Source organism: Panthera leo, chromosome E3 (assembly GCF_018350215.1).
Source record: "Panthera leo isolate Ple1 chromosome E3, P.leo_Ple1_pat1.1, whole genome shotgun sequence".
NCBI lineage: Eukaryota > Metazoa > Chordata > Mammalia > Carnivora > Felidae > Panthera > Panthera leo.
The window spans coordinates 5230994-5474270 of record NC_056694.1 but is presented as its reverse complement, the minus strand read 5'-3'; the positions used below and the strand labels follow the sequence as shown (position 1 = coordinate 5474270).

Below are 243277 nucleotides of genomic sequence, written 5' to 3'. Positions count from 1 at the left end.
CAGGGACACACAGAAGGAGCAGTCTGGTAGGGAGCCAGCCAGTAAACTCACAATGGCAGTGCAATGAGAGGGTTAGAGGGGCCCATTAGAGGGGCCCAAGAGCCCTGGGTGCCCCAAGAGTACGAGGGCAGAAGTCCCGTCTAGAATGCCAGCGCTGACTTGGCCCTAGGGACCAGGAAAGGTGTGAGAGAGGTCAAGAGCCCACTGAGCTTTGGTCACCTCCTGGATGGTTGTGGAACACTCGTGATGCTCAGGTTTCTGGCTCAGGCGACAGTATCGCCCGAACACGGATGTGAATCAGACAAAGCCGTCTGCAGGCTCGCACAGGCTGACTTGTGCACGCAAATCCCGAAGAAACACCAAACCAAAGAAAGGCGAGGCAGGAAAGTAACTATAAAGCATTAGCCTTGTGATAAAGATCTGAGCCGATCACCCACTCCTCAAGTATTCATGGAGCACACACCCTGCCCAGGATGCCACAAAACTGGCAGCATCCTGCCTTGTGGGGCTACACTCCAATGGGGTGGGGGCAGTGTTAGAAAATGGGGAGTGCCGCAGGGGGGAAATGAGCAGGGTCAAGGCCACGGGGGTGAGATGGGCAAGGTGGCGCAGCGGTGTTTGGAGTGGGCACGTCCGGGAGGTGAGCAGAGCCTGGACGGGGGTCAGAGTTAGCTGTGGGACCAGAAGGACCAGCTTGGTGTGTTTGCTTGTGTTCTGGGCGGAAGGAAAGTAACAGCATGTGTATAAAGTAGGAAGAGGGAGGATGTGGGAGAAAGAGGGGGGGCGGCGGAAGGAGCTGGGGTCCAGTGCCCGGTAGATGGCGGCACAGCCCCTGCTGGGATCCCAGAGTCACCCACAGGAACAGGAGAAGGTAGAGCGCGTGGGTGCCCGTGCAGGTGGACGAAGGCGGGTGCTGTCTTCTGCCTGCTTCTGTTTTCCGTATGACACAGGAAGCAAGGGCAGCAGTGAGACCGAGGATAGGGGAGGGGTGTTGGGGTTCCAGGAGAGAAGAGAAAGTAGGGAAGTCACCGAGGAGAATGGGTGTGCGGCCAGGCTACGGAATCAGGGTCTGACCGCAAGGCAGCGGAAGAGCTGACCGAGGTCAGAGATGCTGACTTCAAAGGGAGACCAGGAATAAACTAAAACCAGATAAAAAGGCCCCAAACGGAGTCACTTGTGCTCAGCCCCATGTCAGCAAACCAAGACTTAACTACCTAGGCAAACTGCAGTTTCAACCATTGGCAGGAGTGCAGTTTTAAACCAGTCAATCTGGAACATACTGGTCGGCAGTAGTGAGGTGATCCACTTGGCAGAATCCTTCTATCCCCCAGAGGGGAGGTAACCCACTCCCTCCCTGCCTTTCCCCCTCTGCCTGTAAAAGTCTCCCATTTTGTGCAGGTTCTCCCGAGCTCCTTTTTTATTTTTTAATGTTTTTAAAAAAAAAAATTGTAATGTTTAGCACGAGCAAGGGACGGGCAGAGAGAGAGAGGGAGACACAGAACCCGAAGCAGGCTCTGGGCTCCGAGCTGTCAGCACAGAGCCTGACGTGGGGCTCGAACCCACGAGCCATGAGATCATGACCTGAGCTGAAGTCGGACACTCAATCGACTGAGCCACCCGGGGGCCCTATTTCTTTAATGCTTTACTTTATTTTTGAGAGGGGCAAAGAGGGGCAGAGAGAAAGGGGGACAGAGGATCTGAAGTGAGCTCTGTGCCAACAGCAGTGAGCTGGATGCGGGGCTCAAACTCACGAACTGTGAGATCATGACCTGAGCCGAGGTTGGTTGCTTAACCGACTGAGCCACCTGGGTGCCCCTCCCGAGCTCCCTTCTATGTGCCGGATGGGATGCTGCCCGACTCACAAGTCACAAAATAAAGTCAAATTGATCTTTACATTTACTCAGGTTTTTGTTTTGTTTTTTTTCTGAGAGAGAGAGAGAGAGTAAGCACATGGGGGAGGGGCAGAGAAAGAGAGAGAGGGAGGGAGGGAGAATCCCTAGCAGGCTCCACGTCCACGGCACAGCCCAGTGTGGGGCTTGATCCCTCCACCGTGAGATCATGACCTGAGCCGAAATCAAGAGTCGGACGCTTAACCGACTGAGCCACCCAGGAGCCCCACTTGGTTGAATTTTTAAACACCTACAACACAGTTGATATCTCAGTTCATCCTCGGGGCCATCCCATGAAGTAGACTCAGACAGCCCCCAACTGCCTGATGAGAAAACCAAGGCACAGAGAGATCCCGTAACTTTTCCAAGGTCGCCAAGCCCACATCAGCACTCAGGCCACTAACGATCACTGTGCACTGCTCTCGTGCAAAGTGCACAAGAAAAGGCAGCGGCCGCTGATGTTAACACGAATACGTTCCTGTGCAAGAAGACTTGGAACATCACTTCCTCTGTGCACATCTTACAGATGGCTGAAATCCGGCATGTCCATGTGTGTACGTCGAAAAAAATTCTTTAGTATTGCCATTTCCATGAAAGTAACTGCTCACTTAACTGCTATGTGTACACGTCTTCACCAGGAGCGCTCTGTAGGGGACCCGGTCGGGCCGGGGAGGTGCTGCCGTCCTCCAGACCTTGACAGTCACCGAGGACTCTCCCCAGCTGTACCCAGAGGAAACCAAAACAAGGATCATGCCCTTTTTCGCAGACTTTGAAAAGTGCTGATAACCCATCATGTGAGTGTCTTGCACATTCAGGAAACTAGCATCTCACGTGGCTGGGATTGTGGTATAAAAAAAAAAAAAAAAGCAGCAGCAGCAAATATCATTTCAAAACCCAAGGCTGTAACCAATTACAAGTGCCTGGCTCAGGGAAGGCTCTCACCAAATATTTGCTAAATGTTTATCTTAGATAAACACTGAGTTTTAAGTTTTATGGCAAGCCTGTGATAAGCCTTACAATTCTGGTAGGCAAATATTTCTAAATATTTTATAAATTAAGCACATGTGTTTCTATGCAACACAGATGACAATTTCTTGCTGGGTCACACAGTAAATCTCATCACAAGTGACATGCATCCATAGATTTAAATCCATACTACACCCTTCCTTCTCTAAGAGGTGGCCCTCGCTCCATAGGCGGACCTGAGAGAACACATTCATACACTGAAACAGGAAATGTCCTTGGGTCAACATTTTCTAGCAATTCTCATAAGAACAAAGAGCAAATTCTGGAGAGCAGGTCTCTAGCTAAATAAATTTCCAAGTAGCTGTTCTCAATACCCCTGAAAAGCAGTTCAGTATTAATGGCTATAACTGATGGGCTAGACCAGTAACAGGAGAAAACTCGGAAGTCAGACCCATCTGAGGTGACCACGTGCAAAACTGATTTAACGCCTTTTATCTCCACCACGTTCAGAGTGCTTTTACAAACTTTTTTTTAATGTTTATTTATTTTTGAGAGAGAGACAGAGACAGAGCGTAAGTGGGGGAGAGGCAGAGACAGAGGGAGACACAGAACCAGAAGCAGGCTCCAGGCTCCAAGCTGTCAGCACAGAGCCTGATGCGGGGCTCGAACCCACAAACCACGAGATCATGACCTCAGGTGAAGTCGGATGGTTAACTGACTAAGCCCCGCCCAGGTCTTCTTGGTTGGGGGTAGGGGAAAGTCCAAGAAAACGGCAGCCAAGTTTGGATGTGGAGGGCGGCACTCGAGGAAGTGAGGAAGTGGGCTGAGGCTGCAACAGCTGGTGCCCACCCAGATTTCCACACAGAGAACAGCTCTCAAGCCTAAACTGGCCACTTAGCCTTCATAAGCCAGGCTTTCTTAGACTAAGACTTCAAGCATTCCTCCAGAACTATTACAATGGCTCCTCTGTGGGGGCCACGTTTACCTCATCGCCTTCCACAATGATAGAATCCCCATTTCTCAACAGGACTCACAGGGAGAAACCCAACCTTCGTCAGGTTGTTCTGTGCCGGGTGCTAGGTTGTGATTCACGTTACCCACGTCAGGGCCACGATCCTCAGATTTTATTACTCCCAGTTTACATATGAGGAAAGAGCCAATCTCTCCACTAAGTCGGGCCCACAGAACCCCCCTGTGGGCCGGGATAGTGTCTTATCCCTGTATCTCCAGGGCCTGGAACAGTAGGTGCTCCATTAACTGTTGACCTCAAGGTCACTTGTCAAGATCATATGCCCAGTAAGGATTCAAACCAGATCCCCTCGCCTCCGGATCTGCACTCTGGCCCATAGGCCATGAAGTGTGTGCCCCTTCAGGCTAGGAATGGGTCTGGATCATTCCAGAAAGACATTCCTGGTTTTCAAAAGTCAAGAGTGCCCAGAACACAGGGAAGACGTCCATGAAGAAGATTCATGCCTTTTGGGATCTCACGCAGTGTGATTACAGGGCATCATTCAGGGAAAACAGTGTACCTCCCAGACTCTTCTACCCTCTCCCAGAGGTCAATCACAATTATTCAGATTTACAGAAGGGATTTCCCTTTGACATCTGTCACTGTTTAATTTGCGACAGTAAAGAGAAACCAAGGTAAGCTTGTTAACCATTTACCAGAGCACTGAATTTATGACAACTGGGTATCTTCTTTGGCTGGGGGGAAGCAAATGGCCATTTCCAAGTGGAGATGAGAGGCCACCTCGTTAGGTCGGGGGGACCTCCATAAGCTGCCCCGGCCGGTGAGTTTTACAGCCCCTTGCAGGGCCTCCGAGGGTTCTGGCCTCCCTTCTCTGTCCTTATTCTGTTTTGCCAGTGACACCCAGAGCTTGCTTCTCCTGTAGGTCACAGAGTAAAGCGGAAGGGACCAAGGCTTTGACATGGTGTCGGTAAGGAGCTCCGTGAAACCAGGAGGCCTGGGAGGGCTGAGCAGGCGGAGGTCCCCAAGGAGAGGGGCCACCTCTGCTGCAAAGACCCGCCCATCCTCGTCCCCTCTCCTCCTTCTCCAGCCACTCCACCCTCTCCTCTGGCCAGCCCGCCCTGTCCAGTGGCCCCTACCTGCCGCTTGCACCGTGGTCATGGCTAGCTTTGGCGAGCTGCCCCTGGGCGTGAGGAGGGAGCCTGAGGACGGGGCCGGGGACAGCCCCCTTATGCTCCAGCAGAAGAGAGGCAGTGGCTGACATGAAGCAGTCATGGAGAAGGCCACGGGGGAGGAGCCATCGTGGGGCAGGGAAGCCCGGGAGGAACCGCGTGGGGGACAGAATGCAGTCTCACAATCCTGCCCTATTCCAAGATTCTCAGGTTCTGAGAATGGAGTCCCGCCATTAGGGAGAGGCTGGAGGTGCCACCCACCAGATTTTGCCTCTGGGAGGTAGGACGAAGCCCATCTAATACCACTGCCAAGGGCATCTTTGATCAAATCCGTGACTTAGGAGAGGTAGGAACCGTAGGGCTGGCCAGGTAAGGACCAAATGTGACAGACGCCAAAGACAAACGGCCAGGGTCCGGCGTTGTCCCGTGTCCCGCAAAGTGTCAGTAGGGACAGGTGGAGCAAGGATTGTAGCCATATCCATCTGGCAAGAGTGGCCCCCTTTAAATTCCAGGAACTGAGCGCCCTTCACATGAGACCGTCATTGCTTCTTTCCTGTGGGTTATTTTCCTGACTTTCCTTGGTCAAGTTCCTTCTGGGGATCCAGTGTAGACCTAAGAGAAAGGGGGTGCCCGGGGGCTGTGCAAAAGCCGGTGTCGGGATCCAGAAAAGCAAGGGCTGGCGGGAGGAGCAGACAGGGTCCACTCCGCCCAGGGCACGTCCCATGCTATCAGCACTTCAGCTGGCCACTGCGGGTCAGAGGTCATAATGGGCGTGTGACATGCGGACCAGCTCCTCGCTGCTTACCACATACCACATCGCCTAAAGAATCCTTTTTCCAATCTGAGCTCTAATCTGAAGTTCACATCACTAGAGCGAGCAAAACTGGATATTGTAGAATAATTTTTGGCCTTTGGCACTTTCTATAATGCAACCTTTGGTCTTCTCTGGTGTCAGAGAAGCCGCCTGCGGAACAGACACGTCCCCTTCCTGTACGCCTATGTATAGGAACAAGGACCTACAGCCTGTCCTTTTTATAAAAACAATAACCCCCAGCCTGAGATGTAATTGTGAGGTCTTTCTTTTAAAGGCTACATAACCTGGGGCATCTGGGTGGCTTGGTCGGTTAAGCATCCGATTCTTCATTTTGGCTCAGGTCATGACATCACGGTTGGTGAGCTCGAGCCCCACATCAGGCTCTGCACGGACAGAGTGCAGTGTGGAGCCTGCATGGATTCTCTCTCTCCGTCTCTCTTTCCTTCTCTCTCTGCCCCTCCCCTGCTCACTCTCTCTCTCCACACAAAGGCTACACAACCTTCTTGTCCAGCTCATGGTTACTGGTCCTGGCCTGTCATCTGGAAGCCTCCCTAGGGTGTCCCGGCCTCTACTCCCTCTGCACCCCTCATACCAAGCACAGACATATCACCCTTGGGAGCCACTGTGCTCAGCAGCGTGTAATAGCTCTCCTTCCTTAAAACCTTCAATGGCTCCCCACCACCTGCAGCATAAAACCCCAGCTCTCCGGTGTATCGTCCAAGACCTCATGGCCCTGTGGGAAGCACTCCCCACATGGGGTCTTTCCTCCCTCCTCCGAGCCCCCACTTCACCCATTTGGCATGTTTTCCTGGGAACCTGAGCTGACTGGTATCGTTTCCTATGGGTCGTCCTCCCCAGCTAGAGAATCAGGGAGGCAGGGCGCTCTCCTGCGGTTTTCTGATTGAGCACACAGGCGCCGGGAGGTCAAGCGGTCCGGATTGTAGGCCTCCCTTTCCTTGACCTACTAACTAGGAGCCCACCTATGACTCAGCTTCCTCACCTGTAAAATGGGGTAATAACAACTTCATCAGGTTTTTGTGAGAGGTGGCTGAGGCAGCGTGCGGCACCGGGGGAGCATCCAGCAGCAGAATGTGGCCCCTGGCCCTGAGCACCAGGTGCTGCCCAGGACCCTGCACGGGCATCTGCACATCAAGCACTGACATCAGGTGAAGAAAAGGACAGTCCCTCTGCCCCCACAGGCGTCACATGGAGGACTTAGGGCGAATCTCATCATCCCTTCCCTTCCCACTAGTTACACGCATATGTGATTCACTAGGGTTGACTTTTCCCTCTCGTGGACACTCAATGTTTTGTTGTGCAATTTGCTTTTTTCACTTGGAGATCTTTGCATCTCCACGGAGATGCCCGTGATTGATTTCCATCCTCTTACTACAAGAGAATAAACGTCCCTGTGTGTTGGAAGGCCAGGCCCTACACTCAGATTCCGGAACCCAGATCCCTTCCCTTGTTGACGAGGTTCCTGTCCCAGAGCGCCTGGCACGAGACGACACCCACACCCCCTGTACTTTTAATGCTCAATTTTAAGCTCTTATGAATGAAATTTTACAAATCTTTCTCTTTTTTTCTATATCTAAAAAGCAATTACAAGGGTGCCTGGATGGCTCAGTTGGTTAAGCGTCTCTTATCTCCACTCAGGTCATGATCTCATGGTTCGGGAGTTTGAGCCCCACATCGGGCTCTAGGCTGGCAGCGTAGAGCCTGCTTGGGATTCTCTCTCTCTGCCCCTCCCCTACTTGCACACGCGTGCTCTCTTTCAAAATAAATAAAAAATAAACCTTTAAAAAATCAATAAATAATAAATTTCAAATTTATATTTGAATTTCAATTTCAAAAGAAATAAAAAATCATCAATATCATCTTCATGATTTCCTTTATTTTTAAAAAAAATATCATTCTAGGCTTACAGCTATATTTATTTTGATATCTTACCAGGGTTAAAGGCCCCAGAGAAAAACAATTCCATCTCAAACCAGCTGAGTTAAGGCATTTTGGTTACAGATGGATTCTTGTCGAGGGCTGGAACTAGGCCATCAGACTAAAGTTGCTTTATAGAAATGTCATTTGTTGTGTTGGCCAGATTCGGATAACCCACACCCTTCACATGGGTTTTAGTCCTTTGTAACCTTATGTCTCCCCTAAAACAATGCATTTTTATTTTATTTTTAATTTTATTTTTTTAGAGAGAATCTTATGCTCAGAGCAAAGCCCAATGCGAGGCTTGATCCCATGACCCTGGGATCATGACCTGAGCCAAAATCAAAAATTAAGAGTCAGACGCTCAACTGACTAAGCCACCCAGGTGCCCCCTCCCCACTTTTTTTTAAATTTATTTTTAGAGAGAGTGTCAGGAGGGAGGGGGGAGGGGGGAGGGGGGAGGGGAGAGGGGGGAGGGGGAGGGGGAGGGAGAGGGAGAGGGAGAGGGAGAAAGAGAGAGAGAATCCCAAGCAGGTTATCAGCAGCCAGCACAGAGCCCGATGTGGGGCTCGAACCAATGAACTGCGAGATCACGACCTGAGCCAAAATTAAGAGTGAGACACTCAACTGACTGAGCCGACCACGCGCCCCAAAACAATGCATTCTTAAAGTCTTGCTGGGTGGTATTCCAAAACCCACCTTTGGCTTTTTATGATTCATTAACCTAATCCTGTCACTACAAAATAGTGACTTCATCTGTTAGCATTATTAACAATTTATGTTTGCCTTATTTGCATTGTATTAAAATTAGCAAGGCCCCTAGAAATTTTATTGTCCAGAAATGAAGGATCAAATCCTCACCGTGATGTCTTCAGGGCACTCGGGTGATGGATTACCTCCCCGGGAACACTCTGCGAAGGCTGCTCACTGCCGGCTTGTGTGTGAGCTCTGGGGCGCGCACCTGCTCTTTCTCGTGAATAGTCACCAGCACCAATGGTTCCTGCTTTTTCTGGGGCTTTGTTCCTTGGTCCCCAGCATTTACCTGTTTCTACTTACACTGACAGAAACGAGTACCAAGGGTTGCTTTATAGTCAGGGGGAAAACAACACACATATATATGTAATGTTAAGAATCTCCTACTGTACTCATGTGCTATGCTACACGACAAAGCACCACAGATTTAGCGGCTTAAAACAACACACATTTATCATCTCACGGTGTCCTGGTCAGGAGCTCGGGACAGGCTCAGCCGGGTCTTCTGCTCGGGGTCTCACAAGCCCACAACCAAGGTGTCACCAGGCTGTATCCTCCCCTCAAAATTGAGGGGAAGAATTCATTGCCCGGCCCACTCAAACTGTTAGCTAGATTCATTTCCTTGCAGCTGGTGACTGAGGACCCCAACTTCTTCTTTATTTTTTAATGTTCATTTACTTTTGAGCGAGAGAGAGACAAGACACGAGAAGGGGAGGGGCAGAGACACACAGAATCCAAAGCAGGCTCCAGGCTCTGAACTGTCAGCACAGAGCCCAACCCGGGACTTGAACTCACGAACCCTGAGATCATACCTGAGCTGAAGTTGGATGCTTAACCTACTGAGCCACCCAGGCGCCCCTGAGAGACCCGGCTTCTTGCTGGCTGTTGGCCGTCCTCAGACCCCAAAGGCTGCCTGAGGTCCGCTGGCACGTGGCCCTCCCCAGAGGTCATTCACAACATGGCCGTTTGCATCTGCAAGGGCAGCAGGAGAGAGTTTCTAGCCTCAGAAAAGACCAAGTCCCTCTTAAAAAGGCTTTTATCTAATTAACCCAAGCTCACTCAGGATAATCTCCTTTCCAATTCACTCAAAATCAACTGACTTGGGACTTTAATCCCATCTGCCAATCCCCACATCTACGCGGTATTCTACTAGCCAGAAGAGTCACAGGCCAGCCCACATTCAAGGTGGTGGGGGGAGGGGGAGGGGGGGACGGGGGACTCTAGAAGGGGCAGAGGTCAGACGGCCACTCTGGGGTCTGTCTGCCACACCTACTTAATGAAAGCAGTGGACGTGAGACAGAATCTATCACCGCTCTGCCGCACTTACAACCCTCGCCTCATGGTAACCTTCCAGAGGTGTTGCATCGCAAGCGCCTGGCCGCGCCGTAACCCCAAAGGCCCTCTCCTCCTAGGCTCCCCCAGCTCACTGTTACTCAGCCTCACGTCTCCCTGGGCTCCGGCCACCCTGCCTCCTTGCTGGTCCTGAGTTGCTGCACTTGACGTTCCCACCGTGCGATGGACTCACGTCCTCACTCCCTTCCTCAGGCCTCTAAGATGCCTCCCCAGGAGAGAAGTCCGAAAACTGCTGAGAGGCAGTAGAGAGCAGGGATGAAGAACACAGGCCCTGGGGCCAAGTGCCTGAGGGGTGAATCCCCGCTGGCTCTGGGCAGCGTGACCTCCCCAGGCCCCAGGGTCGTCCTTGGTCACGGAAAGACAGAGCTCTGGGCCCTTACAGCGGCCCGTCTCAGGCACAAAACTGTCCACCTCACTCCTTTCCCCCCGGGCTGAGACGTCACGCGTGGTTTCAGGGCCAGCTTGCCTTCCTTTCTGGCTGTCCAGAGGCCCTGGTCCGGGATCCTGCCCTGCTCCGGTCTCTTCCCTGGTCCTTTGTGGTTTCTGGAGAAATCTCCCTTTATAAAATTGTTCTTGATTTCATTTCAGGTGACATACTAGGTGCCTTATGGAGGCCCCTCCATACCTAAATCAAATTCATTCTCGTTCTCTCTCTTTTCTCCAAATCACTTCCACTACCTGCCCCACCCCCAACCACTCTCCAGCATGTACTGAGCACTTACAACGCCTGAAGAACTATGCCAGGCAGCGAAGGAGCTTGTCAAACAACCCAAAGTTCACACTCTAAAGCTTCGTTTAACTGACGATCTTCATCTTTTAGGAATAAAGAGTGACAATAACTGCAAAATATAAACTGGGAAGAGATCACAGATCACTTCACCCTTAAAACATATACTTGAAAATACAATAGGGGACCAGAGAGAGGAATTCAGGAATTCTGTATTAAGGATCTTACATTAAAGGCAGCAGTAATATACAGCTGATGTTTTACAAGATTAGACTACAGGTTCTTTAGAGCAGGAGCCTAGAGTATTTCTTTTTTAAAAAAATTTTTAAATGTTTATTTATTTCTTAGAGAGAGAGCACGAGCAGGGGAGGGGCAGAGAGAGACGGAGACACAGAATCTGAAGCAGGCTCCAGGCTCCAGGCTCCGAGCTGTCAGCACAGAGCCCGATGTGGGGCTCGAACCCACGAAGTGTGAGATCATGACCTGAGCCAAAGTCAGATGCTTAACTGACTGAGACACCCAGGGGGCCCTGGAGTATTTCTTTTTGTACCTGTACCCACATCGTCCAAGCCGGTAAACAGGCTTGAAAGTCACTGAAGATGCTGTTGGAACTGACTCGTGTGGGTGACCTCGGCAGGTTCCCACCTGCAGCCCCCACTCCAGCACAGCCGGGAGAGCCTTCTGTTCACCTGGGATCTGATGCCAGCAGCTGCACAAGGGGGTGAGGACACTGCTGCTGGTGAGTGGTGTTTTCTACCTGTCTCAACCCCTGGGTCCAAAGCAACACAGAAGGGACAGTGGAAATTCATGTAGTCCTGGGCACCAGGCTGAGCCCTGCTACTGATTGCCTCTAAAAGTGACAATTTTTGACTGCTGAGTGTGTGAACTCCCTTCTGTTGCCTGGAAGATCTGGAAATCAATAGGGACACTAAAAGGTGTGATCCTTGCTCCCTCAAAAGCCAACTCCCTAAGACACAGACAAAGGACTTTTTGGTGCTGGCTAACTGAATGCTTGAGCCTGGGACTTTGGGTCTGTGTGAGTGACAAAAAGGACAGACGGACTGGAATGCATTCCACCTGTGGCGGCAGCGGCACCAGCATCCGGGATCCAGAGCTCAGTGGAGGCGGGTGGCGCTGGGGCAACGGCCAACAGTATCGACGCCCCCGCCCTTGTCAGGCTGTCGCTGCGGCAAGACGTGCACGGTGATCTGGGCTCTCAGGGGCCTTGTTCCTGCTGTTCGCTGAACCTGTCTTCCCAGCCTGCTGTTGCACAGGATACCCACTGCAGCAGACTCCCTTCCACTTTTTCTCTGCAGCCCAAGAATGCTGAGAATTAGCTGCGTGAACGTTGGCAAGTTACTTGATCTCCATGCCTTCACGCTCTGTCCAATGGGGCCGGTAACAGCTACTGGGACTGTCCCAACACAGACTGTGCTCTCCTTTCCCCCAGGGAAGCTCCCACAAAAGGTGCGGCTGGGGGCGCCTGGATGGCTCAGTCGGTTAAGTGTCTGACTCTTGATCTTGACTCAGGGCATGGTCTCACGGTTCGTGGAATCAAGCCCTGGGTTGGGCTGTGCGCTGACAGTGCAGAGCCTACTTGGGATTCTCTCTCTCCCTGTCTCTCTCTGTTCCTTCCCCCTTCTAAATAAATAAATAAATAAGTAAATAAATAAATAAATAAACAAACTATTAAAAAAAAGATGTGGCTGACTTGGGCTCAACTTTTTGAGAATAAAAATGAAATGGATGTCAACTTACAACATTTATTAAGCTGTTTTTCTTTTTTTTTTTTTAAGTCTATATTTACTTTGAGACCAAGAGCACAAGCCAGGGAGGGGCAGAGAGAGAGGACAAGAGAGAATCCCAGCATGGAGCCTGACTTGGGGCTTGATCCCACAGTGAGATCATGACCTGAGCTGAAATCAACAGTTGGACGCTTAACAGACTGAGCCACCCAGGCACCCCTTAACTTGATTTTATGTACACGTTTCAAATCCCAGATGCACGTAAGAAATATTTTTTAAAATGTTTTTTACTCTTTCTTTTCTGGAGGTGACTCAAACTTCTTTTCATGCTGCTATCACCACGGTGTCACCATCATGCCAGGGCTCACTCTGAGCTCTCAGACAGATTTCCAGGGCACGTCATCTTGTCTTTTTTTCTGGACCATTCAAACTATGACATTTAAAAACATCCCGCGTGATGCTGTCACTGGTAAGTTATCTCATTCATATAAAGCTAGCACAGTTGCTTTTACCATGCGTCCTTTTAAAAAAACTTCTTTATATTGTAAAACATAACAGAGAAGACTGAGGCATACGTGTTGTGCATTATCATAAAGCAAAACTTGTGTAACCACGGCCCAGGTCAAGAACTGAAACACTGGCAGGATTCCCAAAGCCTCAGCAGGTCCCTGTGGTGCTCCAAAGGCATCCACATCCTGGTTTTTATGGTAACGTTATGGTAACCACTTATCTTTGTATTTTTACCATAAACATATATCCTCAAACGTTATAATTAAATTCTTGCCTATTTCTGAACTTCACATATAAAAGAGATCGTATGTACTCCTCTGGGTCTGAGTCTGGCTCTTTTTTATTCACCATATGTTCAAGACTCATCCACGTTGTTGCATCTGGCTGTACTTCATTCATTCTTTGTCACCAGTGATATTCCACTGTAGGACTATGTCACTTTCATTTATCTGTCCTACTGCTGATGGATACCGCGGGCCGTGAGAAACGGTGCTGCTGAGAACGTTCTCGTATGTGCTGCTGGTGTGGGTATTAGCAAAGGCACTACTGACCACAGGGCATGCCTATCTTCAGGTTTGCTAGACAATGTCAGACCGACCTCCCCAGTGACAGCACCAACCTATACTTCCACCTGGCCTATGTGGTAGGCGTCTCCTTGTGGGTTCAATTTGTATTCCCCTGCTCAGTACTTTTTCATAAGCTTATTAGCCGTTTGTATTTCCTCTTTTAAGTGCCTTTTCAGGTCCCTTACCTTTTCCCAATTTAGACGTTTGTCTTTTTCTTGCTGGTTGGCAGGAGCTCTTTCTATATTCTGGATCCTAGCCCTGTTGGTTACACATTTGCAAATACCTTCTGCTCTGGGACATGTTTTTTGACCCCTTTAACGGTGTCTTGATAAAGGGAAGTTCTTGACTTGAGAGTAGTTGAATGTATCAATATTTTCCTTTACAGTTGGTGCTTTTTATATCCTTTTTTGTAGAAATCTTTCCTTAGATCAAGATCATTAATATTTTCTTGTATTATCTTCAATAAGTTGTTTTTCACATTAGATCTGTAATTAGAGTGGCCATATGTCTAGGTTTATGACTCCTGTCCTAGCATCTCCTCCAGTGAGCATCCCCCTTACTCTCAAAAAATGTCTGGGGGCACCTGGGTAGCACAGTCAATTAAGCATCTGAGTTCGGCTCAGGTCATGATCTCACCATTCATGGGTTTGAGCCCCATGTTGGGCTCTGTGCTGACAGCTCGGAGCATGGAACCTGCTTTGGATTCTGTGTCTCCTTCTCTCTCAGAAAATAAATAAACATTAAAAAAAATTTTTTTTTAAGTATCTGAAAAGTTTCTTAAGCTTTTCTTCTCGGAGTCAGTCAGCAGCAGATAATTCTACTTCTAGCCAGTAGGGACTACTGGCCCTTGGAGAGGTACAGAGAAGCACACGAGAATGCCTCAGAAGAGCAGGTCTGGGTCTGGCTTTCACACCTGGTGGCTGGGTGGCCCCCAACCTTGGGCACTGCCCGCCTGGGAAAGCTGGGCGGAGCTGAGGCCGGGAGGTGCGTCGTCAGTCCCCACCCAGAGCAGATCCCACTTGTGGCAGCAGTCAGCAGAGCTCCACTTCTGTGCTGGAAAGAGAGCTGATGGGTTTGAGACAGGAAACATCACTCCAGGGAAGGTTAATAATAAACCCCATTTGTGTAAATGATTGTAAAACACAATGAAAGGCATTTTAGGCCTTTCATTTAGGCATTTAGGCATTTAGGCACAAGTGGCTTATTTGACACATATTTCTGGACTCAAAAATACAGTAGGTTTCTTTTATGTACAAGTGTAACACAGATTATGGTTTGGTTTTGAACATTCTGTGTGAGTTTACTGCCATCAGAAGTTCCTGGGGCACCCAGCTGGCTCAGATGGTGCAGCACGCAGCTCGAGATCTTGGGGTTGTGAGTTTGAGCCCCAAGTTGGGTGTAGAGATTACTTAAAACTAAAAATTAAAAAAAAAAAAAAAAGTTCTTCAAACAACTGTCAACCAGTAGCCATCACATGGTCCAGCGCAGAATGATGCATAAAGGAAGTACAAAGTAAGTCCCACGTGAGAAGCTTCTGGCCCACGAGATAAAACAGAGACCCGTATGCCTATTGGTCTTAAAGGTATGAGCCCAAGCCTTATTTTGCTTCCTGGAGCATAATCTTAAGCAAATGAACCCGGGTTTTCTTTGTCTACTCCTGACCCTTGTACTTTACCACTGACCTTATCTTTAATTAACTGCCTTTATATACACAATTCAAATACACCCCTATGGCTTATAGTCCTTCCTGCCTTCTAATGCAGTTCCCTCTCCCCCACTGGACCTTTTCAGCTCTGGGGGAAAAGGTTTCTTGGAGAATTTGGATCCCCAAGAGTGCTGGCACTAACCTAACACATAGTAAGCACTCCGAAGACGGCTGTCAAATGAACGCTTGACTCGGCCATGTCTGCCTGAGTCTATATAACCAGGCGGAGATCAGACAGCTGAGACAGTGACTAACACTGGCTTCCAGGGTGAGCTCACTATTTGTTTGCTTGTGTTTTAGATTTTAGAGGTGCTGTGGGTTTCCTCTTAGAAACAAAAACATGACTTCCTCACTTTAAGGCACTGTTGCCTATATTTGAACATGTGAATCAGGACATGCCCTTTTCTACAGATGGTTTCTGCAAGTTTTCCTCTGTCAGAGCTGGAGGAAACACCACATGTTTAACTGCTTCCTCTAGCATCGTAAGAATCACAAGGAAAAGCGAAAGTGTTGAAATTAACTTAATTAGCAGACACAAAGAAAGAGCTGTGTACAGTGTGGGTCCTGCTGCCTGAGCAGGGAGAAGGCTGCCCAGGGTCCCGCCTTATGAATACCGGGCTCAGTGCCGGACATTTGACTCCTTGGCTTTACAAAGGGAGGGATGGCAATAAGCAGAATTAAAGTTAAAGTACCATGAACCCCTTGTGATTAAGAGCTTACTCCAAGCAAATGAGTTTCCACAGAGCAAGGAAAAATCAAACAGTAGTTCGCAAAAGGATATGGCATCAGAAGGATCCTAGGAACAACCTAACCACCCCCATTCAACACACAGGGAGCTTCCTGGAAGCCGTGTTAAGAAAGGGCCAAGGCAGCCACATTCGTTGTTGGTGCAGGTGGGGGGTGAAATGGATTGAGGAACGGCATGTGCGGGCCCGTTCTAGCTAATCTGTGCCCTTTTTGCTCAGGCTCTTCCAACATTTTTCAGTGCATGACTTACATGTTATCTGGGGAACTGGGGGAGGGATACTCATTCCTTTAATAAAAACTGAATACCTACTATGTGTTAGGCAATCACTAAGCCCTGGAAATTCCAATATGAGTAAGAAAGTCCCTCCCCCAAACATATCACGGTGTCCCAAATATCAGAGATAGACACAGTCATGTCCTCATCCTGAAAGGAGCCCTCCATCAATCATCTGGGATGCTGCCAAGCCCAGTGTTGTTTGTAAAGTGTTTCTGGAACTCTAAGACGTGAGACGTGATGCAAATGGCCAAGGCCTCAGACCCAAACACGCAGAGACTTCGACAATAATACCAATAACATGTGAGTGCTCGCTGGGTGCCGGACCCCACCGTAAGCACTTTACGTGCACCTTCTCACTTCATCCTCCCTCCAACCCAAACAGACAGGTGCTGTTATTCCCATTTTACAGATAAGGACACAGGCTCAGAGGTCCAGTGACTCCTACGGTAAAGTGATGGAGCCAGGATACGGGAGAGAAGGGGCAAGGTCAGGATAGAGAAGTCACAGGAAACGAAGGTTAAAACGAGAAGACGCGGGAACGAGGATTAGCCGTCGGTCTCCTGCCGTAAGGGAAGACAGCTCTGCAAAGGACTGAAAGGGCTGGAGGGGGAAGGGGCCAATATGGGTCCCCAGAAGGTCCACTGTGTCAGATCCTGAACGCAGGAAAACTGGTACTGGACCCTGTCATGGCACAGGAGCTCTGGAAGGCCCATAGAGTGCGCAATGCCTCTCAATGTGGAAACTGAGGCCAGATAGGAGAAATGGCTCCAAAATGTCAGACAGAAGAGAGCACAAGTCTCCCTACATCCAGACTACTGCTTCAGCTGCCTAGCAGCCACGCATCCTCCTGCTAACAGGACCCTAAGTTTCCTCTCTGAAACCCCCAGCCGGACCCCGTGTCTCACCGAGGCTCCTGCTGCGGCTGCCATCGCACAGATCCCACAGACTGTGCAGGGGGGAGGGGGGGGGCTTAAACAACAAACGTTTCTTTCTTATAGTTCTGGGAGCTGCAAGTCCACGACCAAGGCAGCAGCAGATCTCGCGTCTGGTGACAACCTGCTTCCCGGCCTGCAGTGCCACCCTCTCGTGGTGTCCTCACAAGGGGAAGGGGCCTGAACTCTTCTGTGTCTCTTCTTCTAAGGGTGCTATCTTCTTCAGGAGGGCTCCCTGCTCCTGACCCAATGACACCCCCGAAGGGCTCATCCCCAAATACCATCCCACCGGGGATGAGGGCTTTAAGGTCTGAATTTTACGGGGACCAAAGCACACGGTTCATAATAACCCCCATCTCCAGACTAAGCAAGGGTGAAGGTTACACGCCAGACCACACAACCATCCAGCATGAATCAGAGGCTTTTCGGCCTTTAGAGCCGGCGGCCGTGGGGCTTCCCCAGCCATCACCAGCAGGAAGAAAGCTGGTCTGCATCCTCCGAAAGGAGCAGGAATCAGAGGGGAGGGAAACTAGGTCCAAGGGATGTGGTTTCAGCCTGTATGTCCCGCTGTGCTTGGCCTTTCATCAGTCACGGCTCCTTTTTTGTTTTTGTTTTGTTTTGTTTTTCACCTCTGCCCTAACGGCAGGGATACCTCCCGGCTGCTGAGCGGCCCAGAGGAGGGCCCCGCGCACCGCCTCCACCGGCGCCCGGCGCCCGGCCGGCGCTCACATCGGAGCCGCTACTAGGTTGGCTACACCTGCAGCCGGCTTTTCGGTCACTGGCCACAGCAGAGTCTGAACAAAGCAGTGGCCTGTTACCGCTACCAAACCACGGACTCACAAAATCGCATGTTTGGCGGACTTCTCTCCTGAGAAGGTCTGCGTGCTCAAGGGGACGTTTCACCGTTTCACCTAGACACCGGTCTCCACGCCCCAGGCCCAGGCGGGCACGCGGCTCTCCGGCCGCCTCGGGTCACCACAGTGCCGCCCCCCGCCCCAGGGCCCCTCCTGACCGCCCCCTCCTCGCCTGACGTCCTGAGAACGCGCGGCTGGCGGGCAGGTCCTGGGGAAGGCGGGCCGGAGTCTGAGGTACCACCGGCCGGGTCCTAAAGAGCGACGGGCCGGGTCCTGGGGGGCTGCAGGCAGGTCCTCAGGGGCGGCGGGCCGGAGCCTGAGGTACGACGGGCTGGGTCCTAAAGAGCGAGGGACCGGGTCCTGGGGAGCGCCGGGGGTCTCGGGGAGCGGCGGTGTGGGGGGGGTGGGTCCTGGGGGCGACTGAGGTCTGCGGGTCTGCGCGGTTCGCTCCCAGGAGCGCGCAGAAACCTCGTCGCACCCGACAGCCGCCTCACCTACTCCACCGCGACCCCGGAAGTGGGTGGGCGCGCGACCCCCAGGCGGGCCTGTGATGCGGTGCGCCGCAGCCAATCGCGTGCGCCCGGCCTTGCGTCACGGCGAGGCCGGCCAATGGGCGCGGGTCTGACTGCCGCTTCCTGCCCGCCCGCTCTCCCGGCAGCCGGGGGAGGGCCGGCCCGCTAGCCCGGCAGCGGAGGAGTGATCGCCGCCACCCCGCCCGCCGGGCGCCAGCCCAGGTGAGTGCGGCGGCGGGTCGGGCCGGTGGGATGGGCACCCCGGCCTCTCCGGACAGGTTGAGGCGGCGGAGGGCAGCGGCGCCTCCTCCCCCGCGGCTGCGTTTGCCCCTGACACCCGAAGGGTGGGAGAGGTTGTGCAGGTGCGCCTTCCTGCACTCCGTGTCGGGCGCCGTCGCCGTCCCCCGGAACACCCGCTGACGCTTCCACCCCAGTCTCTGCGCTGGAGTGATTCCTGGAGCCTGCGGGTTTAGGGGGTCGAGCTGCAAAGAGACCGTCTGTCCCTCCTGTAGGCAGCGGTAGGAGCAAATCAGCTTGTCGTGGGATTAGCAAGGGCAGATGGTGAGGGCCGGGCGCTCCGACTGTGCTACTGGTGGCTGGACAGGGGGCCCACCTGTCGCCTAAGTGCATACAGCCGAATGAAACCAAGGCTGACCTGCCCGCGATCATCGCGGGGGGCGGGGGGTGGTGGTGGTAGTGGTGGTGGAATGGGGTGGGGTTCATCCCGAAACTGCAGGCTCAGGGCATCTCCTGGCCAGTGCGACCGGTGGACCCTGCTTCAGGAAGGACTCAACTACCGTGCGTGTCCTGCTATTTTCTCCCGCGTCTTTGGACCCTGTTGTCGCTTTCCAACAGCCCCTGCAAGTGGCTGGCAGTAAGCAACCTCAGTAGCCAGACTCCCTGTGTTTGTACAGAGGGTGGGAGTGACAGGATGTAATAGAATACCCAACAGGAAACCTTTCAGGAAGGAGTCCTAAGGCAGAGTCAGGGACATAGATGCTTCAAGAGCTCTCTTGGTCCCTAGTGTCCCTCCTTCTACCATACCCTCGCCCTACCCCCCCCCCCACCTTCTCTTGGGGACCTTTTGGCCTCCGAAGGGATCTATTAATAAACCTGTTCAGAAAGGCAGGTGGCTCTGAGGGCGGTGAGCAGGTCTTCTTAGTGGAATGACTGAAGGTCCAATTGGAATTCATTGTGCAAAAGTTCTTGGTGAATCTGAAGTTGCTTTCTTGGATAGTGTTCTCTCTACCCCTACAAAACAAAGGAGTCTCAGGATCCCAGAATCAAGAGACTTAATGCTCAAACCTACTTTTCCTTTCAAGAGTCCTCTGACCCAGTGACCCAGTGTCCCTGGATTGGTTACATGGTTACCTCACAGCCAGGAAGTGGTATATGAGGAGTTGGGGTAGCATCCTGGCAAGAGCAGAAAGGGGGTGAGGCTGGCCAAGGATATTCACCGCTGTCATCTTTGGCCGGGAAATGATGGTGCCTGGGTGTCCACTCTGAAGGGAGTCTACAAACATAACTCCCATTCCTGTCCTTTCTCTGCAGCAGAGTCTTTTGTTAGCTGCCCGGAAGGTTCAATTATGTCTGTGTGGAAATTACTGCTTAGTCATTTCTCTGAAGGGAAGTGTATCAAATACAAGTCAAAGTCACTATTCATTGAGCTCAACCCACAGGTAGCCTGACTTCACTGGTTTCTTATAATGTGGACTGTCAGCTGAGAGATAGCTTTGAAGAGTGGCTATATATTAAACTGACATCATAAGAACCAAATTCCCTTCACCTCCAAAATTCTTACTTTTCCCCCCAACAATTTATGAGGATATTCAGACACACAGCCAAGTTTAACGCATTATACAGTAAGCACCCCTCCACCCACCATATTTTCTACTCCTGGTCTTTTACTAGTTTTATCACCAACCTTGCCACCTATTATGACCTTACTTTAAACCTTAAGTACTCGTGCTTGCTTTGGCAGCACATATACTAAAATTGGAACGATACAGAGAAGATTAGCATGGCCCCTGCGCAAGGATGACACGCAAATTCGTGAAGCGTTCCATATTTTTTAAAAAATAAAAAAAAAAATAAAAATAAACCTTAAGTACTCGATGGCATTCGGCTTACCTGAAGCAGTATTTCCATCCTAGCCTAGGAAGATGGCAATCTAGTGGGTGTAGGTGGCCATGATAATCCGTAAACTTTGGTTGAACAGCCACTATGTGCGGATCGCTGTTAAGTGCTAAGGAAATGAAGAGACTAAAGGCTCAGGTTGAAGAGAAAGGGCTTTGATTTTGTCTGTTTTCTACGAGATAGGAGATAAGTCGTAGTTTGTGATCGTAAATGCCAAGTAGTAAAACAATGCCAATAATGCCCATTGAGTTCTGGCTGAGTACTGAGCATGATCTATTACAGGCTCTACACCTGTATGATTTCACGTAAATCTCACAACAACTTTGTAAGTAGGTCGGTGTTCCCTTCCGCCTTTTACAAGATTAAGAAACTGAGGCATGGAGAGGTTAGTCGACTCTGCGTGGTGCCAGAAAGTGATGGAACCAGGACCCAGATTCCAACAGTCGGGGTCCAGGGTGTGGCTCTGGGCACTTTTAGTCACAGTGTAGATGCCAGAGGCAGGTAGTGGACCCTCAGGCTGGGCCAGGCAGGGGTCAAGAGGGGGTGCCTTGCAGCTCTTCCACCTGGACACAGATACCAGTTTTCAAATGGCTCCAGAAGGCTGGTGTCATGACTGCCCATACGTTTGGCTGAGCCTTGGTGCCAGGGCAGAAAGGTCGGGATTCTGGGATGTTTCATAAAGCTTGGCTCCTGTTCCCTCTTTTTTATTTTTTTATTTTTTTAATATTTATTTATTTTTGAGAGAGAGCTGGGGAGGGGCAGAGAGAGAAAGAGGGAGGCCCAGAATCCGAAGCAGGCTCCAGGCTCCAAGCTGTCAGCACACAACCCGACGCGGGGCTTGAACTCTCAAACCGCAGGATCATGATCTGAGCCGAAGTAGGATGCTTAACCGACTGAGCCACCCGGGCGCCCCTCTTGTTCCTTCTGCTTCCCTTCTTCCTCATCCCTTGGTTTCTTCCTTCTCAGCCTGCACTTTCTTCTTGGTGTTCGTAAGACACACTTTGTTCCAAAAGAGCCTATTTGCCTGTAGCAGATGGCTCTTGTTCTCAGACGCTTTGCATCTGTGTCATTGAGTTGTGCTGTCTGAAGCGCCCACAGCCTCTGGTGTGCTGGCAGGAGCGGAACAGCCCGGCCTAGCAGCCTCCCGTGAGGGTGGGATGCTGTCTCCTAGCAGCTCTTGCCTCCTTCCTGGCCTTGGGGTGATGTCAGGCCGAGCTTCCCGCTGCCACTCCCCAGGCCTGCTGTCATCCCAGACCTCGTGGCCCTGCCCTGGTCGGAGGCTTTCCCTACCGGAAGCCAGGCTCCGGGAGTCAGGCCCCAGGGAGCACCAGCACGGTCCGCCCTGGAGGTGTGGGGGTGGCCACAGAGCTTACCAGTCACCTTGCCCACCGCCTACTGAGCAGAAAGAGGACAGAAAAAGGCGGCAGGAGTGGAGGATGGCAGATGGAGAGGGCTCGGCCAGGAGAGGGTGGTCACACAGGGGGTCGTAGACAGGACCCTCACATCCCCACCACACAGCCGTAGGCCTCCCGCAGGACTGTGGCTGTGGGGATGCTTTCACCACCCCCATATAAGATTGTCACTGTGGGACCCACATAAACGAGGGGACCTGCCCACCGTGGGGCAGAGGCTTCCTGGGAAGGCAGCCATGGGCGTAAGACTGAACTAAATCTGTAACTTTTCACTTATTCTTTTTTATTATTATTATTAAATGTTTATTTATTTTTGAGAGAAAGAGAGCACAAGCCGGGAGGGGCAGAGAGAGAGGGAGACACAGAATCCGAAGCAGGCTCCAGGCTCTGAGCTGTCAGCACAGAGCCCGATGCGGTGCTTGAACCCATGAGCCGTGAGATTATGACCTGAGCCAAAGTCCGACGCTTAACCGACTGGGCAACCCAGGCGCCCCTTCACTTATTCTTTTAGAGACAAGAAAGGTGTGGAGGAAATATGATCAAATGATAATACTCGTTAAATTTGGGGAGATAGATAACTTGAATGTTACGTTTTTTTTCCTCTGTATATTTTTTGTATGTTTGAAAATAATCCCCATAATTAGAGGGAAAAGAAAGAACAAAGAACAAATATGGGCCCTGGGGGCACCTGGGTGGCTCAATCGGTTAAAGCTTCAGGCTCTTGATTTCAGCTCAGGTCATGCTCTCACAGTTCGTGAGTTCGAGCCCTGTGTTGGGCTCTGTGCTGACAGCACGGAGCCTGCTCAAGATTCTCTCTCTCCCTCTTTCTCTCTCTAAATAAATAAACATTAAAAAAAAAAAAGAAGAAGGGCCCTAGACTGGAAGCCGGGACTGGCCGCCCACACTGACCTTGGCCTCCTGCCACCAGTTCTCCCTCGGTTACCGCTGCCATGCCCAACTCGGCGCTGTGGGCGGTGGATCTCTTCGGGAAGGTGCACACACTCTCCACGGCTGGGCAGTACTGGGAGCCCTGCAAGGACAGCCAGCTGGAGTTCAAGCGCGTCAGCGCGGCCACGCAGTGCTGCTGGGGCATCGCCTGTGACAACCAGGTCTACGTGTACGTGTGCGCCAGCGACGTCCCCATCCGCCGCCGGGAGGAGGCCTATGAGAACCAGGTGGAGTCGCGTGGGTTTGGGCGGCTCAGTTGGTTGGTCTGCCGGGAGGGAGATCGCCCTGCCCCACGCTCGTGGCCAAGCCCCACATTCGTTTCCTTCATTCTGCTTAACATCTGAGTTGTCCAGCGTCCAGGGCCTTTGGGGCCAGACCCCCTGTTGTGTCCTTATCAAGGCAGGCTGGCCAGGTCTGCACAAGGTGGGCTCCGGGTAGTTTCCTGGAGCCTGGGGCAGGGCCATGACCCCTACCGGCTGCCCCTCGGGGCCCTGTGTCCCACGGCAGGTTGTTTGCCCTTTGGGGAGCTGCTGACGTGCTGGCGCTTGGTGATGAGCCGTGGGAGGCTCTGATCCCTGAGTTCCGGGCAGACCCCCTGCTCACTTCCCATCCTGGAGATCTCTGCAGGGGGGCCCTACTGGCAGGGTCCCGCTCGTCACGGAGAGGTCCCCGCCACCCCAGGCCGGCAGCAGGCCTAAGGCCTTGTGTCTGCTTCCCGGCCCTCAGCGCTGGAACCCCGTGGGCGGCTTCTGTGAGAAGCTCCTGCCCAGCGACCGCTGGCAGTGGAGTGACGTGAGTGGGCTCCAGCACCGGCCGCTGGACGGGGTGGCGCTGCCCTCGCCGCACTGGGTGTGGGAGTCGGACTGGTACGTGGACGAGAATTTTGGAGGGGAACCCACCGAGAAAGGGGTAGGTGCATTCCATTCCTGCCGCGGCTCCCCTGTGGGGAAGGACCCCGTGCCCCCCGGTGCTGTCCCCGGTGCCCCAGCGTCCACCCTCAGCTGGTGCCCTGCATGTTCCTGCTCGGGATACGAGGGGCTGGGCACTCGGGGCCCTACCACTGTCCCCTTCCCTCTCTTCTACCCCGCTCCCCCCAGCCCCATCCCCAGCTGTTTCCTTCCTTCCCCAGGAGCCTGACAGAGCCACCCCCTGCTTGGTATTTCAGGGGTGGACGTACGCCATCGACTTCCCCGCCACCTACACGAGAGACAAGAAGTGGAATTCTTGTGTGCGGCGGCGCAGGTGGATCCGGTACAGGAGATACGAGTCCCGGGACGCCTGGGCCAAGGTCGATGCCTGAGTGTGGCCGGGGCAGGGGGCAGGGTTGTACAGCAGTCCCACGGTTGGGAGGGTCCCATGGGACCCTCATCCCCGCCCTCCCCTCCTCTGGGCAGGGCGTACCATGCCACCCTGGGACCTGGCCTTTGACTCACCTCCTGTCCCAAGAACACTGTGGTGCTGAGTGCGCTCTTGGCTGGGAGTTGGCCACAGAGGAAGCCGGACTAGACTGTGGCCCGGGACAGCACAGAACTCGACCTGACCCTGGTCTCCAGGCTCTCCTGCCCCAGACTGAGGCACAGTCTGTGCCCTTCTTCCTCCCCCAACCCCCACAGGAGCCACTCTGGCTCTTGGGTTGTTCCCGTGACCCCAGAAATCTCCCAGTTCAGGGATGTGAGGCCTGGATTGGGGTCCTATGTGGCCTTGAATGAGAGGAGGGCCTTGGGCCCTTGCCAGACCTTTCTGGAGGGATCCTGCTTTGAGGTGGGGCCGCTAGCCCAGCCTGCCAGCCCCTTGTGCTGGGAGCAGCCGCCCAGAGAACAGGGTAACGGCTCACACCCAGGGCCAGGTTCTGCGATCAGCCCCCTTCTAGGTGGGGGTACAGGGTCACGGCAGTCAGGTCACTGCAAAGCCCAGAGCCGAGACCTTGCTTGTACGTCTGCCTTCCACACTGGAGCAGCAGTGGGCCCTCGGGGGTAGCAGCCCCAGGCCTAGTGGCTGACAGAGGGAGGCCTGGGCAGAGGGGACCCAGGGCCGGGAGCTCGCTGTCCTGATGCTGGCTTGCTGGCTTCTCTGTGGAGTCAGGCAGTTGTGGGCGGGCTGAGCTGGAGAACAGAGGGCAGCGTGCTGGGGGAAGGTAGCGGGGAGTGTTGGAGGGGGGCCGAGCACTCGGGTGTCCACCAGGAGGGGAACACTGCCATCTCCTGGCCCGGGTGCCCGCGGGTCGTGACCGCCTCTGCCACATGCCTGCTCGTTTCAGATCCCTTCGAAGGATGACCCCGAGCAACTGCCCGACCCCTTCAATGACCTCTCTGTGGGGGGGTGGGAAATCACAGACGAGCCTGTGGGCCGCCTGTCCGTATGGGCCGTGTCTCTGCAGGGAAAGGTAAGGCCCGTGTCCCCCTGTGTCCTAGGATGGGAGGTGGCTGGGGGAGGCCAGCCACCGGAAGGAGCAGGCAGGAGACAAACTGGCCTTCCGGGCCAAAGGTGGAAGCTAGGGGCGGGGGCTGCCCCTGAGCCCTTCTCCGCTCCTCGCCGCCTGTCCCTACAGCTGGGACCGCCCTGAGCAGGCAAGGAGCCATGTTAGTAGGGTCCCCACAGTAACCCCTCCTGTGAATCCTGCGGTTCTGTGGACCCACTTGGTCCTCCTCCTCCTCCTCCAAGCTTCTGACCTCCCACCCCGTGCCTGGCCCTGGCCTATCCCTTCTCTGTGCCCCCAGAGCATTGATCAGTGCCCACCCTGAGCTCAGATGTCCTCAATGTTGTCTCCTCAGATTCTGAGTTCCCTGCCAACTCCCTTCGGGTGGTTCCCGCACAGCAGTCTCCAATAGTATCGTGAATGGGGGTCAGGTGGTTATGTGGAGAGGTGAATGGACAGGTGGATAAATGGGTGTGTAGAGAGTAGATGGCTGTATGGATGGCTGAGTGGGTAGGTGGATGGATGATGGGTAGGTGCGTGCGTGGGTGGGTGGATAGATGGGTGAGTAGGTAGACGGGTAGGTGGGGAGGTCAGAGGCTGGGTGGCTGGATGTTTAGAGAGAAGAGGAGATTCTTCGCTCAGGAAGTTTATGAACCAAGGAGTAAGGCCAGCTCCCGCTGGCAGTAGTGACATAGGTGGTCCTTCATGCAGGTGACTCAGCACTTTAGCTGTGGTTTTAGAGCAGACTTTATCCAGTCCGTACCCTTTACCACAAGTTCACCACGATTTTCTGGTTGGCCTTGGAATAATCACAGTAGGTTTTTATCAGGCTTACTTACCTCTGGACTCTTGTTTGGCCTGGGCATAGCTCAACCCACAGTTGTTTGTTTTCTGAGCCGTGCTGAAAGGTGGTAGGGAGCTGGCTGGGACAGAGCCCCCGTTGAGGGTCCATGAGCACCTGGATGCAGAGAGAGGGGAGAACAGGGGCGTGAGAGCAGCGCTTGTGGTCGCTCTGTGCTGGCGGTCAGCCACAGCCCTGCTGCACTCCTGAGGGCCATAAAGGTCTGACTAGGACCCTGGGCTCCAGGAGGAGCTAGAGAGACTGAGGGGCCCCCAAACCAGCAGGTAGCAGAATGGAGGCTGCCGAGGGGTGGGCTGTGAGGGAGAGGTGTAAGGGTTGGGAGGCCGTGGTCCCCAGTATGGAGACAGCCTGGGAGGGGTCCCCACCCCCCTGGACCACTTGGCAACGTGAAGCCCCTTCAGATGAAGTGAGCCAAACAGTTTGGACAATATGAACAGGTGGCTCAGTCTTAAATATTTTGTTACACTCGTTGTCTCCAGGTTAAAGGAAAAAAGAAGTGGATATTTTACACATTCCTATGAAAGGGATTTAGGGGTTTTCCCAGTTCACCACCAGGGACCCACCCCCCCTTCCCCTAGATTCAGTGTACTGAGAGTGCATCGCCACTAGGGGGCACAAGACCCCTGGGGCTGGATGGGGCCAGAGGTCTCCCTGGGACCCTAGGTGAATGGGGAAGGGGTTCTTGAAAGCAGATGTTCCAAAGCCAGGATGGCTGAAACCCCGGGTGGCATTTTTTTTAGCAGCGGTTGGGGACCATCTAATCTGGCATGAGGATTCCGATGGCAGTGGGGCCAGGGAGAGCGAGTCTGGACAGTCAGGGCCCCCTGGCTCCCAGAGACTCCACGCCTGGCCTGCGCACCTACTCGTGCAAGCATAGTCAGGCTTGGGCTGTTAGCCTGACCCGGAGCCCTGGCCGGGCCCCGCCTGACCCTGCCGTGGGTTTCTCCGCCACCCAGGTGTGGTACAGAGAGGATGTCAGCCACCCCAACCCTGAAGGCTCATCGTGGTCCCTCATGGACACCCCAGGGGAGGCGGTACAGATCAGCTGTGGGCCCCACGACCTCCTGTGGGTCACGCTCTGGGAGGGGCAGGCCTTGGTCCGGGAAGGAATCAACAGGAACAATCCCAAAGGTGGGCAGCCCTACGCCCCATACAGGGAGAGGCAGGGGGACGCCCACTCTTCTCCCCAGCGCTCTTGCTGATGAGGGCCGCCTGCTCTTTCTTCTGGGGCCGGGTAGGAAGTTCCTGGTCCATAGTGGAGCCTCCCACATCTGAAAATGGGATCATGCACGTCTCCGTGGGAGTCAGCGTGGTCTGGGCCATCACCAAGGACCGGAAAGTAAGACAGGGTTGCTGGGGCCGAGGGCTCTGTCTAATTTCTTTATTTTCTTTCTTCCTTTATTTTTAAAGGCATCACTGGCCCATATGGGAATCGAATCGAGGGCTCACCTAATGTTGAGGGCTGTGTGGTGACTCTCGCTAGTGTGGTCTAAACCCTTTAGAACAAATCCAGCCAAGCAGCATGCATTTTCTGGGGTTGAAGGCCGTGGTGAGCTCCACGATACACCCATGCCCCCGTACCGGCTGCAGAACAACTGTATTTATCCTTCAGTACGCTGTAACGTTTCACACAGTCCAGTGCCAATTTTCTGGAACCCTCTGCCATTTGAATCCGTTTGATCCCATCCAGTGCTCGTTTTTACATCATCAGAGACAAGTCCAGGGAAATGAGATTTCAGGTTGCTTCCGTGGTGTTTCCGACCCCACCTCCCAGGCATCGGTAGCATTGTCCAAGGGGGCAGAACCCCCACATGTCTGAGTCTGTGTCCATGCAGAAGGTCCCTGAGCCTTGGGCCATCCCCCAGCCTGAGAAAGTACAGATCGCCCAAAGCATCCACTTCCCAGAGACCGCAACTTACTAAGCCCCTCTGAGAACGATGAATTCAATGAGCAGGAAATTTTATTTATATCCGCGATTTGCTCAGTCTTCAGACAAATATTTGTGCAGACTTTCTTTGGGTCAAGGAGATGTTTTAGACATCCTAGAATTTTTTATAAAAGCGATTTTAGGGTTTCTCATTTAACCGGTCACCTCCCCCCATCCCACCTCAGGAATTTTGTGGTTCATTACATAGGGGCAAACTCGACCAGACAAAATGGTATTTTCCAAGAGTCGGGCATGAGGATTACACCACGGTCCGTGGGGGTGAGATGTCTCTAGTCAGGCTCACGGGTCGGTGTCTGCATTCGAGATGTGGTGCGTGCCACCCCCCACCAGACACCGCCCAGGAGAAGTCCCACCCCCCAGCTCTGTGCACAGTGAAACAGCGGCCACCTGCTGCTCCTGCCTGGTGCCAAGGGGTGCTGAGCTGGTAGAGGGAAGGTTCTTGAAAGATTCAGGCAGCCTTGTCTCCCGGAGGGGCAATGCCCTCTGCCAGAGAATAGAAAGGAAGCCGCTAGGACAGGTGTGGCTGGGGGCAGGTAACCCTCAGCCCTGTGGGACAGTGCCACGCTCAGAAGGAGGTGCAGCGGGAGGTATGGGGAAGAGGGACACAGATGACATCTCTCTCAGTGATGTGCTGTGCTCATTTGTGGCCATGAGCCAGAGACCAGAGGACCAAATTACTCATTGGTCCTTCCAGAACCTTTAAAAATTAATCTCGTTCAGCGGCCCTCCAAGGGGGTGTGTTTGGTTCTGACCTTCCCAGGTGTGGTTCCGAAGAGGCATCAACTCGCACAACCCCTGTGGCACCAGCTGGATCGAGATGGTCGGAGAAATGACGATGGTGAACGTGGGGCTGAATGACCAGGTGTGCGTGTGACGCTGAGCTGTGGGTCCCAACGGCCAGGGTCAGCAGTTCATACACAGCAGGGGTCTGTCTCAGAGCAGAGGCTCCTGATGCTTCCTGCCGCCCCTTCCAGCCAGGCCTGCTCGTGATGCCTGCACGGGTGGGGGGAGGGGTGCCAGCACCTCCTTAGGCTTCCCGCCTGCAGGGGCACCTGGGGCGGGGGCGGGGGGGGGGGGGGGGCGGGGCTAGCTCTGCCCAGGGTCCCAGAGCCCCTGCTCATCCCAGGTCCCTCCGCAGAGCAGTCGTGGGGAGCACATCCTGGAGACTTGAGGGGTTTTGCCGAGAAGTATTGGGGCAAAATCCACTCAGTAAGTGAAGAGTAAAAGTGATCTTCCCAAGTTGATGGGTGCAGCATCTCCTAAACGTCCCCGCAGAGTGTGTTTCCTGGTAGAGAAGGAGGCTTGGCTGCTTTTCAGACTCCCTGTGTCCCAACGCACCGCCCTAGAAGCTCTGCCCAGGGCAGGGGTGCTGGCCTCCCCTGGGCCCCCTCGCCGTCCTCCCCCCGACCCCAGTCAGCTGGGCACACAGCGGCCAGGGGCCAGATGGGCTCCAGCTAGTGCACGCGGGGGCTGAGGACGGAGGCCAGCCTGGAGACACCGCAGCCCTCCCAGCAAGGCCACTGGGACCACCCTGGGCGGGTGCAGCCCCGTAGACACTCCCGTAGGCACCCCTGCAGGCCAGGGCCCAAAACGGGCTGCTCCCCGGGCCCCCCAGCCGCTCGGCACGCCCTCCTTCGCGCCCGCAGGTGGAGAGCAGGAGGATGCCTGCCCAGCTTCCTTTCTCATTGAAAAGGAGGTCAGAGTCAAGGAGGTTGTTTTGCATCTTTAATTTTTTTTCAGTTTCTTTATTTATTTTGAGAGAGACAGCCCGAGCGGGGGAGGGGCAGAGAGAGAATTGCAAGCAGGTTCCACACTGTCCACACGGAGCCCGACGCGGGGCTCGAATTCACGAAACCATGAGATCGTGACGTGAGCGGAAGTCAGGAGTCAGACACTTGACCCGCTGAGTCAGCCGGGCGCCCCTATTTTGCATCTTTAAAAAGACCCAGACCCTTCTCTAGGTGCACTTGGGGAACAGCTGTCCTCCCACCAGGGGCTACTCAGAAGCCGGGGGCCCGGGTGGACGCTGTGTGCCGACACAGCACCCAGTGGCATCAGCACCTCACCTGGACTCTGTCGCCCCAAAGCCCAGGGTCTGCCTGAGGTTGGGGAGCCAGGACAGGGTCCCTGCTTCTCCTGAGCTTGGTGCCGTGCCCTCCCCGGTCCTCTCTGGCCTCTGCTCCCTGTGTCTGACTTGTGCACACACCCCACATCCACCCCATCGTCCTCCGGGCCCTAACACTCATGTGCACATGCGCACCCGACCGCGCATGAGGCCGGGGGGCTCCTGCCTGCATTTGCAGACGTGTCCTCCAGACTTAGGGTGCTGTCCCCTACTCCTTGCCCTCCCCTCACACCCCAGAAAGGGTCTGTGCTGGCCTCCCACCCAGCAGTGCCTCTCTCTGCCAGGTGTGGGGCATTGGCTGTGAGGACCGGGCCATATACTTCCGTCAGGGTGTCACCCAGAGCGAGCTCAGTGGGAAAACATGGAAGGCCATCGTCGCCAGCCGAGAGTGTGACCGGTCACACTCTGGTAGCTCATCAAGTCTCCTCAGGTGATCCCAAGGGCAGCAGGGCATGGAGAGGTCGGGTCGGGAAGGGCCGTCGGTGGGCTCTCAAACTTGGGCGGGCACCAGAAATGCCTGGAGGGCTTGTTCCCACCCAGATGGCCAGGCCCCAGCCCCCGGGCTTCTGTTTCAGTAGACTTTGCGTTAGACACGAGGTCCCAGGCTTGCCGCTGCTACAATTTGGAGGGCCACGGGGGTAGAGAGGGGATGAGTCCCAGCTCTGGCCTCTGGCGTTCAGTGCCGGCAGATGACTTAGCAGCTCAGCTGGGGACGCCTTGGCTCCGTAACACGATTGCCCGCAGTGCTTACCTGCCTGGTCCTATGGCACGGGAACCCTTGGTACAGTGCTCCACAGCTGGCCACATTCCTGTCTGCAGCGTGGGTCCTGCCCAGACCCTGCTCCACACCCCTTTGCTCCCCCAGCATGGCCGTCCTCACTCCGCTGAGAGGGCTGAGAGACCGGCCGGGCTGCGCCTTCCTCATTTACCTGAGGGTTTAGGCTCTCAGCTGGCAGCTCTTAAATATTGGAATCAGCTGAGAAGCTTTCAAAACTACAGACGCCCAACCTAGGGTCTGGCAATGGCTTCTTTAATGTGACCAGAAACCACAGAACCCAAAGGAAAAAAAAAAAAAATAGATCAACCAGAATTTCATCAAAATGAAAACCCTTTGTGCATCAAAGGATACTACCAGGAAAGGGAAGAGACCATCCACAGAGTGGGAGGAAATATTTGCAAATCATACATTTGACAAGAACCTAGCATCTAGAATATATAAAGAACTCTTAGAACTAACAACAAGACAACTCAGTTTAAAAAGGGCAAGGGACTCGAATAGATGTTTCTCCAAAGCACACAGAAAAAGATCCCGACGTCATTTGTCACCAGGGAAATGCAAATCAGAACCCAAAGTGAGATGCCCCTTCCCACCCACCAGGAGGGCTACAGTCAAAAAAGAAAGGGGTAACAGGTGTTGACAAGATGTGGAGAGAATGGTGTGGCTGCTTTGGCAAATAGTCTGGCAGTTGCTCAAGAAGTTAAAGCTAGAATTCCCGTGTGGCCCAGCACTCGCCCTCCTCGACATACACCCAGAAGAACTGGAAACGGTTCAAACAAAAATTCGGATGTGAATGTTTATAGAAGCATTATTCGCAACAGCAGAAAGGTGAAAACAACTCCAAAGTCCATCCACGAATAAAGGAATAAGATGTGGCCTATCCCTACAGCAGGATATTTTTCAGCAGTAAAAGGGATGCGGTACTGATTTGTGCCGCGACGCGGGTGAGCGGTGACATCATCGTACTAAGCGAGAGAGGCCAGTCGCAAAAGATCGCGTGTTGTATGATACCGTTTCTACCTAAACCTGGAGGTTTGGGCAGGGAAAGAGGAGTATGGAGTGCGGCTCCTTAATGGGTACAGGCTTTCCGTGTGGGGGTGACGACAGAGTTCTGGCACTAGGTAGTCGTGGTCGCACGACATTGCGCGTGTATTGCATGCCGCATCGTTTGAGACGGTCAGTATTCCGTCACAGGCCCTTTGCCACAGTGAGAAAATAATAGGACTGCCAATGATATGATCGACCTGGGATGTGACCTGGCTGCTCCAGTTCCGTGGGAGGTAGCTGTTCGTGTGTGGCGCGTGGCGGCGTGGCTGTGGCTCGCCCGGGGTCACGGCGGACGAGCCAGGCCTGCCCACGGCAGCGCGTGTTCCTCCCTCGAAGGGGTCACGGGTCTGCCCGTTTTGTTCCCAGTGCCGGCTGCTTCTTCGGCGACGAGGTGAGGGGCAGTGGTGAGTCCTGTGCACCGAGCGACACGGACGCCTCCTCAGAAGCCGAGAGACCAGGTCCAGACCGGCCTGGCCCTGCAGAGTCTGGAGACAGTCCCGGGAAGCCCGGGGACAGCTTGGCCCCGGGCTCAGGCACCGGCAGGACCACAGAGCCCGGCGAGGAGGAGGTCGCTGGCCCTGCCATTCAGACCCCGCGGCTTGAGCCTTGCCCTGGCCCGGCCTCCACCCTGGCCGAACTGCCCTGGACCAACATTGACCTGAAGGAGCCCAGGAGAGCACCCAGCCGCTCGGCTGCTGGCTTTCCAGAGACCACTGGCCTCTCCTCGCTGGGGCTCCTCCCGCTGGGCTTGGAGGAGCCCTACGGGGCCGATGACCACCCCCTCTGGGCCTGGGTGTCAGGAGGAGACTGCGCCGTGGAGGCCCACACCGTGCTCAAGTGGTTCACCGTCCAGTCGGGTGAGCACAGGTGTCCGGGGGCCGAGCGCCCCAGAGGGTGCTCCGTGCTGGGGGAGCCGACCCGATGTCCCGCCTGGACGCCCCCTCTGGTCCAGCCGGCCTGTCAGCAGCTTTCGGAGACCAGCGGGGCAGGGCGCCCCTTCCCCTCTCCCTGCCCTGGCAGTGATGGCCTTTTACAGGCGGGGCTCGGTCCCACAACCCTGGGATCATGACCTGAGCCGAAACCAAGGGTGGGACGCCCAAGCGACCGAGCCCCCCCACACGCCCTTGTGGGGCATTTTACAGAGCTCATAGCTCTCCAGCCAGAAAAGGCTGGTTAAAAACAAAAACAGAAGCCCTGGCTCTGAGGCTCCGCTGGCCTGCAGGCCTGTCCCCCTCGATGCAGACGCTGTCCCTGTCCATCACGCCGGCCCAGACCGCCGCCTGGCGGAAGCAGATCTTCCAGCAGCTCACGGAAAGGACCAAGCGGGAGCTGGAGAACTTCCGGCACTACGAGCAGGCAGTGGAGCAGGTGAGCAGGTGGGCAGTCGACAAGCTTTGTCTGTGACACTGGGTCAGGCGCAGCACCTTCCCGAGCCTCGGCTTCCCCGTCTAGAGCGTGGGGTAACAGTGCCCGCTGCCACCGCCCCCCCCCCCCGCCCCGCCTCCGCCACGGGCTGTTTGAGAACGAGGAGGTTGTGCATAGACGACCCTGGCTTGTGGGCTCGGCACCTGTCGGGTGTACGAGAGCACCATCTCCATCACTGCGGGAGGTCGGGGAGCTGGGTGCACGCGGGGCCCGCTTGTGACTCTGTCCCGTGCGCTGGGGGCCCGTGCCACAGTCGGTGTGGGTGAAGACGGGGGCCCTGCAGTGGTGGTGTGACTGGAAGCCTCACAAGTGGGTGGACGTCCGCGTGGCCCTGGAGCAGTTCACGGGGCTCGACGGGGCTCGGGACAGCATCCTTTTCATCTACTATGTGGTCCACGAGGAGAAGAAGGTGCGTGGGGGGTCCCGTGAGAAGGGCACACCGGGGACCGGGACCCAGGCCCCCCAGGTGCTCGGCGGCGGGGGGGGGGGGGGGGGGCGTGTCCAGCCCGTGGTGACAGCAGCCCCTGCGGTGGGGGGCAGGTGTGGAGTGTGGAGGCCCCCCCCTGCTGCAGCCTCACTGAGCCGCCGGCAGCCCCTGGCATTTCAGAGGAGAAATCAGCCTCAGAGGTGGAGCCGCTCAGCCCTCCGAGGACTGGGGTTTGAACCCAGTCAGCCAGGGTCGAGGGTGGTCCTGTGGACATGGAGAATGTAACTAATGTGGTTGCTCGTGAACTAGGCCTCTGTGCAGAACTTGCTTGGTCCCAGAGCCCACCGCTAAAACCCCACAGGCTCCGGGGGCCTCTGGGACCGGCTCTGTGGAATCAGGGGTGACCCGTGACCCAGACCACCCCGGTCCGTCCGCCGCGGCAGGGGCTCCGCCCGAAGGTCCGCTGTGCCCCCAGCCCCACGGGGCCACCGTGCCCTGGTGACAGCCCCGCCCTCCACCCTCTGTGAACAGTACATCCACGTGTTCCTCAATGAGGTGACCGTGCTGGTCCCCGTGCTCAACGAGACCAAGCACTCCTTCGCCCTTTACACCCCCGAGAGGACCCGGCAGAGGTGGCCTGTGCGTCTGGCCGCCGCCACCGAGCAGGACATGAACGACTGGGTGAGTGGTCACACGGACCAGGCTCAGCGGGCAGCGGTCTCCAGGAAGCCTGGCCTCGGCCTGCCGGCCGCCCCCCTCCCGACAGTGACCCACCGTCTCCCCACACCAGCTTGCCCTGCTTAACCTGTCCTGCTGTGAGAGCCGGAGGGTCCACGGCCGCCCCTCCCCACAGGCCATCTGGTCCATCACCTGCAAGGGGGACATCTTCGTGAGCGAGCCCAGCCCGAACCTGGAGGCCCCCGAGCACGTGCTGCCCTGCGACCAGATGTGAGTCAGTCAGTCGCGCCCTGGCCTCGCCTCCAGCCTCCCACCGCCCACCGGGGCGGGAACCGCAGTCTGGCTCCCAGGTCTCGAGTCTTCCTGGGGCTGTTCGAGGACTCCGAGGGGGACTGGAAACTTGGCAGGGCTCAGGCAGGTGTTGGAGGCCGGGAACGAGGTGGCTCTGTAGGTGGCATTCAAAACCAGGAGACGGAACCAGGTCGTCCACGGGGGGGCGTTGGTGGCACCGTTCTGGGGCACCCGGAATTTGAGGTGGGGAAGCAGGGGGTACCTAGCTCCCCGCACTGACCTAGGGCCCCCTCTAGGTGGCCCCGAGCCCAAGGTAGGTGAGGCCAGGAGGCCCCGCTCGGGAGGGGAGAGTGGACGAGTCTGTCCACCCTTGGTCCTCCGTTCTTGGAGGCCCTGTGTGTTACACCCAGAGGAACAAGTCACACTGCCTCCAGTGACAGTAGCAGGACCTGGGCCCACAGGAGGGTGACCCAGGTAGCAGCCTGTACTTTGCCCACCCGGGAGGCTGCCCTGTCACCTCAGTGTGCTGGCCCGTGTCGTGGCTCATCCTGATGAGATGACCCTGCTTTCTGCCATGAGATGTCCGTCCCAGGCCCCCAGGGGGCATGTCCTGTGAGGGCTGCTGGCTTGGTCCCCGCCCTGCTGACTCTGGGGCTGAGTTAGCTCTGATCACTACCGAATGGAAACCAGGCAGGTGCCATCATCCCTCAGGAAGTCCACCACTTGGGGATTGAAGATGAATAAAAAACGGGGTATTCGAGGCAGGCGACCGAGCAAACAGGGCTGCAGGGGGAGGAGGCTGCCAAGGCCACCGGGACACGCTTCTCCCTGCCCTCTCCCCTCGCTCCCAGGTTCTGGCGTCAGATGGGAGGTCACCTGCGGGTGGTGGAAGCCAACGGCCAGGGTGTGGTGTGGGGCATCGGCTACGACCACACGGCCTGGGTCTACACGGGCGGCGGCGGCTGCTTCCAAGGTGAGGGCGGCCAGCTCCCCGGGCCTTCCCGGCCCGTCCCCTCCCCGCCCATCTGGCTTCCCCACCCCACACCGGAGCCACTGTCCCGGTGTTGACTCTCCGCTGGCAGCTGGCTGACGGGTGACCTTCACCACGGCCACCAGCTTCCACAAAGGATGGTCCCGTGGCCAACCCATGAGGTGTGAGAGCTGAAGACCAGACCTTGCCTCGGTCCTGCACCCACAGCTGAGCCGGGGTCCTTGAAGGTTCTAGAAAGGCAGCTACCTTCACCCCTCATTTCACAGACGAGGCCTCAGGGTACATTGGGGGCAGCCCTGGGGCCTGGGTCTCAGAATTCTAGCCCCTGAATGGGTGGGTCGTGCCTTAGGGCATGAGAGCTTGCTGAACCCCTATTGCCCGCCCCCACCCCAGTTCTGGGAAGCAAGGGCCTTGTGTCTGGTTCTGGGAGATGAGGCGGGAAGCAAACCCTCAGGTGGAAAATTCCATGCCACAGCCCACATGCCCTGCAGTGAGGGGTGGCCAGTCCCGTAGAAGCAGCTGTGGTCCACTGAGACCACAGGAGTTTCACATTCCCAGGCTTAACAGCACCCTGATTTGTGAGGCAGAAATTAACGTTTGTCCCCATTTTTACAAATGAGGAAATTGGGGTTCACAGACGTTATGTGAGTCTTAGTATTAGTAAAGAAGGAGCTGGTGGGGCCCCCCACCTGCCTGGTGCCTGGTTAAGTGGGAAGACAGGGAGAGAAGGGGGGGACCAAGACCAGAGCTAGAAGGTGGCATGGGCGGGAGGTTGAGTGCGCCTCACGTTGTTCTCCTGGAGGGTGTACAGCCCAGAATAATCATGGGGAGAGAAACCCAGGCCAGCCCCTGGGACATCCGCTCCGCAGCCCGGTGAGCCCCTCTCTGCTGGCCCTCCCCGCCCTTCCTCTGCCCCTTTCAGTGCTTCTGACAGAAGCCTGAGTCCCCATCCGTCAGCCTCCTCTCCCCCCAGGCCTGGCCAGCAGCACCAGCAACATCTACACACAGTCAGACGTGAAATGCGTCTACATCTACGAGAACCAGCGCTGGAACCCCGTCACCGGCTACTCCAGCAGGTAAGCCTCAGCCACAGTCTCGGCGGGAACGTAAAGACGGTGATGGCCCCACCGATCGATACCCAAGGGTGACCCAGCTCAACATCTACCCTCTGCTCAGCCTCGGACAGGTAGATCGTGCGTGACCTCACGGTGTTGTACAAGCGGCTCGAGGGATTTCCTTGTGTGTAAATACTTGGGAGTTTCTCTGTCCACCCCAGCAAACCGGGGCGTGAGCTCTTTCAAAGGCAGTTGATACCCGTGGCCCAAATACGTCCTGGAAACCTCCGCATGGGCTGTGGGTAGCGTCCCCCCTTCCTCCTCGGTCCTTAGGAAGCGGGACGGGGCGGCACCATGCGCACTGAGGGCCACGGCTCCTGCCCCCTGAGCCTCACGGCCAGCTGCCTGACACCACCGTGTGCCCTTGTCACTCTGTCCGGGTCAGCTCAGCTGCCGTCACCAAGCACGACACGCTGGGCAGTTTAAACAGTGGACGTTGACTCCCCCCCAGTTCTGGAGGCTGGCGGGGGCGGTCTGGAATCAAGGTGCGGGCAGGGCCACTTAATCCCGGGGGCCTCAAGGGAAGATCTGCTCCCAGCCTCCCAGCCTGGAGCCACGGGCATCCCTTGGTTTGTGGTAATGTCCCTGCTGTGTTCACATCGCCTTCCCAATTCGGGAAGTTTGAACTCAGTAAGGACACTGTCATGTTGGTTTAGGGCCCATCCTAGTGACCTCATGCCAACTTGATCACCTCTCGCTCACAGGTACTGGGGCTGTGACATCTCTTGGGGGAAGACGTGGGCTCCCAGACCACAGTGCACCGCAGCCCTCGGGCAGATCCTGCCCTGGGGCAGCCCTGTTTTTGCCCCTCACCCCTTCCGACGCAGATGTCCCAGGAGCTCCTGTCTTGTCTGCCACCAGCTGGTGCTGGCCGTTCTCTCCTCTTCATGTGACCCCACCACGCCTGTTGTCCACACAGGGGTCTGCCCACCGACCGGTACATGTGGAGCGACGCCTCGGGGCTGCAGGAACGCACCAAGGCCAGCACGAAGCCCCCGTCCCTGCAGTGGAGCTGGGTGAGCTCCGGGCCGGGGCCGGGGCCGGGGCCGGGGCCAGGGCCGGGGGCCGCCTGTGCTGACCCGCCTCTCCCCGCAGGTTTCTGACTGGGCTGTGGACTTCAGCGTTCCTGGAGGCACCGACCAGGAGGGCTGGCAGTATGCCAGTGACTTCCCTGCGTAAGCGTCTCTCTGCCACGCAGCACCCCTGCCCTGCTGTCCTGGGTCACTCCGGCCCCCCACAAGCCCCAGGGCGTGGCCGAGGAGCAGACCCCTGGATGCCCCCCTCAGCTGCCAGCAGGGTTTGGGGCCGGTCACTTGGTTCAGCAGATAGACTCAGGGAGGGCCGTCCTGGCTCCCTAAGCCCCCAGCTCGTCTGTTCCGGGAGGGCCAGCCAGGGACCCGGTGATGGGTGGGGGCGGCAGGAGGAAGGTATCGGGTGAAGGGGCAGCTTGAACAAAGGGTGGAGTGAGGCCAGTGCGGTCCTGAGAGGCAAAGGGAGATGTGGATGACAAGTCTGCAAAGTGGGGGCGTGGGGGGGGGGCCTGGTGGCCGGTGGGTACGTGGCACTGGTGGGCGGCAGGCCCTTTGCGGTGCACAAGTCACATCCAAGTGGAAGGCGGAGCGGTGGGAGCCCAAGCCAGGGCTTCTGAGCGGGACCAGGCTCGGGGCCGACCAGGCAGGCATCAGGGGCAGGCGAACGCGCAGGCATCCCCTCCAGCCACATCTGAGCCTCCCGGACTGACCCTCCTCTTGGCCTCAGCTCGTCTGTTCCCCAGAAGGGCTCTGGTGGGCCCAGTGGTGAGGAGGACTCAGAGCCCCCTGGTCCGGCAGCTGCCACATCCTGGCCCGTGGACCTTGACCCCAGGGAGACCTGAACCCCGGAGACCCCAGCCGAGCTGGAGGCGTCTGACGGATCAGCCTCGTGTCCTGTGATACCTGCTGCCTGTTGAGCTCACGCCGTGGCTCACAGGCTCTGCCCTTTAATAGGCGGAAAAAGAACGTGTGTGTGCGCGGTATTGTCACTTTCTGGAAACTTGCACAACGTGGTCTTGATTTGGGCTTCTTCCTCTTCCAGCTCGTACCACGGGTACAAAACCATGAAGGATTTTGTGAGGAGAAGGTGCTGGGCTAGGTAAAGTGGTAACTGGGAGGCGTGGCCTCGTCCCTGCCTACAGGTCCTCCCCTCACCAGTCCCCTTGGAAGAAAAGCCGCCGCCAGGGAGAGAGAGGGTGGGAGGGAAACAGAATCAAAGTAAATGTCAGCCCAGGAAATGCCCTTGGGCTCCCAACTGCTCTCTGGTTTCTGAAGAGTTTGTTTTCAAGAACAAACAAGAGAAATGTCACTGGCAGATTCTGCTCCCAGCAGGACAGGCAGGTCTGGGATGGGAGGCCTGGCTGGGGGCAGGGCAGGGTGGGGCGGGGCCTCTCCAGGCCCCTCATTCCTGCCCAGCGGAAAGGGGTGCCCATGTGGGGGGCCCTGGGGGTGGTCGCGGCCCTCCCCTCAGGGGCCCGAGAGGCCGGGTGGGCAGAAGGGGAGCTTCCTGCAGCATCAGACCCGGGGCTCTGACGTCTCCCACTGCAGAAAGTGCAAGCTGGTGACCAGTGGGCCTTGGCTGGAGGTGGCCCCTCTTGCCCTTGCGGATGTGTCCATCATCCCGGAGAGCCCAGGCGCCAACAGAAGTGGGCACAGCATCGCCCTCTGGGCCATCAGTGACAAGGGGGATGTGCTGTGTCGTCTGGGTGTGTCTGAGCTCAACCCCGCGGTGAGCACCCTGCCTCACCTGCCAGCCCTTGGGCCCTTCTGGGGGTTCTGGCAGATTCTTCGCAAAATAGAACTCTGGACCAAAGTCCGGCTGGGCTCAGGCCTCCAGGGGCCGGCCCAGGACAGTCCTGGGGACCGGCGGCCCCAGGATGTGGCCCTAGGGGTCACTAGGTTCCCTGGGCAGTGGGAGCTGAGGCTGAGGTTGGCCTGAGGAGCTGCCAGTTCACCTGGGACCTTGGGCAGGGGGAGGGGCAGAGGTTAGGCCCGGGCAGCCCTCAGTGTCCCCTCTGGCTCCCATCTCCAGGGCTCCTCCTGGCTGCACGTGGGCACTGACCAGCCTTTCACTTCTGTCTCCATCGGGGCCTGCCACCAGGTGTGGGCCGTGGCCAGGGATGGCTCCGCCTTCTACCGGGGCTCCGTGTCCCCTGCCCAGCCGGCCGGTGAGTGCTGTCCCCCTAGAATGATCCCCACCGGTTGTGCGTGGGGACGAGAGGCGGCCAGGGTTTGGTCGGGGTGAAGCCGCATGTGCTTGCGATTCTGGGGGAAGGAAGATGGGTCCCCTAACGTTCAGTTCAACTGACTGCTGCCTGGGGACCAGGCACGGGGGCCAAGCCAGGACTGTGACCAGAGGCCATGCCCCCTCCTCCCAGGACAGATGGGGACTCTCGCCCAGGGGGTGGGACAGTCCCTCACAGCTGCCCTTCACCAGCCTCAGCCCCCTTCCCCGGCCATTGCTGGTTGTGGGCCCTTTACGCATCCTGCCCTTCAGGATAGCCCTGCATCCCCCTGCACAGGGAACTACTCAGGGGACCCTCTGGGAGCGCAGGCCAGGCTGGCTTGCTCTTGGCTGGCTGTCTAGACAGTGTCTGGCATGGAGGAGGCTGGCCCTGAGGCGGTCCTACAGAGGGGTGGCGGCCTGCACGTTGCTGCCGTCCACACGAGGACAGGGGGCATGTGTGGTGGTTGTGCGTGGTGGCCCCGGGATGGGCTGGCCACCACATGCCAGGCTGGGCTCCTTGGTGTCCCTACTCTGAGATGGGCCCCTTGGACCCCACGGTCTGGAAGCCGCCACAGGCTCCGAGGGCCCTGGGTGGAGTGGGATGCTGGGGGCTCGCTCTATTGGCCCTCAGCTCACGCCAGGCCCATCACACGTGTGTGACCTGGCTGGCCTGGGGATGGAGGCCAGCCACACCTGCCTTGACCCTGTGAGCCGCAGGGGGTGGGGTCACACGGTCTACGAGCTCGTGGGCAGGATCGGAGTCTCCCAGCTACATCCTGAGTCCGACCTCGCACTCGCTGCAGGTGACTGCTGGTACCACATCCCGTCCCCCCCCAAGCAGAGACTGAAGCAGGTGTCAGTGGGGCAGACGTCAGTGTATGCCTTGGATGAAAACGGCAAGTTGTTTCTGATCCTCAGTGACCACCCGGGGAGATTAGGGGTTCCCTGAGCTACCGCAGTGGGATGAGACCCTCACCAGCCCCGGGTCCCTGACATAAGACCTCGCTAAGCCACCACGAGGGGCCATCAGCCTGAGATCAGCCTCCGAATGAGTCCGGCTCGCGAGCCATGCAGGCTGGTCAGGGCTGCCTGGGCCTTAGCAGAGGGCGCGGGGCCGAGGCCAGGCAATGCCGCGTGGCTGCTGGGAGCGTCTCCTAGAGGGTACCACTCGGGCCTGCCACGCGGGAGTCCCACGGGCAGCTCGGGGCCGGCGGAGGTCACCTACCTGTGCCACCTCGGGCAGGGATCTCGCCAGTTCCTTTTTCTGCTCTGCGGCTGTTGTCGCAAAGCAAGGTGAAGAGAGGGCAGAGTCAGGACTGGAACCAGGGCTTTGTGCCCAGGCCCTGTTCTCTGTATTTGTTTAAAGAATTCCTTGTCCTCAGTTTCTCATGCGTAGAGACAGCGCGATGGTGCCAGCCCGGCACAGCAGGACGATCGTGCGGCTCAGGTGGAGGGCAGCGTGGAGAGGGCAGAGCCGGCTCCGGCCTGAGCTGCTTTCTCTCTGGGGACGCAGAAGCACCCGGAAGTGTGGTCCGGCCCCCTCCGTCTCCGGCCCCGTTCCGACGTTCTGGGCCCTTCTCTCCCCAGGAAACCTGTGGTATCGCCAGGGGGTGACGCCCAGCTACCCGCAGGGCTCCAGCTGGGAGCATGTGTCCAACAACGTGCGCCAAGTGTCCGTGGGGCCCCTGGACCAGGTCTGGGTGCCTGGGGTGGGGGTGGCGAGGCCCAGGGCGGATTTGGGGTGCTCCGGGTCCTTGCTCTGCTCTCCCTGTTGCCATCCCCACAGTCCCACTGGAGCTGGGGGCCGGGCTTCAACGGGTCTGCGTTCCAGGTCTGGGTTATCGCCAACAAGGTCCAGGGGAGCCATAGCCTGAGCCGGGGGACCGTATGTCATCGCACAGGGGTGCAGCCTCGAGAGCCCAAGGGGCAAGGCTGGGACTACGGCATTGGGGTGAGCAAGGCTGGCCTGGGGCTGCGTGGTCACACTGTGTGCGCTGGAACCTGGCGCCGGGGCTGGTGGGAGGCCCCAGACACAGCCCCTCCGGGGTCCTTGATCTCCTGGGCTCTCCCCTGGGCCCCCGGCAGCATGGGTGACGAGGCTCTCTCCTTCCAGGGGGGCTGGGATCACATCTCCGTCCGGGCCAATGCCACCAGAGCCCTCAGGGGCAGGTCCCAGGAGAGAGCTGCCGAATGCAGTGGGGAGCGGGGCCTCCCCGGCGCACCCTCGGGGGTGGCCGGCGTCCCGCAGGAGGCCCCCGGCCTGGTCCGCTGCTGAGGTTGTCTCCTCTCACCTGGAAGGAGGCTTCATGCAGGTGTGAAGGATCAAGGATGATAAGTGAGCCTTCCCGTCTGAGCCGCTCTTGGATGTGGATCCTTGAGGGAAGCTGGCCCGAGGTCACAGCCACCTCGGAGGCGCTGGCTGAACCAGCCCAGAAATGTGAAGCTTTATGGACGCTCCCTCGGTGTCCCTGTCTGCGAGGAGGGCCATGGAGTGGAGTGGGGGCCCCTTCATCCCTGCCTCTCAGGCCTGTCCCTCTCCCCTCTGCCTCCTGTCTTTCCAGAAAGGGAACCTAGAGCCTGGAGCCTTCCAGGGAAGCTGAACCCATGAGGCCCTGGGTGTCCCCAGACAGCACAGGGGCACTGCCCCTCGCCCCAAGAAAATGGCTTATGGGTCTTGCGGCTACTTTGCCCCATTCTGTCATCTTTTCTCAGAGCCGGACTCATGGTTTAAGTTCAAAAGTTCAGCAAGAGTTGACAGCTTGCGAGTGAAGGCTGGGGAGGGGCATCTTTTTCCTGGGTGGGCACAGGCGCCTTGGCATGCACGGGGGAAGCTGTCCACGTGCAGAGAACTGTGGGCATCTGCCCTCAGCCAGCCTTTCCCCCGCTGGCTTTGGGGGCGGCCCCCTTTGTGTCTGATCACAGGGGCCGCAGGGACATGGGGTGTGCAGGCCGCAGCCCTGAACCCGCACCCCAGGGCAAGAGTCTTCCCGGCCAGGCCAGTAGGAAAGCTCCTTGAATAAAAACCAGCTTTGCTGCTGCTTGCCTGGAGGCCGTTAGAAGCCCAAGCCCACCTCTGCTGGTTTGGGAACAGAACCGACGCCAGCCTTCCCTGGGATTCCATCAGGAGGGGCCAGCTGTGCGTCGGATCCCATTTGGCCACGCAGGGCGTTGTCACCCAAAGGCTGACTTGGAGGAGGTCTCGGCTGAGGTCCCCTCCCCCAGGGGCCCTGGAGGGAGCTGATGGTCTCTGCGTTGCGGTGAATTCTGCATGTGGGACCAGGAGGTGTGAGCGTGGGCTGGGGGACGTGGTCCTGTCTGTTTACACGTCACCATCTGGTTGCGGATGGGCCTGGTGGATTTCTTCTACAGCAGCAAGCAGCGATCTGCTGACCTGCCCTCCGCTGTCTGCAGCTGCTTTCACCTTGCCCTTGCCCCAGGGCGACTGCGTCCTGCTGAGTGCCCACTGGCTACCTGCTCGTCCCACCGAACCATCCTGATTCCTTGGATGCTCTTTATTCAATAAAAACTCACACCAGAGTGTAAACGCATGCTATTTTTTTATTGCTACGTTGTGATCAAAATGCAGTCCCCTCTCCCCCATCCGGCCTGGGGCAAAAGTTAGCAGTCAAGGGGGTGAAATCTTTCTTTTGTTTTTTGTTTTAGGACACAACATTGGTTTCATTAGTACTTTGAAGGGGACCATTAGGAGAAATCAAAGCAAATTTGGGTCATTTAAGGAACATTTTCACCACAATCACAGCGGGGGCACTGGCCACTCAGTTCCAGGCAGGGTTTCCCACACAGAGAAGTCACAGTTCTGGTTTCTCAGCTCCAGTCTGCGGAGATCTCAGCCTCCAGAGCTCATGCAGGTCTGTTCTGCAGGCGGATGCGAGGCCTGGGTGCAGGCCAGCTGGCAGGGCTCGGGGCCAGTGGGTTGCTGGCTTTGGGCGCCCTCCCCGGGCAGAAGGGTCTCACTGGGCTTGGGGTCCCAGACAAGGTCAAGGGAGCAGACTCAGCAGCAGGCCTCACTAGCCTATCACCAGAACCTTCCTCCACCTGCCCGCCATATTTAACACCCCAAAATGCAACTGGAACCTTTAAGGGTCCTTTGTGACGTGGCCACAGGGGAAGAAGGACTAGACATCTGGGCCCAGGTCACCCCCTGGGAAGCAGAGGGGATGCAGGTGCCAGTTTGGGACAGATGGAGCCCTGAAGGCTCTCATCTGCTAGGGGGTGACCCACACAGAGCCCCTCCACCACCCTTGGTCATCGGGCATAGTCCCCCGGAGTGTCCACGGGGCACCCCTCCCTGTGCTTTCGGCTCAGTCTGTTGGTTCATTCAGCAAGTTCAGGGGTGCATGGAGCCCCTGCTCTGGCCTCGGCTCTGCCGGAATAAGAACCACAAGGTTTGCAGACCACCCACAGGGAGTGTGGGACCCGTCCGTTCCGATCTCGAAGTGGTCCTCAACCTCGGCTCCAGTCGGTGGGGTGTCCTGACCACTGACCTTCCAGAGCAGCCACCTCTCAGGGGCAGGCCAGGAGTACCGGGGGTCCTCACCTGACGGTGCTGCGGGATGGCTGGGGCGGTGGGGCTGGCATTGGACCAGGCCTCCCAGGGGGCCTGGCACGGGGCCTGATCTGGAAAGTCAGGACCAAAGCCCCAAATGGCTGTTCTGAGGGCTGCTGCCTGCTGTCCTTGATGCTGACACCAAGCCAGGGAGGGGATTAAGCGGCTGGGGCCAGGACCCCCAGGGCTGGGGTGGGGTGGGGAGGGGTGAGGTGGCCCTGCCCCCATGCAGCTCGGCCCCCTGAGGGCCTCCGGGACAGCTCTGGCTGCGAGGTCTGGCCTCCTATGTCAGACCAGCTCTACCCTCACCACAGCCTTTGTCACTGGGGTTCCTGCCCGTGGCAGCCAAGGTTGCTCGTCCCCTCCCCATATTGGCCGTGGGCACAGGGATGAGGGAGGAGAGACGCCAAAGCCTGTCGGGCCAGAAGTGCCACAGAAGGAAGCTTGGCCCGGGACTGTGGGGAGTGGGGGGGGGGGACCTGCCAAACTGCCCAGGCCCGCCTTTAAGGAGCAGCACTAGGCGGGGGAGGGGAGCTCCTGCCACCCCAGGATCCCTCCCCCAGAGAGCCCTGCAGGCTCCCAACTCCAGCCAGGACCTGAGAACACCCTGCAGTTTTTGTCAACCGCCCTCTGCCAGTGACACGACCACAGCAGTGACAAATGCGACCACGAGCAGCAAACGCCGAGGGAGGGAGAGCCCGGCCGTTCTCCCAGACCTGTCTGTAAGCCCCTGAGAGCTGGGCTGCAGTCCCTGGGGCCTGACCCTCCACAGTCAGGAGCCCCACCCAGGAGGAGGAAGGAAAAGATCCCAGTCCTTCTTCCTGCCAAGGTCCCTTTAGAATTAATTTGAGGTAATCGGATTAGGATTTGTGGGGTTTTGAGAGTTTCTACCTGACACACGCTGAACTACATGCTTCAATCATCTCGGCTTAGCCACACTCCGTGGCCGTGGCCTTTGCTTGCTCTGTGCCTCAGTTTACCCTGAACGAAGAGGCCACACTGCAGGTCGGAGGAGGACTGTTCCTGGGCCTGGGGCCTCAGCAGGAACTGTGGAAACTTACCCACATGGACCTTTTCCTGGAATCTCCCTCCCTCCCCCCCACCTTTGCCTCAGGAAGGAGTTGGGACCGGAGAGAATTTAGTTACAAAGGGCTGTCAACTGCAGCCTGGTCAATTAAAAAGCAGGTCCTGGGACTCAGGTCAAGGTTCGGGCCTCCTGCTGCCCAGAGCCAGGGCCTCAAGCAGGCCACTCAACTGGTCTTGTCCCCTGGGGACCAGGCCATGCCCCAGGGAGGCAGCTGAGCGTTCAGGGAAAATGGAGCCGCTGGGGCCACGTCCACGTGGGGTGTCCCCGCCAATCTGGGGCTCTCGGCGCAGAGGCAGCAGGGCCGGGCCAGGCCGCGGACCCCAGGCCAGGCGCTAGGAGCCCTCCCGGAAGCTGTGGATCTGCGTGGAGTACCTCTGCAGGTGGCCTTCGGGCTGGGGCTCGGTGGCGCCCAGTGCACCCCCAGCCGCCGCCTGCTGCTGCTGCTGCTGATAATGCTGGTAGAGCTTGGGGCCCGGGCCGTCCAGGCCCGGGAGGCGGCCGCTGGACATGGTCAGGATGGTGGAGGTCAGCGACTTGATGTAGTTCTTGGCCAGAGTGAGCGTCTCGATCTTGGAGAGCTTCTTGTCGGCTCGAACGTGCGGGATGACCTCTCGCAGCGCCTGGAAGGCGTTGTTCAGCTTGTGCATACGCTGCCGCTCTCGCTCATTGCTCTCCAGCCGCCGCTGGACGCTGTTCTCCCGCCGGCCACCAGGCCCCGAGGCCCCCGGCCGCCTGCGCCCACCCTCGGCCCGCGCCCCCTGTGCCCGCACCGTCCTGCTCCGCAGACCCTTGGCCAGCTCCAGCCCCGAACCCTGCTGGGGCCCGTCAGGGGTCCGTTCCCCTGCGGCGGCCTCTGGGTCCTGCGCTGGCACCCGGCGCCTGGGGGGCCGGTTCTTGGTCTTCATGGCTCCACGCTGCTTGTCCCGGGGGGGGGGGGGGCGGTTCTAAGGCAGGCCCTTGGAGCTGAAATCCAGAACACAGGCCACCCTGTGGTCACACGGCAGGCTGGTGGGCGCTTAGGACGCCCAGTGCACACTCAGGGCAGCCGTCCCGGGCAGCCCCCTCACTGCCCAATGGCAGCTGACCACTTGGGGCACCGTGACCCCAGGGTTCTTCCCATTCACCCATGGAGCCCTGAGCCGACCCCTCCCCCATTCCCGTTTGACCTCATGGCGACCCCTCAGACTTTATCTGGTGTCCCGCCCCCGCCCCCCCAACTCCACATGCACTGATCCCTGGACCTTTCTCTGGCCCCCGGAGCCTCACTGCCCCCTGAATGCCTCCAGAGTTTGGGTGGCCTTTAACACTTTTCTCAGAGCAGGTGGATCAGGAGATGTGGCAGGACTCTAGCTGGTCGTCTGCCTGTGGCTGCTGCATCTGCCCTCATGGACAGGCACCCACTCCAGCCACCACACTGACCGCCGGATGTCACACATGCAGGGAAGACACTGGGGCCAGAACCGCTGTGGACATGAGGCAGCTGTCTGCGGTCAGAGGTCGACAGTGGTCAGAGCCTGCCACAGCCCCCAGTCCCACCGCGTGGATGCCCCCCCCCCAACCCAGGATTCCCGCCCCCACCCCCAACCGGTCCCGCCCCTGGGTCCTCTCCCCTCAGTCCCGCCGGGATCCCCCACCCCTAGTTACCTGGAGATCCGCGGCTGCACGCGCTAGGGCTGCCCACGGGGGACAAGGACACGTCGCTTTAGCCGCCCCGGGCGGGGCCGCGGCCGCATGTAAATGAGCCCGCGGGGCGGGGCCGGGGCGGGGCCGGGGTGCGCGGGTCTCTGCCGGCGGCAGGGGGCGTCGGCGCACCTGCGGGCTGGGGGGCGGGGGGCGGGGGCCGGACGCCGCCCCCACTCCCCCCGCCGCTGCGGCCTCCCGGCAGCAGCTGGGAGCCCGGGCCCAGAGCCCATTCGGCGGAGGGGGAGACTGAGGCCTCTGCGAGCACGCCGGCGCTGAGGGGAATTCTCGGGACGGCTCCTGGCCGCCGCACCTGGCCTTGGGGCGAAGGCTCAGAACAGAAGCCAAAGCCAGAAGAACTGGCGGAAAAGCCGTTATGCAATAATACTGATTTCTCAGGTAGTGGCCCGTGTTTCAGCGGCCCCTGCAGCACCCGGGGCTTCGTGAGCTCCCCCACCACTCCGCAGGGCTCAGGCCCCCACGTCGCAGGTTCCGGGGCCGGGGGGGGGGGGTGGGGGGGGTGGGCGGAGCCCTGCCCCGCGGAGGACCTGCTCCGGCCCCACAGCTGCTTGCAGGTCACGGGGAAATACCCTGGTCGGTCATCGGTTTTACGAGGTCTCCAGGGGGCGAGAGGTGGTCAGCTTGGGCTTAAACCCTGGTTCCACCCACCTGCTCTACTAAAACGCCTGCCTGCCTCAGTTTCCTCCCCTTTTACAGGAGCACTAAAAGGTGTTAAAATCAGCCTCTGGCTTCAGGGGTTCTTCTGGGCTGATGAGGCGCACCTGGAGTGCAGGGAGGCGGCGCCTGGGCCTGGGTTCCCACCCCTCGTGACCAGCAGGTTCGGGGGTTAGGGGTCGGAGGTGCCCAGAGGGGTGCTCGTAGGTGTCCATCTACTCCCTGGGGGTCTCAAGGGAGTTGGTGTGACTGGGGTTGGGGCCAGGCCTGCTTGGTAGGAGGCTGTCCCTCCGCTCTGGGCAGCTGGCGAGGGGGGCGGAGCGAGGACGGGGTGTTGGAGGAGGCCGAGGTCCACCACGGGGCATAGAAAGGCTGGCGTTGAACTGATTAGCCTCTTGGCTTTTACAGCTCATTAGAGGCTGTATCTCAGAAATTAAAAGGCTCCTGAAATTCATCAAGAAGGACAAAGGCTTGGAATTACAGATACACCTTGGGGCAGCACAGTCACTACATCAAAGTTCAGTTTTCCAGTGAGCACTTCATGTTCTCACGCAAAAGGGCACACTATCTCTAGAGACCGGGGCACTGCGTGTCCCAGGGCCTGCGGCAGGGCGGGCGGTGCCTGGTCACACACCCTGGGCCTTGCAGAGCGGATAAAAACACGAAACAAACGCAGCAACAGAGTTTATAAATATATAACTATATTTATTTTGAATATTAAATAGTTTTTAAATTACAAGCAATTTATTGAATCACACTATGCATCAATATACAGTAAAAATCTTACAATTTAAAAATGTACACAATTTAAACTGAAAGTTCATTAGCGGTTATATTGCCGTGAACCTCTTACAACTGTGTTAAAGCCCGACAGGGAAGCCGCGTGGGTGGACTGCCCCAGGGGGGTCCTCATCTGCGGCCGGAATTCAACAGTGGGTACACACACCGGCCCCTCAGGAAGGTCTGCGTGCGCCTGCGTGAGCCTGAGCAACTCAAACATGTTTTCAAGCCGTTCCGGTAACAGGTTGTTGGTAATTCAGTACTGTCCACACGTCTCAGAACTTAGGTACCGGAGAGAAGTTTCTTTAACAGCCAACACTTGAGCCAACCCCGTTACTATTAGGAATGTTGTGCAGGAGACTGAAATGTGAAGTAACTGCGTTGCCCAATCTTATTTTAAGGCTCCTTCTCATAAGGCTACTATTCTGAAGCCCCCGTCACTGGAGCCCAACATTTGGAGCCCGACACTTGGGTTCGCTCCCGGAGTTTTCAGATGATGGAGGGCTGGGTAGGGCAAAGCCGGGGGCTGCCTCCCTCGGGCCTCGGGCCCTCTGGACGGACATGCAGTTAAGTCACTAGCCCTCCAAGCACCCTACAGAAAAACTAATATAAGGGAGAGGTTCTGAAAGGTGTTTTTACGGCAGCAAGACAAAGACTTTTCTAAGATAAAACCCATTTCTATAGAAACAATCACCTGTACATTTAAAAATAGAACGGATGCTGTTTTCAATTCAGCTTCGTGGAGCTCCTTCACGGTGAAGAGAAATGGCTTCTCACCCACACACACAGTCCAAGTTCCGGAAGGATTTGGGGAGCACTTTTTTTTTTTACATTTCTTTTTCTGGCTTATGATGGGATCATTGGATTAACACAAATGAACATTTAGCTAGGAAGGAAATGAAGGTGAGATTCTTTTTATTCTGGGATTTAAAATATGTAAACTCCACCAGAGTAACACTAACCAAAACCTGACAGACTCCAAAAGAGGCCAGGAAATGCCATTGTGGACCAGGCATTATAAACCTCAAACATATTATCTAGAGGATTCCACTGATTTATTTCATTGCATAACTTCTCAGGACCAGTTTGGTCTGAGAACCCACTCACTACTGGTAACCAACATAGTTAAAAACACAAAAAAACAAAAACAGAAACAAAAACGGGAATTGAACAACAAAGCACATGCTGATGCTTCAAAGATGGGCTGAAAATTTTAATCTACATCATTAGTTTCCTGTGTATTGCTTGAGATTTCAAAAGAACATGTTAACTCACATGTGTATTATAAATATAAAATCTTCCCCGCCATGCACCAACCACCACAGTAAGATTTACTACTCAGACCCACCCCCCCAAACTCAGTGTATAAAATGCTTTCTTTTGGCAATTAATCATGACAGCAATATAGACCTAAATTAAATTAAAACGGGAATTAGGTTGTTAAAATCTCCTTAATCATAGTGAAAAAGATACAGCCCCCAAATATCTATAAATTTATCCTGGGCTGATTGTATAAGAAGACTATCTATTCTATGGATCTGCTTGATTTCGGTCATTAAATCTGAACTCCTTAGAGTTTGAAAAAACTTGTATAATCATCACCTCTCATTTCTCTCTCCACAAAGACTGGTAGTTAGATGTAAAAACTCAAGAATCTCAGGAAGTCTCCATAGCAAGAAATTCAGAGTTATGACAATTTGGCAAAATCACCTTCTAATGCCCTGTGATGGTTTCCCGTCTGCGTATCACAGGCCCAGCTCTCCTGGCCGCACTCCCTGCTCACACCGCCCGGAGGGTAAAGGGGGCTCTCTCTCCATTCTGAGTTCTTGCTCGGGAAAGTTATTGCTAGGAATGCAAAGTTAGTGGAGTGAGCCAGAATTGATAATCAAGGTCATAATTTACTTCGTAAATTCCAGCCAGTACCCACAACTGCATCTCACGGCGGGACCAGAGCTGCTGGGACTTCTGTCACACAGCCCAGTGGACCTGTGTCACGCTGGAGTCAGGCAAGCGAATCAGCACCGGAAAACGTTCGGGGTGACGGGCCAGCGTGTGGGGACCACAGCCCCGAAGTCACACCCCCGATACACACGGTTTCGTGGCGAGCACGCCAAGCCTCCCTCAGCACGCGGCCCTCTAGCCCCTGGAAACTTCCTGGTGTCAAAGCGGGACTCACGGACCGCAGAGTGAGGCCGGCTTTTTATCCCGAACACCCGATTCCTGCCAACGCTGGGGGGCTGCGCTGGATACACTCGGTCCCTTCCCAGGCGAGGGCGAGAACGAGGTGCTTAACGCGGAAGGGAAGGGTCAGTGCAGAGGAGTCCCAGGGCCACGCCTGGGTGTGACGACCATCCGGGGCCGCCCAGGGTCCCAACCGGGAGGACGGGCTGGCTGCGCGGGCTCCACCGCCGTCCCTCGTCCCTCCTCCCTGCTGCAGGATGTAGCGTTACCTCCTTGGTGACGGAGACCGGCCGAGCCTGGCCCTAAGCGGGGTGGTTCTTGAGGGGAAACCCAACTCTATGGGTTACTTAGAAGCTCACCACCTGACGCGTACAAATGCAATGAACTCAAACTGTCCTCGGCAGCGAGAGCCCTGCGGGGACAGCTCTTGCTCAGAGCTCTGGACCGTCTACGAGGACACGGAAGCCACAGCAGCAGCCCGCGGTTCCACACAATAAGGAGAAGAACCGGCTTTGAGGGGAGGCGCAGGGGCCACAGCAGAGCGCACACGGGGGGCGGGCACTCGGCTCCCCAGGGACGGGGGCAGGAGACCCAGCCCTTAACCCGCAGCTGAGCCCTGGGGTGAACCGCCTGTCGAGTGTTACCGAAAGGGTTTACAAAATTGGGGAGCCGGGGGTGGGGGGGCGGTGGGAGAACCACGAGGAGGGCTGCAAACCCCTCACCTCCTCAGGGAAGCCTCACTTGCTACAAGGAACCTGTGTTATAGAAAGAGACAAACGTGTGTTTCATTCGGTCAACAAAACAAAGCAGTCTTTTTGGACTCATCAAAAATATTTCCTATAAGAACAAAAAAACACTAACATTCGGAGTCATTTATCATTTACAAAAAAGTACCATATGTACAATTCCAACAATTCTAGACAGCAGAACACTCAAAATATTTAAGCTTTACAAGTACCATGCAGAGCAAACAAACTATAAAACAGAGAAAAAAATCAAACTAGTGGATAGCACCAGCTTGACCTGCCTTATTTTCCTTGAATAATTTAAGATTCTGTACAATATCAGGTACTCTTAGAACATTTATCCACAGTGCAATTACAGAAAGCAATTAGTGATTTCTTTAAAAATAATAAATATGGCTCACTGGTGCCCGTTCCCATCGTGCTCCTCCGGGCCCTCGTGCACAGAAGGGGTGTGCAGGTGTGGACGTGGAGAACACCCCCCCCGCCCCCCCCCCCCCCCCCGCAGGGAAACCAGAAACGGCCCAGAACCTACAGTTCCCACACACCGGAGCAGGGTCGGCGCTCCCCGAGGATGACCGGGGCGCGAGCGCTTCTGGTGGGTGAGAGCGGCCGCAGGGCCCCCCCTCCCAGGCCAGGCTTCCCGCCGTGGGCACGGGGCCAGCGCGGCTCCCTCTGGGCCTCCCCAGTCTCTCTCCTGGGCCGGACGCCGTCGAGGGGAGGTCACTGCTGGGCTGCGGTGCAGGAATGCTGCCCGGCGGGGGGAGCAGCCTGGGACCCGAGAGCGCGTCGGGATCCACCTAATCCTTTTCTCCATCTTCGCTGCTTCCTGTTTAGGAGAGAACGAGCAAAGGTGGGTTTATGCCGTGATCGTCCTGGATGCAAACAGTCCGGACGGCATCCGACCTGTGCTACAGAAACAGGAACTGAAGCCGGGAGCGCGGCCACCCACCACCTGTCCAGCCGCGTGTTTTCTTCTTGTGACAGTGGCACCTGCCAGACCCTCGCACACTCTCACACACACACCTGCTCCGCTCACACGCAGCTTGGTGTCAACGCTCAGGGCGGGAGAAAATCGCTCTGATCTCTGACAGATCGCTAGGGAATGGGCGTGATCTAACCGGCACAATTAAACAGAGCCCAAACGCAAACACAAGCTCTTCATGGTTCGTGGCTGTTACCCGAACTTCGAACTTCAAATCGAAAAAAATGCACCTGTTGACATTCATCTCCCAATCTAGTTATGGGGAAAAAAGGATCCGTATGTCCAGATAACACAAATGGGCCCTGCCCGTGACCCCCCACCCAGGCCCCTGCTATCGCACAAGACGGAGGCTTAATGGTAAAGTCAATACTCCCGGGGGAGAACCAGAGCACATCTGGGCTCAATCCCAAAATCTTGGGCCAAGTGTTCTGAACACGGTAAGCTTTCTGAAGAATGGCTTCCCTCTGGGGGAGGAGGGGGGAAGGCGGGGTTGTGGCCAAAAGGGAAAAAGAGAAGAAAAGAAGGTGGCAGACACCCTGGGCAAGTTTGGGGACCTGCAGCCAGGCCGTCACCCTGGGCCACCCGGCCCAACCGGGGCAGCGAGGGGACACCTCCAGTGGCACTCAGCTTGCGGAGTGACAGAGGCCTGCGGGTGGGGGCTGTGGCCCCGAGAGCGCGCTCTCGAACTGTGAGAGCTTTCGGAGGGATTTTTTTTTTTTTTAATCTACTCTGCAAACACCAGGAAAGCCCTAAATTAGCAAGCATGCAAGTCCCACGGGGAAGGTCTCGCAGGCCGACGCCCGCCCAGCCCTGCTGGACACACAGCCCTCCTCTCACCTCCTTGCTCCATGTCCGAGTCAGTAAGGTGAGTGAGAGAAAAGCTGGCGATGTTGGCAGGCGAGATGGAGAACCGGGAATACGGCGGCGTGTGAGGCCAGCTCTGCTCTGCGCTCCGGGGCGGCGGAGGCGGCGAGAAGTACTTGGACGTCTGAAGGGAAGGCTTGGAACTGAGAAGGTTACTTGTTGTCTTCGCCATAAAAGGGTCCGGGGAGAAGTCATCATCCCATTCAAAGCCTCCACCTAAAAGGGAAAAAAATACACCCCAGTTTTCCTTCTCTGATTCTGTTAGAAAGAGCAGAGGGCCGAGGGCAGGCACCCAAGTGTGCCGCAGACCAAGCAACACCGACGCGGCCCGACAGGGGGCAGAGCTGCTCCCCGGGGTCCTGACAATGTCCTTTACAGCAGTGCGTGACGTCACCCTCCACAAAAGCGTCCCTCACTCACAGCCCACTACCTTTTAGTTTCTTTTTAAACCCGCGAACGAAGGGAAATACCTTCTTCATCGGTCGAGCTTTCGGAATTTATGCACCTGCTCAGGTAGGGAGAACCCGAAGGCGGTGCCGGGCCGCGGCCGCTCAACTCGGGGCCGTGGGCATCTCCTCCGCAGTGCCCCAGCTCTTTGGTCGGGGTCTCCTGAAAGCCAAAGAGAAATTCCCGTCAGCAGAAGCCGGCTCGCGGGAGCCTCACTGATCGGCCGCGAAACGCTCCTCCTCAAACAGGGTGGGCTCGGGCCCGGGGAAGGTGCGACGGAACACAGCCCCGGTTCACCCACCGAAGCAGCTCCGGGACCCGGGCGGCAAGCGTGAAGCGGCTGCCGGAGGCCTCCGGAAAGCAAGCAGTGGCAGGCAGGCCGGGGAAGAACTCCTCAACGGCACGTACCGGAGTGGACACAGAGAGCTCCAGAAGCCCCTTGGCTCTGGCTCTGAAGCAGGAGGGAGGTCTTCTGACGCTGGGCAGGGGGCTTCCAGACGGCCCCCCTCCATCTCTTGCTCCCCAGCCCCAAGCAATCCTGGGGTGGCAGGCACCTAGAATTCTGAGGGGGCGGGGGGACTCACTCTCCCCCTGGGGGAGCTGGGATCCTGAGACAGAAGCCCTGCTGCTCGTCTTCCCCTCTGTCCACAGGGCCGCATCTAGTGTGCAGCGTCGTGCGCTAACGAAAGCCCCAGATGTTCAGCTGTAGCAACCGAAAAGGGGGGTTCAAGACATCGGAAAGTACCAGGGACACCACGGACAGGGAGGAGCTCAGAAAAGCAACCCTATCAAGTCCGTGAGAACCTGCCTTACCTCCGAGCCGCGCGTGGCAGCCCTGAATGTCAATAGCATCGAAGCTTTGAGAACTGAACCGCAGGCCAGACCACTGGCCAAGACCCACCCTGGCCAGTGGGGGGAACGTACACAGGACAGGTTTGAACAGTATAGCAAAAGCTTTGAACGGGGACCCCCAGCCCACAGAAGGGTGGCTGGAACTTGAGACCTGAACCCCAGTGGGTCGATGCCTTCTAGGACAAAAATACCAGCATTTTCCTTAGAATCTAAACCAGGACAGAATCATAAACACACTAAAGAATCAGTCAAAAAATCACTCTGCATACAAAGAATCAGGAAAACCTCAGTTCAAGGCTGCCAATGCCACGATGACACAGATGCTGGGATTACCTTAAAGACTATTGTGAAAACGTTCCTACGAGCAACAGCAAACGTTCTTGAAATGAATGTCAACCCAGAATAGTCTTGGCAAAAGAACAGATGATAAAAATAATAACGAAGTGCAAATTTCAAAACAGAAAAATACAGTAGCTAGAACTTAAAAAAATCCACTGGACAGACTCAGTAACAAGATGACAAAGAATGACTGAATTTGAAGGAGATCAACAGAAATGATTCAGTCTGAACAAGGATGAAAACAGACACGTGAGAAAAAGCCAACGGGCCACAGACACACAACAGTCTGATCCCGGAGCACCAGAGGAGGGGACCCGGAGTGCGGCGAAAGAAAGCATTTGGGGACATAATGGCTGAAAACTTCTTGAATTTGGTGAAAGACCTAAAACTACAGATTCAAGATGCTCAGCAAATTTGAAACGGGGTAAACGCAAAGAAATCCACGCTCACGATCGAACTGCTAAGAGGAAAAATAAATTTTGCAAAGAAAAAAGTCCTGACAGCAAACAGACATAATAATACTGAGAGAAGAGAGCTGTCAACTCTGAACTGCGGATTCAGAGAAAATATCTTTAAGGAGTGAGGGAAACTCAGGTAATTTGTTGTCAGTAGATTTGATTAAAAAAAAAAAAAAAAAAAAAAAAAAAAAAAAAAGCCAAACTTCTTCAAACGGAAGGGAACTGATACCAGAAGGATCCTGGAACATCAAAAATGAAAAGAGAGAAACAGTAGAGCCCGCGTGGATAAACAGAACCCAATTTGTCACCTCCTGAGTTTCTTTTTTTTTTTTTTTTTAACATTTATTTATTTTTGAGACAGAGACAGACAGAGCATGAACAGGGGAGGGGCAGAGAGAGAGAGGGAGACACAGAATCGGAAACAGGCTCCAGGCTCTGAGCTGTCAGCACAGAGCCCGACCCGGGGCTTGAACTCACGGACCGTGAGATCATGACCTGAGCCGAGGTCGGACGCTTAACCGACCGAGCCACCCAGGCGCCCCTCCTGAGTTTCTTAAAACATGTTTGATTGCTGGAAACACTGATCACGCAGAGCACCGTCTGACGGGGCTTTCAGAGTAAGTGCGTGGAATAATATACCAGACAGCAGTAATAAGGTTTCTGCTTTTCCACTGGAAATGGTACAGTACTGATTCTAAGTAGATCGTGACAAGTATGTATATTTTAGTCCCCCAAACCATGACAAAACCTAAGATATGTAGTAAAAAAATGCAATGATAAATTAAAAGGTAATATTAAAAAAGGCCTAAATTACCACAAAGATGGGAAGAACGACCAAGTAAAAACAAACAGAAACCAAGAAAATGGTATGCCAAAATCCAAACAAGACTAATTTTATTAAATGTAAGTGGCCTAAAACCACCATCAATTAGAAGACAGGATTTTTCAGAAGAGATTTAAAAACTGATTTGCTACTCACGAGAAACTAACGTCAAACATAATGATACACGTAGACTGAGAGTAGAAGGTTGAAGAAAGAGATCTCATGCAAATGCCGATCAAAAGAAAGCTGGAGCGGTTACATGAATATCAGACGAGGGAATAACGAAGGACATTCTGTCGCGGTAAAAGGTCATCTCAACAACAAGATCTAATGGTCTTAAACGTGCATGCGGCTAACAACAGAGCCGCAAAACAGAGGAAGCACAGACTAACAAACCGAGAGAGACAAATCCAGAATTGCAGTCGGAGACTTCAACACCTCTCTCTCTCCCATCCGGCCGCGGACGGAACCACCAGCAGGCAGAAAAATCAGCACCTCAGCACCAGTGCAGAAGAACTGAACACCGCCCACCGTCCAGATCCAATGGACATTCAGGCACGTTCTTTCAAGTACACGTGGAACGTTCACCAAGACAGACCGTAGCCTGGCTCCGAAACAAACCTTTTTAAGTTTAAAGGAACTGAAACCATATCAGACACGCTCTCTGACCGTAACAGAATCAGACTAGAAATCAGTGACAGACACAAGACAATCTTCAGCCCTTCATTTTTAAAGAGGCTGAAGTGGGAGCTCGTGGAGCAGGGCCCAGCAGGCACGGGAGGCCTGGAGGGCCACGGTTCTGCCTCTGCCGCTGCCGCCCCCTGGTCCCGATCCACAGGGACCGCCGGTGGCCGGCAACTCCGGGGCTACCTGTGAGCCACACGCTGTTCCGGCTTGCACCTGCGTGCTGACCACCACTGCCAGCTGCTGGGTTATGGAAACGCGGTGTGTAAAGCGCAGCCGACTTCAGCAGGCCTCTGCCGGCAGACCCGGAAAGGGCATCCGGGTCTCCTTCCCTTAACTCGACAGGACTTCCCTGTCCCAACTACATCTCTGCATATTCTTGGGAACCGTAACCAACCCCAAATTCCCATCTCTGGGGAATCCTAACACACTCTGCGGCCTCAAAGCGGCCATCAGGAAGACAAAGCGCACTCGATTTCCTAACACGTTCTGGAATTCCCCGAGACGACAACGTGTGGAGGTTAACAGATACCTGGTCAAACAGATAGACCGTGACATCATCAAAAAACGTCACCGCCTTCTTTTCTTTCTTCCAGTCGTCCGGCAGCTGGTCGATGGCGACAGCGGCCGCAGGTTTCAACAGGCTGCGCAGATGCCTCCCGTCCTCGTTGCTGAGGATCACGGGCACCGGGTGCTCGGTCTCGTCCTCCGACTCGGAGCTCAGGCTGTGCAGGTGAAACGCCCGCAGGTCTTCGTCCGAGTCGTCGCTGTTTTCGTCCTCCTCGTCGGCATCCATGCCGTCCTCGGAGAGGTCCAGCATGCCCGACACTCCAAGTTTCCCCAGGTACTTCCCTTCGACGTCCGGCTCCTTCAGCTTGGGGCCCTCGGCGTGGCCGCACGACGACTTCTCCGCCGTCACGTCCGCCGTGCTGCCGGGGCACAGGGCGGAACTCGCAAAGGCAAGGAGCTCGTTGGTGTTGGTTCCGGTGGAAGCGAGCGTGCAGGGGCGCTCCTCTGGTGCCTCGAAGTCATCGCTGCTGCTCAGCTCGGAGTTCCCCAAACTCAAGGGACTGCCGGCCTCGTCTTCGGGCGGCGGCGTCTGTTTGGAAACGTCAGGTGGTGCCGGTTCCGAAGTGTCTCTGGACGCCGGGGGACCGGAACTGTGCGAAGCAGGGAGACAGCTTCGGTCTGGCTCGCCGTGGCTGGTTTCCAGGCAACTGTCCTTGGCGCCAGGACTCTGCTCCGGCACGACCGGCTCAGGCAGCGGCTGGTCCGTTACCACCACCAAGGCCGAGGCCGAGGGTCCCGGGACGCCCTCGCACTTCTTGTCCGGCTCAGAGTCATTATCTGAGAAGTAGGCGGAGTCTCGGTACGAGCTCTGAGAGCCAGGCGCGGAAGTCTGCGAGGCCACTTCCGTACCCCTGTGGCCGTCGGCTGCGTCTGAGATGACGATGACCGGGTTGGGGGGCAGGGTGCCACGGCTGCCGTCGCCCGCCGCGGCCGCCTCCGCGGCCGAGGCGCTGTCGGGGGCGGGGTGCAGGGTCCATTCAGGGGACTCCAAGTTCTCCGTCTCGTAGCCACTGTCTGCAGGCTTATCGGGGGGCACGAGTTTCTGAGGAGTGTGAGAGCCTAAGGATCCCAATAAAACGTCACGGACATCCACCGAATCCAGAGAGTCCGGGGTCTCCACAGACTGTTCCGAAGTCGGAATGGGTGTTGACAAGCTGTCTTCTAAGAGGCTGTCTTGACTGGTCGAGTCTGAGGACAGGGCGGACACCAGGCCCCCCTCCTTGGCAGCCGCTTTACAATGCAGCTCACTCGGAGCGTCCGCACCTTCCGAGCTCTTCTCCAGCACACGGTCAGCGTGTCGGTCTTCTGAGAGCGGCTGATTCGGGAAGTTCCGTCTCAGTTCTGGAACACTGCTTCCTATACTCACCTCATTGGCAAAAATGTCATCAGTAAGAACCGGGTCGCTTCTGGTCAGTGTCAAGGCCTCTTCGCTTTGGCGGGTCAGGTCCCGGGACGGGTCACCAACACCGTGTGCTCTGGCAGCCGCTGCGGGAGTTTCTACCGTGATGGTCACAGGGTCCGGGTTCGTTGCTTGGCAGAGACGGTCTTCGTGGCTACGGACATCCGAGCATGTGGGTTCTCCCTGCTTCGGGGACGTATCTGGAGGTAAGCGGGGAGATGTTCCTTCTGTCTCCAGCGAGGTAGGAGGTACCCGCGCTTCTGGGGAAGACTGTGACGAGGTGTTCAAAGTGCTGTCCTTGAACACGACACCTGCATCCTGACCCTTGGCGCTGAGGCTTTCCTGCAGCGAAGGAAAGCCTGGTTTGTTCTCGGCAAACTTCACTTCGGTACCTAAAGAGTTCCTATGTGGAGTTTCTAATATCGTTTCGGTGAAGCCAGCGTTTTTAAGTTCTGTTTGAAGATCATTTAGATGTTCTTTGTCAGACAGTGAGTCTTTTAGTAGGTTTTTCTCTTGAAGAAACAAAAAGTTTGCTGACAGCTCTTGAACGTTCAGTGGATCAAAATTATCTTGGTGCATGAGGGTTTCTGATAAGCAAGGAGGCTCGCCGTCAAAAAGCTTACGGGGCTTATCTTTCTCAAAGTGGCACGTTACAACAGACTCTCTGGAGTCGTCCGGGCTTGAACCGAAAGCGGTCGGCTTCAAGTCGGTTTGAACTCCATTTAGTTCCATCAAGTCAAATATCTTTTGGTGACTGGGCAGATCCTCTGATTTGTCAAGATCACTAAATATACTGTTGAAAGGGCTCTCAGGGCCCCTGGGGACCTGTACGTCCTCGGGTACGCTGGAATCTTTGGGGTCTGCACCGCTTTGGAAGAAATCCTCATCTGTACTGGACTCCTCTAATTCAAGGTTCCGGAGTGTCAGGAATTGGGGCGCCTCCTCGTGTATCCTTTCCAGGTTATCCATTTCAGTTGTGAGCAGCGCGGGTGGGTAATCAAGCTCCAAGTTGCTGCCGCCTTTTTCTTCCAACTGGATGTAATAGTCGCTTCCGACAGAAAGGTTGTGGGCATCAAACACAGGGACCACTCCGGGGGCCCCACGGGGCACATCCTGGCCACTGTCATCTTGTTTCCCCGGCCCGGGGTCTGAAAGTGAACTCTCAAAAACTTCAACCGGAAAGAAGATGCTCGTGTAGGACAAGGCTTCGTCCGGGGGGCCCCGACTGCGCTCGTCAAAGTGGTCGTGCTTGGCTGCCTCCCAGACATACTCAAAGCTCAGGCCCTGGCTGGTCTCGGTCACGGTGAGGACTTCCTCCACCTCACGACCCAGCCGGTCCCTGGCGAAGTGGTCGAGGATTGGGAATGCGGCATTACTTGAAGTGTCTCTGCTGTTTGTATTCGGTTTAAGAGCATTCCACTGCTGCTCAAAGTCGACTTCTGAGTCCCTTTGGCTTTGCATCCGCAGGTAGGTGAGCAACCTGTGCACGTCCTCGGCCGCTGGTCTCTTGTCCGGGGACAGCCAGCAGAACTGCAAAACTTCATACCTGGGCAACGATTCAGAGGTGATTAATGGAATGATGGTAAAACTGCTTTAAAACAAGAAAGGACTTCACGAGGACTCCCAAGCCAACTCGCACCTCAAAAGTTTCTATGCTATAATCACTGTCAGCCACATGAAGGATCTCGGTTCACGGTGGAATACATTGTGGCGCAAGAGGAAATGAAGAAACATAAACGTTGGGCCTACTAATTTTGTGTGTTCCCGGGACATGTCCCAGTATCAGTGTTTGTCATTTTCCTTCTGGTGTCTACCCAGTGACTTATCCCCTGAATTTAGAAACAGTTTTAACATGATCTCCTCTTTAAAAAATCGCCACAGGTGGTCTATGTAGTAAAGAATGCACTTGTCTTACGTTTTTTAGATTTACTCGTTTTATTTTGCAAGAATTCTCAGAGACAAATGCAGTAGTGACTAATCTCTAACTCCTCCCCGCAATGAAAAGTAACACTACACTCTTACGTAGCACATGGTCTCCTTAGATCATAAAAGGGGCTGAAAGCAGAGGGAAACAGTAGAAAATGAAGTCCAAAGAAGAGAGCAAGCGGGAGCTGGGTCTTCGAAGGGATGGCTGAATAGAGCCAACCTCCCACGACATAGCCACGAACAAAAGGGAAGACAAAGGCAACTTCAAAGTGTTAACTGTAGGCAGTATGTGTCAAGTTATTCCGGGTGAGACAGTTCGAGCGGTGTGGGAGCTGAGCACTGCCTCAGTGCATGGGGTTGCCTCGCTTCACGGGCAGTGCCTGCTGGGCAGGCAGTGGTGTAGACAGAGGCTTAGAAAGAGGTGAACGTGATCCTGAATGGAAGCGGAGTAAGAACTGGTCTGAAGACTCGTAAGAAGTAAATTTGTTTTGCAAATGTCAATATGCACTATGCAAATTAGCTTCTGCCGCCAATTTAAATATTATCCTTCCTGTGCTCTTTTCTCACATATTAGGTATCACTTACAAAAATAGCCTCATTTTTTTTTTTTTAAGTTTATTTATTTTTGAGAGAGACAGAGCATGAACGGGGGAGAGGCAGAGAGAGAGGGAGACACAGAATCCAAACCAGGCTCCAGGCTCTAAGCTGGCAGCACAGAACCTGACGTGGGGCTCAAACTCACGTGTGAGATCATGACCTGAGCTGAAGTTGGACGCTCAACCAACTGACTGAGCCACCCAGGCGCCTGCAAAATAGCTTCATTTTAAAACAATTCCACAATAGGAAACTCCCTAATGTTGACTTTTCTAATTGGTTCAGACTTCACATTTTTTCTTATTGCACAGAATACATAAACTCCCACCTGTTGTACACTTTTTCCAAAACTAACATTACATTTTTAAAATATATGTTAATTCTAAAATCAGTTGTGGGGCGCCTGGGTGGCTCAGTCGGTTGAGCGTCCGACTTTGGCTCAGGTCACGATCTCACAGCTCGTGAGTTCAAGCCCCACGTCGGGCTCTGTGCTGACAGCTCGGAGCCTGGAGCCTGCTTCGGATTCCGTGCCTCCCTCTCTCTCTGCCCCAACCCACTCACATTCTATCTCTGTCTCTCTCAAAAATAAATAAACATTAAAAAAAAAAAATTAAAGTCAGTTGTGAATGATACACAAATCTTGGCTTTTCACAACATTTATCGTTTAAAAACAGGGAATAAATATACTGGGGCGCCTGGGTGGGTCGGTAGGTTGAAGAGTCCGACTCTTCTTTTGGCTCAGGTCACAATCCCAAGGTCGTGGGATCCGGCCCTGTGTCAGGCTCCTTGATGAGAGCCTGCTTAAGATTCATATTCTCTGTCCCTCCCCTCCCCTGGGCCCCTTCCTCCACTGGTGCTCCCCACCCCCTCTAAGATAATCAATCAATCAATCAATCAATCAATCAAAATGGGGAGTATACAACTAACACCCACAGACAGAGGATTTCCTTAGCTTCTGAAGACAACAAAAAAGTAGAGTTACCCACCATCTGTCAGAATAAGGCTGCTCCAGCTGGGGCTTAGGGAGTTTTGTGTCTCTCTCTCGAATGACCTGATTGAGAACATCTAAGTTGGAGAGGTTGGAATAAGGCTGAGCAGCATTATCAAAGAGCTCCCAAAGTGTCACACCTAGGGACCTGTGGAAAAAAGGAAACAGTCATTTCCTCCTCCCTTTAGATGTCAAATTTTTAACACCCACATTTTTATTAGTGACTTTAAGAATAAGGTGTGTACTGAAAAGGTTATTAAAGATAGCCCTTTAACGTGATTTTTTAAAAAAGGCACCTTCAATACAATGAGGTCAAGTATGCCTCCTCACATTTGCTACAGAGTACTCTAGAAGCTTTGGCCAACGCAGAAAGAAAAACTTAAACAAGGAACGGGCGTAATTATAGATAAGAGCTAGTGTGACTGTCCACTTTGAAACTCAAGAAATTTTTTGGCACATCTTTAGAACGATGTAAGAGTTCAGTAAAACGGTGAGATACGAGAGGAACATCCTGAGGCAGACAAAGAAATCCCGCTCGCGACAGTCGTAAACAGGTGGGTTTGGTTGCTGTTTCGGAGGGGCTTCTTCCCGTCATCCCTCCAGCTACCTGTGGGCCACCTGCCAGAGCCTCTCCGTGCCTCCAGGCCCACGGCTGTTACCACAGGCAGAAGGGAATGCCCCCTCCTGGGACCCATCCCCCTCCCTCACACCAAGTCCTCTGTCACCACGGTCACAGCCTCTGCGGCTCAGCCAGAGGGACTCTTACTCTCCACCTCCTCTAAGCAGTCTCTGCGTCTCCACCTGGGTCGTACGGCATCTCCTGGCCACTGCAATGGCTCCCAAGCCTGGCTGACTATCTGTGTCATCTGGGAACCCCCCACCCCAAGGACTCTCACGTGATAATGTAGGTGTGGCCTAGGAAACTGCATTTAAAGGGGCGCCTGGGTGGCTCGGTCGGTTAAGCAGTTAAGCGTCTGACTTCGGCTCAGGTCACGATCTCGTGGTTCGTCAGTTCGAGCCCCACATCGGGCTCGGCGCTGACAGTGCAGAGCCTGCTTGGGATCCTCTCTCTTTCTCTCTCTCTCCCTCTCTCTCTGTCCTTTCCCCCACTCACGATTTCTCTTTCTCTCAAAATAAAAAAATAAGCTTAAAAAAAAAAAAAAAGTTCCCTAGTGATTCTGACATCCAGCCAGGTCTGGGTGTGGATGGTTTACATGACCTGGGATCGAGGCCTCCAGGTGTTTGTTTGAATAATAAACCGCATTAAATAAATACGTATATTATCTGATACTGTACAGTACAACGTAACTTATGAGTTAATTTACGTTAACTTCACAAATCAGTGAAAGAAAGCACATTCAGAATCTAAGCTGAGAGATCACTTCTGTCAGAGGAAACAAAATAGACCCAAATCTCCCAACTCAATTCAAGAAGGAGAACACACCTTCTCGCCGGCACAGACCTGCCAGAGGCAGAGGGTCGTTCTGGATACAAAACAAGTTTAAGACGCTATCGATGACTTTAGGGAGTCTACAATTTAAGTGAGGAAAATAAGAAATTCGCTGCCACACCTGGTGTGAGCTTGGGCACATGACCCTACCCGTCGCAACTCTCCAAATGCCTGCTCTAAAACTCCCTCTCTCGAGAAGGCCCGTTCCCAAACCAAAGCCCTCGCCGGCCCCCGGCTCACCCTGTTCAGGAAGCATGACGCGTGGGCTTTCTCGACTCCCCACCCCCCACCTCTAACGTCTCCGGTCTCCCTTTCTCATCTCCTCACACAGGCCACAGAGAAGAGCCGTGTCCCCTCATCAAGGTCCGTCCCTGCCCCGGGGCTCTCTGTGCTACGCTGTGCAGTCTCCTGCAGGACAGCCGCCGTCAGTCACGGCCCCTCACCCCCAGCTGCGGAATTCTTTACCTTGAACTGGCCCTTGCCTCCTCGAGTACCACTGGCCTCCTCCTTCTGGGGAGAAAGGAGGGGTCTTACCCGCTCTTCCAGCAAAACTCTCTGAGAGAGGTCCCTCCCGTCCCCCGCGGCACAGGGCAGCGCGGCCCCTGCCGCAGGCTGATGTCGGCAATGCTGCCCGCCCTACCGCTAGACTTGTCACGGTGTCAGAAACCAGGGGTGGGCTCTGTGTCCAGGAGCACAGGCTAAGCTCTCAGGTTAAACACCCTGCTAGGAATAGTAAAAATTTGGACAAAACATTAAAATTATCTTTTTAAAGGCATCACAGATGAGATAAGATAGCATGGAATTACCAGGAAAAACCCTAGAACTTGAAGAGCTAAGGAGAATACTAAAACCACCTCTGAGGGGCCGCTGGGTGGATCAGTCAGTTGAGCGCCTGACCCTTGATTTTGGCTCAGGTCATGATCTCATGGTTTGTGGGATTGAGCCCCACACGCCAGGCTCCAAGCTGTCAGCAGTTGGTATTCTCTCCCCCTCTCGCTGTCCCTCCCCCCACCAAAATAAATAAATAAACTTGAAAAAAAAAAATAGAGGGGCACTTGGGTGGCTCAGTCTGTTAAGTGTCTGACTTCGGCTCAGGTCATGATCTCACGGTTCATGAGTTTGAGCCCTGCATTGGACTCAGTGCTGACAGCTCGGAGCCTGGAGCCTGCTTCGGATTCTGTGTCTCCCTCTCTCTCTGTTCCTCCCTTGCTCTGTCTCTGTCTCTGTCTCTCTCAAAAATAAACAAACATTTCAAAAACAATAGAACCACCTTTGAGCTGGTGCATTTGCTGAATCACAGAACTTGGGCTTTTGTGGTCTTGGTTTACAAGGCTCAAAGGGGATGGTGGGGGTGGTGAACAGGCCAAAGCCCTGGGTCTGTCCTAAGTAAGGGGAATCACAGACAGACCTCCTCACCATAAAAATAAGCCTGCCCGCACCCCCTCCAGGAGCCTGAAAGGCAAGCTGACTTGGCACTGAGGGGCTCTGAGTAAGTGTTTGCGTGTGTGTGTGTGTGAGAGAGAGAGAGAGAGAGAGAGAGAGAGAGAGAGAGAAAGGGACTGTGTGTGTGTGTGTGTGTGTGTGTAAGGGGGGGTTGGCCCCTAACAAGCTGTAACCACAGAGCTGCCCCTTGATTGGATCTGCAGCCCAAATTCACATCACCTGAGTGGTCAAAAAAACCTCAAGCTGAATATGTAAAGCACAGTCCCCTTACACGGCAGGACAACCCTGGTATCCGACACACATAAGTAAGCGTAGATCCTCTCGGGAGGAATGCTGCTCAATTCTCGGTTTCTGAGATCCTCACCCCAAGGCAATGAGGCAGCATCAAGAACCAGCAAGATCAAATCCACAAAGACTTCAGATACTGGAATCACCTGACACAGATCACAACCCAATTGTTAAGAACACTGGGACAGGTTTTAAAAAATCCAGTCGACTTCCTCCAACTGAAAAGTCAATAGCTGAACCATAGAACTTAGTAGACAGATTTAACAGAAGAACAGACACACTTGAAGAGAGAGTTTTAGAGAGAGAGAGAATTAGTGGCTGGAGCACAGGTCTCGAAAATTATCTAGAGCGTGGCACAGAGAGTCAGAGAGACAGAGTGTAAAAAGGAAGAGATTAAGAGACAGAAGGCCGAGCAGGAAGGCAAAAAACACACGTCTAATTAGACTTCCCAAAGGACAGAAATGGAGCAGAGGCAGTACTTGAAGGGTAAGGGCTGAGAACACCATCAAACTACAGATTTGAAAAAGCCAAATAAATCCCAAGCAGAAAAACATAAGAAATCCACACCCATACACATCAGAGTGAAACTACAAAAACAGAAGACAGAGAGAAGAGTTTAACAGCAGCCAGAGAGCAAAAGTCACATTACCTTCAAAGGGCTTAGGGAGACTTACAGCTGACTTCTCAATAGCAACAATGGAAGCCAGAAGACAGTAGAATGATCTCTTCAATATGCTGAGAGAAAGTAACTGTCATCAAGTAAAAATATATTTCAAAAACGAGGACAAAATAAAGGTATGTTCAGACGCACAAAAACCCGAGGGTCTGTTACCAGCAAGCAGGCCCTCACTACGGGAAATTCTGAAGGACGTACTTCAGACAAAGGGCGAATGATCCCAGATGGAATGTCTGAGATTTAAAAGAAAAAAAGAAAAGAAAAGAGAACTTAGAGCAAAGGGGTTTGATTACATGGATCAACCTAAACAAAAAACTGCTAAAAAACAAAACAAAACAAAAAAACCCCAAAACCAAAAACCAAAAAACCAAAAAAATAATAAGAACAACGTGTTGTGAGGGTAAAAGAAAAAAAAAAAACCCAGCAATTACGTATTGTGTGCGTGCGTGTGCATACACGCGTGTGGGGGGGAGGTGTATAATTAAACCAAGTTAAAGTATGTTAAAGTATCCTGAGGGCCTTGCAACGTTCAGAGAGAGAGGGCCAAGACATGAACTGATACATTAGACTACAGTAAGTGGAATACACGTTATAACTTCTAGGGTAACTTTTAATAAAAGTACAGGACTAGAGTATACAGCTCCCAAACTAACAGGAAAAAGGAGTTAAAAAAGATCAATCCAGATGAAGGCAGGAAGAGGAAAAGAAAATAGAAAAGGCAGGATAACAGTACAAAAAAAATGTATACACAAATTAAGAAAGCTGTAACAGAAATTGTTAGTCAAGGACGTAAACGCATTTCTTTATCAACTTCCATTAAACTGATCTCCTACAAATCACAGTATTACATAATGGTCCAAACTTCTGTTTTTTCGTTCACTGCAGTCAATATTTAAAACCTCTATTATACTGTAGGCCCTACAGTCGACACAGAAAACAGACCTGGTTCCTACATTTATGGACCTTATTACTGTTGAACGGGTAAGAGAAAAGTTAATGATATCACAGTTGTGATAATTGCTAGGACGTCGATAAACTGTCTTTTTCACACCATCAGGCACTCCTGTGTTCCTACATCTTATTCAACTATTTCTCCTTAAGCACTCAAGGAGAAAGAAGTTAAGTCTTGGCTACACAAAAGTCGAACAGAATGGCAAATCAGTACATACCAGATATTACTATACTTCGTTTGATCTGCAGTTAGTAGTCTGTCTTGAAAGCTGGTTACTAGCTCTGGAGCAGTCCATCGCAGAGGGAAAATTTTTTTATCATCTGTTTCAATATAATCCTCCTGTTTTATTAGAAAACATACAGGATTTTTAATTCTATTATGTTTTTTAGCGAAGTCAATGATTTAATACCAGGTCATTCTCAGAAAACAAATACTCAACCCAAAAGACACATGAGACAAAGAAGTGGGCGTCAAGAGAGATTTTCTGGGCAGGAGGTGGGTGAGGTTTTTCTCTGAAGCCTCCTGGGCTCCATGAGCTGCTTTCTGAGCCATGAACGCTCGCCCAGCCATGAACCTTCCTTCCTGGAAAAGGAAGGTATGCCACGTCGGATGCACAGAACACAGACTCTGAGCAAAACATCTTTTAAAACATGCTGGGCCTTATGCCCCAAGTAGGGCAGCAGTGCCTACGTTACCGAATAAAAGCACAGACTCGAGAATGACACAGACTGGGTTGTAAGTCCAGGCTCAACCGTTCACCTGCTGGCTATCTATCTGACCCTGGGCAGCCAACAAATACGCTAATAAGCCTTTTTCTTTATCTGTTAAGTGGGGATCATACAATTCCCACCTCCCTCTACGGTGAGGATTAAATGAGATAATGCCCGCAATTACTTCATGGTGCCTGGTAGACAGCAAGGGCTCAAGACACTAGAGGTACCGTGTAGACAAATAACCAACTTATATTTGCATAATGTACTTCAGTTACAAAATACTATGAAAATATGACCCCGGGGCCCTCACAAGAACCCCGTAAGAAAGAACAGACACGACCCTCGTGTCACTGCTGCTGGCGTGGAGCCAGGACAGTCACATTCTTTGCCGCACGTCACACTACCTCATGCAGTTGGGCTACACAAAAACAAGTGAAAACCTCAACTACCTCTTATCTTCTTTGGGGATACAGTTATGGCAGAGTTTAAAAATCGAAACTTCTAAGCTTACTCAATTTGGGCCAAAACTCTACTGGAGAAATACTGATATGACATGCACGGTATTATTTTTTGATACAGGTGGTCATGAATTATTGCCCATTGGTTCATGCTAAAATTTATTATGCACCATCAAATTACATCAATTACACAGTGTAAAAGTCTTTTTACACAAAGCCTTTGGAAAGCGGTCACAAAACCTCAGCACAGAGCCACTCATCTCGACAAACTGCTCGTCAGAAGCCAACACTACCGTTAAAATGAACAAACCGCTCTCCAGAAAGGCAACGTAGCCAAGATCTTACCCTCCTTTGATGAACAGGGTGGCATTTGTGATATGACCACCTCGGGACTATGAAATCAAATCAGCTTCAGGAGAGAATCTTTAAACCTTGGCTTACCTTGTACCTGCTGAGTCCTATCCCATAATCTCCCACTTTCACATTTAGATCCGAGGTAAGGAAACAATTCCGCAGGGCTAAATCACTGAAAACAGAAAGAGGGATGTGAGCATGAGGACAACGGGAACCCGCAAACAGCACAATGTGACCTCAGATTTGCTACAAAGCAGAGTGGTGTGCTGGGCTCCCTGGCTCCATAACGTTTTAGATTCTTTTTTAACGGGAAAGGGATTATATGTCACGTTCTTTGTTACTTAAGTCCCTGGTGACGATCAGATTGTTTTACAAATAACTGCTAAGGTTAAACGCTGACCACATCTTTACCTTGTGCCGTGTCAATACCAGATCAATGGCTCATTTCCCAGTGTTTTAAGAGTGACCAAGAATTCTAAAATACTAAATTGTCTGAAGAGTTTTTTACAGTAACTTGTATTACTTGAGTAACAGTCTAGTGGTAGTCTGTTTATTAGGAGTATAGATGAATAAAGTTACAGCCTCAAGCACCTAAAATTAATCTACATTATTAAAAATGTTTGTTTTTTAACTTTTCCTTCTCAAAGACATGTGAGCATTCTAAGGAGGCCCTTTCCAAATTACTTCTCGCAAACCTCACGTCTCCACAGGTAGGTAAAGAACACATTTTCAGGACTTGCTTAAAACAGTTCATTTGTATCGTTTATTTAAGAACATGTTAATTCTCAAAAACATACCCACTGAAAAGTAAAAACTGCTTTTTCGGAAGGAACTCTCCATACAGACAACAGAGTCAACACTTCGGATTTTGGTATAAGCCCTTTATCATCTTTTAATCTTTTTATCTTTTTAATCATCATTCGGCATAGGAATTAAAAAGTCCACTAAGTCAAGACAGAAAAGCATACTGAATTTAGTGTCAAATCACAAAGTTATCAAAAACTGGCTTTCTGCGGTCCAAAACTCCACATGTCTGTCTTCCTCTGATCGTAGAAGACAATCCTATAGTGATTACATTCTTATCTTCAAAGATTTCACTCTTCAAAGCTTCCACGTGGGGAACAGGACGCTAATGAGGCTGGTGACGGCAGCACGGATTCAGGCACACCTCAGTGGCTGTTATTTGCAAAGCACTCACTCCACACGGGCACTTCTCTGAGCTCCAGCCACGTATTAACACATATACTCTTCACGACGAACCTCTGAGGCGGATGCTATCATGCTCCTTATTTACAGATGAGGAAGCGGGCCTAGGAGCAAAGGAACTCCACTAGGGTGGCAGAGCCAGCGAGAGGCCGTCCCCACCAGTAACTGCCAGCGACAACACGTCAGGCCAGCAAGCAGAGGGCTGTTTCATGCGTACGGCTGGTCCTCGATGAACAGGTGCGGACTGAGACTTCCAACGGGTTATGTTCAACTCTTCTCTACGCTGTGTTTGCTAGTGGTAATTTTCAGTGTCCATTCAGAAGCTTTCAGGCCTGTGGTGTCTGGGAACAACAGAAAAACTCCCAATCTTTTTTTTTTTTTTTTTTTTTTTTTAGTATTTATTTATTTTGAAGGTGAGAGAGCGCGCGCACATGCGTGGGTGAGGGGCAGAGAGAGAGAGGAGATAGAGAATCCCAAGTGGGCTCCGTGTTGTCAGCACAGAGTCTGACGCAGGGCTCGATCCCATGAACTGTGAGATCATGACCTGAGCCAAAATCAAAAGGTGGACATTTAATCGACTGGGCTACCCAGGTGCTCCAAGAAACTTCCCATCTTGTTTTTCAATGTTCATTTGTTTTTGAGAGAGAGAGAGAGAGAGAGAGAGAGAGAGAGAGAGAGAGAGAGACAGGCACAGAGAGAGGGAGACCGAGGGTCTGAAGTGGGCTATGAGCTGACAGCAGAGAACCTGACACAGGGCTTGAACTCACAAAGGTCGAGGTCGAGAGATCACGACCTGAGCTGAAGTTGGGCATCCAACCGACTGAGCCACCCAGGTGCCCCAAAACTTCCAATCTTAAGAAGAAAACTAGTCTCCTTGTTTGGAACGAAGGAGGCAGGAGGGAGGAAGAATCAATACACCATTCGAGAGCAGGGAAGCGGACACACTTCCAGGCAGGTGGCACCGTGCGCGGGACTGGCAGCCGCAACAGGACAGGGCCGCGGGTTCCGCCAGCAGAGGTTCGGTGTCGAGCACCCCTGACGGGCATTTCCGCAGTCTCCGTTGACAGATCCTTCTTAACCTTCCCCACGTCCCCCTCCTCGGGCCGGAGTTAAAAGCTGGGTGCCTCATTCCACCGGGGCCCCGCGCGTGCCGCCTGACGCTGGCGGGGGCACCTGCAGAGGCCTCGGCGCCTTCCCCGAGGGCCGTCCATCCGGGCCGTCCGCCCGAGCGGCTCCTGGGCCGCTCCGCTTCCCCGCTCCTCACGCCCGCTCAGTGCAGGTCCTGACACACATCGGACGCGAGGGCTACGGGAAAGACGAAAAGTTACAAGCGAAAGGCCACGGCTCTCACTGTCAAAGGCATCCTAACACTCGAATACGACCCGGCCGGTGTTCTCAGGGAAACGCTCCTCGTCGCCTGGAAACCCAAGCGATGAGGCCAAAAACGGGGGTGTGGCTGGGGGGGCTTGCACACCTGCCCCCTGCCTCCACCCCACACAGACCCAGAGCCACACACGGCCCAGGGGGAAAAGCGGCAGACAAAGGCGACCCGGGGCAGGTCACTTAACACATCAGAGCCTCGGTTTCCGCAGGAACAAACAGGGACGCACACTCACAAGCTTTCGCAGGGGTAAAATAAAGCTATATACGAAAGGTCTCTAATTTGACGCAAAATTGGTACAAACCTTCTCTGAAGCCCGACAGTACGCAAAGCAAAAGACCAGAAAAACACAAAGGTGTAACTTAACGGCACAGGTAATTCTTGACGTCAATGGCTGCTTTGGGTCGGGGAATACAAACATACGCAGCATATTCTCCTTCAAGTTGAAAAACAGGTCTAGTGGTGAGGGTGCCAGACGATCCGGCCCCGACAGGCTCTGTCTGGCTAGGTCCCCACGGCCGTCGCCTCCGCTGTGTGAGTGGAGCAGGCCGACACGGGAGGCGGGAACCCACAGATCTGAGGAGTTCCCCGCCCGGGTTCACCAGGAAGCATCGATGCTTGCTCTCAGCTCACACCAGAGCTAGTGTTAACCCACCTCCAGAAGGACTGCTCGACTGGAAACAGCTCGGCGGGGCCGGAGCCATTTTCAAAATGGCTCTATTTATGTTACCTACACTTTCCTGAGACGGCCCAACTCCTGACAAAAAGAGTAACAGACGGGAAGCAAAATTACTGAAACTTCGCACTGAATATTCTTCTAGGGCGTGACGTACATTATCTTAAGTCATCTTGACAAAGCACTTCAGGAAAAAGATTATCCCTTCACAGAAGAGACAGGGTCGGAAGGATTAAAGGTCGGGGCGTATCTTCTGACGAGCGCTGAATTAACAACTTGAGCCCCAAACCCCTGCTTTGCTCGCAGCGCTCTGCCTCTGGCAGCCGTGAGTGTTAAAATAATCATTCCATGGTTCTGAAGAAACTGCAGGATGTGGCTCAGAAAGGTGCGAGCACAAGACGAAAGCAAACGGGTTCTGAAACGGCACCCAGGACACGGTCTTGACCGCTTTTGCTCCTATTTACTAGGTAAGTCCTTGCTAGCTGAACCACGCTGCATTTAGTGAGCGCCCGCTGCATGCCAGGCACCCGCCAGGCTCTGCGTGTACACAGAACACCTGCACCGTGAAACGCTGGGTGGGCCCTGAGGAAAAGGTTTGGCCAGGACGCTGTCCACCACCGAGGGCCTGGGCTTTGAGGCCCGGGGATCATACCAAGCCTTCAGTTCTCCGTTCTCCCCAGGGCTGGGCCACAGCTAACACTGAGGTGGATGGTCAGGCTGCTAGGGGTCTCCACCCCTGGTTATGGCTCATCTCCTCACCGGAAACAATGACCAGACTGGACAAAATACATAAGGAAGTGGTTTTCAGGTCCCGCACAGCGGACAGCCCAGGGCCGACCCTGAAGAGAAACCAAATACCAGAGGTGACCTACACATGCGCTCCAGCTTTCCGTTGAGGGTCCTTTCCAAACCATGGCACAGATGCAGAGCCCAGAGAGCAACAGCCTCCTTGGACGGTGGAAGCAGAGGCTGCCAGGGAGGCTGAACTGTAGGGCAAGGTGTAAGGAGAGGAGGGTTAAGTGGAGAGAGCACGCGAGGGCCCCTCTGAGTCTTGTCTGCGGCCACCTCCTGAGCTGCGGTGCCCTGGAAGAGAACGAGGGGCTGACAGAGGACACTCCCCAGAGCCAGCTAGATGGTCAGCGTGACGCCCCTCAAAGTCCTTAAGAAGGAGGTGACTCTGACATAAGGCAGGGGATCCTCTGGGCCCGTCCTGAAGACGTCCAAACAAGGACGGGGCCAAGCTGCCAACGAACTGCCTTCCGGACACAACCGCATCACACTCGGCGTGTGTCGGGATCACGAAGAAGGTGAGTGAAAACGCAGTAGGCCTGTGGTGGGGCCGGTACTCCCCAACACACAACTCCCAGAATCCAAGCCGGGGCTAAAAGGCCACATCAGATCAGGGTCAGAGAAGGCCGGCGTGTTTCAGGTGTGCACGTTTCAGCAAGTGACAAACCAGCGGGCTTAAGAACACAGCGCTACACCATGGGTCCCAGAACACTGACTTTCCCAAAAGCCCCAGGACCATCTAGAAAAATGCAACATCCAATACATTACTTAGCACCGATGATTTTAAACTGACACCTAGGGTCCCAAGGCAAAGCGGCCCTCCCCTCGAAGACACCCACTTTCACCTTCCCTCTGCTTCTCGCACACGCTCCTCCTGCGGTGCGCATCCCTTCCCTGGCGTGGCCGGCCCCCACCTTCAGCTCTGTCCTCCCTAATCCTCTCTGCACAGCATACCTGCATTTTGCATTAACTGGGTTATTGGAATACTAGGCTTTTTCTAAGGCTTCCTGAAGCACAGTTTTTTAATTTTCTTTTTTTAATTAAAAAAAATTTTTTGGGGGGGCACTTGGGTGTCGGTTAAACGTCCAACTTCGCCTCAGGTCTGATCTCACCGTTTGTGAGTTCAAGCCCTGCATCAGGCTCTGTGCTGACAGCTCAGAGCCTGGAGCCTGTTTCAGATTCTCTGTCTCCCTCTCTCTTTCTCTCTCTGCCCCTCTCCCGCGCTCTTAAAAATAAATAAACGTTAAAATATGTTCCTCCCCCAGCTCCACCCTCCAGGTAACACGTTTCAACAGACTGGTAGCTATAATCTCTTTGTACTTTTCCCATACACATAGTATACACACAAGAAGGCATTTGCTCTATGCGACGTTACGCCCGCCTCTCTACATCCTCGCTTTTTTTCATTTTTTACTCAACAACATCACACAATGCGGAAAGCCCTCGGAGTCACCATCACAGCAGCTGTCCCTCCGGTAGCCGCGTGGTACTTCCACAGTGCCGGACGGACTGAGATGGGTTCTCGCTCCCCACAACGAAGCTTGCTTTGTTGTGGTTTTTTTTTGTTTTGTTTTGCCGCCCCTTCAGACGACACGGTGCAGTAACAGATCGTTCTCATCCATGTCCTTAAGTTCCAGGGCTTCCATGTCCTAGGGAAGTGAGTCTAGCAGGGGGTAAAGGGAACGTGGATTTCTAATTATACAGCTCCCGCCCTGAAAGCTCTTCAAAATTTGTAATGATTTACACGAAATTCAGGAAACTCCCCCACATCCCTACCAGCAACAGACGCAGGGGCTCCTTTAGTCCTGAGATTCTGTGACTTTGACCTGCGTGTCCCTAGCTACTGAATGTGATCATCCTCCTGTCCGCTGGCCCGGCCCTGTCTCTGCCCGTCTTTCTAGGGGTCGATGTTCTCTCGCCAATTCTGAGGCCCGCTGTGTATCGTGAACGTTCGCCCCCCCGGGGCCGCTCCTTGCGTTGGCAGCTACATCTTCGCAGGGGTGTCGTCCACGGACTTTGTCACGGTGTCTGTTGCCACACAAAGTATTTCATTTGCAGAGAACAGTCAGCCTCTGATGTAGTATCTACCCTTTATTTTACAACTCCCAGGCTTCCTACCTCAGGAAAGGAAGACCTTCCCAGACAGGAGGTCTTGCTCATCCCTCGGTAACACATACACACAGCCTTCTGCAATTTTGCCGGAATCACCTTTATTTCTTACGTCTTTATTTTTATATACAGGGTGGTGCAGAGGTCCAGTATTTTCACCGATGGGTAACGAGCTATGCCCACATTGGATAGGGAAGCCACCTTTTCCGCAGTGACAGGAACATCACTTTGCCATACACTAACTTGCTCCTCATACTGGCTACTGTCCACTTACCTGTTTCTCCATCAAAACCGTCCTGATCTCTATCTCAGTGGCTGACTCTGAGTTCTGATACCTCGTAAAGCAAGCCTCCCTTGCTGCCCCAATTCGCCTCTTTTTCATACTTCACTGGCTCTTCGAGACATTTATTTTTCCATATAAAGCTGAAGATAATTTCACTCCCCCTCTGAAATCGTGTGAGGATTCTTACTGGAATTGTTTGTGAAGCTTGCTTCTCAATTTTGAGTTAACGGACATCTTTGCGCTGCCTGCCTTCCCACCATAAAACGGGGCACATCTCTCCATCTGCTCGCGTATTTTACGTCCTTCAGTAAGACTGCACAGCTGTCTCCACGCAGTCCTGTGCCTTTCTCACATAAATTATTCCCAAGTAACTTATAATGAATTATAACAAATAATTTTGTGGCACTGGTAAAAATGGGATGGGTTTTCTGGCCTCACTTCCAGGTATACTTTAGTATATCTATAAGCAAGCTACAATAAATTCTCATTGATTTGGTTTTTTAAAGAAACTACTATCTTGCTGTTTCTCGAGATACAGTATCATGCCACCAGTAAAAAAGGGTGCCTAGTGAGTGCTTAGGGTAGTTTACTGGCTCGGAGTGTGGGCCTCGGAGCCCCCAGCTCTGGTTTGGAACCCCAGCTCTGCTCTATGACCAGGATCTTATGAGTGAAGAACACGAGGCTAGAAGAGGTGAGGCCCTGTGCCTGGGGCCCTCATTCTCTCATGTCGCATATACTGGTCAAGTGCCTGCAGAGTTGTAGCTCAAGCCAGATTACACAGCCTGCATAAGGAAAATCCTTAGATTTGCATCATAAGAGCAAAGTGACAGTACAATTGTGTCTTCTTTTCATTTAACACCACTAAGGGCCAGATGCTACAGGGGGCTTTGATATAAGATTATCAATTAGGGAGAGCCCCCCCCCCCTGACTTGCTGGATGGGGGCTGCCCAATTCATGAATAATTTAATAAAGCCAATTAGATCTTCAAAAGTAAAATAAAATAATCGGAAGAATTAACGGCAATCATATTTATTGCCATACAAAATTTTTTTTCCTTAAAGACTAATCTTTAGAATACGAAACATTAGAAGGAATTTGAAAAGATAAAATTTGAAGATTTACATGCACACAAATTAATGAAATCTCCTAATAACACACCAGCTGAAAGATCTACTCATGCCAGCCCTGCGGCACAAGCCAATTAGTAACCAAACTTTCTAATCTTTACCAGTGCGAACACCCACAGTACAATTTAAGAAAAACTAATGTAAAACAGAACCTAACCCTAGTGTTTATCTATCGTGCTCCTGCAACCCTGGATACCCACACTCTGAGAGCCGGAGAACCTCAGTGTTTCTCAGCAGAAGGTAACCTTAACTTTAAAACAGGGAAAATCCTGGGGTGTCTGGGGGGCTCAGTCAGTTAAGCGTCCGACTCTTGGTTTCGACTCAGGTCGTGATCTCACAGTTCAGGAGTTTGAACCCCATTGCACTATCAGCACTATCCCTGTTTGAGATTCTCGCTCTCTCGCTCTCTCTCTCTCAAAATAAATAAATAAATAAACTCCAAAAAATATAAATAAACCAGGAAAATCCTAAGGAGGCTCACGAACGATCCGGGTACTCCATCCCTCAGCTACCTGAGGCACCATGAGGCCCGGGCTACTCGCTAGAACCTCTGTGCGCTTAGCTCATGGTGGTGACCTGTGGCATCTCACTGGAGCGGCTCAGGAAGCCTGACGGGCAGGGGACGGGAAGTCCCAGGCTCTCGGCCAGAGTGGCGGAATGGTGTGGAACGTAACCCGCTGGCAGCTTCTGCTGTTGACATGGCCTTCACGGATGTCACATGTAAGCTTCGGAGATGGAGGCTACCTAAGACCCAGGCATAAGTCTCCTCTTAAACAATAAGCAAAAATAAAATTTAATTGCGGGCGCTTTACTAGATCACTTTCCAAACATAGCTGACAGCTTTTATTTTTTTTTTTTTTAATTTTTTTTTTTTTAACGTTTATTTATTTTTGAGACAGAGAGAGACAGAGCGTGAACGGGGGAGGGTCACAGAGAGAGGGAGACACAGAATCTGAAACAGGCTCCAGGCTCTGAGCTGTCAGCACAGAGCCCGACGCGGGGCTCGAACCCACAGACCGTGAGATCATGACCTGAGCCGAAGTCGGACGCTTAACCGACCGAGCCACCCAGGCGCCCCAGCTGACAGCTTTTAGTTGGACATGTGGGCTATTCTATTTTCAACCAACACAGAAACCTGACTTTAAGTCAGCCAATGAATATTCTGAATTCCAATTTAAAAATATGCTATACAGTTTGCTACCACCAAAAACATGATAATAATAAATTAATTAATTAAAATATGGCTACTTAAAAAGAGAGAGAGAGAGAGAGAGAGAGAGAGAGGGGTGCTAACAATTTAAATATTCTTCACCTTGAGTTTTTGTGCCTGGATGACATCCAAACATAAATGTGATTTAATTTGTCACCTGTATTTGTTCTGAAGTTCACAAAAGCCTAAATCAAGTAGGACTTCAACCTATAGGGACTCACAGGAAGGGGCACCTGGGTGGCCCAGTGGGTTAAGCATCCAACTCTGGATTTCGGCTCAGGTCACGAGCTCACAGTTGTGAGATGAGGCCCAAGTTGAACTCCATGCAGAGTGTGGAGCCTGCTTGGGATTCTCTCTCCTTCTCTTTGCCTTCCCCTTCTCATACGTGTGCATGTTCTGTCTCTCAAAATAAATAAACATTAAAAAAAAAAAAACACCTCAACTCATGGGTTGCCAATTTTTTGAGGTCTTTGCCAATTTTTAATATACAGCAGTAGGAACGTACTTGGACTTTAATGCCATTTCTAGCTGCCTCTGAGACCTTTGTGCTGCTGACTCTGACATGATACTCTCTCCAAACGCTCCATCTTCCAAGATCTAAAAATTCCTAAACCAGCTTTTAGGGATTAATCTGCTGTGACTTACAAAAGATTAACAATACAAATATGCTGGGTATTAACCTGCTATAAGATATTAAAGATATGAAATATAAGATTTCTCTGTCATGAAGCAAACAGACCATTTACATTTCGAAGTTTTGTATAAGGGATTCTGCCTTGGGCTTGAAGAAACCCATAATCTCTGGGGTCTTTTATAAAGCCCTTTATCAGAATGATTCACTCACTATGCATGCCAAATAAGATATAGATGTAGGAGAAAAATGTTAATAATTTTCTTTCTTTCCTACCCTGAATAATGTTGAGAATGTGACAGGGTACTTTTCCATGTCTGTTCTCATGCACGCACGCATACACAGCTCTAAACATACAAGCAGGTGTTTTCTTTTAAAAAAAATGGCATCATACTATGAATATATTCCTATGAAACCTACCTCTTAAAAAATAGAATGCTTCATAGCCCTTAAAGTCAAAACACACAGGTGTGCCTTTTCAGGGCTTTGGATTGTTAAGTGTTAAATTATCTAATTAAAGTCAACTGAAGAGTGGCGCCCGGGTGGCTCAGTTGGTTAAGCGTCCGACGTCGGCTCAGGTCATGATCTCACGGTTTGTGAGCTCGAGTCCCACATCAGGCTCTGTGCTGAGAGCTCAGAGACTGGAGCCTGCTTCGGATTCTATGTCTCCCTCTCTCTCTCTGCCTCTCCCCCATTTGTGCTCTGTCTCTGTCTCTCTCAAAAATAAATAAAATGTAAAAAAAAAAAAAAAAACTAAAGAGAAGCTGGTTTCCCTGGAGACTTGAGAAATAATTTCAAACATATTTTTATTTTTTATTTATATATTCGAAGTTTATTTATTTTGAGAGAGAGCCAGGGAAAGGCAGAGAGAGAAAGAGAGAGGGACAGAGAATCCCAAGCAGGCTCCACACTATCAGCGTGGAGCCCAATGTGGGGCTTGAACTCACGAACCTCGAGATCATGACCTGAGCCGCAATCAAGAGTCGGACACCAGGGGTGCCTGGGTGGCTCAGTCGGTTACGCGACCAACTTCGGCTCAGGTCATGATCTCACCGTTCATGAGCTTGAGCCCCACATGGGGCTCTGTGCTGACAGCTCAGAGCCTGGAGCCTGCTTCGGATTCTGTGTCTTTCTTTTTGCCCCTCCCCTGTTGTGCTCTGTCTCTCTTTCAAAAATAAGTAAACATTTTTTTAAAAAGTTAAAAAAAACAAAAAAAGAGCTGGACACTCAACCAACTGGGCCACTCAGGTGCCCCTCAAACATATTTTAAACATAAATCAGAGCTCAGAAGGCTAGAGAAGAATAAGCAGCAATCTCCTTTTGGGTTCACAGAACCATCATCTCCGATAGGACTCAAAGCCCTTTTTTACAAAAAATTAATTACAAAAATTACATCAATGGTCTGAGCCAAACACAACGTGCTCCAAAGAGCTGCGGCTATTCAAGTGGGACCAGGAAGGTTTCGGCACAGATACGTTATACTGACTGCTGCTCACGCACACCCCCCGACCACCTATAACCCAGCCCGGGGGCGGGGCGCTGAGGTGGGAGGGCAGGCCTCTCAGAGCACTGGCACCCGTGTTGTGACCCTCCACAAACAGATGATGCTGGCCTAGCAGACCCTCCCCTCCCCTCCCAGGGATGGGCAGCGGGACCCACCCTGAAATCGCACAATCAGGACCACAGCCCGAAGCTGACGTGACAGGGGAGCACAGAGAGACGTCGGCGGGGAGACGGATGCCGTCTGCCCCCGGCTGAGCGATGTGCAATTTTTTACATTCTCTGAAATTCTGGAAATGGTCTCCGGACCTCAGGCTGTATGCAGACATCCTGTTGCCCGGTTCCGGTCTGACCGAAGCCCAGCTCTACCCTCGCTCTGACCCGGGGCGTCCCGGACAGCTTCTGCTTACACACCCTCCAAGTACTCTCCGGACCCGTCACGCGGACGGCGCAGCCCGGGCGGTGAGCGGGGCGCCGACGGACGGACCCACCTGTGCAGGAAGTGCAGCTTGTGCATGGCGGCCAGGCCCGCCGCGATCTCGCAGGCCATCCGCTGCAGCAGCATGGTCTGCGAGTCCCCCCTCACGTGCTCTTGCTCGTTGCGCAGGTAAGCTTTTAGGTCACCCTGCAAAAGGCAGCGCAGGTCAGTTTCCAGAGGGGACGAGGCGAACACGCTGGCGACCACACACGTGCCTCTGCCCGTGTCAACTATTATTTATTAGAACTAAGATTTGACCTTAATAAAGAGCAAGTTCCAAGTTACAAAGAGTAATTCCACCCAAATGCTTTAAAAGTATAGAAAACACTATCATCTTTTAGGGTCGTTCTAACCAAACGTTAGTTTATCTTTAAATAAACTATCAGTTTAGACGAACACACGTAAAACCAAACAGTGAAACTTAGATAATTTCTCAGTGATGCACCATCTAAACTAAGTGCAGAGGTACAGAAATTTCCAGGTAACTGAGAGGATACGGAGAGTTGAATAAATGGTGCCGTGTGCACTGCCTGTAAGGATTCTAGGACGCACACGGCCAGACATTAGGTCACGAAGGCTACTGCCAGAGCACTCGTGAGCGGCGGAGAGGGAGAGAACGAAAGAAGACCGGCCGGGGGAGGGGGGGGAAGCATTCTGAGTGCTGGCCGAGTCTCTGCCAGCTCCCCCAGGGCCCGGTGTGGCCCCAAGACCGCTCGGAGAAAGAACATTCCGGGCCCTCCAGAAAAATGCATAAAGTTACTAAGCCTATTCAGAGTCTGGCAGCGCGGACAGGAAAATGAACAAACTCACACCGGACGCCTCCTGAGGCACATCCACCGCAACGCCGGGCCCTCCAGGTATCCCTGCCGGACTGCCCCGTGTTACTCTGCCTCTTTTTCAGGACTTTGTTATTAAAAAAATTTTTTAATGTTTATTTTTCAGAGAGACAGACAGAGAGAGACAAGAGTATGGCCAAGGGAGGGGCAGAAAGAGAGATGCACAGAGAATCTGAAACAGGCTCCAGGCTCTGAGGTGTCAGCACAGAGCCCGACGTGGGGCTCAAACTCACTAACTGCCAGATCGTGACCTGAGCCAAAGTCAGACACTTAACAGACTGAGCCCCCCAGGCAGGCATCCCTCTTTGAGGACTTAAATTTAGGACTGTATGTTTTGGGGAATACACGTTTAAGGAAATAAAATCTTCCACATTCTCCTTATCACCACGAGTAAATATTTATTGATCGGACTTAATTCCAAACTAAAGCTTTATATAAACAGTTAACAAAATTTAGAAAGCAAGCCAATAGCTTTCGATTGTCATTATACCTGGGTCAAGTGACGACTCCTGAGGAAGGTAACCAACTAAAGAATAGAATGCATTTCTTGCAACTGTCAGGAAAGAGCAAATTTATCCAATTCTACCCAGAATAAAACCTTAGAACACAATATTCCATGACAAACGTTTGCCTACCTTTAACTGCACACTGCAATGTAAATTCTAGGCCTGCTGCAACATCTAAAGGCTTTCATTCCCAGTCTCAGTGGTTTTTATGTGAATGATAATGTTGAAATTAATAATTACTGCCACGGGAACTTCTGAGCAGTGTGCCAAGCACCGTGCGAGGAGTGTCTACACCTGCTGCCTCGAATAATTCCTGCAATTTGAAGCATTTCCTGGCTGTGGAACTGAGGCTCAAGGAGGTTAAGAAATCTCGACGAGGCCACAGCCAATAAACAGTGGGGCCGTATCTCTACTGTTTAGTTTTACCAACCTGTCAAGAAAATCCACTTAGGGTTGCAGATCAAATCAATTTACTTTATAAGAATGAATGTAAAATAACTTCATGTCAGCCACATGCATTCGTCGGATCCCCCCAAACTTAATGGGACTGCTCTGCCAGGGAAGCAGTTTCGTGCCCTCGGGACCCGTATGTCCTACCTCTTATTTCCTCCCAGACGTGATGCTGGAATCACAAGCCGCTCCAGGAGAGAAAGAGACCCTTCTTGCCTTTGAATAATACATGTCCCAGAGAGCCTGGGAGACTACATCGGTTAAGGATTCGACTTCGGCTGAGGTCATGATCTCGTGATTTGTGGGTTCGAGGCCTGCGTCGGGCTTTGCACTGACAGCATGGAGCCTGCTTCGGATTCTGTCTCCCTCTCTCTCTGTCCCTCCTCCATCTGTGCATGCTCTCTCTCAAAAATAAAAATACATGCCCCTTCCCACCCCCACCCCACCTTCCCCCAGGCTAGGCTCTACCCAGTGTTGGAGTGGGTGGGAATAAAGACGGAGTCTCATGACAAATACATTAATCCAGACTAAGACCAGCAAAAAGCTCCAGGCCTACAGGCTAATGAGATTTTCATAAGGTGGCCCACATGGAAACTAAATATGAAAATGAACAGCTTTTTATTTACATTACCAGTGAAATGGCAACTTAAATCCATTTGTCCAACCCCTTTCCTGCAATATCCATCTAAGAAAAAATCACCCTCACACAAAAGTAGCATTATGCTGTGCTGTATCTGGCCAATTCTCAAAACAAACAGAAGCTGCTGGCAAACAGTGAACACTTTGCAAGTGACTTTGGCCATGAAGGGAGAATGGCAGAGTGGGTGGAGTTATTTTTCAAGGTTATCTAAAGTGCAGTTCAGCCCTGAACAATGACGGGGTTGGGGCACCGACCCCCGAGCGGTGGAAAATCCACACAGAACTTCAGACTCTCCAAAAACTCAACCACTAGCAACCTGTGGTTGACCAGAAGCCTTACTGATAACAAAGAGTTGCTTAACACATATTTTTATGTGGCATATATTATAGACTATATTCTTATAATAAAGTAGGCCAGAAAAAAGAAAGTGTGGAGAAAATGATAAGGAAGAGAAAATATATTTACAGCACTGGCCTGTATTTGTCGGGAAAACTCTACGTGTGGGACCTGCCCGGCTCAAACCCATGTTGTTCAAGCGGCAGCTGGATATTCATCACCATCCACCGTGCTCAAGGTGTCTTCTCTCTCCACAGTAATTCACTCCCCAAATCTCACCAGAAGATGCATAACAAGCACAAGGGGATTTTGCTTAAGAATGTTACCGCCCCTAATGTTTCCAGCTTGGCCTCTCCCGACCCCAACCCCCAGCGCGGGGGACAAAGTCAGCAGTTAGCAAAACGCTGGCAAACACACCTCTAAGCTGGGTGAGGAGCTGACACCAATGATTACGGAGGAGCCCGATGGGACTCGTGGTGGTTTGTGCAGGACCCAGGGTTGGTTCTATGTTCTAGAAAGACCGTCGGCTCTCCTGGTGCCACCATTTAGAAGAAAAATCAGCGTAAAATCTTTAATTACAGTAAAAATGTTTCTATTAAATAAATACCAAAACCGGATTCATTCTATCCAAAACAGACAAAACCGTATTGAGACGCCAGGTTTACTTTATTTATGTTTGCGTGGTACTTGGTGAGCAGACAGGGATTATTACTTTGGTCCCTTATTTAAAGAAAAACCCACCAAGAACAGCAATATATTCTGAATTAAAATCGTTCCCTTTATCCAAGTCTTAAAAATTTCTCAGATCCTCCCCCAAACCCTCCCAGAAAGCCTGGAAAAGAAGGACGTATGACACTAGGTGGCAGCAAAGCGCCGCACTCAGGACTGCGCGGAGCCGGGGCCGGGAAGGACTTCACGCACCGCCCCGAGCGGCCCGCAGACCTTCAGACAGAGGCGCACTAGTGTCCTCTTAAATTCCAGCCCGGGCCACCAGGAGGGCCACGCAGCTTTCTTCGGGGCACCGCGAACGATGAATTCATTTCATCACAATGCGAAAACGCAACCAGCGAGGAGTTCTAGGAGTGCAAAATTACAGTCTCTTATACTTTTAACAGGAGGACTTTGGGGGAGAATTTATGATTTTTAAACGAAACTGGAATGAACGGGTGCAAGACCGGCATAAACAGCCACATACTGGGCCCCCGCTGACGGAAGGAAATGTCCACACGAAGCCAACGCCCCAGTACCCGTCTGGCCGTGTCCCCGCCCGCCGGAGGCTGCTTCCTCGGCCCCGAGCCCTCACCTGCCAGCGTCCATCCCCCGACACACCAAGCGTCGTTGTTACGGATTACTCACCCCTGTGCTCACGCGCTCAGACACCCCTCAGGTCAGTCCAACCAGGAACCAAACAAGCCTCCCTCTGCCTCCACACTCCTCCTGCCCCGGCCGTCCCATTCCCCCTTCTCCCCTTCCCCCTTCGCACGTGCACTCTGAAGCCTGGTCTGCACTGGCTGGCCCACCTCCCGGGATCCCACTCCCTCATGACCCTGTCCCCACGCCTCCCCCACGCTCCGCCGCTGCTGCCCCCCCCTCCACCAGCACTGCCAGGGTAGAGTCATCCCTCCCCCCTCCCCCTCCCCCCGCCTCCCGGTCTCCTCCTAGCTCACTGGCATGCCTTTTCCAGGCCCCTGTGCTGGCCCCTCCCCCTCTCGCTCATCAGCAAGTGTTGGCACCGCCCAGGGCTCCATCCATCCTGCCACTGCGGACACTCATTCTCGGGTGACTCTACCCACCCCAAGGCTTTAAAAATCATCTCTAATGCACTTCTCAGGCTCAAAGCCCTCCTGAGGCTTTCCTCCCGAGCCCCAGACTCATCTTCCCAACTGCTGACTTGACACCCTCTCCTGGATGCCTTCCGTCGAGCTGGTCTGATGCAGACCTCGGACAACCTGCTCCGTCTCGGGAAATGGCATCACCATCCTCCCGGTGGGTGAGACCAAAACCGAAGGCCTCGTCCTCGAGTCCGCTCTGTCTCTAGACGTCCAACCCATCGCCAAGTCCTGGGCAAGGCCTACTTTCACCAAAGCCCAGGGCGGCAGCCAGGCGTGAGGAAGGGAGAGGCCACCAGCAGGGCCCAGGGACACCCTCACTGTCAAGCCTGATCATGCTGCATCGTCATCCTCTCTGCTGCCTCTGGCCAGGGACCCTGTCACACGCACCTCTGTTCCACTGTTACCCCACACCCTCTCTTCTTCGTGAGCTCTGTGGGGGCAGGGACATGCCATTCATCTTTGCCCAGAACCTAGAAGGCTCCCCGTGCATGGGCTTACTTGATGAACACATTTGTAACTAAGACATGCCCATTAACTAGGCATCTTCTGTACGAAAGGACAGTTCTAAAGTGCAGGTTTCCCTCTGGTGGAAAAAACATGTACAACCGTTAAACCACGTGGTATAGAAACACACAGAATAACGTTAAGCCATAAATTAAAATCCCTACTTTGCCACTGGTGATCATGTGACCTGAGGCAAGCCAATTAACCAGACAAAGAAAGAAGAACAGAAAGCCTGGTGCTGAAGCCTGGGTTTGGCGCTTCAATGAGCACCTTCATCTCCCTCAGCCTCAGTTTCCCTATCTGTAAAATGGAGCTCCTGCCACTCCACCTCACAAGGGCTCTCAACACCCACAAAGTGAGTAACGGATACCCCGTGCCCAGCACAAGGTCCGGCACAGACCGGCTAGAGCTATCCCTTCCTTAGGCCTCTTGGTGGGCATGGCCAAGGTTCCTTCGGCTCTAAGAGCCCATGATTCTAAGCGGCCCTGACTCCTGACAAGAGGCGGACTAAAGCAAGCCCCACAGAGGAACATGCAGCACATCGAGAACCCCAAACGGACTTCTTTCCCATTCTCATGTGGCTACTGCTAATTCCTTTCAGAAACTCGTCCTCTGCTTTATCGGCGATCAGAAAGCCAAAAAGAACGCTCCCTCGCAAAGAAAATACTGTCTCTTGCTTCGGAGTCAGGTGACAAGAGTCAAAGAAACGGATGAATCTTCAGAAAGATTAAGACAGAGCAATGTGTAACCTGCACTCCTCTCTCTGCCACCTCGGCCCTCGGTCTGGGCTCCAGAGTGGCCTGTCTCTGCTTTTCACCCTTTCAGCTCATCTTTTCCAGCAGACGTCAGCCTGCCTCTCTCACCAGGACGTGCATTCCCGCCCCCACCCCCCCACCCCCCCGGCTCCCCAGGGGGACACTGGCTGAGGGGCTGTTCCCGCTAGGAGGTCTATCCAACTGCTCTTGCGTGCTGAGCAAACACCTTCTCCAAAGTTAGCCTTCTCCAATGATCCCAGTTAGAACTGCTATACTTCTCCCTTTTTTTTTTTTTTTTTTTTGTAAAAGTAATCTCTACACCCAATGTGGGGTTTGAACTCATGGCCCTGAGATCAGGAGTTGCATGCTCTCCCGACTGAGCCAGCCAGGTGCCCAGAACTGCCATACTTCAATACACACTACTCAGACCTTTACTCAATCACTAACTGCGATCAATTTAAGTAACTAAATATGAATAGAAATAGCTCCTATGTCTTGAGTACTTACCATGTGCTCCAAAACTTACTTTACCAGCTTATTAATGGTCAGGGTAGTCTACAGGGTAGGTGGCATTATCCCCATTTTACAGAGGCCTAAACTGGGACTTAAAGAGGTCAGGTAACTTTCCAGAGTGACACACGAGTGGCAGGATGAGCATCTGAAGGCGGGCCAGCCTGGCTCTCCAGGTGGGAAACACAGGGACCCGGGTGACCCGCCTGTGTTCCCCAGGGCGCCGGGCACAGCTCCTCGTACCCAGCTGGTGCCTGGTACGCTTCTGTTGAATGAGTGGTCCCTACCCAAAAGCAATCTCCTTGCCTGGACAGTCACGAGCGAGCGGTGTGCACCTTCCATGGCAGAAAGCCGGAGGCAGCACCCCGCAATCATCGCTCCTTCCCTGAGCACGGCACCATGAGCGTTCCAAACTGGTGGCTACAGTCCAGCTACCAGACTCGCTCTCTCTTCGTTTTCTTTCATAAAAAGCCTAAGATAAAGTGCTTTTTCAACAACAGACCGGTAATTCCACATCACCAGAATGACTTAAGTGCAAAAATAGTCTCTCCTTTCTATTTAAAAGACGTTATCGTTGCGTATGATCACCGCCCGATGACGACTGAAAGGCCAATGTTCATTCAATAGCTCTTGACCTACTAAGAACATGTGAAGATAGTGGCTCCTTTCACTGTGGCCGCAGCTGCTTATGACCAAGCCCAAGCTATTACCCTCTGTCCTCTGGATCCTTGCCAGTGGGCGGTTTTGCTTCAGGTGACGCCCCTCTGCTCTGGATGGCCTATTTCTGGGAGGGCTGTGGGGCATCCAGGCCGGGAGCAGGGCTCGGTACTGAAGCGAGGCTTTGGTGCGTCGGGGGGACATCCCCGCAGGTGGGTGCCCTCTCTGGTTCACCGGGATGATGCTACCTGACCATTCCTGCCACGGAGCCACTGCACACACCGAGCCTGGGCAAGCGGACTTCAGAGCTGGTGACCCCGCTCCCTCTGAAGCTTAGCAGGGCCCAGAGGTGATGAGCCCGAAACTGTCCAATGACACAAACGTGACCCTCGCTGCTAGGCAAGGTGGAGGGTTCCCTGGGTCAACAGCCTCTACCTGGACAGGAGACTGGGCACTCGGAGCACTTCCTAGCATCCTGCTAGCACAGGGACCAGCTGGGATGGCACCTTAAATAACAGTAAGTAATCATCGATTTGCACGTGTGTGGTAAAAACCGGTAACGTAACACTACCATCTTAACCACTGGTAAGTGCTCAGTTCGGGGCATTAAGAGCATTCACGCTGCGGTGCCACCGTCACCACCGTCCTTCTCCACAACTCTTCATCTTCCCAAACTGAGACTGTGTCCCCATTAGGCACACTCCCCATCTCTCCCAACTCGGTCCCCGGCAACCACCATCCCACTCTCGGTCCCTGTGAGTCTGACTGCTGTAGATGCTTCATAGGTGGAGCCACGCGGGATCCTCTTCCAGCGGTTTGGCTTATCTCACTGATCATGCCCTCAAGGTTCATCCACGTTGGAGGTGTTAGCATTTCCTTCCTTTTTAAGACTCTGTAATACTCCACGGTATAGACTCGATTTTGTTTACTTATTCATCCACCAATGGACTCTTGAACTGCTTCTACCTTTTGGCTACTGCGAATCATGCTGCTATAAACAGGGGCGTGTGAACATCTCTTTGAGATGCTGCTTTCCATGATTTTGGATATATGTCCCTACAAGTGAAATTCCTGGGTCGTGTGGTAACTTGTAATTTTTTGAGAAACGATTGCTTTTAAGGTTTTGTTGTTGATCAACGTACCGCTGGGCAGTGCACTTAAATTAAAAATAGCTATTAGCTCTGCACCGCCAATGAAAGCTGTTGGTGGGGGTGAGGAGCTCTTTCCAAACTTCTAGCTACAGGAGTGAACGTTCTCCCATGACGACTTAGGAGGTTCACATAAAATGTTTCAAGGAGTCGTATTTGTTGAATGGGTGTACAAAATTAAAAAAAAAAAAAAGTTTTATTTGTTAATTCTGGAGGGCTATATGCATAATCCTCACCCCAAAATACGGAAACCAGTACAACTTTGGGTAAGTTAATATTCTCCGCATACTCAGTCTAATAAGTACTTGGAGAATATGCATTTAAATGTGAGACCCAAATGTCCTGGGTAAAAACCATATAAAAAGAATGTTAACAAAAAGCATGTATTTATTATATTTACATAAGGGGCACCTGGGTGGCTCAGTCGATTAAGCGTCCGACTTCGGCTCAGGCCATGATCTCACAGTTCATGGGTTTGGGCCCCGCGTCAGGCTCTGTGCTGACAGCCTGGAGCCTGGAGCCTGCTTCAGATTCTGGGTCTCCTCTCTCTCTCTTTCCCTCCCCTGCTCATGCTCGCTCGCGCTCTCTCTCTCTCAAAAATAAACATTTTAAAAAATGTATAATGACAAAGATACAAAGAATACTCTTGAATCTTGTCAATTCTGACTTTTTTATAGTAATTGTAAAGGAGCTGTTTGTGTGCTTTGTAATGTTTCAGTTTCTTTATAAAGTAGGTTAAACTACTACTCCCAAAAAGAACAAGCAGCTTTGTGAAAAAATGAATTAGAATAGCACTAAAACTAAACCCATCGCCTGAACCATTTAGAAGACAACATAAGGTGAGCATCCAGAAGCTTTTACCATTCCAGGAAAAACAATAATGTCTAATAAAACTTCCAGGAATAGACGGGGCAGAGAGGGAGAGAGAGAAAACCCCAAGCAGGCTCCACACTGTCAGCACAGAGCCTGATGGGGGCTCGAACCCACAATCTGCGAGATCATGACCTGAGCCAAAAACCAAGGGACAGACGCTTAATCGACTGAGCCACCCAGGCGCCCTGAGATAGTTTTGTAATTACGAGAACTGTGGTATTTCAAGTAGATATGCTCCCTGCCACATTTTTGTTGTGTTTGATCAGGAAGAGTGTTTTGATTGTTATTCAGAAAAAATATCAAGAGCTTAGGGACCCAAAAGAACCACCATAGAGTGTCTCAGAAAACTACAACTCTGACTGCAGACTTGTCTCCTCACACAGAGACACTAGACCATAGGGCTTCTCAAACGCTGTCCGCACAAGAATCACCTGTCACATCAGTTAGCCTGAGCCAGACTAAAAGGAGCAGTTCTCATATTGTAATAACCGAGGGTCATAAACATTATGACTGATAACATTGAGATAAAACAAAACGTAGATGCAATAAAATAATCAGGAATGTCATCGAGTAGGTCGTCTTCTTAGTTCTCATGCCTCCATTCAAAGGTTTATCGGGCTAAATAACCACGATCACATGTCTGCTCTCACTACCAAGGAGGCCTAGAGGACAGTGACCGAACTCTCCCTCCGGATCCATGGATCCATGTGGGAATTCGTCTTCCAATAGCAGGTGTTCAACAAAGAAGCACCCTTGATGTTCGGAGAAAATGTGGGCTTGGGACAAAAAAGCAAATGGGATTTCAGTTTTCCTCACATGGAGGGAAAGCTCTATGAGGTCCCAGCTTCTTTGGGGGAGGGTTAAAATATTAATTTTAGACTAAGTCAAATTACATACGCATATTGTAACTTCCAGTGTCATCGTACCAAAAACTAAGAACAGTATCTAAAATCCAAACTAGTAGGTGCGAAAAACTGAACCAACCACCACCCCCACCCCCCCCAAAAAAACCCACCAAGAATCCAAAAGAAGGCTAGCAGAAAAGCGAAACAGAAAAATTGAAACAAGTAGGTAGGAAAAATAATACAAAATAGGTACATAAAAATTCCAACCATGTCATAAATGCAATAAACATAAACGGACCACACGTTCCATGGTAAGTGATCAAGACTGACAGATTAACAAAATTTTAACGATAAGCTATTTTCAGGTGATGTAAACCAAAGGACTTAGACACACCAGGCAAATTCTAACCAAAAAAGGCTGGGATAACTATATTAATATCAGTAAAGCACAGACTTAATCCTCAGTAATGCTTTTAATCTTATGAAGAGTCCCTTCATAATAATGAAAGCTTAAAATTACAAGACATTGCATCAATTCTAAATTTGTATCCTTGACACAACATTCAAAGCAAATACAACTAGAATTATAAGGAAAATCTGTAATCAGAGCAGATTCTACTGTGCCTCTTAATAACTGATAGAAAACAGACTCAGACTCCTCTATCAATGCCCTCCCAAATCAGAAGGATGCAGGAGATTTGAACCACCTCATATGCTTGACCCAGAAGACCTATACAGATACACTTGCACAGAATGTACCAGAATATACATCCTCCCCCTCCCAGCGCCTACAGAGAATATAAAATACACTGATCCTAGAGTGAAGCTGAACACAGCCTGGAACAGAGCTGACGTACAAGATCAGTGAGAACCATTCTGCTCTCAGCAGTCGCTGAGATTGGGGGCTACTCTGATATAATCCAATGAAAGCTAATATATCAAGTTTATTAATTTTTCTTTGTAATTAACTACCACTGCCAACAAGAGGAATATTCACATCACACTTTGGAATTAGAACAAAAATCCACAATGGTTACTGCCCGTTTTAATTTTGCCGGCTGACAATACTGTCTGAACGAACTGGGGGTTTATCTCGATGTACTCCCACCTTTCCGTGCACGATCTTAATGTTTTCACGTTCTGAAAACTGAGACGATGCGAAGAAATCAATCAAAACCCAGTTTTTTAAAAAAACATGTTTACAGGAACTTTTCACATAAAAATTAGTATTCATAAAAACCGTGTTTGTGCAGCTTTTATGCACAAACTGCACAAACACAGTTTTTCCAACTTATAAATCTCAGTAATACTGTCATGCGAAGAAGTGAGGCTATTAATTTTGGGTTAAAAAAAATCATCTAATTATTTAAAAATCTAAACGGCACGTACATTCACTATTTTAAAAGCCTGACAGGTCACGGGTACTCGACAGGTACGATGATTACCTCATTGGGGAAAAGTGTTTCAAACTGCCTAGCTGAGGTCAAGAAAGACCTCGAGCTCTAGGGAAGGGGATGCTGGAGATCCAAACTCTGGCTCTGGCATATCCTTGATGAATAACATTTTCTCAATCTCCGTGAGCCTTACTTTAATCATATAGAAAGTGTGGACAAATATGATTAGATGAAATGCACGTGAACAGCTCAGCATAGGGATGGAGTGTAAAAACAACACTGACGTAAGTGTCCGTCAGGACTGTTTTCAAAAGGTAATGACTTAGCACATTGTAAAGTTTTTAAAACGGGGGACAGAAGTGAAAGCAGTCCCTCATCCGGCATTTCTATCTGTCAAAAACACTTGGGTGTCACGTTTTGAACGCTTGACCTTGAATTTCCACTAAAAACTTACCAGGTCACAGAACTCAAACACCAGGAGATAGGGAATTGCTTCTACACATTGTCCAACACACTGAAGAATATTTGGATGCTGAAGAACACTGGGGAAAAGAAAAGTCACGTGTCATTCATCAGGGAGCACACGAGTACACCCGTTCAGACAGTAATCTAAATTTTAACATTCATCACAATTTAAATACGATACATTGCAAAGTCATTTTAAACACCTGGTCCTCAACAGACCCCGGACTATGTTTACAAAACACATCTTAAGGTACTTACTAGTAAGGTTCGCCATTTTTCAAAAAAGTATCTTGTTCCTTTGGGCTCGCGCTCGCTTTTAACTCCTTCACTATTACTCTCGCTACACTAGTGCCTGTGTAAATCTCTCCAAGGAGGACCTAAAACAAAGAACAGGTTTTCATCTCACTTCCATCGAAATGGTAAAGAAGCAGGTCTCACTCATCAGGAAATGGAATCCAGGAAAATAAATGAAGGAACAATCAGAAGGTCCTCTATTATGAAAATACTACCTCAGAAAAAGCTTGTGAAATGAAAATGTTTTCCTTGTTTTAAACTGTTTACTGGATATGGACAGCATTCATCTATGTATCCGTGTTTCTTTTCTATTTATTTTAAAAATGTACTATACTTTCACAAATATTACCGGTGACATCACAGAAGAGTTATTCACAAGTTCAGTTCAAACAGAACTCAAATGTTTCTCAAAACACTTCAGCTGGGTTTTGTTATTTTGTCTCCTTCACGTAAGAGAAAGTAAAGGGACAAACAGCAGCGTACATATTATCACAGCATTGTGACTTTAAAAATCTATGGCATCGCAATTATTCCAGACCTTTATCTTATACCGAAACCTCAGTTAAAACACAAGGAAAAAATATGCCACCGAAATCAACAGAAAACAAAATGAATGAAAACGAGCAAACGAGCACACGACGAGCAAAATACCAAATACAACATTGGGCAATACAGAGGTGTTCCGAAAATACAATATTTAAGATGAAAATGATAATGAAGTGAAAGTTTTCATTTAATTCAAGAATGGCCAAAACTAAAAGCCTTCTTTTTGAAATAGTTTTCAATATTTTATCGAGTAGATTAACTTTAATGCCCTGGAAATTGAGAATAAGACCGTGAACAGCATGTATTGTGTTTATTAAAGAATGTAAGGGCAGAAAAAGAAACAGATAAGAAATTCTGATAATTAACCAAGTCATATTCCTGGTTTCAAATAACTAGCCTGTACATCTACCATAAGCCTAACACTGATCAGATATCAATTCCAGAAAAGATCAGGATAATCTCACTCTCTCTACCACCGCTGCCATCATCCTTGGTCTTCAATGTCAGCAGGGACAATTCAGTCAACATCTTGACCTCTTAGGTTTTCTACCTCACTTCCAATACTCTTTTCTATGACCCAATCTTGGCAAAAAACTCCCACAGGTCTAGACCTAGCTAATAACTGGATCATGTCCCAAACCCTGAATTTTAAATGTTTTTATTTTTGAGAGAGAGAGAGACAGAGAAAGAGAAAGAGAGAGGGACAGCGAGAGAACGAACACAAGTGGGGGAGGGGCAGAGAGGGAGAGGGACATAGGATCCAAAGCAGGCTCCATGCTGTAAGCACAGAGCCCAACATGGGGCTTGAACTCATGACCCGTGAGATCATGACCTGAGCTGAAGGCAGACACAATTGACTAAGCCACCCAGATGCCTCCCTAACCTTGAATTTTAACTTCTCCTTCTCTACCAGTCCTCTGATTTCCAGCTCACTTCAACCGTCTAACCCAAGAAGGGCACAACCTGGCCTCCAGATCCATTCACGATAGCAGCCCTCTACCACTGCCCTACCACAGGGCCCCCTCCCCTCCCTGGCAGCTTAGGGCCCATGATCCTCCACTACCGCCACCCCCTTCACCACTCTTGCTGAGGCCTAGGAGCTCAGCCAAACCCCAGTGCTGCTAACACTCAACTACCTGCCTACAGTAACATCGAATGTAGACAAAACACACGCACACGACCACGGCGACTGGCCTCGTTTCAAATCTGTGAGGGTCCTCAGCATTCCCATCCTCCCGCTGCGTTCCCTACCGGATGGATTTCCCGGGAGGACTCTTTCACACCCTCTCCTCCTGTTCAAACCCCCAACGTGTCTTTTGACTCCTCCCTTTCAAACTGGCCTCTGTTCATTGAATAAAGTAACCAGAAGTGGACTTCCCCATTTTATACCAGCACCTGTACCCACACGCTGCTTTTATTCCCGTTTCAAGAGAACTCTGACAGCATCCCCCCTCGCTGTCTCCTGCATTATCACTTCCTCCCCTATTGCATAAAGTGGCTAAAATAGCTACACAGCCTATAAAAAGCAAAGCAAACCAAAACAACCTTCCCTTGGCCCTGGGACGGCCCCAAACGGCTCGTACTCCACGTCTCTGCTCCCTTTACGGTAAAACTCCTCAATGGGGTCGTCTACACGAGCCGTCTCCACCTTCTCCCTTGCACCTACATGTGAGGACGTGACCCCCGAACAGCCTCTTTTGACAATACCACGGACCTCACGTGGCCGAGTCCCACTTTTCCCAGTCTTGTCTTAGTCTGCCAGCAGCAGTCACTACCATTTATCTTCTTGGGTCTCCTTCTTCGCCGACCCTTAGAACACCCTGCTATCCTGCGCCCCCTCCTTCTCAGTGGCCAATTACCTCAGTCTCCGTCACCAGCTCTCCCTGACTGCGCTGACCCCTCCCAACCAGACCCTCGGGGCTCAGTCCCCCTGCCTCCCCTTCCCCTCCACGTTCAGGGTCTCGGTGATTCCACCTGGCCTCTTACCTTTGAATTCCAGCTATACACTGAGTTCTCCCAAATGTCTATCTTTGGCCTAGACCCTCGCCCTTGAACTCTAGGTGTGTATTTCCAACTGCCTACTCCTCTCTCCATCTGGATGCCCACGAGCCATTGCACACCTAACCTACCCAAAAGCGAACTCCCGACCTCCTCCTCCTCCACGCCTGCTTCTCCTTAATCTTTCCGTTTCGCTTGACAGCAATTCTCTGCTTCCCACCAACCGGGCCACAGCAGCCATCCTTGACCCCCCTCTTCCGGACTCCACATCTGATCCGTCCCCAGTCCCGCACGCTCTTATCGCAAACGCCATCTCGACTCGCACCACTTGTCACCACTCCGTGCTATCATGCAAGCCTGCCTGCACCTCGCCCGTATGACTGCAGTAGCCTTCTAAGCAATCTTCCTGCTTTCCCCTTGGCCTTCCACAACATAATTGCCCGCCTGGTCCTTGTGAAGGGAAGCCAGACTGCATCCCTCGGGTCTCAGACGCCCGAGTCCTCTCCCACCTCACTCTGAGTAAAAGTCTCTGGATGCGTATGCTGTCTCCCATCACCTGGCTCCCCCACACCCCTCTGGGCCCGTCTCCTCCTCCTGAATGTTTACTGTCTGATCTTCCCACACACACACTCTCTCTGTAGCTAGAGATTTAGCCTTTGTCGGGCAGGGTTCTCTCGTTTGCTGCTACATTCATAGACTCCATGCAGGTCAGGACTTCACCCATCGTTCCCCATGCTGTACCCTCCACATTGAGAACAATGTGATAGGTAATAGGTTTTGCTATATGGCTTAGAAGATTCAGTGACTAATAAAGGCTGCATGACATCAGAGATACAGGGCTGACAAACAACTCTGAATGGAAAGCAAGGTGCGTAACACGGCTGACCACTGAGCACATACATCTTGTCTTGACCACCCTGCTTATGATGCAATCGCTGCTCAGTTAGGAACCTTTTACCCAGAATGACTGCTAGCTACATCACGGAACTAGCTGTTGTAATAAAATTATTCCTTCTGAATACCCCGTGGTAAAAGGATCAACAAAGCACTGTTACCATTCGTCCCTTGACAGGCCAGGAGAAAGAGAGAACAGTTCTTTGTCGTGGTTTTCATTACAATACTACGATGCATCAAGAATTCTAAAGTGGTTTCAGTATCACAAGGGAGGGAGGGAGGGAGGGAGAAGGGGAGAAGAATGAAAAAAATAATAAAAATATAAAAATAAATAATAAATAAATAAAATAATAATTTAACTTGAGGAGGATAAAAAGCTTCCAAAATTCCAGTTTCTTTTCCCTGTTTACTGTTCTTGCACCAACAATGAGAAAAGCATCTGCTATATAAATAAAAGGCCTTCTTGGAAAAACGTATCCACCTGGAAACGCTGAAACCCCTCTTTCTGGGGCGGGGGGGGGGGGGGGGTTCAGGCATAATGAGGAGAATCAATCCGTACCACAGCATCCAAAGAGAATGTGGAATGTCACACAGAACAATTCTTAATTACCTTCAAATTCTAAACACTAGCACTAGGAAGGAAAAAAAGTAAATGTGAACATCTTACCTTTCCAAACCAGCCATTTCCAATTTCCTGTATATAGTTCAGACTGTGGCGGGCAACTTGGGACTTCAAACCTTCTGCAGGAAAAAGAACATAAAAACTAAATAGGGACATTTAACTGACATACAATAAATATTAAATACAAAATCTAAAGTATAAACATGAACATAAAGTTACAGCTTGTCAGCACAAAGGTAGAAAATAAAGGTAAATATAAATTCATACATACATATATACATATACATGTACATATATATATATATATATATAATCACTTTCAAACCAATACTGCCAAAATGGTTTCAAGTTTTAAGACTGACAATATTTTTTTGAATGAGTTTCCTACTGATTCTTAAATGCTTTGCACTGTTTTTTTGTTTGTTTGAAAGAAAGAGAGAGAGAGAGAACATCCACGTGAGCAGAGGAGGGGCAGAGAGAGGGAGAATCCCAAGCAGGCTCCACACTGTCAGTGCAGAGCCCAACGTGGGGCTTGAACTCACCAACCACAAGATTGTGACCTCAGCTGAAATCAAGAGTGGATGCTTAACCGGTGGAGCCACCCACACACCCAGACACTGTGTTTTCTGATCTAACCTACTCTCCTCTAACTACTGATCACCATTCCACTGGCTTTTACTTAGTCCTTAGTTCCAGGGTAGAAGTGAGTATCTTGTCAAAAACCGTCAGTGTCCGTGCATGGAACTGGAGGGTATTATGCTAAGTGAAATCAGTCAGAGAAAGACAAAAATCACATGACTTCACTCATATGAGGACTTTAAGAGACAAAACGGATGAACATAAGGGAAGGGAAACAAAAATAATATAAAAACAGGGAGAGGGACAAAACAGAAGAGACTCATAAATATGGAGAATAAACTGAGAGTTACTGGAGGGGTTGCGGGAGGAGGGATGGGCTAAATGGGTAAGGGGCACTAAGGAATCTACTCCTGAACTCACTGTTGCACTATATGCTAACTAACTTGGATGTAAATTAAAAAATTAAATAGAAGAAAAAAAAACATAAATGTCAACTTTATCAGGATTCTGGAAGACAAAGATTTATAGCAGCCAAATCAAACCAGGAGAAAGGCCACTGAAACAGGGTAGAATTTCTTTGTGTCTTTTTTTTTTTTTTAGATTTTTTTTTTTAATTTTTTTTAACGTTTATTTATTTTTGAGACAGAGAGAGACAGAGCATGAACGGGGGAGGGTCAGAGAGAGGGAGACACAGAATCTGAAACAGGCTCCAGGCTCTGAGCTGTCAGCACAGAGCCCGACGCGGGGCTCGAACTCACGGACCGCGAGATCATGACCTGAGCCGAAGTCGGACGCTTAACCGACTGAGCCACCCAGGTGCCCCTCTTTGTGTCTTTTAATTTATCAGAACCCCACCCAACAGCGGTCTTAATGACAACACATGTTCCAGTGAGAGCACAGTGGACCTTATCATTCCCCAGGCACTGTGTTTCTTTTCACCAGAGGTTTCCCTCAAGGACTGCCTCAAGCGGCTTCCCTTGGTTTCACAAACTCAGAACTCTATCAGGATGGAGTGTTCCTCAAAAACAGTGAAAGCCAAATGGACAAGACACTTTCACCTGGGGCAAAAAATAATAATAATAATAACAACTGAGGCAAACAACAGACACACTGAAAGCTTTAGCAGAAAAGCTGGGGAGTGAGATTTGCGGGGGGTGAGAGGGGGAGGTCTTTGAAAAGCTATTGCAACATATGAAGAAAGCTTGAGAGCCACCTTCACGTTCAGGGAAGGGCACGCCCACAAAAGACTGGACAAGAATATAACTTTCACCTCTGGCTAGGCTCTCTGCCCCGCAAAGGCAGGAGGTGAGGACTCCAGCAGAGCTATAAGTGGCCTGGGTAAGGAGTGTACCTGGCTCTGAGTGTACACAGAGCTAATTGGCAAAGACCCACAGAATACTTTTTTCCTTTCTTTTCTTTCTTCTTCTGTGCACATTCATATCATTCAACATGTCCAATTTTCAACAAGAAAAGTACAAAACATGCAAAGAAACAAAGTATAGCCCACCCACATGTACAGAGGAAATGTAAAAGAAAGTGCCCCTGAGAAAACAGATGGTGGCCTTACTAGACAAGACTTTAAATCAGTTGTCTTAAACATGCTCAAAGAGGGGCGCCTGGGTGGCGCAGTCGGTTAAGCGTCCGACTTCAGCCAGGTCACGATCTCGCAGTCCGTGAGTTCGAGCCCCGCGTCAGGCTCTGGGCTGATGGCTTGGAGCATGGAGCCTGCTTCCGATTCTGTGTCTCCCTCTCTCTCTGCCCCTCCCCCGTTCATGCTCTGTCTCTTTCTGTCCCAAAAATAAATAAAAAAATGTTGAAAAAAAAAAAAAAATTTAAAAACATGCTCAAAGAGCTAAAGGAAATCATGGACAAAGAACTAAAGGAAACCAGGAGAACGATGTTCTGGTAAGTGAAGATCAACAGAGATACAAATTAGTAAAAGGAGCCAAATATAAATCTGGAGCTGAAAAGTGTAATAACTGAAACAAAAAAATTCACTAGAGGGGTTCCACGACAGATGTTAGCAGACAGAAGAATCAGTGAACTTAGAGAGAGTTCAAATAAAACTATCCAGGCTGAGAGGTGGAAAGAAAAAAGAATGAAAAAAAATATCGATGGACAAAGGCTAAGGGACTTATGCAACACCAAGTGGACCAATCCACACACATAATGAGAGTCCCAGGAAAAGAGGGGAAAGGGGTCAGAAAGGATATTTGAAGATGCGGTGGTTAAAAATGTCCCAATCTGATAAAAGGCATGAATCTACACATCCAACAAGTTCAACAAAGTCCAACTAAGACAAACTCAAGGAAACCCACACTGAGATGCATCATAATCAAACTGTGGAATGCAAAGATGGAGAACCTTGAAAGCAGCAAAAGGGACCAACTCATCACATACAAATGATCTTCAATAAGATTAACAACTGATTTCTCAGAATCATGGAGAATCTGGAGAATCATGGTTTCTCCATCAGAAACCATGGAGGCCAGAAGGCAGCGGGATGACGCATATAAAGAGCCAAAGGAGAAAAACCATTAACCAAGAGTTCTACACCTGGAAAAGTGGTCTTTCAAAATGAAGGAGAAATTGAGACATCTCCAGATAAACACAAGTTTAGGGAGACTGCTGCCACTATACCTAACAAGAAGGTTAAAGGGAGTCCTTCAGGCGAAAACAGAAAGACGCTAAAGTGTAACTGGAAGACATAAGAACAAATAAACATCACTGGTAAATATAAAAGCCAGCATTGTTGTATTTTTCGTGTACATAGCCTCTTTGTATTTCCTACATGATTTAAAAGATGAACACATAAAAAATTATAAATCTATGTTAGTGGACACACAATGTATGCAGATGTAATTTGTGATAACATAAAATGACGGGACTGCGTTGCAGAGTTTTTAAATGGTATCAAAGTTAAGTTGGTATCAGATGAAATACAATTATTATACATTTAAGATAACTGTAATCCCCAATATCTACAAAATATAAACAAAAGGGAATGAGAAGGGAATCGAAATGGTACGCACATGCACATACAAATTCCAATGGTCTGTTTTGCAGAAATGGAAAAACTGATCCTAAAATTCATATGGAATTGCAAGGGACTCTGAATAGCCAAAACAATCCCGAAAAACAAAAATAAAGTTGGAAGACTCACAAACTTCTCAATTCCAAAACTTACCGCAAAGCTACAATAATCAAAACAGTATGGTACCGGCTTAAGGCTAGACTAGACCACAGACCGATGGGATTAATCAAGAGTCCCCAGATAAACCCACACAAATGTGATAAACTGACTTTCAACAAGGTCCCAAGACAATTCAATGGGGGAAGAAAAGTCTCTTCCAAACTTACTGCTGGGGCAGCTAGCTGTCCGCCTGCAAAAGAATGAACCTGGACCCTCACTCACCTCACACCATATGCAAATATTAATGCAAATTTCAAAGCTAAAACTATAGAAGTCATAGACAATAACACTGGTGTAAATCTTCATGATCGTGAGTTTGACAAAGATTTCTTAAGGATGACACTAAAAGCACAAGCAACAAAAGAAAAAAAAAAGATCAACTGGACTTCATCAAAATTGAAACCTTCTGTCTATCAAAGGACACTATTGAAAGGGTGAAAAACCTACAGGGAGAGAAATGTGCAAATCACATCATTTATTACGAAGCTATTATAATTACAACAGTGTGGTACTAGAACAAGGAGTTGACAGATTAGTGAAATAGAACAGAAAGTCCACAATAGACCCATATACATATGGAACTAAAAAGCAGGGAGGAACGGGAGAGCCACTCAGTGAATGAAGCTGAGAAAAACACAGTAATCTGTAAAAACAAACAAACAAACAAACAAACCACCTCATGGATTCCCTAACACCATACCCAAAAATCAATTCAGGATGGGCTATGGATTTAAATTAACTGTCAAAGCAAAACCTTAAAACATTGTAGAAAAAAAAGTAGTTAAGTGTCGTTTTGACCACAGCATGGAAAAAGATTTCTTAAGACATAAAAAGCTCTAACTCAAAAAAAAAAAAAAAAAAAAAAAAAAAAAAAAAATTTAGAAGTTAAAAAAAGAAAGAGACTGCAAAATTTCCAGCTTAAAAGGCTGTTAAATTTGGCTATATTAAAATCAGGAAACATCAAAAAATTCTTTTCTGTGTATATTTAATTTTTGGTATACATTTTGATTTTTTCATTTTCTGTTTCCATATTTACTAGCTATTTTCTTAGTGGTTACCATGGAGATTACAGTTCTCACCCTAAATTTACAACAATCTAACTTGAACTGATACCACCTGAGCTTCAGCAACAGCATAGACCAAGTGAAACCCACAAGCAGGAACATAAATGAGCACAACTCCTTGTGGAGGGGGAGCTGGCAACAGCCCTCAAAATTACAAACACATGCACTCTTCGGCCACTTTTGAAAATTTATTCTACAAATACACTAGCCCAACATCAGTGTGCAGACCAACATAGGTGAAACCTTTGTTTTTAATGGCATAAGATTAGAAACAACCGAAATATCCATCACTAGGAGACTGGTTAAATAAACTGTGTTTGGTCCATACAATTTCAATAGTACAGACTTTTTTTTAAGTTTATTTATTTTGAGAGACAGAGAACGAGCAGGGGAAGGGCAGAGAGAGAGGAGGAGAGAGAATCCGAAGGGGGCTCTGTGCTGACAGCAAAGAACCTGTTGTGGGGCTCAAACTCACAAACCGTGAGATCAATGACCTGAACTGAAGTCAGGCACTTAACGGACTGAGCCTCCCAGGCACCCCTCAATAGTATAAACCTGTAAGCAGGAATAAATAAGCTCTTTTTATGCAAATGGAAATATCTCTAAGGTTTATCTAAGTGGGAAAAAAAGCAAGAAGCATATTTTATGATGTCACCTATGAGTAAAAAAAAAGGGGGGGGGGGAGGGGCAGCAGGTAAATGGGAACATTTACATCAAGGAAGTCCGGAAAGAGGTATAAGAAACCAAGAAGAATGGTTATGTACAGAAGCTGGGGGTAGAAGCTGAGGTCAGGTTCAAAGATTAGAGGCTTTTCACTATATATACCTTTTTACATTTTGGTTTTTGAACAAAATGTATCACTGTATTATCTATTCAAAAAATAAAATAAATTTTAAAAGGAAAAAGGGTAGAGTTTCTAATAGACTTGCTTTTGAATATGCGGTGTACTTTTTTCACTTGATGCATCACCAGTACCTTTCATCCTTTTATAGGACTACACAATACTCCATCGTATGGACTTACCATCACTTAATGAGTTCCATACCAACATTTAACGTTTCCACTCTTACACTGCCAAACAATGCTGCGATAAACTCCTTTGCAGATACTTACTTGCCTACTGACCTCAAAAAGCTACTAAGAGCGGAACTGCGGGATCAAGTGTAAACACATTCTACACTTGGATACGTACTGTCAGACTACCCTAAGGAAAGAATGTCTCTATCAATTTACAGTCCAGCTAACAGTGAGTGTCCAAGTGCCTGTTTCCCACACATATCCCTCCCCTGTCACCACCCAGTGTCCTTTCTTCTCTTCGTTGAACTGTTATCTTTTTTTTTTTTAATGTTTATTTATTTTGAGAGAGAGCAAGAGAGAGAGAGAGAGAGAGAGCAAGAACACACGAACAGGAGCAGGGGAGGGGCAGAAAGACAGGGAGACACAGAATCCGAAGCAGGCTCCCGGCTCCAAGCTGTCGGCACAGAGCCTGACGCAGGGCTGGAACCCACGAAATGAGAGATCATGACCTGAGCCAGAGTCGGACGCTTAACCAACTGAGCCACCGCCACCCAGGCGCCCCCATCTGTTATCATCCTACTTTAAGTTTGTATTTCTTTAATTAATAGTGAAGTTCCTTTTTTATTGGCCACTTAAATTTCTTTTCATGAACTTCTTTTACATCCTTGACTTATTTTTGCCTATTGAACTGTTAGTCATTGTCTTATACATTTGTTTGTAATCTTAATATATATTAATATATAACAGGGTTTTTTTAGACATTTTTTGTAGCTTACAAATATTCTGGCTACTTTGTCAAATTTGTTTATGGTGTCTTCTACCATACAGAATATTCCATTTTATGAATCAAATTTGTCAATATTTTCCTTTATGGTTTCTGCATTTGGTGCCAAGCTTGGCTAGGCCTCTTATATCCCAAGATCATAAAAATATTCTGTGACTATTCTATGCAGAACAGTCTCTATGCAGAGAAATCAAAAGTAATTTCTTCCTATTAAGAAGGAATTTAGGGGCGCCTGGGCGACTCAGTCAATTAAAACATTCAACTCTTAATTTCGGGTCAGGTCATGATCTCGCGGTTCATGAGTTCGAGCCCCACATCAGGCTCCTGCTGACAGTGTGGAGCCTGCTTGGGACTCTAGGTCTCCGTCTCTCTCTGCCCCTCCCCCGTTTGCACAGTCTCTCCCACTCTCTCAAAATAAATAAACTTGAAAAAAAAAAAAAAGAAGGAATTTAGAATAGAGGGCTTCAGAAACATAGAAAGGTGTATGAACATAATGAGGATGGCTGTACAGGTCACTACCACTTCCGCTGTGTTCACTACAGGGCTCTGGTCCATCCCCACTATGCCTCGGACAGAAGGCATGAGGCTCTTCTCTGCCGCGCCTTCTTGCCCACAGTGAGGGGTCAACATCATCAGACTTGGGGGAAGCCAACCGGGATGCCTCTCCGGAGGGTTTTCCGAGGAGAGGGAAGCTCCTTTCTTCTGGTAGTAAAGCTACAAGGACACGAACCCGGCAGTGGCAGCAGCCACGCTCCGAGCTGGCGAAAGAAGCTGGTGTGCGGGATCTAAGCCGACACACACAGAGGAGAGAAGTGAAAGATGGACGAGAGGCGCGATGGCGTCCAAGTTCCCAGTGCCAATTGTCTCCACGGTCAGCCTCTCCCCTACCCTTCCCCATCGCCTGGTTCCAAGTGTCCGAAGAATTCCCCTTTCTATATACACTGATCTGATCTAAGATTCTATTACTTGAAATCGATTCATGGGTGTTAAGACTCCAGGATGGTAAAGGCCCTAGGGAATTCTCTCAGGGCTTCCCTTACGTGTAAAGGAAAGCCTATTATCGAGTAAGCAAAGATAGGAGAAAATCTTTCCATTTACGGATACGTGCACTTAGGTTACTTAGGTTATCCCCAGGATATCCCAATCCTTTTAAATTTTACTATTTTACTTTTAAATTTCACTATTTTGGTCAAAGCAAGGGTATTATTATTTACAAAAATTAAAGGTAGATACTACGTGTTACCTTTTCAGTGTTGCAAAAACCACCAATACTAAAATTTACCAACTTTACAAATGTTTCATATGAAATGCACCGGCTGTGTCATGTTTCACCTGACTTTCCCCTTCAGTCACGCATGCCTCCAGCAGCACAATCCACTGCGGGGTGCGCACGGCCCCACGCCCACACCACTGGGCGCAGCACCACGAGGGGCAGGAATGGCCCCTCACAGAGAGAAGAGCCTCTCCCAAGTGGTCTCAGAAATCCCCGACTCTTGGGGCGCCTGGGTGGCTCAGTCGGTTAAGCGGCCGACTTCGGCTCAGGTCATGATCTCACGGTCCGTGGGTTCGAGCCCCGCGTCGGGCTCTGTGCTGACAGCTCAGAGCCTGGAGCCTGTTTCGGATTCTGTGTCTCCCTCTCTCTGACCCTCCCCCGTTCATGCTCTGTCTCTGTCTCAAAAATAAATATTATGTTTAAAAAAAAAAAAAAAAAAAGAAATCCCCGACTCTTGAATTGCTAGTATTTCTGTTCTACAACAAGAAGTCAATCGATCGCTAACCAAACCTCTATCTTAGGATGAAAAATCAATCCAATTAACATATCCAAATAAACCCCTCCTCCCCAAACACAGGACATCCCCGGAAAGACGGCAGCATTCTACTCAGCAAGGCAAGCTGCGTCAAGAACTAGCAGACAAGCCTCTCTACCCAAGGGAAGGCCAGGAGCTCCGCGTGAGAGTTCCACTTCAATGATCGGAGGCGACCAGTTTATTCTTACACCAGATCTAGGGTCCAAAAGGAAAGGACTCAGCTTGCGCAGGCATGCAGTGGGCCCGACCACTACATACAATTCAGCTGCCCCAGAGAGCAGAAAAAGAAATAAGCAAGCAGACGAGACAGGCGACCCAAGTATTTTGAAAACATGACGCCGGATGCAAGGCCTTACCTACGGAAGGCTGGAGCCGCGACGGAGCTGGTAGTGAGATATTTGGTACTGAAAGTGTGAAAACTTCTGCTGGGGACTGGACAGACGGAGTGTCTTCTGCTGGTGGTGTGAAATCTATCTCATCATCAAAGTTATCTTCAAACTCCTAAAATAAGAGACGATCAACGTTATATCTTATATAAACCAACGTGAGAACAAATATTAAGAATACATATGCTGGGGCGCCTGGGTGGCGCAGTCGGTTGGGCGTCCGACTTCAGCCAGGTCACGATCTCGCGGTCTGTGAGTTCGAGCCCCGCGTCGGGCTCTGGGCTGATGGCTCGGAGCCTGGAGCCTGTTTCCGATTCTGTGTCTCCCTCTCTCTCTGCCCCTCCCCCGTTCATGCTCTGTCTCTCTCTGTCCCAAAAATAAATAAATGTTGAAAAAAAAAAAAAATTTAAAAAAAAAAAAAAAGAATACATATGCTGACATCGGACATGAGAACACTGACTCACTCACTCGTTTGAAACATGCCGCCTTGGGTTTTTTCCCCCAATTTGCACCTACTTGAGTAAAAAGCGTATGTAATTGTGCTCTCCAACACCAAACGGCAGAATAAATAAGGTTTAATAAGTTATACATACTTTGTATTAAACTTTTCCAACTGAAAGCTTGAAGTTAAATGCAAAATTGTCTAAAATGACCACGGAACTTCAAGTGGAAACACTCTTCTGGTTTGAAATTTTGCTTTTAAGTTACCAGAGCTTAGGCTATTCTTTTTTCTTTATTATTCATTTTCACAGATCCCTTTGCACACGGAATCAAAACAGATTCATTTTATTATAAAACTACATGCTCATTTCTAATTGCATTAGAATTGTATTCTGCTATGATTCCGATCAAAATAGGGACAGTTAAAGACCCAAAAACGGTATTTTTGAGGAAGTCCTGTTTCTCTGCAAAGAGTAACGATGGGAAAATTACTAAGCTGTGTAGAAAAACCATCAGGACGTGAACGACGGTCAGTATGACACTGTGTAGCACATAAGTACCTTCAACACACTAAGAACATCTGGTTTTCTGAAGATGGCAACTTTAAAACCGAGGCTGCGCCCATACAGGTGTGAAAATCTTTTCAGTGACTCAGTCAGCAGAGAGCTGTCCTGACTCTTGCTCTCATCATTCCAGTGAGCTCAGTCCACCCTGGTGTCCATGTTAATTCCACGTTCATACAGATGACAATCAAGGTCATTCACTCACTCAGATAATTAATGAATTATCACCCCACCAAGCACCGTAACAGAAGCTGAGAATAATCTGTGAACAAGACCGTTGTCCTTTCCTCTAGAGAATATCCTTCTTTTCCTTTTCCTTTTCTGCCACCTCCCCTTGCTACCCCCACTAAGCCCCGGGAAGTTACAAGGGTCGATCTGTCTGATGGGACATGTATGATCTCACACGCGTGTGGGAGGACACTATTCTCACATATGTCACCTGTGCTGTCAAATGCATTAGGACATTACCGCTGTTTTTAACGGGAGGGCGTAGGACCAGCGAGGTGCTGAAACTTCAATCTCTGAGGCACCTCTCAATGGAAGAGCTTTGCTCAATTTCCCCTCTGGACATTCCTAAAGCTTCTCTCGTTAAAAAAGACTTTTTATCCATCGCATCTACTTAAAAACAATGCCACTCAAAAGTCTGGCAGCAGCATGATGGACCATTAGGTAGCCGATGATTCTAGAGACGCAGAGAGGTAAAACAGCATAATAATAAAAATGGGGCTGGTGAGAAGACTGGGTCGCTTTTCTAGTTATGCCAGCAGCTGCCCAGATGCACTCAGGAAGTCGCTTCCTTTATCAGGCAGTAGCCTCCTGGCCTGTAGCGTGACTTCCAAGGGTCGAAGGTCTCTAACGCTGCAGTTCTAAATCTAAAGGCGTGGACACTTGTCTTCAGTCGGCTTACACAGCTGGAGAGGATCCTGTACACACTGTGGTCCCAGGGCCGCCTGTACCAGAACCACCTGGGGAAGCGGATAAAAACACTGCTTTGCAGAATCTACATCATAATGAACTCCCTGGGTCAACAGTGAGACCCAGTTGGGTCAGAAAAATCTAAGGCAAGAATGAGGCATTGTGACACTTGAGAGTAACTGGATTTTAGTTTCAGCAACACTGATCAGACTTTATCTTTGTCCCCAAAAGACAAGGCGTCTGTACACAGTCCCTCGGCAAGAATGATGGTCAAGGGACAGGTTCTCTGCCCACCACTGTGCACCCCCGCCCCCAACCATGTGGTAGTCGGCAAGTTCCCACGGAGGTGTCTATAGTGATTCCAGGACCTGGGGGCTAAAGCTGTGGATTACTTAAGCCCACACGTTTGGGGTAGAATCTTCTAAGAAAAATGGCCTGTGCTAGTCTTTTCCTGCAGCCTTCCTGGTGTGTAATGTTAGCATCAAGCCAAAAGGATAACACGTCTCCTCCTCTCTTGGGGCTGCCACCAGACTCAAGGTAAAGAAAACACAGAAACAGGGGTGAGGCTCTAGAAATAAGGCTGATGTGTCCACTAGCAGGAAGGTTTTAGCTAGAAGACAGCCCTGCCCCCCCCATTTGAACCAGTGGCCCTCAGGGCCCCTGGGGACAGCTCCAGGACAACCAGCAGGGCTCCACAGAAAGATCATTTTCTCTCATGCATTCCTTTTGTTTCTCAAGTCTTCCTCTTTATCAAGTATTCCCCAGGCCCTAATGTACACCAGCAGGCACGTGGTAAGTTCCAGAGCAGGATATCCCAGCTGGTTTCTGGCAGATTCTACCCATCTGCAGCTACAACACCAGCCCTTCTATAGTGTCTCCCCACCCCCCGCCACACACACACACCCCCCACCAGAATTTCTAATAGGTAGGATTCTTCTTTCTTCCCCTCAAAGAACTCGAGGGTTCAGGTAAAATGAAAGATGCGGTTTCTCATACACAAAACACACTGGGGCGTCCTTTGGCCTCAATAATTTTAACCACCACAAACTCACCAGCATGCTAAAGTTCAGGGGGAAAAAAAAATCAGCCTGCTCTTCCTTATAGGCTTTATAGCTAGTGAATTCAATCATACTTTATTCCTCACCTAGCGAAAATTAAACAGGCAAGTGGTTATTGTCAATGATGCTCTAAAGCAGGGTCAGCAAACTACAGCTGCTGGACCAAATCCAAACCACTTACTTTTGTAAATAAAGTTTTACTGGCACACAGCCACAACCATTTGGTTTCACCTTTCATATCTGTATCAATGTAGCGCTACAATGGCAGAGCTGAGAGCTGAGGAGCCTTGACAGAGGCTGTATGGTCCACAGTATTTACTATTTACAATGGCAGGATATATTTACTACACAGCCCTTACAGAAAAAATTGGCCAGCCCCTGCGCCCAAGGGACTCCAATGATCAACGCATCAGAGGATGATTTTTAAATGTCCCCACCATCTGTGCTCACCTTGAAGTCTATTTCCGGGTCCTTACAGCAGGATACACAGTTTGCAACTAACACTATTAATATCATTAAACTGCACACAGACAGGATCACAAAAGAGGAGGAAACTTCTGCAGCAGGTGCCTCCCCTGGAAAGAGAAATAACTAATATTAACAAGACGGACATTCCAAGATCAACTGTACTTTGCAAACTTTACTTTGCAACTTTACTTTGCAAATCAACTTTACGTATCTTCCACCCAGTATAAATGGGACCAAGAGTTAATAAAATAATGCCTAGATGCTCAAGATAAGGCAGATGATCAATCCAGGATAAGGAGTCAGGGTTTTAAAAAACAAAAAAAAACAACTGAATATGGAAATAACCTTAGATTTACAGAAGAGCTGCAGAGACCCTCTGAGCCCCACCACACACCCTTCACCCAGCTTCCACGGACATCAACACCTTGTGCCCCACGGCAGTCACCAAAGCGAAGCCGGTAACCTGGGGCCATACTACTAACTGAACTTTCAGCTTCATCCGGGTTTCACGGAGCGTTTCACAGCTTCTGCCGTTTCCTCTTTTTTTCCAGGCTCCAGCCCAGGCTCCCAGGGTTGTGCTTACTCATCTCACCCCCTCCGTGGTTCCTCAGTCTTCCCCCGGGGGTCACAGCCTGGACACCAGGGAAGAGCGTCGGTCAGCATTTTGTACAATGTTCCTCAGTCTGGGTGGCCTGATCCCTTCCGCCGGACTGACTAGACTGAGGTCACGGATACGTGGGAAGAATCTAGAATATCACAGGGCAAACCGCCCTTCTTGTCACATCACGTCACGAGCACACAGCACTGGCACAACTTCCTCCCAGTGACATGAACCCTCATCAAGCCACTTGGCCCAGGTGGCTTCTGCCAGGTGTCACCACTGAGAAGTTACCACTTTCCCCCTTTACATATTCCTTAAAAGTGGGCCACAAAGTCCACGGCACACTCACAGAGAAGAGGATTTAAGCTGTGCTCCTTGAAGGGAGGAACACTATAGAATCTACAGACATATGTCACCACTACCAAGGTAATTAATATTTGGGAGACACTTTGAGGCCGTGCAAATATCCTGTGTCTCCCTGAAGTTTTACACACTCATTTTCACATTTGCCATTGCGTCTTAACCTGCAGCAATCACCACTACAATGTTCTAATGGGTGATCGTCTATGGCCCTCATTCCTTCTACATTTACTACGTGGGATTCTTCCATAAGGAAGATCTGTCTCTTCTCCCTTAATTATTTGTCTGGTCCTTTATTTAGTTACGGACTCACAGATATTTATTTTCTATTCTTTGGGTTATAATCCATCATTAACATTATTTTATAGCTTGAAACACTGCAGCTTTGGCCCCTGGCAGCTTTTTCAAGTTGACTACTGGCTCTTTTGGACATGCCCCATCTTTTCTCCAACACCTCCTCATGGAAAGCTCCAGGCTTTTCTTCTATTTTCCCTACTCTCCAGCTTTAGAATCAGCCACTTCTCCAAGGAGCCTTGGTCATAATAAGAGCTTTCTACTAGAGCAGAGGTCTGCAAACTACAGCCTGGGGCCTGTTTTTTGCATGGGGGGGGGGGGGAATTCCAGCGTAGAATGACTTTTACATGTTTAAAGGAGTGTTTTTCAAAACAAAACAAAATGCAACTTTACTTTCAGCCAAGAATTATCTGGAAAACATCCTATTCAACCAGAGCTATTCTGAAGCTCTTCTTTTGCCCAGTGGTGTTTGAATAAGAAATAAACTACCCCCGCTCCGCCTACTTTTTGGAGATATAACTGACATACGACACATAAGTTCAATGTCCCAGTGCACCGAGGGGAAAGCAGGGACACAAGTTAAGGAACAATGTCACCATTTTCCTGAAGTGAACCTAGAGCACCTGAAGAAAACAAAAACTAACCCAAACTCCTATGTGAGCAAAACACGTTCTTGAATATAAAAATGACCTCGGCGAAGAGCAGAGGAGTCTGAAATCAACTGCACACAGAACCCAATGCCTTGCCAATAACAAGAGGTCCCTCTGTGAAGGGACAAGGCTGAAACCCACATTGTTCCACGTGGGGCTCAGGCTGGCTGAAGCCTTGCTCAAGTCTGCACTTAAAAATAACAGTTAACCAAAGGTTGCTAAGGATCTGCAAGTTCTAAACCAATAAAAATCTAAAAGAGGAAAATCCACACTTCAGACACAGAAAGTAACTCGGAGATTCCTCTCGAAGTCCAGTGTCACAGAGGGCAAGAACTCCCTAACCAGACACCTGTGCGCGTGTGGACAGCCAAGTGCAGGGTGGACCCCGAGAGCCAGCTCTCTGTGAACGGCGACCTGGAAGGAGGGGACTTCCTCTCTCTCTCTCTCCTGGCAGCTACCTGCTCTCTCATCCCGCCGGGCCTCGGCTTCCCACTGGTATTCATTCTTACAACCTTGTTGCATTCCCCTGACTCATATAATAACGATTAAATATGACTCCTGAGGCTTATACAGCAAAGCACTTTCATATACACTGCATCTTATTGATTTTTTTTAACATGCAGTTTTTGTCCAACCACATCTTAACATGGGGCATCTTGCACAGGAAAGCAAGCTGGTTTACACTGGCATTTGTTTCTTAATGGCATAAAAATAAGGGTGTGTCATAATCCAACGTTATCTGAGATTTGATGAAATATAACACAATTCCACTCAATCGTCACAACATCTCTGAGGGAATTCGATCTGTTCCACATCGTACATGAGGACAATGACAAGGCCAAAACACTAAGTGGGAAAGCGGCAGGGCCAGACTCTGGGTTCAGGGGTGGTGAGAATAAGTCCCCCTTGCTTCCCTGGCTACCACATTGTTTTGCCTCAAGGAGGCTGACTTTTAATTCTTGAAAACAGCCTAACCTAAGTACTGTGAACCAAAGTCCATCGTTGCTGATTAAAAGTTCATACTTCTGGGACTCTCCTCCAAACTCCCCAAGTGGATATTAGTTTTTTCCTCTTTTTTCACCCACAATTTTTTATGATCACATACTATCTATTTGTTGTACAATTTGATCAGAACTGCCTGAAGGCCAGCTCAATTATCTGATTCACAAAACTGTCTTCTGTGAGTCACCAGGTAGGCATGAAAAGCCAGACTCCTGCTAAAAATAAATAGGTATGAGTTTTGCCCTACCTCGATAACGATAACGTACTTATTTCTGCTAAGACACTGCAGGGGTGTCTGCTCCCCAGTACTCAGATTTCTTCCATTTACATGAGGTTTATTCAACCACAGTGTCCACCAGAGCCACGGAAAGGCCTCTACAAACTAATGCTCAAGAGGAAATGTTTGCAGCTGTACCACTTTTAAAAAGTACTTTATTTACTGAATTTTTAATTAGTCCAAAGAATTGTGATAAAAAAAAAAAAGAAAAGAAAAACAAAAAACAAAACAAAACAAAACACCTCTACATACCAACGAAGGAAACACTTCCATAAAATGAAGAAATCAAACCAACCTGTGACAGGCTGGAAGGTGAGGTGGGTTTGCACAAACCACGGAGAGGAAGTAAATTCTGCTTGTGGGGACCTACAACTAAAATCCCCGAGCCCCAGCGGTTCAAACTACAAACTGAGCCCCGGAAGGTTCCTGATTGCAACTGCTGTAGTAGGAAACTACGAAGAAAGATGGCTTTCCTTCAACAGTCTGGGCCTGCAGCGTTCAGAAATGCATAAAGCAAACCGATATCCTACTACAGCAAATCGATAACCACAGGAGCGTCTCCCCACTTTTAGGCTGCTTTCCCAATCACGAACCGAGAACAAGGATAATTAGAGGTTTGGAGTAGTATGCTTCCCCAAGACACTGATTAAAAAAATAATTGGCATCTCTAAAGCACGTTCTGTGAGTTATCCTTGTACAGTTTTTAGACCATTTTAATAGATATCTGGTACTTGATTTAATAAAGCAGAAAACCTGAGAAACTCTAAGAAGTGGGTACACATTATCTGTTTTATAGACAGGTAATTTGGAGAATGCAATTTCTCGGCAATGACTCCGAGGTAAGTCAGGAGGACTACCTGATTATTAATTCAACTATTATAAATCCCTGCCCAGAACCTCGATCAGAACTTGAACACACATGTAATTAACGGAAGAGTTACTTGTGAATCCATTTTTGGATTAAATAAAAAAATGTTTAAGGTCCACAGATAAAAACAAGTGATGATATGTGCAAATCCATTAGGGACTGAAAATGCTGATATTTTAATTTTGTTATTCCTTCTTCAGGCACTAGCTGACACACTTTTACAGAGAAATTTCCTCGTTATTTACTAGTTTGCTTATCCAGAGGTAAATTCAAACCCTCTAATCCCAGGACTGGTTCCTTTGGCCACCACCACTCCCCATTCTGAGGCTATGTAAGAATGGTGTTTACATTTTTAAATAGTTGTTAAAGAAAAGAAAAAAAAAGAATATTTCATGAATGTGACATTTTAGACCAATAGCTAAATGCAAAGAGAGACAACAACCAGATATTATGTGCCTTCTGATGGGAAAATACCAGCCTATATCCGACCAACCCTCTAGACCTAAATACCAATTTACAGGAAATAAAGAGAATCATGGAACATACACACAATACCACCACCAGAATTTAATCAGCGAAGCAAGGGTACAAGAAACGCTAAAGAGGAAGAACTGTGTTGAGGGAGACGGCGAAGAGACCGAAAGAGATTTGAAAAGACGTAGCAACCAACTGCACTGTATGGGTGTCATCTGAATCATGATTCCCACTCAAAAAAATCATGACACTTGAGACAACTGGAAATGTGAACACTGGTAATTGACCATATTAAGGAAGTATGACTCATTTCTCCTAGGAGTGATAATAATAATGTGATTATGTTTTTAAAAGGAGTCCTTACCTTTTACAGATAGTGACCTAGTTAAAGATGTCCGGAGCTTGCTTCCAAACAGGAACAGTACGAGGGGACTGAAAGCAATGGGGCTAGCATGGAAAAGACAGCCAGGAGCCTGAGTGAAAGCCCTGGGGAAGTCAGTATGGCAATGTCTGTCTAGTCTTGCACAGATCTGTATGTCTGAAGTCTTCCATTTGTTAAGCAATTTCTTCACATCCACTAAAATACGAAGTTTAAGCAGAGGGGCGAACTAGATACAACAGCTTGCAATCTGTACTCCCGTGTATCAGCTTGCTAGAGCTGCTGTAACAAAGTATCAAAACTAGGGGGCTTAACCAATCCTGGAGGCTACAAGTGCAACATCAAGGTGCCAGCAGGTCTGGTCCCTCCTGTGGGCTGTGTGGAAGGATGCGCTCCGGCCACTCTCCTGCCTTCTGGGAGACGGCCGTCTTCCCCCTGCATCTCCTCCCATGGTCTTCCCTCTGGATCCGTCCCCGTGTCCAAATTTCCCTTCTTTATAAAGACGCGGTCGTGTGGGATTAGGGCCTAATAACCTAATTTTAACTCGATTACCTCTGTAAAAGCCCGATCCCCAAACAGGGTCACGCTGAGGTAACGGGGGTTAGGATGTCAACATATGAATTTGAGTCGGGGTGGGGAGGGGGGAATACAATTCAAAACCAATTCTATGATGCACGTTTGAATGAAAACAAGAAAAAAACAAAAACCAACAGCTCAGAACAGCGTGTACACAACGCTACCCCTGGGGAACAGTGGTCACCAACAGGGAAGGAAACCGGGTGTCTGGGGGATGAGGAGGCGCCCTTACATCCCTTTACATTCTTGAATTTTGTACTGGGTTTTCCCAGTTTTCTTTAGCCTGCCGTCCAAACTCCTTAAGAGGCCCCAATATCACTCATGGTCGGCGACCACCTGCCCTCCACACCGGGCTCTCATCACCTCGAACTCCCTCCCCGCATCTCGTTTCATCTGCCATGAGCCTCTCACAGTCCTTCCAGGCAGGCCCTCTGCCCCTTTGGAGTCTGCAAATTCACATCCTCCCGGACCGGGAAGCTCCCGCACGGACAGCACGGACGGCCTCCCTCCACTGGTTCATCGTCACCACTCAGCTCTCAACTTGGAAACCGCCCCCAGGCCCCACAGGTTAGAGTGCCCGCCTCTGGAGCCCCCAGCACGCTGTTCGGTCCACCGCAGGGTTTATCACACCGTGTATTTTAAATGCCCAAACGTCCTCCCCGCGAGACTGCAAGCTCAGCGGGGTCAGTGACCAGGACTGGACACTCCGGCAATGACTCCAGGGCCCAGGACAGAGAGCCTGGCACTCACTCAGAAGGGGGAGGGGGTGGAGTCAGGAAGATGGCAACTGAGGGGCCGGAGAGAAGGAGGGAAGACGGAGAGAGAAATCCACAATTCGTCTACTGGTTACCAGAAGAAACATGCTTTCAGGGTCAAACAAGGAAGATTATAAAAGCAGCATTCCTTCGACAATTTTATGCTCTTATCTGGCAAAGATTTTCCTCCCATTACTAGTCACAGTCCAACCGACACCGGCACCGTGTCGGGGTGGTTCCGACCCTTCCCACTATTAATAGTTTACCACTTACTGCCCAGGTCACAGACAACTCCCACATGCTTTATTTACCCGTTTTGCAACTCGTGTTTAGGAGTATCACTATTTTCTTTAAGGAGTAAGTTTTCTCAAAAAGTGGATCTCCCCCTACTTATGTTCTCCTGTGATAACGAGTATTTATTCACACCTGTGCCCTCCACACACTTCATTTTGCTGGAAGCTGTCCGGGCAGAGTCACTCTGCCAGCAAGACAGGACTTGAAAGGTGCCCTCTCCTCCCTCCACAGGAGCCCCCACCAGGAGGTGCTGGCCTGGGCGGGGGGTGGGGGTGGGGGGAGCCCAGCACATGAGCAGGGCTCCACTCCCAAACTGGTGAGAGAAGGAGGAAAAGGAAAAAAAAAAAAAAAAAAGGAATCCTGACAGATGCCTTCTAAGATAGGACACTAAATTTGCTTTGGGGGCGCCTGGGTGGCTCAGTCGGTTGAGCGTCGGACTTTGGCTCAGGTCACGATCTCACAGTCCCTGAGTTCGAGCCCCGTGTTGGGCTCTGTGCTGACAGCTCGGAGCCTGAAGCCTGCTTTGGATTCTGTGTCTCCCTCTCTCTCTGCCCCTCCCCCGCTCATGCTCGCTCTCTCTCTCTCTCTCTCCTTCAAAAATAAATAAAAACATTTTTAAAAAATTTAAAAAAAATTTGCTTTAGTCTCAACACTGTGTATTAATGTGCCCAGGCCACCATTACAAGCCACTGCACACCCGGCGGTTTAAACAGAAATCCACGGTCTCACGGCTCTGGAGGCTGCAAGTCCAAGATCAAGATGTGGCAGGGTTGGTCTCTTCTGAGGCCCTTCTCCTTGGCCTGCAGATGACAGCTGTCTTCTCTGTGCCTTCACGTGGTCTTTCTGTTTGTGCACCCTTGGTACCTCTGCCTGTGTTCGAATTTCCTCCTCTTATGAGGACACCAGTTGTCCTGGATTAGCAACTAAGGAGCTAATGGCCTCGTTTTAACCTATTCACTTGTTTAAAGACTTTACCTCCAAACACCATCACCTTCCGAGGGACTGGAGGTGGGCTGGGTTTGAACCAGGACTCAACGTGGCCCATAACGCTGTACGTTTACTAATTTAGGAACAGCATCCCCACTGGCAGGGGACCCATCTTGGGCAGCACATGCTGCCTTCCTCCCTGGGTCCCAGGACCGGGGAAGCAAGCACCGCACGTGTGTGTCACTCTGTCGTTTTCTCTTTTCTCTACCCTCTGGTCTCTGGAAATTCACATGAGAGATTTTAGCGGCTACTTAACAAGTAAAACCGCTCGCTGGCCACTGGGCTGACTAGACAAAGGGAGCTCAGTACAACTCAGGGAAGCTAAGGACCAGCCATCTTCCAAACTGGTCCTGACACAAAGTCCACTTCTAAACACATAGTTTTGGCTTTTTTTTTTTTTTCCCCTTTTTTCTGTAAGGGTAGGACCAATAATTGGACCTTTTCCAGTATTCTGACAAGTAGCTTCACATCCTGGAGACTTAGGAAAATGAACCATCATCATACTACTTGGGGGAAGAAATTCAGACGATCACCGCAGATCACGTATTTCTACTTAACAACTCAAAATGACAAACCCATCTATCATAAAGGTTTCCTTGCACAGAATCTTGAGTCACTAAATGTTTTCCTTGCCTCCTAGTATAACACTACATCTCTTTATAATAACATTAAATAATCTAGAACCTCCCTAATGTAATCTAATATTAGGAGAACACAAAGCATAGCGCTAAATACACTCAACCACACACAACAGTAAAGAGTGCATTGATCTAGTTGATGAATCAGAGATTCCACAAAGACCCCGAAGCCAGAATATCAACAGCCTAGAAAAACATATCGTGCTGTGTCCTAATCACAGACAGTGAAGTGTTCTTTTTGTTCGAAGATGATTTTCAAGGTCAGCCAACCCAACCGTTCTCTCGTACTTGCAGAAAGGTTACATAATTTGAGTGCTGACTGAATACCTGTGAACACGATCATTTTATGTGACGTTGCTGTTTCTCTTTGCCTATTCCATCAGATGGTTATCAAAGATTCATTCCATTCCAATTTTTTTTAATTTTTTTTTTAACGTTTATTCATTTTAGAGACAGAGAGAGACAGAGCATGAATGGGGGAAGGTCAGAGAGAGAGGGAGACACAGAATCTGAAACAGGCTTCAGGCTCTGAGCTGTCAGCAAAGAGCCCGACGCGGGGCTCGAACTCATGGACTGCGAGATCGTGACCTGAGCCGAAGTCGGTCGCCCAACCGACTGAGCCACCCAGGCGCCCCAATTCCATTCCAATTTTAAAAACACTAACTAGGACGGAGACTACCACAGAAGAGCTAATCTAACATGGTAACAGCCCGGCCAAAGCAATGTCAGGTTTACAGAACTCTGTCAGACTACAGTGCTCCTATGCCCAGGGAAAAAATGGCAGGGATGATATTTTATGAACTACAATCTTAATTAAGTTGATGGCACAGTTTGGTCGTGGAGCAATCCACAGTGCTCAGATGTCTGTAACAGCACTGAATCAGGATCTTTCTGCAGTCCAGGAAGGCAGCTCAGGAACAGGCAGCATCTGGTTCCACAAGTAGAAACTCAAGGCCAGCCTCCCAGGGCTTCTTCCCCCATAAGTGGTCACTTCAGTGTACCACTAATATCCAGGGGAAAGAACATTGTGTCTTTCCATAGGCCTTCCCTCTGAAATCTGTAGAAACGCACAGGTAGTCAATGGCAGTACTGGATTCACGGCACTCAGCCAATACAATTTCTGCACGATAGGATCCACGGACGGGAGAGAACCTCAATGTGTGTTCCTCACTTCCCAGGTAGGGCAGGCCCTAAATACCCTAGAAAAACACATCTATCTTCAAGTTTTCCTATAGGACTTTGATATAGAGTCTATGGTCTCAGAAACTTTCTAGCTTCCTACAGTCTCACTGAAATTCTTGCTAATATGATTGAAATGTATTCTTACTTAGGCAATGTGTCTTTCTTTCTCTTACTTTCTCTTTTTCCTTCTGTATGTATGTATGTATGTATGTATTTAGAGACCACAAGTGGGAGAGAGGGACAGAGGGAGAATGAATTTAAATAAACTTAGGGGCACCCGAGTGGCTCAGTCGGTTAAGCGTCCGACTTTGGCTCAGGTCATGATCTCATGGTCCGTGAGTTCGAGCCCCACATCGGGGTCTGTGCTGACAGCTCAGAGCCTGGAGCCTGGTTTGGATTCTGTGTCTCCCGCTCTCTCTGACCCTCCCCATTCATTCTCTGTCTCAAAAATAAATAAACGTTAAAAAATTTTTTTAAAACAAAAATCTTTTTAAGCCAAAAATATTTTTATCACCTTTAATTAAACAGTACAACTTCATTTCATAGGTGGAAACTAAATTGTTATTCTTACAAATTGTTTTTTAAAAAGTTAAATATGAATGTGGACACTGAGCCTCATTATATACAAGTCAGAACTTCAGTTTCCTAATTTTCAATAAGGAATTATCTTTAGTAGTTCAAGGATCTTCTATATGACAACTATGGTTAAGTTTCATCTCCGCATTTTCAGACAGCGAACAGAAACGGATATCCAGAGGAGAAACGATCGGAAATAGTCTCTGCGTGCACACCACACAAAGCAGTGTTCCAAGGGTACAAAGCAGAGCACTTGGTGAACAGGGTGGTCTGGCGGGTAGGGTCCCTCATCAGGATAGGTCTGCCACTGAGTGACTGCTGGGACTGAACTCACCACACGGAATGGCCCTGAGCCTCAGCGCCTTCACCTGTAAAGTGGCCGGTCAGCTTTAAAACTCTCTGTACAAGGATTCATCATTCTAAAATTGTATGAGTCTACCAAGTGCCTGTATGGATAATACTGGAAATCAGATCTTTTATTAAAGTTAACTGTACTTTTCTTAAAGAAAATGAAGTTCAATTACAGGTTTCGGGACTGTACCCAGGCAGCAGGCTTCTGATGCAGCAGTCCCGGGGGACTATTTTGGTTAAGTTTGTTGTTTTTTCAGTGTCTCACCAGCAATCAGTGTCCTGGTGTTGCGTTTTAATAATAGTCTGAAGTCAGAGTCAAGTGGGGTTCTGCGCTGTGACGGGCAGGCTGCATCCTTGGAAAGTAACCGTTGCTGCTGACACAGAACCATCCTACACAGGCACACTGCCAGGTGGAACCAGGAAGAGGCATTTTTTTTTTCCTTGTGAAAGGAACACAGGCTGAATTTACTGGGGATTTGGGGAAGAAACTGCAACATGAAAAATACTTCAAACTTAGTGGCTTATCTGAGAGGCAACCAATAGACCACAAGACTGGTTTTGCAATAAAAAGCTGAAATTACAAAATTTTACAATTGCTCACTGGTTAAAGTAGCAATTGTAAATGTGCAAAATGATTGCACAACTCATCCTCCTCTACCTTCTAAGTCCAAGATGCCTTAGAGATTTACTTCCTATAATTAAAGGTTGCAATGATATCATGTCAAACCCAAGTCTCCCATGCACTAGAGCAAGCAAGAGAAAAGGCCGTTTTCGGGATGGACTTTAAACATGGGCCTCAGAAAGGAAAAAAAAACCATGAGCCTTTAAAAAATTAAATAATAGTGTTTTCACTATGGGATACCAGCAGCTTCCCTCCCAAAACTCACTACGGCGGGGGAACCTGGGCGGCTCAGTCGGTTAAGCATCCGGCTCTTGATTTCAGCTCAGGTCACTATCTCACAGTTCATGAGATCGAGCCCCATGTTGGGCTCCAGGCTGAGCGTGGAGCCTGCTTGGGATTCTCTCTCTCCCTCTGCCCCTACCCTGCTCTCTCTCAAAATAAATAAACTTAAAAAAAAAATCACTGTCGTAGATGTCTGTAACTAAATTCTCTTCTCCCATCCAAGGCACACACGTGTTGCCAAAAACAAGTCCTGAATTATCTGTACTAGTATGTGAGCCTAGGATGTTCTTAATCAAACTGCACCCATTATACAATCATTACAATGTAGCAGTTTCAGAGATTAAACAGTGTACTTTCTTTAGCTCATCATAAGACTATTCTGTACATGCCAATACATCCACAGCAAATATACAAAAATATATCAACGGGCTTAAAAAAAAGTACTTGTGGGAAGATATGAAATAGGCTACAAATCCCAGGCTATTCTAAAATAAGCCAGCTCAGAAAAATAAACTTTTTGAAAGCAAGACGTTAATGACATGATATTATCCTGGAAAGAAACGGCCCTGTGAGTTACTGAATAGGTCATGAATCCGGGGCTCTCACACTGCCGTGCGCACGTCTCACCTGGGGAATCAGGAATGTCCCTGCGTTACACCTGCTCTCGCTTCATTTCCTTGCTAATCTGAGCTCGGGCGGGAAGAACCCTGGGCAGTCCAGGGCTGGCATGTCTACACCACGAGGCTCTCGGCTCACAACACTGGCATCTGACTGTCAGGCTTCCAGCTCGCAGTTTTTACTCGTTATTTATACGAGATATTTATAAAACGTAAAGAGGCTATTATTTATACTGACTTCCAGAGAGGGACTGAAATTAAAAAAAAAAAAAAAAAAAGCCATTTAGAGCTGTGACTGTGTTCTGCCCTGCAGTGTTTAAATTCCTTTGTGGTTATCGCATACCTACTTTTCACAGGAAGCTTCTTCAGAACAATATTCATGTGCTGTGGTCAGGAGCAGAAGTCTCTTTAGAATTCAGGTGTTGACATTAATTTTTAAAATTTAAATTGTTCTTCCTTCCTTGAGTCTCACTAGTCACCCAAGCCAACAGATTTCTATCAAATAAGTGATTGGCTCGGCGGGTTGAGCGTCCAACTCTTGATTTTGGCTCGGGTTGTGATCTCGAGGTTCATGGGACTGAGCCCCACATCAGGCTCTATGCTGATAGCGCGGAGCCTATTTGGGATTCTCTCTCCCCCCGCCCCCGCCCCTCCCCTGCTCACGTGGAGACTGGAAGAAAAAGGAACTTCAAAGTGGAGAAAGTTGACAACAGGTGATCACAGCCAGGTGGTGAAGTGACCGGTCATGTTGAAAGCATGTACCCTTGACAGGACATGATTAGAATGGCACTTTATCTCTGTGGTCTTCCTCCCAAAAACAGCTGACCCCGGTCTAACCAACGAGAAAAACATCAAACTCCTCAAGAACTGTCAAGATCACTGAAACAGGAGAACATACCAATGAAGCCCGAGGAGACAGGACATTAAATGGAATGTGGTATCCCGCACCGAAAAGGGACATCAGGGAAACACTACAGAAACATGAACAAAGTATGGACTTCAGTTGATACTAATGAATTATTAGTAGTGGCTCCTTAGCTGTGACAAGTGTATCACACTGATGTAAGACGTTACCAAGAGGGAAAACCCTGCCTATGCGGGAACTCTTTGTACTATCTTTGCAACTTTTCTGTAACTCTAAAATTGTTCTAGGGGTGCCTGGGTGGCTCAGTGTGTTGAGCATCCAACTTCGGCTGAGATCGTGATCCCGTGGCTCGGGAGTTCGAGCCCCACATCAGGCTTGCTGCTGTCAGCACAGAGCCCCCTGGGACCCTTTGTCCCTCTCTCTCTGTGCCTCCCCCACTTGCGCTCTCTCAAAAATAAATAAAAAACGTCTTAAAATATACTAAAAAAATAAAATTGTTCTAAAAGATAAGGTTTATTATTAAAAATAAGGCCACTATAAATGGCCTTGTTGCAGGCAACGGGCTGTGGGCTGTGGCTGGATGAAAAGCAAAGTTTGCGGGAGCGTGAGAGGCTCTAGGCTGACATCCTCTCCTTCTGGCTCCCACACTCTCTGGAGTACTGGTCTGCAAGCTTCGTTCCCCAGCACCGTCTTCACCAACCTCACACACAACCTTTGAGCGTCCACAGCCTGTGATCATGCAGATACTGGAAACACCGAGGATGCAGGACACAGTCCTTGCAGTCCTGGTAAAGAGACGGGACTTGAAGAAACAGGTGGCAGCTGCTAAATGCAAACGGGAGACTGGGACAGGCAACCCAAACCTCTTCCGGTCACAGAGCCCGTCGGTGAAGTTTCTTCACATTCCTTCCACTTCATGTGCATTGATTCACAAACCATAAAACGTGTTAGTGTGCCAATATATTCTGTACCTTTAAAAGTCACGTATGCCAACATTTTTAAAGGATGAAACGAAAACTAAAGGCTGAAGCTCCAAAGTTTCCGTCCCGCACCCCATGGAACATCATGTCCCACAAGTAAACACTTCTAGTGGGAGGTCACTGGTGGAAGAAAGCTCTGGGGTCTGGGCGAGGTCTTGGTAGGGCACTGGGGCTGCAAAGAGGTGAGAAGAACTGAAAGAAAAAGACGACAGCACACAGAGGTGCTAGGAAGAGCCAGACTACCGCAGACAGAATATATATGGTGAGCTGGGAGAGAGGAATTCGCACAGAATAACCTGCAAACGAAAGCATACTAACTTAGCTCTTAAAGTGCCATGAAAGCCAGAGCGTGGGGGCAGGCAGGGACCGCCGATGCCCCGCCAGGCGCATGACCTTTGCTGACCGATGCTTCCCAAACTGGGGTCAGATGCTGCAGGCCAGGGGCTACCCTAGCCACACCACAGCACAGGGTTTCAGCGTACCTGAAATCGATGGTAATTTAAGCCTTTTCCACAAACATATACTACACAGTAAAATGCAAAATCCGCCAAATTGTCAAAAGCAAAAGGTGTCAACACCATGCCCCAAGCCCCAGGAGGGTGGAAGTGTACAAAGTCACTCTTTTGCAGTCGGGGGGGGGGGGGGGGGGGGGGGGGGGGGGGGGGGGGGGCTGCAGAGCACTGGTCTGGATGAGGATGAGCCCAGGAAGACCTTGAGAGGTGAGGCACTCCCCATGTTGTGGTTTTGGGCACCTGGCGTATTTGGTGTTAACAATTCTAATTTCGCCCATTTTTTTTTTTTTTTTTTTTTTTTTTTTTTTTTTTTTATAGTAGGAAATTTTTTTTTTTTTAATTTTTTTTTTTCAACGTTTTTTATTTATTTTTGGGACAGAGAGAGACAGACAGAGCACGAACGGGGGAGGGGCAGAGAGAGGGAGACACAGAATCGGAAACAGGCTCCAGGCTCTGAGCCATCAGCCCAGAGCCCGACGCGGGGCTCGAACCCACGGACCGCGAGATCGTGACCTGGCTGAAGTCGGACGCTTAACCGACTGCGCCACCCAGGCGCCCCTAATTTCGCCCATTTGAATCACAATAAAGTCAAATGAAATTTGGAATCTCTGCCTTATACTAACCATTGGGGGAAAAAACACCTTTTTAAAAAAATACTGAGGTTATTTTTCTGATAGGCCTGTTCTTTGTGGCAAATAACTGTAATGCCGAGGCATGGTTCCAAATTAGTCACTTGCTAACAATTTAAAAATACTTCACTCCAATATTTTGCTGTGACACACTGATTTTACCATATTTCCTCAGCTTTCTCTTACAGCGTCTTCATATGAAGATTTACAGAAAAGTTGAGAATCTAATCTAAAAAAGACCCTAGATGTAGCAATCTGTTTTAGACCAGGAGTGATTGTACAACTTTTCCTCTAATCTTTCCTTCCTCGTCCCTGAGTAATAAATAAACCTTTTAAGGGGCACCTTGGCTGGCTCAGTTGAGGGAGTATGAAGCTCTGGGTCTCAGGGTCATGGGCTTGAGCCCCATGTTAGGTGCGGATTCCTTTAATAAACTTTAAAGAAATAAAATAAACTTTTTTAAGAAGAGTAAAACACAGCTAGAAGGCTACAAAAATACAGGGTGCCTGGATGGCTCAGTCAGGTAAGCACCTGACTTCAGCTCAGGTCGTGACCTCCCGGTTTGTGTGTTCAAGCCTCGAATCATGCTGACTGTGCAGAGCCTGCTTGGGATTCTCTCTCTCTCTCTCTCTCTCTCTCTCTCTCTCTCTCTTCCTTGTTTTCTCTCTCTCTTGAAATAAATAAGCTTAAAAAAAAAAAGACTACAAAAATACATGATTTTAAAAGACAGAGAGGAAGCAACTCAGTCACAGTCATCTCTCCAAATGACATTTTCTAAGGGAAGGTCTCAGCCCTGTGGTGGTTCTACCACAGCCCAGCTTAACGGGCTGTCTTCAGGGACGCTTTGTGGGAGTATACATTTTGTTTGGGATCAACTCAACCTCCACTGCCTGCAGTTCCTTTAAGTACATTAAAACCAGAAACTGTTCACGTGCAAGAGCTTTAATTATCTTGACATTTAAAAACGGGTTTATTACATAAAAGTGGGCTAATCCAGATCATCTTAAATAAGTCAGACTTCTCTGTAAAGGATCTCTTCCTCACCCATCACACAGCAAATTATTTTAAGTAACAAAGGTTTTTAAATTCAGCAAATTCTAGGCATGCCATAAGCAGCTACCACGGTGAGTTCCTTCTTGGAACCATACCACTCACCATTAGCTGATGCCACGGTAACCCACCAATTTTACAAGGAAATCTGAAGCAATGAAGACGCCTAACGTGGCCGACATGGCACACCAGCATGATGCGACCTCACCCTCCCCAAACCCTTTAGGTAAATATCATCATCCCTTTATTTTTTAATTTTTAAAAAATGTTCATTTATTTATTTGGGGGGGGGGGGGGGGAGAGAGAGAGAGAGAGAGAGAGAGAGAGAGAGAGAGAGAGAGAGAGAGAGAGAGAGAGAGAGAATGAGAATCCCAAGCAGGCTCCGCACTGTCAGCACAGAGCCCAACGCAGGGCTCAATCTCACAAACCATGAGACCATGACCTGAGCCGAAAGCAGGAGTCAGGTGCTTAACCAACTGAGCCGCCCAGGCACCCCTTAATTTTATTTTAGAGAGACCGCGCACGCGTGAGTTGGGGAAAGGGGCAGAGGGAAATGGAAAGAGAGAGAAAAAAATCTCAAGCAGGCTCCACACTCAGTGCAAAGCCTGATGCAGGGCTCAATCCCATGACTCTGGGATCAATCATGACCTGAGCCAAAATCAAGAGTCGGACGCTCAACCAACTGAGGCACCCAGGTGCCCCTCAGCATTTTTTTTTGAGTTGAGTTTTGAGAAGCTCGGAGAGGTCAAGTAACTGGCCCAAGGTCTCAAAGCTATTGAAGCGGCAAAGGAAGGCCTCCCACCCAGACTACCTCCAAAGTCCCAGTTCTGTCCACAACACCCGCTCCTCCGTGACTGGTTCACGACTTACACTCTCAACAGGACTGAAAGGTTGGATTCTTTTTATACGTCCATCTATAAGGACTTTTTTGAGGACTCACTTGTTTGCTTCAGAACCCTGGCCACCCCTTACATTACATTTCATTTATGTTACAAATCTTTTTTATTACACGTACAGCTGTTATCTGACACAGCAGACCCAAGGACTCTCTAAATTTCAAGACAATTGCATGAACAGCACATTGATATCAGCAAAACTGTAGAGATTTGATAACTTCCATGCTCATCAGCTACAAAACTGTTGGACAGACTTCCTATTACTGTGCAAATGAACATACTTAGTTACCCCAAAAATACCACCAACTGAGAGCAAATACCAACACTCCCAACCTAAATGAAATCTTGAGCCTCACAGCCATAAATAAATCCTGAGATGATCAGCACGAAAAGCCTGTTGAAAATAATTTTTATTTCTCAGATGCCATCGAAATAAACACAAAAACTCACACTTAGAATTCACTTTAGAAAGCACTTCCTTTACTGCAGAATCTTTCTCAAGATCCAAGGCTGTTTGTTTAATCTAAAATGAGAGCCCGGTTTCACTAGCTGCTGTTTAATAAGTAGCTGAGTCCCACTGGCTTCACAGACTTGCGTGAGCTCCTTTATCTGGAACTGCTAACAGCTTCCTCTGTACTCTGTGACCTAATATGCCACAGGACAACAGAAGTGGGCTTCCTGGTGTAACCACTATCCTGGTATTAATAACAAACAGGGGACTTAGGGGAATGTATACAAATACACTATCTCTTTCTATGATGTGACTGAGAATCTCACAAAAGGTACATAAGTGTTTTCTAAGACAAGAATGACCTCATCACTAGGAATGGAGAAAAGAATTTCTCAACTGTAACCTTAGTCTGGTCGTTCAACGGTGTGTGAAAACAGTGGACTTTCTCCCTTTATGTAAGCTTTCCAGTGAGGACGGACACGATCTCCGTCTACACAGCCAGCAAGGGCCCTTGCAGAAATACACATTCTCAGGAAAAGGCTCCCAAAGAGGGCAGGAGCGACTCCCAGAGCAATAAAGACAGGCCCAAAATAAAGTTCAACCAAGAAATGCTTTCCTTGTACACCTGAAACTAATATAACACTGTACATTAACCAACTTAAAGAAAGAGAGAGAGAGAAAGAAAGAAAGAAAGAAAGAAAGAAAGAAAGAAAGAAAGAAAGAAAGAGGGGTGCCTGGGTGGCTCAGTCGGTTGAGTGTCCAACTTCGGCTCAGGTCATGATCACATGGTTCGTGAGTTCGGGCCCCGCGTTGGGCTCTGTGTGGACAGCTCAGAGCCTGGAGCCTGCTTCAGATTCTGTGTCTCCCTCTCTCTCTGCCCCTCCCCCACCTGTGCTCTGTCTCTCTCTCTCTCTGCCTCTCAAAAATAAAAAAAATAATAATTAAAAAATGTTTTTAAATATATTTAAAAAAAGAAAGAGCGAGCCTTCTTGCCTGATAGGCAAAGGCAATCCACGTATTTACAAAGCTTAATTATGACTGAATGGGTAAATACCCTTTTCAACTTCCGAAACCTAGAAATGAATTTTGGATGAATTTTGGCTGAATTTTAGTTAACTGCCTCATTTCTTTCCCCCCATGCAAATGGGCTGGCAAAGGAAAACATTCAAGTATTTTTTCCAACCTATTTTTGATAAGCCACGCTTTCTCCAAGGCACTATCAAGCAGTTTGGAATTTAAGTGGAAAGAACAAAGCCGAGGAGGCAAAAGACTACATGCGAGGCATGTATCCTGAATTTGAAAAGGGCCAGCCTACTTCTGTGTGGAGCGCAGTCCCCACAGAATCAGAGGCTTGAGGGTTACAACGCTTCCAACATTTAACTGCCCTTTCAGCTCACATATATGTTCAAGACGGGTTCCTCTCTCTTAACCAGTGAGCTCACTTACCAGGATCAGCTCAGAGGTTTCTTTATTCTTCTTGGTCACACACATCCTCATCAAGAATCCATCTCCATTACCAGGATTAATAATCTCTTTTGGATGGAAACACAAACCCACAAATCTACGTGTGACTGAGCACCTCTTCCACAGAATTTAACCCCAGGGACCTGTCACTCATATGCCACATGTCTAATTGTATTCCTTCTGAGCAACAGAATACGAAGGGGAAATCTGCAAAAGCTGCTATAAGTCACCACATATTTCTTTATGCTTTATTCATGCCAAAATTTGGTATTTCTATTTATGGATTACTTTTCCTGATTGTCTTGTTTTACAATGCTCCCCCAAAACCTCCAATATTCTGATCTGTACCTCCGTAAAAATGGAGGTGAAAGTGAAAGAACGGAATAAAAATCATGTTAAGAGGTTTATAAGGAGGGGCACCTGGGTGGCTCAGTTGGTTAAGCATCGACATCAGCTCAGGTCATGATCTGGTGGTTTGTGGGTTTGAGTCCTGCATCGGGCTCTGTGCTGACAGCTCGGAGCCTGGAGCTTGCTTCGGATTCTGTGTCTCCCTCTCTCTTTGCCCCTCCCATGCTTATGCTCTGTCTTTCTCTCTCAATAAATAAACTTAAAAAAAAATTTTTTTTTAAAGAGGTTTATAAGGAGATACATTCCTATAGGTTCCCACATAGAGTCTATTTTTCAAAATATATAAAAACTTAAGTGCAAAGTCATCTGGAAACTTCTTGAATCCCTTTCACATAAATACTCTTTACACACTATACTACTCTGGTGCTAATTTTCAATTTCACCATCAGTTTCAATATCACCATCCACGTTCTTCTGTATTGTCTTTTACAACTTTGTCACTTTCTGTGACTCATACCTGGGCTGCATACACTTCTCATAACATCCACTTTTCTTGTCTATCAGATCAGAAAACAGAATTCACCTAACAAATATTTGATCTAAGGCAGTGGCAAAAATTTAGCGATACGTTACGTGGTACAGTGATAACAGTTAATACCCAACTAAAGGGCACTCAATGACAGAACTTGGTGTAGCTCTGGAAACATTATTTATAACTTGCATAGTGGATGCGTTTGTCTTTACTGGGCAAGGGAACTTCCACATTGTGTAGCCGGTTAACATCGTATTAAAATAACTCTTAACCTCAAGAGTATTCCGAAACACTTACAAGACCTAAGGTGGGGAAGTGGAAAAATCACATAACTAGGGAAATCTCAGACATGGGTTTCAGATGTGGCTCCGCCTACAATTTAGCTGTGTCACCTGGGGTAGGTCATTTGACCCCCCCAGGGCCTCAGTATCTTCAACTGCGAAACAAAGATATCAGGTTAAATTTTCTTTAAGGACTCTTTCAATTCCAAAATTTCATGAATCTATGAAATTTCAGTCTCTCCTTACTTCAAAGACAAGCACTAGATCTTAACCCAGATTTTTTTTTTTCTTTAAAAAAAAAAAATGACTCAACTTGGGATGCTTTCCTCGGGTAAAGTTTTATCTGGGAAAATAAACCACAACTGAAGAGGATGTCGAGAAAATGGGGAGGAAAAAAAGAAAAAGAAAAGAAAACCACACACTGACGTAGCTAAAATAGAAACTTCAATCACCCTTGGGCCATTCTGTCAATAGTTATTCAAAGACTGCTACTCTAATCACTGGCTTCCTAAAATAGAAATATTTACAGAGTTGTTTCCTTTCCATTCCTTGAGATTCAATCCGAAAAAAAAGCACAGCGTCTAAAATCAATTTACAACTTCAGAACAAGTTGCAGGGAGCGAATGAAACTCCGCACAGTTCATTAAGCCATTTGCATTCAAGTAAAATTAGGGCTAAGAAACGGTTCTTAATATAAGATGTGAGAAACGCACAGAAGGCAGGTGACATCTGAAAGGGAAGCAGAACTGCCAGAAAGGGATGTAGGCTGAGGACCTCCGGGCAACAGGTTCAGAGCAGGTACCGCAGCCTACGCCGGGAGGGGTCGATCGCTGCCGCCCGGCTCGCCGCCCTCCCCGGGCCCAACCGCATCGCCTCGCCCCCGCTTCGGCCCTGGAGAGGCTGCCCGCTCCCCCACCCCACGCCCCTGCGGCAGAAACCTCCCTAATCGCTTGCTTCCCCGGGGCCTCCCGCCCTGGCAGGCCCTCCGATTCCTCGGCGTCGCCGGACGGGGCCCGCCGCCTCCTCCCCTGCCACCGCCGTCGCAGCGGCCCCGCAGCCTGGGTTCCCGCAGCCGCGTCCCCGCAGCGGGCCCGCTCACCTGCACCTGTTTGCGGAAGTGGCGCGGCCCCGGCACTGCCGGCGGCCAGGAGCAGCGGCAGTAGCAGCAACGCCGGCGGCCCCGGCATCTCGCCCACTGCACGACCCCCGGGGCCGGCTCTCGGGTCTCCTTCCGTCGGTCCGTCCGTCAGTCGGTCCTGCCTGCCTCAGCGGCACCCGCGCCAGCTGCTCCTGAGCACACGTCGCTTCGGCCAAACCTCAGCCCGGCTCCTAGTCCGCACCCGCCGCCCCGGCCACAGAAACACCATCCTTCCCGCCCGCCCGTCTGTGCCGCCGCCGCCGCCGCCTCTCAACAGCAGCAACGGCAGCAGCCCTGCGGAGCCGCGGGCCAGGGCAGCCGCGCTCCTGCCGCCATGATGGGCTGCGTCATGTGACGTAGGGTGGGGGCGGGATGCCGTGACAAACAGCCCAGCCAGCCAATCGTCCGTTCCACACCGGCCCCAGAGGCCCCGCCCACCACCCTGAAAGAGGGAGGGTGGCCGCCGGTGCGCCCCCTGCAGACCGAGGAGTGCGTGGGCAGCAGGTAATGCCGACAATTATTTTAAATTCTAAAATACAGGGAAGTATAAAGAAGACAATAAAAAGCATTCAGAATCCATCTGATTTTTTTTCAGTATTTTAAAACGAGCAAAACTAGGCCTGTTTTGTCTTCTGCCTTTTTTACTTGGCATAGCCGTTTTAGGCTCTTCTCTCCTTAGGTTGACCTATACATCTTAGCAGCCATCAAGAATACTTGGGCTTTTATTTCAGTCCAACAAGAATAGGATGGCTCTCCCCTCACACTCACTGACTCAGCTCCTGAGCTCAAGATGTTCCCTTTACCAAGACTGCCCTTCCTGTCCTCTCTGGGCCACCTGGCACACTCTCTGTCATCTATCAAGAGTCACCTAAAGGATGACGTCATCTAAGAAAACCCCTCCCAGCCCCGGGAGAAATGACTAGCATCTCCTAGTGCCTCGCCCTGGCTCTGGACAGACTGCTATCCCAGCTGCCATATTTTATTGTTCCTGTGACTGTAAGCTCCCTGAGGACAGGCACTGTGTCTGTGTCAATGGGAGTCCCCCCAGGGGCTGGCACAGGGCCTGGCCCTGAGTAGTTGTTTCCTGTGGAACGGCGCCCTGTCCTGGTGCTGGGCACTCCCAGGTGCCGGCCTCTTCCCACCAAGAGACAAGGTCCAGCCAACAGGGGAGGAGAGACCATAGTCCTGCAGAAAGGGTAAAGAAAGCATCTTCCAGGCAGAAGTAACATAGTAGTGAGAGACCTAAAGGTTGGGAAAAGGCCAGGCCTTTCTGGCACTCGCACCAGTTTGTGCATGAGAGGGACTTATTTGAATCTTATCAGATGGAGCTCTGTGGACTGCCAGCAGGGGAGCCCAGTTCTCCAAACTCCTCAAATGTCCATCCTAAATGTCAGCTCTTGCGGTGCTAGCCCAGCATTGGACCTACAGGCGATGCCCCAGGGAATGTTTGTTCAATGATTAAAGCAAGCCAATAAACACCTAAGTAAACACAGAGCTGGAATGTGAAATACTGAGTTAAGCGTCCCTGCCTGTCTGCTGATCTCTGTTTGGGAAAGGGGAGGCAGGCAGGTCTCTGTCTGGGAAAGGGATGCAACCACTCTGTGGTCTTTCTGCTTCCCTCAGGAAGCTCCAGACTTTGAGTTTGAGGAAGCCAGGGAATGCTCATGCTCTGTATGGAGGGGAGTCACCATGCTTATCTGCAGCAGGGCTGGCCCAAGCGAGGCCCTGCCTCATAAACCTTGTGGTTGTCAATCTTTAATTAAAGTGCACCCCAACAGCAACATGTCAGACCACAATCCCAAAGCGGGTTTCATTATTATTTGAGCAACCCCCCCCAAATCTTAAAAAAAAATTTTTAATGTTTATTTATTCTTTGAAAGAGAGCGAGCGAGAGCACGAGCAGAGGAGGGGCAGAGAGAGAGGGAGACACAGAATCCAAAGCAGGCTCCCGGCTCTGTGCTGACAGCTCAGACGTGGGGCTCGAATTCACGAACTGCGAGATCGTGACCTGAGCCGAAGTCCGATGCTCAACCGACTGAGGCACCCAGGCGCCCCAAGCCCCGAAATTTTTTAAAAACTTCTTTTTCTCACTTCACAGAGCAGGAGTTAAGGTACACATTCCTCAGAGGGTGTCTAATGGAAACCTTTACCACCCACCTCACCACTCATACCTTTGCCCAGTGCTTCTCTTGAAGATTCGGTCGAGAACTTATAAAACAATTGAACACCGACCGGTTTGCTTTGTTTCGTTTCACCTGGCAATCAGAAAACAGCCTTTGGCGCAATTTGGGATTAGATCCCTAAAGCTTAGAGGCAATATCTTGGGGTGTGTTCCTATAGCTGTTCTCACCTGTGCTCAGCCTTTTCCAGTTTTTCTTCCATGCCAAGACATCAATTGGACAACCCTACTGGCATTGTTGTCCTGCCAGCAGTGACTGAGGGCTAGGTGCTGAGAGATACGGAGTTAGTTTAGTACTAAATGAGCATGCATCCCTGAGGGTCTGGCATCCAGCAGATACCCTAGGTGTTTGCAGGGCTGAGCTGGATCACATGGGTGCATCCATGAGGGTTCTGCCAGTGGTATTGTGAACTCTTCAGGAATTTTGCATGCCAGTTGTTAGACACAGCCATTGTTACAAATTAAATTATAGTGGCGCCTGGATGGCTCGGTCGGTTAAGCATCCGACTCTCAATTTTGGCTCAGGTCATGATCTCACGGTTCAGGGGATCGAGCCCTGCATTGGGCTCCGTGCTGACAGCACAGAGCCTGCTTGCGATTCTCTCTCTCTCTCTCTCTCTCTCTCTCTCTGCCCCTCACTCAGGTGCATGCACACACGTTATCTCTCTCACAAAATAAATAAATAAAACAAAGGTGATGAGGAGAAGCATTCCAGAATGAAAAGCAATGAGAACACTGACAAAAATGGTCAAAATTGACTTCTGCAGAACTCTAGAAATTAGCCAAAGGCTTGCAACGACACAAGGAGTAGTTATTAAAGAAAAACAGCCGAATCTCAGTAAAAACTTTGAGCTTTGTGGCATTTTTCACTTGCTGTATTCCCATTCTTCTCTACCCGTTCCCCAACCTCCATGAGAGCCTTAAAAACCAGTGGCCTCACAACCAGAGTAGCTGTGAAAATGAGCAGCCTAAAAGCTGCAGGAGGGAACAGGTGTGAAGGTCCCCCAAAACTGCATCTCCAGAGAACTGACAATGTCAGACCCATCAGACAGCTCCCTAGAAAGGCACCATTCTCAAGAATGGTCTTTATTTGCTATGACTCAGGACTCCCTTAGTGCAAACACCCCTTTCCCCAGTTTGTTGAAAATAATCGATAGTAACTGTTGAGCATCGAGCTTCCTGAGCCGATGATACCTGTTGGCTGATCAAAAACTTGAAAAGAAAATTTAGAGAACTAGGTATCACTGGGGGCTTCTAAAAGCTCTGATATATTCCTGGAAATCTAGAAAGCTATATGCATATGCAAAGGCTATGCACACGCCCAGGAAAGACATGAGAAGGCCTGAATCTCTCCCTGGCTGATCTTGAGGCTCTGTGCAAGCAGGAAGTGGAGGCTGGGGTGGAATTTCAAGCTGGAGAGCATTGAAGTCATGGCTTAATACACACACAGAGACTCTTAGCATAATTGAGGAGACATATTCGTTCAAGGCATCTAAGGAAATCTTCGGGTAATCATTAGCTGACCATGAAGCTAGCTGAACAGAGACTTCAGTGGCCACACACAAAAAATACAGACTACAGAATTAGTCCAGGAAAGTCACTAAACAAACAGATGGTGGCAGCAGCAGTTGTTGAAACAAAAACAAACAGCAACAACAAAACAAATTCTGGGGAAGGGAGGTATTAGGAAAAACGGGTTTCCAGAGTTGCCATATTACGTGATTTTAACGGTCCAGTTAAAAAGAAAGAAAGAGAGAAAGGAACAATGGCAAGACACAGAAGGGGACAGGAAAGTATGCTCCATACCCAAGATGAAAAAGCAGTAAGTAAAAACTTCCCATGAGGAAGCTGAAAAGGTGGACTTAACGGGCAAAACATATAAAACAAGAAAAACCTATTAAAATCAATTTTGAAATAAATCAGCTATCACAAATATGTTCAAGGAACTAAAGGAAACCGTGTCTAAGTCATTAAAAGTTGATTGAAAGACGTTAAAGAAGACCTGACTAAATAGAAGATATTCCATGTTCATGGATCAGAAGATTTCTTTTTTTTTAATGTTTATTTATTTATTTTGAGAGAGACAGAGCGTGAACAGGGAAGGGGCAGAGAGAGAGGGAGACAGAATCCCAAGCAGGCTCCACACTCAGCATGGAGCCCAATGCGGGCTCAAACCCACCAACCGTGAGATCATGACCTGATTCGAAATCAAAAGTCACACACTTAGGGATGCCTGGGCGGCTCAGTCAGTTAAATGGCCGACCTCAGCTCAGGTCATGATCTCACAGCTCGTGAGTTCGAGCCCCGCATCCGGCTCTGTGCTGACAGTTCAGAGCCTGGAGCCTGCTTTGGATTCTGTCTCCCTCTCTCTGCCCCTCCTCCGCTTGTGCTCTGTCTCTCTCTGTCTCTCAAAAAGTGAATAAAAATGTTAAAAAACATTAAAAAAAATTAAAGAGTTGCACGCTTAAATGACTGTACCACCCAGGTGCCCCAGATTTAATATTGTTAAGAAGGCAGGACACCTGGGTGGTATAGCCTGTTGGGTGTTCGACTCTTGATTTCAGCTCAGGCCATGATCCCAGGGTTGTGGGATCGAGCCCTGCATCAGGCTCCATGCTGAGTATGGAGCCTGCTTGGGATTCTTTCTCTCCCTCTGCCCCTCTCCTCCACTCATGCTCTCTTCCTCTCTCTCTCTCTCAAAATAAAAAATAAAATCTTTAAAAAAATATTTGTTAAGAAGGCAACACTCCCCAGTTGATCTACAGATTCAGTGCAATCCCCATCCAATTCCAGCTGGCTTCTTTGCAGAAATTGAAAAGCTTATCCTAATATTCATATTGAAATTCAAGGGACCCAGAATAGTTAAAACAATCTTGAAAAAAACAGCAAAGTTGGAGGACTCATCCTTCCTGATTACAAAGGTCGAGTAATCAAAGTAATGTGATGTTGGCATAAGAACAGACATACAGAGCAAATAATAGAACTGAGAGTCCGTAAGTAAACCTAAATATTTGTAGTCGATTGCTACTCAGGAAGGGCGCCAATACAACTCAGTGGGGAATACTGGTTTCTCACCAGGCAGTGCTGAAACATTCCACGTGGAAAGCATAAGTATGAGCCCCTTCCTCGTGCCATATACAGAAATTAGCTCGAAGCAAATAGAAGACCTGCTTCTAAGAGGTAAAACGATAAAACTCTCAGAAGAAAATATAGGCATATATCTTCATGATCTTGGCGATGGTTTTGTACCCACGGACACCAAAAGCACAACTAACAGTAACACCAAAATGATAAGCTGGGCTTCATCAAAATTAAAAACTTTTGTGCTTCAAAGAACACCACTGAGAAAGTGAAAAGACAACTCATAGAATAGGAGAAAATATTTGTGAAGCATGTATCTGATAAAGTACTCGTCTTTGGAATATATAAAGAACCCTTACAATTCAATGATAAGAAGAGAAATAAATCCAGTTAGAAGTGGATAAAGGCAGGGTGCCTGGGTGGTTCAGTCGGTTGAGCAACCGACTTCGGCTCAGGTCATGATCTCGCTGCTTGTGGGTTCAAACCCTGCGTTGGGCTCTGTACTGACAGCTCAGAGCCTGGAACCTGCTTCACATTCTGTGTCTCCCTCTCTGTCTGTCCCTCGCCTGCTCATGCTCTGTCTCTCTCTCTCAAAAATAAATAAACATTAAAAAAAAAAAAGCAGGCAGGGGCGCCTGGGTGGCTCGGTTGGTTAAGCGTCCGACTTCAGCTCAGGTCATGATCTCGCGGTCCGTGAGTTCAAGCCCGTGTCGGGCTCTGTGCTGACCGCTCAGAGCCTGGAGCCTGTTTCAGATTCTGTGTCTCCCTCTCTCTGTGACCCTCCCCCATTCATGCTCTGTCTCTCTCTGTCTCAAAAATAAATAAACGTTAAAAAAAAAAATTAAAAAAAAAAAAAAGCAGGCAAAGGATATGAGACATTGCTCCCAAGATATACAAGGTGTACAATAAACAAATGGGAAGATGCTCAAAATCATCTGGCATCAGGGAAATGCAAATTAACACCACTTCACTCATTAGATGGCTCTAATCAAAAAGACGGATAACCCTAAGTGTTGGTGAGAATGTATAGAAATTGGAAAGCCCTGCATCGCTGATGGGAATATAAAATGGTGCAGCTGCTCTGGAAAATACTCTGACAGTTCCTCAAAATGTTAAACATGGAGTTATCATCTGATCCAGTAATTACACTCCTGGATAGAGATCTAATATAATTGAAGACACGTGTCCACAAACATCCTCATTAATCAATGTTCACAGCAGCACTATTCACAACAGCTAAACAGTGGAAACAACCCAAATGCCCATCAACTGACGGGTGGATTAACAGAATATGGTATATCCTTGTAATGGAATATTATTCAGCAATAAAGGAGTGAGGTACTGATATAGCCACAACCTGGATGAACCTTGAAAACCTAGTGCTAAGTGAAAGAAGCCAGTCATAAAAGATCATACATTGCATATTCCCATTTTCATCAAATATCCAGAATAAGCAAATCCATAGAAACAGAAAGTAGGTTCGTGATTGCCTAGGGCCAGGGAGTGGCAGGAAGAAATGGGGAATGGCCACGGTCAATTCTCGTTATTTTACTACCTTTTACTGTTGTCTATGCTTTGAGCTTGGTTCCATATGTTGTAGCTGTAGAATGGAAACACTATATGGCAGTGCAGTGTTGAACACTTCTTCCCAACTCCAATTTCAAGGGTATCACGTCTGTAGCTTGAAATAAACCATGGCGTAAGTATTTACACCACGGAAATGGGCAAATGATACTAATCAGGGCTGTTTTCCTCCTGGAGGGCCACTTGTCACGCATGCTAATGGTCTTGCCATAGGGTCCTCTCTACAGAGTCTTTATGATTACCCCTTGCTGGCTTGAATCCTTTATGTGATTGACCTGCTTTCATCCAGCCTTAGGCAAATAAGGAGACCATGCAGATTATAGGTGGGGCTCTCCCTAGTTCTCTGCCTTCAACACAGCCCGCATACCTCATCCCTGACTGTGTGAAGTCCTCACCTTGCATTGCCTTCTAGATCCTCTGTCCAAAGTTGGGTGAGTCAAAGACAGCTCACACCTGTGTTTGCCTTTCGGCGTCCCAAGCCACCTCCCATTTTAGGAGCTGCACCCTATATTGTAAAAATGAATCGATTGATCGATCGATCGAAATAAGAAATGCTGAGGAAGAGCTCAAACATATGCTATAGTTTAAGTCTAACAAATTAACCCTTTTCATATACAAAATTTGTAATACGAGATAACAATGCCATCCACTAGATCGTGACGACATTTATAAAAAGCACACAACTGACAGGGAGATTCAGGAACATGATACCACTTTAAAATCACATTACAAACATTTTTCCAAGCTCATCAGTATTTATGCCTTTGTTTAGAAGTGAGTTTTCTTTAACAGTGAGTTAAATTAAAAAAAAAAATCATTCTCTATGTGTCAGGCACTGCTCTAAACACTTTATAAGTAATAACTCTTTAAACTTTATCAAATTTTAGAAGATTTTACCATCCCTGAACTCTGTACCCATTAGCAGTCACTTCCCATTTCTCCCCTCCTCCAGCCCCTGGTAACCACTAATCTCCTTTTTGTCTCTATGGATTTACCTAATCTGGATATTTCCTTTGAATGGAATCATCCAGGGGCGCCTGGGTGGCTCCGTGGGTTAAGCGTCCAACTCTTGGTTTCTGCTCGGGTCGTGATCTCACGGCTCATGGGATCAAGCTCCACATCAGGCTCTGCACTGGCAGCACGGAGCCTGCTTGGGATTTTCTCTCTTCTTCTGTCTCTCTCTGCCCCTCTGCCGTGTGTGCTCACTCTCTCTCAAAATAAATCAACTTTTTTAAATGGAATCATACAATATGTGGCTTTCTGTGACTGACATAAACTATTGCTCCCGTTTTACCGATGAGGAACCTGAAATACACGGAGGTCAGGTACTTTGGCCAAGGTCATGTGGCCGAGGTAGGATCCAAACCCAGGCAGCCTGGCTCCAGAGTCCTTGCTCAGTCTCAAAATCAAAACGAATAATGCCAAAAGCATACGTTGAAGGCCTTCTGTGAATACCAGGTGTGGGTATTCTATACTCCCTGAAAGCAGGAAGTTGCTTAATAAAATAAATTTGTCCAAAGGGAAAGACAGAACCTCCTCCTGGGATGAACACGTTAGGCTGCCCAGCAGCGAATGCCTTACCATGTGGAGAAATGAGAAAGTCCCACGATGTGAATCTTGTTGGCAGGAAGGCCTAGGGGCCAGACATGGCCCTGGCATCCTTCCGGGTCCTTGGTGGTGCCAGCAACGTCATCCCCCCCGGCCCACATTTCCCAAGGTGGGGCCTGGTGACTTAACATTGCACGGCCCCCTTTGGTGGCTGCTTATGTCCTGAGCCCAAGTCCGGAGCCCAGACCCAGCTCTTCTGTGGCTGTTCACTGCCCTCCAGTCACTTCTCGGCCCCATGCAGGCTCCACGAGGATCAGAAGATCCTTGAAGCCACTTCCAGCTCCTGCAAAGGCCCTGGGGCTCTCCTCCTTATGGGTGCAGCCAGCTCTTTGAGCGCTGCTCCTGAACCAGACCCTCAGGTATCCACGGAGCATCAACTGAGTATCAGTCACTGTTTGGGACCCTGGAGATACCGTCGTGGACCAGACAAACGCAGTCCTTGTGCTCTTGGCGCTCGTACTCTGTCGGGGACAGAAATCACGTAGCTGATCAGACGATTAATTGTCAGTGCACTGTGGTCAGAGTGAGAGGTGGTGAAGACTAGGTGTGCAAAGCAGCCTGATCCAGTCCTGGGAATCAAGGAGGGCTTCTGCGAGGAGGTGATACTTGAGCGGCAATCCCAAGGATGAACAGAAGGTAGTTTATTAAGGGAGGAGGGAGATAGAGCTCCAGATGGAGGGAGGAGCATGGGTTTTAATGTTTGATCTCCGGTGTGTCAGAGGGGAAGTTGTCACTATCTGGTGGACGGGGAGATAGATTTTGATGAGGGGAGGGAAGAGTCTGGTGTAGACCATGAGGGGTATGGGAATGCCGTGGGAAAATGGCAGGGTCAGGCCCTGATTCCTCCCATTTCTTCCTGATTCGTCCCATTTCTTCCCCCATTTCTGACCACAGGGCGCACACACACACACACACACACACAGTCATGCTTTCTTGGGACACTCAGTTCACTCCTTCTGTGTGTGTGTCTTTTACCTGGATTTAGGCTCTGGACATTCCTGAAACACAGGGCGGCTCCCTCCTCAGCGCCCCCTGCTTTGGGCTGTGGCTTCTGCCTGGAATGCACCCCCCATCCCTGCTTTCTGGCTCCCAAATATCCTCAGAGGCGCCTCCCTGGCCACCCAACCCTGTCACTGTGTGACCCCTACTCAAGGTCATTATTCCATGGAGCACTTTTCACTCTCTCTTTCACGTATATATGTTCATCGGTGTATCGCCCGTCACCCTCCACCAGAACGGAAGTCCCCGTATCCCTGCCGCTAGGAGGCACTGGTGGGATCTCCATAAGCCACTGTTGAGTGGCTGTGGGTCCGTGGCGTGCCAGAACCCAAGCGTGTCCCCCGAGGCCCCTCTCAGTCTGCCGGGTGGGCCAGCCAGGCAGGGCCCAGGTGGCAACATTCACTCCTGCTGGTGGCTTTTTCAGGAAAATCTGACGCAGGATTAGCTTTCCTCCCCTCCCCCAGCCAGACACAAAGCCTATGGTTGACTCCTTCTGTCTCTCCCATGTGCACTCTGTCCCCATCTGACCACCACTGCCCAGCTGGGTCCCTGGGCTGCTCTCCAGAGACGTAACGTGGGGCTTCCCCAGCTTCCCTTGGGGTCACTGCCACTCTCCCTCCCCCCGGTCCCCGACCACTATCCACCTTGCACAGTGCCATCTTCCTGGATAAAGGTCTAAGGGTCACTCCTCTCCTTAAAGGCATCACGCGGGCTTTTGTCCTTCAGGCCTCCCGATGGCCTGGGCCAGGAGCCATCCCTCAGGCTCCCTAGGCCTCCCCTCCCTCACACCAAACCTTTCACCTCGGAGCCTTTACACCTGCTGTTCCCTTTATCCAGAAGGCCCTTCCTTCTTGCTGCTTTCTGCAACCCCCTCCATCCATCCTCTCCTGATTCCTCCCCGGCCCCCTCCCGTCGCCTCCAGTAGCCCCTCGCTACGGCAGAGCACCCCGCCCAGTGTAGTAATGGGTGGTGTGTGTGCACCCTGGGGCCTCTTCAGGGCAGGGCACGTGTTCTGTTCACATCCGCTCCTCACTGATCACTCCACGGGGATTCTCACAAATCCAAGCGGCGACTGTGATGTGTCCGGTCGTCTTCCAGGCACAGGAATAAACAAGGTGAGCTTCGGGCTCTTGGGGAGGTGGTGCTCTAGGACAAGGAGAGCCAAGACTGCCGTGGAAAGCCCTGCCTGGCTCAGCTTCCCCGCCAGTCATGGGGCCCTTGCCCCAAGCCTACGAACCGCGGCTTCCTGCGCCAGCTCCCGCCAGGCCAGCCCGTGTGGTGGGGAGTTTCACCAAGGCAGTGCTGGCAGGGGGACCCAGGCGGGCTTGCCTGCACCCATCAGCCCGTGCAACGCCACCCTCTGACTGTGCGTAGGCGCTGGGCCACAAAGGGAGTTCAGGAAGCAGGGCCTGGGAACTTTGAGTCAGAGGGAATCCTAGGGGAGGCTCCTGCGGCCACGTCTCCTCCTCTTGCAATGCCACCCTATCCCATTTGAGGTTCCCTGGGGTGTGTCCCAGCAAGGGACAGCCAGAAGGAGGAATTTCCCTTTTTTTTTTTTTTTTCTGTCTGCCTCCAAGTAAACACTTCATGTGACCCCAGAGACAACCAGTCAGGGATTGACTCCTCCAGCAGCCGCCCAGAACCTGAGATCAAAGTCACCTGGGTAACCCTTAGGCTGCCATTTGTGGTTGGTGTCTGATCCTTCCCGAGGCTCCTGCACGGGCTCGGTGCCCAGCAGGAAGCCGTACTCCCCCTCACCCTCCACCCCAGGTGCTGGGCCCAAGTCAGGGAGGCCCAGGTGACTTCCTGCCCCTCCCTTCACCTCACCTGTTTGTGCTCCAAGCCGGTCAGGGTGGTTCCTGCCAACAAGATCCGCCGGAACGCGTGGTTCTTTCTCTAATGCTCGATGGATTTATTATTTAATAGCAGAGGGACGTACGGCTATTGTTTAAATTGCAGGGTTTTATTAGAAACAAGCCTTTCCATTGCTCCTTGTATAGCCGGTTTCAATCATGAACCACGGCTCTTTTAGGATGGCATGGGTGTGTCCCTCTTTTGGATTTTCGGGGACAAGCCACACACAATTCCAGGCTCTGCTCAGGATGCTGTGTCCCGAGTGATATGCAGGCTCTTCCGGTGTGTGGGGTTTTTGTTTTTCAGTATTCACTAGAGTAACCCTCTGGGACGGGCGCTGTGCCCATTTTACAGATGTGTTCTCCCCGAGGATGCTAACGTGTGGGACAGTATTTGATCAGCAGCAGGGACTTGGGCCCACAGCCATAGTCTCCCTCCTCGTTCCTGTTTCCTGTTGGGGGACACTGGCCCTGTCCCATCTGCTCACCTCTCCGCCTGAAACTCTGCCTGAGCACAGGTAAGGTTCATCCCAGCTCAGGCGGGCTGGTGGAGACCCCAAGGAAGGAAGGAGAGCCAAGGGGGCCTAAGCTGTAGGGACCCACACCAGGTCTGTCCTCGGTCTTGAGCAAGTGAAAAACCACAACTAGCTCTTTAGCTGGAGAATGGGGGTTTTCTTGCCCCTGGGAGGTACGAGGCACAGGTGTGTGGGACATCCCGGCCACACCTAAAACCATCCTCTGTCCTCCTCTGCTTGTGCTGAGATTTCTTGGGTCTTACTCGGCCACACCCCATTCCTTTGAGAACAAACCATCTGGGACTTTCTTCTTTTTGAAATGGCTGAGGAATATAAACCATGTAAGCTCATGACTGCTATGGGGAAATCCCATGGTAAACTTCTTTATACTTCAAAGAAGCATTTCAGGGAAACGACATGGGGCCTCCTGAGCTGTTTACATGGAGGCTTGATGAGAGAGCCGGTGGGTGGCGAGTGGCTGTGTCTGTAGAGGCTGTCCTGGCTGGCAAGAGGCCTGGCCAGGGATCCGGGGGTCCAGCGGGGCTGGCTGCTGGGTGGCCAGAAGGCCCTGATGGCCCTGGACAGGCCCGGAGCACAGACACTCCAAAAGAGAGGGCTGACCATGGAAAATTACATCGCAGGAAGGCTGGATGAGAAAGGGAAGCATAGGGCAGGAGAGATATCCAGCCAGAAGACAGAGACCAAAAGGCCTTAAAAGGCAGGAAAGGGGATGAGACAAACGTGACCAGACCTGGGAGTGACCATGTTGACAAGGGAAAATGCCATGTTGCCATGTTAAGGAAAAGGAGGCAGCATGATCTCATATTCATATGCATATTCAAATTTGTGTTCATACATATTCATAAGAACTAGAAGGAAATCACCAAAACATTGGACTACTAAGGCAGTTATCTCTAAACGGTAGGACTGTGGATGTTTCTTTTCTTTTTCTTTCTTTTTTCTTTTTTTTTTTTTTTTTTTTTTGGTGGGGCGTGGAGAGGGTATTTTCTCACTGTTCTACAATGAGCCTGAATTATCTTATTGGGAAAGGGGAAAGGTTTTGTTTTTTTGTTTGTTTTGTTTTGTTTTACCTTTGTGTGTTTATTTTTGTTTTTAAGCTGGTGGATGGCACAGACTCAACTCAGAGCAATATCATGTCAAGGACAGAGACTAAGTCACCAGCATAGCACCCGCATTGTCACCACAATTAGAGAATCATGAGGAATTTTTTTTTTTAATATGCTTTACATCGTGGAAAATATTCCAGATGGCACGAAAACGATAATATCCATTTCTAAACATTTATATTCATGGTGCTAGGGCACCGCTGCTCCTGGCCAAGCCAGTCCGTGTTTTATTTTACGCCTTGGACTCTGGGTGCTTGATTATGCACTGTGATCCCCACCAACTCCGAATCTGCTGCCTGCTGGGAGGTGTTAAAAAAAGCCCTTTTTTAGCGAGATAATTGAATCGGCTGAGGGAAGTGGAGTGTTTTATTTTTGGTGGGGATGTTTGGCTACATTCCATGTATTTCTTTAAATTTTACTTGAAAGATTGTTGCTGTTGGGATGGTGGATAGCTTTTCGATTTGCCACTCTGCATTGTTTCTGAGCAAGGTACAGACGCATGGAGAGGATATTCTATTTGTCGCGTCTTTATTCAAATCTGGGTGGATGTGTCTGTGTTCAGAAGGGAGCTGGAGCCAGCAGCTGGCTTGTTTGGGGACAAGACGATTTGGGAATGCGATTTGGGAATATCTAAGTGGAATCTGCACCTTTCCACAAGTCAGAGGGTCCACGTCTCCAGACGACAGCACGTCTTATATAAATAGGTGCTGGCTCCTTTACATAAGAATGGGGAAGGGCTGGCTGGTCGCTGCTTTTCTCTGTATTGATTACAATTATCAGTGAACCGAGTGAGTTCATGGGATGTTTTGGCAATGGGTAACTTCGCTGTAGTCCTGCTAATAAGATCCAGCCAAGGGAATCTTTGAAGACCCTGGGCTCTGAGCAAGCAGACGTTTTCAAATTATTATTATTATGGCCAAATATACATAACATAAAATGTATCACTTTAACTATTCGTAAGTTACAGCTCGGAGGCATTAAGTACCTTCACACTGCTGTGCAACCATCACCACCAAACGTCTCTGGAAACTTTTCGCCTCCCCAAACTGAATCTCCCCCCAGCCCCCCGCAGCCACCATTTCACTTTCTGTCTGAATTCGACTATTCTGGGTGCCATAACATAAGTGGAATCATATAATATTTGTCATTTCGTGAGTGGCTTCTTTCATCTAGCATGATGTCCTCGAGGCTGGTTCATATTAGAGCAGGTGTCGGAATTTCTTTCCTTTTTAAGGCTGGATAGTATTCCAAGGTACGAATAGATTACATCTTGTTTCTCCATTCATTCGTTGATGGACCCCTGGGTTGTTTCTACCCTCTGGCTGTTGAGAATAACGCTGCTAGGAGCATGGGTTTACATTACTTGCCCACACCCCTGCTCTCAGTCCTCGTGGGTGTATATCCAGAGGTGGAATTGCTGAGCGAGCCTGCTTTTTAATAGAAATAGAAATAAGGCCAATTAAAAAAGTCCTCTGGCTCCTGATTCTAGGTGTCACCAACACCTGCCTCCTGGAGGGGCCCCAGGAAGTTTGGAAAAGGCAGCAGCACTAAACCCGAGAATATAGGTTTGAGCTGGACGGGTCTTGAGAAGCATGGAGCCCAAAGCTTCTCTTTGTGGATGAAGAATCGGCACTGAGTCCAAACCAGTTTTTTTAGACTTTAAAAAAAATTTTCTTTAATGTTTATTTATTTTTGAGAGAGAGAGAGACAGAGAGAGAGAGAGAGAGAGAGAGCGTGGGGGAGGGGCAGAGAGAGAGGGAGACACAGAATCGGAAGCAGGCTCTAGGCTCTGAGCCGTCAGCACAGAGCCCGATGCGGGGCTTGTACTCACGGACCGAGAGATCATGACCTGAGCTGAAGCCGGACGCTTAACTGGCTGAGCCACCCAGGTGCCCCTAGAGTTTTTTTTATAAGTTTATTTGTTTATTTTGAGAGAGAGAGAGAGAGAGCATGAGAGGAGAAGGAAAGAGAGAAACCCAAGCAGGCTCCTCACTCTCTGCATAGAGCCCGATGCAGGGCTCAGACTCATGAACTTCAAGAGCCTGACCTGAGCCAAAACCAAGAGTTGGACGCTTAACCGACTGAGCCACCCAGGCGCCCCTGGTTCGAATCCAGTCTTGCAGTGACACAGTCCCTCCGTCCTGGTCATGAAGTTTGGGCCCTTGTCCTCTCGGGGATAAAGAAAAAGGAGGAAACCCACGACTCTGGAGTAGGAGTTGCAGGCGGAATTTTCTGCTGGGTCAGGAACTGCCTGCTCTTCGTGACAAGCTCACTGCGGATGCATATGCTTCTTTTCAGGACAAGCAGGGAATTTCAAGAGGCGACCCACAGACTCATCACACCCAAAGCAACAGGCAATATAAAGCATTAAAAGACGTGGTTGAGTAAGTCCTGGAGATAAGCCATTGCCCATCAGAGATTTCCTTCCCACGGACGTAAGCCCGAGGCTCTGTTCATTAAACAGCCACCTGAGATGCTGCTTTGGCAACAGCCGTGGGGGATGCCAGAGATGGTTGTAGTGGCCATTTATCATTCCTTCTGGCTGGCCGGCATGGCTGTGGGAGGCTGATGATCATTCTCCCAGCCTCCTTTGAAGCTAGGGCCCTGCCGTGTGACTGTGTTCCACCAGTCAGTTGCATGGGTGCCTAGCCAGAGGCTAGAAATGGAAGCGAATACCGGGCATATCCACCCTGAAGGAGGGTGGCCAAAACTGCATATAACGCCTAGACAGAGGGAATCAGAGGGATTGCGATTTGTTTCTAGCGGTGGTGTCTCCATTAAACCTGTCCTGCGGTGTGCTTGGGCCTTGTTCCTGCCCGTGTAGGCTCCAATCCGGGCTCTCCAGCCTTCCCGGGGAGGCTGTGAGTTAGCCATTATCTTTAATGCGTCCCTTTTCTGCCCAAACCGATTAGAGTTAGTTCCCGGGGTTGTGACTAAGAACCCAGATTGATTCATCAGATTACTGGTTATCAGTTAGAATTAGGTTCAGCTGTGAGTATTGGTGACCCCCCCCCCCCCCGCCCCCTCTCCCCAAATAAGAGAGCCTTAAACAAGTCACAAGTTTATTCCTTTCTCATTTAAAAGTCTGGGTGAACGGTCTTGGCAACACAAAGGTCTCAGGTGTCCTGGCTCCTTCCAGCTTCCCACGCTGTCATCCCTAGGGTGTGTCCCCATCCTCATGGTCCAAGATAGCAGCTGGAACGCCAGCCAGCACATCCACACTCCAGGTTGCAAAATGGAAGACAGGACAAAGAAGAAGGGGCAAAGAGTTTACAAGAGCTATCTTTTAAGGAAAGTTCCTGGAAGCTTAAAACTCATGTGCCCTTCTGGAATTCTATGGTGGCGATGGTTGCACGACTTGGTGAACTATATTGAAAAATCGTTGAATTCCCTTTAAAAGGGTGAATTTTATGCTATGTGAATTATATCTCAATTAGGAAGAAAAACTCATTGCTCTGAATGTAGACACATTGCCATGCCTGGGCGTATGGGAGCCTGGGAAATGTAGGCTTTTTTTCTAGCTGGCCATGTAGCCAGCTAAGAATTAGAGCTTTCATTTAGTGGGGAAGCCAGTCCCTGCCGTAGTGAGGGAACACAGAAGGGGGTGCTCAGTTTAGATTTTATCCCTCAACACTCCTATGCTACCCAGAGTCCTGGAATCAGTGCCTTTGTTTTCAAAAAGGGACATCTCCTGGGGGTGCCTGAGTGGCTCAGTTGAGCGACTGTCTTGATCTTGGCTCAGGTCTTGATCTCACTGTTTGTGGGATCAAGCCCCACATTGGGCTCTGTACTGATGATGCAGAGCCTGCTTTGGATTCTCTCTCTCTCTCTCTCTCTCTCTCTGCCCCTCTCCCCGGCTCTCTGTCTGTCTCCCCCTCAAAATAGATAAACTTCAAAAAAAGGTGAGAGGGGGTACATCTCCTGGATTCTTATAACTAAGAGTGGGGATTTTTAGCATCCAGAACGCTGGCTAGAGAACATGGCCCCAGATGGGATACAGAAGTGAAGGAGGAGATTCATCACTGACAGAGGGCTTACAGGATATGCTCATTTCAAGAGGGCTTCTGTGGACCACTCTTGGGGTTTAGGCATCACAAGTCAGTGGGATCCCCAGACCAGAAGAAGCAACACTACCACCTGGGAATGCGTTAGAAATGCACATTTTTAGGGGTGCCTGGGTGGCTCAGTCGGTTAAGCGTCCGACTTCAGCTCAGGTCATGATCTCGTGGTCAGCGGGCTCAAGCCCTGTGTTGGGCTCCGTGTTGACAGCTCAGAGCCTGGAGCCTGCTTCGGATGGTGTATGTCTCTCTCTCTGCCCCTCCCCCACTCATGCTCTGTCTCTGTCTCTATCTCTCTCTCAAAACTAAATAAACATTAAAAAAAAAAAAGAAAAGAAATGCACATGTTTAGGCCCCAGCCTGGACTTCCTGAAACAGAAACTGGGGGTGGAGCCCGGTATCTGTGTCTAAAGCAGCATCCCCCCGGGGGGATCAGATGCTGAAGTTTGAGAACCACCATTCGAAAGTGCACATACTGGGACACGGCAGCTCAGCCCCTCAGGGAGCTGTCCTCCCCGGGTCCCATTTTGTTCGCTAGCGTGATTCCCAGCACCTGGAATGGCCCTGGGCACATAGTAGGAGTTGAATAATCATTTGCTGCTTGAATGAATGAGATGTTCTTGGCTCTCGTAAAGGAAACAATTCGTTGAAACTCCTTTCCGCGTTTGCCTTTGCTGTGGGAATGTTGTTCACCACCCCTTAGTCCCTATCCCTATAATGCACTCCACATGAGACATTCATTTTCAAATTTAGGATGGCAAGAGCTTGCTTCCCATGAGAAATGGATATTGGTTTCAGTGGGGGTCCCATCAGGATCCAGAGGGCACACTCAAAATATCATCATTTTAGGAGGGCTTATTTACAATGGAGCTATTTCCAAAGGTGTGGCTAACCACAGCCATGTTGTTATCACCCCCCCTTCCCCCCACATCCCCGCTGGAAGGAGTGAGGAAGGAGCGGGTTACCAGAACCCAGAAGAGGAGAAAGCGAGGTACAGAAGGATGATCTTCAGTTGAGGGAATAGCCAGCCCAAAGCAATTTGACCTTGAAGGGATGAGGCCCTGGGGGCGGCGGGGGAGATGAAAAACCCAACCTTACTCTCCAGGCTTCCTCTTACCTCCTGCCAGAGCTTTGCATGGGTTAAACCCAGCAAGAAGCTGGAGACTACCGGAACCTGTTAGTATAGTCCCTGCAGCTCTTCCTGGGACAAAGAACGGTGTGGAGAAGGGTTCAGGGTGGATCTGAAGTGACAAAGGGGAGATGTCTGCCACAGACGTGTTTCCTTCCCTGACAGTAAAAAGGACACAACTGATCTTATCTTCCTTTTCACTTTGCCCACTAGGAAGCTCTGAAGCAAATAGGAGGTTAAAGCAACTCTGTCAGCCTTTGACTTGCCTTTTGACTTCTCCTGTTCCTGGTTGTCCCTCCCTTTTTCATTTAACTGGCACTGGTTCCTTCTTCCTATCTAGGCTGTGATTACTTTGTTGAATATTTTCCTTTTGTAAGCCATCTCAACTCTTGTGGGAGGAACCCTGGCACAGAGACAATTTTTTTTTAATTAAAAATAAAATTTATCAAACGGCTACCCCGTGCCAGGCATTGTAATAAGTGCTAACAGCATGTAGAAAAATAGATGAGATGCAGCCCTCTGTCCTCAAGGAACCCCAGTATACATAATGAGAAAGACTCCAAAACGAGGGAGAATAGCGTTGGAGTCATACAGAGGGGGATGTACTTGCTTCAGCCTCTCTAAAGGTGGGTGGGATCACAGGTCTCTTTTGTCTGCTAAGAGGTGAGCACAGACAGGGCTTCGGGCTCTGCATGTGTGATCGAGTCCAGCTCACTCTCAAATCATCCAGGAGGAGCGTAGGAAAACCCAGAATGCACCACTCTCTCGGCACTAGGCCCCACGGGAAGGCTTCCCGCTCACCCCTTTGGGCTTCATGCCTCATCCCCGGTGATGACATCAGCGAGGAGGAACCACTGAGGTCCATGGCACCCAGCTCCTCCTCAACTACATCCTGGCGTCACACTGGCCAACAGGATGGTCTGAGATGATGGAAATGTTCTATATCTTCGTGATCCAATATGGCAGCCATTGGCCACATGTTGGGCCTTTGAAACGTGGCTAGTGTGGCTGAGGAAGTAATTTCTCTGCAATTGTGGTAAAATACACATAACATAAAGGCCGCCATTTTCTGGCACCTGAGTGGCTCAGTCAGTCAAGTGGCGACTCATGATTTCAGTTCAGGTCATGATCTCACGGTTCATGGGTTTGAGCCCTGTGTTGGGCTCTGCATTGGAGGAGTGGAGTCTACTCGGGATTCCGTGGCTCCTTCTCTCTCTCTGCCCCTCCCCCACTTGCGCACGCTCTCTCTCAAAAGTACATATTTTTTTAAGTCGCCATTTTAATAATTTTTAAGTACATCAAGTACATTCATACTGTTGTGCAGCCATCACCACCATCTATCACCAGGCCTCTTTCATCTTCCCAAACTGAAAGTCTGTGCCCATGAGATACTAACTCCCAATTCCCCCCTCCCCCAATGCCCAGCCACCATCATCCTATTGTCTATTTCTATAATTTTGATTACAGGTGTCTCCCGTAAGTGGAATCATACAATTGTTGCCCTTCTGTGGCGGCCTGATTTCGCTCAGCACGGTGACCTCCAGTTTCGTCCGTGCTGTAGCAGGTGTCGGAATTTCCTTCCTCTTTAAGCTTGAGTAATATTCCATCGTGCGGATACACTACATCTCATTATCCATTCATCGGCCAACGGGCACCTGGCGAAAGGGAACCCCTGCGCACTTTCAGGAGGACGTAAGCTGGTGTAGCCACCGTGGAAAACGATATGGAGGCTCCTCGGAAAATAAAAAACGGGATTTCCAGAAAATCTAGCAATTCTGCTTCTGGGTATTTACCCGAAGGAAATGAAATCAGTATCTGGGAAAGCTATCTGGATGGAGAGAGCGTTGTGGACACTCAGGCACAAAGTGATGGACTGAGGCCTCACCACCTCAGGTGGGGATGAGAAATGATAGGATACATTTCAACCAGGTACAACCCCCAGAACATGGTTGGATGTGGGACAGAGGACACACACAGGTGACCTCTGAGATTCTGGCTTGTGCTGTACAGATGCTTTAACCATGGCCCTGGCCTCTGGTCTACATATATTAACTCCTTTTTTTTTTTTTTAAGTTTATTTACTTATTTTGAGAGAGAGAGAGAAGCAGAGAGAAAAGGGAGACAGAGAATCCCAAGCAGGCTCCACGCTGCCACCACAGAGCCTGACATGGGGCTCGATCCCACGAACCGTGAGATCATGACCTGAGCCGAAATCAAAAGTTGGACGCTTAACTGACTGAGCCATCCAGGAGCCCCATGTATTAACTCATTCAGTTTTTCACATCAACCCAACAAGGTAGGTACTATTCCAACCTTGATTTTTCAGATAAGGAAACAGAAGCACAGAGAAAGTAAGTAATTCGCCCAGCAAGGACACATCCCAGCAGTCTGGTTCTGGAAGACTGTGGAGTCTTTAATCCACGACATTGATTGCAATAAAAATCTGGCTAAGAAAACGTAAAAACGAAAACAAAACAAAACAAAACAAAAAAACAACCCAACACCCGTACCTTCTGGGTCAAACAGGCACAATGCCTGCCACGTTCCCGGTGGCTGGATTAAATGCCTACTGTAAATGACCAACAAATGTTGATTGACTGATTGGATGAATGAACGAATGAATAGGAGAGATAAGGAGGCAGGTGTTCGAAATACAATACAATTTAGGCTATTTATGAGGTATCAAGCTAGCCTAGGGGTAGCAGGCAAAAAAAAAGACAAGTTTAGGGGCTCCTGGGTGGCTCACCTGGCTAAGCGTCTGACTTTGGCTCTGGTCATGATCTCACGCGGTTCAGTAGTTCGAGCCCCACACCAGGCTCTCTGCTGTCAGGGCAAAGCCCACTTCAATCCTGTCTCCCTCTCGTTCTCTGCCCCTCCCTCAGCCACACGCTATCTCTCTCTCTCTCTCTCTCAAAAATAAATAAACATTTTTTAAAAGATGAGTTTAATTTGGGGTGTGTTTTGAGGACAGAGCAAGCACAGGAGGCAAGTGTTAGGGGCTGGTGTGGGGTGAGCTCAGGGCACTCGTTAGTACCTAGAGAGGGCAACTGGGGAGCAGAGAGGAGAGCTGGGGCCAGGTCATGAGGTTAGGAAAGCCAGGTCGAGGGTTTGGACTCTGTCTAGTCCCTGTTGGGGACCCGTGAAGAGACTTTTTCACTGAACTTTGAGCTCGGGACATTTGTTTGAAACATGGACGGCAGAGTATAAGGACACTCCCCATACCCGTCACCAGCTTTAGCAAACCTTCAACTCAAGGCCAGTCTGGTCTCACCTCCACCTGTTCCTTTCTCCTCCTATATTATTAAGGAGCAAATTCCAGACATCCTACTTTTTCATTTGCAAATATTTCATTCTGCATCTCCAAAAGATAAAGGAACCCTTTTAATTTTTTATTTATGGTTTAAGTTTATTTATTTTAAGAGAGAGAGAAAGAGGGCATGCACGCGTGCGGTGGGAGGAGAGCAGAGGGGGAGAAAGGGAGAGGGAGAGGGAAAGACAGAATCCCAAGTAGGCTCCACACGGTCAGTGCAGAGCCCAACGTGGGGCTCAATCCCACGAACCATGAGATCATGACCTGAGCCAAAATCAAGAGTCAGACCCTCGGGGCGCCTGGGTGGCTGAGTCAGTTGAGTGTTTGACTTCAGCTCAGGTCATGATCTCACGGTTCGTGGGTTCGAGCCCCATGTCGGGCTCTGTGCTGACAGCTCAGAGCCTGGAGCCTGCTTCGGATTCTGGGTCTCCCTCTCTCTCTGCCCCACCCCTGCTTGAGCTCTCTTTCTTGCTCTCTCTCAAGAATAAATAAAAACTTAAAAAAAAAAAAAGTCAGACCCTCAACCGACTGAGCCACCCAGGCGCCCCATTTTATTTTTTTTAATCAGCAATACCACCATTACTAAAAACAGTCAACAATTCCTTAACATCTTCAAATATTCAGTTCCACCAGAGGTTCTGAACGTAGAAATAATATGGTCCGATTGACGTCTCATGAAGATGGCAGGAAGGAGGATAAGAGGAGGCGGGGAGATGGGCTAGGAGGCTGTTGTCTTCCCCCCGCCCCCACCACTACCAAGGAAGAGCTGACATGGCCTGGGCTTGGCTGAGCAGTAGAGGTGATGGGAAGGCGCAGGTGTGAGAAGCACCGTGGGTACAGTACCCCCTCTGTGATGTGGAAACTGATAGGATGTAGAAGGGTTGGCATGAGAAAGAAGAGGTGGAGGCCGGGACCATCTGACCTTCCAGACCTTTCCAGAGCACCATGGCACACGCACCCACACCTTCCTGCCCCCTTACCTTTGCTCACGCCCATTCCTCTGCTTAAAAGTCCTTTCCTGCTCTCCTCAGCCTCGTGAAATCCTGCTCATCTCTCTTGGTCCAGAGTTTCCTTGTGATCAAAGCTCTTGCACAGTGTATCAACCACGCCTTTTATTTTCTGTTCTGGTGCTTTCCTGTCTGGGGCCTGTTGACCCTAGAGAGACTGCCCCTCCCAGGATTAGCCAAATCCTAAAAGTAGTAAACCACTGGAATGTACCTTTCATATGCAGACCTACCCTCTAGAGCCCACACTCCACTCCCCTTCTCCCACTCTGGGCCATTACCCCCCTGCCCTGATCCCCCATGGCCAGGGAACCAGTCAGCTAGGGCCAGCCTGTCTGCCCCAGACAGAGCCCACTGGGATTATTCCAACTAGCCAGTCCCAACCCTACGTGGCCTGTTCACCCTGCTTCTCCTGCCTTGGCCATCCCTTCCCACCCAAAAACACAATAAAAGCTCTTACGGGTGTTTTCTCCCTGTTGCCTCCGCCTCCTGACCTACCCTGGTGCTTCCTCATGTGGCCCCGCGTGGCACGTATGTGAGTGACACGCTAATTTTGTGATGGCGCTCATCTCCTGATCTGCTGGCCTCACCACACCTCGTATTTTCTATCAGGACTTAAAACACACAGTTTTGAGCCGGAGCGTGTGGTGCATGGATGGCTCACAGGTTTTCGGGAAAATCCTTTGCCCGGCCTGCAGAACCCTCCTGTCGCTTTTCTACCTCCAAGTTTCGGTGAAGACATCACTGTGCATCTATAACTTCAAAGACATGTTGGTAATGAAAACCTGGGATTTGGGGAGTTTCAACTGCCCCTAACTTTGTTCAGTGCAAACCCAGTTCTGCCACCATGTGGCTTCGCGATGTTGGGTCTGTCACTTAACTTCTGAGAGCCTCAGCTTCCTCATCTATAAACAGATGGGCCCTCGGTCTTTGGATCACCGTAAGGATTAATGCGATATTGTGTGAACTGTGTTCACACAGCTGGGTGCTCAAGAAATGCTGAGAACCATACTTGCTGGGATTCCCGGTGCCCGTGTTTAAACACCCGGCGTGGTCAGAGCCTCGGATATGCCCACTGAGCCCCTGACACATGAGGAGACGGTGGCTGCCATCCAAGGAGAAGCTGGCAGGGACAAGGGCTCCCGTCCCGGGGCTGGCCGCTCAACCCTGCCTCTTGGTGTGAACACAGCAATTACTGATGTGATTGCAGTAGAATTTTCACCTAATTACAGCAAAACATGAACATCCACCCCTTGGAGACAAAACCCACAATCAACCGGGGGGGGGGGGGGGGGGGGGGCGCCAGTCTGTCCCGCACTCGCCGTTCCGTAAGGCGCTTGGACCTGGAGGGGAGAGCCCCCTTCCCCCCACAGTTCTTAATTGACCACTAAACATTCATCTCCGGGAAGGTCCCCTAATCAAGAGGCCCAGAAAGTCACTGATGGCCTAGCTCAAGGAAGGGTGATAAGAGGACCATGAATGTAGCCCCCGCCACTCCCCCAGACGTTCTGGGGGACTCAATTTGGGCTTTTGGGACCTGCCTTCTCTTGCCCCTTCTCGGCTGAAAGGCAGTAGTGATTTCAAAGCCTTCAAAGACAGCTCTTGGCTAAATTATCTGTGCTTAGCAAAGAACAGACGTGACCCAAAGGAAGATCTGGCCTTTGCCTTCAGCTCCCAGGAGGTTATCTCTAAGTCCCGGTATGTCCTGGCCGATAAGAGCCTCTGTTTACCTGGGGACCTTGTGCAATGCCAGACAGCGAACTATGGGATTTATGGTGGGGGCCTGGAGCCACACAGTTTGACCTCTGGGGAGGCTGGTAGCTGAGGTCAGCCATATGGGGACTCAACCATGTCTATGTGACGGAGCCCCAGTAAAAACTCTGGACGACAAGACTGGGGGAAGGGCTTCCCCGGTCGGAGATACTCCACTTACATCATCACATGTTTCTTGCTGGGAGATGTTAGCATCTCCCGCACTTCCCCTGGGGGTGGGGGACAGCAGGAAGACCCACATGTGTAGCCCTCTGCCCTCAGAATCTCTTGCAATCTGTATCCTTCACTGTAATGAAATAAAGTGTAAAATAAAATAAGAATAATCTTGAGTTCGACAGGCTCTCAGTGAGTTCTGTGAGTCCTGGGAAACTACCAAGCCTGAGGGTGGTCTTGGGGACCTCTGAACTTTGCAGTTGGTGCCGGAAGTGAAAATGGTCTTGGGACCCCCCCCCCCATGCCCGGTTTTGCACCCCACATTCCCAGTGACTCTCCTTTCCAAAGGGAAGGCAGGCCAGTGAGGAGTTGGGTGAGGCTCTCGCCTGTGATAAATGGGAAGAGACCAGGCCCACGTGGGGAGCAGCCCAAGGAAGGCTGGGGTGCAGTGCCTTCTTTTCATTGAGGATCTGAAATAAAATGCCTGGGGGGGATACTGCCCAAGTGTGACAGTCCTCAACGTCCTTCCCCACCCTCCTCCTTCCTGGCAGATCCTACTTTTTTTTTTTTTTTTTTTTTTGGTTATTTATTTTAGAAAGAGAGCAAGCAGGAGAGGGGCAGAGAGAGAAAGGGGGGGGGGGGGGGGAGAGAGAATCCCAAACAGGTTCCCCACAGCCAGCATAGAGCCTGATGCAGGGCTCGAATTCATGAATCGTGAAATCGTGACCTGAGCTGAAATCAAGAGTTGGATGCTTAACCAACTGAGCTAACCAGGCACCCCAGATCTCACTTGTTATTCAGATATTTATCTGATTCCGGAAGGCCAGGGGAAGGGGCGAGGGGAGCCTCACGCCGGTCACAACTCCATGGGCGGATCCTGATCGGCACCTGCCAGTCATAATAATTTCGGTGCCTCAGCCTTTGTGGGGCTCAAGTGTGGCCGTGTGGTATAATCCTGTTCAATGAGGTGTCTGCTCCCAAGGGACCTTCAGAAGGAAAAATAGACTCTCTGTGGAAGTTCACGTGTCTGGATGTGACACAGAATAGCACAGATATCTTGAAACCACTCAGGGAGGCCTCCTGAGGCCCAGGCGACACTCCGGACTGGCTGTCCCTCCAGAGGCCTGGAGACGCGAGATAACAAATATCCTCACGGATGAACCCAGCCTGAGTCCGGGTTTTCGTCTCCTTCCAGCAGAAATCATCTTAGGGGCGCCTGGGTGGCTCAGCCGGTTAAGCATCCGGCTCCGGATTTCAGCTCAGGGTCACGATCTCACGGCTCGCGAGTGCGAGCCACGCATCTGGCTCTGTGCTGGGCCTGCTCGGGCTTCTCTCTCTCTGCCCCTCCCCCGCTCGTGCTCCTGCTCCCTCTCCCTCAAAAAGAAAGAAATAAACTTAATAAATAAAAAAAGAAATCATCTGGTATGCCAGGCACCGGCAGGTGGAGTGGACATAATCATCCCTCCTTTGTCGTGGGGGAGGCTGAGGGGACTGCCTTCGGTGAGGACGTCAAGTAACATAAAACACACTGGGGGCCGCTCCAGCAGCTAACGGGGCGCCTGCGACCACGTGAGGACCGCGTGAGTGACCGTGAACGGAGGCTCTTCATTCCCGGCTTACCATCCCGAGGGAGTCAGGGGGCATCCTGTGCGATGGGTTGGGGAGCATTCCTGGCTTCTCCCATTGGTCCTGAGTTGAGTTGGAAAGGGCGGGGGACGGGCGGGCAGGGAAGGCTGCCCATGACGTGGGTCGGGGTTCTATGTTAACGTATGGTCTGGCCATTGTTGGTCTGCATTTATATGCAGGGGTGATTCACACCTGCTTCAGTATTGGTTTGATTCAGGGGCTTGGCATTTCTTTCTTCCCCTTTTTTTTTTTTGTTTATTTAATTTTAATGTTTTTTGGTGTTTTTTCCTTAATTTTTTTAGGTTTATTTATTTTGAGAGAGAGGGTGAGCCGTGGAGGGGCAGAGAGAGAGAGAGAGGGAGACAGAGGATTTGAAGCGGGCTCTGTGACAGCAGAGAGCCGGATGTGGGGCTCGAGCCCATGAACCGCAATATCACGACCTGAGCCGAAGTCGGGCGCTTAACCTACTGAGCCACCCAGGTGCTCCTTGGCATTTCTTTCTATCTCTTTCGTCTCCCTTGCAGAGTGTAGGCTCCCCTCGATATATGTAAAGACCACCAACAAACACCCGGGCTGTGGCTTCCTCCCCATGTCCGGTGAGGGGCTGGGGAGGCTGCCTCCGGAGTCTTTCCCCCAAAGCCCCCAGCCAGTGGCACACCCAGGGCAGGGCAGGGGGAGCAGACCACCCCAAGCACAGGCAACAAGGAGGTGCATTTTCTGCTGAGCATTTAAAATCGTAAACTCAGCCCGAAATTTGCATGCCTTTTATTATCATTTAATGTCAGCAATTCTAAACACTAGTGGTAAAATACTCTGGAAAAGAAATTACTGTGGTTTAAGTTTTAGACACTAGCTGCAGTCAGTGTTGGGTTTTAATAATATATATGTAAATTTAAATTCAAACGTGCACCTTTTTATTCCTCAAGCTTTAATAAGCATCGCATTCAGCATGACGGTTAATTTAGAGAACTTGCAGTCAGGCGCCCAGGCCCCGTCATGCGTGGACCCACTTCGTTCCCGGGTCGGTGTTACTGGAACTGACTTTGGGTGCGATTTATGTCTCTCACTCCTGTGAGACAACCACATCTTCCAGAGATAGTGACTGCGAAGACAAGACTCTGAAAGTGAATTTCTTGGGCTCTGTCCTTTCGCATGACCCCTCGGGGAATTTTCATCTGGGTTTAAGATTTAAAAGCGTGAAACAAAGCAAAAACAACAGGTGTGATGTTTTGATCCAGTGTAACTTAAAAAAAAATTTTTTTTAACGTTTATTTTTATTTTTGAGAGACACAGAGCACCAGACGGGGAGGGGCAGAGAGAGAGAGACACACACAGAATCAGAGGCAGGCTCCAGGCTCTGAGTTGTCAGCATAAAACCTGATGTGGGGCTTGAACTCACGACTGAGATCATGACCTGAGCCGAAGTCAACCAACTCAACTGAGTGAGCCACCTAGGCACCTGGATTAAATGTAACTTCTAATTCCTATGTGAAATATTCTAGTGAATTTGAACAATATCCTTACCAATAAAAATGTATTCTTCTTTCCTAAAATTTTGATTGTTTTAAAACTGAAGAACAAATCTAAGCAATAATCATTTCTGCAGTTACTCCCGAAAACAATGTGGTCTTACAGAGGAGTGTTAAACGTGATCTAACTGGTGTCCTGTATGTTGGGTCCACCGTGACCCAGGATTAGTGGCCAGAGGGCTGAGATCTTCCTCTCTTCCTTTCTTTCTAAATTTATTTATTTAGTGTGTGTGTGTGTGTGTTTGTGAGAGAGAGAGAGAGAGAGAGAGAGAGAGAGCAAGTGACCATGAGCCAGGGAAGGGCAGAGAGAGAGGGAAAGAGAGAATCCCAAGCAGGCTCTGTACTGTCCTCACAGAGCCCAACTTGGAGCTTGAACTCACGAACCCTGAGATCATGACCTGAGCTGAAACCAAGAGTCAGACGCTCAACCTACTGAGCCACCCAGGCACCCCATTACTTCCTTTCTTTCTTTCTTTTCTTTCTTTCTTTCTTTCTTTCTTTCTTTCTTTCTTTCTTTCTTTCTTTCTTTCAAGGCTCCACTCCCAACATGGGGCTCGAACCCATGACCCTGAGATCATGTCTCACTCTCCACGGACTGAGTCATCCAGGCACCCATGGGATTATTCTTTCTTTCTTTTTTAGTTTTCATGTCGAGCCAGAGAGAGACAGAAGAGGAAGGCACATCCCTCAAAACACAGGGGCCGTCTGGTGCTTGCCAGGGGCTGGTGGAAGGCAACAGGGGTGGGGTGGGGGTTGGGTGGCGCAATTGCTTAAAGGGTATGGGGTCTTCCTCAGGGTGATGGCAATGTTTTGAAAGTAAACGGAGGTGACACAACACCACTGAATGTGCTTTGATTTTCCCCAAACGCGTCCATTCCAGGGTGCCCTCCTCCTGTCCCTGCCCACGCCTTTCTCCACCCCTACCCTGACCGCTTGGGATCATTTCCACATCTTCACCCCTGCCTGCCCGCGTGGCCCCCACCCACCGAGAGCCCTAATTACCACCCTTGAGAGGGTGGGAGCTAGGCTTCCTGCTGGCGGAACCTTCCTTCCTGGAGCCTCAGGCCCCACTCCCGGGGTGTGGGGGGAGGGGCACACCCAGACCACGGTGGGGGGGCGGGGCTTAGGGGCCAGCGATGTCCCATATTCTCCAATAGGACCGGGGAGAGAACAAAAATCTCCATTGACTGAAACCTGATAAACAAGCCCAGCCCTGCGTGGACGATGAGGGCCGTGTGCCTAGGAAACCCAGGGACATTCTTCTGTTTTGCCCTTGGCCCAGAGATAAAGGCTCCTAATCTCTGTTCTTGAAGAAAAATGTTCACGTGAGAGCTTTAGGAGGAAGGCAGGAGCCCGGGACTAAATTGTGCTTTCTCGGAAGCTTCTGAGCGCAGGAGGCCCCGGCACCCTGGAGGAGTGGAGGGGAGCCCCAAAACCAGTGCCAGAGGCCAGAAAGGGGGGAAGGGTGGCAGTGGTTCCAGGGAAGCCTCGATGCTGGCCCTGTCAGGGCCGACTCCTCCCTGCAGTGAGGAGATGCGGGGAGGCGGGGGCAAGCCCTGGGACCCCTGTGCCGAACACAGGCCCAGCAGGTCAAGGTGGGGATGCCTGCTGTGTGAGCCGCCCGACACTCCATCTCGTTGGAGCCCCATGGCCCAGGCCCCACCAGTTCTTGCCTGGAGCCACCCTGCCTCCTGCTTGCTTGCTGGGGTGGGCTCAATAGCGTCCCCCGAAATTCACATCCACCCAGAACCTCAGACTGGGACGTTCTTTGGAAATAGGGTCTTTGCAAATGTCCTCGGTTAAGGATCTCCTGCTGAAATCATCCTGGGTTGAGGGGGGCCCCACTTCCAATGACTGGTGACCTCATAAGAAGAGGAGCGGGCACAGAGAGACACAGGGAAGAGGCATACGAAGACAGAAAGGAACGCCAGGGAACGTCTGGGGCCGTCAGAAGCTGGAAGGTGCAAGGGAGGATCTTCACCTAGAGCCTTCAAACCCACGGCCCTGCCGACACCTTGAGTTTGGACTCCTGGCCCCCAGAATAAGAGAATTTATTCCTGCTGTTTGTCAGAGCAGCCCCAGGAAACTACACGCTTACCATCTCGCCCCCACGTGTGCCCCCCCGCAGCTGGAGAGAAGTTTCAGGTCAGACTGAGTTCCTCCCCCTTCCCACAGCGTCAGGCCATCAGGCGCCCAGTCGCCCGGCCTCTACCTACCTCCCCACTCTCCTCCCTCACTGGACTCCACCCACGAACCGTCTCTTCCTTGAAAACTTTCATTTCTGGAAACTTCTGTTCCCAGAAAACCTGCCCGAGCTTGTTCTCACCTCAGCAGCCTCATGTTTACTGTGCCTTCTTCCCGGAACGCCCTTCCCCTGGACCAGGGGTGACTTCGCCCTGCGGGGGAGCATTTGGGGCTGTCCGGAGACATTTTTAGTTTTCACGCTGGGGGAGGGCGGCTGAGGAGATGCTCACTGGCGTCCAGGGAGTAGAAGCCAAGGAGGCTGCTTGCCACCCCGCGCCCCCCCTCCCCCCCAGGGCACAAGACGGCCCCCTGCAGCAATGAATTATCCTGGCCAAAATGTCCACAGTGCTGAGGACCAGAAACCGGGTTCTAGATCTTTCCATAACCCTCGTCTTTCAGGCTGCAGCTCGAATGCCACTTCCGCAAAGAGGCCGTGCCCCCAACCATCCTCTTTGTACAAGGGGTCACCTCCTGCCCCCCCTTGTCACATCACACGGCTTCACTTTCTTCACGGCCGCTGCCATCATGCGAAACCATCTTGCTTGTTAATTTGTACTTCTTGTCTGTCTCCTCTGCGAAGCCATCCCGGCAGATTTTCACAGCCACTACAGATGGAAATTTTTGCTGTCTAGCCGCCTCCCCAGCTCCTCTCACCCCACAACCCCCAGGGAGTCGTTAATTGAAGGTTTGTTCCTCTCCACTTAGGCAACAGATATTTTGTTCCCCTCTCCCGGGTCTTTGTGAGGAGGTGAGCCCTGCCGGCCTGGACCTGTCTGAACAGTCATCGCTCCATGCGGTTTTACTGGCACTTTCTAGTCTTGCCAAGGCCTGGAGGGCAGCGGCGGAGTCTGACAGCCTGGCCTCATGCGGAACAGGCTGTTCTCCCTGAACGTACCTCACCGATTGGGTGTTTCCTTCTGGTCCGGACATGCAGCCCTAGACTCGGGACAGGCCGAGACCAAGGTCCCAGCACAGACCTTCACCTCCACATGTTTCAGGAACAACAGGAAGGGGTCCGCGATGGGCTGAACCAGGTGCCCCGCCCCCCGAAATTCACATGCAGAAGTCCCAAACCTCACTCCCTGAGAATGGAGCTGTTTTGTAGTTAGGGTCTTTAAACAGGTGACTAAGTTAAAGAAGGTCGTACGTGCGGGTCCCAATCCATTATGATTCGCGTCCTTCTAGGAAGAGGGGATTAGGGAACAGACACGCACAGAGGGATGACCACGTGAGGACACAGGGACAAGACCGCATCTACAGGCTGAGGAGAAAGGCCTAGAAGGAACCAAACCTGCTGTCACCTTGGTCTCTGACTTCTAACCCCCGGAACTGTGAGAAAATTAATTTCTGTGGGGGTTGTGGCAGCCAGAGCAAGCCGATGCTTGCCAGGCTCTAACCCCTGGCCACTCGTGTTAGCAGGTGGCCCACGCTTCCAAAGTTTCTTTCCCCGTCAGTAAAACAGACATAAATCTGCACTTGCATTGCAGAGCTGATATGAAGGGCAAATGAGATACAGCTAACATTTCTCGAGCACTGAATGTGCACCTCACGTTTGCTCGTGATCTATGTGCGTTTACACTGTTTAATCCTCACACATCTCTCCGAAAGTGGTTCTGCGAAACCCGTGTTACGGTTCAGGAAACGGAGGTCCCACATGATCAAGTGACTTGCCCCAGACCACACTGCTTGTAAGTATGGTGGTACGATTTGAACCCGGGTTTGCCCGACTCCAGAACCCCGGGGAATTAACCGTAATGGAGATGATGTGCCTGGCGCAGGGGTGCCCAGTAATCGTTAGTTCAGACCTTCTTGACAGCAGGTTGAGTTTTGCAACATCTCTGATTGATGTTGTAACTTTAAGCACTGTGAAAGGATCGAAGATCGCATCTGTAACTTAGAACATTTAGTCTACAAACATTTTCTGAGCACCTACTGTGTCCTTAGCAGTGTTTTAGGTGCTGTGGGGAGAGACTTTGCCCTGAAAGCTTATCATTTATTCCTGAAAAGGTGCATATTCTTTTTCTGCAAGGTAGGAGATCATGTCTGTATTAGTTAGCTATTGCTGCATAACAAAAATTACCTCAAAACTTAGTTTTGGGGTTGATTTCTGTGGCTCAGGAATTTCAAGAGGGAAAGTGGGGACGACTCATCTTTGTTTTCTGGGTTTTTTTTCCCCTTTAATATGTTTTTTTTTATTGTGGTAAAATACACAGAATGTAAAATTTGTCATTTTAAGTGTACCATTCAAACACATGCATGATATTGTATGGTCATCACCACTCTCAAAGTCCAGAACTTTTTCATGATCCCAAACAGAAACTTTGCCCTCATCAACAGCAATTTCCTGTCCTCCCGGTACCCCGTTATCTTTGTTTCTTTCTTTTTTTTTTTTTTTTTTTTATTTATTTTTGGGACAGAGAGAGACAGAGCATGAACGGGGGAGGGGCAGAGAGAGAGGGAGACACAGAATCGGAAACAGGCTCCAGGCTCCGAGCCATCAGCCCAGAGCCTGACGCGGGGCTCGAACTCACGGACCGCGAGATCGTGACCTGGCTGAAGTCGGACGCTTAACCGACTGCGCCATCCAGGCGCCCCTTATCTTTGTTTCTTAATGTCTGCATCCTCAGCTGGAATTCTGGAAGGCTAGAAGGCTGAGGCCAGAATCATGTCATTCATTCACATGTCTGACAGTTGATACTGGCCAGAGCACCTACACATGGCCCCTTGTGGCTTAGGCTTTCTCAAAAGATGGTGGCTGGATTCCAAAGGTAAGGACTGAGAGAGAGAGAGAGAGAGAGAGAGAGAGAGAGAGTCAGGAAGAAGCCATATCCTTTTTATGACCTCATCCCAGAGATCACTTGGCATCACTCTGGTTGTGGTGCATTGGATGGGACAACTAGAAGGTCCAGACTCACGGGAAGGCACACAGACTCCACTTCTCAGGGAGAGGCAAGTCAGTCGATTTTTTTTTAACAAGAGTATGTAGGATGGATAAATGTCCTGATGAGGCCATCATTGGAAAACACAACCTGCCGCCCATGAGGAGGCTGAATACAAATACATAAGTGCTGAGAGATTTTCAAGTATAGATACGACCATGGAGGGAAATGGCGGACCATACAGGAGGCGAGTTTTGGGCTTGACGCTAAACAGCAATAGAAGATTGTCCGTGGTGCAGGAAAGATAGCAAAGACAGTCAACACAGGCTGGGGAAGAGCTGGAGCCTTGGCTCCTCCTGTCTGAAAGTCGTGCCCTGTGCCAAAAGGTTGAGCTCCCCTGGGACTCAACAAAACGATGCCTGTGGCCAATAGCCACACCTGCAGTAGGAGGCAGAACAATGGGGCTCAGCAGCCAGCCAGCATGGAGATGAGTTTAGACTCTAATAAGGGTGGTTCGACAAACCAGTGAAGAGTGATTGGATGGAGGAGTGGTCGACGATGCCGGGAGAGTGAGTGAGGTTATTGGGAAGGAGAATAAAACGAGACTTCTTAGCTCTCACTTCACGGTATCGAAATACATTCCAGATGGATTAAAGAACTCAATTAAAAATCTGGAGCCGTAATGGAACTAAACACACTTAGGAAAATCTTTATTTGATCCTGGAGAGGGGAAGGCCTCAATGAATCATCAATGGGGGAAGCAGCTAATGAGGAATCTTCTCCAGAGCACTGCTTATAAAAAGAAAAAAAAAAAAAAAAAAAGGGAACCTTTTGAATCCAAAGGTGGAGAGTTGGTTAAATAAGTTATTGGAAACAAAAATAAGTTATTGGATACATTTGCATGTTGAAACATCATGTGATCATTAAGGACCCCATTCTTAGATAATATTTAAGGAGATACACGCACGCACACACACACACACATACACACACACACAGTGAGAGAATAGAAAGTCTATACTGGGCTCAGCCCCCCAGTTTCTGGCACTGAACCTCTACTTTATTGAGAACCCCGGGAGCATCTCTGGTCTAATATTTGTCTTTGACCATGTCCCCGACCCAGGGCTCCTAACCCCCTTGGAAATTCCTAACTGATGAGAGCACTGGAGTACTTTTCTGCTCTAACGAGGTGACTCTGGGTGGGCTCCTGGATGGGGGCTGGTCACCAGAAAAACCAAGTCATCATGAGAAGCTTGGACTTTTCAGCCCTTCCCCCTCCGCTTCTCCAGAGAGAGGAGAGGAACCAGAAATGGAGTTAATAATTGATCACGCTTGCATGAGGAAGCCTCCACGAAATCCCAACGGTATGGGCTCGGGGAGCTTCGAGGCCCCGGGGAGAGTGACGTACCCAACTCCACAGGGACAGAAGCTCCCAGACCTCGCCTTTAATAATATAGTAGTATCCATATCCTTTAACAAACTGGTAAACGTAAGTAAGTGTTCCCCCGAGTTCTGTGAGCCACTCTCGCAAATTAATTGAACTCAAGGAGGGGGACACTAGGATCTCCGATCTGGAGCAGTTGGTCAGAAGCACAGGCCACAGGCAATCTGGATTTGACACAGGCATCTGAAGTGGGGACGGGGGCCGTCTCGTGGACTTAAGGGTGGAGCCCTTAACCTTGCGGGATCTGACACCATCTCCAGGTAGGTAGTGTTAGGATTGAGTTAAATTGCAGGACACCCACCTGGTGTCACGGGGAATTGCTTGGCATGGGGATAAACCTCTACACATCTGGTGACCAGAAGTGTCAGCAACGCAGTGTTTTCTGCGAGCAGGAGAGGAGACCCACAGGTAAAAGACATAACATAGTAGAGAAGCAGGGACGCTTCTCCACACAGCAAGGAAAAAACTAGGTTTTTCCTCCACGTGAGGAAAATGTGTATGCTGTGAGTAAGTGGGGAAAGTGGGCTGCAGAATATTGTAATTATATCACGCTGAGTGCTGCTATAATTTTAGCGATGGCCAAGGTGCGAATCCTTACTATATATTCGGCACGGTGCTAGATGTTTCATTCGCATTACATCATCGAAAATTTCCAAGTGGCCCTATGAGATGCAGTTAATATTCCCATTTTGCAGGTCAGAAGACTGAGACATAGAGAAGTTCACCTGTTTGCCTGAGGTGACAGTTAAGCAGGGGAAGCTGGGCTTATAACCCAGGTCTACCTTTCCTGGCGGAAAATCCCTCTGAGCCTGTGAATTTCCAATTTGGTAAGAAACCAACCCCTCAAAAATGAATGGAGCAGAGGGATACTAGAAGGATAAAGCCCGAATGTGAGTTCTGGTTATGTGTGGGTGGTGAGATGATTTTCCAAGCTTTCTACAAATGTATGTTACTTTTGGAGTAAAGCAAATTTAAAAAAATAGAGAAGAATGGGTTTATGCTCTCTGGAAGTCCACACTGGCATGTTTTAAAGCCTTCTCTCTTGGGGTCTCCAAGAGGCTTTTTAACCGCGAGGTCTGGGGGTTCCCCATGAAGACACACACCTGCAAATGGCGGGAGCGTTGAGGGACTCCTGGAGACACCCCCAAAACCCCGCGTGGCCAATGGCTGCAGCCGAGCTTTAATGAAAGCATTTTCTGGGATGAATCGCCACTGCCCTAAGGGCAGCTACGAGGGACCCGGTGCGACAGGACAACGCTGGTCTTTATTTTTAAGGAGCGCCTCTCAAGGCGGTCCCCTGACCCACTCTTGGGTCACCAGAAAGACCACCAGGTGGCGCCCCGGAGCCCGGCTTGACACCTGGTGCGAGCGAGCTTTGACCCTGGTTGCCTTGGATACCGCTGGGCGGGGGCGGAGCCAAAGTGGATCTGCGACGGAGGCGGTGAGCCTCACCTCCCTGCCCCCCACCGGGCCAGTTTTCATTCCTCACCCCATAGCCCCCAGTCCTGTCACCCCACGCCACCAGGCCTCGGTTTAAAAGGTGGAGACGGCGGAAGGGTGAAAAACAAAAAGAGAAACTTTCAACACTGCTCTTTTTTTTTTTTTTTTTTTTTTTTTTAATTATGGAGTGGCTCAAATTTCCGGAAGACTGACTAAACTAAACGCTCGTGCGTCCCCCCACTACACACACCCAGAATTAATATATGTTAACATTGTTGCTCTGCAGGTTTCCAATTGTTATTTTAAGAAATCCCCTTCGCATCCTGGTGGATTTCATTCTCTCTCTTGAAGCAACCTCTCAGCCCTGAGGTTGGCCTGTGTCCTTCCCGTCCCTGCTTTCATACTTTTACTGTCTTGGTTAAGCAGCCGTGAACAATAAAGAGTATTGCATGTCTTCAAATGTACACTTTCACACTGTCCACAGCTTACAAATTGCTTTTTTTAACCTGACATCCTGTTGAGATTTATTCTTGATAGGTGTTCGTTTTAAAGTCCTTTATTTTAATACTCCGTTTTGGTTGTTAAAAAGTATAGTCATTTCACAATGAGATACCACCTCGAACCTGTCAGAATGGCTAACAGGAACAACTCAGGCAACACCACGTTGGTGAGGATGCGGAGAAGAGGGAACCCTTTTGCGCTGCTGGTGGGAATGCAGACTGGTGCAGCTGCTCTGGAAAACAGGATGGAGGTTCCTCAAAGGATTAAAAATGGAACTACCCTCCGACCAGTAATTGCACTACTAGGTATTTATCCAAAGGATACAAAAATGCTGATTCAAAGGGGCACATGCACCCCAATGCTTACAGCAGTATTATCTACGAGGGAGCAGTACTCCGTACAAAGTATTGAAAGAGCCCAAACGTCCACCGTTTGATGAATGGAAAAAGATGTGGTATATACACACAATGGAGTATTACTCCGATCAAAAAGAATGATATCTTGCCATTTGCAACAACGTGGATGGACCTAGAGGGTATTTTGCCAAGTGAAATAAGTCAGAGGAAGAGACGTATTATATGATTTCACTCATATGCAGAATTTAAGAAACGAAACAGATGAACACAGGGAAAGGGAGGGGAAAATAAGATAAAAACAGAGAGGGAGGCAAACCATATGAGACCCTTAAAGAGAAAAAACTGAGGGTCAATGGAGGGGCAGTGCGTGGGGGATGGGCTAAATGGGCGATGGGCATTAAGGAGGGCACTTGTTGGGATGAGCACTGGGTGTTATATGTAAGTGACAGATCACTGGGTTCTGCTCCTGAAACCAAGACTACAATACATGTTAACTAGCTTAGATTTAAAAAAAAAAAAAAAAAAAAGAACTATGGTCATTTATACTGCTACTAATTTTTTGCTATTACGCTCAGTGCTGCAATGAACACCTTTGCACCTTGCTTCTGGTTCCCCACGCGAGACATTCTCTCTGGAATGTGTCTAGAGACACAAGTTCTGGGGTATGTGGTGTGGGCAACCTCCAGTCCCCAGGGATTGCCAATTGTTCAAGCAAATGAGGCAGTTTCTACAGCCCCCAGTAGGGGGCGAGTCCCTGTTTCCCCACATCTTCGCCAGCACTGAGTGATGTCACCCTTTCACTTTTTCAGCCCGATGTCTTCTTGCCTGCCCTTCTGGGCAGCGAGAGGTGGTTCTTTGCTATAATGGTGGCTGATCTCTGAACCGAATCCCCAATGGGCATTTTTTTTTGTTTTGTTTTGCAATTTCTCCTTGTGTGCACACCAGTGGGGGAGCAGGATTGGCTCCCACCCCGGGGGCTATCGGTTTTCTGTAAGTGTTCATAGTGCCATCAGAATAAATGCCCTTGGCCACAGCCCTTGTCACCTGTGTGTCCTCTCCCTCCCAAACCGTCTCCCTCCTCGCTGCATTCTGAAGCTGCTTACTCCAGGCCAAGTCTACAGACCAGGGGTGGCTTCGTGGGTGAGTGACTGTCGAGGAATGTCATTGAAAAAAAATGTGCCTGCTGAGTGACCCATGGGCTGGACCAGGGTACTCAGAGGCCCCTCACCCCCTGCCCTGTCCTTGGAATGTGGGTTCCACTTGCCTTTCCTGTTCTCAGAAGCTGCTCTGAGGTCATAGTCTTGAGACAGTGATGTGGGGTTGAGAACACCTGCACGGTATACACGACTGAACACAGTTAAGGCTTCTTTATAAACCTCTAAGACTTGGCAGGCAGCCCGGGGACACGTGCTACCCAAGACAACCTCGTACGTGGGTTCCCTTTGCTTACTAAAACTGTCACCTAGGGGTGCCTGGGTGGCTCAGTCGGTTAAGCCTCTGACTTTGGCTCAGGTCGTGATCTCACAGCTCGTGGGTTTGAGCCTCGCATTGGGTTCTGTGCTGACAGCTCCAAGCCTGGAGCCTGCTTCAGATTCTGTGTCTCCCTCTCTCTGTTCCTCCCTTGCTTATGCTCAGTCTCTGTCTCTCAAAAATAAATAAAACTTAATAAAAGAAAATAAAACAAAAAGCAACTGCCCCCTACCTCCTTGGAGTAGCCTGCCTCTTCCTTTGGTCTCTCTCTCTGCTTCCAAGTATAGGGGCTGACTTCACATCACACCAGGGGAGCTCCCAGGAGGGTTGCGATCCAACAACAGCCTGTGCAGTTGGCCCCACGCTCAGAGGAGTCCCATGTTTGGTTTAATACTCCGTTCTCACCATTTTGAAACTCCTTGTTTTTTTTTTTTTTTTTAATGTTTTATTTATTTTTGAGAGAGAGCCCGTGTGCATGCGAGTGGGGGAGGGGCAGAGAGGCGGGAGTGGGGTGGAACAGAGGATCTGAATGGGCTCTGTGCTGACAGCTTTGAGTCTGATGTGGGCCTCAAACTCCCGAACCACGAGATCACGACCTGAGCCGAAGTTGGACGCTCAGCCAACTGAGCCACCCAGGTGCCCCCATTTTGAAACTCTTTATAAGTTTATCTTTGGACTTGTGTTTGTTGACTGAGGTTTCATGGGGCTTTGAAGCATGCCCGTGAACAAAAGAGGTTCCAGGAACAAGTGTGCCTGTGGTTGTTTGACACCAGTTTGCTTAAGAGCTGGTGCTCCAACAGACCCACAGTGCAGGGCAGTTCCTGGAGATCCAAAGCTAGGGTATGATAAGCATGTGACACGAAATACTCAATAAGTGGGGATCCTGACAGTCCAGAGAGGCCACGCTTTCTATTCACATCGGAGCTTGCTTCACGTGCAGAAAGTGGGCAATGGTGGTTTAAGAATCACGAACCACCAAGGAACCCTATCACCTGTTCCTTCCTGTGTGACTTCCCATGTTAGCCACCCACCTGTCTTGCAAATGATGGCATCGAAGGAAAGAGAAAGATCAGGCAACCTCAAGCCCTCTTCCTTTCAATCCTTACTCATCCGTGAGCTGGAGGTAGATTTTTGAGTTTTACTTAGAAAGATGTTAAGTAGCAAATGAAAAACACCATGGTCTCTATGGTCAAGAGAGAGACCATAGAAGGAAGAAAAAAGCTTTGTATTTTAGTATTTTTTTTAATGTTTATTTTTGAGAGAGAGAGACAGAGCACGAGCGGGGGAAGGAGCAGAGAGAGAGAGACACAGAATCCGAAGCAGGTTCCAGGCTCTGAGCTGTCAGCACAGAGCCCGATGTGGGGCGCAAACTTGTGAACTGCAATCTCATGACCTGAGCCAAAGCCGGATGCTCAACGGAGGGAGGCACCCAGGCACCCCTGTATTTTAGTATTTTTTAGCAACATTTCCCAACCGTCCACACTGCCTTTCTTGTTCTCATTTCTGTTCGTTCTTATCACCTTCTCACATTCTGTGTATTTTTTTATGCTCGTTTGTCTATTGTCTGTCTCTCCTCTTTAGAATGTACATTCCGTGAGGGCAGGTTTTTCGTTTTGTTCTCTGATCTGTATCCCCAGGGCTTAGAAGTACTATCGGGCACGTGGTCGTTGCTCACAGACCTCTATTGTGTAACCAAATCAACGCATTAAGTGAATACCTAACTATGTATATAAAAAAACCAAACCCACTTGTCTTGGCGATTCCACTCTGGGTAGGTACCCAAAAGAATCGAAAGCAGGGACTCAAACAGATATTTGTATACCCGTGTTCCTAGCAGCATTATTTACAAGAGCCAAAAGGTGGAAACAACTCAAACGTCCATCACAAATGATCGCATACCCAAAATGCAGTACACCCACACAGTGGAATGTTATTCTGCCTTAAAAAGGAGGAAAATTCTGACACGTTACAGCATGGATGTACCTTGAGGACGGTGTGCCGAGTGCCATAAGTCAGTTACAAAAGGGCAATTAGGGGCGCCTGGGTGGCTCAGTCGGTTAAGCGTCCGACTTCGGCTCAGGCCATGATCTCACAGTTCACAGGTTCGAGCCCCGCGTCGGGCTCTGTGCTGACAGCTTGTTATGCCCAGAATTCGTGATCCCCAAATACCGCCAGGGAGCCGAGTCCCATGTAAAAGCAAAAAAGCCTTTATTCGAGCTAGCTCGAGCTCAACCCCCTACCTGCACCAAAGCAGGGGTGAGATACCGGGGAGAGAGAGTGAGTTTCAAAAGGACAAAGGTTTTATTGGGGCCTAGGGGCAGTTGGTGAGGTAATGGCTGTGGCCTCAGCCGATTGACTGGGGAAGGGTCCGAGTCCTGTTAGGCAGGTGGGGGGGGGTGGTTACTCAAGGGGAGGAGGCGTGGTCAAGGTGAAGGACACAGAACAAGATGGAGTTGGCCAGCGTAGGCCCGCCCTTTCAAGCTCAGAGCCCGGAGCCTGCTTCGGATTCTGCGTCTCCCGCTCTCTCTGCCCCTCCCCTCCCCCTCGAAAATAAACAGTAAAAACTTTTTTGAAAAGGGCAAATATTGTATGATTCCCCTTAGATGAGGTTCCCAGAGGAGTCAGATCCACAGAGACAGAAAGCAGGATGGCGAGTGCCAGGGCCTGGAGGAAAGGGGTTGGAGGGTTGTTTGATGGGGACAGAGTTTGGGAAGACGAAAAAGGTTCTGCTGGATGGACAGTGGTGATGGTTGCCAGACAATGTGAACATACTTAATGCCACTGAACTGTACTCTTAAGAAATGGCGAAAATGGAAAATTTTATGCCAGGTATATTTTATCATGGTAGAAAATCACCATCACACACACACACACACACACACACACACACACACACCACTTATGGTAGAAAATCACCATCACACACACACACACACACACACACACACACCACTTGTATTGAAATTAGGTGGGACAGGTATCACGCTGAGGGAAACACAGGTCCAGATGGCAGCCGTGAACTTGGGTGGACCAGGAAGCACATCGGCATAACCTGCTCCCTGCAAGGTGCCCAGCCCTCCCCACCCGCCCCCCTGCCGAGTGCAGAGTGTTGCAGAAGCCACAAAGCCCCCTCCCTGGCAACCTTTCAGGGCAGAGGCGTGAGGTCCACAGCCTCTCCCTCCTTGGGAGGCTCTGAACTCATTCTCTGTCTCCATCCGATCAATTGCACCACCACCACCGAAGGACAAAACAAGGGGGAAATCATCCACCCCATCCTCTGCTCTGTTCTATGTTCCCTCCGGTTTCTGTTCACCTGCAGGTGCACGGGTTCCAGTCGGCACAGATAGAGCTTTGGGTTCTGCTTGTTTTACTTTAAGTGTTGTGGGCATTTTTTTAAAATATATTGCTGCGGTCCTCGTGGTTGTTATTTTTAAGAGCTGCGTAACATCCCATCTGGTAGATGTACCATAATTTATTTTGCCGTTCTCCTCCTTTTGGACGTGTGGCCCGTTTTCAGTCATCCACAGCTTTAAGGAGTGGCCTGGCCAGCTGAGCGCTTCAGTGCATCGAGATTTGAAGTCTCAAACCAGCTTGGGAAGGTGCTCTCTGGCCACACCCCAGAGGGTCTCCAAGAACCCCATGAGACAGAGCAGGAGCTCAAATTGCTATGGTTGACACAGGACTGGAATCAGTAGAAGGCCCCAAAAGGCAGGCAGAGGGGAACAGACACAGGTGCCTATATGGGCCACCAAACTTTTGCAAGGATAAGTTCAAGTTTGGGGCACCTTAAGACTAACCTCAAGTTCAATGATTTGCCAGAATGACTCAGAGAACTCAGCAAAGCCATTACACTCATGATTATGGTTTATGACAGCAAAAGGATACATATTAAGGTCAGCCAAGGGCAGAGACTCCTGGGGCAAGGTCCAAGAGAATTAATTCCAGTTGTCCCCTCCCAGTGGAGTCAAGGAGAGTGCTAACATCTCCCAGCAACGACATGTGACAACATACACAGAGTACTGCCCACCATAGAAGCCCCTCCAGGCTTTGGTGTCCAGGGACTTTATTGGGGCTCCAACACACGGACATGACAGACTCCCCAGGTGGTTGATGGGCAGTCTCCAGCCCCTCCAGAGGCTGAACTGACACTGTGTGGCCAAGTCTAAACCACATTGTTACACTTTCTGGCGTGGTCTGAGGCCCCCAGGTAAAGAAACACACTCTTCTAAAACAGGACATTCCAAGGGCTTAGACATCAGTTCCTGGAAGCAAGAGCAAAGCAAAACTAAGCTTCCTTTTGGACAGGGTGGATCCTTTATTGCACAACAAGTAATGCTTCTGGGAAAGGAAGAAGGTGAAGAAAACCTAGAGCGGTGAGAGTACAGGGACCAGGACTTCTCATGCTCCGTGGTGGGAGTGTGAACGATTATAACCTACGGAAGGCGGTGCAGTGCATCCTGCTCTGTTGGTGGAAATCAACTGGAACAGTCTTTGGAAGACCCAAAATGTAAATGAGTATCCTATTTGAACCAGCAATTTCACTTGTAGTTAAAGAGATCACCAGACAAGTGTGCAAAGCTGTGTGAGTTTTAGTTTAAATCTTGGAAATATTGGAAACAGCAGATGTGGTTCTTCATGGGGGATTCGTTTCAAAAATTACTGGCGGGGATTGCACTGAATCTATAGATGAGACAAATGGCTTTAAACCTTGATCAACCTCACTCAGAGTGAGAAATACAGGTTAAAACTAGAAGGAAAAAAAAATACTTCCCACCTCTCAGGTTAGCAAAAATAAAAGATGGCCCATCATTGCTTAGGCCGTAGGAAAGTCTACAGTGGTTGGTGGTGATGGAGGGTGGCCAGTGGGGGTCCTGTGGGACCAGCCAAGAGGGTGTTGGCTTCGTGCAGGATAGAACTCAAACATAAGCAGAGAGTGAGAGCAGAGTTTATGGAAGGCGTAGAGAGAGCACAGAAATAGAGCATCTGGAAGACTCAGAAAGGAAAAGAGAGTCTTGCCTTTGCTTGGGGTCTGGGGTTTTTATTGAGGACTGTGGTCCAGTGTGTGTGTCTTCTCAGGCATCCAGGAACTGGTCAAAACAAAAATGAGTGTTGAGGTGTCCTCTATAAGCCACTTATGCCCTGGAGTCAGGAGTCTTGGTGAGTCAGTGCTCTGGGAAAAGGTACATGAGGACCTTGCCCAGTCACTCCTTAGACGTTATACGTCATGCTGGAAAACTCCAAAGAAATCATGAACTCCTTGACCTTTACAAGGAAGACACATTGTCTGTACCACAGATACACGTGTGGGTGCCCGTCATGGCAAGAATCCGAAGCAGGGAAAGGAGGAAAAAAGGCAGTCCTCCGTGAAATCCCTCCAGTTTCTCTGTCTCAGCGGGGTGGTCAACCATGGGATGGTTGATGCCCCCTTCGGAAGGCAATCTGGCAATATCTAGGAAGCCAAAACATGCACATGCCTTTGAGGCATCAGTTCCATTGGTGAGAAATTTGTCCCACGGGAGAACTCTACCGAGTACCCAAGACCTGGATACAAGGGTATTTGTCGCAACATTGTTGATAATAGCAAAAGACTAGCTACAGACATTATGTAGCACCCACAAGCTGAAATGCTTTGCAGCTCTTTATCGTCTCAACAAATCTTACTTAAGCACCTATGGCGACCAGGCATTCTTTGAGGGGCTGAGAGCTAAAACAAATTCCCTCCTCTCACAGCGTTAAGCTCCCAGTTGGAGGAGAGAGAGGATTTGGGGTTTTTTTTAAAACGTTTTTAATATTCAGATGGTGAAATGTGCTGAGCAGAAAATAAAGCAAGATAAAAAGCAGATAGTGACGGGGTTGTGTGTCTGCTATTTTATTGGTTAAGGAAGGTGCCTTAAATGACATTTGGGGAGAGAGATGAAGGAAGTAGGAGTGGACAGTGCAGATACTTGAGGGAAGAGTTCCATGCAGGGGGTAGAGCACGTGCAAAGGCCCTGGGGTAGAGGTGTCCTTGGTACCCTAGAGGAACAGCTAAGTGGCCCAAGTGATTTGAGGAGCAAGTGAAGAATGGGGAGACATTGAGAAGGGCACTGGGGGCAGCAGATCACCAAGGGCCTGGTCAAGTCTAGGATTTCATCCCAGGAGGGCACCGATCCCAGATAAGGTAATCCATTTATGCAAAAAAAAAAAAAAAAACAACAGCTTTACTGAGATATAATTCATGACCATGCAATTCACTTACTTAAAATGTATAATTCAAAAGGTGTTGGTATGCTATTTATTTGGTACATTATTAATTTTTAAAAAATTTTTTAATGTTTCTTCATTTTTGAGAAACAGAGCGCAAGTCGGGGAGGGGCAGAGAGAGAGAGGGAGACACAGAATCCGAAGCAGGCTCCGGGCTCTGAGCTGTCAGCACAGAGCCCGACGCGGGGCTCGAACTCACGGACTGCGAGATCACGACCTGAGCCGAAGTCGGACGCTTAACCGACTGAGCCACCCAGGCGCCCTTAGTACATTGTTAATTTTCACAAGCAAACAGATACGACATAAAATCTGCCACGTTAATCATCTTCATGTGCACAGATCTGGGACGTTTGTTGCATTCTCGATATCGTGCAACCGTCACCACTATCCATGTCCCAAACCTTTTCATCCCCCCGAACAGAAACTCTGCACCCGTTCAGCAACAACTCCCCTATTGCTGTGCCCAACACGGCCCCTGGGAGCCCCTATTCCATCTAGTCTCGAGATTGCACAGGGAAGGGGAGTCATACACTGTTTCTCCTTCTGTGTCTGCCTTCTTTCACTTGGCAGAATGTTTCCGAGGCTCTCCCACAGTGTGGCATGAATCAGAATGTTATTCCAAGACTTCCGTTTTTAAAAGGACATCTGGCTGCCATGTGAGCTGCTGTGTGACAGAGCCTGGGGACGACAGAGGCAGGGGAGGGGTGGAAGCAGGGAGACCGGTAAGGACGTGACTGCTGCCTGTTGGCTCAGTCGGGTAAGCGCGCGCCTCTGGGTTTCCCCTCAGGTCATGATCTCACAGTTCACGAGTTCGAGCCCTGCGTCCGGCTCTGTGCTGTGAGTGCAGAGCCTGTGTGGGATTCTCTCTCTCTCTTTCTCTCTCAAAATAAATAAATAAACTTTAAAAATGAAAAAAGTGATTGCTGTCCTCCAGGAGGGAGGGGACAGGGACCCACAATGGGGTGCAGGGATGGGGGTGGGGGTGAGAAGGGTCAGGTGCAGGATGCGTGAAGGTGGGGCTTGTGCCCGGCTGGCTTAGTTGGTAGAGCACGTGACTCTTGGTCTCTGGGTTGTGAGTTCGAGCCCCACCTTGGGCATGGAGCCTCCTTTAAAAAAAAAAAAAAAAAAAAAGAATTTTCCTTGAAGGCAGAGCCAGCAGGATGAACAGGTGGATTAGACCTGGGCTGAGAGAGAAGGGGTAGAGATGATGAAGCCTCAGTCACCTCATAAGGTGGGGACAAAGAGTGCCAACCGTGGAGCCCAACTGGCTGGGTTCCAACCCAGCTCCATCGCTCCCTTGCTGTGTGTCTATGGGCCGGTTCCTTGACTTCTCTGTGCCCCACTTTCCCCGTCTGAAAAAGCTAGATAACAGCAGTTCCCACTTCATGAGGCTGAAGGATTCAATGAGCTGACGTTTCTTTCTGAGATTTCATTTATTTTTTATTGAGATAAAAATAGACATGTAACGAATTAACATTTTTAAAACTCTCAGACTAGCGTTTGAGTCACACAAAACACTATGCATGTGTATTTGTTAAGTAAAAATAAGTTAAAAAGTAAATCCCTTGTCGAAGGTGGCTTGGCACTTTGATTAGCTGAGCCTAATCAGTCCTCAGAATCAGAGAGGGCGTCTTGAGGGAGGCTCGAAACAGCCAGGGGGTCTCTGGGAAGAGCGAAAGAGCGGGGTCTTTCAGCCAGGTGATCCAGCTCCGAGTCCACTGGGGATGGTCAAACGGATGCAGAAGCCACACATCACACCCCCAAACTAGGCTGCTGTCCATGAACAGACTAAGGACGGACAGATACCACACTCTGCTTTATTCAGGGCGTGGCTCACAAACAGCGCCCAAGACAAGGGGTGCAGAGTAAAACGTGAACCTCTCTCTGAAAACTTTTTTATAAGTTTATTTATTTATTTTGAGAGAGAGAGAGAGAGAGAGAGAAACCACAAGCACAGAGGAACCGACAGAGGGAGAGATAGGGAATCCCAAGCAGGCTCCGCACTGTCAGCACAGAGCTCGATGCGGGGCTTGAACTCATGAACCGTGAGATCACGACCTGAGCGGAAATCAAGAGTCGGACGCTCAACCGACTGAGCCCCCCAGGCGCCCCAATGGGGAACCTCTTAATGGAGATGGATGCTTTTTATTGGGTTGGGGGTTGAACTGTATCCCCCCAAAAGATATGCTAATGTCCTAGCGCCCACCCTCCGTACCTGTCCGTGTGACATTTGGAAGTAGGGTCTTTGCAGATGTAACTAACATGTAAGTTTAAGATGAGGTCATATTGGAGCAGGGTGGGCTCTAATCCAGTGCTGGTGTCCTTAGAAGAGAAGACAGCACACACACACACACACACACACACACACAGACAGCACACACACACACACACACACACACACACACATATTATAGATACATGTAAAATAAAAATAGGTGTGTTTGTGTGAAACTACAAACTTCCATGGGGCACCTGGGAGGCTCAGTTGATTGGGCGGCCGACTATAGCTCAGGTCATGATCTTGTGGTCTGTGAGTTCGAGCCCCGAGTTGGGCTCTGTCCTGAGCACTCAGAGCCTGGAGCCTGCTTCAGATTCTGTGTCTCCCTCATTCTCTGCCCCTCCCCTGCTTGCTTGCTCACTCTCGCTCGCTCTCCCTCTCTCTCCCTCTCTCTCTCAAAAAAAAAAAAAACAATAAAAAAAATTTAGAAAAAAGAAACTATAAACTTCCATATGAAAAAAATCAGAGGTTTGAAAAAATATTTTATTTATTTATTTATTTTGAGAGAGAGAAAGCGATCACACACACACAAGAGAGCAGGGGAGGGGCAGAGAGAGAGAGAGGGAGAGAGAGAGAATCCCAAGCAGGCTCCACACCGTCAGCACAGAGCCCGACGTGGGACTCAGTCTCACGAACCGTGAGATCATGACCTGAGCTGAAACCAAGAGTCAGACACTTAACCAGGTCGGTTAATCCACACTTGAACCAGGTCAGTTCACCTGGCTGGGCAGTGGTGGTGGAGAGGAGGGATATAAACTCACCAAGGCCTAGGATGGATGGACTCCAAGGTGTTGGGGGGGAGGGGGAGGCGTCGGCCATGACTCTTGGTGACAGGCTGGATGGTGGCTCCATTCCTAAGGAGGGGACAGAACTGGAACCAGACCCAGTTTAAGGGGGACAAGCTCAAGGGGACAATTTGGACAGTTAAATGTGTAATTCCATCGAGATGTGCCACACCAGCCGTGCAGGGCACAGCCAGGTCCGAGAAGGAAGACGCTCAGCCCGTGACTATCAGCTTCTGGGTGTCTAGTCCGTCCTCGTTATCCAGGGATTCCCTACTTGTGAGTTTGCCTGCTTGCTACTTTGATCTGTCACCCCCTACCCCGCCCCCAACCCTCACAGCGTCTTGCAGTCGTTCACAGACATCCCAAGAGGGCGAAAAATTGAAGTCTCCCGATGTCCTCATTCGGACAGATGGAACAAGGGGGCTCTGTCTTTTCGCTGCAGCTGGCGCTGTTCATAAGGTCCCTCTCAAGGTCTGTGTCCTGCCACCGTGTTTTGCATTTCTGTGCTTTTTTGTTGGTGACTAGGCTCTTTCAGATGGCCCCACGCATACAGTGCCAAGGTGTTCCCAAGTGCAAGAAACCTGTGGGGCACAGTATGGAGAAAATACGTGTGTTGGTTAGATAATCTTCATTCAGGCAGGAGATACAGTGCGGTGGGTCCCAAGTTCACTGTTAATGAGCCAACAACAGACGTGAAACACGATGTCTTTAAATGGAAACCCACACACAATGAGGTTATGTATTGATCGGTTGGTGAAAATGTGATCCGAGGCTGGAAGGAAGCTAACCTTGTATTTTCCCTGAGAGCAGGGGTTCGGTATCTGCTAATTCAGTGTGCAGTTTCTGTATCGAACATAAGGACCCCGAGTCATGGGAATTGAGCGTAACCGGTGTCATGGGGCAGGGGTGGGGTGTGTGAGGATATCGGAGACGGTGCCCAGCCCGGTGCAGGAAGAGAGCCTTCAAAGGAGATGCAGAAGAGTAGCTCTAATGAGGCGGGGGCGACTTTGCCAGCTGGGCAAAGAGAACCTTCTGGCGTCTCTCTGGCCAAGAGGACAGGTGAGAAGGGACTGAGATGCCCCCGACTCTAGTGATGCTGAGAAAGTGGGACTCGTCAGAGAGTGGGAGATAGGAGGGAGTAAGTTTAATGTTTGTTTATTTATTTTGAGAAAGAGACAGAGACACATGGCATGAGTGGAGGAGGGGCAGAGAGACCCAGAATCCAAAACAGGCTCCAGGCTCCTAGCTGGCAGCACAGAGCCCGACGCGGGGCTCGAACTCACGAACCGTGAGATCATGACCTGAGCCGAAGTCGGAGGCTTAACAGACTGAGCCACCCAGGCGCCCCTGGGAGGAAGTAAGTTTAGATCTTTTGGGGAGTTTGGCTGCAAAAGGAAGACAGAAAGCTGGTGTTAGCTAGAAGGGGTGAGGGGCCCAGGGAGGGCTTTATGGTTTTGTTTTGGGGAGGATCTTGTGGACACAGGGAAAGTGGTGGGGAGAAGGCTGGGTGGGGAGCGGACTCAGACAGCAGAGCAGATAGAGCGGAGGGCGGGGCAGGTGAAGGCAGTCTGTGTGTTTGGGGGAGGGGCACTGGGCGTTTCTGGTTGAAGGTTCTACCACTTCTGTGAAGTGGGAGGCAAGGTCCCTGGCTGAGTGGGAGGGAACAGGAATCAGAGGCCGAGTTTAAAATAGTTATTGCAGAGTGTAGGGGAGTGACAAGACCCCAGGGTCCCCCGAAGTGCAGCGGGCCCTCGTGGATGGCCATACAGCAAATACCCTTGAGTCTGGATGACAGTCCAGCTCCCCAGATCCTGTCCCCCCCCCCCCCCCCCCCCCCCCCCCCCCCCCCCCGCACAGCAGTTCAGGACCTAACCCAGAGAGAGCACACGGCTTTTGCTCCGGAAGCCCCTACTCCCACCCCCACCCCCAAATCAGCTGGCCACAGACCAGCATCACTAAGTGGTAGTGTATAAGAATCCGAATTTGAAGAGACGCCAGTCTACAAGCCACCAAAATCCCAGCCCAGGGAACAGAAAACAACTGTGGGATGTGTTTTCAAGGTCCAGGGCTGCAGGCAAGTGGCTTTGAAAGGAACTTTGTGGTCAGCTCTTTCTGATTTGGAAGGCGGGCCGGGAAGCTGGCCTTGGTCCCACGGGGCAGGTGGAAGGGAAGCAGAGTGCTGTCGTCTCCACCGCGGGTGCCATCTGTGCCTGAGAGCGGTTCTCCCCACGTGGCTGGCTGTGTTTCTGAGAATGAGCCAGGGGATGAAGCATCTCTGCTGTGGAGCCCACAGGAGACCCACATATATGAAGCAAGCAGACAAAAAAAGGCAGTTCAGAATAGATTCTGTCTATGGCAGTAAATGATTAAGTGCCAGAATGGAAAAGAATGGCCAGAATGAGCCGTTTTCAAGGCCCCCTGAGGGAATGTGCGTGTGGAGAACCGTGAGCCCAGAAGGCAGAAGCGAGAGCCGGCAGAGAAGGATCAAGAGGCCTTTTCTGGAGCTTTCTCTGCCTCTGGTTGGGGCGATATTGGGGGAGCTGAACGTCTGTCCGGGGTTGGTCTTAGTGCTGAGATCATGCCCAGCATTCATGGGAAGCCCACCTCCCAGGACTTCGTGCCTGACGGGGGTCCAAGAGCCGTGGTCCTAGGAACAGTCTGCCTTTCCCCAAGGGGTCCTAACTCAGAACAGTGATTAACTGGAAGATTTCAGGATCCATGTGGGCCACTGGGTGGGGGGGTGGGGGGGTTGCAGGCGAACCGCACCTTAGTGGGGATGCTTGTGTATATGGACTGGTCCCTTTGGTGCAGGCCGCCGACTCTGTCTCCCAGGATGGACAGAAGGCAGACCCGTGGGAATCACTCGGAAGGAAGACCTTCCTAGGAAAACATAGTGACACAGGTGGAAGAACTTCGCAAAGCACTGCAGGAGAATAACCACGGTGGTTTCCGAGAAAACAGTTTTTGTACTAATCAAGCACGACCACAGACAACGAAGGGAAAAACAGATACATCGGACCACCGCAAAACTAAAACAAACTTCTGTGCGCCAGAGTGAAAAGGCGACCCACGGAATGGGGGGAAATATTTGCAAACCGTTCATCTGGTAAGGGGTTAGTATACAGAATACATAAAGAACTCCTATAACTCAGTAACCACAAGGGCCAAACCCCCAAACGATCCAATTAAAAATGGACAAGGGACATGAACAGACACTACTCCAAAGAAGACACACAAATGACCGATGCTCAATGTCACTAATCATAGGGAAATGCAAATCAAAACCACAATGAGGGGGTGCCTGGGTGGCTCAGTCGGTTAAGTGCCCAACCTCAGCTCAGGTCATTATCTCACAGTTTGTGAGTTCGAGCCCCGCATCGGGCTCTGTGCTGACAGCTCACAGCCTGGAGCCTGCTTCGGATTCTGTGTCTCCCTTTCTCTCTGCCCCCCCGCCCCCACCCGGCCACTTGCGCTCTCTCTCAAAAATAATAAAAAAACCCACAATGAGATACTATGTCCAACCCACTAGGAAGGCTACTAAATCAAACACACAAACACACACACACACACACACACACACACACGCACACACACACACCAGAAAATGACAAGTGTTGGCGAGGATGGGGAGAAATTAGAATTCTAGTAGACTGTTCATGGGAATGTGGAATGGTGCAGCCGTTATGGAAAACGGTATGATGGTTCCTCAAAAAATTGAAAATAGAATGGCCACATATGATCCAGGAACTCTACTTCTAGGAATATACTGAAAAAAAATTGAAAGCAGGGGCCCCGGGGGCATATTTGTACACCTGTGTTCATAGCAACACTATTCACAAGGGCTATAGCCTGGAAGCCAAGCAAGCATCCATCCACCAATTAACCCATAAGCAGAGTGTGGCCTATCCATACAACGGGCTATTATTCAGCCTGAAAGGGGAAGGGCATCCTGGCACCTGCTCCAGCAGGATGGGCCTTGGGGGCATTATGCTAAGTGAAAAGGGCAGTCACAAAAAGACAAATGTTGTATTATTTCACCTATACGAGGTACCTGGAGAAGTCAGAATCCTAAAGATGGACAGAAGAATGGATGGTGGTTGGTACGGGCTCAGGGGAGGGAAGATTGGGGAGTTATATTTTAACAGGTGCTTTTCAGGTTTTCAAGAGTTATGGGGATGGACAGTGGTGATGTCCGCACAGCCATGTGAGTGTGGTTAATACCCCTGAACTGTGCTCTTTTATTTTCAAGTTTATTTATTCATTGGTGGCATGGGGGATGGGGTGGGGGAGTGGGGGAGGCGGGGAGAGTGAGAGAGAGAATCCCAAGCAGGCTCTGCACTGTCAGCACGGAGCCCCATGTGGGGCTCGATCTCGTAAACTGCAAGGTCATGACCTGAGCTGAAATCAAGAGTCAGATGCTTAACTGACTGAGCCACCCATGTGCCCCTTAATTTTATTTTACAGAGAGAGCGCGTGCATGAGCTGGGGAGAGGGGCAGAGGGAAAGGGAAAGAGAGAGAGAGAGCCCCTGAACTGTGCTCTTAAAAATGATTAAGGGGCACCTGGGTGGCTCCTCGGTTAAGTGGTGACTTTTGAGTTTGGCTCAGGTCATGATGTCAAGGTTTGTGAGAACGAGGCCTGAGTCGGGCTCTGTGCTAACAGCATGGAGCCTGCTTGAGATTCTCTGTCTCTGTCTCTCTCTCTCTCTGTCCCTCCCCCTCTCACACTTTCTCTCTGTCTCTCAAAATACATAAATAAATGTAAAAAAAATGGTTAAGATTGTACATTTTATAGTCTGTGTGTTTTAAGGCAATATAAAAATAAAAAAACATTAAATTGAAAACAAAGCCAAAGGGGCGCCTGGGTGGCTCAGTCGGTTAAGCGGCCGACTTCGGCTCAGGTCATGATCTTGCGGTCTGTGAGTTCGAGCCCCGCGTCGGGCTCTGTGCTGACAGCTCAGAGCCCGAAGCCTGTTTCGGATTCTGTGTCTCCCTCTCTCTGACCCTCCCCCCGTTCATGCTCTGTCTCTGTCTCAAAAATAAACATTAAAAAAAAAAATTAAAAAAAAAAAAGAAAACAAAGCCAAAAAGCTATCAAACTAAAAAAAAAAAAAAAAAAAAAAAATTAAGCACAAGATTCCCTTCATAAATGTGGAGGAAATCTGGAAATCTTCCAACCCAAAAGTCAGGGAGTAGCTCCAGGGGCAGACAGGGTCAGCGACCCCGATTTCTCAGGAGACAGGAACCCTTTCTCTGAGAAGGAGGGAAAAAACAGAGGAGTCCCATCCTCTTTTCCTGGGTCAAACATCTGAGTCAACAGTGTTCCTGTCCCTTTGCTCCAAAACAAAACGAGCTGCGCGGGGCAGGATTGCTTTCTGCCCCAGACGCTGGCCAGGTGGGCCTTGTCGCCGGCACTGTCTGCACACAGCAGGGACAGGTTAGCACATTTCACTAGCTCTTCCCTCCCTTCTGCTCCCCGCTCGTCAGCTTGGCTCACCCTGCGTCCTAGGGCACAGCCCAGCACTTGTCTTTGTCCTTGGCCCTAGGCTTGAGAAGCTGAAAGAAACGTTCTGGTTCTGCTTAAATCGCAGGAAATTCGATCTGGCCAAGCACCTTCCCAGATTCAGCCATTTATCTTGTTTCGTGTGCAAATGTCATATGCATTGTCTCAAGATAAAAACAGCAAGAGGTGGCCATTGGGAGGGTCCATCTGACACTGGCCCACGTGGATGCCAGGGCTGGGGTCCGTGCTATATGGACTCAGTTTAGGGTGGGTAAAAGTGGGAAATCCAGGGGCGCCTGGGTGGCTCAGGCGGTTAAGTGTCCACTTCGGCTCAGGTCATGATCTCGCTGCTCGTGAGCTCGAGCCCCACATCGGGCTGTGTGCTGTCAGCACAGATCTTCTGTCCCCCTCTCTCTGCCTATCCCCTGCTTACATGCTCGCTGTCTCTCCCACAAATAAACAGACGTTAAAAAAGTCATTTAAAAAAGTGAGAAATCCACAGGAGACAACACCCTGCTTCCTGGACCCCCCGGGGGCCAGGAGTACCCAGGAGCCCCTGGGAGCAGCCCTTTCCTGGAGGGAAAGGGTCAAACTGCCTCTCTTCTCTCCTCAGTACCACGTGCTCCCCGGGCCGTCATCAAGTCCACCCTGAAAGATCACTAAGTTCCGAGATGTGTCTTTAAGCCCAGCAAGCCGGTTTCCGTGACATCATGGCTGGTGGTGAAGAGCCAGACTCCAGAGTCTGTGACTGAGTTTAACCCCTGGCCCCGTGACATCGGGCAGATCATCTCACCTGTGTGGGGCAGAGTGTCCTCATCTGTAAGATGGGGATATATTTCTTTTAATATGTATTTATTTCCGAGAGAGAGAGAGAGAGAGAGAGAGAGAGAGAATCCAAAGCAGGCTCCAGGCTCTGAGCTGTCAGCACAAAGCCGGACGTGGGGCTCAAGCCCATGGACCACAAGATCATGACCTGAGCCAGAGTCGGAGGCTTAACTGACAGAGCCACCCACGCCCCCCTTGTAAGATGGGGGATGTTAATGGAATATTCCTTCCTGGCGGGGGGGGGGGGGTCTGTTGTGATATTTACATGGTTTAATTTACATACAAAGCACTTAAAATGATGCCTGGTGCAGAGTAATGTCTGCAGGATGCTCTTATGGTTGCATTCTGATAAGTGGAGAGACAGACCTCCCCCAAAAGTAAACCAACACCTAAGAGAATTTCAAAGGCATAATGTTCATGGAGAAAACCAAACAGGGGAGGAAGACCTGAATTTGAGAACAGAATAACACAAAGATCAGGGTGTTTCCAAGCGCTGCAGGAGAAAAACCGTGGTGGTTTCCAACAGAGTGGCTTTTTAAAAATTAAAATTGAATTACCCAAATAATACACATAATACTTTCTCCATATGAAAATTTGAGACATTGCACGTAAGACTTGTCTGAAGTAGTTCCAGAGAGGGGGTAGGGCACCCCAGTCACCTATTTTAATTTTTTTTTAATGTTTTAGTATTTGTTTTTGAGAGAGAGAGAGACACAGACAGAGAGACAGAGTATGCATGGGGGAGGGGCAGAGAGAGAGGAAGACACAGAATCAAACTCACAAGTGGTGAGATCATGACCTGAGCCAAAGTCAGATGCTTAACCCACTGAGCCACCCAGGCACCCCCCACCCCCCTGACAAGTCACCTATTTTTATTGGTTCCTGCCGACATCATTCTGCCTCTCTGGAGTATGTGCTTGTTCACGGTAAAGAGAAAGCTTACCCCAGCCAAGTACAGAGGGATTTGTAAGTTCTCTGACGTGCTAATTAGATAGGTCCTTTTGAGTTCCTCAAAAAGACCACACTGAGACCTTCCTCCTGGGGTGGGGGGGACCCTGCCATTCCCGGACAGAACCCCTTCCCAGCATGGCTATTTCTGGCTTTCTTTGAAAAGAGTCCCAATGACAAGGCAAAAAGGCTTTTCTCTGCCATCCTCCGTGACTGCAAACCTAACACCTAAACCAAAGCATGAGCTCAGCGTGGAGGCAGTAAGGTCCAGGGATCCACTTTTCCTGATTAGACAGAGCGTGCAGTTGCCAGCCAGAAGTTATGGATTCCAGGCTTGGGGCCGGGCTGGATTCAGAGTCTGCAGGGCCCCCAGTGCAATCAGCCCCTGGGATGGTGACCAAGAGGGCATTTCCGGTCCCCAGACCATGTGTGTGGATGGGCCAGCACAGAGACAGGCCCAGAACAGAGGACCTCCTTCTCCCCCGTTCCTGTGCCTGTTTCTGAGGACAGATCCCAGCCTCTCAGGCTTGGTTTTGGTTTCAAGTGTTAGTAGAGGGAGAGTGGGCACTCCAGGAAAGAGACTTACTCTGGCGTGTTACCTCTTAGCCCAGCCATGGTGACGACCGACTCTGTCTCCCCAAAAGACATCAATGTTCTTCTTCCCAGCTGCAGAGGTGATGGGCTCTGATCTCCTCCCCAAATGGGGAGAGTCCTGGGGCATCAGAGAGGACCACTCAGTCCCATCCTCTTGCTTTCACATAGGGAAACTGAGGCTGGCATGGATACCACAGCTCTTCCTGTAGCATCGGGATGTAAGGGAACAGAATGCCTCAAGAGACAGCACAGGGTCACGGGTTAAGTGCACAGTCCCTGGGCTCAGACTTCCCAGATTCAGCTTCTGCTTGGCCACTTACCAACTTCAGGATACCAAATGGCCATTTAATGCCCATTTAATAGCCATTTACCTTGAGGCAGTTCATTTATAAAACAAAGATAAAAAATGGAAGCCATTTCATACAATAGATGCCCAGTATCTGATGTGTGGTCAAGCACTCAATAAATTCTAGACATTATTGTTATTAATGTTGACATCTTTTTTTTTTTTAATGTTGACATCTTTGAGGCCTCTTTGTGAATTAGAAACAATTTATAATCGGTGGGAGGAAATGAGGGCATTCCTTTGCTATCTGTGGCCAGGTCTGTAAATCCGAAGTATTGCTTCCTTCGAGTTGCCACTAACATCCCATTGTGCCTGGAGGTAGCATATAAATTTAAAAAGTCTATTTGAGGGGCGCCTGGGTGGTGCAGTCAATTAAGCATCCAACTTAAGCTCGGGTCATGATCTTGCGGTTCGTGGGTTCAAGCCCCGTGTCAGGCTCTGTGCCGACAGCTCGGAGCCTGGAGCCTGCTTCGGATTCTGTGTCTCCATCTCTCTCTGCCCCTCCCCCACTTGTGCTCTGTCTCTCTCTCTCTCTCTCTCAAAAATAAATAAACATTAAAAAAATAGTTTTAAGTCTCTTTGTGATAACCACTTCTAACCACAGATGCTTTGAATTCTCTGGAAGAGGCTAGTTGATTTCCTTAATTAAAATATGCCGCATATATCCCATAAAAACCTCAAACCCCGGGGTGTTTGGCTGGGTCAGTCAGTAGAGACTCCTGATCTCAGGGTTGTGAGTTCGAGCCCCACAATGGGCATAGAGTTTACTTAAAGCTAAAAAATAAATAAATAAATAAAACCCCAAATCCCTTCAGACACCACTAGGATGGCCATAACTTAAAAAACAAACAAACAAACAAACAAGCAGGCGTTGGCAAGGATATGGAAATAGGAACCCTCATGCGTTGCTGGTGGAAATGAAACATGGCCCTACCACTGTGGAAAACAGTATGGCAGCTCCTCAAAAAGTTAAACATAGAATTACCCTATGACTCAGCAACTCCACTTCTAGGTATATAGCCAAAAGAATTGACAACAGATACTCAAACACCTGTGTTTTTTTTTTTAATTTTTTTTTAAAAATTTTTTTAACGTTTATTTAGTTTTGAGACAAGGAGAGACAGAGCATGAACAGGGGAGGGTCAGAGAGAGGGAGACACAGAATATGAAGCAGGCTCCAGGCTCTGAGCTGTCAGCACAGAGCCCGATGCGGGGCTAGAACTCACGGACCGTGAGATCATGACCTGAGCTGAAGTCGGCCGCCTAACTGACTGAGCCACCCAGGCGCCCCTTTTTTTTAAATTTTTTAATGTTTGTTTTTGAGAGAGAGAGAGAGGCAGAGCATAAGCGGGGGGAGGCACAGAGAGAGAGAGAGAGAGAGAGAGAGAGAGAGAGAGAGAGAGATGGAGACACAGAATCTGAAGCAGGCTCCAGGCTCTGAGCTGTGAGACCTGGCAGTTGACAGGACAAACAGGGGGAGGTTATCCGGAGCAATGTCTTGGGGAGCAACGGTATGGGGGTTCATTCTGGGGTGACGAACACGTTTTGGAACTAGATAGAGACAGTGGGTGGTGGTTGCACAACATTGCGAGCGCCTGATGCCGCTGAATTGTTCACTTTAAAATGGTTAATGTCGGGGCGCCTGGGTGGCTTGGTCGGTTAAGCGTCCGACTTCGGCTCAGGTCATGATCTCGCGGTCCGTGAGTTCGAGCCCCGCGTCGGGCTCTGTGCTGACAGCTCAGAGCCTGGAGCCTGTTTCAGATTCTGTGTCTCCCTCTCTCTCTCTGCCCCTCCCCTGTTCATGCTCTGTCTCTCTCTGTCTCAAAAATAAATAAACGTTAAAAAATAAATAAATAAATAAAATGGTTAATGTCAAGTAAATTGCACCTGGTAAACACAAGCCTCTGGCACACACACCTGTAACTCATCTATAAGGAACTTTCAGGCAGAAGGCGGATCAGGGCCCCAGGCACTGATTTAGGTTGGGCTACATCACCAGTGAAAAACAAGAGAAAAGAAAAAAAACCAAAAACCCTTTAGGGGTCTCTGTGTCTCTCAGAACCTGACAGTTTGAACCACAAAGCCTTCTCCTCCCAGGTGGGTTTTATCCAGAAAGATGTTATCAGGAAAGCGTTTGCGAGCCCAGACCAGGCCAGGAAGGACCTCGTTGAAGAAGAGGGTAAGTAAGAATTCTCCAATATTTTAGTTGTGGGGGGAGGCGGGGAGGAGAAAGGATAAACCCAGGGTTAAAGGTCCCTGGAGCTGTGGCTTGTGCAGAGATTTGAGGACGGTGCCCAGGGTCAGGTGACCTGGTTTTCCAAGCCTCCCTCAGCACCTCTGGGCCTCTCTCCTGGCTCCCAAAAGGCACCTTGTGCCTATAGGCTGTTCCTGGAGGGCTTTTTTGCACTCTGCCTGGGGCCTGACTGACAAGGAGACAGAGGGCTTCCTCGAGGGTGGGAGCTTTCAGTGAGCAGGCTGGGACCCTCTCCTCCTGGGACCCTCTCCTCCGCCTGCCCCGCCAAACCCAGCCTCCTCCTCCTTTATTATTATTATTGTTGTTGTTGTTGTTTATCATTATGGAACCCTCAGTCTGATTTATTACAAGATCTTTAGTTTCTCCAGAGCTAAGCCTGTCTAAGCAGGACTGTGCTTCTCAACCAGGGGTGATGTCCTGTCTAGAGACATTTGTTCTTGTCACAACTTGGGGGATGGGGTGCTATGGGCGTCTAGCGGGCGGAGGCAGAGTTAAACATCCTACAAGGCGCAGGACGGCCTCCACAATAAAGAATGATCTTTCCCGAAATGTCAGCGTGCCGAGGTGCAGAAACCCTGCGGTGGGCTGGTGGCTGTGTATGTTGGCAGAGAGGATCCAGGTCTCCCGGTTCTCCAGCCCTGGTACACTTTGAACCATTTTAAAGGGAGAGTCTTCTCCTGCTTCTTGTTTTTTTAAATGCTTCTTTTTGAGAGACAGAGCATGAGCAGGGGAAGTGCAGAGAAGGGGTGGGGTGGGGTGGGGTGGACAGGGATCCGAAGCAGGCTCCGTGCTGACAGCAGCCAGCCGGATGCAGGGTTCGAACTCATGAACCCTGAGCTCATGCCCTGAGCCTAAGGGAGTCAGACGCTCCACCGACGGAGCCACCCAGGCTCCCCTCAAAAGAAGAGTCTCGGTCGGGATCCCGGAGAATGTACTCAGAGAATCTTATGGCTCCGCAAATACTCTGTTTGAAAAGCCATGACTTCAGAATCTAAACTTTTAGTCAATGAAAATCTGTCAATTGTAAAGTACCATTAGAATAGAGGCTGGGTGTCGCAACTGCTAAAAATAATTGTGTAAAAGACCGAAAAGGGGCCCCAGGGAAGTTTCTGTGGCGATGGACGTGTTCCACGTCTTGATCTGGGGAGTATATGCTGGAAAAAAAATAATTCATCAAATTTATGCCTCTCCGTTAAAAACCAGCGAAGGAAATGATAGTTGCAGAATAGGATGGGAACTGGATAAGCGTGATCCAGTAGAAATGGTGAGAATTCTTGAGATCTCCAGGACGCTCTGAAATTCCAAGGATTGCCTCCACTTGGAAAAAGTGGCTCTGGGTTCCACCCACTCCCTGCTCCTCCCCCAGCCCTGCAGGACTCAGTGGGCTCATCCGTAGATGGGGTGAATGACATCTACCTCGCTGAATCGCTGTGAGGACTAAATCGTGAGAGGGGATGTGGGAGGCGGGAAATCGTGGTTTAGGGGAGGAACAGGGACTGGGATCTGGCTGCCGCGTCCCTGACCCCAGCTCCCCGACTTGACAGCTGTGTGACCAGTGCACCTAACACTCAGAGCTTTGGTTTCCTTGTGGGTAAAACAGAGTTAGCAGTACCCGCTCCCTCATGGGAATGAATAGCTTGGCAATCAATATAACCAATTAACAATGTCAAGTGCCTTTCCAAGTGCTTTCTGAGAGTGAGGGCGGCTATCAAGGCCATGAGCCACCCCCCAACCCCCGCTGGCATTCACGCGCTCCTCCTGACCCTGGAGAGACCTGCCCTTCCTTCCAGCAGCTTCTGCCTTTTGTGTGGGGCACAGAGGCAGACGGGCAGAGGACAGACAGAGACAACACGAACAGGATGGGGGCAGGGAATTGACAACAGAGAAATGCCAAAGGCGCAGATACGTGGAGACATAGCAACGTGTCACCAACGTACGAGCCGAGCCGTCAAAGAACTGAGCTTGGAACTTGAGCTCTGAAACCGGGGGTTCCCGTCCTCGTTCTGCCTTTTACAACCGGGTCTCCAAGCCGGACTCGAGGTACCCGTCTGTAAGATGGGCGTCATGGCCGTGCCTCTCTCAGAAGCCTGTCTTGAGGATTCCACCGTGCAACCCACATCACGTTTTTATCAGAAAGATTCTGCGTGTGCAGCTCGGGCTGAGATATAGAGCTGTGAGCCCGACACTCTGAAAGATGAAATTTGTGATGCTTTTCTCCCTCCATCAACCAGAATATCCGTTTATCACCCCAGATCGGAGCTGACCATGCACCTGTGGGGGGCAGGGGGAGACACGGCTGCATCCCGGCTGGGAGGAACCTGGAGAATATTACAGTTGTGTTCCTGCTCTAAACAAACACTGTGTCCTCATGTAATAGAACTTGGGACTTTGGGCACAGGTGGAGAAATGACACACTGAGCGGGTAGGCATCGCACGCAGGCTTCCCCACACCCCCCTTCCCCGCCTGCCCTTCGTGTCCTGGAGGCTGACAAATGTTTGTCTTAGTGGGATTTTCAGGGACAGACTTCCCGAGAGAGAACGCTCAAGTGGCAATTCTAAGCCTGTAATCCAGGGACTCAAATAGGACATCAAATTATATAAATCACCAACAGCCCCTGCTCCCCTCCAGCCCCTTCCGCCTGGTCCCGGCACCCGGAGCTCTGGCCCCGTCACGCTGCAGGTAGCTCAGGGCCCAGAGACAAGCAGCCCGGATCTGCTCCCATGGCCTCACTCACAAGGGAGCGCCTTCTGAACTAAAGAACCCCATCCCACCCTGTTCTGAGCTCTGTGATTTTAACGCCACGCAAAGACACGCCAGCTGCCGGAGTCTTTGCCTGGGAATCCCCCAGAAGTGCTCTGCTGGGAGGAAACCCTCTCACGGAGGCGGGTCTAGGGAGCTGCCAGCTGGGGCTCTGGGTCCCCATCTGAGCTCAGGCACGCAAGCCCAGTTGCTCCTTTCTCCTGGGCACATTAGTCACCAGATCTAATCTCGGGTCTTGCCTGGCTTCACACTGATGACTTCCTCCCTGAGGCATCTTTGATGTACCTGCTTCTCTTGCCAGAACTCTAAGATCCCTGAGAGGCTTAGCTGGCTTCCAACCCAAGGACAACCTCCGCATTATCCCTGCGTCTCTTCGTGCGCCTGGGCACAGCTGTCCACTCCTTTCTGTTGTTACTGTGCATGAATCAAATGACCGGATGCTGTGAGCTGAGCCATTGGGACCGGTTACTAAGTTGGCATTTGCGGTGACACGGCCACGGGTCCCGACAGGGACAGAGCTGGGGAGAGTGTGGCAGGTCACAAGTGACATCTCCACTAGGAGGTTAAAAAAATAAAGCAAAAAGCAGCCTACAAATGCATGGGGGTTTTTTTTGTTTGTTTTTGTTTTTTCTGTGTGGACTCTCACAGCTGCCCGGCTGCCTGTGACTGGATGGGTGTCTTTGTCCGTGGGGTCCAGTGGAGGGTTTGATCTGCCTGGATTGCAATGCTGGGACAAGAAGGCAGAAAAAAAAAAAAAAAAGCATCAGGGAGTTGGCATTAATGCTAGAAAAGGAGAATTTCACTACAAAACAAGACAGTTAAAAAGTGAGATTACCCTGGATGAACCTTGAAGACATTATGCTGACGGAAATAAGCCAGACATGGAAGTATGTATACCGTGTGACTCTACTTGTATGATGTCCCTGGAGCAGTGCAATCCCTAGGGACAAAGTAGAAAAGAGGTTCCCGGGGCCTGGGGGAGGGAGTGGGGGAGGGGGCCCGTGTTTAATGGGTTGCGGAGGTGAGATGAGAAAGTTCAGGAGATGGGCGGTGGGGACTAGCTGCCCAAGGTGAATGTACCGCTGTGAAGGCCACAGAACTGGAGCCTTAGAACCGGTTAAAATGGTAAACTTCATGTGATCTATATTTTACCTCAGTAGAAAAATGATTAAGGCAAAAATAAAATCGGACATGAACAGGGTATGCAGTAGAGCCAGGATCCTGACCCCGCTTAGCATCCAATAAAGGGAAATTTTGTGTCATGAGTCTGGGGGAGTGGGGAGCCACTTGATGGGTCCCGAAGCAAGAAGAGATGTCAGAGGGCACCTGCCACTCTGTTCCAGCCACCTCTGTTCCAGGAGGGCAGAGGCCGGCTCGGCGTCGTTGAATGCCTAATTTTCAACAACTAGAAATCCTGATTTTTAGGTGAAGTGAGGTGGGAGTGAGTTCAAAAGGTTTAAAAAACAATTTGTAATCCAACACCATGTAGGCCATTAACTAAAACCCATTTGCTGGTTAAAAAAAGAATGTCCGTTGAGGCTTGACCCCTAGATAGGAGCTTGAACTGAAGTTAGGAAGTTATGAATTCTTTTTACTTCTCACAGTATATTTTGTCTACTCTGTTTGAAAATGACACCAAGTTGTCCGCTGTCACAGTTGTTCTTGCAGTGTGTCTGGGGAGGTCTGGTGCTTTCTGCCCGTGTTTTGGGACCTCACCTGCTGTCTCTCTGTCTCTGCGGGGACTCGCCTGTCCTGTGCATGCAGGTGTGAGGATGATCTTGATCCACTTAGACCTGGTTCAGCCTGAGCTCTGGGCCCATCCCAGTGTACCAGGTGTGGCCTTTGCCCCATCACTGAAAGCAGGAATGCATGCATTCATGGATGCATGGATGAATGGATGGATGCATGGATGGACAGATGGACGGATGGATGCATGGATGCATGGATGCATGGGTGGACACATGCATGGTTGGATGCGTAGATGGTTGCATGGAGATGCATGGTGCATGGCTGGGTGCATGGGTGGATGCATGCATGCATGCCTGCATGAATGAAGAGGATAAAAGCCCTTTCCCTGCCCATGTGGTGGCAGTCACCTGGGCTCCCAAATAGCTTCATTCTACTCCTGGACCTCTCTCCTCCCTCTGTCTGTACCCACAACCAGATCTTCCCTGCAATTCCCTTCCCCTCCACTCCCTTGCCCCACATTCTCTCCTCCCTCCTCTGGCTCCTTAGTCCCCCTACACAGAACTCCTTCACCCTCCTTAGGCTTTATCCCAAATCAAATGGCTTCATGCATCTCGGGTTCTGCAAACTGAGGCTGGGAAATAGAGGTGTGCCCGATTTATCCTGCAGAAGCATCAAACATACAGGATGGCCAGCTCATCTATGGAAGAGGAAAGATTTTGAGCTTGAAACCAATGGAATTAGCCATGATAGAAAATAGCAGTTGATAATGAAGCACTAGTAAAAAAAAAAAATGATAAAAAATGAAAAGGCAAATGAGTTGGGGAAGCACTTGCCACAAGCATGACCCACAAAAACTACATAACCTTTGCGGAGGTGGGGGGCTCAGTCAGTTAAGCGTCTGGCTCTTAATTTCACCCCCACGTCAGGCTCCATGCTGAGTGTGGTGACTCCTTAAGATTCTCTCTTTCCTTCTGTCCCTCCCCACAACTTGTGCACACATTCTCTCTCTAAAGAGAAAAAAAAAGAAAAGAAAAAAATTAGTTTTTAAAATTTTTTTATTTTATTTTGAGAGAGACAGAGACAGCACAAGTGGGGGAGGGGCAACGAGAGAGGGAGAGAGAATCCCAAGCAGGCTCTGTGCTGCCAGTGCAGAGCCCAACGTGGGGCTTGAACTCATGAAACCGTGAGGTCATGACCTGAGCCAAGACCCAAGTGTCCTAAACTTAACCAACTGAGCCACCCAGATATCTCCCCGAAATAGTTTTTCTTAAAAAAAAAAAAAACAATATAACCTTAATATAACAGGATATCACACAAATCAAGATGAAAAATACTAAGACATAAAGTTATAAAAATGTATACATAGATAATGAATACACACACACAGAATGATGCATACAAACAATAAGATACCATGCTTTGTCTATTCATTTAACAAAAGAAACAATGATAATATCTAATGAAGGTCTAAGGGAGGAAAACAGTCTCGTACACTGCTGCTGGGGTATAAATTCGTATACACTTTCCAAAACCTACTTGGCAAATGGGGTAACACTCTTAAATTAAAAAAAAAAAATGTGTGTGTGTGTGTGTGTGTGTGTGTGTGTGTGTGTGTATACTGGGGCACTTGGGTGGCTCAGTTGGTCAAGCGTCGACTTCAGCTTGGGTCATGATTTCGCAGTTCATGAGTTTGAGCCCCCCCATCGATCTCTGTGCTGACAGCTCAGGGCCTGGAGCCTCCTTCAGATTCTGTGTTTCCCTCTCTCTCTGTCCGTCCCTCATGCATACTCTGTCTCTCTCTCTCTCTCAAAAATAAACATTAAAAAAATTAAAAATCTGTATATACATATTCATATATTTTTTGGTCCGTCAGCATGCATGTGTATACAGTGTATGTGTATGTGTATACAGAAAAACACAGAGAACGAATAGGTGAACACTTATGGTGGGTTTTCTTTGTTGTTAGTGTTGTTTGCAATGAGAACTTTTAAGACCTTAGAAACTTCCCAATACGCAATACAATATTGTTAACTGTAGTTGCCACGCTATGCATTATACCCCCATGACTTACTTGTTTTATAACTAGAAGTTTGTTATAAGCTTTATAGACTACAAAAGTCATTTTATAACTGAAAGCTTGTTATAAAATTTTATAACTGAAAGGTTGTTGCTCATGTCACTGTCCTTCCTGCCCCCGTCCCTGCCCTTTGGCAATCAGCAGTCTGTTCTCTGTACCTCTGAGCTAGGTTTTTGTCTTTCTTAGATTCCATGTATAACTGAGATCATATAGTATGTATCTCTGTCTGACCTATTTCCCTAGGGATGATGACCTCGGGCTCCAACCATGTTGCCACAAATGGCACGATTTCATTCTTTTTGAATGGCTGAATGATACCCTGTTGTGTATATACACCACCTCTTCTTTATCCATCCATCTGTTGATGGACACTTAGCTTGTTTCCATGTCTTGGCTGTTGCGAATGATGCAACAGTGAACATGGGGGTACCGATCTCTTTTCGAGTTCGTGTTTTCAGTTGCTTTGGATAAGTCCCTAGAGCTGGAATCGCAGGATCATAGGGTAGTCCTAATTTTTTTTATTTTTTTGAGAAAACTTCACACAGTTTTCCAGAGTGGCTGCACCAGTTGACGTTCCCAGCAGTGCACAAGGGTTCACTTTCTCCACATCCTCACCAACACTTGTTATCTCTTGTCTTTTTGATGACAGCCATCCTAACAGGTGTGAGGTGATATCTCACTGTGGTTTTGATTTGCATTTCCACTGGTGAGTGATGTTGAGTGAGAGTGATCTTTTCATGTACCTGTTGGCCAACTGGATATCTTCTTTGGAAAAATGTCTATTCAGATCCTCTGCTCATTTTTAAAAAATTTTTTAAAAAACGTATCTCTTTATTTTGAAAGAGATAGAGCACAAACAGGGAAGGGGCAGAGAGAGAGAGGGAGAGGGAGAGAGAATTCCAAGCAGGCTCTGCATTGTCAGTGCAGAGCCCGACTCGGGGCTTGAACTCACGAACTGTGAGATCATGACCTGAGCCGAAATCAAGAGTCAGAAGCTCAGCTGACTGAGCCCCCCAGGCGCTCCCATTTTTGCTTTTGTTGCCATTGCTTTGGGTGTCATGGATCCAAAAAATCATTGCCAAGACTGATGTCCAGGGGGTTGCCATCTGTTTTCTTCCAGGAGTTTTATCACCTCAGGTGTTTGCATTCGAGTCTTTAATTATTCGGAGTTAATTTTTGTGTGTGGTATAAGATAGGGGTCCAGTTTTGTTCTTTTGTTCGTAACTGTTCAGCTTTCCCAACACCATTTATTGAAGAGACTGTCCTTTTCCCAGTGCATATTCTTGGGTCCTTTGTCATAAATTAATTGACCATATGTGTGTGCCTTTATTTCTGGGCTCTCTATTCTGTTCCATTGATCCATGTATCTGTTTTTATGCCAGTGCCATACTGTTTTGATTATATAGCTTTGTGGTATAGTTTGAAATCAGGGAGTGTGATGCCTTCTTTCTCAAGATTGCTTTGGCTATTTAGGGTCTTTTGTGATTCCATAGCCATTTTAGGATTGTTTGTTGTATTTCTGGGAAAAACGCCGTGGGAATTTTGATCGGGATTGCGCCGAATCTGTGTTTATGAATATGTTTTTAAACATATATTAGCAAAATGAATTAAACATATATTAGCAGAATGAATTAAACATATTAGCAAAATTAATGAAACATATATTAGCAATATTAATTAACCATATACTAGCAATATTAAACATATATTAGCAAAATTAATTAAACATATATTAGCAATATTAATTAACCATATAGTAGTGATATTAATGAAACATATTAGCAAAATGAATTAAACATATTTAGCAATATTAATTAAACATATTAGCAAAATTAATGAAACATATATTAGCAATATTAATTAACCATATAGTAGCGATATTAATGAAACATATTAGCAAAATGAATTAAACATATTTAGCAATATTAATTAAACATATTAGCAAAATGAATGAAACATATATTAGCAATATTAATGAAGCATATTCGCAAAATAATGAAACATATTAGCAAAATGAATTAAACATATATTAGCAATATTAATTAAACATATTAGCAAAATGAATTAAACATATATTAGCAAATTAATTAATTCTTCCACTCCATGAGCACCGTTTCAGTCATTTGTGTCTTCCTTAATTTCTTTCATCAGCGTCTTACAGTTTTCACTCTGTAGGTCCTTCATCTCTTTGGTTGAATTTACTCCTAGGTGTTTTACTCTTTGTGATGCAATTGTATATAGTGGTTTTATCTAGTTGAAGGAATTATAATTATTTTTCTTTTTATGTTTTCCCCGAATTCCCCCCACCAGTCTCCTCAGTAATTAGAAACATTTTTTAAAGGAAGGGGCGAGAGGGGCACCTGGGTGGCTCAGTCAGTTAAGCACCTGACTTCGGCTCAGGTCATGATCTCACCGTGTGTGCGTTCGAGCCCCGCATCCAGGCTCTGTGCTGACAGCTCAGAGCCTGGAGCCTGCTTTGGATTCTGTGTCTCCCTGTCTCTCTGCCCCTCCCCTGCTCACATACTCTCTCTCTCTCAAAAATAAACACTAAAAAATGTTTAAAGAAAGGAAGGGGAGAGAAAAGAAGGACTATACAAATGTAGGCATGCATAGACACACTTTCATTTGCACACCCAGACCAGGACCACAGGGGGAAGGGGAGAGCTGAGGATAAAGCGTCCCAAATAATATTGCCCCAAACGCGAAGGTTTACAACTGTGGATACAGCTAGTTCTGTGATTCCGGACAAGTTACTTAATCCCTCAGAGACTTGGTTTCTTTATCTGTAAAGTGGGTGAATAACACCAGACTTCTAAGCTTGTGGCGAAGATCTGAAGCTGTGCCCTCCAGTAGGATAGCCACTAGCCCCATATTGCTATTTAAAGGTAGAGATATTAAAAGTAAATTTCAGTTGCACTGGCCACATTTCAAGAGCTTAGTAGCTACGTGTGGGTTGGTGGCTACTGTGCTGGGCCCCACGGATACAGAATGCGCCCATCAGAGCAGAGGGTCTGTCGCACGGTGCCCACCTAAGGCACCTACTGAGTCCAGCCCATGTACGACCCAAGAAGTCCAGCTGTGATTATGATTCTTTGGGAACTCTCGCAGCTAGGGCCACTGCAGGGGGGAGGGAAGCGAGAAGAGAGCCTCTTGCTAACTTGGAAAAAAGAAGAGGAGAAACGAGACCGGAGTTTTGGCTGATGAGGAGAAGAGAGTGAAGGTCACGACTTCAGCTCCCCTCCGGAACTGCTCCGCTCAGATCCGAGCCTCGCTTCAGCAGAAAGAGACCTCAGGGAAAACTCGGCGTGTTTCTCCCTTCCCCGGAGACACAGGCCACTTCCCACGAGGAGGCTATGCCTCGAACTCTGTGCTTAGCTTCCCCTCTCAGCAGGGGCAAGGGGAAGAGCTTTCTCTTGATTATGTATCAAATTTCTGAACATGGAAAATGTTGCTGTGATAAACCAAGCAACTGTGTGTGTGTGTGTGTGTGGCCAGTTCTTTGGGAAGCTAAGGAGAGAGAGAACCAGAATTATTTTGCCTTCAGCTGTATCACCTTTGTTAAAATCGGACTTTGTTGCAATCCATAAAGGGTAAGCCTGGGGCAAGGCGTTTGGAAGTGCTACATTCAGCATCTCACCCTTTAATGCTTCCCAAATGAGCGCGAACAGTCACCTCCTATGGAGCTCCATCCAGTTGCCTGATGAGGGTCAAAAACAACAATCTGGAACCTCCACAAGAAGTCTGGTCTCCCGGGTACACGAGGCGGGGATGGGGGGTGCAGGGAGCAGAGTTTCTGGTTTCTTGTTGCATACAGATATCAGCCCGGCATGTGAAATTCCATTTCAGCACCTTAAAAGGCCCTCTGCCAAGCACATCTATTTCCATCTCGAAGCCGCGATCACACTGGCTGAGTGGGTGTGAAGAGCTGAGCGTCAGGACTTTCCAAGCGAACCCCCAGGGCTACTCTCTCCTCCCAGCCCTCGCCTCTGGCTCCCATCATTGGGGCTGCAAAGACAATCCATCCCTCCATTCAGAAGGACCTTTCGCACTGTCCATGGGCGTCACGGGGTTGACCTTTCCCGGAAGGGTTGAGCCATTCATGTGCAATTAGCAGTAGATGTTTCTTGGGGACCTTGGGGAGCTCCCTCTTTGTGTGTACCAAGAAATGCCATCGAGGTGACAGAGAGAGGAGTATGATGCTCTTTGTCTGTAAGAGCCCAGTGCAGATCCTCTAAGTGGGTTATCAAGGGTCTCTCAGGAGGAGTGAAGCTGGACAGCTCAGGGGAACGGGACAGGGGCTTCTCACATCTCTAGGTCAATGGTTAGCCTTGGGTCCTGGGGCAGACAGCCAAAGGGCACCCCTTTCCACCTCTGCATAGGAGAATCCAGGAGTCCTGGTTCATCCCTGACCAGTGAGCACCAAAGAGCACCTAGACAGCTTAAAATCCGGTCCCCCCGGTGGACGTCACATGGCATTTACTGACCACGATCTTCAACAAGACTCAGAGACTGCAAAATGGCTCCCACAGACCAAGATCGTCTTGCAGAGTGTTTTGATTGGCTCACGCTGACTTTGGAAAAAAAAAAAAAAAAAAAGATTGTCACTAACTGCCAATGCTGAGAATTTTGGAGATTTCGTGTGAAAAAAAGATCTGCATTTTCCGATGCTCTTGAAAAATCAGAATACCTGCCGACACTGAGCCCATGTTAAGGACCAACAAGAGACCTTGAGCTGAGCTTCAGGAGCGGCTGCCCTCGTACGGTTAGCCACGGTGCCCACTGGCCTCTCCCCCAGGCCACATCTGCTGAGGCCCATGAACACTGAAATGTTCCATTCCTGCTCAGAAACTGCAATTATTCCAGAAAGGTGTTCTGACAGGGAGGACTCCTCGGGGCCCCAGGCCCCAAAACCCACTACAGCTGTCCCCAATGTTTATGCGGTGCTTTCCCACACATGACCTGAGCTGACCCTCCTCAAGCAGGACATGGTAATTACCTGCCAGCAGCAGATCGTTTGGGCCTGATAAATATGCCAACATAATGAGCTGAAATTCCTGCAGAAGGAACTTCCCCCTGAGGGGTGGAGCACAAGTGATCCGGCCTGGGTAATTGGGGAACTTCTTGTTCCTATGTTAGGAAGACAAATGGAACTGTAGAGTTGAGGGAGTGGGTGACAGGAGAGAGCTGCGGGCGGAGAGGAGCAAAACAGAGGCGGCTGCTGGAGCGCAGGGGCCGAGGCCAGCATGGTCCAGCCAGGGACTCGGTACCGCGGGCAGTGGCGACCCCTGGTGGACGTGCCAAAGAATGCGCCCCCTGTCTCTGAAATCTACAAACAGCAAAAATGATGGAAAGCTGGGTAGGTACCAGGTCCCAGCCGACGTGCAAAACGTGTGATTCTAGATATCTCTCACGACAACCCCACGATCACTGCCATTATTATCATTATCCCTTTTCTTTAAAACAATTTTTTAATGTTTATTTTTGACAGAGAGAGAGAGAGAGAGAGAGAGAGAGACAGTGCAAGCAGGGGAGGGGCAGAGAGAGGGAGTCACAGAATCTGAAGCAGGCTCCAGGCTCTGAGCTGTCAGCACAGAGCCCGACGTGGGGCTCGAACCCCACCTGAGCTGAAGCTGGACACTTAACCAACCGAGTCACCCATGCACCCCTGTCATCATCCCTTTTCAAAGTTGGGGAAACCTTTGTACTGAGAGGTAAAGTAACATTATTTTTTTTTTAAGTTTATTTATTTTGAGAGAGAGGGCAAGAGCACACAAATGGGGGAGGGGAGGCAGAGAGAGAATCCCGAGCAGGCTCCACGCTGTCAGCGCAGAGCCCGATGAGGGGTTCCATCCCACAAACCATGAGATCATGACCTGAGCTGAAATCAAGAGTCGGACGCTTAGACTGAGCCACCCAGGCGCCCCAAGTAAAGTAACTTCTCGGCCAGGATTAGAGCTGAGGCAGCCTGGTCCCGGGTGCACCACTGACCTACTTGAAAAACCAAAGCACATCCAACCATTCCACCTCTGGCTACACACCCAAAAGAATTAAAAGCAAAACTCAAACATACTTGTACACCCGTGTTTATAGACCATTATTCACCGTAGCCAAAAGGTGGAAACAGTCATCAATGGATGAGTGGATAAACAAAATGCGGTCCATCCATACGATGCAATATGATCCAGCCTTAAAAAAGAAGGAATCTGGGAGCACCTGGGTGGCTCTGTCAGTTAAGCGCCCGACTAGGGCTTGGGTCATGATCTTACGATTCATGAGTTCAAGCATCACATCGGGTGCTCAGCTGTTGGCCCAGAGCTTGCTTCAGATCCTCTGTCCCCGTCTCTCTCTGCTCTCTCTCCCTCTCTATCTCTCAAAATAAATAAATAAACTTTAAAAAAATTCTGAATACCTGCTACCACGTGGGTGAGCCTTGAGGACATTCTGCTGGATGAAATAAGCCAGGTACAAAAAGAAATTCTGTATGATTGCGTTTATATGAGGTACCTAGAGTTGTTAACTTCATAGAGACAGAGAGTAGAAGGTGGTTGCAGGGCTGGTGGAGGGCAATGGGGATCAGTGTTTAACGGGGACACGGTCTCGGTTTGGGAACATGGAAAGTTCTGGAGCCGGACGGTGGTGATGGCTGCACCACTGTGAGAATGTGTTCCATGCCCCTGAGCCGTTCGCTTAAAAATCATGAAGGTGGTTGGGGCGCCTGGGTGGCTCAGTCGGTTGAGCATCCGACTTCAGCTCAGGTCACGATCTCGCGGTCCATGAGTTCGAGCCCCGCGTCGGGCTCTGGGCAGATGGCTCAGAGCCTGGAGCCTGCTTCCGATTCTGTGTCTCCCTCTCTCTCTGCCCCTCCCCCGTTCATGTTCTGTCTCTCTCTGTCTCAAAAATAAATGAAACGTTAAAAAAAAAAATTAAAAAAAATCATGAAGGTGGTCAATTTCATATTATATGCATTTGTCACAAATTTTAAAAAGGAAAAAAAAATTAGGGTCACCTCTCTCTCCTGGGCCTCTGTCCCTGCCCTCAGCCCCACAGGGGAGGAAGGGGGCGTCTCCTTCAGGAGAGAACCGGCCCTCCCCTCTACCCACTTACCTCTCTCAAACCTCCATCACCGTGCCTCAGTCTCACTTGCTGGGTCAGTGGACACACGCTGACCAGGACTTTCACAGTGTCACGCTTCCTTTCTTGACCCTGGCCTCTGGACCTTCTGTGTCACCCCACCTCCCTCTCTTCTGAGTGACTGGCTTTTCAGCCAAAATTGTTTGTTTTCTCTTACTTTACTGAGCAAGTATCAGATGCCCAGCCTCTGTCTTCTTTCTCCCTCCCTCAATCTTCCTTGTCCCACGACCTACATAAAGGGAAAGGCTTTTGTTGCCAGGCTGTCTTTTAAAAGGTAGGTTTTAGGGGCCCCTGGCTGGCTCAGTCGGTTAAGCGTCCAACTTCGGCTTGGGTCACGGTCTCAGGGTTTGTGGGTTCGAGCCCCGCATCGGGCTCTGTGCTGACAGCTTGCAGCCTGGAGCCTGCTTCGGATTGTGTCTCCCTGTCTCTCTGTCCCTCCCCCACTTGTCTTCTCTCTCAAAAATAAACAAGCAAACATTTAAACATAAAGAAAATGTAGGTTTTATCATTCGGGTGTGGGGAGGCCAACCGATTGGGAGAGGATTGCCGTTGTGGAGAGAGTTGATCCCTTACAGTTCCCAGGAGGAGGGGGTGTCCCCCACCAGGCCACAGCCTGCCAAGCCCAGTTACATGGGGAGGCCCTGAGGTCGGGAGGCAAAAGGAGAGGGGAAGATATGGACAAGAGCCTTTACTGTGATTTTTGAGAAGGAGCAGGTACGGCGCCCTGAGGTCGGGAGGCAGAAGGAGAGGGGAAGATATGGACAAGAGCCTTTACTGTGGTTTTTGAGAAGGAGCAGGTATGGTAGAGGGAGCCGGGATCAGCCGGTTTGAATAATTCCAGCGGGCTCTGGGCCATAGGGGCTGTCTCTAGTTGGTGGGCACCTGGCCCTGGGGGATTAGGGCAGGGAGCTAGTGGCCCAGAGCCCCATAGAGTAGGGGTGGGGGCGGGGGCTCTGGATCGGCTGGTTTGCCTGTGAAAAATGTACTGCAGACCCGTTGTTTACCATCCCTGGGGATCATCATCTCTGGAAAGGCAGTGCTTCCCGTATTAGCAAGGCCCCCAGGGGGACGTCAAAGCATCAGGAACAGAAGTAAAATAAGAACGTAGTGAATACAGGTCCCAGTCAAAGGTCATGTTCTAGGCAAGCCTGGGGGGCCGGCCGCCGGCTTCGGGCAGCCCTCTCCCCCGAGCAGAGATCCTACTCTCCTGTGATCCCAGGCTCAGGCTCAGGGAAGCTCAGGCTCAGAAGCCTCCCGCCTGGCTTGGCCGTCAGCCCGTGACCAGAGTCCCACCAGTGAAACAGCTTCTCCCTGCTACGACCTTCTCGTCCTCCCCCTCCCCCTCCCCTGAGAGCGGAGGGCCCTTCCAGCCACGTGCGCCTGGGGTTCCACGGCTCCTCTGAGCAGGGAGACGGGGAGACGATCGCTGAACAGTTCCCCAGGCAGCAGGGACCCGGCCCTGGTCCCCGATGCATTCATGACTGAAGAGAATCCATTCTTCACAGCTCCTCTCAACTCCAGCCCCCGAACTCACAGCTTCATGCGAGAACTCTCTGCGGAGTCTATGAAAACACCTCCTCCGTCTTGCCTGCTTCGACTCCAGTCTTGCCTATTCTGGCCTTCACGTGCTCCTTCTCAACCTGATTTGCAAAACAAAACAAAACAAAACAAAACAAAGATCCTGGTGACTCGTAAAATGTATGACAGCCAACACTGTCTTCGCCCAGGCCAAACTTTCCCAGTGACAATCGCGAAGGCCCCCCACGCCGGTGGATTGAGAACCACGTGCAAAGGGCAGCTACCTTTATTTTGCAAAACAGTAAGGACTAATTGAAATGCCAATTTCTGTCTTGTTCCCGCTGCTGGAGCCAAAAACGAGAGCCGGTCACGTGTTTTCCCCATCCTTCACACCCACCCGGAGGCCCGCCGGCCTCTGGGTTCTGACCTTTGCTGGCCTTCCTCCCTCTGTCACTCCCTTGCTGGGATTCCTGGGGGCAGCTCCCGGCTAAACCACTTGCACCCCGTCCTTGTCTCAGGGTCCACCTTGGGGGTACCCAAATAAAAACGACAGGAGAAAGGTAGAGACCACAGAGGGACATTGAGTGAAAAGGTCTGGCAGGTGGGACCGTGCCGTTCCCTCCGTCTGTTCCGTTGACGTTCATCGCCCTCTACTCTGTGCTGTCCCTCGAAAGGCTTGAGTTGGCACGTTGAAGCCACACTGTTTAGACTCCAATCCCAGCTCTGCTCCCTCCTGTTGAGTGACCTACCTTGGTTTCCTCATTGCAAAGAGGGACAATACCAGCACCTCCTTTTTAAAAATTGCCTTTTTTATTTTTTGTAAGTTTACTTATTTATTTTGAGGGCTAGAAAGAGAGAGCGCATGCAGGGGAGGGGCAGGGAGAGAGGGAGAGAGAAAAAGAATCCCAAGCGGGCTCCACACTATCCGTGCACAGCCCGACGTGGGGCTGCAAGTCATGAACCGTCAGGTCGTGACCTGAGCTAAAGTCAGACACCCAACTGACCGAGCCACCCAGGCGCCCCAACGGCACCTCCTTTTATGGAGGGTTGCAAAAGTTCATGCAGCTGAAGCGCTCAGAACAGTGCCGGTTAGCAAGAGAAGCAGCCGATTAAAGGTAGCGGTTATTACCGTAGCTGGAGGATAGTGACTGCTTCTCTGGGCCTCAGTGGGCTCATCTATAAAATGGGTATATTCAGTGGCCTGGGAATGGACAGAGAGTCAGTGTAGTACCAGCTCTGCCTCCGAGCAGTTGTTAAGGAGTCGCTTCATTGCTTACATGGTAATGGCTCAACCATATTCAGCAATGGATCCGCGATGTCTTGCTGAGTACAGGAAGATAACAAACCGGAAGTGGAAAAGGAAACAGGAAAACAGAGGCCTAAAATGGACCTAAGGAGGAGGATAACAGAGAACTGGATGTAACGTAATCTCTATTCCCCCAGAGTTCAGCTCCAGGTAGAATTTCCCTCGGATTTACTCTCTCTGCCCTTCAGAATCGCTGCGCCCCGTGTGTGAACAAGAGGGCAGCGAACCTCTCATTTACATAGAGCATCTGTCTTTTCAAGTGAATCCTAGACGGAAGACGTTCTCCTATTCCTGTTTTCCCAGCCATGTCCTTGTCACCTTTCCGGGCATTCAAGACTCACCAATGTCCTAATACAACCCGCTTTTTCATGGAGCCCCAACCAACCAGTGTGGGCGGCTTTGGGCAAGTCAACGCCCGCTGCTCTGGGGTTCTGTTGCTTGGGGGCACTAACTTCCACGCTCTCCATGGGGGATTTTTCCAGCCACTACTGTGGTGACCAGATTCACCACTGCTCTGCTCTCAACAGGGTGGCCACAGGGCCCACCTACAGGGTGAGGGGAAAATATTCTCTGGGTTGAAGTTACAGACGTTAGAACAATAATTATTAATCAAAGGGGACTGTAGTGGCCCTTGGGCAGCGATGTGAACCCTCATCCCTCCCCCCCCCCAGAAATAACATCTTATTGTACTCTTTTTTTAATTATTTTTTTATTTGATTTATTTTTTAAATTTACATCCAAGTTAGTTAGCATATGTTGCAACAATGATCTCAGGAGTAGATTCCTTAGTGCCCCTTCCCCATTTAGCCCATCCCCCCTCCCACAACCCCTCCAGGAACCCTCAGTTTGTTCTCCATGTTTATGAGTCTCTTCTGTTTTGTCCCCCTCCCTGGTTTTATATTATTTTTGTTTCCCTTCCCTTATGTTCCTTTGTTTTGTCTCTTAAAGTCCTCATATGAGTGAAGTTATATGATTTTTGTCTTTCTCTGACTAATTTCACTTAGCATAATACCCTCCAGTTCCATCCACGTAGTTGCAGATGGCAAGATTTCATTCTTTTTGATTGCTGAGTAATACTCCATTGTATATATAGACCACATCTTCTTTATCCAGTCATCCATCAATGGACATTTGGGCTCTTTCCATCCTTTGCTATTGTTGATAGTGCTACTATAAACATTGGGGTGCATGTGCCCTTTTGAAACAGCACACCTGTATCCCTTAGATAGATACCTAGTAGTGCAATTCCTGGCTCGTAGGGTAGTTCTATATTTTTAATTTTTTGAGGAGCCTCCGTACTGTTTTCCGGAGTGGCTGCACCAGTTTGCATTCCCACCAGCAGTGCCAAAGAAATCCTCTTTTTCCGCATCCTCACCAACATCTGTTGTTGCCTGAGTTGTTATTGTTAGCCATTCTGACAGGTATGAGGTGGTATCTCACTGTGGTTTTGAGTTGTATTTCCCTGATGATGAGTGATGTTCAACATTTTTTCATGTGTCGGTCGGCCACTGGGATGTCTTCTTTGGACAAGTGTCTATTCATGTCTTTTGCCCATTTCTTTACTGGATTATTTGTTTTTTGGGTGTTGAGCTTGATATGTTCTTTATAGATTTTGGATACTAACCCTTTATCTGATATGTTGTTTGCAAATGTTTTCTCCCATTCCATTGGTTGCCTTTTAGTTTTGCTGATTGTTTCCTTTGCTATTCAGAAGTTTGTATTTTGATGAGGTCCCAATAGTTCATTTTTTGCTTTTGTTTCCTTTGCCTACAGAGACATATTGAGTAAGAAGTTGCTGCAGCCAAGGTCAAAGAGGTTTTTGCCTGCTTTCTCCTCGAGGATTTTGATGACTTCCTGTGTTATGTTTAGGTCTTTCATCCATTTTGAGTTTATTTTTGTGTCTGGTGTAAGAAAGTGGTCCAGGTTCATTTTTCTGCATGTCACTGTCCAGTTTTCCCAGCACCACTTGCTGAAGAGACTGTCTTCATTCCATTGGATATTCTTTCCTGCTTTGTCAAAGATTAGTTGGCCATACGTTTGTGGGTCCATTTCTGGGTTCTCTATTCTGTGTCTGTTTTTGTGCCAGTACCATACTGTCTTGATGATTACAGCTTTGTAATACAGCGTGAAGTCCGAGATTGTGATGCCTCCTGCTTTGGTTTTCTTTTTCAAGATTGCTTTGTCTATTCAGAGTCTTTTCTTGTTTCATACAAATTTTAGGATTGTTTGTTCTAATTCTGTGAAGAATGTGGTGTTATTTTGATAGGTATTGCATTGAATATGTAGATTTCTTTGGGCAGTATTGACATTTTAACAATATTTATTCTTTCTATCCAGGATTATGGGATATTTTTCCATTTTTTTGTGTGTCTTCTTCAATTTTTTTCATAAGCTTTCTATAGTTTTCTGTGTATAGCTTTTTCACCTGTTTGATTGGATTTATTCCTAGGTATTTTATGGTTTTTGGTGCGATTGTAAATGGGATTGATTCCTTGATTTCTCTTTCTGTTGCTTCATTGTTGGTGTATAGGAATGCAACCAATTTCTGTGCATTGATTTTATACCCTGCAACTTTGCTGAATTCATGGATCAGTTCTAGCAGTTTTTTGGTGAAATCTTTTGGGTTTTCCATATAGAATATCATGTCATCTGCAAAGAGTGAAAGCTTGACTGCCTCCTGGGCAATTTGGATGCTTTTTATTTCTTTGTGTTGTCTGATTGCTGAGGCTAAGACTTCCAATAGTATGTTGAATAACAGTGGCAAGAGTGGACATCTCTGTCTTGTTCCTGACTTTAGGGGAAAGCTCTCAGTTTTTCCCCATTGAAGATGATATTAGTGGTGGGTCTTTCCCCAAAAGATATGGCTTTTATGATCTCGAGGTATGATCCTTATATCCCTACTTTCTTGATGCTGTTTATCAAGAAAGGATGCTGTATTTTGTCAAATGTTTTCTCTGCATCTATTGAGAGGATCATGTGGTTCTTGTCATTTCTTTTATTGATGTGATGAATCACACTGATAGTTTTGCAGATATTGAACCAGGCCTGCATCCCAGGTATAAATCCCGCTTGGTTGTGGTGAATAATTTTTTTAAATGTATTTTTGGATCTGGTTGGGTAATATCTTGTTGAGGATTTTTGCATCCATGTTCATCAGGGAAATTGGTCTATAGTTCTCCTTTTTAGTGGGGTCTTTGTCTGGTTTTGGAATGAAGGTAATGCTGGCTTCATAGAAATAATTTGGAAGTTTTCCTTCCATTTCTATTTTTTGGAACATCTTCAAGAGAATAGATATTAACTCTTCCTTAAATGTTTGGTAAAATTCCCCTGGAAAGCCATCTGGCCCTGGACTCTTGTTTTGGGGGAGATTTTTGATTACTAATTTGATTTCCTTACTGGTTATGGGTCTGTTCAAATTTTCTATTTCTTCCTGTTTCAGTTTTGGTAGTTTATATGTTTCTAGAAATTTGTCCATTTCTTCCAGATTCCCCATTTTATTGGCATATAATTGCTCATAATATTCTCTTATTATTTTTATTTCTGCTGTGTTGGTTGTGATCTCTCCTCTTTCATTCTTGATTTTATTTATTTGGGTCCTTTCCTTTTTTTTTTTTTTTTTTTTTTTTTTGATCAAACTGGCTAGTGGTTTATCAGTTTTGTTTATCAATTTTGAAACCAGCTTCTGGTTTCATTGATCTGTTCTACTGGGGTTTTTTTGGTTTTGGGGGGGGGGTTGGGTTTTTTGTTTGTTTGTTTGTTGTTTGTTTTTGTTTTGATAGCATTGATTTCTGCTCTAATCTTTATTATTTTCTGTCTTCTGCTGGTTTGGAGTTTTATTTGCTGTTCTTTTTCCAGCTCTTTAAGGTGTAAGGTTAGGTGGTGTATCTGAGACCTTTCTTCCTTCTTTAGGAAGGCCTGGCTTGCGGTATACTTTCCTCTTATGACTGCCTTTGCTGTGTCCCAGAGGTTTTAGACTGTGGTGTTATCATTTTCATTGGCTTCCATGTACTTTTTAATTTCCTCTTTAACTTCTTGGTTAACCAATTCATTCTTTAGTAGGATGTTCTTTAGTCTCCAAGTATTTGTTACCTTTCCTAATTTTTTTTTCTTGTGGTTGATTTCAAGTTTCATAGCGTTGTGGTCTGAAAATATGCACGGTATGATCTTGATCTTTTTGTACTTGTTGAGGGCTGATTTGTGTCCCAGTATGTGATCTATTCTGGAGAAAATTCCATGTGCACTGGACAAGAACGTATATTCCACTGCTTTAGGATGAAATGTTCTGAATATACCTGTTAAGTCCATCCAGTCCAGTGTGTCATTCAAAGCCATTGTTTCCTTGTTGATTTTCTGTTTAGATGTCCATTGCTGTGAGTGAGGTGTTGGAAGTCCCCTACTATTATGGTACTATTATCAATGAGTTTCTTTATATCTGTGATGAATTGATTTATATATTTGGGTGCTTTCACATTTGGAGCATAAATATTTACAATTTTTAGGTCTTCTTGGTGGATAGACCCCTTAATTATGATATAATGCTCTTCTTTATCTCTTGTTACAGTCTTTATTTTAAAGCCTAAATTGTCTGATGTAAGTATGGCAACTCTGGCTTTCTTTTGTTGACCATTAGCATGATAGATGGTTCTCCATCCCCTTACTCTCAATCTGAAGGTGTATTTAGGTCTAAAGTGGGTCTTGTAAACAGCATATAGATGGATCTTGTTTTCTTATCCATTCTGTTACCCTATGTCTTTTGATTGGAGCATTTAGTCCATTGATGTTTAGAGTGAATACTGAAAGATATGAATTTATTGCCATTATGTTTCCTGTAGAGTTGGAGTTTCTGGTGGTGTTCTCTGGTCCTTTCTAGTCTTTGTTGCTTTTGGTCTTTTTTTTTTTTCTCATCTTTTCTCTCCTCAGAGAGCACCCCTTAAAATTTCTTGCAGGGCTGGTTTAGTGGTCACAAACTCCTTTAATTTTGGTTTGTCTGGGAAACTTTTAATCTCTCCTTCTATTTTGAATGATAGCCTTGCTTGCTAAAGAATTCTTGGCTGCATATTTTTCTGATTCAGCACATCGAATATATCCTACCACTCCTTTCTGGCCTGCCAAGTTTCTGTGGATAGGTCTGCTGCAAACCTGGTCTGTCTTCCCTCGTAGGTTAAGGACCTTTTTTCCCTTGCTGCTTTCATGATTCTTTCCTTGCCTGAGTATTTTGTGAATTTTACTATGATATGCCTTGTTGATGGTCGGTTTTTGTTGAATCTAATGGGAGTCCTCTGTGCTTCCTGGATTTTGATGTCTGTGACTTTCCCCAGGTTAGGAGTTTTCCACTATGATTTACTCATATAACCCTTTTTCCCTTTTTTCTTTCTCTTCATCTTCTGGGAACCCTATGATTCTGATATTGTTCCTTTTTAATGAGTCACTGATTTCTCTAATTCTTAAAACATCTTTTGCCTTAGTCTCCCTTTTTTTTTCTGCTTCATTATTTTCCATAAATTTGTTCTCTATATCACTGATTCACTGATCTGCCTCATCCATCCTTGCCGCCATGGCATACATTTGAGATTGCAGCTCAGCTATAGCATTTTTTATTTCATTGTGACTAGCTGTTACTTCTTTTATCTCCGCAGAAAGGGATTCTAATCTATTTTTGACCCCAGCTAGTATTCTTATTATTGTGATTCTAAATTCTGGTTCAGACATCTTGCTTGTATCTGTGTTGATTAAGTCTCTGGCTGTCGTTTCTTCCTGCTCTTTCTTTTGGGGTGAATTCCTTCGTTTTGTCATTTTGAAGGAAGAAAAGGAATTAATAAGGTCAAAAGAATTAAAATTAAAAAATTAAAAATACCACACACACACACACACACACACACAAATATCAAATAAATGATGCTAGATCCTAGATGTGTTTTGGTCTGGATGTTGAAAGGAGCTTGATATATTAGAGAAAAGGGGGGAGGGATGGAAAACATTTGAAAATTTGAAAAAATTAATACAATGACATAGAATAAAATGAGATGATGGAAGTAAAATATAATTTTAAAAATTTACAAAAATGTGGGGCACCTCGGTGGCTCAGTTGGTTAAGCATCTGACTTCAGTTCAAGTCATGATCCCACAGTTCATGGGTTCGAGCCCCACATAGGGCTCTGTGCTGAGAGCTCAGAGCCTGGACCCTGCTTTGGATTCTGTGTCTTCCTTTCTCTCTGCTCCTTCCCCACTCACGCTCTGTCTCTCTCTCTCAAAAATAAATAAACATTAAACATTTTTTTAATTTACAAAAACATAAAAAATACAGTAGAAAAAAATTAAAGAAAAATATTTTTAATAAAAATTGAAAATAAAAAATTTTTTCTCTTTCTGTATTCAAGAAAAAGAAAAGAAACAAAAAAGAAAAAAAGAAAATTGAATAGATGGACCAGTGAACAGACTGAAATATGATTGAAATTATATCGTTTTCTCCTATAAGTCAAACTCTGAAGCGCTTTATAGTCTGTAAACTAAGCAGGTGGAGAGACTTGTGTTCCTGAAGAGTGAGGTTGGCCCAGTTGGGCGGGGCTTAGTGTAACGGCTCCATTCTCCACTAGATGGAGCTGCTTGGCTTGCTGGGGTGGATTGTTGTGGTGCTTGTGGGTGCGTATGCGTGGGAGTGGTGAAAATGGCGTCACCCAGCTACCCAGTCTCTAGTATCAGAACTCTGTTCTCCCCCATCAGCAATTGTGCAGCCGTCCTTTCTCTCTGGCTTCCATCCACTCCCCACTTTTACACTGTCCGTGACCAAGCCATCAGGTTGCCAGGTGTCACCTCCCTCCTGAGTTTTATCTCAGATGCGGCTGTGTTTCCTGACCCCTCACTTCTGAGGGACTGCGGCTTTGACCCGCTCTGCCCCTCTGAAGGAGGGTCTCACCGAGCAATGGCCAGTGCTGGCCACACCCAGGAACATCTGCAGGACTGAAACCCAAAGACTGCGGCCAGGTGCCAGCCCGCCCCAGAGAAAGTTCACGTGATCGTGTAGCGGCAGTGTTTCAGGGACTATGGAAAATCACAACACGCATCTGGCACCAGGCTTCAACCTCGATGACCTTGTTCCAGCACCAGCAAATGTGGTTGATCTCCGGGGTCTGCTGTGAGGTTTGCTTGTGGGGTGGCTGCACAGCCTTTACCCAATTTCCTCCCAGCAAGGGAACCACCTCTCCCCATGTGGCCTAAAGACCCCTGGGCCCCACTCTGCTCCTGAGGATTCACCCTTCTCACCAGAGCACCGCCGGGTATTGAGCTGTGGAGTTTCAGACTCTGCACTCCCCCTGTTTATAGAGTCTTAATGGAATTTAAACCCTCTCCTTTCTCCTTTCTCCCTTTTTTGTTCAGTCCCTGCAGTTGTTTCCACTTTTCCACCTTCTCTCCAACTGCTTTTGTGGGGGGGGGGGGGGGGTTGCTTTTCCCGTATTCTATCCAACCCCCGTCCCTGTCCTCTCTCCACAAGCAAAAACAGCTCCCTCCCCTCTGTGCCTTCTCTCTCTCCCAGTTCACCTCTCTGCACCGCATACTTGCTGAGTTCTGTGGTTCAAGTTGTGCAGATTGTTGTGTTAATCCTCAGATCAGTTTTCTAGTGTGCAGGATGGTTTAATGTTGATCTGTAATTATTTTTTTAATGTCTATTTATTTTTGAGAGAGATAATGGGGGAGGGGCAGAGAGGCAGAGAGAGAGGGAGACACAGAAGCTGAAGCCGACTCCAGGCGGTTAGCACAGAGCCTGATGTGGGGCTCTAACTCACGAACCGCAAGATCATGACCTGAGCCGATGTCAGATGTTTAACTGACCGAGCCACCCAGGCCCCGCCCCCCACTATGAAGGAGGTTCTTAACAGCCTTGGTCCAAACCAAGTCCTTAAGGAACCCTTCACAGCACCCTCTCTCTTCCAGCCCTTTCTGCACTCCCGTGTGCATCATGGAGGCTTCTTTGAGACCCAGGGGGAGCTTTGCAAAGCTTCAGTTTTTAGAAACACATGTTTGTATACTACCCACGTGGTTAATTGCCACCATTGGCCTCAAGGGGTTATTAATACTTAGAACCAGATGTAACATTTCATAAATAAATCTTTTACAACTCACAGGTGGCAGATACATGCACATAACCGATCACTGTTTGCACTGAGGCTCGGTGAGATACACAGCACACGTGTGCATCCTGTCTCTCCTCAGATCCGAAATGACTGCTTTCTGTGTACACGTGCTGAATCTCAGTTATTCACACTTGCGTGTGGTTTTTTTTTTCCTTTTCTCAATGATTCTGAGACATTTGAACATTTGTTCGGCGGATATTACAATGAATAAGGAGAGAAAATACCTTACTCTTTTTGTGGAATTAAGTTTCAAACGAGGTGGGAGGAGGGTAGAAAGAACATGCAGAACGTCCATAGACCTGGAAATACGGATTTCCATATATATTTTTTAACAGATTGATGTTCTTGATGACATTATGTTGACTTGTCTATGTTGTCAGATGTTATGGACAAAAGGGCATCGTATGGAGGAAAGAGTAATGTGGTATTTTTTACAAAATCACGTGAATTTGGTATTTGGAATCCTATATCCTATCCTTAGGAGCCTCTTTTTAGCATGGACTTGGCTCCCAAAACTATGACATTTAGCCCCAGATTGGGGTTTCAGTCCAGATCTATCCACTGGAAATAGAGTGTGGTGAGAGAAGTCAGTAAAAAGAAGGGACCACGGGGAGGGGAGTGGGGGGGATGCTGAGCCAGCGGAACTGTCTGGAAGCTGAGCAGCCCATGTGAAGAGCGAGGCTTCTTCCCCCACAGAGCGGCCCAGGCTTGGAACGTCCGGAGCTTTCTCTATGGGCACCACCGAATCCGTGTCCTTGGGAGAGGCCGGTGTGGGTGAGATGGAGAACAGCAGGATGGGGACCCCCCGAATCCCATCCGCAAGACTCACGGACAGCAGCAGCAGGGACCAGTCGTTGCTTGTGGTCAGCAGAGCGTGTGTCCAGAGCAGCCAGGTGGTCACCAGGCCCCGGCCTAAGGACCTCGTGGCAGTGACAATGCTCCCAGCCCCACGCCCTGCCGGGCGACACCCACAACGCATGACCCAGCGTGGAGGGAACATAAGGCAAGCTGAGGGCCAAGCACAAGCTAGCACGACCCCCTCCCCCCAGGTGGGACATATGTGATGCCCCTCAGGCACTCCCGGCTGCCCCAGAGCAAAGGAAAGGACAGGAAACAAATGGTTAAACTGACAGTCTCCATCAGTTTACAAATCAGAAACTCCCTACTGTCTTACTGCTAATGCTTTGCTGGAGGGAAAAACAACCTTAGCTGGACAGTACTAGCCCTCCGGTGATCTGTAAATCCTCCCTGGCATATGGAAACCCCTTTAAGAAACTTCCTCTTGACTGTATCTCCTCCACCCCCACAGGATATAACCAGTCGCTCTGCACAGCCCCGGCGCAGCTCTTTCTGCCCACGGGTCCTGTTCCCGTGCTTTCATAAAATCCCTTTTTTGCACCAAAGATGTCTTCAAGAATTCTTTCTTGGCCGTCGGCTCTGAACCCCACCATCACCCCAAACCCCATCAACAGCACCCACAAAGATGGGGCGCCAGGAGCTTGGCCCACTACAAAATCACAGGGAAAGGTCCCCGGGGACCACCCTCACTTCGGACACCAATTACGAGTCTGAGTGGCACCCCCAAACCACCCTCAGCTTCTAGATCATTCTCCAGAAGGGTTCACAGGACTCACCGAGAGCTGTCGTACTCACGGTTAGGGTTTATTCCGGCCAAGGAGACAGACTGAAGTCCCCCAAGGGAAATTTCCAAATCTGAGCTTCCACTGTCCCCACTAGGCAGGTTCTCTGAGCCCCGCTCTGGACCAGGCCTCAGCCTTGACCTGTGAGAGCTGCAAACTTCCCGCACCATCCGTACCGTCAGCCCCCTACCCTCCTCACCCGTTCCCCCTCCCCCCTCCCCTGCCCTGAGAGACTTGGTTTCTAACACTCCCAGGCATGTCCCTAGGATACCAGTGCCCCCCACCCCTTCAAGCTCCCGCCTGGCAAAGCTCCAGACTGACAAGGAATTTGCTACTTGGGGTACACCCTGGGCCAACACCCATCTTGCCCCACGGCCATAAAACAGCCCCCACCCACCTTTTGTCATCTTGCGCTTCCAACTTCAGTGACCAGGGTGTCTGACAGGTATGTGATGAGCTAGACAGGTAGGTGGTCCGGGAGACAGAGTCTGAAGAAGGGGCTGGTGAGGCTGCTGGCCCTGGAGAATCAGTGTGCCCTGTGTTGCCACGTGTCAGCGAGATGAAACCATCCACCCAATATATCCCATTCACATGAAGTCCGAAAACTCAGCTATGATGTTAGACAGCAGGACAGCGATTATCTTTGAGAGGAGAAAAGAGAGAAGTGGCCAGGAGAGGGGCTGGCCGGTCACAGAGATGTGATCACTTTGCGATTCTTACAGTAAGTTGTACACGGGACCTGCACACTTCACGTACGCATGGATGTTATGGTTGACTCTTCGTAAAATTTTGTGTAAAAATGAAATAAAGAGTACTGGGTGTAAAAATAGTGTTAAAGGTTAAAACATCTGTAAAGCCTTCTTTTTTGAAGGCTTTTGCTTCTAATTTTTTTTTTAAACATTTATTCATTTTTGAGAGAGAGAGAGACAGAGTGCAAGCAGAGGAGAGTCAGAGAGAGAGAGGGAGACACAGAATCTGAAGCAGGCTCCGGGCTCTGAGCTGTCAGCACAGAGCCCATGTGGGGCTCGAACTCATGAACTGTGACCCGAGCCAAAGTCAGATGCCTAACCGACTGGTCCACCCAGGCGCCCCCCTCCCCGCCTTTTCTAATTTATTTAATCTCTACACCCAACAAGGGTCTCGAACTCACAACCCTACGATCAAGAGTCGCATGCTCTACTGACTGAGCCAGCCAGGTGCCCCATCTTTGAAGCCTTCTGAGGCAGATTTTAAATGCCCACCTTTCTTTACACCTGGGGACAAACAGGGTGGAATCTGGATTAGCTCGCGATTAACCTGGTAAGGAGCAGTGGAAATGATACTACGTGAGGTCCGAGTCCAGGCCTCGAGAGGTTTTCCAGTTTCTTTCCCATTTTCATGGAATCTGGAAACGACCACACCACAAAGAATACCAGTTCAGCCTCTTTAAGAACGACAGGCCATTTTGGGTGAGGGCCCCCGTCATCAACCTGCCCCAGGAGTCCTGGCTGAGGCCCCAGAGGTGAGTACGCCCAGCTCATACCACACAGGATCGATGGGCCATCCCAGCTGAGGCCCGACCGAATTGCTGACCCACGGAACTGTTAGCAAGGAAAGTGGTTGGAGTTTGAAGCTACTAAGTTTTGGAGTGACTTTTAAAACACTTCCAGCTGGGGCTCCTGGGTGGCTCAGTGGGTTAGGCGTCTGACTATGGCTCAGGTCATGATCTCACAGTTTGTGAGTTCAAGCCCCCTGTCAGGCTCTGTGCTGACAGCCCGGAGCCTGCCTTGGATTCTGTGTCTCCCTTCCCCCACTCACCCTCCGTGTCTCTCTTTCTCTCTCGGTAATAAATAAACATTTACAACTTTTCTAAAGAGCCACAGCAAACTCAGAACCCCCAGTGATTCTAGGATAAGGTGCGTTTCATGGTCTTCACACACGTGTCCCTTCTGTGTGGACCACTCCTCCCCCCCCCCCCCGCCCTCCACAAATTCTGCCACGCTCCAACAACCTTGCCTGGCTAGCCCCCTACACATTTTTCAGATCTCAGGTTCAATGCCATATGCTCCACGAACCCCCACCGTTCTTTCCATCAAAAGGCATCTTCTCTAGTTTGCTGTCACTTGTCATGTTTATGCACCTATTGGTGGTTAAAAGTCTGTCTCCCCAACCAGCCACTGAGCTCTGGGAAGGGAGGCTCCTCGTCTGTGTTGTCTGCCCCTGCATCCCCACCGCTGAGAAAAAAAAAAAAGCGTGCTGTATGCAGTTGGCGCTCCGCAGATAAATTTAGAAGAATGAATGCCAAATAGTTTGAAGACTCATTCTGCCCATCGAGTAGGGGAGTTTGATTTGGTCTTCATCGTGGGTTTTACTTCTTTTTGATTGTGTTAGAATACACAAAGCCACAAAATCTACCTTCGTAACCATTGCGAAGTGTGCAATAAGTACATTCCCACTGAGTGCAGCTGCCACAGCCATCCCGCCCCATAAGTCATTTGTCTCATAAATCTGATACTCTGTCCCCGTTCAACACTAGCTCCCCAGTCTGGCGACGACCGTTCTATTCCACCGTCTGTCTTTATGATTTTGACTATTCTAAGTACCTCTTATAGGTAGAATCATACAATGTTTGTCTTTCGGTGCCTGGCTTATTTCACTTTGCATGATGTCCTCAAACTTCGTCAAAGCTGTAGCATGCTGCAGATTTTCTTTCTTTCTTTTTTTTTTTTTAATGTTTATTTATTTTTTTGAAGGAGAGAGAGACAGAGCGTGAGCAGGAGAGGGGCCGAGAGAGAGGGAGACACAGAATCCGAAGCAGGCTCCAGGCTCTGAGCTGTCGGCACAGACCCTGACACGGGGCTCGAACTCACAAGCTGTGAGATCATGACCTGAGCCGAAGTCGGATGCCCAATCGACTGAGTCCCCCAGGTGCCCTGAATTTCCTTCCTTTTTAAGGCTGAATAATATTCCATTGTATAAATAGACCACATTTTGCTTATCTGTTCATTGGTTGATGGACGCTTGGGTTGCCTCCGTGTTTAACTTTTGTCAACATGGTGTGCAAACATCTGCTATGAACATAGGTGCATAAACATCTCTTTGAGACCTTCATCTTGGTTTTGGTCTGTCAGGAACTACCGGAACATGAAGTCACAGAAATGGGAAATTCATGGACGTTTAATTTCAGTTCAGAAAGTGTAACCTGCTTATTCCTAACGTCGGTTTAGAAGAGGGTCTTATGGCATGTTTTTAAACTTGATTCTGTAAATGGCCAAACATGCACGAAAGTAGAGAGAATAATCTAACTGCTGTGCACCCATCACCCATAATTATTTTTCTAGTAGTGTCCTATTCCCACTGCCCCTCCCCCCTTTTTTTTGCTGGGCAGTAAAGCAAATCCAAGACAGAATATGTCATTTCACCTGTCAGCATGCATATAATGTCCTTCTAATAATACCCAATATCCCTAGAAGTCCCTGAATACAAATCACGAAACCTCAGTGTTATCTGTATGGAAAATTGCAGCCCTGAAATTTTGCACAAATGCATATAATATTCAGGAACAGCCCTTAAACTTCCCTGTAGTTATGGGATTAAATGGAAAGCAAAAAACCAGACAGCTCGACCATTATTAAAAGATTAGCGTATTTGCCTCGCATCTCCATGTGTGTATTAATTTCATTTTCCCAAACCGAGTAAAAGAACTAAAGATTTCAGTATTGCCATTACCTATTTATTTACACTTATAACTGAACTCACTTTCTCTAAATGCGTAGGGTATGTGTTGTCCAAGCGTTCAGTTGTTCTCATTGGACTTCCACGGCACTGCTGAGTATGTTTGGTTTCCTGAATTTAATTTTCTTCTGTCGGCATCACCGTCTTTATTTGGGGAGCAACCGTGAATGGTTAGTAAAGTCTCACCTCCCTTAAGAAGCAAAACCAGCAAGAAAATTCACTGTGTCCCAGTTTTCTAGACAGCATACTGCAAGATCGCACCCGGGTGCTTAATAATTTAGCCTTTTGGACGAAGTTCTCGTTAGAATAGGTCAAAAACATGAATAATTCAGACATTTGCCCATCATACTGCTCAGTTGTGCTGATGCTGGCCAAAAAACACCTTCGGCACTTACAAAGAGGCTCTAGGTGACTAGATCAGGTGACTGGGTCACGATGACACCACATTTGGTTAATGGGAATCCCGGGTCAGATCCAGTTGGTATTAAACTACAGACAGAGCCTGTCTCATTCTGCAGGTCCTTGAAACCTTCAGTGTTTCCTGCAAGTGAGAGTTCCTGCTGGGACACGATGCTCTTTGTCTCTCGTTCTCCCTGTCTCTCCCTCTCTCCCTGTCTCTCTCTCCCGCCCTCTCTCTCCAACACATACCCAGGTCGGTCTTTCCTTCCTCAAACCTCAACACATCTTCGTTCTCAGCAGATGACTTGCTCTCTCCCTAGCTGAGAAAACAGAAGCCATCAGAAGAGAGCTTTACTGCCCTCCCCCGGCACCTGCCCGCCCCCTCCACCTGCCTTCCTGCCTCACCTCTAAGATGAACCAGGTGGCTCTCCAGGTGCATACCGGACCCCGTCCCCTCCCACCCAGTCACGGACATCTCTTCACTTACCGCCCCCTCCCTCTCCTCCATCACTGAATTTTCACCCAAACATGCTGTTAGTGATCTTATCTTAAAATTTTTTTTTAATGTTTATTTCTTTTTGAGAGGGAGGGAGGGAGGGGCAGAGAGAGAGGGAGACCCAGAATCCGAAGCAGGCACCAGGCTCCGAGCTGTCAGCACAGAGCCCGACGCGGAGCTCGAACCCATGAACCGTGAGATCATGACCTGAGCCCAAGTTGGCCGCTTAACCACCCAGGCGCCCCTTGATCTTATCTTTAAAAGTAATTCTCCATATGGACGGCAGATAAGCTGTCTTATTCGGGTTGCTATAACAGAATGCCACAGACCGGGGGGCTTAAACAACAGAAACTCCTTTCTCCCGGTTGTGGAGGCCAGAAGTCCCAGATCAAGACGCGGGCAGACCTCGTGCCTGTGGAGAGCCCTCTTCCCGGACCGCAGCCAGTGCCTGCTCTCTGCACCCCTGCAAGGCAGAAGGGGGCAGGGGAGCGCTCTGGGGTCTCTTTTATAGGGCGTAACCCCAGTCATGGGGGCCCCACCCTCATGATCTCATCAATGGCCTCTTGAAGGCCCCACCTCCAAATACCGTCACATTTGGGGATTCAGTTTCGACATTTGAATTTGAGGAGAGAGACAAACATTCAGTCCGCAGCGTAAGCACATGAAAAGATGGGTAACGTCACTAGTTACTAGAGAGATGCAGATTCAAACCACAACAAGATGCCACTACGTGCCAAGGAGTGTGTCCCAAAGTAAAAAGACCAGCCACGGGGCGCCTGGGTGGCTCAGTCAGTTGAGCATCTGACTCTTGATCTTGGCTCAGGCCATGATCTCGGGGTTTATGAGTTCGAGCCCTGCTCAAGCTGCCCATGAGAGCAGGTGGGACCAGCCCCATGGCTCCCACACCTGAGGACTTCTCACCAAGAACTTCCTGAGTGCATTTCACCAAAAACCTGTCCTCGATGTTTTTGCCATCTGGCCAACTCTGTGGTTTATTTGGTCAATTTTTATTTTATCTTATCGATTGTTGACCAAGGGCAAAACAATATTAGGAGAGCCCCAAACTTCTCGGGCACGTATGAAATGTTAGAGGAGAAAAGAAACAAAATGCTTTAGAAGGCTGATTTTTTCATGAACAAGAAATGTGAGCATCTCCGTGTCAACTTACTGTTGGGCTGGAGGTAATGTTTAACGGAGACCGAGTGAGTTAATTAAAAAGAAATCGCAACTAAACCCAACATAATGAGAGAGGGGCCACGACTCTTCCTCCAGGGAACACACTCTTCTTATCCGTCTCTTTTTCCCTGTGATGCTCTGGGGAGCTTCCTTGGATTGGCCGGACATCGTCCCGGGGAATCAGGTCTCCAGGAAAACGAGCCAATAAGACACTTCAAGGAGGGGGCATTGTCATCCAAAGGTGGTAGAGACCTCGGAGGTCAGAGTCAGGTTCAAACTGAGGAGACCGTTCTAAGCCTCAAGAGTCCCTTACGTGTTCTTATCTAGACGTGGCCTTGAATAGACAGACAATCAGAAGGCTCGAGAGCCCACCCTCCCCTGACTTTCCCAGCTGTCTGACCTTGGGGTAGTCACCCAAGCTCTTAGACCGTCAGCTTATTCCTTTACTTGATACATTTTTAGGGAGTTCCTATTATGTGCCTGGTACTAAGAATGTTATCAGTTAACTGATTGGCTAACTAATTAAATAGCTATTAGTGGGGGCACCTGGGTGGCTCAGTCGGGTGAGCGGCTGACTTCGGTCCAGGTCTGATCTGATGATTTGTAGGTTCAAGCCCCGCCTTGGGTTCTGTGCTGACAGCTCAGAGCCTGGAGCCTGCTTTGGATTCTGTTTCCCTTTCTCTGCCCTTCCCCTGCTCGCACTCTGTCTCTGTCTCTGTTTCTCTCTCTCTCTCAAAAATAAATAAACATTAAAAAAAAAAAAAAGAAGGACTCAAAAATGTGCACTTTCTGCCTATACCTCTCCTCTGAGCTCCAGGGGCACACATCGAACTAGATGCCTCTACATGGATGTTTCCCTTCAACCTGGCCAAACTCCCACAGACCAAGCTGCCTCCCTGGGCGCCCTGCCTCTGTGCAGGGTAACACCAGCACGCCTGGAGCCATCGCTGACGCCTGTGTCCCTCCCTGCCCCCAGCCACGACCAAATTCAGTCTGCTTAACCCCCTAATACCTCTCAAATCTACTCATTCCTCTTCAGTTCCACGACCGCCCCTGCTCCAAGCTTTCCTCTCTCCCCTGGACGACAACGGTCGTCTTCTCACTGGTCCCCAGTATCGCTCTGGCCCCTGCCAATCCTTCTCCACGCAGCAGCCAGAGGCACTGTTTGAAAATACAAATCTAATTCAGTCACTCCCTCCATAGGATCTTTCAGTGGATCCCTTTTGCTCTGAATGCCAACTTCTTAACATGGCCAACAAAGTCTTGCAAATAATTCCTCATTTTGTAAGTATTCATTCATTAGTGATCAGTGTGAATATATTTTGCAGGTCCAGGCACTGGGGTATGGACTTTTGAGGGATGTCCGTAGAAATTCTGCCAACTGCACCAACCACTGAACGTGACGTTAGATGAAATTAACTGGGCAATTACTCAATTTCTCATTGTTTAAAAGCCAGCATCTGGCACAATGTCTGGCGTGTAGAAGGCATCCAACAGACACTGGCTAAACAAATGAGTATTACAAGATACTTCGGGGAATGTACGTTAAAGAAAAAAATAACTAAGGATGGACTCACAGATTTTGCTATCGGGATGTTCATCCATGCACTTCTTTTTTTTTAATGTTTACTTTCTTTTTTGAGAGAGAAAGAGAGAGAGTGCACAGGTAGAGACAGAGAGAGAGGGAGAGAGAGAATCCCAAGCAGGCTCTGCGCTGTGAGTGCAGAGCCCGATGTGGGACTCAAACTCGCAAACCGTGAGATCACAACTTGAGCTGAAGTCAGATGCTTAACCAACCGAGCCAACCAGGTGCTCCATGCACTTCCTATAATAGTAAAGATATGAAAAAACCTAGAGGTCCAATAATTGGGGTTGATGATATCAGAGCCCCCCCCCCCCCACCCCATGCAGGAGAGTTATACACAGCCACTAAAAATCACGGTATATAGATTTATACTCATTGACAGGGGGAAATGTTTACAGTGCATTAAGTGAAAAAGCAAGTTGTTGAGGTCATGGCTCCATTTTAATGTTTAAAATATTTTTAAAAATCAATACATCTTAAAGGATCACTGAAATATTCACATTGTCATCGCTAGTGATGAATTACATTCATTTTTCTTCTCCCTTTCTCCTTCTCTTTCCCTTCTCCTTCCTTCCCTATCTTCCTTCTTCTTTCTTTCTTTCTTTCTTTCTTTCTTTCTTTCTTTCTTTTCTATGTTTTCTACCAAGAGCATGTTTTTAATAATACTTTCAAAATTAGTTAACCTTCACACACACACACACACACACACACACACACACACAGACACACACACATGCATGCACACGGGGTGGGGTGGGGGCAAGTGGCAAAGAGACAGAGAGATATATAAGCCAGGCTAGAGGCTTGTTCACTCATTTGCTGAATGTGTCCTAGCCTAGCCACGTACTGTGTTAGTGTTCCCAATTTTAAGTGTATGTCTAGACACACATTACGCTTAAGTGAAGCTACTGTCTTGTTAAAGTGTAGTATCCTGTCCTGCCCTTACAAACTCTCCCTAAGGAAACACGCATGGCTCCCTAGATCTGAAGTGAACCATCAAGGGCAATAGATAGGTGGGTATATGTATATATATATATGCTCAACTTCCCAAACAGCTGCCAGCTCCCCAACTTGAAATGATGCTTCAGGACCACCTATCGTGACCCTCTCCCAGGGCAGGGGGAGGTAAGGGAATGGATGGGGGTGATGATTACCTATGCCAGAGAACCTGTCATTCTTTGTCTAGTGGGCTTGAAAGCAAACCTAAACCCTTTTCTTTCTAGGGGGAAGAAGCGGTTGTGGAAATCCAGAAGCCTGGCTGTCTTGGGAATTTTTCAGCTGACACCAAGGAAAATTCTAAGGATGAGTTCAGGCCCTGCCACTGAAGTAGCTAATTGACCTGGAGTGTCTCTTAACCTCCCCTTCTCCTCGTGGGGACAGTAATATTTCACAGAGTTGTTGGGACGACTAATGACGTGACATGATATTGGCAAACCAGGCAATGTTGAACAAACATAAGTCATGAGCAGGGTCAGCTCTGTGGGTGCGATCTGCACTTGGAAGGACCTTATGCTCGCTTTCTTTTTATTTTTTTTTTTAAGTTTATTTATTTTGAGAGGTAGAGAGAAAGCACAAGTGGGGAAGGGGCAGAGAGAGAGAAGAGAGCAAAAATCCCAAGCAGGCTCCATACCAGCAGCCCCGACGTGGGGCTGGAACCCACGAACTGTGAGATCATGACCTGAGCGGAAGTCAGACGCTTAACCGATTGAGCCCCCCAGGCTCCCCAGGAAGGGCCGCACGCTTGATTTAATGCTCTGCTGCTGCCATATTGAAATTCTTAATTTGTGAACAAGGAGCCTTGCATTTTAATTTTTCTACCGGGTCCCACAGATTATGGAGTTGGTGTTGGTTACAGACCTCGTTTTGTGGCCACACCCACAGGAGGTCACAGGGATGCATCCTACCCAAGGTTTCATAAAAACTCTAAACCCAGTGGAGGTCAATCCTTACAGACCCAGACTGTGTCCTCTGAGAAACTACCATACCTCGTTACTCATTTTGTTGTGAAACCTGCAAGCTGTCCTTTCCATTCACCCCTAAGACGTTGTGCGGTTTTTTGTTAGCAAATAGCAGTATCTTCTCACTAAGGAGCTTATTCTAAGCTCCTGGGTGAAAACCTATTTAACAAATGTTTTCCAAGTCTCTTTGCGTGGGTAAAGGAAAGCCTTCACCAGAGAAACATCTCACTTGTAAATAAACTCCAGCAACTAGATGTCTCCCCATATCACTGTACAGATGCATCAGCGAGGTATTAAAATTCAGATTTGGGGGAGGGGGGGTTCTTACCTTGCCAGCCAGAAGTTGCTTTCCCGTGATCCTAGATTTTTCATCCCTGACATTTAAGAATCTCAGCTCTTCGTGTTTTCAAGTAATTTGCTGCAGTCTTGTAAGACATTTGAGACTCTTTTGGAATAGGTGGGGAACAACAAAGCATGATGGATGGTTTTAACCGTACTGGCCATTATTTAAGTAAGACTTGAGACTCCCACCAGGTCCACCTTATGACTGTCATTGTCCCTCAGGGGAACCCAGGCCCTCTAGTCTCCACTGCTGGAGTCTTTGATGCTAGTCAATGACAAGCCCTGGGGATTGAGGGTAAACAGGACACACCCAGTCCTTACCTTCCAGGAGCTTCTGTTTTGGGGGAGGAGATGGACACTGAGCAAGCAAAAGAAACCAGATCATGGTAAGTGCTCTGGAGAAAAAACACAAGGTGATGAGACTGATGGGCAGACAGGGAGGCCTCTCTGTGATGGGGCTGTAGGGGAGGAAGAAACTTTCCCTCTAATCTCTTAGGTTCTGGTACTGGGACATGCTAATTAAACCAATGAAAGACAGATTAACAGGGAAAAAAAGGCACAATATGATTTTACTTACATGGAGTTCGCAGCAAAGAAGCAAAACTCGAAAGAACAACTAGACCTAGGAGCTTATATATTTTAGAGCGATAAATTTTGGAGAAGTGGCTAAACCAAGGAAAGGGGATTCGGGCTCCTGGGAGTGATAAACCATGGGGAAGTGACTAGGAAATACATGGGGGACTAATGGAAGAGAAGGGGTATTTTAGAAAGGTCTGTTTATGCAGACCTCTCCCGGCATCAACTCTCCATCCCCAGAGATGGGTTGCTCTCTGTTCCTGGTACAGGGAAGGAACTTTCCTCTCAGGAAATTTATGCCCTACTTTTAGACAGATAAGCAGAGATCAGAGACCTCCTCTTGTGTTCATTGTTCCTCAACTGCCTTCGGCTCAAAATAGTTCAAGTGGCATATTTTGGGGTGGCAGAGTCTGATCCCCTTAGGGCCAGAATGGCTTCTCTTTCTGAGTTGTGAGGTCATTTCCCTCAGTCACAGGGCACAGTCACCTAATGGTTCCTGTTAAGCTTCTCTTTCTCAGCCCTGCTATGGACACAGGAGGCACCAAAGCTGAGTGTCTGGGCCTCACTCACTGATGTCCCTAAAGCCCTGTGATCAATCAGCCCAAAGGACAGAGAGAGGTCACAGCTGGCCAATGCCTGGTCCCACAGCCTTCACCTGCCACACTTAAGGGCCAAGGTCACAGAGCAGGACCCTCCACTCTTCCATGTTCAACCATTTATTAAAAGTCAACTTTTGGGGCGCCTGGTGACTCAATCAATTAAGCATCCAACTTTGGCTCAAGTCATGATCTCATGGTTCATGAGTTTGAGCCCCACGTCGGAGTCTGTGCTGACAGCTCAGAGCCTGGAACCTGCTTCAGATCTGTGCCTCCCTCTCTCTCTCTGCCCCTCCCTTCCTCACTCTGTCTCTCTGTCTCTCTCTCTCAAAAAATATAAAATAAACATTAAAAAAATTGTTTTAAGTCAACTTTCTGTGGAAGTAAAACACTCACACAGAAAATACTAAATTTTCATAAAAATGTAACCAGCACCAGGGCACCTGGGTGGCTCAGTCGGATAAGCATCGGACTTTGGCTCAGGTCGTGATCTCATGGTTCATGAGTTCGGTCCCTGCATTGGGCTCTGCACTGGCAGTGTAGAGCCTGCTTGGGATTCTCTCTCTCTCTTTCTCTCTCTCTCTCTGCCCTCCCCCCCACTCTCTCTCTCTCAAAATAAATCAAATCAATAAACTTAACAATAAATAAATAAAACAATATCAACACAGCAGAACCTCCTCACCTCCATTCCCTGCCCTCCCCTCAAGGGTAACTACTGTCCCTTCTGGCACCTTAGATGAGCTTTACCCAGAATATCTTTGTTTTGAAAAGGCTGTAAAGCAAATAACAGCAACAATGGCCACCATTTATTGTTGGCTAACTCTGTGCCTGGCCCAATGTCAAGTGCTTCACCTGTATTCCCTGTCATTAATCCTATAGAGTAGGTTGTATTATTTTTGTTTATTTTTTTTAAATTTATTTTGAGGGGGGGGAGAGGCAGAGAGAGACAGGGAGCCAGACTCCAAAGCAGGCTCCACACTGTCAGTGCAGAGCCCAACACAGGGCTTGAACTCATGAACCAACTCATGAACCATGGGATTGTGACCTGGGCTGAAACCAAGAGTCAGACACTTAACCGACTGAGCTACCCGGGCGCCCCCAGCTTCCTTCGTTTTAATTTTTGCTTCCAACTTAGGACCGACCAGAGGAAGCCAAGTATGTCCCCTCACACCGTCACATAGGATGGTCAGCTTTCCCAGGCCAACAGCCTCCTCTCAGGACATATGTGAACCCCCTCTTTTTTCCGCTATAAAGCTTTCCCGCTCCTCTGCCTGCCTTTGAGTCTCTGCCGAATTCAAGGGCTCACTCCCTTGCTCAGGGAGGCTCTGGATTAATAGCCTTTGCCTGTTCTCATTTGGTTGGTCTTCACTTGCATCCACACTGGGGATACAGAGTTGAGCAAACACAGACCTTCAACCTGATGAACTGCATGATCATGACCTGAGCTAAAACCAAGAGTCAGACACTCAACCAACTGAGCCACCCAGGTGCCCCAAAACTCTGCCCCCATTAAACATCTACCCCCTCTCCCCTCTCCCTCACTCTCTGGTACCCACCATTCTTTCTGTCCCTGTGTATTTAATGACTCGAGGGACTTCATAAAAAGGGAGCCATACAATATTTGTTCTTTTGCATGAACCAACGTTTTGACCCCCAGATTGCACACACTGGAATTCACATATAATCATGGCTGCCTCGTTGATTCAGAGGATATGTTTACTGGGTCTTTCTTATCTTTACTCCCTATCAGAAAAGTAGCATGAAAATCTAAAGTGTCTTGGTTTAACCTATATGCTATTTTCATTTAAATGGGAAGATTTTTAAAACTGTTTTTTTATCTCTATGGACAATTGTAAGCCCTTCCACGGAAAGAAACGACTCAGCGAGTTTCTATGGCAACTTAATGTCAGCAACCTACATTCTTGGGACTGATTTTCAGAAACTGCTTTCTTAGGGCTGGGCAAGTTGATGCTGGCTGGTAATCCTGTTTTCAAGCTCTTTTTTGCCGATTTCATTTATCCATTCATCAAATAATTACTGAGCACCTAACTAGGTCAGGGACTGTACCAGGCATTGGGGCATATCATGTGGGCAAGACAGAAATAGTGCCGACTTGATGTTTGGTAATTTAAGAAATGCTGTGGGTGTTCCTGAGAGAAAGTTCTCATTGACGACACCAGCAATGCTGGGAGTACGTAGGGGGGTATATTTGTGGACAAACTAAAGGTGACTATCCTGATGGTATTTCCCAGGGAAGAGTCTAACGATCCTGAATTGTCTTCTTCGAAGTCACTGACTATTTCTGATTGCAACATGGGATTGGTTTTTGACTTTAGAAAAAAATGAATTCAGGGGTGCCTGGGTGGCTCAGTCAGTTGAGCATCTTGACTCTTGATTTCAGCTCAAGTCATGATCCCAGGCCCATGGGATCAAGCCCCACGTCAGGCTCCTGGCTGAGCGTGGAGTCTGCTTGAGATTCTCTCTCTTCCTTTCCCCCTCTCCCCAACTCATGTACTCTAAAATAAAAATTTTTACTTAAAAAAAAATTTGAATTCAGGGGCGCCTGGGTGGTTCAGTCGGTTGAGTGCCCAACTTCGGCTCAGGTCATGATCTCACGGTTTGTGGGTTCGAGCCCCACCTCGGGCTCTGTTCTGACAGCTCGGAGCCTGGAGCCTGCTTCGGATTCTGTGTCTCCCTCTCTCTCTGCCCCTCCCCCGCTCGCACTCTGTCTCTCTCTGTTCTCCAAAATGAATAAATGTTAAAAAAATTTTTTTTTTACATTTGAATTCAGCCTTCAAACATAAGGAAATCCTGGCATATGTCACTACAGGGATGAACCCATGGATGAAACTTGAGGATATTATGCTAAGGAAATAAGCCACTCACAAAAAGACAAATGAGGCAAGATCCCACTTACAAGAGGTGTCTAAAGTAGTCTAACTCCCAGAGACAGGAAGGAGAACGGTGGTTGCCAGGGTGTTGGGACAGGGAAGGGGGACTTCTTGTTCAATGGGCATAGAGGTCAGTTTTACAGGAGGAAAAAGTTCTAGAGATCTCTTGTACAACCATGAGCATATAGCTAACACTACTCTACCGTACGTATCCTTAAAAACAGCTCAAAGGGCAAATATTATATTACGTATTTTTTACCACGATTAAAGAAAAGAGTCTAACACAGTGCTGGCTACATAGGGACTCAACAAATATTTGCTAAAAGCTAAAAACAAAAAAACAAACAAAAAACAAAAAGCAGGGGCGCCTGGGTGGCTCAGTCGGTTGAGTGTCCAACTTTGGCTCAGGCCACGATCTCACGGTTCGTGAGTTCGAGCCCCACGTCAGGCTCTGTGCTGACAGCTCAGAGCCTGGAGCCTGCTTCAGATTCTGTGTCTCCCTCTCTCTCTGCCCCTCCCCTGCTCATGCTCTGTCCCTCTCTCTCAAAAATAAAATAAACATTAAAAAAAAAAAAGCAAAAAAACCTTGAGGGAGGTCTCAAATGCCCCGTTTTTCCTGCAATTTTAGATCTGGGGTTTGGGAATGGTTGGGTGCTTTCCTCCATTTTTCCTTTTTAGTGTGTGCAATGTAGGAGAGAGCTGGGAAATGTCAGAGTCAAGACTTTTTTGGAAAGTCGTCCATCCAGTGCCATTTGCTATGATGGACGAGTCTACTGTGTCCATCTGACCCTGACTTTGGGTCAACCCTGGACCGAAGTCAGCCTCGCACGTCCACAGCCTCAGAGGTTAAGAGCAGACCTGCCTCAAACGGCAGCCACTGTCACCTGGGGAGCCCTTTCCAGTTTACAGAGCACCTCCGTTTGCGTTCACCTCGTTTCAGCCACTCTGTCCTCTTTGCCAGGCTTCTGGCGTCTTCTCCACACCGCCAGTGGGGTTCGTTTGCAGAACTGAAACCCTAGTTAAGGTTTGTTGAGGTTTGTTCTTCAATATTGGCTGTTCCCACCCACATTCCCTTGTGATATAAATAGAAAAAAAAAGAGGTTTAATTAGTAAGGCAAGACATCTGAGCTACGTCTACTTGATCCTTGAAAAGGAAATCTAAGAGGTTCTTACTATCACTTTTTCAATCCTATATAAGATAGGTCAGTAAGGCAGCAAAAGCACATCTGTTTTTTGCTCCTTCGACTCTTTTCCCTGATTCTTCTTGGGGGAAAGTCTAAAACGGTAAGTAGCTGGTGGACCTTCGAGACCCCAGACTTTTCTTTCCTAATGCGTTCCTATTAGGCTGGTGCAGGCTGTGCTCAGATGTCTCTTTCCCCGCGGGCTTGACTCCTGGAAGGATTTTGACCTCTGGCAGTTGGCTTTTTCGTGACTCTGATTCGCATCCTTCGGGATAGATAGCATCTTTTCCACCAAAGGTCTCCAAGGAGGCCAAGCTGTGAGAGGAATTGGTAGCACTGTATTTGCAGGCTGGTCTAGCAAACTGCCACTGCCTTTGTAACGTGATTTACTTCTGAACGTTTTGTAGACGGCTACATGAATGGTTGATTGTGCAAATACAGTTTTTGCAAGAAAACGGGATCAAGTCATTCTTTAAGTTGTATTTTTTTTAAATTTTGTCTTTGAAGAACGTTCAGGAGACAAAGGGGGCTGGGATCCTTCCCGCTTATGGTTTTTATGTGGGTGTTCTGTCCCATCACTTAATACAACGGCACGCTTATCACATTTTAAACCTTCCCCACAAAGACAGTTTCAGGGGCCTGGGAAGGGGTCGTGCTCCTGGACGTGCGTGTTCCCGCTTGCCATTTACCACATCTCATGTGTTCTGTGTGAACAGGTGGAAAATGAGCATCACAGACGTCCTTAGTGCTGACGACATTGCCGCAGCCCTGCAGGAGTGCCAAGGTAAAAGGAGAGTGAGGCAGGGGTGCGTATTTCCCACGTAGTCACGCCTCCAGCAAAGCCACGGAAATTAAAAATGTGAACATTTGAAAATTCGTGGGATCAGAGAATAAAACGGTCCTCAACCAAAGAACTAAAATTATAGAGATACGAGAGCTGAGCATATGGTTACATTTCCGTAAGGCCAAAGGAATGTACTAAAAGTGAAAAAAAAAAAAAAAAAAAGGAAGAAGCCTGTGGATGCCTGATGGAACCCAGTGACTGCGTTTCGCCCCACCAGTTAGACCAGTGCCTCTTGGCCACACAGCCTGTAGAAAGGGAGGGGGGGCGGCCCAGAGGAGAGGGACAAGAGATGGGTAAAAGCAAGTGGACAGGTAAAGTGGGGAGGGACACAGGAGATGCCATCACCAAGCTGCCCAGTCTTGGCTGCCTCGAAATCTTGCACCAGTCATAGCCCCCTCTTTGTCTTTGTTTTTTTATCTATTTGTTTGTTTGTTCCAAGTCTTTATTTAAATTCTAGTCAGTTAACATAGGCTTTGTCTTTTGGTAAAAGTTGAGAGCAGAGCGTCTTTGTAGCTCAATGATGGCCCGAGGAGGGTTTTTGATGACCTATGTTTTCAGCACCTTGGCCCCAATACGGAAGGTGATCCGGTGAGCCTGAGAATAACCCTCTCTCTGTTCTTCAGACCCAGATACTTTTGAACCCCAAAAATTCTTCCAGACATCGGGCCTCTCCAAGATGTCGGCCAGTCAGGTGAAGGATGTTTTTCGGTTCATAGACAATGACCAGAGTGGGTATCTGGATGAAGAAGAGCTTAAGTAAGTTTTACCCTAAAGAGAGAGAGAGAGTGGTGTGTGTGTGTGTGTGTGTGTGTGTGCACGCACGCGCAGGGGAGGGGCAGAGAAAGAGGGAGGGAGAGAGAACCCCAAGCGAGCTCCATACTGTCAACACACAACCCAACGAGGGGCTCGAACTCATGAACCCATGAGACTGTGACCTGAGCCGAAATCAAGAGTCAGATGCTTAACCGACTGAGCCCCCCAGGCACCCCTGGAAAGAAGAAGAAGAAGAAAGAAAAACTTTTAAAAACAAAATGCCCACTGTTAGTTTCTACAAGGAAGGCGAGTTTGGCTTGCAAAGACCTTTGAATATCACAGTTGCTGGGAACGGATGATTTGCTTCAAGAGGAAAAGAGAGGGTTAGCACAGACGTGTGTGGTCTTTCAGAAAAGTTCCATAATCTTTATTGCCCTGCAGGTTTTTCCTCCAGAAGTTTGAGAGCAGCGCTAGAGAGCTGACAGAGTCAGAAACCAAGTCCTTGATGGCGGCTGCAGATAATGACGGTGACGGGAAAATCGGGGCTGACGGTATGTTCACACCTGTACACGGCACAAAAGAATTAGCTCCTGAAGCAACCCGGGGGATTGGGCCATGAGATCGGGCAGATGTGGTTAGTTAAAATCTCTCTTTCTTAACCTTGCTGCGCTTCAGTCTTGTCATCTGTAAAATGGGCCTAATGCGAGGATACAAATGATATATGTAGAGACTAGCGTGATGCCTGGGGATGTATCGTAGAAGCTGGTCCTGTGAGTCACTCACTATCTATGACCCAAAAAATAGCCTTCACTTGACCAGGGGACTAGCTATTGCCTGGCTAATGATTTGCAAGATGCCCAATGCAAATTGGAAATAATATAAGGAATTGCCACTGCTGGGATTTGAGCCCCTCTGAATGAGGGAAGGATTGACATTCTCAAGTGTGTCTCATGTCAAAATGTCTATTTTTTTTAATGTTTATTTAGTTAGTTTTAATGTTTAGTTATTATTAAGAGACAGAGAAAGAGCATGAGCATGGGAGGGGCAGAGGGGGAGACACAGAATCCGAAACAGGCTCCAGGCTCTGAGACGTCAGCACAGAGCCTGACGCGGGGCTCGGACTCACAAACCGCGAGATCATGACCTGAGCTGACGTCGGACGCTGAACCGACTGAGCCACTCAGGCGCCCCCAAAATGTCTATTGACTTGCATAGGAAAGCCTCTTAGCTTTCAAGGGGTTAAACAAACACATTTTCTTGGACAGTAGCCCAAGTGGACAATAGTAGAGAATAGATCAAACGTCATGTACGGGGTCTTCTGTGTGCAGAGCCCTATATTCAGAGTTTAGTATAGCTACATGGCTGGAGGATTATTTTAATCCGATTCAGTCATGTTGCTTACACGCTTCTTAGCTACACTGTGCATGCCAACTCGGGAGAATTTATGCCTGGTCTTTATGGCGGTACTAATTGGAAATTAAAAATTCTCATTTTAAAATCCTGTCCAAATGATACCACTGTAACTTACTATGCAGGAGTTAATGTAGCTTCTATAGATAGTTCAGAACAAGAGTTTAGGTAAAAGAAGATGGATTTATTTAAATCTAACCACGGAAAAATTCCAAATAGGCGAAGCATACCAAGAACTGTAAAGCAAATCTCCGCTTTTCGACTCCAATCAGTAGCAGCGACTCATCATTATTGTTACCATCATCATTGTCGTCTTTCTTTTAGTAACCTAAGCTCTTGAGGGTAAGGTTAGGGTTCAACAGAGAAAAGGGAGAAAAGGGAGTTCAAAGGCCCACTCTATGAATTGCTTCCTACGTCTGCAGAAAGGAGGAAGAAAACGAAGAAAACTCTCCTTCTCTATCTTAAAGTAGCCAGACAGAAAGTTGAGCGGCCCCGGATTGCGACAGGCCATTATACCAAATCCATGCATCGTCAGAGAGAAATGGCTGGGCTGACAAATTCTTTTCTTTTTTTTTTCAAGTTCACTTATTTATTTTGAGAGAGACAAAGCCAGCACAAGCAGGGGAGGGGCAGAGAGAGAGGGAGAATCTCAAGCAGGCTCCACGCTGTCAGCTCAGAGCAGGATGTGGGACTCGAACCCGTGAAACCGTGAGATCATGACCTGAGCCAAAATCAAGAGTCGGATGTTTAATCGGCTGAGCCACCCAGGTGCCCCTGGGCTGACAAGTTCTCATACGAGGGGCTCTGCTGCAGAGCTAAAGATGTTTGTTAGATTATGCAGGAAGATGGGACGCTCTAGACCTCCTGCACCTGCAGTCAGTGACACGTTTTTCCCCCTCCTTTTGTGCCCTTGAGAGGGGTGCCAAGCCCACCATCTGACAACCTCGTCTTCTGAGCTCTCACGGGCCACATGGCCTGTCTGTAAAATACCAAGCCATCTCCACTGACGTTTTCTCACCCTCTTCTGTTCTAGAATTCCAGGAAATGGTGCATTCTTAAAAGCCGCAGGCTGTGGAGATAGAGACAATCAGCCAGAAGGCCTCCAAAGCCCCTAGAAATGGGAAACCCACTACCTGCCCCTAATTTATGTATTCATTCCCCCGGATGTGCTTCTCCAATTTGCCCCCTGTTTTAGCGAGGTAACAAGGCAGTCACTCGTGAATTTTCGGTGGTCAGTACGCCCTGATGACTCCTGTAAGGCCCTTGGCAGACGATGCCTTTAAAATTCACCCAATAAAGATACGTTTCTCATCATCTGCTGATGTGTGGGTGTGTGTGTGTGTGTGGTGGTGGGTTTTTTTGTGGTTTTTTTGTTTTGTTTTATTTTTTTTGTTTTTTCTCAGCAAGGTAGGGGGATGAAAACAATCTGGGGACCGAGGCTTTTAGAAAGATTTCTGGTCCCATCAAGCTCTCAGCAAGTCACAATGGAGTGTACCAGCCATCAGAGAAAACAGGTTGGGTGGCGGGGCGGGGTGGGGGGGGGGAGTCACAAATGGCACTGTCAGGGCAGGATTTGGGTCAGGGAGTTATCAGAGTCTGAAATTAATATGAAGAGATTTATAAAGAGCGTAAAATCACTCTTATGTGTTTTCTGCTGCTGGGTGTTAGATCACCATAAGACAGCCTTAAAAGCAAACAGGACAGGACAGAAAACCAGTGTGCGACTGCAGTGCCCCAAAGCCAAGGAGACTTGCTGAGCCGGTGGGCACAAGCAGACCCGTTTTCAAGCCTGCCTTAGTCTGTTTGTTTGTTCTTAGAAAAGCAAGGTATCTGAGACCCGCCCGCTCTGACCCAGCCCCCTGCCACCTGCTCCTTGTCTTTCGCAGTCACTACTTTCCTGGCTGACCCTGGAGCTGAGGACTTCAAGACAGGGGAGCTGAGGCATTTTCCTGGGAGCCTGCTGAAAGGCTCCCACTTTTCACTGCACCCCCCAAGCTCATGAGGCCCTGGGCTCTCCTGGATTGCTTCCATCACACCACGTAGCTTAGCGAGTTTTGAATCCGTTTTTTCAAGGGCCGCGTTAGGGCAGCTTTTCAAAGCGTGAGGTGTATACGAGGGGGCCTCTAGGTGACTTGAGGAGGCCAGGGATCAACATTTGTATTTTCATAACTACGTATTTATTTTCATATGCATTCGGAAAAACATTCAACCAGCACAAGCACGTGATGTCTATAGCGCTGCGTTAGACTGAGGCTAAAGGGAACATCAGAGATTTCAAAGTGCCTCAATTGGAAGAACAATCAAGGAATATTAGAGGTGGTATCTTGAGGGACAAAGCCCTTAAATGGCACTCCTGTTCCCTCTTCACGCCCCGGTCTTCCTGGCAGGAATCTGGCGGGTGAGGCTCTCCCCACCTCCGCTTCCCCTCCGTGTGTGCAAATGTCTCCCAGGTGCATCGGGGAATCGCTCAAAAGAGAGACATCAAGAGGGCCTTTTCGACCAATACTGATAAACCTCGGAGCTTTGATTCTTCAAACGATCCACATGGTGCCTTCGTCTCCATGCGGCGCCTTCTTTTACTTCACTTGGCTCCATTAGCCTTTCCCAGCTAATGGTTCTCTATCCCAGCCACAACTCTAAATACCTCAGAGTGAGCCTGCGACACTCTTCCAGGAGGCTCTGGCCACCATACGCCTCCGAGAAGCCAGGTACATGATGATGCTTTAAAATAAAGGTTATGAGCTATTAGTTGACTAAGCAATCCATCACCCGCTGGAGCTGTGAAGGCAACATCACCCTAATCTAGGTGAAGATCGTGGGTTTATTTCTTTTCTCTCCCTCAGGAGGGCGTCTGTCTAGGGATAATGACTGGAGGGGTTATATGGAGCACCCAGGGGCCACTGTGCACTGGGTCATGATGATATCCTGCCTTGGGGAAGATACTCAGAAGACGGATGTCTATGCAAGGAAAATTGCCACACATTTTCCGCGGATAGAATTATGGTTGGTTATTCATGAATTTTATTCATTCAACTGTTTCAAAGTGACAAGTCCAATTATGCTTGCCCAATGCAGATACATTGCTCTTCCCTTGTTCCAACTCAGTTTTAGGAGCTTAATTTCAGAGTCTCCATCAAATAGATAATAAGTAGCAATCATAAGGAGCCATCTCTCTGTATTTAACAACCAAAAAGTGTTGGGTGGTGGTATGCTTAAATAAAACAATCTTGTCTTTACTCATATCAATTTTTAATTATGTTGTTTGGATTTTGATTAATTACATTGTTGGGAGGAGGAACTCCATCTCTGAATTCAGGTAACAACTCTGGGCATTTGAATGTATTTGTTAATTAGTGATTTTTATTTTCTGAGTTAAAATTTTTTTTTAATTTTTATTTATTTTTGAGAGAGAGAGAGAGAGAGAGAGACAGAGAGAGAGACAGAGCGTGAGCGGGGGAGGGGCAGAGAGAGAGAGAAACAGAGAGACACAGAATCAGAAGCAGGCTCCAGGCTCTGAGCTGTCAGCACGGAGCCTGATGTGGGGCTCGAACCCACAAACTGTGAGATCATGACCCGAGCCGAAGTCAGATGCCCAACTGACTGAGCCACCAGGCACCCCCAAAGCAATTCATTTTAAAATGAGTCATATTTAATATGCACCTCACCAAAGAAGAGAGAAACGGTACATAGCAAAATGTTCACACTGGTTATCTCCAGCTGGAAGGATTATACAACAATGCGATAAGACTGAAGCCTTTTAAGAAATGGAGCATAGTAACTAGAGAAATGAAAAACAGATGTAGAATTCACCCAATTTTTGTCACTGAGCCAAAGTAACAAATTTTGATTTTAAAAAACTTTCACGCCAAAGATGTACCCCACACGCGAATGAATGAAAGCCCTGCATACTATTCTGTTCCTGAAATTTCTACTCATTCCTTTGGACTCATTTGTATTTTTACATACTGAGGAAAGATTTTAAATATAACATACCCGGAGTCGAATCAAAAGTGGAAAAAAAAAATCCTAAAATTGTAACAATCCAGAAAAGAAATTGACAAGTACGTAAAAAACTTTATTTTTGTGCTTGCTTTCTTGATTTTTAACTAATTTGCAGGTGACCACCAACCTACCTCAAGAGAGTAGTAGGATGATGTATTTCAACTTTGAAATGAGTGCATGATAGGTTACAGAAGACTGTTTTCCTAATTGCTTCTAAAATAGGGCTGCGGAAGTGGTTTTAATTTGGACTTTTTTTTTTTTTTTAATGTTTACTCATTTTTGAGAGACAGAGACAGAGCACGAGTGGGGGAGGGGCAGAGAGAGAAGGAGACAGAATTCGAAGCAGGCTCCAGGCTCCAGGCTCCAAGCTGTCAGCACAGAGCCTGATGCGGGGCTTGAACTCACGAACCTCCAGATGGCCAGAGTCCGTCACCCAACTGACTGAGCCGCCCAGGTGCCCCTAATTTGGATTACTTTTAACTGTAATTTTGACTTACAGTTTGGTGGCGTAGTTTATCATTTAATGGAACATGATCTGAAAGCCAGTCCCCTGAATGTGCTTAACTGTTGAGGCTAACAATAAAGAATTGCCAAAACACTGCAAACATTATTGGGTGTTTTGCTGCAGCATCTGGACATTACAAAATATATTAATTTTTAAGTATACAGGTTTTCACCAAAGTTATCCCCAGCTCAGAAACAAAGCCTAGGAAAACAGCAAGGATGTGAAGGCATCGTCTGTTTGTTCAGGTTTGCAAAGCACAGAGTTCATTCTGTGTGATGATGCAGTTTGCTTTTGTGTAATGAGTACTCGGGAATCCATTTTCAAGCAAAAACCTATCTTATCTCTCTCCTGCTAATGTGAAGGCATAGGATTACTTTGCAAACACTGAAGACAACAGATGAAATTGGAAGCGCCAGGCTCGTTTCCACCTGGCCTGTTAACTTAGTCACTGGGAGGATTACTCTTCTTACATGAGGTTTAAACCGGCTTCAAAAAGAGTCCGCTTTTCCCGGTAAGGAGTAGATTCTGAATCCCTAGGAGTGCTACAATGAAGGTAAATACATGCATTCACATCCTTAAATTATTTTTAAGTTGTGAAATATTTCAAACACGAAGATGGGAATATGCGACAACATGACCCACCTGTGCGCCTCCCCCCTCCCTCGCTTTTTCAAGCGAAGAGGCAGCCATAGTATTTAGGCTCCAGAAGTCAGCACGGGTGGTCATTTATCCGCTGGCTCCTCTCCGTGGTGTGGGGTCTTCCTTTAGCTCCCAGCTCCGGGGGTGTCTTTCCTGCTGTGACAAACTTTACCAGCTGTTCCTGGGGGAGCCCCCCCCACCCGCCGGGCATCCGAGCCGGAGGCAGGGAGAGACTGATGCAAGTTCCAGTCTGTTCTCTCGGGGGCCAGCTTGTCCTCGCTCTCCCCCATTCTCCCTACCCAGCTTCCTGGCTGCAGACTCCAAACTTCAGCATCCACGGAGGCAGTCGCCTTACAGACTGTTTAACCGGCTCTCGCTAGCACCTGTAGAAGAGACAGGCCTATACAGGTAGTTCCTGCCCCTCAAAAGTTCAAGTTACGCCGCCTCACTTTTACAATAAGACCTGCATTAGTACGTGGTTTCACTAAGTGAAAGAAAGCCAAAGTCGCTTTCGCTTTGACAAAGAAAGGGGAAACCCAAAAAGAGCGTTCTGCGTTGCTTTTGCCGAGAGAGCTATTACAGAGGCAGGACGGATCTTCTGTATACTTCAGCTCAAAGTCTGGACCCTTTAGCAGCCTCTCCCCGTATCCCTCGCTCCCTAATCCCTGGCTACCACCGTTCTACTCCCTTTCTATGAGGTTTTGTTTGTTTTCTAAGATTGCATATGTAAACGATGGCATGCAGTATTTGGTTTATTTCACTTAGCATCATACCCTTCTGGTTCATCCATGTTGTCCTAAACCACAGGATTTCCTTTCTTTCTCACGGTGGAATAATGTTCTATCGTATACACCTGTGCCACATGTTGTCTATTCATTCTTCCGTTGGGTTGTTTCTCTACCTTGGCTATTGAGAATAATGTCACAATGAAGACGGAGTGTAGAGATCTCTAGATAAGGATTTCATTTCCCCTGGATATGTTCCCAGAAGTGGGATCGCTGGTTCATATGGTAGTTCTATTTTTAATTTTTCCCAGTACCCTCCAAACTGTTTTCCATAGTGGCTGCACCAATTTACATTCCCATCATCAGTGTACAAGGGTTCCCTTTTCTCCGTGTTCTGGACAGCTTTTTTTAAATTTTTTGTCCTTTAGAAAAACCGACCTTGGGGTGCCTGGGTGGCTCAGTCGGTTGAGCGTCTGACTTCAGCTCAGGTCATGATCTCACTGTCCGTGAGTCTGAGCCCCGTGTGGGGCTCTGTGCTGACAGCTCAGAGCCTGGAGCCTGTTTCAGATTCTGTGTCTCCCTCTCTCTCTGCCCCTCCCCTGCTCATGGTCTCTCTCTCTCTCTCTCTCTCTCTCTCTGTCAAAAATAAATAAACATTTAAAAAAAATTAAAAAGAAAAGAAAAGAAAAACTGACCTAACAGGTGTGAGGTGACATCTCTTTGCGGTTTGGATTTGCATTTGCCTGATGATTGATTACTGATGTCGTGCATGTTTTCACGTACCTTTGACCTTTTTCTTTGGACAAATGTCTATTTGGACAAATGTCTATTTGGACACATGTCTTGGCCCATTTTTCAGTTGGGTTGTTTGAGTCTTTTTGTATTGAGTTGCATGAGTTCCTTGATATTTTTCGTATTCACCCTTATCAGATATGTGGTTTGCAGGTATTTTCTCCACTTGTTTGTTTTTGCTCTGGTTGCTTTTGCTTTCGGTGTCAGATCTAAAAAATCATTGCTGAGACCAATGTCAAGGCGCTTAACCTGTTTTTCTTCTAGGAGTTTTACTGTTTCCGTCTTTACATCCAAGTTAAGTCTTTAATTTTGCATTCAAGTTTTAATCCATTTTGAGTTGATTTTTGTGTCTGATATAAAATAGATCTAGTTTAATTCTTTTGTGTGGGGCTATCCTGCTTCCCCATCACTGTTTACTGGAGAGACTGTACTATCCCCATCGTATATTCCTGGCTCCTTTGCTGCAAATTAATTGACCATATATGGGTTTATGTCTGGGCTCTCAGTTCTGTTCCATTTGATCCATGTGTCTGTTTTATGCCAATACTAGACTGTTTTGATTACTACAGCTTTTTAAAATCATTTGAAACAAACTTTGGAATACAGTTTAAATTCTCTAATTGGTCTGTTCAGATTTGCTATTTCTTCATCATTTAGTCTTAGGTTATAACGTTTCTAGCAACTTTTCCATTTCTTTTTTTTTTTTTTCATCTATTTATTTTTGAGAGACAGAGCATGAGTGGGGAGGGGCAGAGAGAGAAGGAAACAGAATCCAAAGCAGGCTCCAGGCTCTGAGCTGTCAGCACAGAGCCCGACATGGGGCTCAAACCCATGAACTGTGAGATCATGACCTGAGCCGAAGTTGGATGCTTAACTGACTGAGCCACCCAGGCGTCCCTTTATTTCCATTTTTATTTCTCCTTTGACCCAGTGGTTCCTCAGGACCATGTTGTTTAATCACCTATTTGGGAATTTTCCAGTCTTCTTGTAGCTGATTTCTCGTTTCAATGTCCTTTGTGGTCAGAGAAGATGCTTGATAGGATTTTAACCTTTTTAATTTTGTTAAGATTTGTTTTGTGCTCTGGGGCACCTGGGTGGCTCAATTGGTTAAGCATCCGAGTCTTGATTTTGGGTCAGATCATGATCCCGAGGTTTGTGAGGTTGAGCCCCAACTTGGGCTCTGTGCTGACAGCATGTGGCCTGCTTCGGATTCTGTGTCTCCCTCTCTCTTTGTCTCTCCTCTGTGTGTGCCTCTCTGTCTCTCTCTCTCTCTCAAAATAAACATTAAAAAGAAAACTTGTTTTGTGCTCTAACGTGATCTATCATGTTAGAAAATGTGTGGGCTTGCGAAGAATGAGAATTCTGCTCTTGGATGGCATGTTCTATAAATGTTTGTTGGAGACATTTGCTTTAACTTGTGCTTTATGTCCGATGTTTCCTTCTTGATCCTCTGGAGGGGGGATGAGTGAACTCAAAGATGGGCAGTGGAATTCATCCAGAGGAACCAGCTCTCTCTCTGAGCCGAGCCCAAGAGTATAGCCACTGGAGGGCGCCCTTGGCCTATGTTTGCTATGGTGCTGTGGGGCTCATGTGTGTCTGTTGGCTATCAGAACCAGGTAATTTGGGGGCCTATCTCTTGGGGAGTGCCTGTAAATGTTGGGGCACCATATGTGTGGATAAGCTCCTTCCAGAGAGATACCGGGAGACGTGGTTTTATTCTTGAAGTGAACCAGAGGGAGAAATCCGGTGTGTTACCAACCAGCTATTTTGAGCTCCAGGAAGGATTGCAGCCAGCCCCTAAATGTGTGCTAAATTAGAAGCCAGACCCTCAGGCAGCAGCTTGCAAAGTAACAGTCAAATCCCTTCCAGGGAAAGACTGATAGGCATTTTGCCTGCTCCCCCTGCACTGAGCTTTGGGGGGATAGCCTTGGTGAGTGCTCCGGGGCTCATTAAGATCTGCTTCTTTGTTTCTTATAGTCCTGTGGGTCTAGTAACAGCATGGGCTTTCAAAGTTAGATGTTTTGGGGGTAGGGCTGCAGATGGGAGTCTTAAAAGTTGGGGTACTAAATGTGTAGTCCAAACCCAGTTAGAGGCTAGGAGTTGAGGGTTCCGTCCTAACTGTGCCGGGGTGGGGGTTGTAGCTGGTGAGAGTGTGTCTCAGCCTTTCCTACCCATTTGACTTGGATATTTCCTCTTTCGACTGGTGTGTGGGAGTCACTCAGCTGGTTACTGGGTTTCTTCTCTCAGAAGGAATTGCTCTGTGTAGCTGTATATTCAGTGTTGTGGGAGGGGAGACGTTCAGGGGCCTCTGTGTGGGTTCCTCTCTGTGAGTTCCCCAATTATTTGTGCAAAAGGTCTAATCTTTTTAATGTTTATTTGAGAGAGAGAGAGAGAGAGAGAGAGAGAGAATGAATGAGCAGGGGAGGGGCAGAGAGAGGGAGACACAGAATCCGAAGCAGGCTCCAGGCTCGAAGCTGTCAGCACAGAGCCCGATGTGGGGCTTGAACTCACGAACTGTGAGATCATGACCTGAACCGAAGTCTGATGCTTAACTGACTGAGCCACCCAGGTGCCCCCAAAAGATGTAATCTTCTATTTCTGTAACTGAACTTAGTTTGGACTCCCCATCATGCAGGTGATAGAATAATCCAGAATTAAGTCAGGCAGTTTGGCCTCCTTCTCTCCCTTCGACCACTAAGTCCTCCTCATTCCTCTCTAGTCTTGTGGCCTTGACCTACCCCTCAAGGCCACAGCTACTTCCACTTGGTCCTGACCTTAAGGCCTCTCGGGTCTGGCTTTCTCTGGATTCTGTATATTAGTATTTGGGTACGTCCTGCGCCAAGTACAGCCTACTGCCTGGACGCTCATGAGGATATGGTACAGCCGCAGCACCATGCTTGACGCAGAGGGAAACTACAAGGCTTGCTACCTCCAGGCTTCACAAGGAAGCAAGGACACACCCTCTCCACTCTGCAGTCTCCAACATACCTAGGTGTCCATCCTCCCCATTCCACCCCCGGCACCCAGGTCTGCCCTCCGACAGTGAGAGAGGGGGCTGCCAATATCCACGCTGTTTTGCTTCCTTGCCTTTTGAAACTGAGAAAGCACTTTGATTTCTGAAGTTTTGTTGGTTTCCTTTTGGTTTTGTATCCTTTCTTTCCCGTGGCAATTATTTCAATTAGCTGAATGCGTGCAGAGGAGGCAAAGCATACAAGGAAGTAGGAGTGTGCCGGGAAGAAAGCTTGACTAACACTGTTAAGTGCCCTCTGCCACATTTATATAGTACTTTGTACTTTACAAGGTGTTCTCATTTGTATCATCCAGTGTAATTCTGCAGTAACCCTGTGAGGCAGGTACCGACCTTATTTTGCCAAGGGGGAAACGGAGATTAAAGAAGTGATGAGTCAAAGGTCATTCAACTGGGAAATGCCGAAACCCAGAACTAAAATTCAGGGGTTCCAACTTAAGCCCTGGGCTCTTTCTACTACTTTTCCCAGAAGTATGTACTCAGAGACAAAGGAGGGACTTCTTTCACCTGGAGTATTCAAAGTATTCCTCAAGTCGCAGGGACCTAGGCAGGTGCTTTAGGGTCTCTAAGGGAGATGGGAATGATGGGAAGCAAGTAGAAAAAAAGGGGTGCTTTTAGGCCTCAGTCATACCCCTGGGGCTCTCATTCAACCACGGAAGCCCTGCATCTATTTTATGTATTAGAAGTCCCCAGAGACTTGGGGGGACAAAAGAAGGGAGGAAGGGGGTTCTACTATTAAATACTCATAAATTATTGCTTTAGTACCAAAACACTATTATCTAATGGAGAATTTCATCCACTGGAGTAAGCTAGTTGGGAAAGTCTTTGAAGAGCAAGTAATAATCATTTTGTTAAATAATGATGAAGTATTGAGTACTATTGGCAAATCCATAGTCGCACTGACTTCTCAAAGCAAAATTCCTATCAGTTAAGCATTTACTGTCAGTCATTTTATTTTGTAATTATTTTTTAAAAAGCGTGAGCGAGCAAGGGAGGGGCAGAGAGAGTGAGAGAGGGAGCATCTTCAGCAGTCTCCACACTCAGCAGCGAGTCCCACACGGGGCTCCATCCCCGGACCCTGTGATCGTGACCTGAGCGAAATCAAGAGTCCCGATGCTGAACGGACTGTGCCGCCCAGGCGCCCCATTAGACATTTTACAAATACGAACTAGAGTCTGGAGAAAGGCTAGGTGATCGGTCCAAGGTTTCACACCCTGCGAGCGACGGGGCTAGGATTAAGTACCCAGATCTATCTCATGTCCAAATTCCGATGCATCTCGCTCCTAAACATGAAGATCTATTCTTCCAGACTGAATAAGAGGTCCCGTTTCTAAACTTCATCTGTGACAAATGAAACGACCTTAAAGCAAGGTCGTCTTGAACTTGCAAAGCGATCCGCTGAGCGGGTTTGAACTCCAAATGCCAGAAGCTAGAAGTAACGAGCTGTTCCAATCATGTCCCAATGCAGAGCTCAAAAGCAGGGGAGTCCTCAAAGCTAAGGCAGGACGATACCCTGTTGGCCAAGGTCCGGGATCAGGCACTCCGCGGAGAAGGCCGCGTTCTGGTCCTGCTTGGACCGCACACACTACGCCTCGCGGAGCCCGGCGCCTTCACATCTGCGCGCAATCTTCCAAGCCTGAGCCTGGGGAATTGCGGTGAGGCGCAAACCCCGTCGGGTTGGTTTGATCCACCGGCCACCTGCGGTCTCTCAAACGGGGATTAAGAAAACCCAGAAATGCCAGGACGGACCCTGTAGATGATGGAAGTGGGCCAGTCGCCCCAGCTGAACGCCCGTCCGCCCCTACACGCGTTTCTTTCAC

The 243277-nt window shown here is 49.3% G+C and overlaps 4 protein-coding genes and 1 non-coding gene across 10 annotated transcripts; 3 read left to right on the top strand and 2 right to left on the bottom strand.

Annotated features, from left to right (window-relative positions):
* The first annotated feature begins 18562 nt into the window (after window positions 1–18562).
* On the top strand, window positions 18563–43829 carry TECPR1 (tectonin beta-propeller repeat containing 1). 4 transcript variants are annotated; one of them, XM_042921436.1, is made up of 25 exons: window positions 18563–18646; window positions 22901–23147; window positions 23647–23829; window positions 24086–24208; window positions 25178–25303; window positions 27155–27329; window positions 27437–27537; window positions 28907–29008; window positions 30556–30701; window positions 32463–32953; window positions 33319–33464; window positions 33775–33930; window positions 34480–34629; window positions 34739–34896; window positions 35769–35890; window positions 36882–36984; window positions 37943–38039; window positions 38119–38198; window positions 39097–39153; window positions 39603–39783; window positions 40087–40222; window positions 41085–41177; window positions 41869–41975; window positions 42113–42232; window positions 42395–43829. In XM_042921436.1, the coding sequence occupies exons 2-25, from the start codon at window positions 22923–22925 to the stop codon at window positions 42554–42556; spliced, it is 3540 nt and encodes a 1179-aa protein (XP_042777370.1). In that variant the 5' UTR covers window positions 18563–18646; window positions 22901–22922; the 3' UTR covers window positions 42557–43829. The 4 variants fall into 4 exon arrangements, with proteins under 4 accessions (XP_042777370.1, XP_042777373.1, XP_042777371.1 ...); XM_042921437.1 differs by having other exon boundaries at window positions 18572–18646; window positions 22836–23147; XM_042921438.1 differs by having other exon boundaries at window positions 18582–18646; window positions 22839–23147.
* Window positions 20390–20496, top strand: LOC122210381. Its single transcript, XR_006198031.1, has one exon. It is a non-coding gene; the product is annotated as a U6 spliceosomal RNA (small nuclear RNA).
* Window positions 43830–43832: 3 nt separating the features above from the next.
* BHLHA15 (basic helix-loop-helix family member a15) lies at window positions 43833–46840 on the bottom strand. The gene has a single exon (XM_042921440.1). It carries the CDS (start codon window positions 46838–46840, stop codon window positions 46268–46270), a length of 573 nt encoding a protein of 190 aa, XP_042777374.1. The 3' UTR covers window positions 43833–46267.
* Window positions 46841–52063: 5223 nt separating this feature from the next.
* On the bottom strand, window positions 52064–130285 carry LMTK2 (lemur tyrosine kinase 2). Of its 3 annotated transcripts, none has more exons than XM_042922952.1 (14): window positions 129920–130285; window positions 109012–109136; window positions 105555–105699; window positions 96799–96872; window positions 92658–92776; window positions 92389–92476; window positions 80662–80795; window positions 69345–69429; window positions 67950–68071; window positions 62922–63071; window positions 57979–60961; window positions 54314–54452; window positions 53817–54059; window positions 52064–52823 (listed from the first exon to the last, which is right to left on the bottom strand). In XM_042922952.1, exons 1-14 carry the CDS (start codon window positions 130005–130007, stop codon window positions 52795–52797), a joined length of 4524 nt encoding a protein of 1507 aa, XP_042778886.1. In that variant the 5' UTR covers window positions 130008–130285; the 3' UTR covers window positions 52064–52794. The 3 variants fall into 3 exon arrangements, with proteins under 3 accessions (XP_042778886.1, XP_042778888.1, XP_042778889.1); XM_042922954.1 differs by having other exon boundaries at window positions 96799–96869; XM_042922955.1 differs by lacking the exon at window positions 129920–130285 and adding an exon at window positions 109512–110203.
* Window positions 130286–229438: 99153 nt separating this feature from the next.
* Window positions 229439–233022, top strand: LOC122210166 (oncomodulin). Its single transcript, XM_042922686.1, has 4 exons — window positions 229439–229543; window positions 230227–230359; window positions 230798–230907; window positions 232800–233022. The coding sequence occupies exons 1-4, from the start codon at window positions 229483–229485 to the stop codon at window positions 232823–232825; spliced, it is 330 nt and encodes a 109-aa protein (XP_042778620.1). The 5' UTR covers window positions 229439–229482; the 3' UTR covers window positions 232826–233022.
* Window positions 233023–243277: the final 10255 nt, after the last annotated feature.

Coding starts and splice junctions, on each gene's coding strand:
- TECPR1 (XM_042921436.1), top strand. CDS start 22,923: ATGCCCAACTCGGCGCTGTGGGCGGTGGATCTCTTCGGGAAGGTGCAC. Junction 33,465..33,774: donor ACGAGCAGGCAGTGGAGCAG/GTGAGCAGGTGG, acceptor CCCGTGCCACAG/TCGGTGTGGGTGAAGACGGG. Junction 42,233..42,394: donor GCTGGGACTACGGCATTGGG/GTGAGCAAGGCT, acceptor CTCTCCTTCCAG/GGGGGCTGGGATCACATCTC.
- BHLHA15 (XM_042921440.1), bottom strand. CDS start 46,840: ATGAAGACCAAGAACCGGCCCCCCAGGCGCCGGGTGCCAGCGCAGGAC.
- LMTK2 (XM_042922952.1), bottom strand. CDS start 130,007: ATGCCGGGGCCGCCGGCGTTGCTGCTACTGCCGCTGCTCCTGGCCGCC. Junction 92,477..92,657: donor AAAAATGGCGAACCTTACTA/GTAAGTACCTTA, acceptor TCTTTTCCCCAG/TGTTCTTCAGCATCCAAATA. Junction 60,962..62,921: donor CAGCCTTATTCTGACAGATG/GTGGGTAACTCT, acceptor ATCGTTGCCCAG/GTATGAAGTTTTGCAGTTCT.
- LOC122210166 (XM_042922686.1), top strand. CDS start 229,483: ATGAGCATCACAGACGTCCTTAGTGCTGACGACATTGCCGCAGCCCTG. Junction 230,360..230,797: donor CTGGATGAAGAAGAGCTTAA/GTAAGTTTTACC, acceptor ATTGCCCTGCAG/GTTTTTCCTCCAGAAGTTTG. Junction 230,908..232,799: donor CGGGAAAATCGGGGCTGACG/GTATGTTCACAC, acceptor CTTCTGTTCTAG/AATTCCAGGAAATGGTGCAT.